Consider the following 288,358-nt stretch of genomic DNA (forward strand, 5'->3'; position numbering starts at 1 on the left):
CCCAAGCACTTGAGCCATCATCCATTGCCTCCCAGGATACAGAAGCAGGAATATGGAATGGAGGTGGAAGAGCTGTGTCCAAAAGGCACCCTATGGGATGTGGGCATCACAAGCAACACCTGAACCTGCTGTGCCACAACACCCACAGAGTGACTCCTTCTAAAGCACAGAAGCAAACTTGTCACCCCCAGCTTGAAACCCTTGAAACAGCAGCAACACAGCTCTTCATTCCTCAGCCTCAGACCGCCTACCCAGGATCAAATCCTGCCTTTTTCCCACCACCATCTGCATTTCACTAGATGTACTCTTCACTCTTCCCTAAATATCTTGTGTGTTCAGGTTTTGTTGGACAGGGCTCAATGAAGAAAGTCCTGTAGTGTCATGATGGAAGAAATGGCGGAAAGCCACTCTTAAGACCTTGCTGGAGAAGCTGTTCTTCTGTTTTCTGTATTACATAGGAGCCCAAAGATGGAGAAGCCACGAGAGCTCCTATTCAGCAAGCACCCCAGAACAGGGTCACAAAACCTCTTCCTCTTGCAACCTTTCTCCAGCATCTATCACTGATAAAACCTAGCATCCTTCCAGCTGGCAAAGGAACATTACTAAAAGACCTATCTCCACTATGACAGGCACTGAAGAGAGTAAATAGGCACTGAAGGGAGAATTTGGATCAAAGAGGTAATGAGTCAGTACCTGGCACAAGTCCCTAACTTTTTCTCGGCACAGAACAACCATTTCTTATGGGCCACTTCAAATGTTGCTTCCTCTCTAAATCCTTTCCCCACTATCATATGCTGATCCCACAAAAAATTAAATAGTTCTTTGGAAAATTGCCATATCATGACAGCAAACAACTCTGTATCACAATTTATTTCCATGACTCTCTCATCCCATTTCTTTCTTCCTGTAAGATATTCATGGATCATGACTTATTCATCCCAGATAGAACGTAACACAAGACTTAAAAGCCAAGCCAACACACAATAATGGAGAATTTGGGAATAAAAAAGAAAGTAGAGGTTAGAAGTTTCCAGAGAATGTAGCTGTTTCAATTTTGACATACCTATAGACTCATGTACTTTTGCTTTTACCAGTAGAGGCCTGGAGGGGTTAAGTAACTTAAGAAGTAGTGCATAACTAGTCAGTAGCAAATCAAAGACTACAACCCAGTTGGCAGGTACAACTTCAATTCCAGTGCTGTCAACAAATTTTCATACTACTTACTCCTAGGAAACATAATTCACTTAATACGTTATATTTTAATTTCTATTTTTCATAATACATAAACAGATTTTTCATAATAAACAGATTTCTATCAATATTAATTTTCTTAGAATTCAAAAACAGACTCATGAAATAAAAAATGTATAGATATCTCTACATACACTATGCTTTCTTCTACACATTGACTCATCATTTTTTCCTTTATAATTTCTGTCCTCATCTTTCATCTGTCTTTTTTTTTTGACAGGCAGATTAGACAGTGAGAGAGAGAGAGACAGAGAGAAAAGTCTTCCTTCCATTGGTTTACCCCCAGATGGCCGTTATGGCCGGCGCGTTGCAGCCGACACACTGCACCGATCCGAAGCCAGGAGCCAGGTGCTTCCTCCTGGTCTCCCATGTGGGTGCAGGGCCCAAGCACTTGGGCCATCCTCCACTGCCTTCCCGGGCCATAGCAGAGAGCTGGACTGGAAGAGGAGCAACCAGGACAGAACCAGTGCCCCAACCAGGACTAGAACCCTGGGTGCTGGCACCACAGGCCGAGGATTAGCCTAGTGAGCCATGGCGCTGGCCTTCATCTGTCTTCATTAGGGCTTTCTACAGTTAAAAATAATAGACACACATCCAATCTTGCTTAAATAAAGGAGATAAAGTTGGTCTCACAGATGCTGAGAATGGAATCTAGAAAACCATAACAATCCCTCTCACCACCCGCCATCTATATCTCCATCTGTATCCTTTTCTCTCCATCTATACTTCTTACATCCTTATGTTCTCCATTCTTTTCTTTATACCTAGTCAGCTTTCCCTGTCTCTCCATTCTCATGCCAGAATAGAAAACAAAGAGAATTTTAAAAGCTGATGTAAAAAATGAGATTAAAAGATGTTTATTTTGGTGCAAAACCTACTTTTAAATTTACACAGTTCTTTCATGATACACATTTTCCATGCATGAACTTTTGAAGACCTTTTGAATGGTCATGTTAAACTCCAAGTTAACACGTCCTAAGAGATCTACCATCTGCCACTGATCATCTAGAATTTGAAGTCAAAAATACCAATCCCATAAAGACAGAGGTGGATTAGACTATCTTGGGTCAGGGTATAAATTTAAATCCAGTCATCTGTGGTTAGTGAGCTGAAACATATATGTTTTGCTTCCCTTGCCCCTTCCCAATAAGTACATCATAGATGGAATAGAAGGGAAATCAGTTTAAAAGGTAGAGGCTATGATCTAAGTAAAAAATTCAGTGTTTAGAACACTGTACTGTTGACCTCCTAGTTAGGTTTCAGACCCAGTTTAAGTGCATCCCCAGTGATCTTTCTTGCCTAGATGTAGGAACCAAAATCAGTTGCTTATGATTACACTGCCTCAATTACACTGGTCAATTCATTTTGCCAATTATTACATATTTTTAATGTATCTTTTCCAATCATGTACTTTGTCTTTGTGTCTTCAAAAGCACTTACAACAATAACATTAACTAGTATGTGTGGCATAGAAGTGGCACACTAAAAATTTTTAATGAGGAAAAATCATCTCTATTCTTTTATCTTAATTTTGTGGGTCTCTGAACACCTATAATGCACTCATTTGTTACTTCAAGAAATACTTATTGAGCAAATACTGTATTCTAGCACTTCATTAGATGATGAGCAAAACAGGCTGCCCGTAAGAAGCACAATACTGTAGAATTTAAATAATATAAAGTTATGACTAATGTTAGCAAGAAAATGTAGGGAACTGTGTCAGAAAAACGACAACACATAATTTAGCACAGATGGTCAGAAAAATCCTCCTTGAGTAATGATATATCATCTGTGATAAACAAGATGACCAGAATGTACAGGCTCAATAGTGGTAGCAGAGAAAGTACACAAAAACTAGGGGAGAGTTTTCCAGACAAATAAAAACATACATGAAGATCCCAGATAGGAAGGAATTTGTTGTGTCCCAATAATGACAAAAGGTCAGTGTACATACAAAGCAATAAGCAATCAGCAATCAGATTAGTGGAGCAAAGTTCTACTGGACAGAGTTCTGCCAGAATCAGCTTATATAAGACAATGCTTGTTATCTGATCCTAGGAGACAAAGCAGTATTACTGGGGTACTATAGAGAGGGCAGAATCATAATTCACTTTGAATCAGATTGGAAAATGGGTTAGAGACTGGGACCAATGCAAAAAAGGAATCAAAATATGAGATTCTATAAGGGAGGTGGCAGAAATATTTTAACTCTGCAGAGATCTTGGTCTACTCACAGTGCTAAATTTGTCTTTTTACTTTCACTTTGAGGACTCCTATTACTCTCAGTAACTTCTTTTCTACTTCTCCTTGTGACTGAATCATGGATTCCTCTTCTTGACATTCATCCCTCCCTCTCTGATCTTCTCTTAAGCCTAACCTCTCTCTTAAATGATGACTCCTATACAGTATTTAACTCCTTGGTTTTGGAATTTCAGTCAACCTCAATTTAGTCAAAAACTCTGTTACTAGTTCATGTACTTATAGAATTGTGACACAGTATGACTGGTCATTGGATCCATGTAGGAAAATCTTTCAATATAGAAGTTTTTGCTTTATGTTCAAAGATTCTCAACTATCAGGGCTGTGGTGGGTCTTAGACATGTATGGGATTTTCTGTGTTTCTTTAATTTTTAAAGATTTTATTTACTTATTTGAAAGAGTTACAAAGAGCAAAAGAAAGACAGAGACAGAGAGAGAGAGAGAGAGAGAGAGAGAGAGAGAGAGAGGGTTTTCATCTGCTAGATCACTCCCGCAAGTGCAAGCAACCGCAAAGGCTGAACCAGGAGCTTCATCCAGGTCTCCCACATGGGTGGCAGGGGCCCAAGTACTTGGATCATCTTCTGCTGCTTTTCTCAGGCCATTAGCAGGGATCTGGATCAGAAGTGAACAGCCAGGACACAATTTGCCACCCATGTGGGACGTTGGCATCCCAGGCAGCAGCTTTAGCCACCATACCATGACACCAGCCCTGACATTTATGTTTTAAAATAGTTACCCCAAATAGAAGAGATAATAATCTATGTTGAGAACATTGTTATTAGATTACTATCAGATTTCATGTCATAATAATTCAGTTCTGAAGTTTTCCAATCTCTTAGGTTTCTAAAAGCCACTTAAGAGGTACGTGGCAGGTGCACATTTGGAAATCTCAATCTAAAAATTTTTCAACGATATGTTCATGTCTATCAACATCCTTTCCAACAGTAATGACAGCTTTCCAGCTATACACCTGTCCTCAGTGAATGAAACTATCTAAAATTACATTGTGGAATTTTCTAGATCCTGCAGCCACATGCTATTAACAATTTCATACCAATTTCACACAACGTTTGTAGTAGAAACCCATATTTTGATGCTGTTTCATAGTAAGAAAATGTTTTCCTGATTTCTTGTTACTCTCTTACAAGATTAAGGTATCAAGTCATGTGAGAGAAACGAAGGATAGAAGCTTATTCAATCTGCCTACAAGCACAAAACAAGAGCAAATGCAAAATCTCCAAGCTCCCAAATTTCCAGTCGTCTGTTTCTTGCCCAGAGCTATACTACCTCCCACACTGCACATGTTGTAAACTTTATGTGGCCCATCTGTTAAGGAGTTTGTTTTCCAAATTTGAAGGGGCTTGGCACTTCTGGATTGAGTACCAGAACTAAATGTGACACAGATTTTTACCTTTTTAATAATTTTGAATCGCAAGAGCACTGATGTTAGAGAGGGTCACGGGAATAGAACAAAAAAACAGAAATGGTACAGCAATGATTTCAACAGCATGGCTTGAACAAGCATGCACTTACCATCCGCCATGATGCCAGTAGTAGCAATGCTTAGGGTATACTGAGTTTTCAGGTTTGGTTGTGGGCTGAATGTGGGCACAGCTTGGCATTTGAAATGAGGCAGATTCAGACCATGGTGTTTTCTCTCAGTTAATACAGAGACCATAGATAATAATTATGTTGCTGAGCCTACAAAGAATCTTTCCGACTGATCCTCTATTAAACTGGCAAAACAAGAGAATAGTGTCTCCAGCACTAACAAGTTGGCAGGGAAGTAGCTGGCAACTCCTCCCACTGATGTTCCATCTGTGCGAACCTTCAGTATGATCTGGGATATTGTTTCCCCACACAGGTTGTGCCTGCAGTATAATCAAGAGAGAAAAAGACACCAAACGTAGATTTCTTTATTGTTTTTGAGAAATCACTGCCGTTAGATGGTGAGCAGTGCCAGGGACTAGCACTGATGCCATTATGTCATTCCAAGGAGAAGTGTCCATGCAGTGACGTCGACAGGCAAATAAGCATTTCTCAGCACAATGTGTCCAAGTGACATGAAAGTCACAGAACAAGAACAGCTCCTCACCAGACTCATTTTAGAGAAGTCTATTGTTGCTTTTCATGGATGCCTGGGAAATTGTTTGTGTTTAAAAATATCTTTTCTGTTGGCGGCACCCAGTGTAGGGGACTTTCTCAGCCCTGACTCTGATCCAGCATCCCAGAGAGTGGGCTCAGATTTTCCTCTAAAAGCACAGAGAGAGGGGAAGAACAGTTGTAAATGCAAAGGGGCTGCTCAGACCAGCAAAGGCAAATCCTGACTCCGGTCCCTGAGGGATGTCTGTCAACACCCCCTTCCACAGCTTGCAAGGAAGCATCCCCTGAATGCTCCAGGCAGCAGACACTTCGAACTGCTCTGAATTCCCATTCGTTTGATATTTAAACCTACACCATGGATTGGAATTATTGTGCTATATAGTTCTCAGAACCTGGAAGACAGTCTTGTGATACTTACATATTGTGACTAAATGCGTGGATTCGAAGCCACTCCTGTGGAATGTTCTTGACAGGAAAGCACCTCCAAGTTATTCACCAATAAAACAATCACATCACCGTTTCCTTTCCTGGGTAGAAACCACTCTGTGGAAATACAGGTAACAACAGCTAACTCTTTGATGATACTTTATACCAGGCTGGTTCTAACCACTCTTTGCGTTTAGTAAGTTTAATTCTTACATCAGGAAGTAACTATTGTTATTATTTCCATTCTACAGATGAGAAGACAAAATCCCCTAAAAAATAGTTAACATTTTTTTAAGATCTTACAACTAGGGACAAGCATTTAGCACAGCAGTTAAGCTGCTGCTTGGGATGCCCACATTCCATAACAGAGTGCCTAAGTTTGAGCTCTGTCTCCACTCCTGGTCCCTGCTTCTGGCTAACGTCCACTCTACGAGGCAGCAGGTGATGGGTCATGCAGTTTGGTCCCTGCCACCTTCAGCCTAGGCCATCCCTACCCATCAAGGGCATTTAAAAAGTGAACCAATAGAGGAGAGGCCTGTCTCATTCTCTGTCTCTGCCTTTCAAATCAATAAAACAACTTTTAAAAATGATACAAATAACATTACTTTTGTGCACAGTCTTAAAATGCGTGTATAGTTTTTTTTCATAAAATGTATTTTTCATGAACTTTTTGAAGACCTTTCCTATACATGAACTTCAAATTATCTTTTATTTTCCAGAAACCTTTTGAAATACCTTCATATTATACTATCTTTGCTGCGTTTCTAAGACCTTGTGCAAGATAGAAACAGAGGAGGCAAAGGAGGTTTTCATTATGTGCTTTTTCATGTGCTCTCCTTCACAGAATTCCCTGTGAATAGATTTTAGGGGCTTGAAGAAGCCCAGGAAATTACTTCTTTCTATCTTATCTTCATTAAGTCATCCCCATACTCCTACCCTACATTTGTTCACTCCCTTCCTCCTCCTCCAAACAAAACAAAGAAAAATGTCAATGCCACACAAGACATAGGCAAAAAGATCTCTACAATTCTTTCCTCTCTGGAAAGTTCCATCATTGCCTGATTCACCCAGCAACTCCTATTCATCCAAGCATGGTCTCAGTGGAATTTTCCCTTACCTATGGTCAGCTTAGTTGTCTCCCATTGTCTTTGGTTCAGAGCCACCATTGTGATTATTCTTTAGAAGACTGATGTTTATGTGCATAGGCATCTCTCCTCCTAGGCTGTAAATTCCTTGTGAACAACAACCACATCTTTTATTTATTTGCTATTCCTAGTCCTGTGCATTATAGTGGGCACTTAAAATGTGTGTTTTGAATGAATTAATGAATCTAACACAAAGTGATCATTTGACAGCGGTGGAAACTGCAGGGGAGGTAGCATGTGACTTTAATGGTCACATCACACAAGGAGTCAGTGGAAAAGCTGACCTCAAGTTGGCCATATTACAACAGCCCAGCACTAATTACTCTCTCCTTTGAATCTTACAGTGTTTATGATCTATGCTGTTCATTTAGATTTAGGTATATAGGTGTATATTTACATCTCTCTACCAAGCTTATGATTATTTTAAAGTTAAGAATGTATCCTTTTTTCTTTTCTGTTCATTATGCTTTCTTTGTTTGAGGTTTGAACTTGGGAACATTTTTACCATATCCATCATTACCTCTAAGTACAGCCTAAAGCACATTATATTTGTCCAAAAACCTTAAGTGCCAAATTTTCATTTCTAGACATTTGCATATCCCCACCCTACGAGGTCCTCTAAGAACCTCCAAACACTCTTCTGGACTACTAGCAACTGTCACAAAACTGAAATCAGGCCATTCAGTGATTAAGTGAACTTGCTCTTTTTCCACAGAAGAACTTCATGGGATAACTATCCTGGATAAAGAGGCTTTCTGTTGTGTGAGTTACAAAGATGCCTCAGAGTGTCTTCGGTGGGGGCAGGCATTCCATACTGGAGTGCTTGAGCTGCAGTGCCAGCTCCACTTCCAATTCTACCTCCCTGCTAGTGCACAGCCTGGGGGCCAGCATGTGATGGTTCAAGTAGCTGCATATCTGCCACTTCCCTGCCACTCACATGGGAGACTCAGAATGAATTCCTGGCTCTTGGCTTTAGCATGGCCCAGCCAAGAAGTTATAGGCATTTGGGGAGTGAACCAGCAAATGGAAGATCTCTATCTATCTCTCTGCCTTTCAAATAAAAATTTAAAGAAATTTTTTAAAAAAATGTTTTTAAAAAATATCTTTAATGAGTATGTCTTGAAGTGCAGAAGACCTGAAACCAAATCAGAAAAGCTGTCAAAGCAAAGTAGCTACTCTGTCAATCTCTCGTTCATGTTCATATTCATCTTCTCTGTGTACATCTCTCAGGATATACCTATACAAACAGTCTATATTATATATGGCTTCTATCTCATTTTCTTATTCCAGACCTATTGCCTTTTCCTCTCTAAGTACATATTGCACAAAATGTTAATACTAGTCTCATAGTAAGGTCCATATCTGTTTTATATTTTTACAATAAAGGAAAACAAATAATGTTATTGCTATTTGGTCAGAAAAATTGAAGAAAGGCTACCATTTTCTCCTTAAATATTTCACCATTCTCCATACCTCAAAATTTTTATTGATGTTCTCTCCTCTAATCTACTAATTCCTTTACTTAGGATACAGGAACACGGAGAAATGTAGCACTTCTGTAAGGTGTTGGCAATGCTAGAACGTGGTCTGCAGATTGTAGGGCCCAAAATCATTGCCAAAGAACATAACCAACATTCCCAACAGATAGGTGAATTAAAAAAGTAAGAAGAAATGATTCTTCTTTTCTAAGAGTCCTTAACAGAGGTATTACTCAAAAATAATTCTTTATCTAGTTGGTTAGAACTACTCATATAGCCAAACCAAGATGCAAAAGAGGTGGGGATTTATAATTCTTTAACTTGGTAACAATGTATATAGTCAAAAATCATCAATTCATTTGCCTATTAAAAATGACAGAATAAATAGCTTTATAATAGCTCATTATTAGTCTCTGCCATAATCTTCAGTTTTTGTACTCAATCTATTTCACTTGGCCATAGCTTTTAATCCTGGTAAAAACATTTTAAACCTTATCCACGCTCCCATGTTTACTGCAACAATACTTAGAATAACTAGAATAACTAAGAAGTTAAAACAGCCTAAATGTCCATCAGTTGACAGATAAGTAGAGAAAATATGACTTATATATACAGTGGAATACTATTCAGCTATAAAAAAAGTTGAAAGTTTGTCATGTGTGACATCTGGGATGGAACTGCAGGTCATTATGTTGAGTGAAATAAGCCAAGCACTGAAATATAAGGACCACATGATCTCACTCATATGTGGAATCTAAACAATGGTGACTTCGCCAAAGTTGAGGGTAGAATGGTGTTTATCAAAGACTATGGTGCGGAAAGTAGAAAGAGAGGGAGTAGGGGAGGGACCATCAGGCTAGGAGAAAACAAGTTCTGGTGTTCTATTTTACAGTAGAGTGAGTACAAATAATGACAATGTGTCATATATATAATTTAGACATTAGAAAAAAAGGATTTTGAATGTTTTCACTATAAAGAAAGGAAAACTGTTCAAGATTACATATGTCTTTACCCTGATTTAAGTATTATGCAATGCATATATGTGTTGAATACTACATGGTTCCCTAAAAATATGTATAATTTTTATATATCAATTCACAATATTTTTAAATCTTCCTGTCTTAAATACTGTGATTCTAAATTTTGCTAGCACTCCCTCAATTTTATTATTTTTTATCTTTCTTCAATTTCTTAATTTCCTCCTGCTTTTTTAATATAGATGTCTCAAAGTATGTTTTTACATCTTCCTATCTGCACTCAGCCACCATCAGCACTCCTTCCTAGCTTACTCTCTCTCTCTCCCAACTCCCAGAAACTTACTTTAGACTACTTGCTGGTGGTCATTTTCAGCTAATGCCACCAAGTAAAAACCCAACATCTCCAAAAACAATCTATTGAGGCCTAAGAACAGAATTAGTACTCAAAAGGTAATGGAACTATGTATCAACAGGGAAATTCTCTGATTCCCCACATCAGATAAGGCCACTTAATCCATGCCTCCATCATGCCCTGCAGTTCTCTATAGGGCTGAGAACAATAGTAAAAGTTATTTGTACAATGGTTTGTTCTAAGTCTCTATTTCTTTAAAGTATACCAAGTGTTTAGGACAAAAAATTTGTCTTGTATCACTACATCTCTAATGACTCATCTAGTGCCTGCCTGGTATATACATCATGAAAAATAAAAAGACAAACAAATGAATCACTTGGTTGCCCCCTAAAATTCTCATGGAGTGCCACTGCTTTGGTTCCCAATATGTTACATGATTTTAATTTATTTTATTACTTTTTAAAATACTTTTTTATTAAGTTGAAAGGTAGAATTACAGACATAAAGGGAGAAAGAGAGAGAGAGAGAGAATATGAGAATCTTCCATATGCTGGTTCACTCCCCAAATGGCTACAATGACCAGGGTTTAAACAGGCTGAAGGCAAAAGCCAGGAGCTTCATCCAGGTTTCCCACATGGGTACAGGGACCAAGGACTTGGGCCAGTTTTCACTGCTTGCCCAGGCACATTTGCAGGGAGCTGGAATGTAAGTGGAATAGCCAAGCATTGACACAGCGCTAATCCATATTGCCAGTGTTGCAGGCAGTGGCTTAACCCACTATGCCACAACACCAGCCCCTGATTTTTAAACCAACTAAAAATGGGTTTGTGTTCACTAATGGAGTCAACTTCAGCTTCCATAAACTCAATGTCTGCATTCCAAGTAATTTATAAGGATATAAACCATAATGTACAGAAGAGTTATGTTGCCCTGCCTACTACTGGGATACCTACATGAGAAACCACATTGTATTCAGGAGGTTGCCTGGTGACCACAGAGTCCTAACAATGGGGCATGATCATATTTTTGAATATTCAGTGTATTTAGACTTATATATGTTGGCAATCCTATCTTCATAATAAGGATAATTTTGATTATGGGATCATGAAATATGTGACTTATACTTCCTGTCATTGACATAGACCTTAAGAGTATGATAAATATGAGTTTGAATTTCAGCTCTGAATGACCTTGAATATCTGAGTTTGAATTTAAGCTCTGAGTGACCTTTCTTTTCTTCCTAGTCTATTTTCTCACATAAAAAATACAAAAGGAATATCCATAATTGCTCCAAGGATTAATAAGATAATTATGTGAAACATTTATCATGGTTCCTGGCATTTACCAGTCTTTCAATAAATGAAGGTTATTAGTTCTACCCTCCAGGTTTCCATGGATAAATAATCTGTTTTTAATTAGCATATTTCTTTAAGTATGTCCAAATTACACTGAGTTCTATTGGTCAGAATCCATTTTATTTTATTTAAAGTTTTAAATTTCTATTCTGATACATTTTGTGTTGTTTACATTTTGTGTAGTTTATCTTTCAGATATCCTTGTTATTTACCAGCCTACTGTACCAAAAATCAACCACATTAATAGTAGTAATAATAATTTACCTGTACTGATTCTTGTCTCCAGCCACTACTAGAAAACCACCTGCTCTAAAGAGAGCTTCCTTCACTCTCTAAAATATTACTGAGTTTCCAGTAATGGGCTGAATTAGTATTCTAACTGCAATGAAAGTTCATCACTTGTTCTTTTTCTTGCTTCTCTTCGAGGATGGGTTTTGCATGCTCTCTCACCAAAAATCAGCTTAGTCCCAGCAGCAAGACTGAAGAACAAACTCCATCTTTCCTCCATTTCTCCTCTCTGAGTGTACCTTCAGTAATCTCTCCACCCTCTTCAGCCCTGCCAGAGCCCACATGCTTATTAATACATGTTCTTGACCTTGAGTTGGCAGAGACTGAGGTCCCTGGCCCCACAATCTCTGCTTAGATTCACCAGGATGCTTTGCTGACTTCTTTCCCTTACTTTTAAGTGGTTGGATCACACAGCTCTGCACTACCTATATGCTTGCAATCTATTCTCAAATATCTATTCCTTCTGCAGTGCATAGTTCTGTTAAGGGTACCAAGATCCAAAAATCTCAGAGTATGCTCCACTCCTCCCTCTCCTTTGTTCATCATAATCCATTCCCATGACTGCAAATTTTATATTCATAATCTCTCATTTCTATCCCTCTTTGCAATTTTCACAGCTACTAATCAAAGTGAGTCATGAACCATTCTTACCTAGATTGATGGAATTTACCAATCTGTCCTTTGTCTATTACTTTCCATCTATGTAACAGTTTTCTTTATCTACAAATTAGGACACTGGACTAAATCTTGAAGCTCTCAACACCACTGAACCTGAGAAAGTAAAGTTGAACTGGCCATTTTCCTACCAATGTATATCACCATTTCCTCTCATTTTAGGTAAATTTGATCAACCAGGTCACTTTTTTCTAGTTCAGGCTGAAAACAAGTTGTTAGAAGTCAAGCTGCATTCTTTTTTGAAAACCCAAATAAATGTCCTAGATTTCAAGTTAGGAGAGGTCCACCCATAGAAGGGGTTGCTACAAGAAATACTTTTAACTAGGAAAAAAATTAAGTCTGAGAAATAGAATTACCCACAGGCTATTATGAGTAGCTCCTGTAATACAGAGACACAAGTATTATTAACAGGGTATGTCTCATGAGGACAAGGTGGTATCTACCTTGAATCCTCAGTTCTTAGTGCAGAACCTGATACATAACTGATATCAGATAATTACTCACTGAAAATAGTCCGGAAACAAGGTCTTCTAAAGTACAATTTCTTTTTTTTTTATTTGACAGAGTTAGACAGTGAGAGAAAGAGAGAGAAACAGAGAGAAAGGTCTTCCTTCCGTTGGCTCACCCCCCCTCCCCAAATGGCCACTATGGCCGGTGCTGCGCCGATCTGAAGTGAAGAGCCAGGTAGCTCCTCCTGGTTTCCCACGCGGGTGCAGGGGCCCAAGGACCTGGGCCATCCTCCACTGCCTTCCCGGGCCACAGCAGAGAGCTGCACTGGAAGAGGAGCAGCCGGGACTAGAACCTGGCACCCATATGGGATGCCGGCACCACAGGTGGAGGATTAACCAAGTGAGCCATGGCGCCAGCCCCTAAAATACAATTTCAACATTCAATGGTATTAGGGAAGATATCTTGCTCATTTTTTACTCCCTGCAGGACTCAGTGCAGATGAAGCATTTAAACATATTTTCAATGATTCATTTTAATTTGTAGGTACATTCACATGTGTCACCACAGGAAGTAATACTCAGCATGGAAATGCAAAACAAAATCTATGGAAGGAAAAAAAAAAAAAAACTTGTCAATTAATTCCTTTGCATATGGGGCCAGCTTGTGGTATAGTGGGTAAATCTGCCACCTGTGATGCCAGCACCTCATGTAGGTATGTTAGTTTAAGTCCAGGCTGTTCCATTTCCAATCCAGATTCCTGCTAATTGATGGTCCATGTGTTTGGACTTCTGCCAGCCATGTGAGAGACGCAGAATAAATTCCTAGCTCCTGGCTTCAGCCTGGCCTTGTCCCTGCTGTTGCAGTCATCTGGGGAGTGGAACAGCAGATGGAAGATCTGTCTCTCTCTCTCTCTCTCCTGTGTAACTGGTTCAAAATAAATAAATAAATAAATTTTAAAAACTTTCCTGGGGCCGGCGCTGTGGTGTAGCCGGTAAAGCTGCTGCCTGCAGTGCTGGCATCCCATATGAGCGCTGGTTCAGGTCCTGGCTGCTCCACGCCCAATCCAGCTCCCTGCTATGGCCTGGGAAAGCAGAAAATGGCCTAAGCTCTTGGGCCCCTGCACTCATGTGGGAGACCCAAAAGAAGCGCCTGGCTCCTGGCTTCGGATCGGTGCAGCTCCGGCTGCTGCAGCCAATTGGGAAGTGAACCAGCAGATGGAAGACCTCTCTGCCTCTCCTTCTCTCTCTGTGTAACTGACTTTCAAGTAAAATTAATATTATATCTTTTAAAAAAAATGCTTTCTTTGCCTACTGGCCAGAAAACTTTTAGAGTACGAGATTATTCAAGGGAAAGGGAATGATTTGCCTCCCCAAGAATTAACATTAAGAAGGGACGTAGGGTGCCTCCTCTCCAGTTCTCTGCACACCATCTTCAGATTCCATTATGACTTGAGAACAAAGAAAGGTAGCTTTTTCTTAACTCAAAGAGAGTAGGGAGTTTTTTGTTTTTGTTTTTTTTTTAAGATTTACTTATTTGAAAGGTAGAGTTATAGAGAGAGAGGAGAGGAAAAGAGATATCTTCCATTCACTGGTTCACTCACTCTCCAGCTAGGCCAAAGCCAGGAACAAGGAGCTTGTTCTGGTCTCCCACACGGTAGCAGGGTCCATGGACACGGGTCATCTTCTGCTGCTTTCCAAGGTGCACTAATAGGGAGCTAGATTGGAACTGGAGCAGCCAGGACTCGAACTGGCACCAATGTGGGATGCTGGCACTGCAGGCAGCAGCTTTACTCACTACACCACGGCACCAGCCCAAGTAGGGAGGATCTTAATAGAAGGTTGTCTGCCAGAATTGCAGTCAGATGACTGAGTACTCTGTGAAAAATTTAGATACATTTCAAGAGTTTAATGCCATATCCGTCAAATGGGTAGATGGTTTGAAAGCCCTGTCTTTCAAACATTGTTGTCCAAAGAACAAAAGAAGATCATGTACCTTAAAGTGCTTTCTAAACCATGAAATGGGATATGCATAATGTATCATTGTTGTTGCTGCTATTTTATACATTGGTAATCCTGATTTGAATTCTGGCAATATCTGAACATCAATAATAACCTGAATGCATATCACTAAGGTGTGGCTACCAAATATGAATTTTGTGATAGAATTCCCTAAATAAATTTTTTGTTTGGAGTGCATTATATCCACATGATTCCAGATATAAGTTCAAAAGTATCTCAAGGGAGAAAAGGCAGTTAGAACTACTTTAATTGGGGATGGGTGTTTGGCCTAGCAGTTAAGGCGCTGCTTGGGATGCCTGCATCCCATTTCAGAGTGCTTGGCTTTAAGTCCCAGCTCCACTTTCAATTCTAGCCTTCTATTAATACACACTTTGGGAGGCAGCAGGTGGTGGTTCAAGTAGTTGGGTCCATGATAACCACGTGGGAAACCTAGAGTGAGTTCCACACTCCTGGCCTCATTTTGGCCCAGATCTGGCTGCTAAAGGCTTTTGGGAAGTGAACTTGCAGACAGGAGATTTTTTTTTTTCTCTCTCTCTCATAAAGAAATTTTCAAAAACAAAAACTACTTACATGAAGCAAGAAAAAAGATCGAAAAGATCACTAGTATTACATAAGAGGAGAAAAATGGCAAGGATACTGAGTTGCTACATGTAAGCTATCAGACAGTTTTGATAATATTAAACAGAAACAAATAACATAACACCCTGGTTTTATTATTTAAAACAAAACCTCAAACCCTCTCCCACAGGACTCATCTCTAAGCTTGTCCACTTACTTTCATCTTTCTTTATCTCTACTGGTGTTTTCTCTCTGCCTTTTTATGTTTGGTGATTTCACAACTCCACAAATAGTTCAAAGTTTTGTCTTCTACTCTTGCTTTTAAAGAAACAAAAATGCTTTTTTTCCATTTATGCTGTCTCTTCTTCTCTTTGCAACACTTCTTTTTCATTTTTCTCTTTTACCAGTCATTTTTTCATTTTCACCACTGCTGATCTTTTCACTTCTCTCCATCAGTCACTTACATGACTGTTCTGCTGTTTTCTGCCTTGTGGTGATGTCTCCTTTGTGTTCACCCTCTATTTCCCAGTTCTACTTGCTTTCTTGTATTGTCATTTTTAAAAACATGGGTGGGTGACCTTAAAATGATGCAAGAATAATTTGTTACCAGGATATCTAGGTGAGGGAATGAAGTCAGAGCAAAGGTCCTCTATTCTCACCAGCATGTGTCTGTGAAGGTGTGGGGGCAGATGGCTGACTCAAACCACTAGGTGGCAGTGTTCCAGATTTGATTCTGATCAGATAGCTGTGCCCCTCCCCTGTTTTCTTCATTGTCCTAAAATATGGGTTTTCAGTCTTCTGCAGCATCTACTTTTGAAATCTAGGCCATTTCATATCAATTCTCAAAAATAATATAATTTCACATAGATTTGTGACTGTCAATTAGAGCCTAAATTGAGGAGGAAATCATTTGGTTGATTTTATTTTTTTTTCCTTGAATGGAAGAAAAAAAAAAAAAAAAAAGCCAAGCTAAAGGACTTTATATACAAGAGTACTAAGGGATGAAATTCCAAATACCAGCACAAACATCCAGTTTATGAAGTAGAATTATTAATGAACATTTCTTAGAAACATATCTTTCAAACCTTCCAAATCATCTTTATCATATCAGATAATCTGGGTAATCTCTTCTATTGAATATGTACTGCACACCTGTTATTTTTACCTACTTTGCACCCTTTCCTTTTAGAAATTGATCCTACTCTTCTATTTTCCAACCAGGAGACTTCTAACACATTAGTAAACTTAACTGTGCCTTATTTTTACATCTATAAAGTGAGAATATTAACAATATATACATCATAGATTACTGTAAAGTTTAAAGGAATTAATATGTGTGCAACATTAAGAATGGTGGATGGCATGTCCTAAGTTCTCAATGTTAACTACTATTTGTGTGAGATGTCCTGAGACTATCCATTAACTTGAACCATTTGACTGGGGATGACGAGTAAAAAGCAATCGTCTCCCATATAAATTATAAAGTAAGGATGCAGATAGGAACCTAGGTCACTACAAGGCCATACAGTAAGTATTAGAGGAGAGGAGGAACCCAGAATCCTAAGATGAAATAAGATCAATTAAGACAATATAGGGATGTGTGGAGGAGCAAAGGAAACCTTCCCAATTACAGTTATGCCTCAACTGAAAAGTGAAATCAAGAAACTTTGGATGGATGAATTGGGTGGAAAGAAGATTGCAAAAAGTGATTCTGGAAGAGGGATGAGAACTCTTTCTGCAGGTGCGTTTCAAGAATTCAAGAATTCAAGGCACTGTTCAAGAATTGGGCCATTTTTTCTTAATGCTCACAGATATTTGTGAATAAGTCATCTTCAGTCTTTGTAAAACAGAAGTAAAGGAGCCATTCCAAGGGCCAAGAAGAAGCTAATTATAGCCTGACCTACTGAAGTGTGACTGCTAAATAATGAAACAGAATTTTAAACAAAACGTGGCATGAATCTTTTCTCAGGTAATATGCCTATCTCCTTTCTATAATATGCTACTAAATATTTTTTAATAGAAATGGATCCACGGATCATATTTTCCAGGAGTGGTGACGAGTTTACCCTGAGTCATCAATAATGCCCTCCTTGGGTCCAATTGTGTGAATTTGCAAATCAGCTTGATATGGGATAGGATAAAGGCACACCCGGGAGCCAGTCATAAAATGAAGCCACCTAACACAACAGCAATAAAATCCTGGGTTACAGTTTGTTTTAATCTATTTACAATTCACTGACCTTAGGTTTTACTCACTGGAATGAGATCACCAGGGTTGGAATTGTGGAGAATGAGTTCTCCACAACCTCTAGTCCCAATAAAGATATAATGTTGATTTCCTAAATGGATAAAACAAACTTCCTGCAGTATACAAAACTTGAGCTGACCTTTTCCTGCTTAAAAGCAGATAGCAGAAATCAAGAACCATGAACTTAACAATCCAGAAATGGAGTAGAAAAGGCACCTACACATCCTTACAGAAAGCCTATTTCTTCAAGGCAAACACTTTGTGTAATGGAATATATAAGAGAAGCCCCATGGGCCCGTGTGTATAGATGCAAAGTGATTAAGCTGAGCACTTACTGTAATTGCTTTCTACCATTTAGTAAAGTAGTGATTAAAATGCCAGCTATGTGGTTTGGGTGGCAAAAGGGTCAAGTGTATTCCTAGCTATGGTGTGTCAGCTTTCAATTCCCTTTTTATATGCTCCTTCTTATATGTATCTCTCTTTCTGTATTAACACTATCAGATTCCAGAATTATCATCATTAGTTATAAGAACTCCTACTTCCCTCAGCCCCATCTCTCTGACCTTCACCCTCATAATTAAGGGTTAAGGGTAGGCAGGAATTCTATATAACTCCACTCTGACCAGGAGTAATGAAGAGCTTCCGTAACTGTGAGATATTTGAGATGAACCTGAGAGTAATCTCTCTCCACACCCTGCCTGCCAACAGGTTTATGGTTCCCACAACGCACTTCATATCCTGAGGGTTAGCCACTGACAGCGACTTAAATTTTTTTCCTTATATGGAGTCTTTCAACCAAGGGTCTCACTCTTAAGGACAGCCTCATTTTTTAACTGATCTGAATCCAATAATTACTTCCATACTTCCTTTTGCTAGTTGGATTGAGGAAAACCCTTTCATGTCTTTTGAGCAACTTGTGCCATCTGGTTTTTCAGGGATTTCCTAGAAAGGAGAGCAAGGAGCTAATGATGCAGAGCTTTTGTTATCATGGTTGTTTTTAATCTCTCATCAGATAATGTAAAGTCATGATAAAGATTCTAGTACAGTCAGTGCAGCTGTCTTCTCTCATTTCATAAACCTCATCACAGTATCTACTTTAAAGAGAAACCTATCAACAACAACCCTATTCCTTATGACAGGTTTTCTTCTTTATTACAATTGGCTGCATAACCACATGCCTTTACTATAAAATCCCATAAGACTCACTTGGTATTAAAAATTCCGCAGTGCCCACCTGCAGCACACTGATATGTATATATTGTTTCATCATTCATTTTTTCCTACTCCTACCCATTCTACTATTACTATTTAATTATATCCTTACTATTTAAAATAAATCCACTCAACTACTCCTAGTCTCTTTCCTTCTCGAGTTACTATCTTAAGAAACATAGGAGCACCTCCCTTTCCCATAACCTGCCACACACTTTGCTTTTTCACTTATTTTAGTCCTGTTTTCTCTGGACCTGTTGTCATCCCCTACTCCCAACTCTCCTGCTTTCTCTAACTGGTGACACCAATGGTGATTTCCTTCAGGTCAGACCTTCAGCAATTTCCCAACCACGGCAGCTCCACCCCAAAGCCTTTTGGAAAAACTTCCCCACTATGGAAAGAACTCAAGGGAAATTCCAAATTATTGGAGTTTGTTAAAAAAAACTAAAAACTGTATTGAGTGAGGACATTACAACATAATCTAAGAAGCTTTAAAACATCAACTATCACAGTTGGGACATGGAAATTCAGAAATAAGTGACTAAAGCTAATGTGCATTTGTGGGATATGTGTGTGGATGTTGTACTATGTATCAGGTCCTCAAGAGTAACCCATCTACAACTAATATACTGAAGGTTCTCAGTAGTATCAACCTGCTATCTATAACATGCTTTTCCACCTGGGAAAATCAATGTCCACTCTTGCTGCCCTGGTAATGTAGTTCTGATCCAAAGCAGAACGAAACTACACAGTTGATTAGTCTGTCTCATGCTAGTTCTTCAGAAATGTTACATTTTGTAACCATACGTTTTCCCTTAATTCTCTTTTATCATGTCACTTAAGAATATGAGACTTTTACTACCTGGACAGCAGATACAGTAACTTAGTGAACTGCAGTTTTTTCCTAGTCAGATCCTAAACTTGCTGTGTAACATCAGACTGAGAACAAGACAATAATACTGATCATTGAGTCACCCTGGGCTCTGAGGAAACATGTCAATGTGCTTTCGGAGAATGATACTGTACTTTCTTAACATCCCAGATCCTAAGTGAACTCAAACAAAAATTTCCCCTCATCCAAAACCACCAGTCTACTTCAGTTCAAGACTCCAGGGTAAATATTATTCTTCAGTGTCTCCATATTTCCTGGTAGCAAAGGATACACGAGAAGAGTCACCAGGCATCATCAAATATAAAGTGGGCTTCCAGGAAGTCAATCGTATTCAGGAGAAAGCTAAATTGGGCAGCGGTTTTAGGGCTGAATTCCAAGAGCCGCACAGTCATCCTTCTCTTTGCCCCATCTTCTCCTGCTCTCTCTTGCAATCAGCATGAACGATTCTAAAACCTGATCTAACAGTTCCGGTCAGTATTGACTCCATAATGATGAGAGGACTCACTCAACCTCTTTGGGCTTTTGCCCTATGGCATTTGCCTGGCAGCTGAATTTCCAAGAATAGCTATTTTCTGTGGTTTACTCAAATCCCTATCCCTAGGGAAACCAGAGAGTGTAAACTTTTTTGGTCCCAAGGTTGTCTCAAGCATCAGCAAAATGTTTGCCTTGGTTTCAGCTAACATCTCATTTTACCCAAATGAACTCCCGTCTTTCAATTACACAAACTAAAATGCCCAACAAACAGATCAGTAAGTTTCTATTCTGAAACATGAATGAAAATGGAAAAAAAAAAATACCTCTAGGAAGACTATTCTGGTTGAGTGGCAGGTACGGCAAGTCAATCTCTAAAGTGTGAGGCTTCTTCAAAAAGTTCATGTAAAATGTAATGAAAAGTGTGTTTTGCTGCAAAATAATCTTGAAATCCATACAGTTCTTTCATAATACCTATTTTCCATGAAATTACTGAAGATCCCTTATACTATTTTAAGTCATAATTGATGCTGCTTACTATCAAAGGCAGTTCTTTCAACATATTTGTTGGGCTAATTTTACAAAGAAATTTAAGAAGGAAAACAGAGAATCTCTGATAATTCATTTTTAATGAGAAATGAAAATCAGAGCAGGGCACTAAGCCAAAACTTCATAGCTTCCTTCAGTCCAAACACATAATCTTTTTGAGAGAATAGTTTTTGCCTCTTGATTCAAAATTAGAGTTAGAAATGGAATACTCAGGAATATCTCCATGAACATACAGTACAAATAAGACATACAACTTTTAAATCTTAAATTTTCAGTCTTTTTGAAATTAAAAAGAAAAATTGGGGAGTGGAGGGAAAGTAGGAAGGAGGATGAGAGAAAGAGAGTACGTTCCTATCAGTGGTTCATTCTCTAAATGCTCACAATGGCTTATATTGGGCCAGGCCAAAGCTGGGAGGTCTCCTATGTGTGGGAACGGGACTCAAGTATTTGATTAATCATCTGCCACCTCCCAGGGTCTACATTAGCAGATAGCTAGAAACATTAGTTGGAACTGGAAATGAACCCAGGAACTCCAGTGTGGAACTTGGGCAAATTAACAGGCATCTTAACTGCTAAGCCAAACACCCAGCTCAATTTTTGTTTCTTAATTTACCAACTTAAGTTTCCACCTTTCATATTAATATGAATTTCACCAGAAAGCCAGCATAGGGTAGCAAGAAAGTACACAGACATTAGAATCAAAGTGTCCCTCATGCTCCTTACAAGTTGTGTCATCTCTGGATGGTGGAATGGTTAGCTACCTTTCCCAAGATCACACAGTGATAATTCATATGGAATGGTCCAAGCAGTCAGAACACAGGTATGATTGACTCATTGAATATCACCTTTCTTTACCACCCAGTACAGCTGTGGACAGGTAGCCCTATAAAGAGGACAGATGAGGCCACTGATAAGTAATCCTATCAAAGTGACAAATAAAGCAAGTCTCCTCTGCAGATAAGGGTGGTTAAGCAGGTCACCTGGGGTTCTCTTCTCACTCCGAAGCTTCCCTTTTGATAGAAAAGGTATATTAGTTCCCTGTGGGTGCTGTAACAGATGACCATAGCCTTGGTACCTTCATAACAGAAAATTATTTTCAGGGCCGGCACTGTGGCATAGCAGGTAAAGCTGCTGCCCACAGTGCCGGATTCCCATATGGTGCCGGTTCGAGTCCTGGCTGCTCCACTTCCAATACAGCTCTCTGCTGTGGCCTGGGAAAGCAGTGGAAGATGGCCTAAGCTCTTGGGCTCCTGCACCCATGTGGGAGACCTGGAATAAGCTCCTGGCTCCTGGCTTTGCATTGGTGAAGCTCCAGCTGTTGTGGCCAATTGGGGAGTGAACCAGTGGATGGAAGACCTTTCTCTCTCTCTCTCTCTCTCTCTCTCTCTCTGCCTCTCTTTCTCTCTCTGCCTCTCCTTCTCTCTCTGTGTAACGCTGACTTTCAAGTAAAATAAATCTTTAAAAAAAGAAAAAAATATATTTTCTTATTTTTCTCAAAACCAGAAGTCTAAAACCAATTTCTTTAGACTGAAATCAAGGCATCTGTATGTGTGTGCTCCCTCCAGGGATTTTAGGGGAGAATCCATTTCCTGTTTGCTCCAGCTTCTGGTGGCTGTGAGCACACCAGCTTGTGTCTGCTTCAATCCAGCCCCTACGACTGCAGTCATATGTCCTCTCCTATGTTAGGGTGCATGAAACCTCCCAGAAACTTGTCAGTGATGGCATCAAAGGCCTACTTGGATGACCCAGGATGATGCCTCTATCTCAAGATCCTTTATCACATCCACAGAGCCTCTGTTTTTCTCCACATAATTTCACATTCATAAGGCCCAGAGATCAGGAAAATCCTTTAGGGGGAACGTTTCCCACCTGCCACTAATGGACTGAGTAAATTCTCTTTGGGGACCTGAATCATGATCCCCATTCCCTCCTTCAATGATCTACACACTATCAGAGGCCAAAAATTTTTACTTTTAAAACTTAAATAGCAAGGTGTTTAGGGTTTTTTTTTTTTTTATAATTATACCCTTTTTCTGAAGGGAAAAAGAAATACTACTATCTGACAGACTTAGGATAGTTATTGCCTGTACAATCCCAGGCCCTCAAACACAGAAGGCACAAAATCATTATTTACTTTCCCAAAGATAGACCTACCTGACTGTTTTACTAACCACAGACACAACATTTACATCTCAGGGAAAATCAACATCCCCCAGTACCCCTGTCTTGGGAAAATGGGAGGATTTTCCATTGCTTCAAGTGTTGTTAATCCATCTAAGGACATCCAGGGTCACTTTCCAGCTTCTCTCTCACCAAAGCAATGCAATTCAAAGGCACCTTTGTGCAATGCAGAGAAAAGCAAAGCCATTCCAATCTGAGGTGATGTGAAAGCCAGAAAACTCACTATGCAGACAGTTCATCCTTTCACTACCATACTATAAGGATATTTTGCTCTTGCTTCAAGTTGCAGTTTACAAAAGCTGACTCTCTTGTGTTCATGGTCACTATTTTTTTCCTGTAGTCTTGTCAACTCAGCTTACATCATAGTGGACACGTTTGGTTGTTCAGGTTGTGGACCCAGCCCCACAAGGCTGGAGTTTGAGGCCATGCTCAGCTACTGCCTAGATGTGTAGTCACCGATGAGTTCTTCAACCTTCCCCCTACTCCCGTGCCCATTTCTGATCTGTAAAATGAAAGTATCTGATGCTCACTGTAGACTGTGAAGATTAAGTTAGTTAATCAAATGTGTAGAATGCTACCTGACACAAACTCTGCACGAGGTAAATGTTAGCTATCATGGCCTTCTTCCTCTCCCTTGTTGTTTCTGTGAAGAGAGCCCACGCTGGTTGATTCCCCCCAGGCACAGAAGACTTTGGAACATGGCTCACAGCTTCCTTTCTTCTTTACAGACTGGCACGATGACAGGTGATGTGGGCATCCTCAGAGATGATTTCTTTTTGAGGTCTGAATCTCCAGGGACAAATTTTAAAACTCATAAAGTTTCATGATCACCACCAGCACCCCCAGCTCACCCCCACTTACAGATATGTTTTTCCCAAGGTCTTGGGAGTTACCTTTGTCATTTGCATTTATAATTTTGTATTCTGTGTTTGAAAGATCCCTGCCCCAGTGATATAAGCTTCAGATCTCACAACATTTGAATCCACATCTGCCCCTTTCAAGTGATTTTCAGTTCCTCAGCCACATTCTTCAGGGATCATTCTGGAAACCGGCAGGAGCCCAACCTACCTTTGCACTGAAATCACCTAATCCTTGCCATGGCTCCCCAGTTGTCCCAAGTTCCTCTTTAGAATTCACGAGGAATCGGTTCTTTGACCCCATTTAATCTCCATAAATAAATTAAATAATCTTTGAAATTACGGAACTTATGTGATTGAGTATACTTTAATCCACCAAGAATTAAGAACAGTCATTTAGTATCATGTGTAAGATGCCCAGAAACACTTCCACCCTGAACAAAGAGTCCTGCTCAGCAAATTGGGAAAATTTGCATTGGAGCTACTAGCCAAGTCACACCGTAAACCAAGCAGTCATTTCGCAATGCAGATCCAACTTCCCTATTTTACACATCAGGATTTTCTTCCCTCCCCATCCCCCCATGGAGATATTCAGTGATATTATTTCAAGGGCCTCTCTCACCTGTCACTAAGAGCTTTGACTCAGAGAACTGAAAAAGTAACATAAATACTTTTATGCGCTCCTGCCACAGTCCCAAACCTAATATTTCAGTATCCAAACCCTCAAAAATCTAAATTCAAATGTTAATGAGTGAAATCAAAAGCAATCCATGTTTAATGATCTTCAGATATATGACTGCTTTGTATTTTTTTCTTTTTCTCATTGTTCTGGAATAATGTCATAATGAGGAGGTAGGGTATACTGTAGTGCAGAATTCAGATAACTGCATTTCAATCCCTGGCTGCCAATTACCAGTTGTAAGACCACAGTCAAATTAATCAATCTCTCCAAGCTTCAATTTTCACATCTACAAAGTAGGAATAATGTAGTATCTACATAATAGGGTTGTTTTGAGCTTTAAATAAGTTAAAACGTGAAATAGTACCTGGTTCACAGTAAATAATAAATGTTAAGACATTTTTATTACCAACTATTACCTTAAAAAAGGTCATTTCTTGACTGGCGCCACGGCTCAATAAGCTAATCCTCTGCCTTGCAGCGCCGGCACACCAGGTTCTAGTCCCGGTCGGGGCACCGATCCTGTCCCGCTTGCCCCTCTTCCAGGCCAGCTTTCTGCTGTGGCCAGGGAGTGCAGTGGAGGATGGCCCAAGTGCTTGGGCCCTGCACCCCATGGAAGACCAGGAGAAGCACCTGGCTCCTGCCTTTGGATCAGTGCGGTGCGCCGGCCACAGCAGCCATTGGAGGGTGAACCAACGGTAAAAGGAAGACCTTTCTCTCTGTCTCTCTCTCTCACTGTCCACTCTGCCTGTCTAAATAAATAAATAAAATTTTAAAAAAAAGTCATTTCTTGGGTAATATAAATACTTTTGATCATTTGATCATACTAAAATTTACTTAGATTTTCAAAATGATACTTTTATGTAAGATTTTATCTTCATCATTGGCTAGAGTAGAACTGTCTCCTGAAATACAGATCTACATGGGAGGGATCATGTGAACTTGACATCCATTATAACTGAAGGAATGGAATTTTAGAGGAAATGTTCTTAAAATGTGCATTTACATGTAGGATATAAACCAGAAACTTCAAAGACTACAAGTACATCCAAGACTGTGTCTTGCCCCAGAAGAATATTTAGGAGTAATTCCCTTATCAAATGTTTGTTAAGGATAGCACGGTGATATAATTAGGAGAACAAAGTACTAAAAAGATATGAGTTTACAACCTAGTAGTGAAAAAAGACAACTAAGCATACCTTTATAACCTTACAGAAAGTACTATGTAGATGGGTAATTAGAATTTTTGGAGTATTTAAGCTGAAGTTTTCACTTAATTATAAATGATCCATTCTCCATAAGAAGATATGAACTTTACTGAGCAATTATTTGATGTATTTTCATGATTATCTTTATTTTAGACCCTTCATTTTCTATTGTGTTTATCTTTCTGCCATAACTACTCGAGACCACAAAAATGTGCTTTGCTCTATTCGCTTGATAAAATTTTGTTGTAAAAAATGCAAATGTTACTGGTTCATCTGTTCCTTTACAGAAATTAAATGCAGAGCCATTCATTATTACTCAATATAGGTATATAATTTAGGGTCCCTTTAGACAGGAATTAATGAAGTCCCTTCATCCTGTTTACCAAATCAGTGCCCAGGACAAGAAGAGATCCCAGGAGAGGATCAGAGTGAATTGAAATCAGATATACAGCTAATCCAGCACCCAAGCTGAGGTTTGCATTGCAATCAATCAAGCACCAGGACTTGCACTTTGGCACCAAATGCCGAAAGTCAGAGAGCTACAGTTAGACCTTTGAAGGCTACTGATAAAATTGAAATATCTCTTGTGAGTCATCCCATTCCGTGTTGTAAAGCAATCGAGGACTTCTCCCAAGGTGCGATGAGATGTGGAAGTCATTCTCCCACCCACTAGGTGTGGGTGCAATTGCTGATGAATCCATGAGTGCAGGTGAGTTATGACGTAGCATCAACAAAGTCCTACCAATGCAATTGTTTGGAGTGGACCAAATTCTGTCTCATTTAAGGATCACAGCACAGTGATGTCTCTTTCCACCTCTCAGCTACAGAAACAAAAGTGATCAAAAGAAGGAGTAGGAGTGGGGTTAGGAAGGAAGGAAGGAGAGCAGAGGTCTAGAAGACAGAAGAATATGCAATGAATTATACATCTCAACCTCTTCACTCTTATCTGGATAGAATAGACTGCTTTGTCGTACAGCTGCCTGAGGTTAATCCTCCACACTCCCACAATCTTCTCAGTCTACTGCCTGCCTGAGTACCTTTGAAGCCAGGATTTAAAACTCTAAAAATAGAAGCAGGATTACTGTTTGCAGACTGCTGAAAAACTTTAAATGCTTCCTGGAAAGAGCAGAGAAGGACATACAGTGGCATAAGAAGGAGTGAATGAGGAAGAAGAATGTCAATTTTAAAGAGAAATTGTACTCTCCAATATAGCACAGCATTTCAATAAACCTGAGTTCTCTTTTCCTGGCTCCCAGAGATGATACAGATTTTCACAATTAGAAATTGTATCCAGTCAGCTTGAGTCTTTAAGAAATGTCCTATTTTCTTCCACCTTTTAAAATTCATCTTCTGTAATTTCTGCATCATTACTGATACATCCACCAATTCTGCTAGCTCTTTTCTTACCTGCCTGGGTTTCCTGGTTGGAAGCACAACTCAGTTCAAATTTCCATGATTATATCATAGACAAGGATAATCATTGCCCTGGAAAGAGGGTCCAGTGACAGGTCATCTCCTGAACGGGTCTTACGCAGACCTGCCAGTTGAACAGCCAAGCCTCAAATATACTTTTACAAATCAAAATCTTCTGAGTTAAACCACAGTAAGGACCAGCAAATAAATTTTAAAAGTACATTTGATACTAGATTTAAAACTGATAGTGAGTGAGACTCTTGTGGGCATCTGGAAATGTGGGAATATCCAGAGATGTTTATTTCAATACTCCTTATATTATTTTAAGATGTCAGTGCTTCATCCTGATGAACTCTGGTGTACCATGTGATTTTCTTTGGCCAGTGAACACATGTTATGAGTGTTATTTCTAAACAAAAGTTTTAGGAGCCACTGTACATGTTGTCACATGCTCTTCGGCCTCCCCCATTGTAACAGTTATGTTCTGGAGAGTGGCTGAATTGCCAAGTAATGACAACAGTGGTGTGGAAACAGAGAACATAGTCAACTTCCAGTGAATAGCAGTGCATCTTTGTGTGTTTTTTGTTTGTTTTTTAAGATTTATTTATTTAGTTACAGTTAGAGTTACACATAGAGAAGAGGAGATAGGGGCCAGTGCTGTGGCATAGCAGGTAAAGCCACTGCCTGCAGTCCTGGCTACTCCACTTCCGATCCAGCTATCTGTTATGGCCTGGGAAAGCAGTAGAAGATAGCCTAAGTCTTTTGGCCACTGAACCCATGTGGGAAAGCCAGAAGAAGCTCTTGGCTCCTGGCTGCGGATTGACGCAGCTCCAGCTGTTGCAGCCAATTGGAGCGTGAACCAGCAGATGGAAGACCTCTCTCTATGCCTTTCCTTCTCTCTGTATAATTCTTTCAAATAAATAAATAAATCTTTAAAAAAGAGAGAGAAGAAGATATATATACACACACACATGCACACACATGCACACACACATGCACACAGAGAGAGAGAGAGAGAGAGAGAGAGAGAGAGAGTGAGAGAGAGAAAGAAAGAATATTCTATCCAGTAGTTCACTCCCCAAGTAGCTCCAACAGTAGGGTCTAGGCCAGGCTGAAGCCAGGAGTCCGGGGCTTCTTCCAGATATCCCATATGGGTAGAGACCCAAGTACTTGGGTGATGTTCTGCTGCTTTCCCAGGTGCATTAGCTGGGTGCTGGATTGGAAGAGAAACAGTCAGGACTCAAACTGTAGCCCATATGGGATGCCACTGTCACAGGCACCGGCTTTCCCCGCTCCACCACAATGTCAGCCCCACATCTCTGTTTTTTCAAGTGGATGACATTTGAGGGTTGTTTGTTACTTCAGCACAACCTAGCATGTCTGATAAAATGCTCCTGTGTTCAATAGTTTATTGAATACCATGATACTCCACTTTTAATTTTTATTTATTATTTTTATTTGAAAGGCAAATTAAGAGAGAGAGAGAGAGAGAGAGAGATCTTCCATCTGCTGGTTCAGTGCCTAAATGCTCGCAACATGCTACGGCAGGCCAGGCTGAAGCCAGTAACCAGGAATCCATCCAGGTCTCCTATGTGAGTGGCAGGGATCCAAGCACATGAGCCATACCAAAGCTTCCCAGGGTACACAGCAGGAAGCTGGAACTGTAAGTAAAGCCAAAACTTGAATCCAGGCACTCTGCTATAAGAGGTAGGCATCCAAAGTGCTGTCTGAAACACTGTACCCAATGCCTGCCCTGGCATTCCACTTTTAAACACAGCTTCTAAGGAGCCTTGCTTTTATTGAATATCTTCAAAGCAGTTTTACACATCTTAAAAGAAGTCAAGGGAAATGAAATCTAAATCTGAATCTCATGAAATTCTAGAAAGGAGAGCAAAGAACTCAAAATCCGTGCTATCCTTTAGCTTCTAGTCTATGAATATTTTCATAGGAAAAGTGCTTTGTGGACAAAACTAAGTTCATTCTTCCCTCCAATTCTTCACTAGAGCAAAAGCAAATTTTCATTATCTGTCAAGTGATAGATATTACATTTATTCTTAGTTCCTCAGCACTAGCCTAAAGAATATTATTGACAAACACGTGTCTTTGAAAAAATAAAATAAAATAAAATAAAGGAAAGGGCCAGTGTTCTGACACAACCAGTAAAGCCGCCCTCTGCAATGCTGGCATCCCACATGCACTCTGATTCAAGTCCCAGCTGTTCCAGTTCTGATTCAGCTCCCTGCTAATGTGCTTGGGAAAGCAGCAAAGTCCTAGGGATCTAGCACCCACGTGGGAGACCCTGAAGAAATTCCTGGCTCGCAGTTTTGATTTAGCCCAGCACTAGCTGTTGCAACCATTTGGGTAGTAAACCAGCAGATGCAAGATCTCTGTCTCTCCCTCTCTCTCTGTAACTATACCTTTCGAATAAATTATAAAAAAGGGAAAAAAGTAAAGGTAAATAGGTAGAGATTTCCAGCTCTACATTAATGGGGCTGTATTTCACAAACAAGTCAGCACTCCAAGGCATTTTAATATGACAACATCTTAATATTTAATAAATATTCTTTTAATCCTAGTATGATTATGACTGTAATCATTTCCCTTGTCATTAATTTAAACATTTGTAACCCTTGTCCATTTTTTTTCCTGAGTCTATTTTATTTAAAAACTCATCATATTACAATTTCTTTCTCAAGGTTTTAGTAGTGTAAAGCAAAATGTCACCTGTTAATTTGCCAGGAATAAATTAAAATTTAAGATTGGTAAAGGGCAAAAAGTGTTTATTTCTCCAGGAACCAAAGATTAACACCAAAAACCTCCTTAGAAATTGCATGACTTAACTGCCAGCATTTGACCTTCATTCACTTTGAAAAGAATGGCTTTTCACCTAATCAGGGTCTCCTTAGTAATAGGACCATGTGTGACAGATAAAAACTTGAGTACAGCAGAAATTTCTGCCTCTTGCTTGGAACAGCAATTCTCTCAAAAATTGCCCCTTAGTAGTTCAGACTAGAGTCAACTATTTGTAACTGTAGAGACAACATTGAGGGCTATCTGTTTCTCACACACAGCAGTTCCCTTGTCTCAGTGGAGCATATCAGTCACACATCTGGACAATAATGGGGACTTCGCTGTATGCAGATGTAAAGGTAACTAGCAAGATCTACTTATGATTTTTTCAGCAAAACTTACTATTAAAAAATTGATGCAACACTATTCTTAGCTTTCTACAACTTTTTTTCATTTTCCAAATATGTGTCCATGTCACCTATATGAGAGGCTCCATAACAATCTTCAAGAATCTAGCAGAAGTGATGAGCAGAATCTACATTAGCATTGTTCTAGGACAGCATATGTTGTAGTAAGGAAGTGAGATAATCAAACCACAACAACAGACAATATTGTTGTGGAGGGTGTTCTAGCATGACAAGAACATGTGACGGAAGCAAATATCTAGTACAAGAATAGGAAGAGATAGGAAGCTAAAAGACTTCTGACATATCACCATCTGAAATGAAAGTAGTCATGCAAAAACAGAAAATATTTCTCAGGGTGGTATAAGATAGAGACAGTACCTCTGAGCTCAAAATCCTACCCAGAATATTCCAAAAACTAAGGTGAGCTTACACTGTACACAACTGCAAAGTTTTATCACAATTTTGCCTTTGTAGCTCTTAGAGCACAAGACATGAAGTCAAGAAATGGAGATTTGCAAAGAGATGACCATTTGGTCAGAAAGCAAATGATCAAAAAGAACTGTGGAAGCAACATAAAAGTATACTACCCTAGAAGTCAGAATTGGCCAAATTTTTATTCTTGTTATCAGCTCTCCACATGCATTATATTCCATTCAACTAACATTGTAGAGTTGGAATGTAGATATCATATTATCCCATATTAAAAAGTAAAATGAGGCTTAAGGAGGAAAAGCAAACTAGATTTTCCTAACTTACAATCTTGAAATATAATAACTGGATTACTGCCCCTTACAATTGTCCATTACAATCACATAACAAGGGGAAGGGCACTGGGGCACAGAGGGTTAGGCTGCCAATCGGGACACCCACATTCCATACTGAAGAGCCCATTTTAGTCCTGCCCACTCTGCTTCCAATCCAGCACCCTGCTAATATGCCTGAGAAACAGCAGATGATGCCTCAAGTATTTGAGTTTCTGCTACCCACATGAAAACCAGGTTGGAGTTCCTGGCTCCTGGTTGCAGTATGGCAATCCCAGCTGTTGTACTGATTTGGAGAATTAACCAGTGGATGGCAGATTTCTGTGTGTGTGTGTGTGTGTGTATACATGGGTATATGTGTGCATGCATTTATGTGTGTTACCTTGTCTTTCAAATAAATAAATACATCTTTAAAAAAAGAAGATTCACATAACAAATTGTATTTTAAATTCCCCATGTCCAGGGACTCCCTAGGCCAATTACATCAAATTCTCTGGGGTAGGGCTGAAATATGATCATTTTAAAAATATTTGCAGGTAATACTCAAGATTCCTTCCACGTCAGACACTGTACAATCTATTCAAGAAATCTCTTGAAACTAATGGTTCCTGTGCTGGCACACTAAGCCACAGCCTGCAGTACCAGCATCCCACTGCAATCCCGGATGCTCCACTTTTGATCCAGCTCCCTGCTAATGCACCTGGGAAAGCAGCAGAAGATGGCCCAAGTCCTTGTGCCCTTGCACTCATGTGAGAGACCTGGAAGAAGCTCCCGGCTTCAGCCTGGCTCAGCCCTAGTCGTTGTGGTCATTTGGGGAGTCACAGCAGACAAAAGATTTCTCTGTGTCTTTTGTTCTCTAACTCTGCCTTTCAAAGAAGTAAATCAATCTTTAAAAAAACAAAAAGCCAGCACTTCAGCTCAATAGGTAATCCTCAGCCTGCGGTGCCGGCACCCCAGGTTCTAGTGCTGGGCAGGGTGCTGGAGTCTGTCCCGGTTGCTCCTCTTCCAGTCCAGCTATCTGCTGTGGCTCGGGAATGCAGTGGAGGATGGCCCAAGTCCTTGGGCCCTGCACCCGCATGGAAGACCAGGAGAGGCACCTGGCTCCTGGCTTCGGATTGGCGCGGTGCGCCGGCCACAGCAGCCACTGAGGGTGAACCAACGGAAAAGGAAGAGCTTTCTCTCTCTCTCTCTCACTGTCCACTCTGCCTGTCAAAAACAAAAACAAAAACAAAAAAAAGGAATGAATGCTTCCAAAACATTTGAAAAATAGTTAAGGGAATATATGCCTAAATAGTTCATTAATTATATAGATCTCATCTTGTCAATAGTTAGAATGTATATTTTTATGAATAATCAAAATTTATGTCCTCTAATAGTATAAGTCTGTGATTAGAATCCACTAAGTAAATGAGATAGTCATTCCAGTACTATCTTACATAATGAACGGAAAAGAGAGGGAGAACTGAAAGTCATTTCCAGTTAGTGATCATGCATGATATATAAGACATTGCAATAAAAATTCATATAAAATTATGATGCTTTGTATCTTTATAATTGCTATGTAGCCTATATTCTTTTTATTCCCACAAGACTCCTTTTGTTTCAGAAAATTGCTAAATTGATGTGGCTATAAAATGGAGTTGGATGTTAAGGAGAGAGAAACAGGCACTGAGAATTTGTGATAAGAAGAGGTCTTCTAAGACCAACACAATATTTTCTGTGTTTAGTGGAGCAGTCCAAAGAAGATGGAAATGGAAAAAGAGCAGTTAAACTAACCGTCAGTGAGCCAGAAATCCACATGTACTTAATACATTACATTAATGCTTCCAGGAGAACTGATTGAGACTATAGAATAGTGAAAGAAAGAAAAATGATTTTGTTTTTAAGAACTGAAGAAGAGACAAAAAAAGGCTGAGAGGGTTGGGACATTTTTAAGTTTTCAAATTTACTGCAAGCTTGAGAGCCAGGACAGAGTTCAAAACTCAGTTGTATTACGATGGTGCAGAACTGTTCATAAAGGAATTCAGATTGGATTTCAGGTATAATTAGGCAAGATCTTACTAGTTAAAAAATAGTCACAACTGTCCATGGTACCTATTCATACAGAATGGGTTAAAGGCAACCTGGATTCTGGAAGAGCTGTACCTTATTCATGGGCATCAGACTGAATTGCTAGTAAATAGCATCTGGTGCTCTGAAATTCTCTTGTGAATATCACTTTCTCAATCAGGACTTAAACACTGAAAGGCATTAAAGAATCCACTATGTATCTCATTACCTTTGCCCAAGTATGACGGTCATTACAACTATTTCTTCTAAACATTATGCAAAATGGGTGAGTCCTGAAATAAAGTTTAACTTATCTCACTTCAGATTAACTTTATAACTTGACAGAGTGAGATTTGTCTACAAGATTTCACCAATGCGTCAAGATAACAAGCAAACAGAAAAGGCATGGGAAAGAATTTACATAAAAGTGAAAGAGCAGAAAACAGAGAAAGATGAACAGGAAAGAAAGAAAAAGTCAAAAAGACACAGAAGTAAAAAAGAAGGACATAATAAAACGGCAATTTTGATGAGATACAAACAGGTCTAAACCACACGCGATAAGAATCTATTTGAATTCAACAAATACGTGTTGAGTACGAACCAAAGTGTTAGACAATGTTGGAAGAGCTAGGACTAAAACAGCATATAGTCCATGGAACTTGTACTCAAATATTCAATTGACTATTTTTTAAGAGTATACTATGTACCAGGCATCATCATAGGGACCTAGCATTCAAAATCAATAGTGTTATGCTAGTGATGAGAGTACAATGCCGTGGAAATACAGAGAAGAGAGTGATGGCTTGCATGATGAGGTCATGGAAGGTTCTGTAAAGGTTAACAACAAGGATCTAGATACCAGTACAGGATCACATTTACCAGCTGTGTGACTTTGTACAAGTTTCAAAATCACCATCACCCACTGCAGTATTGTAAAAAGACACAGATTTTTTCTAATCCTATGACAATTAAAATAAGGTTTGCACATCCAAATTCACAGAACCACTGAAGAAACAATCCTTCCCATTTTACTACCCACAAGGATGACTCAATCAGATCTTCCAAATTTAAGACAGTCTGCAATTGAGCAATGACTCTACGCTGATCACAGTTCTAGATAAACAGGGTTGAGGCCCAAAGGAACATGTAAAAGAAATCAAAGACCTGCTCTCTGCTCATCAACTACAGCAATGATTAGCCAAACATAATTATGTTGGACATGGTACCTTAAAGGTTACTCCCACAGTCATCACTCCCACAACTGTTTATAGTACACTGGAGTTAATGAATTCACAATTTATCATTTTGTAGACGGCATCCAATGCATAAACCATTTAAATATTATCTGATCTAATGTCTTCATTCAAACTGAGAGAAAAGTTATCTTAATGATATTTCCAAGTCATAGAACTAATTAAAGGCCGGCGCCGTGGCTCACTAGGCTAATCCTCCGCCTTGCGGCGCCGGCACACCGGGTTCTAGTCCCGGTCGGGGCACCGATCCTGTCCCGGTTGCCCCTCTTCCAGGCCAGCTCTCTGCTGTGGCCAGGGAGTGCAGTGGAGGATGGCCCAAGTCCTTGGGCCCTGCACCCCATGGGAGACCAGGAGAAGCACCTGGCTCCTGCCATCGGATCAGCGCGGTGCGCGCCTACCGCGCCTACCGCGGCGGCCATTGGAGGGTGAAACAAACGGCAAAAGGAAGACCTTTCTCTCTGTCTCTCTCTCTCTCACTGTCCACTCTGCCTGTCAATTAAAAAAAAAAAAAAGAACTAATTAAAACAGTATATAATATAAATGGTTCCTCTGGCAAGTGAGTGATTAGGTTTTGACAGCAGATGGGAAAAAAAGATGTTGTTTCATGGATATGCCTATGTTTCTGTTCTCAAGAAAAATGGTGCAATGATACTGGAATAAGGGGGAGGTGGAAAGGGTCTCTGAGAAGAAAAGTGATGAAAAAAACTAGTAGACACACAAACATTTAGTTTTTTTAAAGATTTATTTTATTTATTTGAAAGAGTTACGAGAGAGGTAGAGGCAGAGAGGTCTTCCATCCGCTGGTTCACTCCCCAATGGCTGCAATGGCCGGAGCTGGGCCAATCCAAAACCAGGAGCCAGGAGCTTTTTCCAGGTCTCCCACGTGGGTGAAGGGGCCCAAGGAATTGGGCCATCTTCTACTGCTTTCCCAGGCCATAACAAAGAGCTGGATTGGAAGAGGAGCAGCCAGGACTAGAAATGGCAGCCATATGGGATCCCGGGCTTCAGGCCAGGGCATTAACTCGCTGTGCCTCAGCACTGGCCCCTCCAAACATTTAGTTTTGAACCTCAGTAACCCCCTGCTTCCTTGAATATTTTAAATGAAATATTGAGTCCAGAGAAATAGTTCCCATATTTATTCCTTTACATTTAACAGAAAGTTGGTTTTTCTACCTTAGTAGGAAAATAACTCACTTTTTCCCTCTATGTCTGACATATTACAAGTTCCTAACTAAATAGCTAATAAATAGCTGTAGACAAGTCAATCTCAAGGGACTCCCAAGGTACAGCTTGCATGTTTGTGTTAACAAGTCTAGTGTCAAAGTAGAACTGGCAATCTCAAAAGGAAATTGTTCTAAGCAATTCATATCTCCACCCATTGCAGCAGGCACCCCTCCCAAGCGTTTTGCTCATTCTAAATGCCACCATATAATGTAAAATTGGATATGAGTATGTCTATATATTTGTTGAATGTTTAAAGGAATGGCTAAATGTGGGTTTGTGATGCTGTATTTTATCTACGGGAGTTCATTCTAATCATATCAGCTCCTTAGCAAAACTACTATTAGAAAAATCTTTTCGCCAGTGCCGCGGCACAATAGGCTAATCCTCGGCCTGTGGTGCTGGCACACGGGGTTCTAGTCCCAGTCAGGGCGCCGGATTCTGTCCCGGTTGCTCCTCTTCCAGGCCAGCTCTCTGCTATGGCCCGGGAGTGCAGTGGAGCATGGCCCAAGTCCTTGGGCCCTGCACCCGCATGGGAGACCAGGAGAAGCACCTGGCTCCTGGCTTCGGATCAGCCCAGTGCACCGGCCGCAGCAGCCATTGCGGGGTGAACCAATGGAAAAAGGAAGACCTTTCTGTCTCTCTCTCTCACTATCCACTCTGTCAAAAAAAGTAAATAAATAAAATAAAAAAGTAAAAGAAAATCTTTTATTAGTGACCCTTCCATCAAGTTTTGTCACCTACTGGCAACTCTTTTTGAAGACTTTGGCTTATCCTATATGTGACAGCAAGTCAGAACCCATGGACAGTTAAGGAAATTGTAATTGTCATTGAGATTCAATACAGCACATATGCAAATTTTGCAATAAATCATCTATTGTATCCAGGGATTATTCACTTATCCCCTCATATGATATTCAAATACAAGGTAGGGGTGTGTGTGTGTGTGTATGTGTGTGTGTGTGTTTTGGGACCTGAAGGCCAGGAGGAGAAAATTTAACAATAAACAAGTAGTATTGTTAGAACTTAGAAGTAGTATCTTGAAGGATAAGTCTCAAATCATAGAAGTGATTTACAGAAAAAGATAAAGCTTGGCCGCATCTCACCAATTTATAAATGTGTTGAATGAAGTCCAGAAACCTCAATGACTTTCTCCATACAAAACAAAACAAAAAAGAACCAGGGAAGGCTAGCATTTATTACCCCCAAGATTATCAATCCTCCTTATAACTAATGCTTATAGATCTGTATTTACCCAGTGACTTTAGAAACATTCTTGATTTACATTAGCAAATATTTTATTATTCCAACTAGATGATAAGCTATTCTAGCTACAGTCTATCTCCTATTTTTGTTAGCTCTGCCACACTTCCTATTACCAATTCACCTTTATCTCCCTCTCACACTACTCATTTAGAGCAGTGTGAACACTGAACACATTGAACAACATTCATGACTTGAGCTTAAGTGGTGACACTTTTTCTATTTTTTTTAACTTTATGTTTCACAGTCTCAGAGTTTTTAAAGCAAATTCTGCTTTCTCAACAAAAAACTAGTATGATTCACTCCTATTTTATCAAAGTATGCAATCAGAAAATTATTTACCAATCATCTCTAATGAAACTGTAAAATATATTTGTAAACTTTTCTCATTCTTTTTTCTCCCCAGCCTTAGGGAATTTTTATTATTGTGAATACTATGAAAAAAAATTGGAATAGGAGATGTCAGTTAAGTCTCTTTTATAATTATCCCAAATGCTGTGATCATCACAGTAAGCATGTGCCGTATAATGGGTGAATTTGCAACCCAGTGAATAAATGTCATAATTTAAAATCAACTTTGGGCAGACCACTTGGTCTTTTTAACTTGGTTCTGTCATTTGTGTAACAATGTTTTTATAATCTATAATCTTAAAACTAAGAGATATGTGTACTTTAATGTGGTATTTTAAATAAAGCTATAATGCTGTAAATATATTATGATATAATTTAGTCACTATGACAACCACCATTAATCCCATTTTATATCAGAGGAAGATTGCAGTTCACTAAGACTATGTCACTGGCCCAAAGTCACACAGTGAGAATGTGGCAGAACTGATTCACAATCCCAGGTCTATCAGTGTCCATCAATACTCTGACCTCCCTTATAATACATCTTATTATCTCTTTTATTACCCTTCTAGCTATTTCTCTCCATACAAGCTTCATATTACCGATCCACTTCGTTTGTGTAAAGAATGCATGAAATCTTGACCATTTCAAATACTTTTCAAAGTCTTTATAGAAAGTATGCAGAATTCAAGAGGTAGGGACTGTTTCTTATCATTAACAGACCAAAGGCATGGTTGGGTTACAGGGACACAGATAGATATCTCAATTTAAATTCTCTATCTCTCTCTCTCTTTCTCTCTCTCTCTCTCTCTCTCTCGTGTGTGTTTGTGTGTGTGTAGAGAGAGACAGGTATGGATGTAGATATACCTTCTCAATGTTCAGCACAGTACACATTAGTGATGCCTTGTAGAAGGGCATGTACAACCCTATATAGAGTTACATATCATGTTTCAAAAAAGTTTTCCCTTTTTCTCTTCCTGTTTAACTGAAGGTTTAATTATTCTAGGAGTTTGACATATATTTGGATTTACAAGTAATGTCTTAATAGTGCCCTGCATACATTTTGCTATTTCCTAAAGCTATCCAGTTCTGCTACTGAAAGAGTACAGTCAGAAGCTACGTTTATTTTAATGCTCCTTTTGACCTACAAACCAAAGGTTAGTGACAAAAGGGTTACTTGAAATGAAGATTTCTTAGTCTTTTCTGATTGCACTCAGCAAAATGTGGTTTTAAGAAATGGTGGCATTGGAGCCGGCACCGTGGCGCAGGTTAGTCCTCCACCTGTGGCGCCGGTATCCCATATGGGTGCCTGTTCTAGTGCCGGCTACTCCTCTTCCAATCCAGCTCTCTGCCGTGGCCTGGAAAAGCAGTAGAAGATGGCCCAACTTCTTGGGCCTTGCACCCACATGGGAGACCAGGAAGAAATGCCTGGTTCCTGGCTTCAGATAGGCGCAGCTCCAGCCATTGCAGCCTTTTGGGGAGTGAACCAACGGAAAGAAGACCTTTCTCTGTCTCTCCCTCTTACTGTCTGTAACTCTACCTCTCGAATAAAATAAATAAAAGCTTTAAAAAAAAATAAGAAGAAGTGGTAGCATGTTCTACTTTGAGGAAAGTGATATAATGTCCCAGACATAACAGTGACATAATCATTTTCCAGGCTTTTTTCACTTAGCATATGATTTCTTTTTACCTAAATGTATTTAGAAACAGAAAGACTTCATTCTGCTTTTTAAAGGGATAAACTTGTAAAAAAAATATGGCAGATTCCTTAGAGATAGTCATTAAAAAACAGTAGAACAAAAATGGATAAATTTTTGAAAGCTTTGGCTCACTTATCTAGAGTTTTCCCTGCAGTATAATCCCAATTCATTCAAGCTAGATTGGCCATGCCAACCCATCCCACTTGCTTCCATCCTAGTCCTCAGCAACTAGCTTTGTCTTCCTTCTATATTTATGCTATTATTTTCTCATACTGATGTTTGGAATGACAACCCAGACACAGAAGTATCAGGATCACTGAGGAAGGTCAAGTAGCATTTAATAACCATAATTCCGATGACAACAAAGCTAATGCATTTTGGAATTCCTGTTCAGTAGCAAAGTTTGAAATTAAAAAATAGTCATGGAATTCACTCTTAAATAACAAGAAATCCAACTAAGCAGAACAACCCATTTACCAAGAAATCTGGTTAATCTAGTGCATTTCATACTTGAATTCGCAAGTTCAGGAATAGCCTGCTGTCCCTGAAGTTAATTTTGGGTTGATTCATGTATACACAGGTATTACAGGGAAACCAGGCCAAGTCTTCCCGCAGAAAGCAGGTGGATTTTTATGGTTGTTCTGCCCACATGGTGGGAGGCAGGAGGAGACAAGAGGATAAAAAGAGGCATAAAGGCCTCTGGGGTCAAATGCCAAGTTCTATCGAGGTTCAGTTCACACTGCTCCACTTATTCAATCTGACTAAAACATGGCAGAGAGCACAGTGCCATGAGCCAGATGTAAATATTCCCTTTTGGAGCTGTCAGACTTTTTGGGTGGTTTACTAGCCTGACCTTCAAAATCGTGTTCATGACATTTATCTCAAGCCTAAAAGTTCCACGCCAGAGAATTTAAACTGTGTAAGCACAGAAATGGCAAGCTCTAACATCAAAGTTCAAACCATATTTTAAAAAATAAACTTTGTCTTACCACTTAATTTTAAATCGTGTCATTTTATAATCACAGAAGAAAGGTAGAATAAAAGAAAAAAATTGTCATTTCATGATATCAAATTTTAACAATTGAAATTTAAAATTGGGGGTCGGCATTTGGTCAGGCAGTTAAGACACTCATATCCCATATCTTAGTGTGTACACCTAAGTCTCAGCTCTGTTCCCAAGTCCAGCTTCTTGCTAATGTGCCCCCTGGTAGCAGGTGATAGCTCAACTTCTTGTGCCACTGCCTACTATGTAGGAGACCTAGATTGCATTCCTGGCTCCCAGCTTCAGTCCTGGTCTAGCCCCAGCTGTTGGAAAGAGGTAGTGATCCAATGATGGGAGCTTGTGCATAAGAACACACACCATTCTTTCAATCTCTACTCCCCTACACCCCTCTAACTCCCCCCATCCTCCCTCTTTTTCTCTCTCTTTCCTACCTCCCTCAATGTCTGTCCAAAAGCAAGTATACAAAAAAAGTAAATATGTTTTAAAAGATTCATTCTAAAACATTAAAAATGAATAATAAAATAAAACTGAATCTGGGGCACTAAATATCTTTTTATGTATAAATAGATTTTCAAGAAAAACCTTTTTAAAGTTGACTATTCCACATAAAGCAGGTCTTTTTCTTCCTGTTTATGTTTTCTATTTATTTTTTGTCCTTAAATGCATCTAAAAACTCAGTCATAAAAGTAGCCTATATTTGCTTCATTCTTTCCTAGATATAGCAAATGTTTTGACAGCCAAAGCTGTCTGCTACCTTTCCTGTGTGGAACCATGAACCCTGAGTTACCCTCTAAACAAGGAAGAGGAATTTATCTTCAGTGGTGCCATCCTGGGACAAGAGATTACATTTTGTTAAAATAAATCAATATACTTGCAGAACCAAAAAATGAATGCACCTATACCGCAAGTCATGATGGGTAAGTCTTCCTGTACATTTCTGTTTTGCCCTTCCCTGATTTGTTCTTCTAATACTACTTAAACTTCCAAACAGGTCAACAATAAACAGGTAGCTACTTTCTTATGGTGTACCTGTGCAAATCTCCCCCAGTAGCCATCTCTGGAGAGAGAATTATTGCCTTTATCTCATTTTATATCTTCCATAGTGTTTGGCCAGTAGTAAGTATTTAAGAAGCTCTTGATCTAGTGTTTCTAGCAGAGTCAGAAAAAGGCAGAAAGTAAATCTAAGGTAAAGGTCTCCAGGCAATAAGAAGCAATCACACGGCTTTCCATATAGTGGAAAACAGAGTCCTCCTTGACACTTGCACTTAGCACCTCCTGGCCCACCGCACAAAGTGGGCCAACCAAGTAAGGCAATTATCCAGGTGACTCATGGAAACAAGCCATTTTTAGCTGGCATATCTAAGCAGCTCAAGCTAAAGTAGGTTGTTACCTGGGTCATTCAGGCAAAAGCTGTTGTTTTGTTTAAATTTTTCTGGTAGTAGGGGGAAGGTAGCAGGCCAACTGTACAAAAATGTCTGCAAGAAACTCTCTCAAAATCCTGGAATTACTGCTTATGGTTTGACAGTTGGGCTTCATGAACTACAGAAAATAGACTGTTTAGTTGTGTCTTTTGTTTCTACATGTGCACACAAACACAGCTTAACCTGAAAGGGGCTTTTGGTCTTAAGAAATTGCCTGTGACCATCAGTGATCAAAGGGGAGAACTCTTGGTTACAGAATTCCTGATTGTTCAAGCACTGAAAGTCATTTCAACAGACATTAGTTGAGCTAAGAATAGATCCTGGCACCAAATCTCTACCAAACTGATGGCTGCTGACTGCCATTGTGAGAGCACAGGGCTGGCACACTGCTTCCCCGTCTTATGGTCTACCCAAGGGCTTTTTTGAAAACCTGCTTGTCTACATGTCCTGACAGGACCAGGAATTACTTTGCATTGTTGGCTCTGTGCAGCAGCATTGCTTAGACTTGTGTCTCAGTAGGATGTCCCATCTTTGATCTGCATACCTTACTCACCTGTAGCTCTAACACCACAGGCTCTGTCAGAGAAACTATTGTATAAACCACTGTGCTTTTCCAGACCACAGCAAGCTCACTTTCAACAAAGGGGAGCAGAGAGTGACGCCATAGGATTGTACAGAATGGAGAAGATTCTCCAAGCAGTAAGACATTTATACAGTCCTCAGGGACATCTTTTGCCTACATATAGACTTTGGAGTCAGCCTAGACAGAATTCTAGTTCCTCTGTTTATTAGTAAAATGACTTTAGAAAACTTTTTAACCTCTCTAAGCCCCAATTTCCTTATCTGTAACGTTGGAATAAATATGAATACAGTATTACACAGCTGCTGAGAAGATTAAATGCGATAATGTCTGTGAAGCACTTAGCATAGGCATGGTATGTAATAAGCTTTCTAAAACGGTAGCTATTCGATGACTATCACCGTTTTCTTCCTAGTGCCTGAGGGATTCTCCAGCTTATTGCTCCTCGTGAGTGACATTTCTTCCCTGCAACGTCACAAAAGGAAACACAGATTAATAGGTTTTCCCCTTTCTTAGGTAACCCTAGATCAGATAGAGGGTATTGATTGACATTTTCTAAGATACTGAACAAGCAGTAATATTAAGAAATCCAGGAATAAAATTCCTTTAGCCTATGGACAGGTCTTCATCTTTTTGGTGTTTGATGCTTAGACACAATCAAAGGCATTCTAGACTTTGTACAGCAGAGTTTAGAATAACTAAGAGACTAAGCAAAGCATCATTTTCAAAAACAGAATCAACAGCAAATGCAAGTCATGAATCAAGGTCTGAGGATTTGAGTTCAGGTTTCAAGATGAATAAGAGGAGGAGAAAATTCTAGGTGGTGATAGCAAAGAAAGGAGAATCTTGATAATACTAGACACAAAGACTATTTATTAAAACAAGGGGGATTATTAAATTGCTATTTATTAAATAATAATTACTAATAAATGACTATTTATTAAAACAGGGGAAAACATGTGATTGCCAAAAAACAATCATGTGCCCAACATGTAAGGGAATATTTTATAGCAAGACTTTTCTAGAAAATCTGGACTTTGCTGTACCTACAAGTGAGGACAATAAACCCGGGATATCTCTCCACACATATTAGCCGTCTGTGTTTAGTATGAAGCCTCTTTATATGAGACCACCCTTTCCAAAGATTAAGTCCCCATCTGTATTAGAATGAACCAGGTATTCAGGCAATATGAGTAGCTTCTGAAAATGTTTAAAATATGTAATATATGTTTCTGATTTTTGTAGGTATTTGCAGACAAGCTTTAAAATTCACCTCAGTTATATCACAGGTACATATCTCTTTTTTTAATTAAAAATTTATCTGGAAACATTTCCATTATTTGGTATTTGGTCACTGATAAGAAATCTGCCATTTCCAAATCCCAAAATAGAAGATAAATAAATCCAGCAGATTTGCTAATTATAAATCTTATCTATCACAATGACTTCAAGCTAAGAAGAATGTGGTCCTTCAATTACATAAAAATGATCTTGTCTAATGTCTGCAAAAAGAAATTAGAATAAAATTAACTGAAAATATATGTTTTCAGTTAAAAAGCTAAAGTAGAATTACTTCCATAAACAATAGAATATTTTATTAAAATGCCATGAAGTCACAGCGTTCATCACTATTGCTTTTCTGCTTAAAACCTTCCAAGGATTCCCTTTCCATTCTGTCAAGTCCATGATGGTCAGGATCATTTATTCCTTGTTCTCTCCAAATTTACCTTTTGCTACTTACCCCTTTGCTTTTTTTTTCCAGCCACATAGTACTTCATTTGATTTTATCAAAGGGTTAAATTCCTTTCTACCACAGGCCCTTTGTATGTGTAGATATTTTTACTTAGATATTCTTGCTTCTCACCCCCACCACCTCCCCCTATTTTTCCATTATTTTGTTAAACATACTCTTAGAACTTTGTGCTTATCCTTTATAGTGGATGCTCACAGTCATAACTGATTTATTATATGAGTGCTATCTTTCTCCTTGGTTGATGCAGGTTTTCATACTCTTAAATAATCTATGAGTTCGCTTCAAAGCCTGCTTATAGGAAACAGCACTAAAAGATTATTTCGGGGCAAAAAAGTTTTAAAATACATGCATGTAAAGAGTCTCCAAAATGTTCATGGGGGCCAGCATTGTGGCACAGGGGGTTAAGCTGCTGCTTATAATCTCAGTTCCCCATATCAGAGTGTCAGTTCAAGACCTAGCTCCTCTGCTCCTAATCCAGCTTCCTACTAATATGCCTGGGAAGGCAGCAAAGGATGGCCCAGGTACTTCAGGCCCCTGCAACTGATGTAAGAGACCAGGATAGAGTTCCTGGCTCCTAGCTTCAACCTGGCTGAGACCTGGCTACTGTGGCCATCTGGGAAGTCAACCAGTAAATGGAAGATCTGTGTGTGTGTGTGTGTGTGTCTTCCTCTGTGTCTATCTTCCCTTCTCTCTCACTCTGCCTTTCAAATAAATAAATCTTTAAAAAAAAAAAAAAAAAAAAAACTTCTTCCTGTAAAAGAACTGCATGGATTTCAAAAAATTTTACATCAAAATAAACTTACCTTTTAATTCTATTTTTCTATGAACAGTTTGAATGACTCGTATTCTTATTCATTGCTGTATCCTTTGCTCTTAATTTCAGTAGGTACTCACTAGAAATTGATTAGCTAGTGGAATAAATACTAGAGATTTGAGTGAAAATCTACAAAATTATCATATTCCCCATATTGTAACTTCTTCCCTGCTTCACTAAAAAGCATTATAATTGCTCCAAGAAGTTAGAACTCCTTCATAGGTACTCAGAGCTATTGATGTCAATAATCATTTTTTAAGTCCTGAAAGAAAAGATGACTGTAACAGTTTTTAGTGGACAGAACTGCCTTGACTTAGATCTGTCTACTATGAAAGCACCCAATCTTAAAAAAAAAAAGATTTATTTATTTATTTGAAAGTCAGAGTTACACAGAGAGAGAAGGAGAAGCAGAGAGAAAGAGAGAGAGAGAGAGAGAGAGAGAGTCTTCCATCTGCTGGTTGACTACCCACATCAACCTACTCATCTTTACATAGTAAAGTGTGACCTTAATCCAACCAAGCATTTTTTTTTAATTTTAGAAATACTTTAATTTTTTTTCAAATGTATTTTTAACTTTTATTTAGTAAATATAAATTTCCAAAGTACAGTTTATGGATTAAAATGGCTTTGCCCCCCCATAACTTCCCTCCCACTGGCACCCCTCCCATCTCCCACTGCCTCTCCCATTCCATTCACATCAAGATTCATTTTCAATTATCTTTATATACAGAAGATCGAGTTAGTATATATTAAGTAAAGATTTCATCAGTTTGTACCCAGACAGAAACACAAAGTGTAAAATACTGTTCCAGTATTAGTTATACCATTACTTCACATTGGACAACACATTCAGGACAGATCCCACATGAGGAGTGAGTACACAGTGACTCCTGTTGTTGATTTAACAATTTGACACTCTTGTTTATGGCGTCAGTAATCTCCCTAGGCTCTAGTCATGAGTTGCCAAGGCTATGGAAGCCTTTTGAGTTCACCGACTTTGATCTTATTCTGACAGGGTCATAGTCCAAGTGGAAGTTCTCTCCTCCCTTCAGAGAAAGGTACCTCCTTCTTTGATGGCCCCATTCTTTCCACTGGGATCTCACTTACAGAGATCTTTCAATTAGGTCTTCTTCTTTTTTTTTTTTTTCTTTTTTTGCCAGAGTGACTTGGCTTTCCATGCCAAAAATACTCTCATGGGCTCTTCAGCCAGATCCGAATGCCTTAAGGGCTGATTCTGAGGCCAGTGTGCTGTTTAGGACATCTGCCATTCTATGAGTCTGCTGTGTATCCCACTTCCCATGTGGGATCATTCTCTCCCTTTTTTATTCTATCAGTTAGTATTCGAAGACATTAGTCTTGTTTGTGTGATCCCTTTGAATCTTAGACCTATCAGTGAGATCAACTGTGAACTGAAATTGATCACTTGGACTAGTGAAATGGCATTGGTACATGCCACCCTGATGGGATTGTATTGGAATCCCCTGGCACATTTCTAACTCCGCCATTTGGGGCAAGTCCGATTGAGTATGTCCCAAAATGTACATCTCCTCCCTCTCTTATTCCCACTCTTATATTTAACAGGGATCACTTTTCAGTTAAATTTAAACACCTAAGAATAATTGTGTGTTAATTAAAGAGTTCAACCAATAGTACTAGAACAAAACAAAAAAAATACTAAAATGGATAAAGTATTAAATTGTACATCAACAGTCAGGACAAGGGTTGATCAATTCACTGTTTCTCATAGTACCCATTTCATTTCAACAGGTTTCCCCTTTGGTGCTCAGTTAGTTGTCACCGATCAGGGAGAACATATGATATTTGCCCCTTTGGGACTGGCTTAATTCACTCAGCATGATGTTTTCCAGATTCCTCCATTTTGTTGCAAATGACCAGGTTTCATTGTTTTTGACTGCTGTATAGTATTCTATGGAGTACTTGTCCCATAATTTCTTTATCCAGTCTACTGTTGATGGGCATTTAGGTTGGTTCCAGGTCTTAGCTATTGTGAAGTGAGCTGCAACAAACATCAATGTGCAGACAGCTTTTTTGTTTGCCAATTTAATTCCTTTGGATAAATTCCATGGAGTGGTATGGCTGAGTTGTATGGTAGGGTTATATTCAGGTTTCTGAGGAATCTCCAGACTGACTTCCATAATGGCTTAACCAGTTCGCATTCCCACCAACAGTGGGCAGGAAAGCACCCAATCTTTTCATTAAAATTCCTTGTCTTTCTTACTGTCAGTTTCAACTGGAATTCTGTCTTTCTTACCTAACCAAGCCTGTGGAAATAAAATACTCTTTCCAAAGTTGAATGTTAGTATCTTTCTTTGAAAAAGCAAATGCTATCAACTGAAAAACTGATTTCTTATCAACTCTTATCCATTTTATCTCTTTCTTCCTTTTTAGATGGTTATGATGTCACAAATTAAATTCTAGTGTCCCACCAAATGCTGAAGACCAAGAACTGAAACTCCTCTGCAATTGTCCAAATTATAGTGAACATCAGATAAAAGGTTTGCTATCTCCTGTTCTCTATTTTCAGGAGCCATAAATAACCAAGCACAAGCAGAGCTATCAACTGAAGGCCACACAGTGCATTCCAGAAGTCTGAATGGGAGAGAACAGTCTTGCAGTTTCAGTAATATATGTGGCAGTCACATGAATTATCTTCTTAACAATCCAAGCTGACCAGAACATCATGACCAGCCAAGCCTCCTCTCCTGCACACCACATTTTCCCACCAAAATGTCTACTATACAGTGCCACTATTATTTGCTCTCTCTGTGTGGTTAGCACTAAGAGAGAGCGGTGAACCAATCCTTTTTGTGATATTTTTAAAAATAACTTGCACAATCATCAGATAATTCTCAAACTAGCTTGTCCTGAGACTCCATACACAAGACCTTTTCAAACAAGTAAAACAGAAACATTATTTCCAACAGCCCAAAGAGAAGTGTGTTGATACTGGTTTCCTTGAGCTGTACTGTGTTCAAATGGAGTCAATAGCACAAGCGTCCCTCTGGCCCCAGAGAAGGTTAGCTCAGGGGGCAGCAGCGTTTACACAGGATCAACTGCCAAAATGTGAGCTTGGACTTGGCCCCCTTCCCTTTCAAAAGAGTGGAAAGCCTTGTCATATTGGAGATTCAGTTAGACTGGATTCAACTATTTATTTATTTTTAAAGATTTGTTTATTTGAAAGATACCGAGAGAGATCTTCCATATGCTGGGTCACTCCCCAAATGGCTGCAATGGCCAGGGCTGGGCTAGGCCAAAGCCAGGAGACAGGAGCTTCTTCCAGGTCTTGCACATGGGTGCAGGGGCCCAAAGACTTGACCCATCTTCCACTGCTTTTCTAGTGCATTAGCAGGGAGGTGGATCGGTGGAAGAGCAGCCAGGGCTCAAACTGGTGCCCAAATGGGGTGCCATCCCAAATGGGGTGCCCAAATGCAGACAGAGGCTTAACACACTGCACTACGGCACCAGCTTCTTGATTCAACTATTCAGGCTGTGATTAACCAAAATAAAGTGTAACTGAAATAACTAACTTTATTTATGGTTTTCTGGACTTCAATCCTATCCTCTTCCAAGCATGTATGTGCACATGTGTGCACACAAACACATTCAGAAATTCATCACATTAACTTATTTGAAGACATGCCTCAGATCTCTTTTAACATTGAAGTTTTTTGCCACCTTACCTCATACCCACAACTGTGTTTAGATTAGATGACCCTCCCCTTTGTTCCATGGAACCTATGCTTGCCTCTTATCATATGACTTCTAATCAATTTTTTTAATTACCTATTTGGTTGCCTTTAAAAGACTATGAACTGTTAAATGACAGGAATATTATTTTATTCATCCTGTTTCCCAGCACCTAGTCTGTTTATGGTCAATAAGTATTTGATAAAGGAATGAGTTAAGAATTACACTTAGAGATTCACTTTGGAGTCTCAAAACAGCTGACAAGGTCACTCTTCTGAAGATGATGTGTCCTTTATTGTTATCCTGAAATCTACAGCCGGGGAGTACAAACTGAAAGTCCCAGGACTGCCCTTGGAGATAGTGCATCACCAGTGGACTCTCACAGTTGGGTTTCTGCAGTGGAAACTTAGAAATGTAGTGGGAAATGTTTTATTCAGAACACTGACATTACCTCGATTGAACATTTTGCAGAGTCTATCATTTTCCTCTAACCCTCCCGTGGCAATGGGAGGGTGCTGCACCCTCATAACAAGGAGGCAAAGTAATCTTCCTGCTTCCCCACAGCACGGGGCATGGTTCCATGCTCCAATCCATATTTTGGTGTTTCTTTGAAATCCCCAACTCCCTGTCCACTAAAATTGCTCTTACCCACTCCATCCATCACCTACCAAAATCTAGTTCATCCTCCAACATTCTTGGAGGACATCTAAAGTACTTGATCTATAGATTTTCCCTTCTGGTAGTCTCCAACCATCTCCCTAGCCAACTCCACTGCCAACACTGAAAAATGATCTATACTTTCAATACCTTGACTGATTCTGCTCCAGTGTCTCACACCCATGCACCAGAGTCTTGATTCTTTGGCTTCCTTCTTTCCCCTCCAGGAGGATGCCGATTCAAAAAGTAGGAAGTTGGAATGAGACAGGGATTTGACTGAGTCTAGGAATGCTATACAAAACAGAAATTGGCTGTGAGTCATGTAAGAGAGAAATCAGTAACTCTTCCTGGACAAGGAAAACCAAGAAAGTAAGGATGGGCCCAAACTATCAAGTACAATGAAAGAAAGTAGAATTAGTCTGACAAACGAAATGTAGAAAAATGCTAAGATAGAATGAGTCACCATTTTTAGCATTCAGTTGCTTAAAAGAACTCTGGCAGCTCAAGGTCTCCTCTCATTCCCCCTTTTTACCCTCAATTATGCCTTTGGAGATAAACTTGAGTCTGATAGATCCTTTTTTAGATTTCATGATGCTAATTGGAGAGAGGGGTCTAATGAATCAGGGTGGAAAAAAAAAGTTAATCTATTCAGTCAAGGGCTTTCGAAAACTAGTTAGAAGAATATGAATGGGCTAAGTCATCTTTAGTGACAGAAGGGAGTGGTGGGTGGGAAACAGGATGCTCCAGCAGTAGTTAGGAGAATGGCAAATGAAATGGAAAAAGAATTCAAAATAGGGTCCTCTTTACACCTTCTAAGGAATGCAAATGGAATTCCTCATTGTGTGTGCATGTGTATCTGTGCTTTACTTGGGCTTAACTCATTCAGCCTCAACTGAATTACTTGGAAACCAATGTGCACATGTGATATTAGACAGTGGATGAACCTGAGCAAGGACATTTAAGGTACAAAATAATCTTTAGAGGGCTAGTGCGGAGCTCCTGAGTGAGCAGAGAGCTGAGGAGGCACAGAACCAAGCTGGGCAGCCCCAACCTTCCATTGTCACTGGTTTGCAGAGTCCCAGTCCCTAACCTGGATCAACCCAACCATCTGTTTCTGTGGGACTGCTCCCAAGTTACCAAATGCGGTTGGAGAAAATTGGCTCCAAAACAAATTTATGATTTCCAAGCTCAGCTGGACCATCAGTGTTGCTCAGTGATTCTTTTACTTACCCATGATTGGTTCCCTTTCCCATTCTTAATAACAGCTGTGCCAATAATTTATCCTTAGTATTCAGGACTCCAACCCACTCTCTCCATTCATGCTTTCATTCACGCATTCATGGAGCCCTGAGAATATTTCAAACACTTTTGCAGGAACTTGTCAAAGATTGTTTTTAAAGTTTCAAATTCTTTGAATCACCTCTCATCAAAAAGAAGTCTATTTTCCTGACCATTGGATCTGTGCTGTGTTTGATCTCCTTTGGCCAGTAAATGCCACAGACATAACGTTACACTACTTTTAAGCAAGGTTTCAAGAGTCTCTACAGCTTTCTCTTGCATTCTTGGAAACCTGAGACCACCAAGCTCTGAAAGCCCAGATCTAGCCTCTTTGAAAGTGAAAGGCAAAGTGAATGGAGAAAATCAAGTCACCCATTACAGCTTAGCCTAAACAGCAGCCTACTCATCAGCTGAATGCAGCCACCATAGGCCAGTCCACAGAATTAACTATAGGTTATACAGCACTTTACTCTGGCTTGTGAATTGCTTTCCTGGTTCATTGAACCTGAGATCAAAGATCTATGTACTAGTCAAGTATCTTCTATTATCATAAAAAAAAACAAACATTAAAATCTTAATGGCTTAACATAATAGAGACTCTTTTTTTTTTCCTAAATCTTATTAGTTGCTGATTGGCTTTTTCAGGTTGTTGTTCAACATAGTTTATCATTTAGGGACCCAGATCTCTTTCACTTTCCATCTCCATTTTCCCTGAGTTCTCAGACTCCCTTTTATTGAGCCAGCAAATGGAGGAAGGAGGCAATGAAGAAGAGATGGGGAGGAGAAGATGGTGGGCAACTGTTAAGAATCAAAAGTGAGGGGCCGGTGCCATGGCTCACTTGGCTGATCCTGTGCCTGTGGCACCAGCATCCCATATGGATGCCGGGTTCGGGTCCTGGTTGCTCCTCTTACGGTCCAGCTCTCTGCTGTGGCCTGGGAGGGCAGTGGAGGATGGCCCCGGTGCTTGGGTGCCTGCACCCACGTGGGAGACCGGGGTGGGGGGGGCACCTGGCTCCTGGCTTTGGATCGGCATAGCTCCGCCATGGCGGCCGTTTAGGGGGTAAACCAGTGGAGGGAGGACCTTTCTCTCCATCTCCCTCTCTCACTGTCTAACTCATCTGTCAAAAAAAAAAATCAAAAGTGAAATACAATACTTTTGCCCTCATTGTACTGTCTTGAATTCAATTATATGGCCACATCTAACTGCAAGCATGCCTTAGGAAATAGTCTACGTACCTAAGAAGGAAAGAAAATGGGCTTCAGTAAACATAGTCTCTGCAACTGTCCATCCTTCTGGTCACTCTTTTTTCCAGGCATTAACTCTCTCCCCAGAAATGGCAACCCAGCAAGTCTAGCTCAACTAAGATCCTTACGCACATGCAGTCCTTTCCTGTGGGTCTGAGAGAGGTTTCACAGAGCAGTAATTTACATGCTCTGAGTGGCAGAACAGGAAGAGGAATATTGCGATAAAAACTGGCATTTAGGGAAAGTTTGGAAGACACCCATTATTCATCAGTCTATAGCGATTCTGAAATTCTGCTGAGTCAGCGGAATTTCCCCTTACACTGCACTGGAGGAATGTCCCAGATCAGACCTATTCTCTTCTCTGAGAAGGACTCTCTTGTCCACTGACCCTTGCTCCACCCTCCCTGGAAGGGCCTTTCTTCTTCATTATTCCCCATGGCTACATAGGAAATGGGGTTTTGGAAATACCTCTCTGAGGACTTCACAGTTTTGGTAGGACATTTCTGCTTGGGCAAACTTTGAACACTAAACTTGTATTAAAGTTTGAAAAAATCAAAGACTTTCTATTTGTATGTCAATCTCACAGGTTTTTGTTGGGAATCACAATTTCTACCCAACATTAGATGACTTCTGATCTATTTGCTTCCAGTCAGTTCTCGATACTAGTAACCCAACAGTGTTTCTTCCATGTAATCATCCAGCCAGCATATTCCTTTGCATCTGTGCATTTCCTCAGCACCTTGCTTTTACATAATTTGTTACACATTAGTGGAAGCTACCTTGAGACTACAGAAATAAGAATGTCCTTAGGCAGAATGTTAGTATAAGTCCGAGTTTCTTATTGAAATGCCAAGTCTTACTGGACCTCTGCTGCTCAAACTCTTAGTTTTGTCAGTTACTATGTGAGATACAAAATGACTCAACTTTCCCAATTACTGTAAGATCGCTGCTCTTCCTCCTTTGCCTTTTTACCTGTGCTTGAAAATCAGCCAATTCTGGTCTGATCTCCTTTTTTTATGTAGTACTTAAGATGGCAAATAGTGCTCAACACACCCTCTCCCTTTGTCTTGTTTCAAGAATTTCCCAACCAACAAAGTCATGATCCTTCAGAATCTAATTCCAAAATCCTTTTCCATATCACACACTCCACTACTTACCACACCCATCAATCCCATCTATGGTCCAGGCCTCTGAACTACTCCCCATTTCTCAGTCATGCCATGAACCTTGACACCAGGCCATAGCTTTGTATATCATTGGTCGTTAGAAATGATGATATAATATCAAGGTTCAGTTTAAATATATCTTCTTTGTAGTTATCCACAACCTTACCCTATATCTAGTAACTTATAGCAAAATGAATGTCTTTTTCCTCTACTGTCCCACAGCAATTTGCTTTTAATTCTAGAATATAAAAGCATACTATGGTTAGAGTGTTAATATCTCTTTCTGTTCATTAATCCACTTCTTTACTATTAGTTACTAAAGAACAAGTATTTGGGAGCCCAGATCTTTGTGTCTCTGGTGCACAATATAAAACATCTTTAAAGTTTATAAAAATTAAATATATACATACAAAGCTAACATTAGTCTAGTCAATTAAATCATTCTGCCCACCAACATCTCACCAATCACCATGGCTAAAGCAAGTATGCCACAACTTATCTTGACAGCTAATTCAACCAAAATGACCAAGCCAGCATGGGACAGTCTAATCATTTTGTACTGAGAGAACCATTCTAGTTTTTTTCAGAGTATTAAAAGACAAAAGTTCCTAAGAATACACAGATTGCCTTAAAAAGCTAATGCACTCACTCTGTCTCCAGAGAGTAGGCATTTTATTTTATTCTTGCCACCAAGACAAGACTCACTATCTAATTGTATGCATCTGTCTTAAAATTATTTATAAATATAGACTATTACTTTAAAAGGACAGTTTTTGGTAGCTGTTTAGAACTAACTCATTTAAATGCATTAAATCCTGAAAATGTAATGCAATTTCAATGCATGAAATCATTGGAAAAATGCAGAGAAGCATAGAAAAATGGATATCTTTAGAATATTCTAGTTCACATTGCTTTGGATTTCTGCCCATGACACTGAGTTCTTGAACAACATATAATCTTGTAAAGTCAAAGATATGTATGAAAGTCATAGATATGTGTATGACACTCTATGACACATCCTCTATTTTCCCCTCATATTTTTTTAATAGTATCTTGAATTTTAGTGGAGTTCCATGTGCTTTCTGGATGTGTTTTTCTACTTTTTTAGATCCAGAAGGAACCTAAAAATCATACAGCCCAATTTGTTTACTTTAATGATATTCCAAAAGGTCAAGCAACTTGCTGAAGATTAAGCAATATGAAAATAGCAAGATTAACAACCAGGTTTCCTGAACGCACTAAAAATGGAACATAGTAAAACTAACATTTACCAAAGAGGTGCTAGAATCTGAGTTCCATGCTCAACATGGTACGAATAAATAATTCTACCACATACGAAATTGAGAAAATAACATGTGCCCAACAATTCCAGTTCTTACAACAGAAATGTCTTACAACTCCACATTACTTTTTAAAAAAAGTTTATAAATACATGTATATATTTGATAGGTCATTTAAAAGTTCATGGAAAGTGAGCATTATTCTTAATTCCATTTTTCAACAGATGCTGGACATTAACTAGCAGATGCCTAGGTTAAGTGAAATATGACTCCTTAACTAATGTTCATGCCTAACTAACAATAATGAGAATTTTGCCATGCCTGACTCCCTCAGATGCAGCAGTTACTTTTTTCTTGGTGATTTCACCGCTTCCTTCCATTTAATTACTTTGAGGATTAACTGTGGGCAAATGTATTCCAATAATAGGCCAATCTACAAAGAACAGGAAGCTTTCCTTGTGGTCCCAAGGGAAATTTAGTGCTTCCGACTGTAACTCTGCATTACAGCTCTCATGTTTCTTTTAGCCCTTAAGCCATGTGTGTCACCTTGCCTGTCTGAGTGTAAAAAATATGTCACGGGTTGCACTGTTTACATGCTAGCATTTGTACACAATTTCTGGCAGGAGTCAAGATGACTCTACTTAATCCATGCCATACAGGAAGCTATTTCTTTCCAAATCAAGTCATTAATGCTTAAACAAGCAAACACTGCAGCCAAGACAAAAATCAATTTGCAAAAAGGGGAGGCTTTTTTCCAAACACTCCAGCAGTCACTGGGGAAAGATGCTTTTACAAATCTGATGCTTGAGAGTATTACAGTATTAGGCTAGGTTGATCCTATTTTTCTAGTTGGATTTATTTTATTTGAGAGTCAAGGTGATTAATAGTGCTAAATACTATCAGCACTGTTTTCACTACCAGAAGAAACACTTTTTCTTATAACAAGCATAGAAATCTATCCAGTGACCTTCATTTGACCTCTTGGCCACATGTGTCTGGTTATCTTCCAACAGCTGAATTCTCTATGACAGTGGTGTCCAAACACTGCTGCACATTAGAGTCATCTAGGGAACTTCTTAAAGCCCAGTGACCAAAACACACCCATCGCAATTAGATCAGCATATCTGAGGGGTTGGAATTGAATACCAGTATTTTTTAATCACCCCCAAGTGATTGCAATGTGCAGAAATATTGGGAACCACTATTTCACAACATTTCTGATTCATGTAACTTTTGAGTTATGGACTCTCAAAAGGAAGGATAAGAAGGGATTACCTTTCTCATTGTGACTTTTAGATTTGTAAAATCAAGAAATATTAGAGATATATGTATTATTTCAGGGATATATTTACTAAAATACAGGGAAAATATATCAAGGGTCATGAAACAATCTATATCCTTTGATGTACCCATTTTAATGTATTAGGGCATAATCAAAAATGCAAAGACATATATAGAAGTATTGATTAAATTTTAAAATTATAGTATCAAAATACCATATAATATAGATATATTATATACTTATACATGAATACATATTATATACTTAAATAATATATGAATATATATTATATACTTATATAATATATGAATACCTATACATAATTATTTATATTATATATAATTATATATTACATATATAATTATATATTATATAATATTTATTATGTATTATATAATATATATTCATTAAATTATATGAATTAAATTTAAATTAAAATTTATGAATTTAAATTCATTAAATTATATGAATATATATTATATGCTTATATTAATATTATATACTTATATATAAGTATATAATATATGCTATTATATAATATTTATATATATTAAGTATATATACATATAGTGTATACTTATATTAAAATTTAATTATATACTTATATAATATATATTCATATAATTTAATGAATTATAAAACAACTATGATGAACTATGCTTTAAGCATTTTTCATAACACAATAAAGTACTGTTCATATAATATTAAGTACAAAAACATCACATGTTATGTATATACTATGAACATATATAATATATATGGGTATATGTCCATATATTTACACCGAATATATGTATATTTTATACATGCTTTATGGTACATTTAAATATATATACATATATATATATAGAACAAACATATCAATGCCTACATGCAAAAGATAGCCCTATAAATTAACACTTTAAGTTAGAAACAGTATTTACTCTGGACAGGGTAGCAGGGATGAGCAAAAGGAAGGGAGACTTTCTTTTTTTGCATATACTTTGTTTAAAAATGTTATTGCATATTTTTCTAAAATATAAAATAATTAAAACAAACTAAAAAGTAAAAACTTATACATACAGCAAGAAAGGTTCACGAAAATGTAAATGGAACCTCTAATTGTATTTTTTTGTATTTTCTGTTCTGTTACACTTTTTTCTGGTTTTTTACCACTTTTTTTACTAAGCATCCATTATTTTATAATCTAGAAATAAAAACATTTGCTCTAAGAATACATTACTAGACAAATACATCCTCCGGCTTGAAAGCATTGATTCACATTACAGAGACATTCCTGCCTCACTGGCTAGGCCAAGAAAGTAGGTTTCTCATTCAGTTGTTTCCACCAAGGAGTCTACATGCATTTAGAGAATACTATTCAAATCTTGCTAATTCCAATACCATCTTGCCTTTAACCTATTTCAAGAGTGCCTTTCCCAGAGCAATCAACCTGCATAATTTGCCAGTTTAAAAAAGGAAAATTCAAACTGAAGAGACATCTGAACATTTTAGACAGTCTAAATACTCCCACAGCTGAAAAATCAACATATTCTTCACATGGAGAAAATCATGATAAGCACCTACCAAATGAGTAAAGTATATAAATTATAGCACAATTGTGTCACATTGAAACTCAAATGGAAAGCAATTCCTACACATTTTGGAGGGGGAAATAGGGAAGAGCAACACATAAAGGGAGGAACTGAAGATGACCACACACACACACACACACACACACAGATGGTCAGGAAACATCCAAAGAAATCCCACAGGAGCTTACTGGCATAACTTCTATCAAGGATACGGAACTGCAAGGATTTCTAATAGAACACAATTTAAGGAGATGAACATCCTTTTTGCTTGTGGATTTACTTAAAATTTGAAAATGAGGAACTAATAAAATCAGTCAAGAGGTCAAATCCACCACTCTGAAGCAGAGGTTTAGAGCCTCCATAAGTTACTTCAGTGAAGGATGAGGTTTGTTGAAAAAAATGTGAACAAATGAGCCACATTATTGTAGAAAGGAGTATTACACAAAAATACAGGTGGATTCTTTAGGAGTTAAACAAATTCATTTCAAAATACACCAGGATGTTTTTGCTCTACTAGAAATCCCAAGAAATTCCATCCCCAATCTTGAATTCAAACAAAAATCAATACATTTAAAAAGATTTACTGGGGGCCAGCACTTTGGCACAGTAAATTAATCCTCCCATATAGGTGCCAGTTCTAGTCCCAGCGGCTCCTCTTCTGATCCAGCTCTCTGCTATGGCCTGGGAAACTAGTAGAAGATGGTCCAAGCTCTTGGGCCCCTGCACCCACATGGGAGACCAGGAAGAAGCTCCCGCCTCCTGGCTTCGGATTAGCTCAGCTCTGTAACAGTCATCTGTGGAATGAACCAGTGGATGGAAGACCTTTCTCTCTCTCCTTCTCACTGTCTGTAACTCTATCTCTCAAATAAATAAATAAAATAGTTTTAAAAAATATATACTCTACTGATATAATTTGTGTTGTAATAAAGTTGAAAGTGCTAGAGGGTTAACACTGTAGCAGTGATTTTCTGGTTCATGCAATAGTTCAACACAAGGGTTAGAGGCGTTGCCTACCAGGCAGAGACTCAAGATGCAGGAATCCGCCCATTCAGTGGCCATGCTATTTTCTGGTGCCTTGGAATTTCCTACTTGTATCCATTGGTAGGTTAAAGAGAAAGTGAAGATGATCACTGGTAGAAAAAAGAAACCATTTCTTCTGCTTGCTTTCTTCAATGGACTACATGTACATACCCCTACCTAAAAATATGTTTAAGTTTATATATCTAATGTGAGAATATTAGGGGAGATTAGTAGGTCCTAAGGATGGTACCCTCATGAATGAGATTAGTGCCTTTATAAAAGAGACCCCAAAGAGCTCCCTCACCTCTTCTACCATGTGAAGAGATGAATCAGAAAGTAGTCCTTTACCAGACACAGAATCTGCCTGCACCTTGATCTTGGATTTCCCAGCCTCCAGAATTGTGAGAAATTTCTGTTGTTTATAAACCACCCAATCTACAGTATTCTGTTACAGCAGACCTAGTGGACTAAGATATATTCTATAGCAAGTGGTTCTACCTAGATATAGCTCCAGACTGTGCAGACATATCCTAACGATTAAGGAAGGGGACCACAAATCTTTGATTTCCAGTGAGGAATCTTTACCACAGATGTTGTAAGTATCAGTGGAAGTTTTATTAGAACTTCACTTCAGGGGCCAGTGATGTGGCCTGGCACATAAAGCTGCAGTGCCGGCATCCCATATGGGTGCCAGTTTGAGTTCTGGCTGCTCCACTTCCTATCTAGCTTCATGCTAATGTACCTGGGAAAAGCAGCAGAAGATGGCCCAAGGGCATGGGCCCCTATCACCCACATGGGAGATCTGGAAGATCTGGCCTCAGCCTGGCCTGACCTTGGCCTTTGGAATCAATTGGGGAATGAACCAGCAGATGGAAGAGCTCTCTCTGTGTCTCTCCGTCTCCCTTTGTAACTCTTTCAAATCAATCAATCAATCTTTAAAAATAATAAAGAAGGTCACTTCATAATGGCCTACACTGAACCTAATTCTAATTGTATTTGCACTAACTGGTAGTTGGTCTATAAATAGATTATCTGTAAATGCTTTTAGGTTCAAGCTGGACTTTAACAGTATTGACAACAATTTTCTCTGATTTTTATGAAACTCCTTTTCTACCCATGATTCTAACAGTACAAAGAGGAACATTTGCCTCTTTCAATGTTTTGCTCCCCATTTCCTGCCAGAATTTGTGGAAGATTCCCTATTCCTTTCTGTCTTCCTCATGCAAACTCACGTCATCTGGACTAGTTTTCACACTTGATTAACTTTTATAACCAATAATACGTGGTTGTCAGACAAGCCATATACTTGGTTTCCAAAGTTCTGTAATGGCTATTATATATTGTATCAGAGTTGTTACCTTAGTAATGGTCACTCGTGTTCTCTGTATTTTAATGTATTTATGATTCTCCTTCATTGTAGTAATGTCATCAGTCATTCCGTACTTATATAAATAGGCCTCATAACTTCTTTCCTCCCTCAAGTTCTGTTTTGAAAGCAGTCAAATTCCACTTGTTGCAAATCCCCAATGCACACAAATGCCACGAGGGACGGCTGCTGGGCAAGAGTGTAGAAATGGATCCGGTCAGACCCATTACTGCTACTGGAAAAGCACATGTCCTCCTGAGGGTGAGTCACACATTAAGACCAGTCTATTTTTATATCTTGACTTTTATAGCCCAGATGAATCTGGTATAACTTTATTATAATAATTTGAACCCTATTGTCTAAGTCCATTACCATACACTGCTGTTGAGATAGAAGCTGTTTGGTGGTATGGAAAATATCTAAAAATATTATCTTTGAATGGTGACCAAAAAAAACACAAAACATTTTCTATTTATGTAACACAGGCAACTGTTCTCTATTATAATACCCCCATTTCCTATCAGTGTCTAAGAAAATAGAATACCTAGATGTTTCTTTGATTTGCGTTTGGCTCATGTATTTTTGCAAGAACTGCAAGCATTTCTCAAATCTTTTTGAGAGAGAGAGAGGATCTGCTGTGATCTGTGAACAAACTCTTCAGAGGCACAGTCAAAGCTCTGATTCTGCCTTAAGTTTATCACAGAGCTCAGTAGGAAGTTTGTTACATCTGTTATTAGGTCTCTATTGCAGGCCATGTTATGGCCATCATTTCCTAAAATATTCTTAAAAGATCATCCTCATTAACAATATATAATAATCCCCCGTGACACTGTGTTAGAAAACAAGGTTGCAATGAGGTATGGAGAGGGCTACAAAAAAAAAAAAAAAAAAAGTGAAGCCCTTTCGTTGTAGCAACCCAAATTCTAGAGTTAACTGCTAAGGTACAATCTAAATATTGCTCTGCTATCAACATAACTGTAAAGAATACTGATTCTCCAGGTTCGAGTCTATTCATTATTATCTCCTTATTATCTGCCATCAATTTTGGTCTCCTTGATTACATCATTCAGTGTTTCAGGTTGGAATTATCTTTAACTCGAGCCACCTGAACTCTTAAAAAAACCTCTCAATGTCACTAACTTTACTTATTTTAGTTTCTAATCATAGGAAACTGGATCTATATAATTTTGTCTATGCTGTTATAGGTTTTCCCACTTTAGAATGTACCATGTGGAGTTCTAGTCTAGCTAAATTATAACAGTGTGAAAATACCATCATCTTTTCTGACCTGTTTATAGAGACTGCAATGGGACAGCTACAGAAGTCTCTATTCTTATCAGCAATAGGGTATTATCTGCTCAATATAATACTAATGATTTTTAAACATAAAATCAGTTCTATCATGCATTTAGAGCCATTGCTTTATAGATTAATTTGCTGGGTAGAACATTTCCAGGGACTGCTGTTTATTGCTGATAAATATAGCTTGCTTATTTAAGCTCTTTACCTTGCTCTAACCCTGCTGAGAGATCTTCTGAAGCAAGAAGCTTTAGAATGACATAGGCAGGTAATGTGCTGAAAGCATTGGACAACCTCTTATTGGAGGCACCACGATCAGATAATAAAGCAACCACTGTAACTCAAGGTCAAATGATCCTTAATCTAAAAACAATCTCTAAATGACATAAGAAGGGCTTTACCCTTAACATCCACTGCATTTGAGGCCCTATTTCATCTCTGCAGAGTAAAGTCAATAATATGAGAATCATGAACTGAACAGGATTGCAAATCCTCTTATGCTACCTGCTGGAAATCAAGTGAGTGGGAGAAATCACTGCTTCAAAATTTCACTAATGCAAAGAAATGAGAAAATAGTTCATAAAGTCATGATTCTAAACAAACAGTGGCCAAATAACGTTGTTTGATAGGAATTGTTTTCTCTGCTTGCTTCCTGAATTCTCCATTTAACAACCTAGAAAGCCATTCTGATGGAAAATATGAAAGATATGCAAGTTAAAATTGCTTATTAATCATGTTTTGCAACTGGATAGCTAAAATATTTTTATTCAAAGGGAAGCTTCCTAACTCTATCTATACTTTTAACTCCCCAAATTAAATTCAGCAACACACATTTTTGTATTGAGTTTTATGTCTCATAATACTTTATGCTGGTACATTATTTAATTGTAGCAGTAAGTATGTAACTATTTGAATAATTTAAGAAAAAAATGAGATTTTGACTTTCATTTGCTGGAGAAAAAGATTTGCTGGGTTTTGTTTCTCAAAGTTTAATGTGCATGCAAAAAACCTAAGGATGTTGTTAAAGGGCAGATTCCAGTTCAGCAGATGTGAAGAGGCACTCAATAGCTTGCATTTCTTTTCTTTTCTTTCTTTCTTTTTTTTTTTTTTTTTTTTTTTTGGACAGGCAGAGTGGACAGTGAGAGAGACAGAGAGAAAGGTCTTCCTTTGCCATTGGTTCACCCTCCAATGGCCACCGCAGCCGGCACGCTGCAGCCAGCGCACCACGCTGATCCGATGGCAGGAGCCAGGTGCTTTGGTCTCCCATGGGGTGCAGGGCCCAAGGACTTGGGCCATCCTCCACTGCACTCCCGGGCCAGAGCAGAGAGCTGGCCTGGAAGAGGGGCAACCGGGACAAAATCCGGCGCCCCAACCGGGACTAGAACCCGGTGTGCCGGCGCCGCTAGGCGAAGGATTAGTCTATTGAGCCATGGCGCCGGCCAATAGCTTGCATTTCTAACAAGCCACCAGACGATGCTAGTTTTGGTCCCAAAGTCACACCTTTAGTGATAAGATTAAAGAATTTTTTCATTATTCCTACAGAATTTCTGAAGAGAAGTGAGAAAATGTATTTTGTAGATTAATTTCCTGATTCTCTACTTTGATTTGAATATATAGCATTCTTTAAAAGGCACTTAAGGAGCATATGATTTTTTTTCCTTGGAAAATGTAAGACACAAATGCAAAATGATCATCATTATGATTTATACTAAGCTTGGCAGCAACAGCCAATGCACCACCTATTAACTTATGGACTACTAATTTAATCACCTTCTGTGGTCAGTCAACAAGCAAGCTCCTCGAATCGTTGAATAAATGCAAATTTAAACATAACCAATGAAAAGAGTTAGGTTCTACTGAATAATTTAAAGGCAATGGAATAAAAATATTGTTTTAAATTGGAAATGCACTCAAAAGAACATTTTTCCCTTGTTGAGCTCAGAAATCAGTGTATTTATTTAAAATGCTGACTCAGACCTTGGATAGGCCATTGACTTCACCAGCTTTTAATAAAACTCTGGGGGAAATTCCACTGCCATACAATGAAATTCCATTACGTATGACTTATTTTGGGCTCTCCAATTGATAATAAAACATATCAAAGAGAATTCCTCTTCATTTGTTTTTTTAACCTGAGGCTTGGTTTTTGTATGACTTATTGTATTATTCCAGGAGAGTGCTTTTACTGAAAAGTATTTTTAATTCTGTTCTTCAAGAAGTACTAAAAATACATAAATTTTGTTACAGAAGTTATGTCAATGTTTTTATTTAGCAATTAGCAATTAGCTTAATAGCTTCCATAAATATTTTGCTATTTATTTATGGTGTTAAGATGCCAAGGGATAAATTTATGGCAGAAAAGATTGATTTTTCCGCAGTCCTGCTCAGTTATCATCCAGTATATATTTCTATGTGAACTGTAAACTAATCTTTATGGTTGATCAAGGACCACTGCTAAGAGTCTAGAAGAAATCATATACATTAAAGAAAAAAAAATTCAAGTTCAATATTTTGGGTTCTATCAGTAGCCATCATGGATGGCTTGATGTTTGTGGCACTGTTTATAAAATTAATTAACATTGGGCCGGCGCCGTGGCTTAACAGGCTAATCTTCCACCTTGCGGCACCGGCACACCGGGTTCTAGTCCCGGTTGGGGCACCGGATCCTACCCCGGTTGCCCCTCTTCCAGGCCAGCTCTCTGCTATGGCCCGGGAAGGCAGTGGAGGATGGCCCAAGTCCTTGGGCCCTGCACCCGCATGGGAGACCAGGAGAAGCACCTGGCTCCTGCCTTCGGATCAGCGTGGTACACCTGCCGCAGCGGCCATTGGAGGGTGAACCAACGGCAAAAAGGAAGACCTTTCTCTCTGTCTCTCTCTCACTGTGTAACTCTGCCTGTCAAAAAAAAAAAAATTAATTAACATTGGAATACGCTTTACAGTTAACGGAAATTTCTCTTAACAATACTCTATTTGACAGGTAAGAAACACACAGAACTATGCTACCTAGATCCCTTCAAGAATGACCTTTTTTACCCTGCTGCTGGGAGTGCCAGGAGCAAAAATTCTCTAGCTAGTCACCTCTTCAAGCATCATGTCCGCTGCATCCTTCCCAGAATGGCTCACATCCAATGACAGAAGCAGGGGTACAGAGGTCTAGGCTTTTCAGAATAGCATAGGACTAACCCAAGTTTGGATTTTCCTTCACCCAATTCTGATTTTGTTCCCCTGGTTTTCATAAGTGTGCCTCCCCTAATGATTCTGCATACTAACATCCTCTAAGAGTTTGCTTAACCAAACCTGGCATAATAGGCATTGTCACCTTCATCTTAATGTAGGCAAACAGGCTATAAGATGGTAAGTGGATTACCAAAGGTTAGGCAACTTGACAAAGTCTTGGACTGAGTTCCTCTCAAAACAAAGCACCACTCCTCTACCATGAGCCTGGGGCAGGGACTAAAGCAAGCATAAATCAAGACAGGGCCAAGGTTCAAAGTAAAATCAGATTTCAACAGTTTGTACCCACACAGAACATAAAGTGTAAAATACTGTTTGAGTATTAGTTATAGCATTAATTCACATTGAACAACACATTAAGGACAGAGATCCTACAAGAGGAATAAGTGCACAGTAACTCCTGTTGTTGACTTAACAAATTGACACTCTTGCAAACTGTTGAAATCTTTACTTAATATATACTAAATTGATCTTCTGTATATAAAGATAATTGAAAATGAATCTTGATGTGAATGGAATGGGAGAGGGAGCGGGAGATGGGAGGGTTGCAGGTGGGAGGGAAGTTATGGGGGGGAAAAAGCCATTGTAATTCATAAGCTGTACTTTGGAAATTTATATTTACTAAATAAAAGTTTAAAAAATGCCATTTGATAACCCAATAATTTTCACCTGTATATTCTAAAGTACATGCTATAAAATTCTGACAATCTACTAACTTCCTGCAAGGTTTCTCCTTGAATGTTTGGTTATCTTATTGCATTTTGCATTGTAAGAGTTTTATCTTCTATATTAACTCTAGTTAATCACAATTTTGATATTATATTTTACGTGAAAATATTGTTAAGAAATTATTACAAGGATTTGCAATAGCTAAAATTTTAAATGCCAATTATGTTTTGTTTAAAAGTTTTAGAAAATATGGCTTGTATTTAAATATATTTAAATATATTTCCCAAAAGTACATGTTTGTAGATATTGGAATAAATTTTGTGAAAGAAAAGAAAAAAAAAACAAAGTAAAATCAGAAATAAGATGAAGACAAGAAAAATGGAACAGAAGTGAGGGTGGTGGCAAGGGGGAAGTAGCAGCAAATGACAGAAGACAAAGGCAAGAGAAAGTAAAAATAGAGAGCCTCCCTTCTGGGTTTCTGCAGCTTCTCTACCTGTGAACCCATTAACCTAGCGAGTACTGGCCAAGCTGTGAAAAAGATATGCCCCTAGTAAAAGAGCTGTCTGCACCTCAAAGTCGGTGAACTCAAAAGGCTTCCATAGCCTTGGCAACTCAAGACAAGAGCCTTGGCTGATTACTGACGCCGTAAACAAGAGTGTCAAATTGTTAAATCAACAACAGGAGTCACTGTGTACTTACTCCCCATGTAGGATCTCTGTTCTTAATGTGTTGTGCTATGTGAATTAATGCTATAACTAGTACTCAAACAGTACTTTACATTTTGTGTTTCTGTGTGGGTGCAAACTATTGAAATCTTTACTTACTATATACTAAATTGATCTTCTGTATATTGATAATTGAAAATGAATCTTGCTGTGAATGGGATGGGAGAGGGAGCGGTATATGGGAGGTTATGGTGGGAGGGAAGTTATGGAGAGGAAAAAGCCACTGTAATCCAAAAGCTATACTTTGGAGATTTATATTTATTAAATAAAAGTTTAAAAAAAAGAAAAAAGAAAAAGATATGCCCCTAAGACTGTAAACTTCTCTGGATACATCACGTTAGCTCTTATGGAGTTCTTAGCTCTTAGCATTCTTGAAAGCTCCATAAGGGCATATTTTGTAGATATAGTTTTGATCTATAGTATGTTGAGTCAAGCCAAACACCAGTCAGAGAGAGGAATACCCAAGTAAAACCAGTCTCAAACGTACCTAGTAATTTCCAGCAGAAGGTAATTCAGGAGGCAGTAGGCCATAGCACTTAGGTTCCTGGTTTATTCAGTACTGATATATCAAACAAATAATTCGATATCCATACAAGAAATCAGCAACCCTCACAGACTTTATTGCATCTTGGTGAACTAGGATTCAAAAGAGGCATTGTTCTGGAATGTACCACTTGTGCAAAGGGAATAGTATTTTGTCAAGTAGGTATACACATACACACACACACAAATACACACACACAAACCCCAAACAAGGATGGCAGAATGAAGTAGAGATAAAAGGAAAGAGCATCAAAATGATATTAGTGTTGGTGGTGGGGGAGGGATAGTTAAATGGCCATTCCAGGCAGAAACGACAACTGGATGATCACATCCTAATATTGATCATAAACCTGGCACAGATACAAAGGCAAGATACAGAAGCAATGAAGGATTGTGCATATCTACACATCTCCAGGAAGTCACTGTCAGCTAAAAGCAAAGAATCAGAGGCATCTTATTCATAACTTCATCTTTTAGAAAAGAGAAAATGCAATGAAGGGAATTACTTGTAGCACCCAATTCCCAGATTGGGAAAGTACTGATTAGCAAAATAGAAATAATAGATCACTTGGGGTGGAGAGAAGACTGGTAGGTAATAGCATCTCACAGTGTGTGTTAGTCAAAAATCTCTGTTAGCCTAAGCAAAGCTTGATATGTGCCCTAGAAGAAGACAGCTTTCAGAAGTTTGGAAAGCAGTGGGCAAGAACTCATGGCCAGAGAGTGGGAAGCAAAGAACTTTAGTCTTTTAACCACACATTTCTCAGAAAAATCATAGAAGGTGAGGGGAAAACATTTAAGAAACAACTCTGGCAGCTAGGGACCAGTGCTGTGGCTCAGTAGGTTAAGCTGCCTCCTGCAACACTGGGATCCCATATGGGCATCAGCTTGAGTCTCGGCTACTCCACTTCTGATCCAGCTTCCTGCTAATGCACCTGGGAAAGCAGCAGAAAATGGTCCATATACTTGAGCCCCTGCCACTCACATAGGAGAGTTGGATGGAGCTCCCTGGCCTTTGTGGTCATCTAGGGAGTGAACCAGTGAATGGAAGATATCTCTCTCTTGCTCTCGCTCTCTCCCCCTGTATCTGTAACTCTGCCTTTCAAGTAAATAATTTTAAAAAACTACACTTTGGCCGGCGCCGCGGCTCACTAGGCTAATCCTCTGCCTGCAATGCCTGTACCCGTGGTTCTAGTCCCAGTTGGGGCACCAGGTTCTGTCCCAGTTGCTCCTCTTCCAGTCTAGCTCTCTGCTGTGGCCCAGGAAGGCAGTGGAGGATGGCCCAAGTGCTTGGGCCCTGCACCCGCATGGGAGACCAGGAGGAAGCACCTGGCTCCTGGCTTTGGATCCCCCTGCCAGCCGTAGCAGCCATTTGAGGGGTGAACTAACAGAAGGAAGACCTTTCTCTCTGTCTCTCTCTCTCTCTCACTGTGTAACTCTGCCTGTCCAAAAAAAAAAAGTACACTTAGACAAACAGAAACAAGGTATCATTTATAAAGAATAAAAGAACCAAAATGTAACCATAACAAATGAAAACTAATACAAGGGAATAAAGTATATGAAAATTGCCAACAAATAAGGCAATATGTTTGCTAAAGGTATACAAGGCACAACAGAAAGATTCTGGGACAATAAAGTCTGCAGAAGAAGGGCAGAAAACAACTTTTCAGATATTTCCTCTGTTTTATTGTCTGTCACACATCCCCCATATCTCATGAGCTTGTGAGAGATAACACCCAGCCTTCCCTGGTCATGGCCTCGAAGACATGATCAAACACAGCCAGTCAGCTATGTCTATGAGACTGGATACATGGATGAGCAGACGGAAAGTGTTCCTTTTTCATTTGGGATGTGAATCCAGTCCAGTAGCTATCTCCCCTATCATACAAAAAGCCTATCAACAGAAGGAATAAGAACAAGAAGTATGGCAAGAAATCTGGGCTGCTGATGATATCCACTGAGTCCCATAACAGAGCCGTAATTGAATCATTGAGTCGTACCACTGAGTCCCTCAACAATATAACCCAAAATATTCTTTCTATCCTAAGCATTTAAGTTAGAAACTTTCATTTTTAATCAAGAGTCCTGGTTAGTACATTGGTCAAGAAGGTTAACTGCAATATTAGTAAAGAGAGAGCAAATGTTGGGAGGTAGAAATTAAAGTACAAGCTAGGTAAGGAGGTTAAAAAAAAACCGCACATTTCAAAAGACTTGAGATCTATTTGATAAGACCAAAAGAAGGCTCAGATGACATCAGTATACTGTAAATAGTCATCTTTGAAGAACTATGGAGAATAGAAGTCTTGCTGGCAGATAGGAAAAGGGCAAATAAATGTTTCCATTTTCAAAAAGGTAAAAGCAGTTCAATTCTTTAAACTATATGCCACAGAGGGTGGATAGATCTCCAGAAGAACTTTAGAGTATAGAAAGTTAGTAAACACTTATGAGGTTAAGAGGTAATCACTGGGGACCAACACAGGTTCATGAAATTCACTTAATTCTGGAATCCTATCATTGTCTTCTTTTATCTCTATTTACCAGAAAGGTTGAGGGGAATACTCATTATGCCAGAAACTATTCAAGGAATTTTTTTTTTTTTGACAGGCAGAGTGGATAATGAGAGAGAGAGACAGAAAGAAAGGTCTTCCGTTTTGCCGTTGGTTCACCCTCCAATGGCCGCTGCGGCCAGCACATTATGCTGTTCCGAAGCCAGGAGCCAGGTGCTTCTCCTGGTCTCCCATGCGGGTGCAGGGCCCAAGGACTTGGGCCATCCTCCACTGCCTTCCCGGGCCATAGCAGAGAGCTGGCCTGGAAGAGGGACAACCGGGATAGAATCCAACGCCAGGAATTGTTCTGATATATACTAGTCTTTCATGTATGATGGCTATAGTCATAATTGGTTTATCTCGTTAATTATAACAATGCCAGCTGTGTATTAACAATATATGTTCTAAAATGTACAAGTTATATGCATGAATGTACACATAATCATATACACATCAGCACACACACCAACCTGTATACACACCAACATGCACAATATACACATGAACATATGCAATACATGAAACATAAATAGATGCAAATACACACAGGCAAACATGCCTACACATATAATTCCTATATGCATGAACACAGGGATACACATACATGTGTGCACACCTATATATGTATGCATGCAAACTAGAACAATAATTTAATGTGGGTAGTAATCAGCCCCATGATACAGAAAATGGGGGTGAGGCAATTTGGTCACACAACTAGTAACGGCAAAAAAAATATTTTTACTTTGGATTCTCTAATTCTTAAACGAATATTCCTTGTCAACAAAGAGTATCTCTGTGCACCTTTACACAAAGAGAGCCAACTAAAAGAGGGATGACAAGCTGGTGAAAGATCTGAAGCCTTTTTGGCCTCTTCAACTTTCAAAACTTTGATGATAGAGAATGCTTCGTAAGCAAATCTGAATATAACTCAAAACTAAATATTATGTTGTTGAAAGAATTGGAATCTAAACTGAATATGGGAAGAAATGTAATAGGGATAAAATGAGTTCTCAGAAACAGGCTACAAAAGTACATAACTAACTAAAAGAGAGCGTTACTTTTCAATGTCATAAAATAATTGAGGAAATATAGTGCTAAAGGAATGCACTCAACTGTAGGCTTTATTAACACTAGGCTTTATTAACAGCAAAATAAAGCTAAGAAGGCAGAGAATTATCATTTTAAGAAATTATTAATCTGGGGCCTACATTGTTGTGTAACAGGTAAAGCTGCCTCCTGCAACACTGGCATCCCACATGGGCACCAGTCCAAAACTGGATACTACTGATCTAGCTTCCTGCTGATGCGTCTGGGAAAGCAGCAAGGTACTGCCCATGGGTTTGGGCCTCTGCATACATGTGGGAGACCCAGAAGATTCTGGCTCCTGGCTTCTACCTGGCCCAACCCCAGCTGTTGCAGCAACAGAGGAACTGAACCAACAGATGGAAGAGTTCTTTGTTTCTCCCTCTCTTTGTGGCTCTGCCTTTCAAATAAATACATCTTTATTAAAAAGTAATTTGTCTATTTGAAAGGCAGAGCAGCACAGAGAATCTTCCATCTGCTGATTCATTTCACAAATGGCCACAGCAACAAGAGCTAGACCAAGCTGGGTTAAAAACCAGGAGCCAGGAATTCCATCCTGGTCTCCCAGATGGGTACCAAGGGTTCAGGCACTTGGACCATCATCTACTGCTTTTCCAGGTGCATTAGCAAGAAGCTGGATGGGAAGCAGAACAACCAAGGCCTGAATCGACACTCACACATGGGATGCCATTGTCACAAGCAGTGGCATAACCCATTGCACTACAATGTCAGCCCCAAGAATTATCATTTTTAACTCTACGCATGCTAAGTTAACACAGTGGCAGCTGTTCAGAGGGGACGGATCATGGTGATGAATAATCAAATCTTGGCCTAAGATAATTTAGAGGAAGACAAATACTAGATTTGATGAGAGAAGCAAAGGCTCACACGGTGGGTGTATTAGAATTTATCACATATTCCGTCTGTCATTCAGAGACTTTAAAAGGCAAAATGGAGTTAATGGAAAGAAGTGACTGTGAGTCATAACTCAACACAACATAAACATGAGAGATTCCTGTTAAGGCAGAGATTAACTGCAGTGATTAAGGAGTGATTAGATGTTTGAGTAAGAGGATGCTTTCCTGACATAAGAAAGTCAGAGTCACCTTGGTCCTCAAAAGAATTAATTGAATAGGCTCACATACATGAGTGTAGTTAGAACAGTCATCCATTACCTTAACAAGTTTCCCAGACATAACTGGTAAACAATTCCTGCAGAAGGAAGTAGATCTACTGGCATAAGTTCAAGATTTTCTGAAAAATGATTTTAATTTAAATCAAGAAAGAAGAAACTCAGATTCTGGCCTGTGTGTGTCTCCCCCAAGATTTGAAATCAGGGAGACAACTAAGTGAAGAATCAGGTCATTGTAACCATATAAGAAGAACTAATCAGGATAAGAGAAGATCTTGTATTGCTCTAAGGCTCAGTCCACAAAAATAAGCGTGGGGAAGGGCTAATTGTGTAGCTGAGTCCAACAAAAGTATAACCAAAATAAGCAAACATCAGTTCATCTGTGCACACCAGTCATCAGCAGGACTCCAGGCAGCAGACAGCAGCAAAGGCAATAGAAAACTGGCCCTCTTCTCCAGGCTGATGTCTTCCCTATCTCAGAAGTTTGACTGACTGTCTTCCCTTCTTTGTTTTGACTCACCTCTGGGATTCCTAGACAATTAGAGTGCAGTGTGATCAAGGGCACATATTGTGCATCTGTTATTAAAAAATGGGTGGACGCTTCTCTGTCCAACATTAGAGTAGCCTCCCTATCTACTCAACGTGAACTTGGGCTTTCCTAATTACCAAAAAATGACTATTATAAGACGAAAGAAATCAGTTAATGGCTTTCACCTACATTTTGTTTCCTTGTTAACTCAATATCCAACCATATCTAATATTATCTATACTGCTTTGAAACCCATGCTTGCTACTGGAAAACTTGAGCATTCCAAAACTCCTATGTCCCAGTCCATTGCTTCCTGCTTATTGGGTAAGGGGACAGTGTTTGCAGCTTTATTCATCGCTGCTGTAAAAAATTATCACAAACTTGATGCCTTAAAACAACACAGATCTACTACCTGAAAGCTCTGGAGGTCAGAATGAGAAATGGGTTTCCACGGGCTAAAGTCGAGGTGTTTGTCGTGCTGCATTCCTCCCAGAGGCTTCAAAGAGAATCCACTTCCCTGCCCCTTCCAGCTGCTGGACCCTTGGCCCATGACTGATTCAAACAATCTCATCATTCTGATGTCTGCTTCTATTGCCACATCTCTCAATTTCTGGCACCTCTTTTTGTCTTGTAATTATATTGGGTCCATCAGAATTACAGGATAATCTCCCATTCCAAAATTTTGAATTTACTCACCGTGAAAAATCCATTTGCCATGTAACATATTCACAAGTCCCTGGGATTAGGGTGCAGACACCAATGGGTAGGGATTAGGGGAGATGGGGAGAATTTTTCATCCTATCAAAAAAGCCAATGGCTAAATCTTAGCAGGATTCTGAGTTATCACTCCTGGGAGCCACTGAAAGGACTGTCCTTGATTGTTTGTTTATAGCTCTATTAAAGCTAAAAGGTTAGAAGTTTGAGCTTTTAATTCATTAAACATTAGAGAGGAGAAAATTTCAGGAAAATCCTTAAAGACATAAATATCCTAAACTAGATAAGGGAGAAGGGTACAAAAAGCCAACAAGATTATTTAAAAGAACATTCTCTTCCAACAGTGTGGATATTCAAACACCCCACAGGAAGACAACAATAACTTTTGGATAATCTGTTTTGGAAAGAGTGAATATTTTTCTATCTCCATACAAAATCAAAATCATTATTTCAAAAGGCATAAAGAGGATGAAGTCCTCAAGAGAAAATTTCCCATACCAATGCATAAGAATTGGGAAAATAAACAGGAAAAGGCCTTTTGAAGCCTAACTTGATGAAGTGGGCCACAAAAGTGATCTCAAGAAAAACTTTTCTATTTAGTGCAGTTTCCAGTGACATCTGACTCACTGCCCCCACCAATCCTTTTAGCGCCAATACCAGGAGGTAGCCAACCACAGATATTGTTCATTCTTTGATGATGCCCAAAGGCTGGCCAATATTGTCTATTATGTTCTGTGTCTCAACTTCCTTATTAGAAATTGAGGACCAACCAAAGCGTGAAAGTTTGAAGATTCAGCAAAACAAGACATTCAAGGTTTTTAATGTATAGTCACTTGTATGTGAAGAAAAAGGTTATATAATGTATTCCAACCAGAGAAAGCGAGCCATTCGTTACCCGCTTATCAGGAGGCAACTCAGGCTATTCAGTATTACTAGCCAGAGAGAATGAATGCCTAGTAAAGTTGAAATAGACATCCAAGAAAGCCCTGAATATAAATATATGAAATTTTTCTTATTGCTATGTTATCTTCAAGTAAGATACAGTACATTTAGTATTAGTGATCAAACTAAAATATTTCCTAAGAAAAAAATGACATTAACTTTCAATTTTGGCAATCATAAGATGGGAAAATTGTATCACATTTCCCAAGAGAAAGGAATAAATATGTGAATGAAAGAGAGAGAGAGAGAGAGAGAGAGAGAGAGAGAGACATCAAATGGCCACAGATGAAATCAATAATGAAAAATTATTCCAGGATTTTTTAATCTTGTGCTATAAGTCTTTTTCATGGAGGTATATAAAAGTTTGTACGATGTCAATATAACTTTTCCAGCACGTTTTGAACTATTAACTTGAACCTATTTTTATTTAAGAATAACTTAAGAGGCTGGCACCGCGGCTCACTAGGCTAATCCTCTGCCTTGTGGTGCCGGCACACCGGGTTCTAGTCCCGGTCGGGGCACCGATCCTGTCCCGGTTGCCCCTCTTCCAGGCCAGCTCTCTGCTATGGCCCAGGAGTGCAGTGGAGGATGGCCCAAGTGCTTGGGCCCTGCACCCAATGGGAGACCAGGAGAAGCACCTGGCTCCTGCCATCGGATCAGCGCGGTGCGCCGGCCGCAGCGCGCCTACCGCGGCAGCCATTGGAGGGTGAACCAATGGCAAAAGGAAGACCTTTCTCTCTGTCTCTCTCTCACTGTCCACTCTGACTGTCAAAAAAAAAAAAGAATAACTTAAGAAACTGTAAGAAGAGTGTGGTGCCAAAGTTAAATTAAACCTGTGCAAACCTCTATTTCCATATTGGCTAATTGATTCACGTTATAGCATTTCTGTGATTGAACTTATCTGTACTCCCTACTGGAATGCAGACAAGGGAATGAAACCCTGTTCATCATCCTGGAAGTGCACAGCCCCTTCATCTTTGACCACTGAGCTGCATAAGTGGACACTAAGTTGAATAAGTTTTATTTTTTCATTATTCATTTAACAAATATTTGCTAGCTGATAAATATCTGAAAGAATAAGAAAATTTAAGATTGTTCATTACTTTTAGTACTTGGAGGATAATGCTTCACTTTTCATAAATAATGCAACATTCTTATCTCTATCTTTCCAATTTATAAACAAAAATGGCATGTTATACACTGTTTTAAAATAAAAAAGATATAGAATCAGATAGTGCATTATCTGCTGTCCCTACTACTATGTTATCTTAGGTAAATGACTTAGCTTATGGTCTCATCCTCTCAATTTATAAAATGGGAAAAACAGTACTTCCTAGGATGCTTTCAGAGCTAAATGAGATTATTCACGGTCTCACAGAGTAAGCACTTGAGTACAGTGAGTCTCATTAAGGTTCTGGTCAGTTTTTTAAGAAAGTTTTTATTTAATAAATATAAATTTCATACGTACAGCTTTTGGAATATAGTGGTTCTTCCCCCCATACCCACCCTCCATCCCCCACTCCTGTCCTACTTCCTGCTCCTGCATCCCATTCTTCATTAAGATTCATTTTTAATTATCTTTATTTACAGAAGATCAACTTTATACTAAGTAAAGATTTCAACAGTTTGCGTTCACACAGATATACAAAGTATAAAGTACTGTTTTACTAGTTTTACCGTTAACTCTCATAGTACAACTCATTAAGGACAGAGGTCCTACATGGGGAGCAAGTGCATAGTGACTTCTGCTGTTGATTTAACAATTGACACTCTTATTTATGACACCAGTGATCACCCAAGGCTCTTGTCATGAGCTGCCAAGGCTATGGAAGCCTTTTGAGTCCATAAACTCAAACATTATTTAGACAAGGCCATAGTTGAAGTGGAAGTTCTCTCCTCCCTTCAGAGAAAAGTACATCCTTCTTTGAGGTCAGCTTGTTTGAGCTCAAACCTCTCCTTTGCCAGTTACCAACTACGATCTTAGACATTTTACTCTTCTTAACCTTAATATCCTTGTCTTTGCAATAGAAAAATAATGGTATTTATTCTGCAAGATTTTAATCAGAGCCAAATAAGTTATTATTACCATTCAATTGCAAATGTCCAAAACCCAAATGATATGGGAGAGATAAGATTAGATTGATTATTTAGGACATCTGGCCTCAGAATCAGCCCTCAAGGCAATCGGATCTGGCTGAAGAGCCCATGAGAGTATAGTAGGCATGGAAAGCCAAGATATCATGGAAAAAAAAAAAAAAAAAGACCTAAATGAATGATCTCTGTGAGTGAGATCCCAGTGGAAAGAACGGGGCCATCAAAGAAGGAGGTACCTTTCTCCGAAGGGAGGAGAGAACTTCCACTTTGACTATGACCCTATCGGAATAAGATCAAAGTCAGCGAACTCTAAAGGCTTCCATAGCCATGGCAACTCATGACTAGAGCCTAGGGAGATTACTGACGCCATGAACAGGAGTGTCAAATTGTTAAGTCAGCAACAGGAGTCACTGTGTACTTACACCCCATGTGGGATCTGTCCTTAATGTGTTGTCCAGTGTGAAGTGATGCTATAACTAGTACTGAAACAGTATTTTTTATACTTTGTGTTTCTGTGTGGGTTCAAACTGATGAGGTCTTTACTAATTATATACTGAATAGATCTACTGTATATAAAGAGAATTGGAAATGAAAAAAAAAAAACCTGGTGTTAAATTGGAAATGGCATAGAAAATTAATTAATTTTTTTAAAAAACTATTATGTAGGATCTCTGTCTTTAATGTGCTGTACATTGTTATTTAATGCTATAATTAGTACTTCAATGGTAGTTTTTTCACTTTATGTTGCTATATGGGCAAACTGTTGAAATCGTTACCTAATATGTACTAAACTGATCTTCTGTATATAAAGAGAATTGAAAATGAATCTTTATGTGAATGGAAGGGGAAAGGGAACAGGAAAGGGGAGGGTTGCAGGTGGGAGGGAAATTATGGGAGGGGGGAAGCCATTGTAACCCATAAGCTGTACTTTGGAAATTTATATTCATTAAATAAAAGTTTAAAAAAAAAAAAGAGATTAGATTGATTAGATTCATGAGCTCGAGACCATGGCCCCCTCCCTTTCCTCTACCTGATCTCACTTCTATATAACCACCTGCCAATCAGACTACATAACCACTTCCTTTTTGGGTTTCAGGTTTTTGTCCTACGCTATTTGAAAGACAGTGCTTCCCAAAACATCCTTGAGGAAAGCCCAAAGAAAGATGCTGATTGGATTTCTTTTCTGGGTCACAGGTCCATTCTTAAGCCAATCACTATGGCTAGAGAAAAGAAAGGGGTACACTGACTCATCATGCTGCCCTTTGACCTCTGGGAAAAAGTCACAACTGGATTCCTTCCAGGAAAGAGGATTCCAAACCTAAATGGGGAAAGGTACTGAACAGATAAAAATGACAACAATTTACTATATTTGAGCAATAAATGTAATCTATTCTTTCAATCATAGTGTATCAGCCTGAGTTCTTCAAAGAAGCAAAGCCAGTAGGACCCATATCCATATCTATAGAAAGAGGTTTATTATAACGATTTGGTCCAAGGGATTATGGAGAATGACAAGTCCCAGGATCCAAAGTACAAGACAGCATCCTAGAGACCTAAGAGAGTTGATGACATACTTCCAGTCTGTAGGCCAGCAGATTCAAGACCCACTAAGAATCAAGGTTTTCATTTAAATCAAAATGCTTGAAAAAGTTGATGTCCCAGTTTAAAATCAGCCAGATAGGAAGAATTCTTTCTTGTTTGGGGGAATGTCAACCTTTTTTCTTCTATTTAGACTTTCAAATGAATGGATGAATCCCACCCATATTAGTAGTTACACTAACAATCATTGTAACCACCCACAGTGAAAGCAATCTGCTTTTCTCAGTTTACCAACTGGTATGTTAATTTTATCAAAATTCACCCTGACAAAAACACTCAGAATAATTTCTGATCAGATATCTCAACACCTATAGCCCAGTAGGGTTAACAGGAAATAACAGGAGTGTGAGACAATATTGTTTTGTTTAACACTAAGCTTTAAGGAAACACGGTAGAAAACTCTTCTGATATTCATAGTTGAACAAACCCCGACATGAATTTAAGATGCCCCCTGCCTTTGAAAATCATTATGTAGTCCGTGTGTATTAATAACAAATGGCACTCAATCTCTTTGGATAGTTTTCATATGCCTCTAAGCTTACCAAAAGACCAAATGAGAACCTGGCTGATGCAATGGTTACTCTATTGAGAAAAACACAGATCACACTACCCAGCTAAAAAATTCATCCAGGAAGTAATCAAACATCAACAAATGGATAGCACCATTACTCACAAAAATAAAAATAATTAAGCCAATTGTCAAATCCAGAGAAAATGTTTTAGACTGACATCCCACTGAAGCAGTAAATGACTCTCTGACGTAAAGATAGTAGGCCCATGTGTATGGTTCCTGGGTTCAAGAGTCAGCAGGCTAGATTTCAAACATAACTTCTCCAGTACAGACTTGGTGTGCAAACCATCTACTTGGTGTCTTCCAAAAAAGCTCCAAGATGGGAAATATTTCAGTTATACACTTAAGAGAAACTTCTGACTTATTTTAAGCAGTGACAGATGTCTTCAAAACTAACATCCCCAAGTAGAGGCATTTCCTCTCAAAATGGTTGACCTGGCTTAACGCCACTGTTGACATGACATATTGGGCTGGATAATTCTTTGTTGTAAGAAACTGTTCTGTGCATTATGGAATGTTTAGCAGAATCCTTGCTTTTTATTTACTAGATGCCAGTAGAAACTCCCCACTTATAACAACAAAAATTATCTCCAGACAATGTCAAATGTTTCCTCAGGGGCGGGGGGGGCGGGGGGGGTGTCAAAATCATCAGGTGCCAGTTTGCCATCTGGAACACTAGTTTGCAAGTATCAAGATCTTCATGGTTTGTAAAATAAAAGCAAAGCTTATCATCCAAAAGATTAGATTTAATGATCCAAAAAAATGTCCAAGAGATATTTTCAGTGAAGAATTAAGTCTCCAAGGTATTGTGTGTTTGTTTAGTAAAAAATTATGTGGGCATAAGAATGGTTATACATGTAGAAAGATACAAGCCAAACTGAACTTAGGACAAGAGCTACAGTACAGTATGGCAGAGAACATAAGCATTTTTATTAAAATTTAAATTTGTTCAAAATTAGGACTCAAAATTTTTCATACATATTTACTATTTATATGAAATTCATTTAAAGCCAATCATTCCTTCTTTTCCAAATTTATGATTATCAAATCTGCAACAATCCAAATGGTCAAACATTGCTGGATTGGTTTAATAATGTTGGTTATGATAGCATTTAAAATGTGGTTCCTCTCTTTGGATTAATAAAATATGCATTTAAAAAGGTATTTGAAAAGTATTCTGAAAACCGTTTATAATGAATATCTCTGGTTGAATTATGAATGCACTTAAGCTATTTCACTTGTCTACATTTTACTTTTTAATGAATATGTATTGCTTTTAAAATGAGGGTCTAAAAATACAGGAAAAGGATTTGGGGAGTGGGATGAAATACTTGACATTCCAGAGCACTGAAAAGTATGTCATAAAATGCTGTGTGAATAAGTGGTCTGAAAATGTGTAAGATCGGTTTTGCAATTTGTCTGAGATACTAGTCAAGAACTGCTGGAGGAACTGAGTCATCCTCTCACAGGAATCGCTTAGTAAAGGAGGTTCCAGGAGATAAATACAGGATGGTAGAAAATGGCTCTTGGTGATTTGTTCTCTTCTAGGTATGCATTTTATTTCAGTTCAAGATTTTTTGATTATGTGTGGATTTGGGAATGTACATTCATATGATTAGACAGATAATTCACATGTGATTCAATCCAAGAATTTATTTTCCATTTGAATGAATTTCCTAAAATGAGTACCACCCTCTTCTTCACCATGCATAGTCTGGACTGTAAATACAGAGGAACAGGGTACAGAGAGTTGTTGTATGTGAGCACAATGAATTAACAAGGCCTTAAATATAATTGGTGCTGCAGGGATATTTGCACAGCCCTTGATATTGTGATCTTGAGATCCGAGTTGATACTTCTCTATCGTGTAGATTCTTGGTGCACTGTCTGCAGAGATTATTCCCTCCATGCCTTTTGTTTTTACCTACCCAGAGCTGGCTGACTACTCAGGAAGCCATGATTTTTAAGCATGGATAGAATATGTGAACACTCAGCCCTTAAAAGGAATTTTAAAATTTAGATCATAAATATAACATGTGCTTAATTCATATTATATCTACTTTTATATTATCATTTTAAAATTTTATATTATCATTTTAAAATTTAGATCATAAATATAACATGTGCTTAATTCATATTATTTCTTATTTTATGTTATCATTTCTTCTGAACATGTTTGGGTTAGACAAGACAAAAAGATAAAGGAGTTTTGTCAAGAACATATAGAGAATCATAAAGATAATAACCAAATTTAATTTGGTCCTGGACTGTTTTCAAAAGAAGTAGAGAGGGGGATGTTTGGCACAATGGTTAAGACACTGTGACACCTACATCCCATACTGGAGTCACGAAGGTTTGAGTCATTGCTCTGCTCCTGATTACTGCTTCTGGCTAATGCACACGCTGGGAGGCAGGAGGTGATGGCTCATATACCTGTCACCCACATGGGAAGCCTGGAGGAAATTCCTGGCTCCTGGTTTTGGCCAGGTCTAGCCACGGCTGTTCTGAGCATTTAAAGAGTAAACCATTGGATGAGATCTCTTTCTATCTCTCTATCTACTTATCTCTATCTCTTTCTGCCTTTAAAATGAAAACAAATAAAATCTAAAAGAATAATTATTTGAGAAGCAGAGTTGCAAAGAGAGGAAGAGACAGAGAAAGAGGTCTTCCATCTACTCGTTCACTCCCAAATGGCCAGAGCTGCGCTGATCCAAAGCCAGGAGCCAGAAGCTTCTTCTGGGTATCCTTAGCCAGGTGCTAGGGCCCAAGCATTTGAGCCATCTTCCACTGCTTTCCCAGGCCATAAGCAGAGAGCTAGATCAGAAGAGAAGCAGACAGGATATGATGGGTGCCCACATGGAATGTGAGCACCACAGATAGAATCTTGGCCTACTACACCAAAGCACCAACCCCCAAAATAATAAATTTTTTAAAAAGCTTGCAAGAAGCACACAGAGGAGGTAAAAATGGAAGTTTCAACTGCAGTAACCATGTAAGAAAAATGTTAAATTTCAAAATGAGTTCTTATCCCACTGAGCATAAGTCTCCAATTATGTGACCTGGAGCAGGTCTGAAGGCTCTAAACCTCATAAGAAAGACACAAAAATGTATGAGAGTAGTAATCGAGTGTAGATCTGTGCAGAGATTCTCCTACCCTAACCCTCAGAGCAGGAGGTGAGAGCCTTCACTCTTAGCCTCAAACCTGGAGAACAGGTCTTCAGTGGAACCTGTTAAGAATTTCATCTGTATCACCTGGAGGTGGGAAGCACACTTTTCTGATATCAAAGAATCCCAACGGTCTAGAGGTGAGTGGTCTGAGGGCAGCACCAGCACAGAGATGCTGTTGCATTAAGATTCACCTGTAGGCCTTGAGTTTTCTCGAAGTAAAGAATAACTGTTACGCAGCAAACTGCCATGGTCTGCAGTGCCAGCATCCCATATGGGTACCAGTTTGAGTCTTGGCTGTTCCACTTCCAACCCAGCTCCCTGCTAATGGGCCTGGAAAAGTAGAAGAAGATGGCCCAAGTGCTTGGGCCCCTGCACTCATGCAGGAGACTTGGAAGAAGGTCCCAGCTCCTGGCTTTGGTTTGGGGAATGAACCAGTAGATGGAAGACATCTCTCTCTCTCTCTCCCTCTCTCTGTAACTCTGCTTTTCTTTTTTTCCTTTTTTTTTATTTAGTAAATATAAATTTCCAAAGTACAGTTTATGGATTAAAATGGCTTTGCCCCCCCATAACTTCCCTCCCACTCGCACCCCTCCCATCTCCCACTCCCTCTCCCATTCCATTCACATCAAGATTCATTTTCAATTATCTTTATATACAAAAGATTGATCTAGTATATATTAAGTAAAGATTTCATCAGTTTGCACCCACACAGAAACACAAAGTGTAAAATAATGTTTCAGCACTAGTTATAGCATTACTTCACACTGGACAACACATTAAGGACAGATCCCACATGAGACATAAGTACACAGTGACTCCTGTTGTTGATTTAACAATTTGACACTCTTGTTTATGGCGTCAGTAATCTCCATAGGCTCTAGTCATGAGTTGCTAAGGCTATGGAAGCCTTTAGGGTTCGCTGACTTTGATCTTATTCAGACAGGGTCATAGTCCAAGTGGAAGTTCTCTCCTCCCTTCAGAGAAAGGTACCTCCTTCTTTGATGGCCCCGTTCTTTCCACTGGGATCTCACTCGCAGAGATCTTTCATTTAGTTCTTCTTCTTTTTTTTTTTTTTCTTTCTAGAGTGTCTTGGCTTTCCATGCCTAAAATACTCTCATGGGCTCTTCAGCCATATCTGAATGCCTTAAGGGCTGATTCTGAGGCCAGTGTAACTCTGCTTTTCAAAAAATAAATACATATTTTTTTTAAAAAGTTATTCTTCATTAAAAAAATAACTATTACTGGAAATGAGGTTTAGGCCATGGGCCACAATAGGAACAGACAAATTTTCTGCCAAATTAAATGGGATCCTTCTCAAGAGGCCTCTCTCCAAAGGTAACAAGGCTCCATTGAATATCTACATGCAATCAACCATGGGAAATTCAGAGGCTAAGGTTGGGGTCTGAAGTGGCAGCCAGGAAAAAGCATCGCATCACTTGAATGCTGAGTGATCTGATGAGTCAATCGGGGAGATCTTTGAAGAGTCCACTCGATGTTCAGGAAGGAAAAAGAAAGCTTTGCCATCTTCCATTCCCAGAGAGCATCAAACCACTTTATAAAAGTAACTGTAAAGTGAGAATTTTTCTATTTTTTTTACCTCTTTACCTCATTACTCCTACCTATCCCCATCAGCAAACCTTGCGGACGATGGGGCCGGTGCTGTGTTGCAGTGGTTTAAAGCCCTGGCCTGAAGCACTGGCATCCCATATGGATGTCGGTTCTAGTCCTGGCTGCTCCTTTTCTGATCCAGCTCTCTGCTATGGCCCAGGAAAGCAGTAGAAGATGGCCATAGTCCTTGGGCCCCTGTACCCATGTGGGAGACGCGGAAGAAGCTCCTGCCTATGGATTGGTGCAGCTCTGGCTGTTGCAGCCATCTTGGGAGTGAACCAGTGGATGGAAGACCTCTCTGTCTCTACCTCTCTAACTCTGTCTTTCAAATAAGTAAAATAAATCTTAAAAAAAAAAAAACTTGCAGACGAAAGAGATATTGGTCACTGGGTTTTTTGAAGAGGTAGCTGAGTTCAAAACAAGTCAACCACATCACTTCTTAGAAGACAGGTTCCTTGCCTATTGTCCTGCCTATTGTTCAGCCCTAACTGAAAGTTTGGGTACAGGGTGGGAAGAGGAGACATCTTTAAATGAGTACCTAAGGGTTAATATTTCAATTAATAAATTAAGATAATGTCCTGTGGGGCAGGTATTTGGAAAAACAGTTTAGACACCACTTGGGATGCCTACATCTGATATCAGAGTGTCTGGGTTCACATTTCAGCTCCACTTCTGATTCTAACTTCCTGCTAATGCACAGCCTGGGAAGCAGCAGTGACAGCTCAAGTACTTGAATCCCTGCTCTTCCATGGAAAACCTGAGCTGGGTTCTCAATTTTTGTCTTTGGCATGGCCCAGCCATGGCTATTCTGGAAATTTGGGCAGTGAATCAATGGATAGAAGACCTATCTACCTACCCACCTATCTACCTACCTACCTATAAACCTACCTAATATCTCTTTCAAATAAAAATGAACAATAGGGGCTGGCGCTGTGGCACAGTGGGTTAACGCCCTGGCCTGAAGTGCTGGGGTCCCGTATGGGCGTCAGTTCGAGTCCCGGCTTCTCCACTTCTAGTCCAGCTCTCTGCTATGGCCTGGGAAAGCAATAGAAGATGGCCCAAGTCCTTGGGTCCCTGCACCCATGTGGAAGACCCAGAAGAAGCACTTGGCTCCTGGCTTCGGACCGTCACAGCTCTGGTTGTTGCGGCCAATTGGGGAGTGAACCATTGGATGGAAAACTCTCTCTCTCTCTCTCTCTCTCTCTCTCTGCCTCTCCTCTCTCTGTGTAACTCTGACTTTCAAACAAATCTTTTTTAAAAATGAAAAATAATTATTTAAAATATGATATCTGGTGAAAGTGGAAGAGCATTCTGTCTGAATTACCTAAGAGTGAATAGGAAATTCAGGAATCTGACAGGTTTTTCATCTAGAGGTGAGAGAAGAATTTCAATTACTAAAACATTTTAAGGAGACATTGAGAAATTTTAAACCATAAAGACATTTGATTATTTAAAATACCAGGGACAACAATTTTCTGAATAAATATAGTCATTGTCATGCTTTCCTTAATACATCAGGATAATGTTCTATCCTACATGATGCTCTTCAAGGGAGTAGGAATCAGAGCAACCAAGATGGAGAAGTGATACAGAATCAAATCATGGAACAGACAACTCAAAGAACTCCAGCAGTTCATGCTGGAGAAAATCTAGGTAAGAAACAATAGCTCATTTAACTTCTATTAATTGGCTTATATACAAAATACAGATAAGAAAAATAATGTTATCTTTGGGCTAGTTAAGAACCACTACACAAATGTTAGTGCAAAATAGGAAGACAAGCATTTAAGAATAAATGTTTTTAACTGTTAGATTGTCTTAAATTACAATATATTTCTCATTGGCTGTTCTAAATCAGGCTGGGTGACATTTGTCATGGTTATTGTACTAATAATCCATTAATCATTTGGAAGTAGGTCAAACTGCCAATGACCAATTTTTATAAGCCAGTGTGCCAAATGACTAATCCACTGAAATGGCCATAACACTGAAAACCAATTGACCCAACACCAATTTACCACATCTATTTATTTCCTTTAACAAATTCATGTTAGTTGACTAGATTTCATTTTGTTCTCAAGAGAGAACACTGTAAGGAATATTTAATTGCTGTCTTTTTTCTCTGGATATGGCAAATTATTACAATTGTATTTTTTAATACTATTGTTTCTGTCCAATATCCTCACTCTTTCTCTTTTTAAAAAAAAATAAAATAAAAGATGATTTGTTTCAAAGGCAGAGTGACAGGGGTCTTCCACCTGGTCCTTTATTCCCCTAAATGACCAAAATCAACAGAGCTGGGCCAGACCAAAGCCAGGAGTCAGGAATCCCATTTGTGTGCTCAATTTGGGTAGCAGAAACCCAAGTACTTGGGCCATCTTCTAGAGCTTTCCCAGGCCTAATGGCAGGAAGCTGGATTGAAAGCAGAGCAACATGGACTCAAAACAGCACTCCAATATGAGATTCCAGGGATGTGTCACAAAACCACACCCTTGTCTTTCTCTTTCTATACTGTAGTCTCTAACCACAGCATAGGGCACTACAGCACAAATAAATGGAACATTAATTAGAAGCAAGGCTGTTAAATACAGCATCTTTTTTCCCCTTCACATTGGAATCAATTTAGAGATTAGATAAAAGAGTCTTTCAAGTGAAGATCAAAATTCACCTTCATTCTTCATAAGCTATATGGAAGCTATGGCCCCAGTCTGACCAAATGTAGCATATACATATGCCTCAAGTAGAAATAAAATCTTCCTAGATGGCATTCTTAATCTTTTGCTCATTTTTCTACATTTGTTAAGCCGTAGATCTTTTCTTCCTTGTTAATTTTGTTGTAGCATTTCATACCTTATTTAGATCACAAAAATGTTCTCAAAATTTAAAATTTGGTTTTAATAACTCATTTCTCTATTCATTCATTTGAAATTCACTTTTTTCTTTTTTTCTTTCTCTCTACTCTTTCCTGAAATGAGTCACTCAAAACTCTGACAGATTTTTTTAATTAAATAAAATCAAAAATGGAAGCTAATAGTTCTGACTTCTACCACTTCTCACAAAGCTGTTTAAGAGGATAGTAAGTCTACCCTGACAGTATCATCAACATTTTGTAAAAAGCCTGTATGTTCATGGAGTTATAGAAAGTTAGCATTGGCATATTGCAGTGAACCTAAATCCATCATTCACTTTACATAGAAGCCAACGAGGCCCAGGTAGTTTCATGAGTTCCCAAGGTCACATAGCAGATAGAGAAAGCCAGAACTGAAAGCCAGATATCCTAAGGACTCAATATTCTCTTCTAATCCAAAGATGCTGTCTTCCTTAACAAAGGCAAAATATAATCTCTAAAGCTGAAAGTCGTCTAGGACAGCCCCTTCTCATAGTCACATTTCAGAAGGAACATATTATCAGGGTACTTTCATGGTGCAGATAGGACTTTAGAACATTTGCAATAAAACAGAAACATTTGGGGAACAAAAATCAAAGGTTTCAAGCTATTGTTGCACTATTAGAGTTAAAATGAAAAACGATTTAGTTGAACTAAATACTATAAAATATAATTATAGTCCTTGAAACGACTCAGCAGAACTGGAGCTATATTTTGCTGCCTTAGCTCACCAAAGCCCTGGAAGACAGTCAAGGAGAGATTGTATAACAAGTGGCATACATCATTTCCCTTAGGTCCCAGCTCTGTCATCAGAAAATGTGACCATTTTGGATTTATTAATAATCAATGTTGCCCGCCAACATTTCATTGAGCATTTGTGAGTGCATATTGACTAAAGCTGGGAGCCAGTTATTTCTCTCTGTATACGGTGAATAAATACTTACGGTTCTGTTACTGTAGCCTATATATTTCTGTCTTAGTGAGATAAAACTACTGCTCTGAATAACTAGCTTTTCCAATTTAATCTGAATCTGACTTTTTGTCATCTTTATTTTTAGGGTATAAACTGCTTTGGAAGGATTTTTTTCTTCCTGATTCCTGGCTGGAGCTGGAGACAAGATTACGGAAATACCTCCAGAGTGGTTATTTCTATCCATACTGAAATGAGAAATTTGGGTATGCTTAGCTAAACATTCAAGTGCTTTAGTTTGTTCCCTTCACTGTTGATAATCCCATCATCTGTGTCTCATACAGAAAACTTTAACTTCACAATTCAGAAATTTGGGGTTTTATTTTATTTCCTTATGAAGTCCTCCTGAGGTGAATCCTAACATATTGAGGTCATGTCAGTTGCCTTCTGTTACACAAGAAGATGTTTCACTCCTAAAATGTGCCACTAGACCCACTGACATGTGTGTCAGCCTTGAAATGGGGCCATTTGTGCTCCAAATCCCAAATGACCGATGACTGGGTTCAGAGTCTTCTCCAAACTGCTACTCTCATGTAGGAAAATAAAAACCCTATATAGAAGGAGATGCAGAGTTTCCTTATAACCTTTGGGTTTGTTCTCTATCTCTATTTTTTATAGTAATTCACTTGAAAGTGATACATGATAGACACATACAAGAAGCATCCCAATTTCTTTCTCTAATGACTAAATCTCCAAAATTATGTTAAAAACCTTTATCCTTTTTTAATATTTTATTTATTTATTTGAGAGGTGGAATAACAGACAGTGAGAGAGAGAGACAGAGAGAAAGGTCTTCCTTCCATTGGTTCACTCCCTAAATGGCCCCAACAGCCACAGCTACGCTGATCCAAAGCCAGGAGCCAGGTGCCTCCTCCTGGTTTCCCATGAGGGTACAGGGGCCCAAGCACTTGGGCCATCCTCCACTGCTATCCCAGGCCATAGCAGAGAGCTAGACTGGAAGAGGAGCAACTGGAACTCGAACTGGCACCCATATGGGATGCCGGCACCACAAGTGGAGGATTAACCAAGTGAGCCATGGCACTGGCTCCAAAAACCTTTATCTTTTCATACCAAATAGCATTTCTTTTATTTTAACCAGTATAAATTATGATTTATACAATGAACTATCAACTTAAATGACATAGTTAATATTGAATTCCAAACACTCTACCAAGGCATTCACTACCCTCCCAGAAAGGGAGGCAGTGCCATTTTCTATGGGGGAAGATGGATTAGGGAGAGGTTTCACAGTTTCAGTTGCATCCTCCATTTAACATAGTTCTTCCATCATGGACATGTCCATATCCCACTGCAATCGTAAATTTCACCATGCCTAGTCATTCCCTGTAATATGGTAAAACAAGTTTCCCTACGTTTATTTCCTAATAGAACTCTCATTAAAATACTGTGTCTCTGCTTAAGTTCAGCAACACATCATTTGTTCTATGTACACATCTCAAATGGAACAAATGCATTCGGTGGTAGCCTCAAATCTGTGAATTCACAGCCCACTTTGACTCTTCTTGTCCATTCTTTCTTTCCTTCACCACTGCCTATTGCAGTCCTAGACACAATTTTCAGCCTGGAATAGACCTTAGAGATTGATCAGTTAGTCTAATCCTTCACATTATAGAAAAGGAAAGCTTAAGCCCAGAGAGTTGAAGTGTTGTTCACAAGGCGAATGAACTAGTTAATAGGCCTGAGATAGATACCAAGATTTTATACTTCATATCTATTATTTAACAGATGCTACCATCTCGTTGTTCACTCTTGCCAGTGTCCTGAGCTTTGTATCTGTTGTTTGTTGCCTTATCCTCTGTGGTATCCACCTAACAAAGCCTAATGTCCAATCTGCTGACAGCATTGAAGAAAATCACCCACTGGCCCAGTTACTGCTCCTTTAATTTCAGGGCTTCCCCTTTATCTGCCCATGTGTCATCCCTCAGTTCCATGGTTTCCATGATTGCTGATTTTCCATAGTCCACATCATGTTTGGCCCAGCAGTGGTTCCAGATTGTCTCCACTCCGCTCAAACTCTGACCTCTAGGTAATGTTGTATCTTATTTTTTCAGAGAAAATATAACTTATCCAACTTCTTGCCAACTAACCTGCAAATTTACTCATCTGTTCTCCTTTCTTTCAAAATAGGAAGTAAACCTGTATTGAAATTAATGAGGTATTTCCTGTTTAGGTCAAATCCCTGTGTCCATGCTCTGGATCACATCTCCTTTGGCATACCCAAAGCATCTGTTCTATCGTCTTCTCTCTTTCTCAAATTTTCACCTCTACAACCTCTACTGCCTTCTTTTCACAGTCATTTAAACTTATTCAAGTATGTTATGGGGGTGGGGGAAAAAAGGGAGAGAGGGAGAGAGGGGGAGAGGGGGAGAGGGAGAGAGGGGGAGAGGGAGAAAAGAGGTGTTTTCCATCCACTGGTTCACTCCCAAATGGTTGCAATGACTGGGGTAGGGCCAGGCTGAAGCCAGAAGCCTGGAACTCCATCTGGGTCTCCCATATGAGTGCAGGGACCCAAGGACTTGGGTCACTTCCACTGTCTTCCCAGGCACACCAGCAGGAAGCTGGATAGGTAGTGGAGCAGCTGGGACTTGAACTGCCAGCCACGTGGAATGCCAACATTACAGAAGTGCCACAATGCCAGCCCCATTATCTTCCTTTTTCTAACAACTTGTAATTAGTCTCTCCGTGGGCTCCTCTTCCTTTACCATGCCTTTAAATCTTAGCATTCCTAGCTATATGTCCTGGAAACTCACTTTATTCACTCCCTGAACCATTTCAGTGAACTCCATGGTTCCATGTTTAACATTTTTACATAATATAATTCCTTTATAAAGGCTTGTTTATTCATTTCTTTGAAAAGCAGAGGGACAGAGAGGGAGAGAAAGACAGATATTCTAGCTGCTCATTCATTCCCCAAATGGTCACAACAAGCAGGGCTAGGCCAGGCTGAAGCAGGAGCCAGGAGCTCAATCCAGGCCTCCCACATGGTGGCAAGGACACAAATACACAAATCATCGTTTACTGCTTTCTGAGGCATATTTGCATGAAGCTAGATCAGAAGCAATGCAGCTGGACTGAAACTGGCACTCTGAAAGGTGTCTCAAGCCAAGGCTTAACCCACTGCACCAAAATGCCAACACCATCCTCATGGTTTTGTTTGTTTTTTTTTTTTTTTGACAGGCAGAGTGGACAGTGAGAGAGAGACAGAGAGAAAGGTCTTCCTTTTGCCGTTGGTTCACCCTCCAATGGCCGCCGCGGTGGCGCACTGCGGCCGGCGCACCGCGCTGTTCCGATGGCAGGAGCCAGGTGCTTATCCTGGTCTCCCATGGGGTGCAGAGCCCAAACACTTGGGCCATCCTCCACTGCACTCCCTGGCCACAGCAGAGAGCTGGCCTGGAAGAGGGGCAACCGGGACAGGATCGGTGCCCCGACCGGGACTAGAACCCGGTGTGCCGGCGCCGCAAGGCGGAGGATTAGCCTGTTGAGCCACGGCGCCGGCCATCCTCATGGTTTTTACTTCACATGTTCCCACTGCCCTGTCTATGAATCTTTGGATCTGTTGCAGTGTGGACATGGTTTAAATGTGTTCTCCCCGAAGGTTCATGTGTTGGAGGCTTGCTCTCAAGAGTTCTGGTACTGAGAACTGCTGTGGATCCTTTAAGATGCGGGGACCAGTAGCAAGTCATTAGGCCACTAGGGGTTATTTCTTCTGTACTGCAATGTGATCTTCTCACACACATGGTCCCATCTTCTGTACTGTGGCCTTCACCCATAGTGAAATGTTATTTGGCCTTTTGGCCTTGAAAACCATAAGATAAATAAATCTTTTTTAAAAATAAAGTTAGTCTGCCTCATACGGCAGTGAAAAGCTGACTAATATAGGTCCACTAACAGGACCTGGAGGTACCTTAAAGCCAATGTGTCTGAAACCAAAGACAAGCTCATCCCTCACAAACCCGTTCCCTCTCCTCTGTTCTCTGCCCCATCAAGCTAGGAAGTACATTGAACTCTCAGTCGCAAAGTTACTTAAAATATTTAGCACAACACTTTTGAGAATAGTCTTGGTCTTGGCTCTACACCTTAACAACTGCATGCTTTTGAGCAAATTCCTTCAGACTCAGTGTCATCTTTCTATAAAACAGAAACTAATAGTGACTATTGAAGGTTAAGGGTCCAGAGCTGTGGCATAGCAGGTAGAGCTGCCGCCTGCAGTACCTGCAGGTGCTGGTTCAAGTCCTGGCTACTCCACTTCCTATCCAGCTCTCTGCTATGGCCAGAGAAAGTAGAAGATGGCCCAAGAATTTGGGCCCTTGCAGCAGCATGGGAGACCCAGAAGCAGCTCCTAGCTCCCTACTTCAGATTAGCTCAGTCCAGCCATTGAAAACATCTGGGGAATGAATCAGTGGATGGAAGACGGCTCACTCTCTCTCTCTGCCTCTGCCTCTCTGTAGCTCTGCCTTTCAAATCAATCAATCAATCTTAAAAAAAAAAAAAAAAAAAAAAAGTTAAATCAAGGGGCCAGCACAGGGCCACAGCAGGTTAAAGCCCCAGCTTGCAGCACCGGCATCCCATGTAGGCTGCAGATTCAGTCCCAGGTGCTCCACTTCCAACCAGCTCCCTGCTAATGCTCCTGGGAAAGCAGCTGAGGATGGTCCAAGTCCTTCGGCCCCTGCACCCACGTGGGAGACCCAGAAGAAGCTTTGGCTCCTGGCTTCAAATTGACTCAGCTCTGGCCTTTGTGGCCATTTGGGGAGTGAACCAGTGGATCAAAGACCTCTCTGTGTCTCTACATTTCTCTGTAACTTTCAAATAAATAAGATAAATCTTTTTAAAAGTTAAACAAAAATACATCCAGCACACAGTAAGTACTCAGCAATTTTAATGTACCACTGTGAATACTACCTTATTATTATAATCAGTATATATCTCAAAGGCAAGTCTACATTTCTGTTGGTGCCTGCAGCCATAAGTCTAGCCAAAATCAGCCTCCTATCACCATTGCACCACTCAGTCACATAATCAATCTCCCCACCCCCAGGCACACACCCTTCACTAGACTCTCCATTTTGCATCCACAGTGATATGCCAAGCATTTCAGATTCTTCATTTTCCCCATGGCATTCAAGGCATTGCTGTTGGGTTAAATTCCAAACTTTTTGGAATCGTTTTAAAGCTTTTTAAATTTTTTTTTATCATCTAGATCCTGTTTACATCTTCAACTTTATCTTTTCGTTTTCTCATTAGTTCTTCATTATTGAAAGTGATCTTTAAAAAAAAAAAAAAATCCTAACCTTTTCAAGCCTTTCTCACACCAAGATACGTGTATACACATGCAGCCTTTCTATCTGGAAGTCTCTGAAATTAATAGCTTCCTAGGATTGCTGTAACAAAGTCCCATATCCTAGATAACTTTAAAAATCACATATGTATTCTGTTCAGAAAGCCAGAAGACAAAAGTTTGTTCAAGGTCGCTCTCTCACCAAAGTCTCTCAGGGAGAATGCTTCCTTATCTCTTCCAGCCTCTGATGGTTCCTGGTGTTCACTGGCTTGGGGAGGAATCACTTGGGTCACTTTCTGCATGGCCTTCTTCCCAGTATCTCTAGGTCTTTTCTTACAGGAAGCCCTGAATCCACAGTAATTTCACCTCAAGATCTTCAACTAATCACACATGCAAAGTTGCTGTTTCCAAATAAGGCCATATTATGGAGTTTCTTTGTGGACATGAATTTTGGGGGAACACCATTCAACTCATTAAGCTTGTCAATCTTATTCACTGGACCATATTCTCTATGAAAGAAGGGATTATTCCATATTGGCCATCACTGCAAAATCAGTTTGATGCATTGTCTACACTTAAGAAGGACTTGTGGAATGAATATGTCTTTTTCTCCAGATTTTTACACAGACTCTACCACATTTTCATCCCATACAACAACCTCAATGATCACTTCCACTTTGTTCATTAAAAATGACTCATAACACAGGCTGAAAATGTAATCTGCCATAAACAGACCCAGCAGCCAAAACTAAGTAGGGAAATAGCCAAACTGAACACCACCATCAACTAGTTACAATAAGCATCTATAAACTAATTTACCCAATAGCAACATAATACACATTCCTATCAAGCTTACAAAGCATTCAAGATAGAACATACTGTGGGCCATATAATATATCTAGCAAATTTAAAATAAAAATTATACAACATCTACTCAACAATGGAATTAACTAGAACTTGATATCAAAAAGATAGTTGGAAAACCCTAAAATATAGGAGATTTTATAGCACACTTTTAAACAACAGATGGATTGAAGAAGAAAACTTCAAAAAATTATAAAATATTTTGAACTAAGTAAAGAAAATAGTTTATCAAAATTTGTGGGATGATGTGACAACAAGTATTAGAGGGAAATTTGTAGCATTGAATACATTGTTTAGAAAAGAGGGAAGATCTAAAATCAATTACCTAAGTTTCTACTTTAAGAAACTTTAAAGGGAAAGAATCCTCCCAAACTCCTTCTATGAAGCCTACATCACCTTAATTCCTAAACCTGAAATAGATACAACAAAGAAAGAGAACTATAGACCAATCTCCATGATGAACACAGATGCCAAAATCTTCAACAAAATACTAGCCAATTGAACCCAACACACCAGAAAGATCATTCACCCGGACCAAATGGAATTTATCCCTGGTATGCAGGGATGGTACAACATTTGCAAGTCAATATATGTGTTATGTCACATCAACAAATTGAAGAAAAAAAAAACATGATTATCTCAATAGATGCAGAGAAAGCATTTGATAAAATACAACACCCTTTCATGATGAAAACCTTAAAGTGGGTATAGAAGGAACATTCTTCAACACAAGGCAATTTATGAAAAACCCACGGTCAACATCCTATTTGCAGATGACATGATTTTTTTTTATTAAACTTTTATTTAATGAATATAAATTTCCAAAGTATAGCTTATGGGTTACAATGGCTTCCCCCCTCCCATAGCTTCCCTCCCGCCCGCAACCCTCCCCTTTCCCGCTCCCTTTCCCCTTCCATTCATGTAAAGATTCATTTTCAATTCTCTTTGTATACAGAAGATCAGTTTAGTATATATTAGGTAAAGATTTCAACGTTTTGCCCATATAGCAACATCAAGTGAAAAAACTACCATTGGATTACTAATTATAGCATTAAATAGCAATGTACAGCACATTAAAGACAGAGATCCTACATAATTTTTTTTTCAAATTAATTAATTTTCTATGTCATTTCCATTTTAACACCAGGTTGTTTTTTTTTTTTTCATTTCCAATTCTCTTTATATACAGAAGATCACTTCAGTATATAATTAGAAAAGACCTCATCAGTCTGTGCCCACACAGAAACGCAAAGTATAAAAATACTGTTTCAGTACCAGTCATAGCATCACTTGGCTTTAGACGACACATTAGGGACAGATCCCACATGGGGTGTAAGTACACAGTGACTCCTGTTGCTGACTTAACAATTTGACACTCCTGTTCATGGCGTCAGTAATCTCCCTAGGCTCTAGTCATGAGTTGCCAGGGCTATGGAAGCCTTTAGAGTTCATTGACTTTGATCTTATTCCGATAGGGTCATAGTCAAAGTGGAGGTTCTCTCCTCCCTTCGGAGAAGGGTACCTCCTTCTTTGATGGCCCCGTTCTTTCCACTGGGATCTCACTCACAGAGATCATTCATTTAGGTCTTTTTTTTTTTTTCCCATGATATCTTGGCTTTCCATGCCTGCTATACTCTCATGGGCTCTTCAGCCAGATCTGAATGCCTTGAGGGCTGATTCTGAGGCCAGAGTGTTGTTTAGGACATCTGCCATCCTATGAGTCTGCTGTGTATCCCACTTCCCATGTTGGATCTTTCTCTCCCTTTTTGATTCTATCAGTTAGTATTAGCAGATACTTGTCTTGTTTGTGTGATCTCTTTGACTCTTAGACCTATCAGAGCTATCAATTGTGAGCTGAAATTGATCACTTGGACTAGTGCGATGGCATTGGTACATGCCATCTTGATGGAATTGTGTTGGAATCTCCTGGCACATTTCTAACTCCACCATTTGCGGCCAGTCCGATTGAGCATGTTCCAAATTGTTCATCTCCTCCCTCTCTTTTTCCACTCTTAGATTTAACAGGGATCACTTTTCAGTTAAAATTTAAACACCTAAGAATAATTGTGTGTTAATTACTGAGTTCAACCAATAGTACTAGAACAACAACAACAACAACAAATACTAAAAAGGATAAAGTATTACATTGTACATCTAAAGTCAGGACAGGAGCTGATCAGTTCATTGTTGCTTATAGTGTCCATTTCACTTAACAGGTTTCCCCTTTGGCGCTCAGTTGTCACCGATCAGGGAAAACAAATGATATTTTTCTCTTTGGGACTGGCTTAATTCACTCAGCATGATGTTTTCCAGATTGCTCCATCTTGTTGCAAATGACTGGGTTTCGTTGTTTCTTACTGCTGTATAGTATTCTATGGAGTACATGTCCCATAATTTCTTTATCCAGTCTACTGTTGATGGGCATTTGGGTTGGTTCCAGGTCTTAGCTATTGTGAATTGAGCTGCAATAAACATTAATGTGCAGATGGCTTTTTTATTTGCCAAATTAATTTCCTTTGGGTAAATTCCAAGGAGTGGGATGGCTGGGTTGTATGGTAGGGTTATGTTCAGGTTTCTGAGGAATCTCCAGACAGACTTCCATAGTGGCTTAACCAGTTTGCATTCCCACCAACAGTGGGTTAGTGTCCCTTTTTCCCCACATCCTCTCCAGCATCTGTTGTTGGTAGATTTCTGAATGTGAGCCATTCTCGCCGGGGTGAGATGGAACCTCATTGTGGTTTTGATTTGCATTTCTCTGATTGCTAGTGATCTTGAACATTTTTTCATGTGTCTGTTGGCCATTTGGATTTCCTCTTTCGAAAAATGTCTATTGAGGTCCTTGGCCCATCTCTTAAGTGGGTTGTTTGTTTTGTTGTTGTGGATTTTCTTGATTTATTTGTAGATTCTGGTTATCAATCCTTTATCTGTAGTATAGTTTGCGAATATTTTTTCCCATTCTGTTGGTTGCCTCTTCACTTTCCTGACTGTTTCTTTTGAAGTACAGAAACTTCTCAATTTGATGCAATCCCAAATGTTAATTTTGGTTTTGAATGCCTGTGCTGTTGGAGTATTTTCCAGGAAGTCTTTGCCTGTGCCTATATCTTGCAGGGTTTCTCCAATGCTCTCTAATAATTTGATGGTTTCGGGTCGTAGATTTAAGTCTTTAATCCATGTTGAGTGAATTTTTGTGTAAGGTGATAGGTATGGGTCTTGCTTCAAGCTTCTGCATGTGGAAATCCAATTTTCCCAGCACCATTTATTGAATAGACTGTCCTCATTCCAGGGATTAGATTTGGATCTTTGGTCAAATATAAGTTGGCTATAGATGTTTGGATTGATTTCTGGTGTTTCTTTTTTTTTTTTTCTTGGTTTTTTTTTTTTATTAAACTTTTATTTAATGAATATAAATTTCCAAAGTATAGCTCATGGGTTACAATGGCTTCCCCCCTCCCATAGCTTCCCTCCCGCCCGCAACCTTCCCCCCTCCCGCTCCCTCTCCCCTTCCATTCATGTAAAGATTCATTTTCTTTTTTTTTTTAACTTTTATTTAATGAATATAAATTTCCAAAGTACAGCTTATGGGTTACGATGGCTTCCCCCCTCCCATAACTTCCCTCCCGCCCGCAACCCTCCCCTCTCCCGCTCCCTCTCCCCTTCCATTCATGTAAGGATTCATTTTCAATTCTCTTTGTACACAGAAGATCAGCTTAGTATATATTAGGTAAAGTTTTCAACATTTTGCCCATATAGCAATACAAAGTGAAAAAAACTACCATTGGATTACTAATTATAGCATCAAATAACAATGTACAGCACATTAAAGACAGAGAACCCACATGATTTTTTTTTCAAATTAATTAACTTTCTATGCCATTTCCCCTTCAATACCAGGTTGTTATTTTTTTTTTCATTTCCAATTCTCTTTATATACAGAAGATCACTTCAGTATATCATTAGTAAAGAGTTCATCAGTTTGTGCCCACACAGAAACGCAAAGTATAAGGATAAAGTATTACATTCTATATCTAGAGTCAGGACCTAAGCTGATCAGGTCATTGTTTCTTATAGTGTCCATTTCATTTCAGCAGGTTTCCCCATTGGTGCTCAGTTAGTTGTCGCCGATCAGGGAAAACAAATGATATTTGTCTCTTTGGGACTGGCTTAATTCACTCAGCATGATGTTTTCCAGATCCCTCCATCTTGTTTCAAATGACTGGGTTTCATTGTTCCTTACTGCTGTATAGTATTCTATGGAGTACATGTCCCATAATTTCTTTATCCAGTCTACTGTTGATGGGCATTTGGGTTGGTTCCAGGTCTTAGCTATTGTGAATTGAGCTGCAATAAACATTAATGTGCAGATAGCTTTTTTATTAGCCAAATTAATTTCCTTTGGGTAAATTCCAAGGAGTGGGATGGCTGGGTTGTATGGTAGGGTTATGTTCAGGTTTCTGAGGAATCTCCAGACTGACTTCCATAATGGCTTAACCAGTTTGCATTCCCACCAACAGTGGGTTAGTGTCCCTTTTTCCCCACATCCTCTCCAGCATCTATTGTTGGTAGATTTCTGGATGTGAGCCATTCTCACCGGGGTGAGGTGAAACCTCATTGTGGTTTTGATTTGCATTTCTCTGATTGCTAGTGATCTTGAACATTTTTTCATGTGTCTGTTGGCCATTTGGATTTCTTCTTTTGAAAAGTGTCTATTGAGGTCCTTGGCCCATCTCTTCAGTGGGTTGTTTCTTCTGTTGTTGTGGATTTTCTTGATTTCTTTGTAGATTCTGGTTATCAACCCTTTATCTGTAGTATAGTTTGCAAATATTTTCTCCCATTCTGTCGGTTGCCTCTTCACTTTCCTGACTGTTTCTTTCGAAGTACAGAAACTTCTCAATTTGATGCAATCCCAAATGTTAATTTTGGTTTTGACTGCCTGTGCTCCTGGGGTCTTTTCCAAAAAGTCTTTGCCTGTACCTATATCTTGCAGGGTTTCTCCAATGCTCTCTAATAATTTGATGGTTTCGGGCCGTAGATTTAAGTCTTTAATCCACGTTGAGTGAATTTTTGTGTAAGGTGATAGGTATGGGTCTTGCTTCAAGCTTCTGCATATGGAAATCCAGTTTTCCCAGCACCATTTATTGAATAGGCTGTCCTTATTCCAGGGATTAGTTTTGGGTCTTTGATCAAATATAAGTTGGCTGTAGATGTTTGCATTGATTTCTGGTGTTTCTATTCTGTTCCATTGGTCTATCCATCTGTTTCTGTACCAGTACCATGCTGTTTTGATGATAACTGCCCTGTAGTATGCCCTGAAATCTGGGATTGTGATGCCTCCGGCTTTGTTTTTGTTGTACAAGATAGCTTTGGCTATTCGAGGTCTTCTGTGTCTCCATTTGAATTTCAGTATCATTTTTTCCAGATCTGAGAAGAATGTCTTCGGTATCTTGATTGGTATTGCATTGAATGTATAAATTGCTTTTGGGAGAATAGACATTTTGATGATATTGATTCTTCCAATCCATGAGCATGGAAGATTTCTCCATTTTTTGGTATCCTCTTCTATTTCTTTCTTTAAGGTTTTGTAGTTTTCATCATAGAGTTCTTTAACGTCCTTGGTTAAGTTTATTCAAAGGTATTTGATTGTTTTTGTGGCTATTGTGAATGGGATTGATTTTAGAAGTTCTTCCTCGGCCGTGGCATTGCCTGTGTATACAAAGGCTGTTGATTTTTGTGGATTGATTTTATATCCTGCTACTTTGCCAAACTCTTCGATGAGTTCCAATAGTCTCTTAGTAGAGTTCTTTGGGTCCCCTAAATAAAGAATCATATCATCTGCAAAGAGGGATAGTTTGACTTCTTCCTTCCCGATTTGTATCCCTTTAATTTCTTTTTCTTGCCTAATAGCTCTAGCTAAAACTTCCAGAACTATATTGAATAGCAGTGGTGAGAGTGGGCATCCCTGTCTGGTGCCAGATCTCAGCGGAAATGCTTCCAACTTTTCCCCATTCAATAGGATGTTGGCCGTGGGTTTTTCATATATTGCTTTGATTGTATTAAGGAATGTTCCTTCCATACCCAGTTTGCTTAGGGTTTTCATCATGAAAGGGTGTTGTATTTTATCAAATGCTTTCTCTGCGTCTATTGAGAGAATCATATGGTTTTTCTTCTGCAGCCTGTTAATGTGGTGTATTACGTTGATTGTTTTGCGAATGTTGAACCATCCCTGCATACCGGGGATGAATCCCACTTGGTCTGGGTGGATGATCTTTCTGATGTGTTGTTGCATTCTATTGGCCAGAATTTTATTGAGGATTTTTGCATCTATGTTCATCAGGGATATTGGTCTGTAATTCTCTTTCAATGCTGCATCTTTTTCCGGCTTAGGAATTAAGGTGATGCTGGCTTCATAGAAAGAATTTGGGAGAATTCCTTCTTTTTCGATTGCTCTGAATAGTTTGAGAAGAATTGGAGTTAGTTCTTCTCTAAATGTCTGGTAGAACTCAGCGGTGAATCCATCTGGTCCTGGGCTTTTCTTTGTTGGGAGGGCCTTTATTACTGTTTCAATTTCTGTGTCCGTTATGGGTCTGTTTAGGTTTCCTATGTCTTCCTGGCTCAATTTAGGTAGGTTATATGTGTCCAAGAATCTGTCCATTTCTGATAGACTTCCCTGTTTGCTGGCATACAAGTCCTTGTAGTAATTTCTGATGATTCTTTTTATTTCTGTGGTGTCTGTTGTTATGTTTCCTTTTTCATCTCTGATCCTATTGATTTGGGTCTTTTCTATTCTTTTTTTAGTGAGTTGGGCCAATGGGGTGTCAACTTTGTTTATTTTTTCAAAAAAACAGCTCCTCGTTTGGCTGATTTTTTGTAATGTTTTTTTGGATTCAATCCTGTTGATTTCTTCTTTGATTTTAATTATTTCCCTTCTTCTACTGGGTTTGGGTTTGGTTTGCTGCAGATTTTCTAGATCCTTGAGATGACTTGAAAGCTCATCTATTTGGTGCCTCTCCAATTTCTTGATGTAGGCACCTATTGATATAAACTTTCCTCTTAGCACTGCTTTTGTTGTATCCCATAGGTTTTGGTATGTTGTGCTGTTATCCTCATTTACTTCCAGAAAATTTTTGATTTCTCTTTTAATTTCTTCTATGACCCATTGTTCATTCAGGAGCATGTTGTTCAATCTCCATGTGTTTGCACGTGCTCTGGGGATTCCCGAGTTGCTAATTTCCAATTTGATTCCTTTGTGGTCTGAGAAGCTGCATGGTATGATTCTAATTCTTTTGAATTTGCTGAGACTTGCTTTATGGCCTAGTATGTGGTCAATCCTAGAGAAGGTTCCATATACTGCTGAGAAGAATGTAAAGTCCTTAGATGTAGGATGAAATGTTCTGTAGATATCTGTTAGATCCATTTGAGCTATAGTGTCATTTAAATCTGCTGTCTCCTTGTTGATCTTCTGTCCTGATGATCTGTCTATCTCTGAGAGTGGAGTATTGAAGTCCCCCAGTACTATTGTATTGGGGTCTAAGTCTCCCTTTAAGTCCCTTAACAAGTCTTTTAAATAAGCTAGTGCCCTGTGATTCGGTGCATATACATTGATAATTGTTATATCTTCCTGTTGAATGGATCCCTTAATCATTAAATAGTGTCCCTCTTTGTCTCTCCTGACAGTTTTTATGGTAAAGTTTATGTTGTCCGATATTAAGATGGCTACGCCTGCTCTTTTTTCATTTCTGTTGGCATGGTATATCTTTTTCCAGCCTTTCACTTTCAGTCTGTATGGATCATTGTTGGAAAGATGAGTTTCTTGTAAGCAGCAAAAAGATGGGTTTTGTTCCTTAACCCAATCCGCCAATCAGTGTCTTTTAACTGGACAGTTCAAGCCGTTAATATTCAATGTGACTATTGAGAAGGAGTAACTTTGCCCTGCCATTTGCCAAAGATATTTTCTGATATCTGGTTTGAGATTCCTGTGTTCTTTTGTTGTGAGGTTTCCTTCCTTTACCTTCCTTCATATTGGCTACCGTGTTTCTGTGTTTCTGTATGTAATACATCTTTAAGCATCTTTTGCAGGGCTGGACGAGTGGCGACAAATTCTTTCAGTTTCTGTTTGCTGTGAAAGGTCTTTATTTCACCTTCATTCACAAATGAGAGCTTTGCAGGATATAATATTCTGGGCTGGCAGTTTTTCTCTCTTAGTACCTGGGCTATATCTCGCCATTCTCTCCTGGCTTGTAGGGTTTCTGATGAGAAGTCAGCTGTAAGTCTAATTGGAGATCCTCTGAGAGTAATCTGGCGTTTCTCTCTTGCACATTTTAGGATCTTTTCTTTGTGTTTCACTGTGGTGAATTTGATTATGACGTGACGTGGTGAGGTTCTCTTTTGGTCATGTTTATTAGGGGTTCTATGAGCTTCCTGTACTAGGATGCCTCTGTCTTTCTCCAAACCTGGGAAATTTTCTGCTAGTATCTCACTAAAAAGGCCTTCTAATCCTTTCTCCCTTTCCATGCCTTCAGGAACTCCTAGAACCCGAATGTTGGGTTTTTTAATAGTATCCTGTAGATTCCTGACAGTGTTTTTTAGATTTCTGATTTCTTCTTCTTTTCTTTGATTTGACTGTTTCCTTTCCTGTTCTCTGTCTTCTAATTCCGATATTCTCTCTTCTGCTTCACCCATTCTGTTTTTAAGGCTCTCTAGTGTGTTTGCCATTTGATCTATTGAGTTCTTCATTTCATTGAGGTTTTTTGTCACTATCTCAATTTTATGTTCTACTAGTTTTTTCATTTCATTTTGATTTCTCCTTAATATTTCATTTTCACGGGAGAGATTTTCTACCTTGTCCATTAAGGATTTCTGTAGTTCAAGAATTTGTTTTTGAGAATTTCTTAATGTTCCTATCACTTTTTTGAGATCTGCTTCTTGCATTTCCTCTATCTCTTCATTCATAATCTTGCTTTGGCGTGTCTTTCTCATTTGGGGGCGTCATAGTGTCTTCCTTGCTTTTGTTACCTCGGCTTCTATGTTTATTGTTTGGCATGTTGGAGATAATTTATGATTTTTTTTTTTTTTTGACTCAGTTGGGAGTGGAGTTGAGGGTAGTTGAAATCTGGCCTCTGTGAGTATTCGTTTGATCTACCTCTGGGACCACACCAAGAGTTTATTCAGCCCTCAATGTGTTCTCCAGTTTTGCTAAAGTTATTGAGTTTGGCTGCGCTTTAGATATGTAAAATCGCAGTGCTCTTTGTTTTGCTTGTTGAGTGAAGGGTGAGGCCTCTGTTTCCCTCCCCCCTCAATGTCTTGGATTTCTGAGGTCTTACCCTCCTCCGTTGGTTCCCGCGCTGGCGAGGTTCTGTGGCACGGCTCCCGCCGCACACGGCTCCCGCCGCACACGGCTCCCGCCGCACACGGCTCCCGCCGCACACGGCTCCCGCCGCACACGGCTCCCGCCGCACACGGCTCCGCTCCCGCCGCCCGGCTGGCTCCCGCCGCACACGTCTCCGCTCCCGCCGCCCGGCTGGCTCCCGCCGCACACGGCTCCGCTCCCGCCGCCCGGCTGGCTCCCGCCGCACACGGCTCCGCTCCCGCCGCCCGGCTGGCTCCCGCCGCACACGGCTCCGCTCCCGCAGCCCGGCTGGCTCCCGCCGCACACGGCTCCGCTCCCGCCGCCCGGCTGGCTCCCGCGCACACGGCTCCGCTCCCGCCGCCCGGCTGGCTCCCGCCGCACACGGCTCCGCTCCCGCCGCCCGGCTGGCTCCCGCCGCACACGGCTCCGCTCCCGCCGCCCGGCTGGCTCCCGCCGCACACGGCTCCGCTTCCGCAGCCCGGCTGGCTCCCGCCGCACACGGCTCCGCTTCCGCCGCCCGGCTGGCTCCCGCCGCACACGGCTCCGCTTCCGCCGCCCGGCTGGCTCCCGCCGCACACGGCTCCGCTTCCGCCGCCCAGCTGATTTCTGGTGTTTCTATTCTGTTCCATTGGTCTATCCATCTGTTTCTGTACCAGTACCATGCTGTTTTGATAACAACTGCCCTGTAGTATGTCCTAAAATCAGGTATTGTGATGCCTCCGGCTTTGTTTTTGTTGTACAGGATTGCTTTGGCTATTCGAGGTCTTCTGTGTCTCCATATGAATTTCAGCATCATTTTTTCTAGATCTGAGAAGAAGGTCGTCGGGATCTTGATGGGTATTGCATTGAATGTATAAATTGCTTTTGGGAGAATAGACATTTTGATGATATTGATTCTTCCAATCCATGAGCATGGAAGATTTCTCCATTTTTTGGTATCCTCTTCTATTTCTTTCTGTAAGGTTTTGTAGTTTTCATCGTAGAGATCTTTAACGTCTTTGGTTAAGTTTATTCCAAGGTATTTGATTGTTTTTGTAGCTATTGTGAATGGGATTGATTTTAGAAGTTCTTCCTCAGCCGTGGCATTGCCTGTGTATACAAAGGCTGTTGATTTTTGTGGATTGATTTTATATCCTGCTACTTGGCCAAACTCTTCAATGAGTTCCAGCAGTCTCTTAGTAGAGTTCTTTGGGTCCCCTAAATAAAGAATCATATCATCTGCAAAGAGGGATAGTTTGAGTTCGTCCTTCCCAATTTGTATCCCTTTAATTTCTTTTTCTTGCCTAATTGCTCTGGCCAGAACTTCCAGAACTATATTGAATAGCAGTGGTGAGAGAGGGCATCCCTGTCTGGTACCAGATTTCAGTGGAAATGCTTCCAACTTTTCCCCATTCAATAGGATGTTGGCCGTGGGTTTTTCATATATTGCTTTGATTGTATTAAGGAATGTTCCTTCCATACCCAGTTTGCTTAGAGCTTTCATCATGAAAGGGTGTTGTATTTTATCAAATGCTTTCTCTGTGTCTATTGAGAGAATCATATGGTTTTTCTTCTGCAGCCTGTTAATGTAGTGTATTACGTTGATTGTTTTGCGAATGTTGAACCACCCCTGCATACCGGGGATGAATCCCACTTGGTCTGGGTGGATGATCTTTCTGATGTGTTGTTGCATTCTATTGGCCAGAATTTTATTGAGGATTTTTGCATCTATGTTCATCAGGGATATTGGTCTGTAATTCTCTTTCAATGTTGCGTCTCTTTCTGACTTAGGAATTAAGGTGATGCTGGCTTCATAGAAAGAATTTGGGAGGATTCCCTCTTTTTCGATTGCTCTGAATAGTTTGAGAAGAATTGGAGTTAGTTCTTCTCTAAATGTCTGGTAGAACTCAGCAGTGAATCCATCTGGTCCTGGGCTTTTCTTTGTTGGGAGGGCCTTTATTACTGTTTCAATATCTGTGTCAGTTATTGGTCTGTTTAGGTTTTCTATGTCTTCCTGGCTCAATTTAGGGAGGTTGTATGTGTCCAAGAATCTGTCCATTTCTGATAGATTTCCCTGTTTGCTGGCATACAAGTCCTTGTAGTAATTTCTGATGATTCTTTTTATTTCTGTGGCGTCTGTTGTTACGTTTCCCATTTCATCTCTGATCCTATTGATTTGGGTCTTTTCTCTTCTTTTTTTAGTTAGTTGGGCCAATGGGATGTCAATTTTGTTTATTTTTTCAAAAAACCAGCTCCTCGTTTGGCTGATTTTTTGTAATGTTTTTTTGGATTCAATCCTGTTGATTTCTTCTCTGATTTTAATTATTTCTCTTCTCCTACTGGGTTTGGGTTTGGTTTGCTGCAGATTTTCTAGATCCTTGAGATGACTTGAAAGCTCATCTATTTGGTGCCTTTCCAATTTCTTGATGTAGGCACCTATTGATATAAACTTTCCTCTTAACACTGCTTTTGTTGTATCCCATAGGTTTTGGTATGTTGTGCTGTTATCCTCATTTACTTCCAGAAAATTTTTGATTTCTCTTTTAATTTCTTCTATGACCCATTGTTCATTCAGGAGCATGTTGTTCAATCTCCATGTGTTTGCACGTGCTCTAGGGATTCCTGAGTTGCCAATTTCCAATTTGATTCCTTTGTGGTCTGAGAAGCTGCATGGTATGATTCTAATTCTTTTGAATTTGCTGAGACTTGCTTTATGGCCTAGTATGTGGTCAATCCTAGAGAGGGTTCCATGTACTGCTGAGAAGAATGTAAAGTCCTTAGATGTAGGATGAAATGTTCTGTAGATATCTGTTAGATCCATTTGGGCTATAGTGTCATTTAAATCTACTGTCTCCTTGTTGATCTTCTGTCCTGTTGATCTGTCTATCTCTGAGAGTGGAGTATTGAAGTCCCCCAGTACTATTGTATTGGGGTCTAAGTCTCCCTTTAAGTCCCTTAACAAGTCTTTTAAATAAGCTGGTGCCCTGTAATTAGGTGCATATACGTTGATAATCGTTATATCTTCCTGTTGAATGGATCCCTTAATCATTATATAGTGCCCCTCTTTGTCTCTCCTAACAGTTTTTGTGGTAAAGTTTATGTTGTCCGATATTAAGATGGCTACGCCCGCTCTCTTTTCATTTCTGTTGGCGTGGTATATCTTTTTCCAGCCTTTCACTCTCAGCTTGTATGGATCATTGTTGGATAGATGGGTTTCTTGTAAGCAGCAAAAGGATGGGTTTTGTTCCTTAACCCAATCAGCCAATCGGTGTCTTTTAACTGGACAGTTCAAGCCATTAACATTCAATGTGACTATTGAGAAGGAGTAACTTTGCCCTGCCATTTGCCAAAAATATTTTCTAGTATCTGGTTTGAGCTTCCTGTGATCTTTTGCTGTGAGGTTTCCTTCCTTTACCTTCTTTCATATTGGTGAACGTGTTTCTGTGTTTCTGTATGTAACACATCTTTAAGCATCTTTTGCAGGGCTGGACGAGTGGCGACAAATTCTTTCAATTTCTGTTTGCTGTGAAAGGTCTTACTTTCACCTTCATTCACAAATGAGAGCTTTGCAGGATATAATATTCTGGGCTGGCAGTTTTTCTCTCTTAGTACCTGGGCTATATCTCGCCATTCTCTCCTGGCTTGTAGGGTTTCTGATGAGAAATCAGCTGTAAGTCTAATTGGAGATCCTCTGAGAGTAATCTGGCGTTTCTCTCTTGCACATTTTAGGATCTTTTCTTTGTGTTTCACTGTGGTGAGTTTGATTACGACGTGTCGTGGTGTGGATCTCTTTTGATCATGTTTATTAGGGGTTCTCTGAGCTTCCTGTACTAGGATGTCTCTGTCCTTCTCCAAACTTGGGAAATTTTCTGCTAGTATCTCACTAAAAAGGCCTTCTAATCCTTTCTCCCTTTCCATGCCTTCAGGAACTCCTAGAACCCGAATGTTGGGTTTTTTAATAGTATCCTGTAGATTCCCGACAATATTTTTTAGATTTCTGATTTCTTCTTCTTTTCTTTGATTTGACTGTTTCCTTTCCTGTTCTCTGTCTTCTAATTCCGATATTCTCTCTTCTGCTTCACCCATTCTGTTTTTAAGGCTCTCTAATGTGTTTGCCATTTGATCTATTGAGTTCTTCATTTCATTGTGGTTTTTTGTCACTATCGCAAATTCCTGTTCCACTAGTTTTTTCATTTCATTTTGATTCCTCCTTAATATTTCATTTTCACGGGAGAGATTTTCTACCTTGTCCATTAAGGATTTCTGTAGTTCAAGAATTTGTTTTTGAGAACTTCTTAATGTTCTTATCAATTTTTTGAAATCTGCTTCTTGCATTTCCTCTATTACTTCATCTTCATAATCTTGCATTGGCGTGTCTTGTTCACTTGGGGGCGTCATAGTGCCTTCCTTGTTCTTGGTACCTCCGCTTCTATGTTTCTTGCTTGGCATGTTAGAGATAATTTGTGGTGTTTTTGTTTTTGTTTTTTTCTCTCGTTATACTATGCCTCTAAGTGAGCTGTCTGCTTTGTTGGAGCCTTAGAGGCTGTGATGGGTGTGGCCAGAGAGCTATGCTTGTTTCTTGAGGTTTAAGGCTGTGTAAAGAGCGACTCTCCCAGATTACTTGCTCCTTGCTGGCTCGCGCGCTCTCTCTCTCTCTCTCTCTCTCTCTCTCTCTTTTTTTTTTTTTTTTTTTGACTCAGTTGGGAGTGGAGTTGAGGGTAGTTGAAATCTGGCCTCTGTGAGTATTCGTTTGATCTACCCCTGGGACCATACACAGGGTTTATGCAGCCCTCAATGTGTTCTCCAGTTTCACTAAAGATACTGAGTTTGGCTGAGCTTTACATATGTAAAATCGCGGTGCTCTTTGTTTTGCTTGGTGAGTGAAGGGAGAGGCCTCTGTTCCCCCTCCCCCCAATGTCTCGGACTTCTCAGGTCTTTGTCTTACCCTCCTGGGTTCCCGTGCTGGCGAGATTCTGTGGCTCTGGCTCCTCTCCCGCCGCTGCTGCTCGGCTCGTCTCGGTTGGTTTTCCACGCGGTGGGTTCCCTGTAAGTCCTCTGTGTCTCATCCACAAGATCCGGAAGCGTTTCCTCTGCAGTTTTTTTCTTGAGTCTTTTCCTGAGGCTACAGTAATTCCACTTTTATGAAAGTTTATTTTCCCAAACTAAGGCACACGTCCTCACTATCCGCCATCTTGGCTCCGCCCCCCAGATGACATGATTCTATATAAAAGGGATCACAAGACTCCATTAAGAGTCTGTTGGAACTCATAAAAGACTTAGGTAAAGTGGTATGATATAAAATCAACACGGAAAAATCAATAGATTTTGTATACATAGATGATGTCATGGCTGAGAAAGAACTAAAATCAGTCCCATTCACAATAGCTCCACTGCAGCCATCTGGGGAGTGAACCAGCGGATGGAAGACCTGTCTCTCCCTCTCTGTCTCTACCTCTCTCTCTGTAAGTCTGTCTTTCAAATAAATAAAATGAATCTTTAAAAAAAAGATTTACCCCAGGGCCAGTGCTGTGACATAATAGGTTAAGCCTCCACCTGTGGCACTGACATCCCATATGGGTACCAGTTCATGTCCCACCTGCACCACTTCTGATCCAGCTCTCTGCTGATGGCTTGGGAAAGCAATGGAAGATGGTCCAGGTGTTTCGGGCCCTGCACCTGCATGGGAGACCTGGAAGAAGCTCCTAGCTTCAGATAGAGCCAGCTCTGGCCATTGCATCCAATTGGGGAGTGAACCAGTGGATGGAAGACCTGTCTCTCCCTCTCTGTCTATAACTCTGCCTCTCAAATAATTAAATCTAAAAAAAAATACATATTTACCATAAAGTTATAGTAATCAAACCAGTGTGGTATTGGCAAAAGGACAAATAGATTAAGAGAATAGAATATAGAAAACAGAAATAGACCTACATAAATATAAATAACTTATCTTTAACAAAGGCAATACTATGGAGAAAGGATAGTCTTTTAAAAAACAGATGGTGCTAGAATAACTGAGTATTACATGCAAAAATAGTTAATACAGGCAAAGACCCTACTACTTTCCCGGAAAACAGCTTGTAATAGATCACAATTCTAAATATAATTTCAAAACTATAAAACTCCTAGAACACAGCATAAAAGAAAACTTAGAAGCTGGTATTGTGGTGTAGTGAGTAAAGCCACTGCCTATAATGCCAGCATCTCAAATGAGTGCCAGTTTGTATCTCAGCTGTTCCATTTCTGGTCCTTCTAGAAGTCTGGGAAAATCAGCAGCAGATTACCCAAGTGGTTTAGTCCCTGTCACCCAAATGGGAGACGTGGATAGAGCTCCTGGCTCCTGCATTCAGCCTGGCCTAGAACTAACCATTGGCAGCCACCTGGGGAATGAACCAGCAGATGGAGACCTGTCTCTCCATCTTTCCTTCTCTCTCTGTAACTCTTTCCAAAATAAATAAGTCTTTTTTAAAAAGAAAAAGAAAACCTGGATAACCCAGGGTTTGGCAATGACTTTTTATTTCTTTTTAATATTTTAATATTTATTTCATTTATTTGAAAGGCAGAAACAGATAGAGTGAGAGAGGGAAATATCTCCCATCCACTGGCTCACTCCCCAAATGGCCACAATGACCAAGGCTGGACCCAGCTGAAGCCAAGAGCTTCATCCAGGTCTCCTATATGGGTGCAGATGCCCAAGGACTTCCATCTTCCACTGATCTCCCAGGGAGCTGGATCAGAAGTGGAGCAGCCAGGACTTGAACCAGCACCCATATGAGTTAACAGCATCACAGACAGTGGCTTAACCCATTTTGTCCCAACACTAACCCTGGCAATGACTTCTTATATATAATAACCAGAGGCAATCCATAAATGAGTCAATACCCTAGACTCCAGTAAAATTAAAAACTTCTGCTCTGCAAAAGACACTGACAGGAAAAATAAAATGACAAGTCACAGATTGAGAGGAAACACTTGCAAACAACATTTCTGACAAAGACTCCTATCTGGGGACAGTGCTGTGGCATAGCAGGTAAACTGGCCACCTGCAGTGCTGGCAACCCTCATGGGCACTGGTTTGAGTCCCAGCTGCTCTACTTTTGATCCAGCTTTCTGCTATGGCCTGGGAAAGCCATAGAAGATGGCCCAAGTCCTTGGGTCCCTGAACCCACATAGGAGACCTAAAGAAGCTCCTGGCTCCAATTGGTGCAGCTCTGGCTGTCGCGGCCATTTGGGGAGTAAACCAGCAGATGGAAGACCTTTCTCTCTCTCTGCCTCTGCTTTTTTGTAACTCTGCCTTTCAAATAATGGATGGAAGGAAGGAAGAAGGAAGGAAGGCAGGAAGGAGGAAATTAAAAGGTTATTATCCAAAATATCCAAAGAACTCTTAAAACTCAATAATAATAAAACAAAAACCTTTGTTAAAAACACACTAAAAGGGCCAGCACTGTGGCTCAGTGAGTTTAGGCAGTGGTCTGCAGTGCCAGCATCCCATCCGGGTATTAGTTGTAGTCCCAGCTGCTCCACTTCCAGTCCAGCTCCCTGCTGATGCACTTGGGAAAGCAGCGGACTTACATTCATGTGGAGACGCAGAAAAAACTCCTGGCTCCCGGCTTCAGCCTGGTCCCGTCCAGGCTGTGTGGGGAGTGAACCACCAGATGGAAGATCTTTCTGTCTCTCCTTTTCTCTTTGTAACTCTGCCTTACAAATAAATAAACTTTAAAAAAAAGGATAAAGATCTTAATAGACACCTCATGAAAAGATATGCAAATGGAAAATGCCCATATAAAGATACTGCACTTCATATGTCATAAGAGAAATGCAGGTAAATGCCCACATCATATATGATCATGGAAATGAAAATTAAGACAATCTGCCACCACTACACATCTATTAGAACTGCCAAAATCAAAACACTGACCATACGAAATGCTAGTAAGGATATGGGGCAAAAGGAACACTCATTCACTGTTGATATTGTAAAAGGACCAAACTCTTTATAAGACATTTTGACAGTTTCTTCCAAAGTTAAGCATATTCTTACCATACAATCCAGCATCCTCACTCATAGGTATTTACCCAAAGTAGTTTAACACTTATGTCCACACTGAAAGCTAACCACTGGTGTTTATGTATACTTGAGCTGTAACTGTCAAAATCTGGAAGCAAGCAAGATGGCTTCCAGTAAGTGAATGGAAAAATGAAGAGTGGTGCCTCTACACAGTGGGTTACTTTCAGCACTAAACAGATGAGCTAGCAAGCCATGAAAACCATGGAAGAAACTTAAATGCATATTACTAACTGAAAGAAGCCAATCTGGAAATGTTATATACTATGAGTCCAACTGTAAGACGTTCTGGAAAAGACAGAAGTATGGAGACAGTAAAGAGTCAGTGGTTCCCAGGGACTGAGGGATGAAGGGCTGAAGAGGTAATTCACAGCAGATTTCAGGGCAATGAAACTACTCTGTATCATACTACAATTATACATACAAGTCACTGTCCCAAAGAATACACAGCACCAAGAATGAGCCTGAATTTTATTTATGGACGTTGGGTGATAACAATGCATCCATGTAAGTGCACTGATGAGAGTAAATGTATTATTTAAGCAGAGGACGAGTTAAGCTATGCTTTTGCAAGTTTAGAGTGTATAAAAGAAATTCCTAGGGAAAATATGCAAGGGAGGGGAGAGCGGCAAGATGGCGGAATAGGCAGGGAGCACACTATTAGTCCGGGGGACAGACAGTTTAATATAAGTGGAGATACTGCAGGGTCAAGGAAGAGTAGGGGATGAAACAGCAGAGGAAACTCTTCTGGAACTAGTGATTCACAGTGTACCTGCATGGAGAGCGTGGGAGCCCAAGTTTGGGACACCAGCGGCAGATTCAACACACCAGCGCTGGAACGCGAGGTGAGCCGAACCTCAATAGCCCGAGACACCAGCGGGCAAGCGGAAAGAGGAGGCTAGAGGGAACGAGGCTTGAAACTCCGTGGGGGAAAGTTCACCAGGCTAACTAGAAGAGAGAGAGGAAAAAACAAAAAGGTGACCGATACGGACACAAGTTTCTCTCTCTCCGCTCACCTCTCAAAGGTGAGCAAGACAGAGCAGGCGCCATTTTGGACATACATCATAAGCAGGGCGACCTCAGGTCTGCACCGGCCCTGAGCCTAGCAGAAACACCTGACTCTGGGGGGAGGGGTGAAATAACAGGAGATTAGGATCTAACTTGGCAACCCAGTGGGAGACTGCAAGAGAATTGGAGCCCACACTGAGGGCAGCAGAGATTCCCTGTGTGGTCCTTGGGAAAGAGCTTCCAATCTCTGGTTCCTGTGGGTATATCATTTGCCTGCTAACTACCTCCAATTACGTTCAGCTGTGCGGAATTACTTCCCTTTTGAAACAAAAAAAGAGAGAGAGATTTACCACACCTAACCTGGGAGTGTCATCTTTGACACACCCTCAACCCTGAGGAACCAAACACAGCTCTCAGTCCACACTCATCTCAAGCCTCTAAGGCTCCACTGAAAGCAGACAGTCCACTTAATATAGAGCCATAGTGTAACAAGAAAAAACACCACAGTGAAGAAACCAAATATCTCCAACATGCCAAACAACAAATGCAAAAACCAAGCTAACAAGAACAAGGAAGACACTATGACGCCCCCAAATGAAAAAGACACCCCAATTCAAGATTATGAAGATGATGAGATTGAAGAAATGCAAGAAGCAGGTCTCAAAAAATTGATAAGAACATTAAGAAGTTCTCAAAAACAAATTCTTGAACTACAGAAATCCTTAATGGACAAGATAGAAAATCTCTCTCGTGAAAATGAAATATTAAGGCGGAATCAAAATGAAATGAAACAACTAGTGGAACAAGAAACTCTGATAGTGATGAGAAATCATAATGAAATGAAGAATTCAATAGATCAAATGACAAACACATTAGAGAGCCTTAAAAACAGAATGGGCGAAGCAGAAGAGAGAATATCAGACTTAGAAGACAGAGAACAGGAAAGGAAACAGGCAAACCAAAGAAAAGAAGAAGAAATTAGAAATCTAAAAAATATTGTCGGGAATCTACAGGATACTATTAAAAAACCCAACATTCTGGTTCCAGGAGTTCCTGAAGGCATGGAGGGGGAGAAAGGATTAGAAGGCATTTTCAGTGAGATACTAGCAGAAAATTTCCCAGGTTTGGAGAAGGACAGAGGCATCTTAGTACAGGAAGCTTATAGAACCCCTAATAAACATGACCAAAAGAGATCCTCACCACGACATGTTGTAATCAAACTCACCACAGTGAAACATAAATAAAAGATTCTAAAAGGTGCAAGAGAGAAACGTCAGATTACTCTCAGAGGATCTCCAATTAGACTCACAGCAGACTTCTCATCAGAAACCCTACAAGCTAGAAGGGAATGGCGAGACATAGCCCAGGTACTAAGAGAGAAAAACTGCCAGCCCAGAATACTATATCCTGCAAAGCTCTCATTTGTGAATGAAGGTGAAATTAAGACTTTTCATAGCAAACAGAAACTGAAAGAATTTGTTGCCACTCATCCTGCCCTGCAAAAGATGCTTAAAGATGTGTTACACACAGAAACACAGACACATGGTCACCAATATGAAAGAAGGTAAAGGAAGGAAACCTCACAGCAAAAGATCACAGGAAGCTCAATTTCTCTTTGACATAGAATTAAACTTTGATGCTCTGTTAAAGCAATGTGTTAAAGTAATCTATTATGTTCTCTTGATGTCTGTTAAATTCTAATTGTTCAAAAACAGCTGAATTTTTATTAAGAGCTATGGGTTATTTAAATATGTGCTTATTTTCAAAGATTTGAATAATCACCTTGTAACAATGATCAAATTTGGTCTATGTTATGTCATGATTTTAAGGAATCTTATTTCAACCAGATATTTTGGATTTTGAACCTTCTTGGCATTCTTGACAGGCATTCAAAAAATCAAAGTTTCAAACAATCTGGTCTCTAAAATTTCCAGTAAATCCTGGCCCCAGTTTGGGCCCAACTGAAAAAATTGAAGGACCTATGTCTCTCATCTTATAGAGACACCAACTAATCAGTCTATTTGGATTATATTAGAAGGACTGTCAAGATGTGATGTGGTACCAGACTTTAAGTTTCTATAATGGAAAATGCTATTAATACAAATGTTTGAGAATTAAAAAGTCTAATGATCTTGTGTTACTAGACATGATAGTTATCTTAATGAGAAAGCCCCAGAGGCCTAAAGGGTTAAATATTTGTAAAATCCTACAGGTGCTTTCAAAAATACTGTGAAGTAAGCAAGTGCCTCTTGTTGGTTGATGAGTTTATAATTTTAAACAAGGCGACTTAAAGTCTTTTGTCATCCATAGTTATATATGATGTGCTGCTCATAAAACTAAAGCGTTGTTGGTTCTGTGTTTAGCTGTCCTCCTATAGGTTCCTATGGACTTTTTCCAGCCATTTTTATTGTATTCAGTACTTTGGGATGGCTCTGTAAACAGATGAAGCCAATAATGTATTAACAGTACCAACTGAGAGAAAGTATGGTTAACTGAGGTTACTAAAAAGAAAAAGCAATTCAAATCAATTGGCAATCTACAAAAAGAGTTAAAGATTTTAAAAGCTATTATTAAAATTGCTATATTGGTCTATTATGCTATGTTATATGTGTGTACATATTGTATGTCCACATGGGGAAATTTTATTAAGAGTTTTATTTTAAATGGCTTATAGATAAGATTGTCCATAAATTTAAGCTGCTAAAATCAATCAAAGATACATTTTAATTTGTGTGACCTGAATCTGTGTATCATATGTTTTAAACGTGTTGGTAGAAAGAAACTAAAAACATTTTAGATGGTTGTGCTTAAGTTTACTGGCTAAACAAACTACACCATGTTAGATATTTAAGAGGTGTTTTCAAATACATGATTCTTAAAATTTATAGAAGGCATTGGACCTTCTGGTAAATGTTTTCTTAAGTTGTTATCTAATGGTTGAAACGGTTTGCTAAGTATTCATGTGATATTGCTATTGTCAGCAAGCGATCTAGGACTTGCTCCCTCATTTCTCCATTCTAAGCCCAACTTGTTCTTTCATTTCTCTATTCTCTTCAAGGTAGGAAACTAATTCTATTATGAAGGAATCTGTAGGACGCACAATTTAATCTTTAGACCTTATAAAAGAGATGGCTAACATTTTTCTGTAATAGCATAGCCAAAATAAGAACTTAAATAATAATCTCATAGCTAGATTCACTTCGCCATCAGCGAAGTATACAGTAAGTAGAAAAAACCTCTCTTTCAGACCAAAGGGAAAGAAAGTTTTAAAGTGAGAATATAATTTTCCTCATGGGCATTGTCTACCTTAGAAAAACTACTACAGAACATGCCTGTGACTATAGACTTGTAGTTCAGGCCACCGAAGATTAGAGATGGGACACGGGCACTCCCTTGACTTGCATCCTCTGGTCTGCTTTAATACAAACCAGGAGGAAAAGAAAGCTCGGCATCAGAAGCAATGGGTGGCAGGCCTATTAATGGCTGATCTGTACAGTGATCGGCCCTCAAGGAGACCCAACAGGCCAGTCCACTGCAGTGGCTTTCAATGTGGTAAGCCTGGGCTTCAGCAGAAGTCAGCTTGTGGAGAGCCCTGGCAGCTCTGCCAAGAGTTGGATCACTGGAAATGGACCTGCCCTGGAGTCGAAGGATGCCCAGGTCAGAGCCACAGATCTTATTGGCTCTAAGCTGAAAAGCCCTTCACTCAGCCCAACTTCCAAAGTGACCACTGCAGCTGAGAGGATGGTCAAGTAGGGTCAGCAACATTGCAGGCAGAACTGTAAATTTCTTGTTAGAGATGCCCCCTGCCTTTACCTGGCCAGCTCTCCTCCCAGGCCAGCCAAGTAATGAAAGTCAACAGAGTGCCTTCCCCTAGGAGGTGCACACCTCCCTTAGGATATGCCCCATGTGAAGAGATAGATAGGCCTGGGCCTCTTAACTTATAAGGCCTAAAGCCCACCAGATTATTATCAAGCCCCTTCTATCAGGTTCTATTTGCCTCTCAATCAGAAAACTTCATTGTAGCTTAGACAGCACCTTTCTTAGCTCCTCTAATAATGACTCTGTCCTTTGTTCTAGGCCCTGTCTAGTGAACTTGGGCCTCATTCCTTTGTAATCATAACCTCTACTCTACCACCAATGGCTCTACTCCCAACCTGTGTGTACTGATGGTCCTCTTCCCCACTTAATGCTGTATAATTGTTCAAACCTGGTAAATGCCACTCTTAGGATCATTGGTTACTATCCTCACCCTGTCTTTTATGACCTTGTCTAAATATGATCAGAGTCGGCAAACTTGGAAGGCTTCCATAGCCTTGGCAACTCATGACGACAGCCTAGGGTGGTTACTGGCGCCATAAACTAGAGTGTCAATTTGTTGGGTCAACAACAGGAGCCACTGTGCACTTGCTCTTCATGTGGGATCTCTGTCCTTAATGTGCTGTACATTGTGATTTAATGCTATAACTAGTACTCAAACAGTATGTTTCACCCTGTGTTTCTATGTGGGTGCAAACTGTTGAAATCTTTATACTTAATTGATCTTCTGTATATAAAGAGAATTGAAAATGAATCTTGATGTGAATGGAAGGGAAGAGGGAGCGGGAGAGGGGAGGGTTGTGGGTGGGAGGGAAGTTATGGGAGGGGGAAGCCATTGTAATCCATAAGCTGTACACTGGAAATTTATATTCATTAAATAAAAGTTTAAAAAAAAAGAAATTGCTAGATCTTTCATTTACTTGTATTATGAACCTAAAACTGCTCTAAAAATGAAGTCTATTTTAAGAAAAACAAAAAACACAATAAGGAATATTTAATTACTCATCTAGAAGCAATCACTTCTCACATTAGTATTCATACAGCTCTTCATCTCATTTCTTCTAAGAAATTTGTAACTTTCTAGCTTACATTTGAGTCTTTCATTTATATTTCTTTAAAAGAAACGATTACCACCTTTCCCCTTTAGATCCCTGAAATAGACAATCACAATAGCTCAGTGTAGGAAATCTTTAAATAATATAATCATTACGTAAATCTGGGTCAAAGGCTGATATACAAGTTCAGCTGAATTAAAAAAATTTAGGCTAATTCAAGGGTAGTATATTTCTGGCTCTCTGACTTCAGATAAACAAAACAGGAAGTTCTCTCACTCCAAATGCTAAAAAGTTCTTCATTTTAAAATTTTCTTTTTTCTTTTTTTTTTTTTTTTTTTTTTGGCAGGCAGAGTTAGTGAGAGAGAGAGACAGAGAGAAAGGTCTTCCTTTTTCCGTTGGTTCACCCCCCAAGTGGCTGCTACAGCCGGCGAGCAGCGCTGATCCGAAGCCAGGAGCCAGGTGCTTCTTCCTGGTCTCCCATGCGGGTGCAGGGCTCAAGGACTTGGGCCATCCTCCACTACCCTCCTGGGCCACAGCAGAGAGCTGGACTGGAAGAGGAGCAACCAGGACAGAACCAGCACCCCAATCGGGACTAGAACCCAGTGTGCCGGCGCCGCAGGCAGAGGATTAGCCTAGTGAGCCGCGGCGCCGGCCCATTTAAAAATTTTCTAAAACCTATGAATGTCCAAGAATTCAAGACTAAATGCCCTACAAGTATTTTTGGTAGGTTCAATTATTTCTTTAATTCTACTGAGCTTATCTTCATACTCGTATTAGTTCTATGGTTAGCATTCTCACAAATATATTCAATTTTGTTATCACTGATTTTTCAAAAGCCTTATTAATTTTCAACTGGACATGAGTCCTGTGAAAGTAATATACCAATATTCACATGTTTACATTTTAACACATTACTGGAAAAATAAAGTATTTTAGGTAGGACAAAATTTAACAAAAAGGTATTTGATGTTAAACTATCAGAAGGGCAAAGGACGTAGAAAGCTACTTCTAACACAGGTTTGCCACTGAACTCTGGCAGTCAGAAAATTGCTACTGTACTCTAGCTCAAGAATTCCACTTAAACATTTCCAGTGGTCAAAAAAGACTGCAGCATGGAGACAAGTGATGATAATCACGGAAACATCCAGAGGGTACTACAAAACTTCACTTCTATCATTGCCCAATTATCTGCCTACCAATGCTGATAAAAGAACATCATCTCTACTCAGTGGTAGGCTAATCTGTTGTAGCATCTCCCAGTAACTATGTTGTAAATATTGCCACTGTGATTGTTTTAATCAGTTTCCTTGAACCTCTATGAGCCACCTCAACAGATCGTTGTTTCTGGCTCTAGTTTGCCTTCCAAATATTAAGCAAATGTGTCTCACTGATGAAATCTACTACAAATCCACAACCCTGTAGGCCAAGAAGAAGGAAAATACATAGCTCTCAGACTTTCAAGCACATTCAGTAAAGGATGGGGGGGTGGGTAGAATGCCAAATCTATCAAGAGACAACATAGCTGGCCAGCTCACATAACTTACAGACTGATGCTGCATGCTATTTCCCCTTTTCATGTATAAAAACAAAAACAAATCTTTGGTGATTTCCTCCGCATCATAGCTCCAATTCCAAAATGATATTCAAGCTCTGTTTGGGTCATTTTAATATTAATGTTTAAGTAAGCGCGATCTTTTTTTTTAAGATTTATTTATTTATTTGAAAGTTAGAGTTACAGAGAGAGAGAAGAGGCAGAGAGAGAGGTCTTCCATCTGATGGTTCACTCCCCAATTGACCGCAACAGCCAGAGCTGCACCGATCCGAAGCCAGGAGCCAGGATCTTCTTCCAGGTCTCCCACATAGGTGCAGAGGCCCAAGGATTTGGGCCATCTTCTATTGCTTTCCCAGGCCATAGCAGAGAGACGGATCAGAAGTGGAACAGCTGGGTCTCAAACCAGCACCCATATGGGATGCCAGTGCTTCAGGCCAGGGCATTAACCAGCTACACCACAGCACCGGTCCCAGTAAACACAATCTTAATTCAAATAACATGTATTGAGCCACTATAAAGTGCTAGGTTTTATTTTAGGCTTTCCATTTATTACTGCACTTAATCCTCTGAACAATTTCTTGTGATAGGTTTACTACTAATATCCCAATTTAATAGATGAGGAAACTGAATACTTGCTGGATCACATAAATTCCACAGATCACATAGTTACTGAGTCACTGAGTCTGTGTCAAACGCGAGTTTTTAGACTGTAAAGCTACCACACTTATCTCACTAAAATACACTATCTTAAAAATGTATGGGGTCAGGACTGTGGCGTAGCAAGTAAAGCCGCAGCCTGCAGTTCTGGCATCCCATATGGGCACCAATGCGAGACACTTCCTATGCAGCTCTCTGCTATAGCCTGGGAAAGCAGAGGAAGATGGCCCAAGTCCTTGTGCCCCTGAACTCGCATGGGAAGACCCGAGGGAAGCTCCTGGTTCCTGCTTCAGAGCAGCGCAGCTCCAGCCATTGCGGCCAACTGGGGAATGAACCAGCAGATGGAAGACTCTCTCTGCTTCTCCTTCTCTCTCTAACTCCTCTTTCAAATAAATAATTATTTTAAAAATGTACAATTTGTTGTGATACGTTCCTGCTTCTGAGCACCATGTTTGACTTCAGACTCATGATAGCAATGAGTGTGACAAAGAACCAAGACACTCAATTATTTTTAGGACTGTATAGTATCTCATCAATACCATCAGTACTATTGGAAATATTGTAATAACCATTGTCTAAAAAAAAGCACATAAAATTTATAGTTTGACAATTAAGTATCTCTTTTTCCTTGGTTTCCATCTTTGACCATTAAGTATCTCTTTTTCCTCGGTTTCCATCTTTTTCATTCTTCTGGTTGAGACCAAGACTATGTTAATAGTGTCACTCAGCTTTAAGTACAAGAAAGAATAAAGAAAAATATATTATTTTCCAAAGGAAAAAAAAATTATGGGAGAAACAGAATCCAAGTTTCCTTTTAGTAATCTAAATTTGCTACCTTAAAGACATTCTATGTTTTGAGGTAGAGCAACTGATTTTAAAGTGTAAATTGTACATTCATACATTGCTTGGATTCATCTCGGATTTTTCATGTGCTTTGTGTCACTTCCTCTGGTGAATGATCATTCTAAGCTTTCATGTCACACTCACAGACCTTCCATTCCCTTTTCTACATTCTGTTGTGAAAGCAAGCGAACATAGCTCTTTATTACAAACCATTAAATGATAATTTAGTGAGCATGCTTTTTTTACCTGCATAATTTCAGGATAATTGCATGGTGGCATAGTCATTCAAGCCAAAGTAATCATGATTTGTTTCTTCTTCAGTCAGTCTTTAAAAGTGAGTAAGTACAAGGCTATACTTGTGGGAGAGGGGCTATCCTCTGCAGAGCAGTGGGCCTGCCTCATCATGGGCACCGTATCAGTTCTGGATGACTGTGCCAAAGCAGGCTCAGATTGTGCCGACTCACTGCCTCAGACGCTTCCAGTGTTTGTCAAATGCCAGAATGCAAGATGTTTTTCAGCTGTATGGTATCTGTTTGAAGTCTGCTCAGAGAATTAGATGCACCTGAACGTATCAGAGACTAACAACTCTGAGGTTTATATTTCTTCCACCAACTTCAATCTGCTGATCAACCCCAATTGTCTGGTGACAAATTAAGAAAATAATTTGAATGGCCATTACATATTTTTAAAAAATGAAAGAAGTATCTCTCTGCCAGATCAACCTGTTTGCCAAAAATCACTCCAAATTATAAAAATCAGAGATACTTTTCCCTTTGAACATTAGAACCATTCCTCTTCTGAAAGTATTTTCTTTAAGATTTGCTGAGTTTCTCTGATAGTTGACATATTATCTAAAAGAAATCTGTCAGCAATGTAATTTCTGGTTATGACCAGCTGATGTTAAACCAGCTCATTTCAACCTAATTTGACATTCTTATCATAAGCCACTGCTGAAAGTCGAAGAAACACAGATCATTGGGCAGAAAAGCCACTAAAAATGACAAACTTGCTTCCATTGCCAGCAAAAGCTGACCATCACTAGTGCAAATGACACCAACGGCAGTCCCAACTGATATTAATAAACACACCAGAAAATGCAATAGGTTTAGTAAATGTAAATACTGTCTCACATCTCAGCACAAACTGCTGTGTCTGAGAATAAATGAGTATTTATCATTTCCTGAATTCTGTTCTGGCCAGTAGCCAACAGAGAATACACATCAAAATTAGAAAAGATGGGAGTGGGAGTTGGGACTTGGTTCCAAATTGATCTGAATGATGACAGCAAGCTTAAAAGCTGCCTCCGTGCTTTTAAGGTTCTCTGACTGTTTTCAAGAGTAAAAGAAAACATTCAAGAAAATAACAGGAAGCCAGTCTACAGCTTAAAGAGAATCTTGCTTGATTCGATTCCTTTAAAGTATTGCATTATCATCTACATGAAAGCACAGCTCACCCCTGACAAACCCTGAAATGCATAAAATGGAAATGAGGGAGGAAAATGTCTTTACCATTCATCTATTTCTGTCTTAGGAAATGTCTCCAGTGCATCTGCTTGCTGTCGCACCAAGAGGTTTTATATGACCATATTACACAGTGCAGATGCCATGAAGAGACAACCCTGGATGTGTGCCGCCAGCCTGACCTATCTCTTAGCAAATCACAGATGCATTTCATCTTAATGAAACACCCACATGAATCCATAAAAAGGGACTCTCTGGTCTCAAGCTCAGAAGTCACTTGCTCCCTAATCACATTAGGTCTTTTGGGAATTTTGAGGCAGCTTTCTGAAAAATTCAAACAGCTTTACTGTTGGTAGTGTCAGGAAAATGCATAGGGTAAGAAAGGTCATTGCCCTAGAAGCAATACAGAACTAATTACATTTTTATAAAAAGAAGATATATTCTAGTAACTACCTTGAACAAAGAGATACAATCCAGGCAGTATATGAGGGGAATGTTTATTTAAACCTTTTACATTTCATATAATACTAAGTTAAAGGGAAGAACTCTGAAGTGAGTGATCATCATACCTACATGTGTATGTACACATGTACACACTCAAATACATGGGACTATCAGTTTGTAAGGGCTGGAATAACAAAATTCTACAAGCTGGATGACTTAAAGCAATAGAAAATTATCCATATCCTCTCACAATTACAGAAATCAAAGTGTCTGTAAGGTCAGAATTCCTCTGAAGGCACTAGGAAGTCACCTTTCCTTGCCTACCTTCTGGTGGTTGATTTGCAAACCTTAGCATACCTTGCTTCATAAATACTTCATTGCAGTCTCTGCCTCTCTTTTCACATGGCATTCTTATCTCTGCCTCTGTGTCTGTTCTCTTCTAAGGACATCAGTCATTGGACTAAGGACTACTTCATCTTAACTTGATTACATGTGCAAAGACCTTTTTCTCAAAGCTAGCAGGGATTAGGATTTAAACATATATTTTTCAGAAACATAATTCAATCTATAACAGATACACACAAAAGAAAAAGAATGAATAGCAATATAAAATGCAATCAAAAATTATTGTGAAAATGTGATAAAATTTACTTATACTTTCACAAGGAGGCAAGTTAATCAATGAACATAAGACAAATTTGATCACTGACACCATCCAGAGTGTCCATGAGTTTAAAAACAAACCAAATGCTACAGGAAAGTATAAGTATTGCTGATACCACGAGAAAGAAATAAATCTCAAAATTAAGACTAAGTATAAAATGATTTCCATAAGAGCAGAAATATGACTATTCACAAAACAAAAGCATCATTTTCCTAGTTGGATATACATTCTTCATTGTAAATGAGTTCTTTTTTTTTTTTTTTTTTTTTTGACAGGCAGAGTGGACAGTGAGAGAGAGAGAGAGAGAAAGGTCTTCCTTTGCCGTTGGTTCACCTTCCAATGGCCGCCGCGTGCCGGCGCACCGCACTGATCCGAAGGCAGGAGCCAGGTGCTTCTCCTGGTCTCCCATGCGGGTGCAGGGCCCAAGCACTTGGGCCATCCTCCACTGCACTCCTGGGCCATAGCAGAGAGCTGGCCTGGAAGAGGGGCAAGCGGGACAGGATCGGTGCCCCGACCGGGACTAGAACCCGGTGTACCGGCGCTGCTAGGCGGAGGATTAGCCTGTTGAGCCACGGCACAGGCCCTTAAATGAGTTCTAAATATTGAGTTACATAACAGAGTAATAAATGAAGAAAATGTTTTTTCACAAAGATTCAAAGGTCATATTTAAATATTAGATGTCAGTGAGAATCAAAGTCTAGCTTCATTGGATATGACAAGCTCTTGTACAAACCATTGAGGAGAGCTGCAAACACACAGTTCTGTGATTCCCAAGTTAAGGAGACACAACCCTAATTCAGGGAAATTTTGTTAAGGGCACAGCCAGGAAAGCACTGCAGCATTCAGAATGCCAGCCTCGAAACAAGTTCAAGGCTATGGGAATGGATAGGGCTCTGTTAGGTAGGAAGTTACAAATTAGCCTATGCCTATGAGAGGGGCACACCTGCAGAAGCCCAGCATTTGCCATTTCAAAGTCCTGCCCAGACCCTGATAACCTTCCAGCTGCTCCCAGCCCTTCCAAGGAAAGCTTCCAGGAGAATTCTCTCCTCTGGATCAAATGGGTCACCTAACCTGATAACATGGGGCAATAAAACCCTCACAGAAGCCCTAGGGGAAGCCTCTCTGCCCAGCTCCACTGGGAACCAGCAAACCTAGGGAAGAATTTGCTAATGTACTCTCCACAAACCCTTTGTCCTAGAGGAGGAGAAGGGGAAGGAGAGACCTGGACCCCTTTGCCTTTATAAGCCCCAGTCTATAACACTGCATGCTCAGCTCTGCTCTCTGCTGTCGCCTGCTTGGCCTGCCCAGGTGTATTCCCTCCACTGAACCATGAACCTTGCTTTCCCCCAGTCTGAGTGACTGGGAACTCTCTATCCCTTCCATTCTGATGGATGCCCTGTCCCCAATAAAACCTTGTTACTCTGCTCTCTGTCTGACGCCTGAATTCTTTCTTGTGTGAAGACAAGAACCCCACGACTTTTCTCTGGTGACAGCTCTTTGAAAACAGTTTCAATTCAGATCAGAGATTGTTCCACAGATGCCAAGTACTAATAATACAGCTAAATCAGTAATAGAAGAGGATTTGATTACTAAGGATTCACTTTGGAGCTAAGTGTTTTGGAATAACTTAGAAAATAAGTGATACTGCATTTTTAAAGATTCATCTTTATTTCAAATCTCCTTCACATTTTTCCAAATGATGGCATTTTATTTCAAGTGCTCATGGTTTGGGGTTTTTTCCTTAATTCTTGCAACAAATTCCTCACTTCCTATACACACTCCTTCCTCAGTCCACTTGAAAACAAAGTCAAACTTGTTTCTAAAATCTTATTGATAGGCTTTATTTCTTATAAAACAAAGTTACAAGATTTATTTAGAAGACACACAAAGTAATTTCTAAACCCGATATGTTTTACTTTCTAATTCCCAGAACCTCAGAATATCACCTTGCATGGCAAAACAGTGAAAATTACCCTACATGGCAAAAGACGTGCTTGGATGGGATCTTGAGAAGAAGATCTTGAGAAAAAGACTTAATCCTGGATTAACTGAGTTGGCCCTAAATACAATCACATGGTCCCTTACAAAACAGATGTAAAAACGGACACATGGAGGAGAAGGCAATGTGAAGACTGAGCAGAAAGAGAAACAGCCACCAACCAGCGAATGCCAGCTGTCAGAGGGGGGCACATGAGGATCTCCCCGGCAGCCTCTGCAAAGAGCCTGCTACTCGATTTCAGACTTCTGGTCTCTAGAACTGGAGAGAATAAATTCATTTTTTAATTCGGTGGTAATTTGTCCCTGCAGCCACAGAAAACTAATACAATGAATGAAAAACAAAAGGACTGTATCTCTTTCCATTGGTCACTCTCTCTTAACAAGTACCTACTAGACAGATGGCAGAAAAGGAGTTACAGGACTCACCTGCTTCATTCTAATGCTTTTGAAAACCCAGCAATGTGTGATTATCCCCATTTTACAGATGAAAAAAAGTCACTGACTCAAGGTCACATACGGTGAGTGAACAGAAGGGCCAGGATTAAACCCAGATGAATTGGTCATATTTTCCACTATTAAACCCAGATGAATTTGACCCACATTTTCCACGATTCCTGCAGCACTCTGCTGCATCCCAGACTTCTCCCTCAGTCTTCCCTGTCCTGGCCCAGTCAGCTCCACCAACTGCAAAGACACTTGCAACCACATTTCTTTTACTCTTAAGCAGCTGCAGACACTTCTCTCCTATGCCCAGGGGCCAACCGATTGTGCTCCCGTCTTTGGAAGGAAATACAAAAGATAAAAATAACCCATAAAGCAGTGTGCCTCAAATACCATCCCTTTTAATCTTGTTTTAATCTCTCGAATTTCTAGACCCTGGCCTTAAGCTAACTGAACAGGTTGCTTCCTCCTGCACACCAGACTAACCCTGATTGACTCCACATTCAACAAATTGTCAGCAATTCCTTGGTTTCCAGAGCTACAACCCTGTCTGAATAAAAACTAAATTTGAGATTTCTGGCCACATCTTATCCATCCTGCTAAATATCTCTGCTAGCCCTGCACCCTTTCTGCCTGTCTTCCCTGCTTTGATCCACTATAATTTAGGCTTCTGTTTCCTGGAGAATCTAACAAAATCTAGTGTGTATGTACACACATTTTGCACACATAGGCTTTTGCAGTGTTTATTCCTCAAGGCACAAAAAGACAGATGTATAGAAATAGAATTTTGTTAATTTCCTCCCAGAAAACTTTTATTTAAGGTATACAGCTTCATGCATTTCATAAATAGAACTTTAGGAACATAGCGGTTCTGCCCACCCTATTCGCCCTCCTACCCTTCTTCCTCCTCTCTCTCCTATTCTCATTCTTATTTTTTACTGACTTATTTTGAATTAACTTTATACACATAAGATTAATTCCATACTAAGTAAAGAGTTCAACTAATAGTATGAAAAAAAAAAACAAAACACTGTTTCTCAACAGTTGAGACAACAGCTAATTTCTTGATCTGTCTATAGTTAAAAGTAACCTAGGCCTTGGAGCCAGCGCTGTGGCATAGCAGGTAAAGCCACCACCTGCCATGCCAACTTCCCATATGGGTGCCAGTTGGAGTCCCAGCTGCCCCACTTCCGATCTAGCTCTCTGGTATGGCCTGGGAAAGCAGTAGGAGATGGCCCAATTCCTTGGGCCCTTGTACCCGCTTGGGAGACCTGGAAAAAGCTCCTGACTCCTGGCTTCAGATCAGCACAGCTTCAGCCATTGCAGCCAATTGGGGAATGAACCAGCAGATGGAAGACTTCTCTTTCTCTCCCTGTCTCTTCTCTCTCTGTGTAACTCTGACTTTCAAATAAAATAATGGGGAAAAAAGTAACCTAGGCCTCAACACCTCATTTTTGCTAGGGAAGGAATTCTATCTTTAAGTTCAGTCTCAGCAATTGCTCCTCCACAACCCTCTCCTCAAACCCTTCCATCTCCCAAGTTCCCTTTCTCTCAGGAGAAATCTAAATTCCCAGGACATTTCTAGCATCCTGGTTTGGGGCAGGGGCCGCTGTCCTGACAGCCCTCCCCTGTGGCTCACTCTCCCTGTCTAGGATTCCAGCCCATTCCTGCAGCATTTAAGGTTGGTGTTCTCAGATGGTAAAGGGGCTTTGTCTACCATCAAGCTCTGCTCAAGAAGCTCTGTTGCTTGCTGCATCCCCTGCAGCGCCTGTGTAAGCTGTTGATTCTCTGAGACTCTCCAGCCTGCATCTCTACTATCAGGATCGCCTGTATTCCACAGCCCTATTTGACCGTAGTCAGACATCTAACAGTTTCCAACTACATTTCATACCTTCTCAGGCACAGGCAATAATTTGCACTTCCTAGACACATCCAAAGAGGAAAGGATTTGAGAATTATGCAAAGGAAGAGGTAACTCAGGCCCCCAAAGCATCAAAACATCATATGCCCTACTCAGATACAGAATCTAGGAGGGGTCTTCTTCTAGAATTCTAGACAGGAAGTGAGAATACCAGCTCCTTCTCCTTTTAAAGGTCTTAACCAGTTGAGAGATTCTGGTCTCCCGCTCTACACTTGACTTGTAAGTGAACAAGCAGCAGGACATTGTCCAGTTTCCACCATCAGGCCCTTTGAAAATGCTCCCTGAGCCCCTCCCTTAATTAAGTCCAGCAAAAGTTCAAAAGCATGCAGGAAGGACAGCTGCCCCAAAGTGAGACAGGACAGAAACAGGACTCACTCAGTCAAGCCTCTCCCAAACTGCCACATACCCAGCTCCTAACCTGGCTGTGTATTCCTCTCCAGCTTCAAACCAATCAGGACCAATAGGTACCCAGATGCTAACAGCAAGAGCCTCCCTACTACCCCATTAGGGACTTCAACCTGCATACATGCTCAGAATGGCCCAATGTGACCAACTTGTGACCTTCCTTGGGGGGAGAGAGTAAGCAACACTGCTATTTTGAGCATACTAAGTGGAGGAAAGAAAACAAAACTGCATCTGCACAGAACACTGAGCAGTCGCAAACTGAAGTGCCATGTACTGAAGGGGACAGCCAGAACTCCAGGTCAGGTGCAGTTTGAAGGGCCATGGGCCAGGGAGAAGCACCACACCTCCCCAACACAGTAAAAGCACTTGCTAATCTCCTGTAGGACAGCCATTTATCAGAAACTCTTCCCCCTGTGCTGGCTCCATTGTGTTTTGAGCATGAACCCCTAATAAACCTTGTCTGGGTTGCACATTGGCTTCCTATTCATTTCTATTTGCAACTAAGGCAGACAACCTGGGTTTATATACTCCTACTGTGTCTCGTGAGACCTGAGAGGGGGTATATTTTTCTTTGGGGAAGAAAAGGATTGGTCAGACATAGAGATGGATGGAATCCCCCTGATGGCAGATAAGCTCTGCCCGAATCCCTGCTTCAGTGTCTCCACGACTGATGAGTTCTCCTCCACCCTCCCATTCACCCCATTTGGACAATATTTCTTTCTCCTCTCTGCTTAGGTCTCTCATTTTCCTCTAACTCTTCTGGTTTGGGTTTTTTGGTTTCAGTTTTTTTGTTTTCTTTTGCTTTGTTTTGTTTGAGTGGCGTTAACAGACATCTAAATAGGACAGGTTGCAACGGCAGGCTCTTGGGGCTGCAGATTTTTGGAATGAGTGGTTTAGATAGATGTCCATGTAGGATGGGATGAAATGACAGGCTCCCAGGAATGATCACCCCAGCAGGTGGTAGACAGGTTGTACATTTCTGCTGGCCTCTGCTTACTGGATTAAGTCACCTCAATAGATATCCATGGCCAGCGCCGTGCCTTAACAGGCTAATCCTCCACCTTGCGGCGCCGGCACACCGGGTTCTAGTCCCGGTTGGGGCGCCAGATTCTATCCCAGTTGCCCCTCTTCCAGGCTAGCTCTCTGATATGGCCCGGGAAGGCAGTGGAGGATGGCCCAAGTGCTTGGGTCCTGCACCCGCATGGGAGACCAGGAGAAGCACCTGGCTCCTGCCTTCGGATCAGCACAATGTGCTGGCCTCAGCAGCCGTTGGAGGGTGAACCAACGGCAAAAAGGAAGACCTTTCTCTCTGTCTCTCTCTCACTATCCACTCTGCCTGTCCAAAAAAAAAAAAAATAGATATCCATATATGGATGGACTAAAGTGATTGACTCCTGGAACTACAGGGTTTTTAGTTTTTGTTTGGTTTTAGTTTAATTCTTTCTCCTTTTAGTCCTTATATTTTTATTCTATGACCTTGTCTCCAAGGATATAACCTAGCTCCTGTCCACCAGCCACGGCACCACAGTCACAGGGGGCTGGAGATTGCCCCCAACCCATGCATATTTCAACAGCCAGCGAGTACCACCTGATGGTAATCATTTAGGAACTGGTAGGGACCAATCCCAAGCCATGTGGGAATCCAAGAGGCATCTTTGAGGTCTTTCCTCTTGATCATTTTGAACAAAACCAGCACTCCTGCCTTTTTCCTCTCCAGTCTTTCTGTTTAATTTCTTCCCCACAGCTTGTTTTTGCAAGCAAGTCAGAACCATGAGTGCTGTTGTTATTCATGTATGGCCACCTGGCCATGGTTCTTTAACAGGCCACAAACTCCAATGAAGGACCCATTATAAGAAACACCCTCAATGTACCTAGGGACTCTCTCTGATTGCACTTTAAGCAGTTTGGAACAGTTTAAGTTCAATGACTTAAAAGGGAAAAAAATAATTTTGCATTGCAATACTGTTTGGCCTCAATAGGAGACAAGACCCATGAATGGGTCACAAAGTTCTAATATTGTTCTCCAGTTAGATTTGTTTTGCAAATGTGAAGGAAAGCTGCAAGAGAGATCCCATATCATTCAGGGTTTCACTAAACTCTATCAGGGCCCCCCAAGTCCTGGAATTCCTGATTGCATGGCTACTACTCAGCCATTCTGGCATCCTGACCCTTAGTTTTTTTACACATCCTATCTCTAGATTCACAATCTCCCAACCCCCACAGGCTTCTACCCCCTCGTCCTCAATCTCATTGGCATCCCAGAAACCAACCCTGGCTTTACTGTCTCCCTAAACCCTATCCTAGCACACTCAGGGAGACAACCCACCTTTAGTGCCCTACCAAACAGGCCTCTACGCAGGTGTGAAACTTTTTGTTTCCTTCTGCCCCAACTTTCACTCCATTTACTTTTCTTTAAGAGAAGCAGAAGTGAAAGGAAGAATTACCAGAGGATATGTCCCTTTCTTGGTAGCTGAATTAGGACTATGGAAAAAAAAAAAAAAACACCAACTTTTGGCCAGTTTTTTGAGGACTGAAGCAGCTTTAGAAATGAATTTATAAAGCCAAGCTTGACCTTCTCACTTGGTAGGATGTTGCTGATACTGTCAATTAGAAGTACTTTATCCTCAAGAAGGCCCAAACATGAGTCAACAGTTTTGCTGATACTCACCCCCAATATTTAGTATATCAGGTGAGGGCAGAAATGGTTACAGATCAGGAATCCTTTTGGGATTATGAAGACCAGGCTGATCTAGTTAGGATAGACCACGTTATACCTGTATAACAGAGGAAAAGAAAAAGTATGTGGTAAAGCCTATTAATTATGACAAAGTTAAGATTGGTCAGGAAAAGAAAAAGAACCTGGCTGTCTGTCTGCAACAGCTTAAGAAGGAGTTTAGGAGACAGATCAACACAGATCCCAACTCCATGGAAGGCCAAACCTTATTTGCTCTGCATTTTCCTAATCTGTCATCCTGGACATTAGAAGAAAGTTACAAAGCCTAGAGGCAGGACCTCTCAGACTCTACTGTTGAACTTGGTAGAGGAGGTCTTCATGATCTTTAACAACTGAGACAAAGCAGAAGCGGTGAGCAACAACCACAACCAAAAAAAAAAAAAAAAAAGGCTAAAAAGGTCGTTTTTGGGCTGCTGTAATTAGTCGGCCACTTAGAGATGAACCTAACGGCCCAGCAGATCAGACAATCAGAGCAGGAGCACTAGCTTTAGACAAAATCAGTATGTCTATTGGAGGAGACAGAGTCACTGGGAGCAGGAGTACCCTGATTGCCCTGGACAAGGGAGACTGAATAACCCTGGCAGGAAACTCCTCCTGGCCAGCCTTCCAGATAGCAGGCAGGAGTTCATCAACTGACAAGGCCCAGGTACCTGCTCAGCTCCAATTTCAGCATGATCCATCACCATCATTCCAGTGGAGCATCAAATCACTGTAGAAGTGGCAGGTAAGAAACTGAGCTTTTTGAGGACACCAGAGCTGTCTATTCTGTCCTGATTCATCCTGTTGGCCCCCTCTTCAACCATACTGCATAGTAATAGGGATTCATAGTCAACCTAAATTAAGAGTTTGCTTCCTCTTTGCCTGTGAGACTAGTTCTAACATTCTACTCTCATTTTCATATGTTCATGCATGCCCCGTCCCACTTCTGGGTATAGATCTGTTAACCAAACTTAGGGCCACTGTTTAGAAAGGGACAGCGTAGAGGTGATGGTAAGCCCCAACCAAGGCAGCCACCTGTTAGCACTTCTAAACCCCAGAGCCCAGAGCCTACCAACATCCAAGAATATGAAGATCAAGTAGACCCTTCTGCATGGAACACTATCATGACAGGGCTAACCCATAATGTTCTCCCATTAAAATAAGTTTAAGACCCATGGAGGAATATCCATGGAACAGACAGTACCTCAGTAGCCAGAGGCCTTAAAAGGAATCCAAGCCCTACTTCAGAAGTTCTTAGAGCACAATTTGATCAAGCCTTGCAGGTTGCCCTGCAGCATGCTGAAGTTGCCAATCAAGAAGTCAAACAGGGAGTATCAATTTTATAGGACCAACAGGCAGTAAATGAGTCAAATATCCCTATCCAACCCATGGTCCCAAACCAACATATTTCACTCACTCAAATACCTGCAAATGCCAAATACTATATTGCCCTGGACTAAAAATATGCTTTTTAAAATTCCTAATATAGGGGCCGGCACTACGGCATAGCAGGTAAAGCCACTGCCTGCAATGCTGGCATCCCACATGCATGCTGGTTCAAGTCCCAGCTGCTCCACTTCCGATGCAGCTCCCTGGTGGTGCACCTGGAAAAGCAGTGGAAGATTGCTCAAATATTCATGCCCCTACACTCACATGGGAAATCCAGAGGAAGCTCCGCACTTCAGCCTGTTCTAGTCCTGGCCACTGCAACCATTTAGGGAGTAAACTCTCTCTCTTTCTCCCTTTCTCTCTATTTCTGCCTTTCAAATAAAATAATAAATCTTGAAAACAAATTTCCAATATCTTTTTGTTCTTGAGTGGATAAACCTAAATCCTCAGTAAAGCCCACAATACAGCCAGACTGTGCTCCCTTAGGGTTTTAGAGACACTGGTCACTTAGCAAGAGAGTTAAGACTTACCCTAAGAAATGATTCCTTCTTCCAATTTATAGATGATTAATTGATAATTGCTCCTCTCAATGAGATTCTGACTACAATGCCATAAAAATCTTAAAATTTCTTAGCTTGATGAGGGTAAAAAATCTCCCCCTCAAAGCCAGGACTTTCCTACAAAGAGTTGAATACCTAGGTTTATTTTGATTCTAAGGTCTCGTGCTCTAGATATTGACCAAAAAAACAGTTATTCCCTAAGTCCCCCAAATCATAAACAGCTGTGGATTAGTGTTAGGGAAGATTTCTGCCTCTTCTGAATCCCCAAATTACCAGTTAAAAGCAAAAAACTCTATAGGAGGCACCAAAGGGTAAAGAGTAAAAATCTCTACTGGATTCCAGAATGCCAGCAGTCTTCTGAGGTCCTACAGAGCCTGGGACAGCCAAACTTTGAAAAACCATTCATTTTTAATGTCTGTAAAATGTTGGGAATTGCTTTAGGAGCGCTAGCTCAAAGGCTAGCAACATCCAGACTGGGGGTCTACTTTTCAAAACAATCAGACGCTGTAGCTCAGGGATAGCACAGTTGTCTAAAAGCTGCAAGAAGAAAACTAACCGAATACCAACCTCTTCTACTAGAGTATTGGTCTGCTTTTCATTACCTTAAGTAAAATACCTGAGAGGAGCTCCTTGGGAATGAAGGACTTTATTTCAGCTCACACCAGAGGTTCCAGGATCGGATGGCCCCATAGCTTGATGTCGTGTGGAGGCTGATTGATACTGGTGCAGAGGCAGGATCACATCTTGAGGCAAGAAGCAGAAAGACGCAGAAAGACCTAATTCAAGCTTGGAGTGAAAGAGTCACCTCTTACAAGTATCACCTTCTGAAGTTACATCCCCAGTGACCCAGAGGCCTCCTACCAGTCTTACCTCTCAGATCCCACCATTAGGTCAAGTCTCCACCCTTAACCAATCAACCATTAACACCAATGCGTTAGAATTTAAACAGCTGCATAAGTTTTGGGAAGACAAATCCAACTCAACCCATACCAACTGGCTAGGCTCCAACATTACCTTAAGGGGGTAATGGTCTATGGCTAGCAAGATGGGAAAAGGCAAAACAATATTTACACTGCCTCAATATACTCTGGTATTGCCTGCCCATGCTCCTTTATGAATGGATAGGGGAATGTCAATAGTCAAAACTTCCATTACAAAACAAACTCTTAGAGGCAGTTCAACTTCCTCAAAAGTGGCAGTCATTCACCATAATGGCCATTGAAAGATGGGTCCATTTTGAACCAGGGAAATAATACAGCAGACAAAGCCCTTAATGTGGGCTGATGTCAGGAGCCTGCATCTCAGGAGCCTGGAAGTTATGCCACCCATTATGGGAGGAATACCCTGTGGAAACTGGTACATTGGGTCTTTCAGGAAAAGGCCTCAGAAATATCATAAAGCAGCGGCGCAGCAGCTCACTAGGCTAATCTTCTGCCTTGCGGCACCGGTTCTAGTCCTGGTTGGGGCGCCAGATTCTGTCCCGGTTGCTCCTCTTCCAGGCCAGCTCTCTGCTGTGGCCCGGGAAGGCAGTGGAGGATGGCCCAGGTCCTTGGGTCCTGCACCTGCATGGGAGACCAGGAGGAAGCACCTGGTTCCTGGTTTCGGATCAGCGCGGTGCGCCAACCGCATTGCACTGGCCACAGCAGCCATTGGGGGGTGAACCAACGGAAAAGGAAGACCTTTCTCTTTCTCTCTCTCTCTCTCACTGTCCACTCTGCCTGTCAAAAAAAAAATATATCATAAAGCAGGTGACCCTTTCTAGGATATGCACATCTGCAACAATGCCCCAAAACATCCCATATTACCAAGTCAACACAGAAGGACATGTGCAAGAGAAGATTGGCAGGTAGAGTTCATGCAGATGTCCTCTAAGTCAACTACCTAATAGTAGTTGACTTTTACAGGATTGGCAGAGGTCTTCCCCACCTGCACTGAGAAGGCTACAGAAGTTGTAAACTCCACTTACAGGGGATAATCTCTTGTGGCCTTCCCAAATCCCTCCGGAGTGTTAAAAGATCTTCCTTTGTAGCAAATGTTACTCAATCCCCCAGGAATACATTATAAGGTACATGGCTCCTGGTATCCTTGGTCTCCCAGAAAGGTTGGAAAAGATCAATCATACCCTTAAGAGAACCATAACTAAGCTCTGTCAAGAAACCCAACAACCATGGTCCAAAGAGTTCTCTATAACACTGCTCAGGATCCACACTGCCCCAAAGGAAAGCCTAGAAATTAGCCCCTTTGAAGTGATCTATGGAAGACCCTTCCATACCACCAGCCTCCTCAGAGACAAGGAATTGAACCAGATCTTAAATCATGTAACCAATCTATAATAAGTCCAGAGAGCTCTTCTGGAATACAGAAACTAGGATTTGCCAGCCCTGGTAAGGAGACATCTCATATCCAAATTCAGTCAGAGAACCAGGGTCTGCTTCAAATGTAGAAGGAGAAGTACCCCTAAGACCGGTTATCAGAAAAACGGGAATCACCCTTTGAGTGAGGTCAGCTATGCCCCACTGCAGTACAAGTTGAAGGAGGTCCCCAGCTGGCTCCTGTGTAAACACAGGAGGGCCTCAGCTAGCTCTTCAAGAAAAAGAAAAATTGTTGTAGATAGGCCTCCTGGTTTTCTTCCTGGTGATCACTATTGCGCTCCTTTCTGTTGGCTTTCCACACTGGTACACCCTGGGAAGCATCTCTTTTGCCCTTTCTGGGTGTAACAAGGACATAACTCTGGCATGTGGGTTAAGCTTTCTGGCCTCTGCTGTGGAGGTTAACTGTTGGGTACATCACACCCATTCTCAATCCAGACACAGCAGGCCATTTTATTTCCCTATTCACAAAGCCTCACCCATAATCCAATGTTTAGAGGGACCCCAGTGGCCTTTGACTTCAATTTTCCTATTACTGCGGAGTTTAATGCCCATGGTATTTTCTTTCTATCTTTATGTCTTATTTCCCATTACAATGAGACCTCTATCCTAGGGGTCACAAAACTAAGTTGCACATCTCTTGCCAATTGTGCTATCTCCCTTATATTCATGCATAGGTCTGATAAACCCTGTCTGGGTTGCATATTGGTCCCACCTCAATTTCTATTTGCAAATGAGTCAAAGAACCTACAGTCAGTAACAAAAGGTGCTGTGATGCTGAAATCAGAAAAGACCCCCTGCCTACTTCAATGCCTCCTTGTTCTCTGATTCAGGGTATGACCCAGCACCTTCATGCTTTAGGCTTTGCTCTTGGTTTAACAAATGAAGTTTTTTAGATTCCATTGACACATTTTTTCTCCCAAGTGCATCATTAAAGTACTTTATTTTTCAGAGTATTGTGCCTATTGTAGGATTCAAAAATAACAGCAATCTGGAAGCCAAGTGAGGACTACTACTTTTTAAGGTGATTTTGTCTTGCCTTTCCTCAAAAACAGTTAAATACCACTATTTTGGTAGGTAGAGAACTTGGCATATAATTAGGAATTACTGGGAATGAGTGATACATCAGTTTGTCTTTTAAAAACTCAACTTTCCAATATTATATAAATGTTGTAATCTAGACTTATGATTTGACTTAAACTTTATATAACATCATTAATTTAATGGGGCTATTTTAGCCATTTCCTTGAAGGTGTGGTACTTTATTTTTTTAGTTTTAAAATTAAAACAATACATTTGGGTACAAATTTTTATTTCAGTCAAAGTAAGGTAATTTATGCACTTAAGCTCTGATGGAATGTCAGAACTATAATACTGGTCACAAAAGGTATGTGTATTTTACAATTACTCTATTGTTTTTACATTTCTCCCACATATTATTATTCAAATATTGTAACAGAAATACTTGAGAACAAACTTTTAGAGTCATTCCTTGTTCCATCATCCTAGGTAGTTAGTGTGGTATGTTATAGTTACAAAATGATGTTTTATAGCATACTGACTATATTTTTTCTAACTATACCTGGTTATTGATGATGTGATAAATAACTTTGTATATGCATATGTTTTATCACAATGCTTACTAACCAAATGCCAAGATTTTAATTACTGAGTCAAGGGACAGAATTGTTGCCAAGCAATGTGTCTTCACAAAGCACAAAGGTTACCCCAATGCCTATTCCTATAAACTCAGGGCATATATAAACTCAGTAATATAATATTACTTGTGAGTTTTTATGAAACTAGCTTCAATTTTTAAAAATGCTTTTAATAAAGCATTTTTTTACAAGAACATGATCTTCTACTTTTTTTTTTCTATTTATACAGTGTATAATAAAACAGCCTCTAAGGCTGAAAAGGTCTGAACTCAGTAACCTGTATGTTATCTGCAATCACTTTTTCCTGACAGTTAAGGATTCAGGGGAATTTACCGATACACAGAGTATGAGTCAACATGACATTAGACAAATTTCACATGTGCTCACATGTCAATAAGACACTAAGTGAGAGCCTCAGCACCAGCTCTGGAGAGTGAGGCCAGACCAGACTGAAGCAGCCCAAGCCACTGGCAATAAAGCTGACAAAAGAGTCCAGCTTGGAGCCCTGTGGAGGACAGTGAATCTGCTAGACTAGAGAAGGAAAAAAAAAGGGGCACGTTTTACTCTTCCCAACTACCCTGCACTGGCGTCCTGCAACAAGCCAAGAGAGGGTGGGCACCATTTTGGACATACATAACAGCTGCACCAGCTCATGTCCACATGCCCAGCAACCAGCCGACAGGAGACATCCAAGACTGACTGGGAGAACTGACAGGGAACTTAGTGCTCATGACGGTGGCAGGCTTGTATGTCAGGACTTTGAAAACACTGTGGCTGCATGGGAGGGCACTGGGTGTGTCTGGGTCTTTGGATAGTCACTGTGAGTGGCTCCACATGCTCAGGGCTCCCCAATTCCTTGATGAGGGTCATTGCTGCAGAATCCGTGCTTACACCGAGGACTGCACAGTTCCTGTGTGTGGTTCTTGTGGCAGCATAGAGCAATACTGTACTCACTGGAGCTAGCTCTCAGGCATTGATCTCCTTTGAGGAGAGGAGGAGAGGAGGTTAGCATGAGACTACACCAAAAGAACAGACAAAGCTCTCCTTGATTGGAAAGAAATAAAAAAGATTTACCACACCCAACCTGGGTATCACCTTGAACACTCCCTTCACCCTGGAGCACTGAACAGAACTCCTTAGCTACATCCACCACACGCTTCTCCCCTCTTTTTTCACCAAGAAAGCAGATACTCCACTAACTCACAAAGACAGAGTCCTAAGATAAAAGCCATCACAGGAAAAAAAAAAAAAAAAGAAACCAACTAGTATCTCCACAAACATAGAATAATAAACATATAATTCAAGAAATAAGAATAAAGAAGATAATATGATGCCCCCAAAAGAACACAATGTTTCAATACTAAAATGTCAAGATAAAGAGATTGAAGAAATGACAGAAATGGAATTTGAAAAATTGATCATAGAATTACTTAGAAGAAATCAGAAACAAATCCATGAAAAAATGAAATCTGTAAATGACATGAAAGAAAATTTCTCCCATGAAATTGAGATCTTAAAGAGAAATCAAAGTGAAATCTTGGAAATGAAGAATTCAATAGAACAGATTAGAAAGTGTGGTGGGAAAGCCTTAACAAAAGATTCAGTGATGCATAAGAAAGAATATCTGGCTTAGAAGACAAATCACTGGAAATTTTAAAGTCAGACCAAAAAAATGAAGCAGAAATTAGAAAACTAAAAACACAGTGTTGGAGATCTATGAGATACTAGCAAACAATCCAACATACAAGTCTTAGGAGTTCCTGAAGGTGTGGAAAGAGACAATGAATTAGAAGGCCTTTTAGTGAAATAATTACAGAAAATTTCTGTAATTTGGAGGAAGAAAGGGACCTCCAAGTACAGGAAGCACGTAGAACTCCTAACAGACATGACCAGAAAAGATCTTCACCACAACACACTGTAGTGAAACTCTCCACAGTAAAACATGAAAAAAAAAAATTTTAGAATGTGCACAAGAGTAACACCAGATTACTTTCAGAGAATCTTCAATTAGACTCACAGTGGACTTCTCATCAGAAACCCTACAGGCTAGGAGAGAATGGCAATATATATTAAGAGAAAAAAATTGTCAGCCCAGAATACTATATCCTGCAAAGCTCTCATTTATGAATGAAGGTGAAATAAAGACTTTCCATAACAAACAGAAATTGAAAGAATTTTTCACCACCTGTCTAGCCTTGCAAAAGATGCTTAAGGACGTGCTGCTGCACACAGAAACAAGAAACATGCTCATCACCATGAAAGAAGGTAAAGGAAGAAAATTTCCCAGTAAAAGTACAAAGGAAATCCAAAGTAAACAATAGGAATATTTACAGAAAAATGGCAGGGAAAAGTCATTACTTACCAATAATCAACTTGAATGTAAATGGCAAGTCTCCAATTAAAAGATACAGACTGGCTGAATGAATTGAAAAGTAAAACCCATCTATTTGCTGCCTACAAGAAACACATCTCACCAACAAAGATACACACAGACTAAAAGTGAAAGGATAGAAAAAGATACACCATACTAACAGAAACCAAAAAAGAGTTGGTGCAGCCATCCTAATTTCAGACAAAATATACTTTATCACAAAAACTGCTAAAAGAGACAAAGAAGGGCACTATGTAATGATTAAGGGATCAATTCAACAGGAAGATGTGACCACTATAAACCTATATGCATCTAATTACAGTGCACCTAGCTATTTAAAAGTAATGTTAATGGGCCTAAAGGGAAACATGGACTCCAATACAATACATTACAATAGTATTGGGAGACTTCAATACTCTACTTTCAGCAATGGACAGATCAACCAGACAGAAAATCAGCAAGGAAACAGCATACAGTTGAGACTATAGCCCAAATGGATCTAGCAGATACCTACAAAACTTTCCATCCTACAGTCTCAGAATACATATTCTTCTTAACAGTACAAGGAATTTTCTCTGGGATTGATTACATGCTAGGTAATAAAGCAAGTCTTAGCAAATTAAAAATATCAAAATCATATCATGCATCTTCTCTGACCACAATGAAATGAAGCTGGAAATCAACACTTCAGGAATCTCTAGAACACAGGCCAACACACGGAAACTGAACAACATGCTCTTGAATGAACAGTAAGTCACTGAAAAAAAAATCAAAAGAAAAGTAAAAAAATTTCTGGGAACAAATGAAGATGACACTTAATGGGATATAGCAAATGGGATACAGTGGTGCTAAGAGGAAAGTTCATAGCAATTGGTGCCTACATCAAGAAATTGGAAAGGCACCAAATAAATAACTATCAATGCATCTCAAGGACCTAGAACAACAACAGCAAACCAAACCGCAAATAGTACGAGACAGAAATAATTAAAATTAGAGAAGAAATCAACAAAATTGAAAACAAAAAACAATACAAAAGAGCAGCAAAATGAAGAGCTGGGTTTTTTTGAAAAAATAAACAAAACTGACATACCATTGGTCTAAATGACCAAAAAAAGGAGACCCAAATTAATAAGTTAGAGATGAAAAAGGAAATGTAACAACAGATACCACAGAAATGAAAAGAATCATCAAAAATTACTACAAAGAGCTGTATGCCAACAAACTGGGAAACCTAGAAGAAATGGATAGATTCCTGGACACATACAACCTACCTAAATTGTGCCATGGAGATACAGACAACCTAAAAAGATCAATAATCAAGATGAAAATTGAATCATAAGTAAAGACACCCCTCCTAAAGAAAAACCCAGGACCTGATGGCTTCACTGCTGAATTCTACCAGACATTTAAAGAAGAACTAACTCCAATCCTTCTCAAGCTATTCGAAACAATTGAAAAGGAGGGTATCCTACAAAATTCTTTCTATGAAGCCAGCATCACCTTAATTTCTAAACCTGAAATAGATACAACAGAGAAAGAACACTAAAGACCATTTTCCCTGATGAACATAGATGCCAAAATCCTCAACAAAATACTAGTCAATCAAATCCAATAACACACCAGAAAGATCATTCACCTAGACCAAGTGGAATTTATCCCTGTTACACAGAGATAGTTCAACATTCACAAGTCAATAAATGTGATACACCACATTAACAGACTGAACAAAAATCCATATGATTATCTCAATAGACGCAGAGAAAGCATTTGATAAAATACAACACCCTTTCATGATGAAAACTCTAAGCAAACTGGATGCAGAATAACAGTCCTCAACACAATCAAGGCAATTTATGAAAAACCCTCAGCCAGCATCCTGTTGAATGGGGAAAATTTGGAAGCATTCCCACTGAGATCCAGAACCAGACAAGGATGCCCACTCTCATCACTGCTATTTAATATAATCCTGGAAGTTTTAGCCAGAGCCATTAGGCAAGAAAATGAAATTAAAGAGATACAAAATGGGAAGGAGGAAGTCAAATTATCCCTCTTTGCAGAATTCATAATTCTATATATAGAGGATCCAAAAGACTCCACTAAGAGGCTATTGGAACTCATAAAAGAGTTTGGTAAAGTGGCAGGATATAAAGTCAACACACAAAAACTAATAGCCTTTGTATACACAGACAATGGCATGGCTGAGAAAGAATTTCTAAGATCAATACAATTCCCAATAGCTACAAAAAAAAATCAAATATCTAGCACAAATTTAACCAAGGATATAAAAAATCTTTAGAATGATAATTACAAAACATTAAATAAATAAATAGAAGATACAAAAAAATGGAAAAATATTCCATGTTCATGGATTGAAAGAATCACTATCATCAAAATGTCTATACTACTGAAAGCAATTTATAGATTCAATGCAATCCCAATCAAAATACCAAGGACATTCTTTTCAGATAAGAAAAATTGATGCTGAAATTCATATGGAAACACAGGAGGCCACAAATAGCTAAAGCAATCTTACACAACAAAAACAAAGCCAAGGCATCACAATACCAGATTTCGAGACATATTACAGAGCAGTTATAACCAAAACAGCCTGGCACTGGTACAAAAACAGATGGATAGATGAATGGAACAGTTGCCGGGAATGTAAACTCATAAAGCCACTATGGAAGACAGTTTGGAGATACCTCAGAAATATGAATATAGACCTATTGTATGACTCAGCCATTCCACTTCTGGGAATTTACCCAAGGAAAATGAATCGGCATATTAAAGGGTTATCTGTAACCCCATGTTCACTGCAGCTCCATTCACAAAGGCTAAGACATAGAATCAACCCAAATGCCCGTCAACTGAAGACTGGATAAAGAAATTATGGAATATGTACACCATGGAATACTACACAGCAGTTAAAAATGAAATCCCATCATTTGCAACAAAATGGATGAAACTGGAAAACATCGCACTTAGTGAAATACACCAATAAGTCCAAAAGGACAAATACTGTATGTTCTCCCTGACCTGTGATAACTACTAGAACACCTAAAATGCAACCTACAGAAATAAAATTGACACTCTGAGAAGAAATGACTTTGAATAACCTCAACTGTTCGACTATTGGGGAACAGTTTTTATTGCCATACTATTTGCTAATCTCTTTACTTAACAGAGTTAATCATAAGTCTACATAGTTAACTGAAAATAGATCTTAGTAAAAAGAACAGGAACAGGAGAGAGAAAAGTAAGAGGGGCGGGAGAGTGGTTGGGAGGATGGATATAGTGGGAAGAATCACCATGTTCCTAAAATTCTAACTATGAAATGTATGAAGTTTGTAAAATGTATGAAATGTATGAAGTTTGTAAAAGGTTTTTGGGAGAAAAAAGAAAAGTAATTAAAAACCTAGCCTTTATATCAACAGTACACTTTTAAAGAAGTTTTCATAGTGTATTTAAGCATAATTATGCAAAAACTGTTTTTCAAATATATCTAAACCCATTATCAGGAAGCAAAGATCAATGTCCTAATGTTATTGACTATTTCAGAAATGTATCTATTGCTGCATGGTGGTCTCACAAAGAACAAAATAGCAGGTTATTAAATTGTTACAATTACTACAGGTAACCATATATTCCAGGAGCTGAGAAACATCCAGTTAGTTAAACTGAATGATGTGAAGGAAGTATCCTATTTTATGCCCCACAGAATGAGTTCCAGAATACTTAGTTAACATCTGGGTCTTACTACAAAGGGTGCAAAATCTTGTCTTTGTATCACTTTGAACATCTATGACATAAGGGATAGGATTATACAGGAAGACTTGTAACACCCTGTTGAGGCTTGTAAAGCTACTACTCTATAGAAAGGATCTCAACAGCAGGTCAACTGCAGCAGGAAAGGATTCAATGACAACAACATAAGAAATTGTAATTATAATGCAAGCACCTTCACGGTTAGCTAAATTAGCAACATACACAAACATTGTCTCACCTCTTTTAAAGCATGGTGTAAGATGTGGTAAATATTCACAGCATTAAAATCTATCATGTTCTTTATATGTAGGATTCTACAAAATATTAAATAATGTTATTGCATGGCACAATCATTAATTTATGAGCTTCCAAGAAACCTTAACAAAACCATGCCCAGGAATAGAATTCTAGAACCAGAAGAGAAATAAAAAATTAATTGCAAAAATAATAATATCATATCAATTTGCTTTCTTCATCCTGTATGTTTCAATTCTGGCCTCCTTGAGAAGCCTTTCCGATGTTCCCAAGTCAGAAACTTTCTCTCTCCCCTACCCCCTCACCTATCTCTCTTCTATCGTTCTACATTCTGCAAAGCAGAGTTCTCTTTTTTGTTAACAATGGATAAGCACACATCCTACTGAATTTTAATTCCTTTTGAACTTAAGATTTTCTTTTTTTATCCACATACTGCTATAATAACACACAATATCTTGGCTGTATTTTGCTACTTATTTACTTGAATAATAATTTCATTAACTCAAAATCATTTTATTTCCTATAAGAGTATTTATATGATTGAGTGCTGATAACCAAGACATACAATAGGTTCAAGAGGTCTGATTACATAGGAGTATACAATAAGAAACATATCTTTATTTGATTCTCATGATACATCTGGACAACATACTCTGAGGTTATGAAGTCATGGGAACCATGAAAACACTGTGCCAGTGTACAAAGATGATCATGTGATGGGCCTCTCAAACAGTTTATATTCTCAAAGCAATTCCCTCAGATTGTTCCCTGGCCAAAGTGCAGAACACCTTTATTAGAACTCCACCAAGTTACAAAAAACACATATGCCCAAATCTGCTGTTCTTGCAGAATCATGTCCTTCTTGAATTGTGACATCAACCTTTTTAGGTCTATACTGCTCTCTTTTCAAGTTTTATTTATTTATTTTTATTTATGTGAAAGGCAGAGCGAGAGAGAGAGCGAGAGCGAGAGAATGAGTATCTTCCATTCATTGATTCATTATCCTAAATGCCCATAACAGCCAGGGATGGGCCAGGCTGAAGCCAGGAGGCAAGAACTTCACCCAGGTCTTCCATATGGACGGCAGGGACCCCTTCATCTGCTGCCCTCCCCTCCATCCCAAGGTGTGCATCAGCAAGAAGTTGAATCTGAAGTGGAATGACCAGGACTAGAATCAGACACTCTGATATGAAATGTGGATGTCCCAAACCATGGCTTAAGTAGTGTGCCACAATGCTCCACCCTCTATTAGGCTCATATCTGGATGAGCAGGGACCTTGGAGGAAACTTTTCACAAAAAAGCAATGCTTAAAAGGCATCAGAGGCCACAGATAGCCTAAAGATAAAATCAAGGTCACTAGTTTCTAATCATAACACCTCTTCAGGGGATTTATCATCCTTGCCTAAGTCAGCACAAATCAAAGTCATAAAGCATTTTAAGTAACTAAAATTAAACAGCCTATAGCTAGTCTAGATTAAGCTATTTTGCATACATAACTTCATTAAAATCATTGCCTTAAAATGCTTAATTTTTGTTTTGCAGATAAAAGCATATAATTAGCCCACATAGACAAAGTGTTTAATATTAAATATAAAAGATAACATCTTTGAATCTTTGCAGAAAATCTCTGGCTCTACATAAATACAAACCAAATTTGCAGAACATTTTAAGTGAGTCGTGCTATAGTTTTATAAAGTCTCTTCTAAACCACTTTGCTTATGTTTTATGTTTCAGTTTCACTTTCAACAAGTCAGATGAAATCAAAACTGTACCAAACTTATCTGCCAAACTATGCCAAAATTGAATCCAGTGAAAATTTTTGCATTGTCCAAAACCTATTTGGCCTACTGTGCAATACTTTCTTAGTTATGAGCATAGATAATGCTATGAAAGTTAGAGCCATATGGCCCATGTACCAGTGAAGTTTAAAAAAAAAAAGAGAGAGAGAGATAAAAAGGGGTAGGTATTTGGCACCACAGTTCAAATGCCACTTGGGATACCTGCATTCCACAACAGACTGCCTCTAGTCAAGTTCCAGCTCTGCTCTGGTTTCCAACTTCTTGCTAATGCAGACACTGGGAGTGTGGCAGCAGGTGATGGCTGAAGTTTTTGGGTCCCTCACATCACATGGGAGACAGGACTGAGTTCTTGGCTCCTGGCTTTGGCCTGGACCAGTTCAGGCAGTTGCAGACATTCAGGAAGCAAATCAGCAGATAGGAGTGTTCAGCATGTTTCTCTCTCTCTCTCTCTCTCTCTCTCTCTCCCCCCTCACTTCTTCCCCGTCTCCATTTCCCTCCTTTCCCCTCTCTTCCTTTCCCTTCCTCCCTCTCTTTTCCTCCCTCCCCCCTCTCCCTTTCCCTCCCACCCTCTCTCCCTTTCCCTCCTTCCCTCTCTCCCTCCCTCTCTCCCTCCCTCTGCCCACTCCCTCCCTCTTCCTTCCTTTTCAATGAACAAATAGAGATAACACAAAAGTCCTTTACTTTGCAATTGCTATCAAGTAGCTTGATGAATCTAGATTCTATTGATTAACTAGATCAGATTGGAGTCATGCTTATTTCTTTTGGATTTCAAATGCAAATACAATTATCAATAGATGATGAATTATGCTGGTTAAATGAGAAAATATAATATAACTCAGAAAACAGAATAAAATCTAATTAAGACTCATTGAAAAAGCAACCCATCAATCAGGGAAATGGGCCTGACACCTATTTTTATCTACACCTATTTCAATCTTAGCTTTCAAAATATATGTGAACCTTAGATTTTCTACACATCCCTCCTCATCTTTTCAAAGTTCTAGAACATTTGGCTGTGCAGATGATTGACATGGTTTAGATAAAACTAGATGAGTATCATTTTATGTTTTTCTTCATCTGTGTTGTCTTGTCCCTACCACTGAGGGGGTACTGTCCATCTCTTGAAGGGAATCAGTGATGCTTTTCTTTGTGTTTCTCCAAAGTGACTAGTGCTTATAATCAGTGCAGAGGTAATAGCCTGTCAAAATCATCAAAATACAATATCATACATGTCAAGATTCCGAAATATAAATCACATTTTGCTAAAAATGCAACCCAGATTATCTCAATTATTTATATTTTTGAATATTGCAAAATCATACACCCAAGAGATACCTGTGCATTTGTAGTAAATTCATAGTACAACATTCATGCAACTTTAATGAATACCAAAGGTGTATACTATACTAAGATGCATCATGACACAAATATAAGGAGCAGAGAGAGAGATAATTATAAGCTTCAGGTGTTTTGTGCACCTTTTCTTGCATACAGCTGCTATTATCTCTGTTTATCATTGACATGTCATTTTGCATTCTGGCAGCAATGATTATTTCTAATTATATACAGGAAAATAAATTCTAATATGTGTTTAATACAAACAGTCGATCATTGGAGTAGTCATGTCAAATAGATAATTTTTAAAATAGATAGGAACAGGTTAGGGGGCAGATAATATACAATGAAGAGAACCTCCTCTTTTATTAATCTTTATTTAAAACTTAATCAGAAATTCAGAAAAAAAATGGTGTCAACAAATGTTATTTGCATTTCTGACTACAGAACAGTTTCTGCTTGTAAGCTAAAAAATTCCTTTGAATCAAATGACAAATGCTAAAGTACCTCTGCAGATAATAGTTTCACTCAAGTGAGTCTCATCTCCCAAATTTGGCTACTTACTTCTGCCCCATAGTAGGACAAGGCAAAAGAATCAATCCCTTAAGCTATAGCTCAGCCATTTTCTAGCCAACAAGATGTCAGGGAGATTTGGTTCCAAAAAGAAGTTCAGTTTAGTATTTTGTGCCTAATCTCTGGTTTTACCCAGGCTTAAGAACCATTCTCTCAGACAAAGCCAATGCAATTAAATATATTAAAAAACAAGCCAACCAACCTGTATTCTGCAAATCTACCTAACAAAAAGAATTATTTACCCTAGCCATACACAGTTTTTTCACTAAATGCCATTATTAGTACATTTTGAAAAAAAATCTAAAAGAGCACAAAAACAATAATCACATTGATGAACCCTCAAAATATTCTCAGACTTATGCAAATCTACTTGTGGTCACATGATAGCTAGTTATTTATAAAAGCTTATGTCTTTTGCAAGAAAATCTTACAGCTTCTACTAACAATAACATTTCTCTATACAATAAGATTTTTAGCTGATGAACTTTCAGAAAAGACTGGAATTTTCCATAGTCCCTTAGTGACCCCTGTGTCAATTACAGAGGACCTTCACAAGTATCTGGTACTTTTAACATCATGACAGTGAAGTATTTAATATTCTAAGACCTTACAATCTGCATGGGCACAGTGGGCAGCTATTAGGCCATTGCCTGAGATGCCCACCTTCCATAGGAGAGCACCTGGGTTTGAGTACTAGCTTCACTTCTGATACAACTTCCTGTTAATTTGAACCTAGAAGGCAGCAGGTTATGGCTCAAGTAGTTGAATCTTTGCTACTAACAAGGGAGACCTGCATAGAATTCTGGCCTCCTGGCTTCAATCTGGTCGAACACTGGCTGTTATGGGCACCTGGGCAGTGAAACAGTCTCTCTCTATCTGCTTCCCCCCACCAGCCCACATTGCTTTGCCTCTCAAATAGAAATAAGTAAAACTTAAAAGAACCCTACTGTGAAAAAATAATTACAGTCCAAAGCTATCCTAACTGGAAGCTCTTTTTGTTTAAGAAGCTATATCTGCTATGGATTGAAACCTTTCCTTACCCAATGTGGAGAGTAACAAAGAAATAAACACAATTGTGTAAATTTTCTAGGACTCCAGGAGAGTTAACACGTAGACAGAGGCTGATCATGGAAGAACCAATGAAGAAAAATCCTGTGTATGTTGGGAGAGCACAGGGAAAAAAGGACCACAAGTTGAGTCCAAAAGAGGGAAATGATAGCAGCTGTCATCAGAGTCTAATGTCAAGGCAGCACATTTCCATAGAAGGCGTTTTACATTCCAAGAACAGCAGAGAAGAAAGTAGCAGGTGCTATTTTTGTGATAAGAAGTCAAGAATCTGAGGCTTTATGGCATCCAGTTCATCTTCATGACCTTTCACCTATTGTTAATAAACCAAAAATAGAGGAACAGAGACCACATTCTTCATCTCCTGTAAGTTGACACCGCTATTCATCTTCAGTGAGGTGGAGATCATTGGAAAACCTGGTTTTATGAGCAAAAGGAGTCTCGAAATAAACACCCTCATTTTGCCATTAGCCATTATGAATAAGGTACCAAAATTAATTTATTTTAATGGTATGCCCAAGAGGCACATGTTTTTCTTTCTACGTGATTACAAAAATACTGAACGTCCCCTGAGGAAGAAGTCCTATTTTAGACTTCAAGAACAGACAACCCAATTTTCTTTGAGTTTGCTTTTTCTCCTTTGAGAGCACACTTAATTTGTTAATATGGGAGTGTATTTGTCACCAATAAAATTCATCCTCACTCCATAAACAGACTACCTGAAATTAGTCCTGATAGAGTGAAAGCTAGGGGGAGTGTATTTGGTTGCATGTATTAAAAACATAATATGATGGTTTAATTTGTACTAAGATTTTTATATCAAACTATTGTACAAGCAACATTAAAAAGATCCTGAAAGACCACGATTTTATTCACTTCTACCAAGCACTGGTTTTTTAATGACAGATCAAAAAACTATTTCTTAATAGGGGTTTTACTGCTGTTAAATGGGGCTGAAGGCTCTCAGGGTATCTCATTTTCAACATTCTTATTTATCAACAACAAGCAGTGAAAGTGTGACTATTTGCAGGACACTATGCTGAGTGTTTTGAAAGAAATAAAAAATGGATGGGGCATGGCAGCTGCCCTGAAGATATGAACAACTTATTAGGGACACCCACATTGACATAAATAAATGCCTACCAGGAGTATGGGGAAGTGTCATGATTGAGCTTAGTTAGAACTTCTTTGGCTGCAAATAAACTAGCCTAATGATTAGGGACTTTAGTATACTCAAAAGCGGGAGTGTAGAATAGGGCAGACTGCCGAAGCCCAACCTTGTCCTCGGGGAGCCATTTCTTCCCTTCACTCCAATCAGAGCAGTGGTTCACCCTAAGGCAAGTTGCCTTGTTCTAGAAGGGCAGTTGGCAGCAGCCAGAGCCAGATGCTTCTTTGTTCACATCCAGCAGGAGAGAAAGACTCAGTTCTTTTTCCCAAGTCCAATTTCTTATAAAGTACTGGCCCACACTGGAGATGAGAGAGGGAGGCCACCGCAATTGATTTAGGCTAATCCATATTATAAAGTAGAGATTGGAGAGGCACAAACAACAGCCAACAGAGGATGACAAAGGAGCAAACCCTGAAGCAGATCCTGCCATTGCCAAATCCTGACAGTCTCTCGGGAGCTGGTGAGTTGTCCTGAGGTCCAAAATTGCCAGCAATAATGGTGGCAACAGGCAACACTTGGTATGGGAAAACTGCTTTTAAAGCTTCTGAGAAATGATTCACAGTGTCTCCATGACATTTCTAAATTTGGCTGGGAGGAATACCTCAGTATTCTCCCTTTCTCCTAAAGTCAGATAATCATTTTTAAGTGGTTGCCAAGCATTTCTCAAACTGATATTTCTAGCTCCTTCCAAAACAGTCTGTCACTAAACTCACCCACTCTGCCAACGGAGGGGGAGAGGGAGGAAAAGTTGCAGTGATATTACTTTTTATAGAGATGTGAATCCTTTGGTTTTGTCAGTTTTTGAAGGGTAATAAAGTGCTTTCAATCATATTATGCCTCTCATCAGAGGGCATCCTGTCTTCTTCCATATCTTTTTGCACTTAATATTCATTTTTTTTAAAGTGTTAGTGTTTACAATGTGTTATGTTTTCATTACATGAGAAAAATTCACTTTGTTTTCCCTAACAATCCCAATTATTATTATCACTTTACAGGTCCACAGAGAGATTGGGTAACTCAAGATCATCAGTAGTCAGTGGCAGGGTTGGGATTTGAATTCAAGTTATCAAGTTCCAAAGTCTGAATTCTTACCCAAGCACCACAGCTGCTTTCTGTGGCCAAGCAGGATATGAAAAAATTAAACCATGCTAAGAGTTTGAACATTATCCTAGGAACAACAACGGATATAACCTGAAGGGCAATCAGAAAACTTAGATAACTAGTATTCAAATAAGTTGGTAATAAGAAAGAGAGTATTGTTCCTGAGCAAAGTTGGAGCAGAAAACAGACTAGCATTTTTTAAACAGCTACTCTATGTAGTCCAGGAGCTTGATGCTTTGGGCAAGCTATGTCATTTGGTAAGAACTTTCCAAGATTTAAATTCCTCAATTATAGAACCCAGAGATGCCAGGTATTCTGGGTATGGTCTCAAGACAGACCTGGAATTTGGAGACATATATAACTCTGAAATCCATATTTTTTAATTAGTCACTGTAGAGATTCCAGTGCTCCTATAAGCCAAAGACCAAAAAGGAGAAAAACTACCTGAAAGCTCTCATTCATCCTCTGAAATTATATCCCCTTTAAATCACAATCATAATAATTATGCATGAAAGGCTAAATATTACCCTGAGAAATTCCTCTTCTCTCATCATTTTAACTAAAGGAAGCAGAAAATAACAACCTGAATATGAGCAAAAGCCATTATAAAGAAACCCACAAAAAACAACCACCACCACAGAATAAACCCACCTGATATCTAGTCAAGACAGAAACAGGGTCAAGGACTAAATGTATCTTCTCTGCTTCCTCTGAAAAGGAAACATGGAAATTTCTCATGTCCCCCAGGAGAGCATAAAATCTTTTGGGAGCTTCTGGGGGTGGCTCTCAGTGCATCTTTTTTGTTTGTTCTGTTTTGGTTTGGTTTTGTACTTGCCTAGTATTCAACCCTAAAGGGTCATGAAGTCTGAGGTCTTCTAACACAGTGACCTTGTAGACCTAGGCCCCCAGCCAGGGAGCAAGGCTTCTGCAGAATCATGCTTGTTCTCCAGTAAGCCTAAGCCTTTGTTTATGTTCACATTAATAACTTATAGCTGTGCAGCTTCAGGAACAGTGGCCTTGATACAGATGACATGACAGCATCATACACTGAATCCTGGTCCACCCTCCCAGGAGAAAATGGCATATTTGCTTGTTTCGCATTTCAGTAAGACAAACTCCTCAACTATATATTGAATAGAAACTTCCACTATTTTAGATGACAAAATTTTCTCTACCTAGCAACTGGCAAAAGAGATTCAACTGGAACCTTGAGGAAGCCAGCTTTGGCAAGAGCCAATAGTGTCAGGAAAAAGGAAAGTTCTCCCCCTACCCATTCATAACCAAGAGTTAGTCAGCTTGTCTCTAGAATGGATGTTGCCAATTATTTTCACAAAATTGACTGTAAGTTAGTACCTGTCCTGTAACAATATTAAGGACTCATTGAAACTGGCACTGATCAATATCACGCTACCCTTATCCTGGAATAAGGGCTGTCATCTCAAATTCTGACCTATTCAATTCAAAATAGATTTGTTGAAGACCTTCAAGGTGCAGATTCTGTGAATTTAAAGATTAATAAAGTTAAGCCTTTGCCCTCCAAAGGTTTAAAACGTAGTGGAAGAAGTAAACACACAAACAGAAAATATCGACTAGGGTAATAATTGTGCCATAGGAAAGCCCAGTAGCCAGGGGGTACTTAATCCAGGGTGGGGATTATTTTATTGATAACAAGTGCAGACCCTGTGCTGAAACCATTCCTCATTTTACTTAATCCCCATAACAATCCTCCCCATGAGGCTACTACTCCTATTAATAGCCTAATTTATCAAAGAAACCCAGGCTCAGAGAGATTAAGTGATCTGGTGAATCTCATAGAGCAAGTGGCAGACATAAAATTCAAACTACTATTAAGAACATGCACTTATTTATATTCTTGTAGTGCCTCTTAGCAACAATTTATGAAGTATAATGTTCTTGTTCATATTCATTTACTGCTCAAGGACTATTTACTAAATGGGTTACTATGTTCAAAGTACATGAGACAAGGGACACACACTGTACAAGCTATGGTTTTGGAATTCAGGTACTTGCCTTTGAAACTGATTCAAAGGAAGAGTTTTGAAGGAGATCAGCCAGACAACTGTTCCAGAAATATTTGTAGAATACTGACTCTTATGTTCCAGGTTATATGCTAGGTTTTACAAATATAGAATGATCTGAAAGAACAAAACAACAAAATGTGTCTTCTAGAGTTAATTCTCTAGAAAATATGTAAACAACCACACATTGCATTGACTGTGGTAAGGGCTACAAAGGAAAATGAAGCAATAGGTTAGAAAGCAAGACTAATGGTCTAAGGCTAGAACTTGGCATCTTGAACTGTAGTAAAGCTTCCTGAGGATTCAGAGAGAAACCTGCACACAAAGAAACTAGTTATGCAATAATATGTGTGAATGGCATGTACAGCCAGGCAGAGGCAACAGTCAGTGCTCTAAGAACAGCAATAGGCCAGATCATAAAGGGAGGGTATTTGGTGCAATGGTTAAAGACGCCACTTGGGACACTTGCATCCTATTATCAGGGTGCCTAGATTCTCACCCCAATTCCATCTTCCTCCTAATACACATTACAAGAGGCAAGTGACAGCTGAAGTACTTGGGTCCCTACTACCTGAATGGGAGACCTGGATGGAATTCCTGGCTCCTAGCTGCTTCCTGGCCCAACCAGCATTTGAGGAATAAACCAGTGGATGGGTAACTTTCTCTCTCTCACCTTCTACTTCTCTCCTTCTCTCTATCCCTATCTATCCTTTTAGAATAAATAAGTAACTCAAAAGTAATATAAACAAGGTAGAGAATCAAAGACTAGATCATCTTGGACCTTGGCAGCTATGTAAGGGCTTTCCACTATCTCATCAGGAAAAAAGGAAACTACTCAAGAACTTTGAATAGGAGGTCGATGTGCTCTGACTCACTCTTTAACTTCTTTCTGCCTGCCATGTGGAGAACTGATTATGGGGCACATGAGTAGAAACAGGAAGACCAATTAGAAGACTATTATACAAGCCAAAGTTTGAGATGACGGTAGATTTAACTAAAGAGGGAACACAGGAGTTGTCATATTGGGAAAGTATTTTTCATGGTAGTGCTGACAAACTAGATTAGATGTGGGCTGTGAGGGAAAGAGAGAAGAGCAAATGCACTTAAGTTCCTGGAACCGTGCCTAGAACAGGGTTTGTACTCAATATGTGGAAATTCCACCCACTTCTCTTAACAACCCAACACAGTTTATTTGAGGGAAATAAGTCACATCCCTAACTATGGACCATAAAAGTGGTCCTAATGTACATCTAAACTCAAGGCTACAGCCAAGCCCTGAGCAATATTTTACCTCAATCCCTTTGGTCAAACTAGTAAAAGTATCCTCATCTGCATTCAAATAAACCAAGTGGAAGAATTACAAAAAGAATGCTGGTCATACCACATGTGAGGAACTCCTATTCTTCGTAGAAGTGGCTGTTGCTACTCTAGGTAGAATATGGTTCTATATATGGTAAAACTCAAATATCGCTTTCCCAGAGAAGTCCTTGACAGAATTCCTCCAGACTAAGAGATCTCCTTATTACAGCCCCTCAACACTTGTGTGTCTTTCCATCTCAGCTCAGTTTGACAATTGATAGGCAAACGTGTAATATTTGGCGAATATCTGCCCCTCTCCTCACCTGCCATTCTACCCTTCTCATCCTTAAAATATTCTGCCTAGAAAATAAACAGGGTAGTATTCAAAAATATTTGTTGGCAAAATGAGAATTATATTCAAATATATACCATATTCTTAAAGCAGAAGAATGGCATTTAACAAGTGATAGGCAATTAATTCAGTTTTACAAGTTCTATTTATAACCACCTAATTATCCTACTAGTAATGTACAAGATTTGCTTCAAGAGAATCACAAATAATATTGCTTCTTACAGGAATCTGGACCTTAGGCCATAGTAAAATTTGCTTCTTGTTGGGGCTGGAAGGTGCTTGGGCACTAATTCTGAATAAGTGACCTATACAGCCAGAGAAATGGGATGGGTCTCATCTACATTAAAGCAATTGCTTCTTAACTGCTCTCCTTGCTTCAGCCTTGTCCCCTTATAGACCATTTTCAATACAACAACTGGACTAATCCTTTTAGAATCCTCTGTGTCCCTCCCCACCTCATTCAGAATAAATGCCAACATTCTTGTAATCACCTATAGCACCTTTATCAGTCAGGGGCACAGAATTAAAATAGGTGATATAATTAAACTGGTAATTGCGGAGAGTTTAATAAAGGGGTTTCCTTAGTCCAACAGAGCTGCTGTAGTAAATTACAAAAACTAGGTAGTTTATAAACAAGGAATTTTTTTCTTATATTCCTGGATGCTGGAAAGTCCAAGATCAAACACAAGCAGATTCAGAGTCTGGTGAGGGCTCCATGTCTGCTTCGTAGATGTGTCTTCTTATTGCATCTTCATGTGGTAGAAGGAACCTCTTTCAAGGGCCACCGCCTGTGATGTGGCATCCAATGGAGTATCAGTTCATGTCCCTGTTGCTCGACTTTCAATTTAGCTCCTTGCTAATAGCCAAGAAGAGCAGCAGAAGATGGCCCCAATACTTGAATCCCTGCCACCCACATGTACACTCAGATGTAGCTCCTGGCTCTTGGCTTCAGCCTGGCCCAGCCCTGGCTGTTCAGCTCATTTGGGAGTTGAGTCAGCAGATGAAATATCTTTCTAATGTGTCTCTCTCCCTCTCTCTGTAACTCTTTAAAATAAATAAATCTTTAAAAATATAAGAAAAGACAAAGAAGGAGCCTCTTTTACAAGGGCCATAACCTCATCTCAAAGTTCACAACATTATCACTCACTAAAGGTCTCACCTGTAACACTATTGTATTGGTGATAAAGTTTCAACACATGCATTTGGTGGTGAGGAACATAAACACTGAAATGATGGCAAGGAACAACTACAAAGGTGAGGATGAGAGTTAGGAAAAAAATCGGTTATAGATAGTGTGCTAATGACCCTGAGGCAGGCAATACTGGAGAGATACCACTCCTAGTCCTACTGGGGCAAGAGGAGCAAGCAGTTACAGGCAAAGAAAAGAAGCTTCTGGAAGCAAATAGACATGTTCAGCACAATGCCAAACAGGGTTACCCTTCACCTCTTCCTGGTTCCTTCTGGGTAGCCACCCTAACCACCTTGATGTATCACAGCACTCCAGGCATTGCACTGTGTAGCTGTAGATGCTTTGCTTTTCTGTTCCTTCAGTTAGAACACTTTTTCCTTTAAATATCCGTGTAGCTCCCTCATTTCAAGCTCAGATGTCATCTTCTCAATGCAACCTACCTGAAAAGCTTATTTAAAACCATAAATCTCCTCCTCTAGCACCCTAATACTTTAACCCTTTCCTGCTTTTTCTTTATATCTTTCTCCATTGCATTTATCACACTATATTTATTGTATTACATACTATATTAATTTTTGTCTATTGTCAGTATCCTCTACTCCCTGAATAAAATATAAGATCCCAAGCAGAGATTTTCATTTGTCTTTTAAATTGACATATTCTGAGTAACTAGAAATAATGCAAAATATGTGAAAAATAAGGAAATAATATTAGTATAATATTCAAATAATCTTATGTTGAATTTTTTTTTGACAGGTAGAGTCATAGTGAGAGAGAGAGAGAGAGAGAGAGAAAGAGAGAAAGAGAGAAAGGTCTTTCTTCCACTGGTGCACCCCCCAAATGGCTGCCACGGCCGGCGCTGCACTGATCTGAAGCCAGGAGCCAGGTGCCTCCTCCTGGTCTCCCATGTTGGTGCAGGGGCCCAAGCACTTGGACCATCCTCCACTACCCTCCTGGGCCACAGCAGAGAGCTGGACTGGAAGAGGAGCAACTGGGACTAGAACCTGGTGCCCATACGGGATACCAGCACCACAGGCGGAGGATTAACCAAGTGAGCCATGGTGCTGGCCCCTTATGTTGAATATTGTTTATAAGCCCAGGTAGAAGTAAACACATTAATTAAAGCCAAAATGTTCTACTCGTCACCCCATCCTCAAAAGGTTGGTTAAGTCTGACCAAATGTTGAAGAAATTTCTGCCCCTATAAACCATTTCCCATAAAACTATACCTGAGTGGAGTTCATTCTTTTACATTTCATTCAACTCCTTCAGTAATTAGCAGGGAATAAAGATGATTCCCTTCAGTCTGCTTGCTTTCAGCATAGATGTAGGGAGTATCTGAAACTCTAGTTGTATCTTTTGAAAATGCTAAGAATCTCAGAAAAGAATCCAGCAAAATCACTATCAAGGATGCTATCACTATCCAGGAATGCTTAATTGTACTAAAGGAGAAATAAAAATCACATACAGAGTGAGATTGTGTATTTTGGTAATCAAAGAAAGTCACAGATTCAGAGAGTTGGAAGAGCTTCAAGAAGGTGGAGAACAGTGCAACACTCTCACTTTGCAGTCAGGGAGACTAAGGGTTTGAGAAGTCCGGTGGCTTAGTCATTGTCACACCACACAGCTAGCAGGGAGTCTGCATGAACCGAAGAAACCAGGTCCTCCTCTCCCTGAGCCAAACCTCTTCCAACCATAAAAAAATAAAGTTAAAAACTGAGACAGCAAAGGCCCTTGAAATGATTCTACATGTGCATGTCTTCAATCTATATTTAACTAGCATAGAAAAATTTGGAGCCAAAACAAAACAATCATCCCCATAAATGTATGAAGAAAGGTATACTGCACCAAATACATATATGATTAAACAATGATTATTTTTAAAATGTCTTTATAAGGACAAATATGTGTCTAATAAATGCATGAGGGTAATAAAACCGAGTATAGCAGACCTTCAGGGAGGAAAAGTACTTTCTAATCAGGCTTCCCACGAATTTAAACGAGGATGGAAGTAGGCGATGATCTCATCTTCCCCATCAGTTCTTCCCCCACAAAGCAGGGAACTCTAGAGCTTATGCAGATGTACAAATCCTCTAGAGTTCTTAAAATGAAGGCATATTTTTATAGTGTCATCAGTAGCCATAAAAGCTTTGCCAACAGTATTTATAGGCATCATGGTAGGATTTTTAAATGTTAGTTCAGCCTCTAATAAGAAATTATAAGTAGGTAGTGTTTAAAAGAAGGGAATTGGTCTGCTTAAAATATCTAACTTATTTGCAAGCCAAAGGGGAAAATTCTTTTTGGAGACAATATCACAATATTCTATCTGAAGTCACCTAAAATGACAAAGGGAAGATCTACCTAGGGAGCCATGAACTCATGACAGGAAGGAACCTCCTTTAAACTCCTCATTAAAGGAATATTTTTAAAGTAGGTTAGGTATATCCTTGAAACAGGAAAGTCTCTTCAGATGTCTCATTTCTGTACCCTTCAGGCTATTATGCCATTCAGCCCACTTTATCCAATTCACTGGGGTCATGGCTCCCGAGAGGGATAAGCTAAGATAAAGGGCTGCTTCTTGAGATCTTAACCTTCATCCATTTCCACCTCCAGCAGTTCTTTTACAAGCTCACTCCTTGTGGGAAAAAAAATCTGCAGAATCAACCCAGAAAATATAAGATTCCTTGAAATTAAACTTTTTTCTTTCCTTTAACATAAAAAACCAGCCAATAACTTTATGCGTATATGTGAACATCAAGCACTATAATTGTGACCCATCAAGGTTAGACAATTTAATCCTAGCAAGATGCTAGACAGACAAGTTATGAGGAGAGAAACAGAGATCTTTGATGTGCATGTGTAGAATACAGGCAAGTAAAAATTTCACTTGGTGTGGTATAAACAGAAAGTATAAGATCAAATATTAGTACTTAGAAACCCCAAGAAATTAGATTTTTTTCTTCATTTTTAAAGACTTTTAACCCGGGCCGGCGCTGTGGCTCAATAGGCTAATCCTCTGCCTTGCGGCACTGGCACACCGGGTTCTAGTCCCAGTCAGGGCACCGGATTCTGCCCCGGTTGCCCCTCTTCCAGGCCAGCTCTCTGCTGTGGCCTGGGAGTGCAGTGGAGGATAGCCCAAGTGCTTGGGCCCTGCACCCCAAGGGAGACCAGGAGAAGCACCTGGCTCCTGCCTTCGGATATGCGCGGTGTGCCAGCTGCAGCGCACTGGCCGTGGCAGCCATTGGAGGGTGAACCAACGGCAAAAAGGAAGACCTTTCTCTCTGTCTCTCTCTCTCACTGTCCACTCTGCCTGTCACACAAAAAAAAGACTTAACCCAGAAGATTCATCCCAAAAATGTGAAGAAAAACATATAGATATCAATGTCTGATTACACTTTGACCAATTATGCCTTGAACAACTAGGTGTTTCTTTTGCATATAATTTACAGAATCATTTTTCTTTCATTTTGATCTGCGTTAGATGCCTAGAATTTGAAAGTAGAGGCCACTAGAGACTTCAATTTGGAATGTCTTCGGTTTTTATGGGAAATTTGAAGCATTCTTCCAAAAATGGTTTCATTAGATGTATGTAACATTTTGATAAACATTTGTGAATTAAGCACCACAGAAAGTAAAGAGCAGCACTCCTGAATCCAAGGAAGGAGAAATGTTAAGCAATGCAAAAAGTACATGCAATTTTCTAGCTAAGCTGTGACGAAGTGTAAGTTCCAGGCAGGCAGGGATACTGTCTGTATTGTTCATCACTGTATTTCCAATGCCTAGCACAATCTTTGGCACCTTGAAGTGACTCAGTAAATAATATTAGGCAAGTGAACTGTACAACAGATGAATGAATAATCATCCAAATATAAATGAAATATCCCCAGGAAACAGAAGATTAATCCATCGGAAGGCATATCAAACTAAATCAATCTGTCCTTTAAGAATATTTTTTTCTGCTCTTAATATTCTTTCACCAACCACATGGACCATGATTTGTTCTCCTGAATTGTTATACTCACAAGACAGTAATTTATGATTCATTGTAAATTAATAAATTAACTTTCTGACACAAATTGTGTGTTGTGAGCTGAATCAATCAGTTTTGCAAGGGTTTCTCCTTAAAGATCTGCCCACAGGTAGTTGACATTTAGCCTAGCAATTAAGTTGCCTGTGCCCTACACTGTAGTACCTGTGTTTGAGTCCTGGCTCTCACTCCTGACTCCAGCTTCCTGCTAATATATACCTTAGGAGGCATCAGTGATACTCAAGTAATTGTGTTCCTGTCACTCATATTGGGGAATTGGATTGGGTTCCTGGCTCCCAACTTTGGCCCTGGTGTAGCCCTGGGTTTTGGGCCATTTGGTAAATAAACCAGCAGATGAAAGTATTTTCTCCTCTTCCCTTCTTTCTCTCTCCCCATTGCGCTCTCATCTCCCAACTCAAATAAAGCTATTTTTAAAAGATTTATCCACTTGAAAGGCAGAGTTACAGAGACAGAGAGAGAGACAGAGACAGAGGTAGAGAGAGATTTTCCATTCACTGGTTCACTCCCTCAAATGGCCAATCTGAAGCCAGGAGCTTCTTCCTTTCTCCCATGTGGGTGCAGGAGCCCAAGCACTTGAGCCATCTTCTGCTACCTTCCCAGGTACATTAGCAGACAGCTGGATCAGAAGTGGAACAGCTGGGACTTGAACCAATGTCCATATGGGATGCCAGCACCACAGATGGTGGCTTTACCAGCAATGCCACAGCATCGGTCCTGAATAAAACTATTAAAAAAAAAAGATCAGACCATAAAAATTCTTATATGCAAAGAAACTGCAATTTCAGACAATAATCTGTGAGGCCTGTGGTGAATGGCCTACTACACATCACCAGCTAAAAAATATATTTGTGTATTTCTATCTTCTGGATCCTTTCAGCAGGAAATATACTTACTCCATGATTTTGAAGCCCTGATACAGCTAGAGAACTGCAGTCATCTCTTATTTTTTCAAATTTCCATAGTAAAGGGACTCAATAAGTATATATATTTGATCATCAGTAAGACATATTAAAACATACATTTACTCACTACAATCTTTCCTTTCCATCAACATTGTCCCAAAAAAGAATGCCTTTTCTTCAGATATTGCTTATTCAAATCCATTGTAATTGCATGTAAGCATTTTTTCCTTCATTCACTTAATACACATGATATCTCTGTAGACACTTGGTTAGCTTCTGTACTGTTGTTCAAAATATTAAAGGGAGGCCTGGCTCAGGTTAGTTCGCAGGCTCGGAAGGGGGCACCCGGGGGCAGCTGCGCATGCGGAGCCCCCTGGCCTGGCCTGGCCGCGCCATGGCCGCACTCATGCCCCGCAGCTCTCCATGAGTGAGTTAGGATAGAGGACAGAAATTAATGAAGGCAGACATGGTGAGATGAATAATTGGTGTTGAAATAACTGATACAAAAAAAAATAATAATAACCTGCCTGAAACGCCACAGTGATGCCTAGAGGAACATGAGATCAGATGTGGCTGTGTTTCCCACACAGAAGCTGATAAACCATGAAGCCAATGATTTCAGATTTAGCACTACTCAGAGCTCTTTCCAGGACAGTTGATCTGATTTTACATTCACAGTTTTGTATGTTTTTTCTTTAAAAGGGCCTTGAATTCAATAAAACCTAGATCCGCCCCTGATGGCAGATATATGGTCATTTTCAGAGGTAGTGATCTGGGTATTTCTTGAGCTAAATCCTTAAATCTGGGTATTGGAAAAAATCATAGTTCCTATGCTATATAAAGTATTATGCTTAAATAAACAAACCTTCATTGAAAAAGCTGTTACATTCTTGTGAAAGCGCATCTTCAACTGACTTCCAGATCCCAGGTGCTCCAAAATATCCTACTTATATACACATCTGTGTCTGTGTGCACATTTTTCTTTTCTCCCTCCTATCCCCTCTCTCTCTCTCTCTCTCTCTCTCTCTCTCACACACACACACACACACACACACAATTTATTTCTATGTGTGCATTCAGAACTGGGCAACTAAACTCTAACATTAATTTATAAAGTGAATTCTGTGTATTTAATAACCGTGTTGAAAATATATTGCTTGGAATGCCTTTAATTTCCGTTCCCGAAGAAGCATCCTTCTCTTACCTCTCACTTCTCACGCACTTGGGATTAAATCTCTTCTCTAAACTCCCAGGGGGACCCCATGGCCAAGCCTAGTTAGTGTGATACTTTCTTATTTTGACATTAGCCGCAGAATGATTCTTATACTTTCTCTGGACAAAAAAAAAAAAAAAAGGCACAGGCAAACATCTTAAATGATGCAAAACACTATTATTACAGAGTGAGCCTTTCCAGGGGTAAATCCAGAGACTCCATTTCCTACCATTCCTTTTAGAACAGTGTCTCCATTTCATTTTTGAGTTTTACACATAACTCTTCTTGGGAACAGCCTAGCAACTGAAGACATAAAGGAGGTTCTGTGTTGGAAGGCAAAGGAAGGAAGTGAGAGGAGATCCGTGAAGCAAGACAGTTCAATTTGCCTAACAAAGCAAAATTCCCGAATTGAGTTACTCTTAAAGCACTGTAATCAGCCATGTTTCTGAAAATGCCTGGGTTATATCGAGCCCCACTCACGCTATGGTAATTATCAGCTGCCACCACACAGAAGCGCTGCATTCCCTGCTACTTTTTTCCCCCCTAGAATGTCAGCTTGTAATCTGAAGGAAAATTACAAACCCAACTTTTTTAGGAATGTTTAAAATAAACTCACAAAAGCACCAAGCCTGTTACAATTACTGTCCTGCTTTACGGGGGAAATATCCCAGGTGGTGTTTTATCTCTGCAGGAGCTATTTCTAAAGTTTGGCCACAATGGAAGGAGCAATAGTGCCTTATATAATAGCAAGCCAGTGCCAGTTTTTGGGAGAAGCTAAAACTACTTTGAGAGACTTTAAGACTTTATTATAGATAAACATAAACTAACAAAGATTATCACCACAGTGCTATGTTAATAAAATATCACTATTTTTAAAAGTGCAGTTGCAAACATCATTTGTATGATGCTGATAAAAATGTGTATAGCAACATAAAGCCCACAACAAGCAGAGTGTTTTATGTTAATGGAAACATTTCCAATTAAATTGCCAATATAAATCATTTTGACACGCCATCATTGTTTATTTTAACAATTGCTTTTATATCACACACCTTAGAGCCCTTGTATCTGAGCTTGAAAACGAAAAATAAAATATCAGTCAAAAACATAATGGGCAGAACTCTGCAAAAAAATAAAAAGGTTTTTATCATAACAAGATACACATGAGTTTAAAGTAGGCACAGATTTCAAGAGGATTCTGGCCAGAGTGCTAACAAGGCCAGTAAGTGATGGAAGAGAATCACTGAGTAACCCACAGATTCTCCTGCCTTCATCCTTTTTAATGTAGTCTAGGGTAGTAGATGAAATACTTAAGACACAGAATATTTGGTTGTAATCATGGCTAAGATGACAACCGAGAATAGGCTAGGTGACTTAGAGCAAATACCTAGTCTCAGTTTCTAGAAATGCAGTTCCAAAAGTTCTCTTCCAACTCCAACTTTTTGCAACAAGTCCCATAAAAGATGAACTAGGTCACTTCATGAATTCAATGGATTGCAAGACACAATTTCCAGTAATAGCTTCCTCCTAACCTTTAAAAAATACACATCACTCCTGTATTTGTCACCCATTCATATATCCAAAAAGCAGAGTGTGCAAGGCACAGCTGGCTTTGGACCCCATCTGCCATCGTTCACTAGCTGTGTCACCTTAGACAATGTATTTAACTGCTCAAATTCCTATTTCAGCATTTACAAAAGCAAAATGACCTCTCTACTTTGTAGGCCATGCAAATGATTATAAAATCAACATAATATTCTCTACAGTTGGAATATTTCTGCCTGCAACCTTGTAGGCACTCAACAGTAGTCTACATGTATACACATATACATGTATATGTATTTTCACAATTATATATATTCTACCAGCTTTAGAGAACTTTGCTTCCACTTCCAACCAGAAATAGGAGTAAGTAATTCTCATGTGATTAAACCAGAATTGGGAAATCTATGTAACTATGGGACCATTTATAGTGGTCTAGTGAGACCGACAATGTAGAATACCAATGTAAAACTATAAATTCTTTATTCATGTTTCCACTACCACTAGCAAGAGCTCCGTATGGGTATTTTTGCATCCAATCAATGCATACCACCTGGGGAGAGCAGTTAGCTTGACAGTTGAAACATGTCCCAAATCAGAGTACCTGAGTTCAGCTCCTGGCTCTAGTTCCTGACTCCTGCTTTATGCTAATACAGACCTTGAGAGACAGGTGATGGGCTCAAGTAATTAGATTCTTGCCAGCCACGTGAAAGTTCTGTACTGTGTTCTCAAATCCTGGCTTTGGCTCCAGCTGTTGGAGGCATATGAGGAGTGAACAAGCAGGTGAAATTATTCTTTCTCCCTCTCTCCCTTTCTCACCTTAACTTCAAAAAAAAAAATTTACTGTCTTTAACAAGGTGGCATGAACTTTACTGGAGGTATAATCTACCATTCCACAGCTAGTTTGGGTATTTAAAAGTGTAATTATGCTAGTTCTCTACAACAATTTGGAAGAGCTTAGGTTCAGTACAGCTTTAAATGCATCTACTACACTTTCACCTCATGAATTCACCAAAATTAATCTAGCCAAATAATAAAACCAAAGTATGAAAAATACCTACAAATCTCAAAACATAGGTCCTACTTACAAAGAAAATGTTCTACTTTCAAAGAAAACTTTTCTCTACTTACTACTGTTGATTTCTTTATTTAGTGGAAAGCCTGTGACTATGAAGAAAATTGAATTATTGTTAAATTCAAAGAAAAGTAAGAAGAGAAGGAGGGGGGTGGGTAGAAACGAGGCAGGGAGGGTATGATGGGAAGTATCATTATGCTCTTAAAACTATACAAATATATGAAATTTGTTCCATTTATATAATTTTTTTAAATGTAAGCAAACTTTTCATCTCTTGCTATTCCTCCAGGTTAAATTATTTATCTTATTCTTTAATTTTTTTAATTCACAAAATTCTTCAGAGAAGCCATGCTCATTCCATTCACCAATATTCCTCACAATATTATAATTTGGTTACCCCATACAATGTCCTTGAAATTGTCCTTGTGATGATCAGCACTGATATCCTGGGACCAAATCCACAGTGCTTACCTACTGTTTTCCAGCTCTCCTAGGGATTTGAAACTGCTGTCCTCTAGACTCCTTGTCCTCGTTGGCTACACTAACCCTGCTCCTTCAGGGTTCTTCTGCCTTCCTGCCCTCTCTCTCTTTCTCAGACCTTCTTCCTCCCTGTAGGAAATTTAAGAGGTTCCCAACAGTCTGTACTTGCCCTTCTTCTATGGTCCTTCTAAGGTAATTTTATATATCCCAACAGCTTTAACTATAACCCTATAACCCTGCGCAGGTGATTCCCAATTAACAATCCCTAGCCCTAACCACCCTTTGAGAGCACCCACCTGGATCTCACCATCTTAACTTCAATGAGTCCGAATAGGGCACATTACCCTGCTCATGAACCTGCTCCTAATGCTGTGTCCTAAGGTTCTTTCAATTTTACACTCATCTTCAGGTTCTCTTATGCTCTGAATCTCTGTATTTATTTACCTTCTCTCAAATCATTTATTTTATGCTAATTCTGCCTCCATAACATTTCTAATATATGTTTCCATCTATCTCTACCCATTGAAAATACACAATTTATGACAAGTATAATATGCCAGTTTCCACTCAATTCCAATCACTTTCCAATCCGGTGCCTCTGACAAAATAATTCTAGATTAATCATCAGAAAACATCACCGGTAGGGTGGTTAGCCTAGTAATTAAGATGCTAAGTCACCCACAGTCCATACTGGAGGACCTGAATTTCATACGTGGCTCCAGCTCTTCAGGACAGTTTCCTGCCAGTGTGTACCCTGGAAAGCAGCAGTGGTCACTAAAGTAATTGGAGCTTTGCTACTTCCATGGGAAACCTGGACTGAGTTTCTAGTTGCAGGCTTTGGCCTGGTCCAGTCCTGACCATTGTGGGCATTTGAGGTGTGAACCAGCAGTTATGAACATTCTCTTTCTCTACCTCTCAAAAAAAAATAAATTTTGAAAAATTTAAATAGAAAACACATCTCTGATAGTTTTTATATCATTAATCAAACATTTTTGGGAGCACCCTATTTTTTATAGGTTAAAAATTTAACCATTGGGGCCAGCACTGCAGCTCACTAAGCTAATCCTCCACCTGTGGCACCGGCACTCCGGGTTCTAGTCCCAGTTGGGGCGCCAGTTCTGTCCCGGTTGCTCCTCTTCCAGTCCAGCTCTCTGCTGTGGCCTGGGAAGGCAGTGGAGGATGGGCCAAGTGCTTGGGCCCTGAACCCGCATGGGAGACAGGAAGAAGCACCTGGCTCCTGGCTTCGGATTGGCGCAGCGCGCTAGCAATAGTGGCCATTTGAGGGGTGAACCAATGGAAGGAAGACCTTCTGTCTCTCTCTCTCACTGTCTAACTCTGCCTGTCAAAAAAAAAAAAAAATTAACCACTGGAATAGCTGATATTTGCTGAGTATTTGTTTAGTAGATGCTAGGTAACATGTTAAACACTGTACTTCCATGAACTCACTATCTCATATAGGTGCGAGTTTATAGTTATATGTATGATTATTTTGTTAGTACATAGCTCCTCAATAAATCCAAATAACAAACCATAAACTTCATGAGGTCAAGGAACTGAAATACAGGAACTCAATAACTATCTACTGAATGAATGAATGAAGACTTCCTTTATCATCACCACTGAAAGTATTCATTTTCCCTCTGAAATTACACAGTAATACTTTATATTCTCTAGTATATTCTATACTATATTATATTTATGATGCCTGTGTTAAATTTGGGAGGTGACTACAAAAGAGTTCTGGCATGGTCACTTCTATTCCTGTCAAAGATCTACATTAAAATATGTCAGGATTAATATTTTATCAAATCTTCCTGACTGAGCAAGATTTTCCATTCCCTGTCACCTCTCTTGTTCACATCTCTTAAATGCTAGTCCTCTTCTTCAATGAAACTGAATAGACAGGTGTTCCCCTTCCACAACATCCACGGGAATTTGTTTAACAATCTTTAATTCAGCACTTACTCAGTGAAAGAAAATAGATCTTAAAAATACAAAGGTGAATTGAACATAGACCTTGATTTCAGTTAAGCACATGTTTATCTTCTCCACTGATCCACAAGTCCACTTTACATAATTTATATAAAGTCCACATGTGGATCAGTGGAGAAGATAAAACATACGCTTTAACTGACTTAATTCCAAAAAGAAAAATACAAATGGCATAAGAAATGTCTGGCTAAACTGCAAAAGCAGTTCCAGGTAGGGATACATTAATTTCAGCTGTGAGGATCCCAAAAGGCTTCACAGATAAATTTATTTGCTATGCTTTTTCAAACATGAGTAGAATTTAGGTGTTCAGGGACAAGAGAAATCATGTACTTGTATTCCAAGAGGAATTTCACAAAAATGTAGAAGTCTGAAAACTCATAGGCAGTGTACAAAGAGCATAAGGTGACAGAATTTAATTATATTTATTAATTATATCATGACCATTACTTTCCTTCTGAAATATGCAAACATACTGATGTTCTATTCCCATGTTGAAAAAGGAGAACATTATTATTTTTATAGAATTCATTTGGTTGTTAGGTTATTATCTTGGTGAAATGACACATCTGCTATGATAATACAACTTCCAAATAGTTATCACTGACTATATTTTTTATTTTCTGCAAGTCCACCCTCTCTAATACAGAATAAGGCCAGAGATTTGGAAGTTTCAGATTTTATTGAGCCACAAGAGGACTGATTTTGCATAAATATTTAAATCTTAGATACAAATCCATAATTCTGGGCATTGTAGACAACTGAGGTAATTGGAATCTAAGTCAATTTTTAGTCCAAATCTTGTTTTTAAAATAGTCTAAGTAAACTTGACTTTGGGGCTAAACATCTCTGGGTTGATATTTTGTCTTGTTTTCCCTATTGGGTGAGTTGTTATTTTAGTTGATTTTGGTTTAAGCTTTTTCCCCTTGGATGTGTGCTATAAATCAGCCCGTGGCAGTTTGCATTCCAATGATGCCTTATCATGGCTGTACAACTGTTATCTCATCTAAATCCCACAGCTGTGTCACTTTCTAACAACCACCATCCTTGCAAGACAGCTGTTGCTCTTAATTGGCAGGAATAGAACAGATGAGCATTAAGAAACTAGTCCAGATGATATGCTACACAACGAATTTACTTTTTCTCCCCTAAACTACTTGAAACTAGAAGAGGCAGGGCAGGAGGTTCCACTAGAAATACGTTGAGCCCCACCTGGTCTCCCACGCAGAACTATACAACTGAAACTACACAATGCCAAACTGCCTTGTAGCCAGTCCAACGAAAGTCCCACCCACAAAAACACTGGAAAGCAATATGAAATCTTCCCCAAAGATTTTGACAAGCTGATAAAGGGGAATTCTGTCATAAATCAGGGAAGCTTCTTAAAATCTTACTTTTTCCACCTCACCTTTCATAGCACACAGATTACAGCAGCTAACCCAATATATTCTGATTTGCTACTCAAGACATGATCCATGAACTACCAGAATTGGTATCACCTGGGAACTTGTTAGAAACACTTTCAGGCCTTACTTCATAACTATTAAGTCAGAACTTGTATATTAACAAGATCCCTAGGTAGTACATATGATTTATTTAAACTTAATTTAAAACCCCACTTTTGTCTACTTATTCTCATGCTTTAAAGTACTATACATAGGAATCACCTGAAACAATGGTACAGTGAACACTACCCCTTCAGTTTCTGAGTCACTCACATATTTGGATACCAACCTCATTTGATACCAAGAACTTCAGATGATCTAAGAAGCACACTTTGATCTTTTATTTTCTTTTTTAAAAATACTTATCTATTTACGTGAAAGTCAGAATCACAGAGAGAGAGGAAGAGACAGAGAGATCTTCCATATGTTGGCTCACTCCTCAAATGGCCGCAAAAGCAGGGACTAGGCCAGGCCAAAGCCAGGCGCCAGGAACTTCCTCAAGGTCTCCCAAATGGATGGCAGTGACCCAAATACTTGGGCCATCTCCCTCTGCTCTTCCCAGGCCATTAGCAAGGAGCTAGATCAGAGGTGGAGCAGCCAGGACTCCAACCAGCGCCCATATGGGAAGCCAGCGTTGCAGGCAGCAATTTTACCCACTGTCCCATGATGCTACTGCTGTCCCATACACTTTGATCTTAATCCACAGAAACCAAAATCTCTTTAACCCATTCTACACAGTTTATCATTCAATCTCCTTTTCTTTTCTTTTTTTTTTTTTCTTTGTTTAAGATTTATCTATTTGAAAGACAGATGCAGAGAGAGACAGCAAGGTATCTTCCATCCATGGGTTCACCGCCCAAAAGGCTGCAATGGCTAGGGCTGAGCAAGGGTGAAGCCAAGAGCCATGAGCTGCATCCACACTTCCCACAGGGATGGCAGGGACCCAAGTACTTGGGCCAGCTTATGCTGCTTTTCCAGCTACATTAGCAGGGAGCTGGATGAGAGGCAGAGCAGCCAGGATTCAAACCAGCACTCCAATATGGTATGTTAGTGTTACAAGCAACAGCTTAACCTGCTCACCATAGTGCCAGACCAATTTTTCTCTACATTTTTTTAAAGATTTATTTATTTATTTGCAAGTCAGAGTTGCACAGAGAGAGGAGAGGCAGAGAGAGAGAGAAAGAGGTCTTCCATCCAACGGTTCACTCCCCAATTGGCCACAACAGCTGGAGCTGCGCCGATCAGAAGCCAGGAGTCAGGAGTTTCCTCCGGGTCTCCCACGTGGGTGCAGGGGCCCAAGGACTTGGGCCATCTTTCACTACTTTCCCAGGCCATAGCAGAGAGCTGGATTGGAAGTGGAGCAGCCAGGTCTTGAACCAGTGGCCATATGGGATGCCAGAGCTTCAGGCCAGGGCGTTAACCTGCTACGTCACAGCGCCAGCCCCTCTCTACATTTTTTAATGTGATTCAGTCTAGCATATCAGAATTTATGTGTGTATGTGTGCCTTACAATTGTTCCCTAATCTTCCAATAACAACTCCTAACCCTCAAATTCTTTTTAGGTGACTCTATTGCTTAAAACTCATAGAAGTACACAATCCAAAGAAAAACCTGTGGCTAATCTCTCAGAGAAGAATAGAATAATTTATTTGTTCTGGTCTCCTCTCATGATAGCTATTCATGTAGCATAGCTGGTAAAGCTGCTGCTGGCATCCCATATGGGTGCCAGTTTGATCCCAGCTGCTCCACTTCCTATTCAGCTCTCTGCTATGGCCTGGGAAAGTAGTCCTTGGGTCCCTGCACCCACTTGAGAGACCCAGAAGAAGCTCCTGGCTCCCAGCTTTGGATCAGCGCAGATCCGGCTGTTACAACCATTTGGGGAATGAACCAGCTGATGGAAGAACTCACTCTCTCTCTGTCTCTCTCTACCACCGCCCCCCCCCCGCCCTCCGCCAATCTGTAACTCAGCCTTTCAAAAAAATAAATAAGTCTTAAAAAAAAAAAGTCAACTTAAAGTTAAGCAAGCATATGAGACACAAAGAAAAATAGGGATGTGGAGAATGATGATGAAGACACATATATGACAATGCAAAATATACATATATGCAAGGAGACAATGTGATTTCAAAGATGCAGCACTAGATCTGGAGTAAAGGGATGCAAATTCAAGCTTTTTGTCCAATATTCATAAGCACTGTGCCCTTAAGTATCAGTGTATAATAACACCTAATTACTTCATGTTTTGTCTACAAAATACAAAGAATAGCTATGCTACCTGCCACACAACATATTCATGAAATCAAATCCTAAAAGAAATATTAATTACATAAAATGTTGCTGAATGAATTAGGCTGGCTCTATAGAGACAAAGGAATGAATAAGTTATAGTCCTACTTTCAAGGAGCCAACACTGTAGCAATAGATACAGATACACAGACAACAAGCTGTAGAGTTGAATTAATGAATGTCCCAATATAAAAATACAAGGAGTATGGCAAAAGAATCCTGAAGAATAAACTATTTTTAAAAAGGGAGATGAGGTGGGTATTTCACACAGTGGTTAAGACACCACTTGGATGCCCACATCCCAGGTAGGAGTGCCTGGGTCCAAGTCCTGGCTCCACCTCCAATTCCAGCTTCCTGCTAATATGCACCCTGGGAGGCAGCAGTTGATGGCTCAAGTTCTTGGGTCCATTACCCACATGTGAAACTGTGATTGAGTTGTAGATTCTTCATTCCAGCCTGGCCCAGCCCACCCTGTGGCAGGCATTTGGGGAGTGAACCAGGGGATTGTCTATGTGTCTCTTCCAAATCAAATGAAAATAAATAATTTTTAAATAAATAAAACAATTGGGGAGGGAGTACCTATCATGACTTTGCAAGCTGTCTTCCAGATATTATGCTACTATTCCCTGTGCCATTCTAATATAGGGGTAAATTCTAGTCAAATAATGGTAAGTGATGATGCAATAATAATATTTATAATTAGTCCAATAAAAATTTTATAGTGTTGGTTGGGTAAATGGAAATGGAAAGCACTGCAGTTTGATGAGGAACATATAAGACAAATTCAGAGCATGGCTGGGAGATATTTTCCCATTCCACACAGCACCTGCACTCAGAGATGTTGAAATCATTGAATATTTAGCATTCAGTCAGGCTTCATTCCAAAGTAAGAAAATGCTAAACCTCCCATTAAAATGTATACTCATTAAAAGCAAAGGGAAAGTTTGTTTTATACACTGCTGCATATGTTACCTGGTACATCAATGGAGCTTAATAGCATTTTTTGAGTGAATGAATGAAAGAACAAGTAAGATCTGTATGAGGCTAATGACCAGCCAGTTACACATGCATAAATATTTGGCTTTATATGTAAACAGTATATTTAACTCACTAAATAACATTCTAAGTTTAAAATATAGAGTAACTTCTACAAACTATGAACATCTCCAAATAATATTTTTACTTAAAACAATGAATCCTTACCCAACTATTTTTCAAATACTAGTTATTATTCAAAGGTAAAGGCATCCAGAAAATTATTCGTTTATCAAACTATGGACTGCCTTCATATGTATCTCATCTCACTTCTTCCCAGAAGTACAGGTCTTACATGGAGTTAAATAACATTTCAAAGGTGAATTTCTCTGACTTTTCATCTTCACACATTTCAGTAAGTAATAGTTTTTCTAACTTTTCATATTTTACACTATGTAACTTCCAGAGCCATTTCTCATCTACAGAACAAAGGTGTTGGGCAAGATGATGATAGCAGCCTCTCTAATGCCAACGCTCTATGTATCCTGGAGCTCCCTCTACTCTGAAGAAAGTATCTTATTAAAAGGTTTTGGAGAACAAATTGGTTAAGAAAGCACTGAGTAATTCTGCAATTAGTGTCTTTTTTATACTCAATTTAATATAACTACTTTATTTTTGAAAATAAGAAACTACACATCCATAATCCCAAAGAAGAATTTTGGGTATTACCTCTTGAGGGAGGAATGTTAGGTAGGAAGTCAGTTATGAGCTTATGTGTGTGTGACATAAAGGCCTAAAGAGAAGACATCTATGTCCAGCATATGCTGCATCTCAAAGTCATCCTGATGGTGTTTCAGGGGCAGCCCAGTATTCACATCCTGCCCTGCCCTGCCCCCTGATAACCTGACAAATCTTCCACAATCTCCCAGGTGCAGCCCAGTATCTGCATTTCAAATACCCTGGGGATCCCAATTCTCTAGGGGGTCATGCCCACCCTTCCTCCTGTCTGATAACATTTGCATCCATAAAGTCCTTTGTTTCAGACCTTCAAGAGAGAAGTTTTTCTATTTACATCCAAAAAGCCCTTTGTTCCAAGAGGAGCCAAGGTGGGGAAGCAAGACCCATCTCCTTAAAAACCCCCAGCCTCAATGGGACTGCGTGCTCAGCCCTCTGCCTCTGCTGAGCCACCCACCTGGTCTGGCCAGGTGTACTCTCTCCACTCAAGCATGTAACCTCACTCCTCCCCCCCCCCCCCCCCCCCCAGTCCGAGCGACTGGTTACTCTCTCAGTTTCAGGCTCTGTCGGAGAGGTGCCCATCCGTCCTTACGGATGTCCCTTCCCTAATAAACCTTGCTATTTTACCTCCCACTAAAAAAAAAAAAAAAAAAAAAAAAAAAGAAACTACAAAATAGCTTTTTTGTAAATGAGAAGGCAATGTATTACTACTGGGAGACCACTGTTTATAATGACATAGATGAAATACAAGTGAGCATGATGCCACACTGATAATTAGTACATAGAAGTTCCAGATCATCCACTGCTAACAAGAAATTTCTCTTTGGATCACAGTTGAGAAGATATTTTATTTCATATTGCTTCTCACTGTTTGGCTATTCCCAGAAGTCCAAAGATATATGTGTAAAGAAATAGTCATAAAAGGCACTTATTATTTCTTCTTTTCAGAAACAACCTTAACCCAGAAATCTTGTCCCAGGAGATTTTCAGAGAAAATTCAAATAATCACAACATTCCCCACCACACACCCACACATATACACCCACACTCCAAAATAACTAATAAAAATATTTCTAAAATCTTCCACAAGAACTCAGTATATAACAATAACAACAACAAATCTTTAGGGACAAGGGAGTAGGCCCCAGTGTTCAGTAGAGCTCTTGGGTCAGAGGTGGCAAGGATGGAAAATGGCAGATTACCTGTAAAGATGGCCACCAACAACTCCTTCCATTTCTTCTCAGCTGATTTCCCCTTGAATCTGGGCTGGCGGTGAGACTTGTCTGAACAACAAACAAAACGGTGATTAGGACTTTAAAAGGCATGATGGCTCCCAGTTTCACCCTCCTGAGCCACTATATGAGATGTCAGTTGCCCTGCCAGCAAGAGAGGCCATCTGCAGTCAGGCCTTCAGTGCTGTGAGGATAAAAGCGCTCCTAGACCCTAGAATTTTCCATACCAGCTGAGGCCACCCCAGATCATCCAGGCTAATCAGAGCTGCCCCAACCAACTCACATGTAGCCACAGAACTACCCCCACCAAGTAGCAGACTCATGAGCAATAACTGAAATAACCAACTCCTAAAACAAAGAATAGAAGGATAAACCAGTAGAAAAGTAAACCAGAGAATATTTCCATTCTTCACTGAGTGACGCATATTCAACGAGCATACCCTGACCCTTGGGCTATTTGCCAGGAATGGAGGACTGGATAAAATTCCTGCCTTAACAGAGCTCACCATTCCACAGCAGCGATGCTCACATAAGCAAAGCACCCACAAGGACTAGAACAGAAGCTGTGTGACAGAGCCACTCACAGGGCTCTTCTATAGGAAGATGTAGGCCCAACAAGAAATGATGCACCTGGAATTGGTCTGGTGCATAGCCCAGGGAAACATCAAAGAGAAGGTGACATTTCAAATGTTCTTCGAAAGCTGAGTAGGGATTTCCAAGCTACCATGTATAACTGAAAACAAAGAACATTCCAGAGAATGAGATTCATTGGTGCAGAAAATGCAAGCCCTTTCTTAAAGCCCCAGCTACACGCACAGGGTCTGTGAGTATCACCTGCTAAGAGTTTTGTCGTCCTTCTAAGGTTGGACAGGAGATGGTATAGTCTTCTTGGTAAAGTATGTTGTTTGCCCAATTTCTCGCTCTGTCTCCAACTCTATAGCCTATACAGTGGCAGAGAAAAAGAAATTCATGTGACAAATACACTGTTAAAAACATAAAAACATGCATGGTCTCTCTCATCTTGCTATAGACAATTGCTAAATAAAGAAGGTTGCTTTATCTCTGCTCAAAAGCAAATTACAGAGCTCTTAATTAGAGATGCAGAAGCATTTTGCTATTTATTTTGAAAGGAAAAAGGGGAAAATTTTTTCTGCTTACATGCGTGATTTTACAGGTCAGATATGACCACTGCGTAGCTGGACTGGGCCGCAGCCTGAGGCACGGGCTCGGGCTCCCGCCGTCCGCACACCCGCACCGCGCCCACCGCCTTGCTGCCAGCCTGCGCGCCGGCCACGCCACGGACACGCCGCACGTCTACACTGGACACCTGAACCACAACTTCCGGGAGCAGGACACACAGCGCTTTTCCAGCGGCTCTGGCCGACTCCTCAAAGTAGATCTCATTAACCCGCACGACTTCCTGGAGTTGAGGACTCCCGCCAGGGCGGCGACGCCTTGCGACGACGTGCCGCGATCCCGACCGCCCCAGCTATGGAAGCCGCAGCGGTAGTGGGGGTACAGCAGTCGGAGAACCTTTGGCAGAGACAAACGTGGACCTCTTCTTACAGAGTCCAGGCGAACTGCAGAAAATCTTTCTAGGCGGTGCAGCTGGCAAGACTTGGATGCGCCAAGCAGGTGAAGTAACCTATCCGCTTACACACAAATGAGAGAGTAATTGAATTTCTTTCCTACTCGGACATGAAGCGTGCTGTGGACAAACTGGATGGTACAGAAATAAATGACAGAAGTATTAGGCTTATTGAAGATAAGCTATGAACAACCATAGGCATTCTTACTCAGGAAGCAGATCTAGGCCACGTTCTAGAAGGTAGGACTCGCAGGAGCAGCCCAGAGTGTTTCTAAAGTCCCTCCCGATCCAGGTCAGGGAGCAAAGGTCAGTCTCGTTCTCCATCAAAAGGCAGGAAATCTAAATCAAAGAGCAAATCGAAATCCAAGTGTGAGCAATGTTCTTGTTCACGTTCTAGAAGCAGATCTAAGGGATTTCTATAAGAAATCCCGAAGCAGGTCTCAGTCTCAATCTCGGGCCCCCAAAGAAAATGGAAAAAGTGACATAAAGTCAAAATCCTGATCACGGAGCCAGTCTCATTCCAGTTCACCCCTACTTGTTCCACCCTCAGAGGCTCCTTCTGTGTCCCCCACATCAAAAAGAGCTGCTTCAAGGTCCCGTTCTACATCTCGTTCGAGGTCAAGGTACAGGTCAAATTCCAGAAAATAACTCAGAACTCTCGGTTCTTTGCACACTATTACAGAACTCTTTCCTATTTACTACGTACTTGGGGAGTTATTCTATGTTTGAACTTGTCCAGTGCAACAAGAGGAATCTCCTGAAAACAGGGGCGCACAGAAATCTGATTTGTGGCCAAATTTGAAGAAAAAGATGAGGTTCTAAAAGGGTGGCATGAAATCAAAGATTCTCGCCCTTCATTGTAGAAATAAGATAACTGATTTTATAGCTTTTTAGCTAAAATAACTTTTGTAAACGTTAAGCTCAATTAGATCTTTTTTTAGGTATTTCAGCAGGATCTGCTGCAAAGAAAAAGGTCAGACTATGAAACAATTTTTATTAAAGTAGATAAGCTGGTTTATATCTTCTATGCAGTAATAGATGAGCTGGCAGATGAAGAAAACTAGAACTGGGTAAAAATAGTTGGTTTCATAAGTTGTCAGAATGTTTTTTATTTCTACTTTGTATTAATTCTTTCTGGATTTGCAACTGCAGAGTTCAAGTGTTTGAGGGCATCTGCAATCCAGAAGAAGCTAGTAGAAAACTTGGACACCCAAAACAAAATTTCGGGAATGAGTACTTTTCTTTCGGTCTTTCACTGATGCTTTAATTCATTACTTCACAGCATCTTCAAAACCCCTTCTGGATTATGTATTAACACCCCCCTCTTACAGATGAAGAAAATGAAGCTAATAAAGATGACTATATACTGCAAAAAGTTTGTGGCATTTGGAATTAAAAGATAAGTTTATTTTAGTTAAAAAAAAAAAACTTGAAATCCATACGTATAAAGGGTCTTCAAAAGTTCATGAAAAATGTATATGATGAGAAAAATACATAAGCTTCAAATATTTTCTACCAAAATAAATTTACCTTTTAATTCCATTTTTTTTCACACAATTTTTGAAGTACCATTAGGTTTCCTAGGGGTGCTGACAATCACATTTTCCTGGTTCCAAATTCCATGCGTCGACATTCAGTCCTATAGTTTCTCTCCAAGGTTTTGTGAGTTCTGTTTTACTTTTATAATACTGGTTAAATCTCTGCACTCAAAAAAAGAAAAGGCAAATATTTTTAACAAAGTCAGAAACATTGGCATAAAAGAATGTATAACGTTTGACCTGTGCTTTAAGATAACTCGAGTATGTGATGAAAATAATCAAAAGCATAGAATATAGAAGAAGCAGGGAATCAGATAGAAATAGCATGACTTTGGGACCTTGTAGAACTCTGTTTGAATCCCAGTTTGGGCAACTGCTATTTTGTGACCTTGAGCAATTCATTCAGCTTCTCAGAGCCATGGTTCTTGAATCATTAAAAAAAAAAAAAATTATTATTTGCTCTATCTCTCAGGTTAAAATAATGATAATTTGCATGGTTTAGGTAAAAGCATGTAGCACAATGCTGCTTAATTTTTGGTATCCAGAAATGGCAGCTTCTTTCCTTTGCTGTGGAAACTAGGTGAAGCACAAATTTATAAAATGTCGTCAACTGCAAGTAAAGATTTCTGGTTTGAAAGATGGGAACGTAACAAAAGGACAATAACTCTTTTTTCGCAGTCATAAAAATATATTCTAGCAATGACTGAAGGGCACTTGCTCTCAATTATGCTGAGATCATATTTGGAACATCACACTGAAGGCAATGAGAGAACTTGTTCATGGATAAGGGACTGGCTGAGGTAGGAAGACTTGGGGGAGTGTCCAAGTCTGGTCATAACTCTAGACACAGCAAAGAACAATGTGGAACATGTTAAAATGACATCATCATCATTACCACTGAGAAGTCCAGAACAGCTGTCCAGTTGCCCAGATAATTAATTAGTCAATGGATTATCCAATGAATATGCACTTCATGCCTACTCTGGGTCAGGCTCTGTGCTAGGCACTGAGGAAATCTGGTGAAAAAAAAATCAAGTCAAATGTGCTTTTAATAATATGCCTTTCTGTTCTTTGAGTGGGTGAAGGTGAGTCAAGAGGAACCAAGTAACCTATGACATTGATCCCTGAAGTATGACACTCCCTAAAATTTCGTGCACAGAAGCTAATAAGGAGAAAACACACCCTTTAAGAAAGAGCAGGGTTTCAGCACTACTCAATAAACTCAGTGCTTTGTGTGCATTCCCTGATTTAATTCCCACAGGTCTATCAGGTAGATGGTGTTATTTCCTATTGTATAGATGCATCAACCAAGGCTCAGAGACCCTGAGTGACTTGTGAGAGCCTCTAGAACTAAGATCCTTCAAGAGTCCTGGAACTGAGACTAATATCAGAAATATCTGACTGCCAAGTCTAAACTCATGGTGGAGGACATCAGCCTCGTTACAACACTCCAATGAGATGTTTCTGCTTTGATTGCATCTCTTTCCAGAACAGAATCCTTTATCTTCTTATTCAAAAAACAGCTACCAATTATTACTTCAGGTGTTGGTCAATGATAGGATGATGTAACAGAATTGGTGTTGTTTCTCACAAGTTAATTTATGCAGGTCTTTTGGCAAGGTTGGTATTTTTTTTTAAATGTGCACACTGCTCCTTTGGTACTCTGTGTAAAGGCATTTGTAATTTATTCTAGTTATCTTTAGAATACTTAAAATTGCTCTCTGGCATTTATACAATAAGCAAAAGATAATCAGATGATCTCTTTTTTCAACAATCAGTCACTTCCTGTTCATTATTCTTATTATGTTTATTTATGGCATAAAACCCATTTTCTCTGTAGAAGGTCACCTATGGGTTGGTGTGGAAGATTTCTTTTCTCCCATTTGAACCGTTTTACCAGTTTTTGGCATTTTTATGACTGTTGATTAATTATGGCCCTGTCTCAATCATTTATGAGAAAAATAATTGCCTTTGTTATAATAGCCTTTTACCAGCCATTGTGTTATTCATAGCTCAAAAGAATGTCATGAGGTTCTCAGTTCTTACATATTCAGTGGCTTGTAGCAGATAATCCATACTCATGCCATTTATACTCACCCATCTCAGAGGAAGGCCAAATGTTTAAAATCAGAAGCCATCTGACACCAGAGGCCCAGATACTTAAAAGTCTGGAGTCCACATACCAAAGTTTGGTTGCTCTTGTGTGGGAACTGGAGGCTTCCTAAATGGAAGTACAATTGCCGAGACTCCCTCCCCACTATTAGACATTAAACTTTTTAGTTGTACCACGGAGCGAACAGCTACTTATTTTATTAGGCTGAAGTAATAGCTCGTATCTTTCCTCCATCTTACTAATATAAAAAATTAGGTAACTTCAGGCATCTCCTATCCCAGTGTGAAAGAACTTTTTGTCCATTATAGAAGATTTTTCTGGGTTTTGAGGCCCTGTATCCACTTCTTTTCTATTTGATAATAATATCCTGGATTTTGTTCATGTTTAAAATGTTCCTTCATTCAGTCAATGTGCTTTGAGGGGAAACTGACCTGTTCTTTGCTTTAGAGTTGGGTCTTGAATGGCTTCAGCCAATCAAGACAGCCTTTTCCTGTATCCTTACTAATTGAGTTCCACATGACTGTGACCCAGTGCAGACCAATAACAAGAAGACATTTGTTGGAGGCTCTACAAAGGAGATCCCTTGCTCTTCCATTGACATATTCTTGATGGATGTGAATAAGGATATTGATGGGTGGCAGAAATATGGACAGCCATCATACCTTGAGCTATGATTGAGCTGCTAGATCCAGCCTTATCTACTCAATACTTTTGTCTTAGTCACATGAGCCAAAAAAAAAAAATATTGTAGTTTGAGTCATGTTCTTTATTATTTGTAACCAAAAGATTCCTAATAAACATATTCATCTCCTTTATCACAATTATGCAGTGACCATACCCTTATACTGCATTATGAAATGTCTTTATGTACTTTCCTCAACTACTTCATCCTTCTATAATCATAAACTCTTGCATACTCTTCTTTGAATTCTGAAAACAAATTCAACGAATTATACCAAAAAGCTTATTAAGGAAGTTTAGAATGTTCTGTATACTAAAAACACTATCTTGCTTGTTATTGTCCTCATGTGGTTATAGGTTAATGATGTTCATATTTCAATCCTCTCTATAAACAATATCTTGCTAGCATTCAGGAGAGATCTTCTCGGCTCCTAGGCAGAAGTAGGGAGATATCTGTCCATGCTAGCATCTATAGCTTTCCTGATTTTTGTTCTACTTCTCCTTTTCTATCCCCTTTTCAGTTTGCTCTCAGAAATATTAGTCTTGCAGGGTCCAACATGGTGGCATAGCAGATAAAGCCACTACCTGCAACACTGGCATCCCACGTAAGTGCCAGTTCGTGTGCCAGCTGCTCCACTTCCAATCCAGCTACCTGTTAATTGCTTGAGAAAAACAACAGAAGATGGCTCAAGTGTTTGGGTGCCTGTCACCAAAGTGGGAGAGTGGATGAAGCTCCTGGCTTTGCCCAGGCCCAGCACCGGCAATTATGGCCATCTAGGGAGTGAACTAGTAGATGGAGGACCTCACTCTCTATCTTTCCCTCTCTTTCTCTGTAACTCTGACTTCCAAATAAAAAAACAAATCTTGTACTTTTCTTAAAAAAGATTTTATTTATTTATTTAAGAGGTAGAGTTACAGGGAGAGGGAGAAACAGAGAGAAAGGTTTTCCACACTGGTTCACTCTCCACATGGCCACAATGATCGAAGCTGACCCCATCTGAAGCCAGGAGCTAGGAGCTTCTTCCAGGTCTCCCATGCGGGTGCAGGGGCCCAAGGACTTGGGCCATCTTGTACTGCTTTCCGAGGCCATAGCAGAGAGCTGGATTGGAAGAGGAATAGCCAGAACACAAACCAGCGCCCATACAGGATGCCAGCATTGTGGACAGAAGCTTAGACCCCATGCCACAATGCTGGCCCTAAATAAACAAATCTATAAGAAAAGAAAAGAAAGAGAAGGGAAGGGAAGGAAGGGAGGAAGGGAGGAGAGAGAGAGAGAGAGAGAAAGAAGAAAGAGAGAGGAAGGAAGGAAGGAAGGAAGGAAGGAAGGAGGAAGGAAGGAAGGAGGAAGGAAGGAAGGAAGGAAGGAAGGAAGGAAGGAAGGAAGGAAGGAAGGAAGAAAGAAAGAAAGAAAGAAAGAAAGAAAGAAAGAAAGAAAGAAAGAAAGAAAGAAAGAAAGAGAAAGAGTCTTGCATACAATTCTTCCAGGGAAACCTTCCTAATCTGGAACTATGGCAATCCTCTCATTTTTATTTATGTTTTTCTTATTTTCAGAACCAAGATCCAGAAGTGACATGTAAGGACCAATCTTAAGACATAATACCTGCTCCATTTACACCTCTGAGATTGCATAGGAGGCACTACACCTATTTTTATTCTATCCAGCTCTAGGAAATCTCACAACATTGATCCTCAGTAAAAATTTCTACATCACCAGCTACTGTCTGTCCCTTTTGCTCACAAAAAAAAAAAAAAAAATTATTCTCCAGTTGAATAAATTTCTATCTCGTTCATTTTTAAATCACATTCATCAGTGTCATTTTATCACGTTTCACCATCTGAACATTGGACAATCCATCTGTGACCACAGCTTTAAGACCTTTTACTGGCTGGCGCCGCAGCTCACTTGACTAATCCTCTGCCTGTGGCACCAGCACCCCGGGTTCTAGTCCCGGTTGGGGCCCCAGATTCTATCCCAGTTGCTCCTCTTCCAGTCCCGGGAGTGCAGTGGAAGATGGCCCAAGTGGTTGGGCCCTGCACCCGCATGGGAGACCAGGAGGAGGCACCTGGCTCCTGCCTTCGGATCGGCACAGAGCACTCACTGTAGCAGCCATTTGGGAAGTGAACCAATGGAAAAGGAAGACCTTTCTCTGTCTCTCTCTCTCACTGTCTAACTTTGCCTGTCAAAAAAAAAAAAAAACCTATATGTACATTTGTCAAATAGATTTATTATTATAGATACAATGAGAGTAATTCTTCCCATTATGCAGAAGGATACTATACTATACTATACTATACTATACTATACTATACTATACTATACTAACTTTTCTCAGAGATTTCAAATTCAAGTTGAATCTTGGTGAGATCTTTTTGTGGGACTCTGGAGCCTTGGACTGTTGGTAGAGATAAGAAGGATGTTGTAGATTGAGCTTGATGCTATAAAACTAAATCCACACAGGCTACCATCTTCATGTAACTCAACTCTGTGCCTTGAGAGATGTAGCCTTCACAGTGCAACTCACAACACTGCAGCTGGTTTCATCAGAGTGAAATGGCCAGAGAGAAGTCATAGTCTTTTGTAACCTATTCTCAGAAAGGATAGTCCCATCATGCTTGCACCATTCAATTTGTTAAAAGCCAGTCATTAGATCCAGCCAACATCAAGGGGAGAGGATTTTAAAAAGGTATGAATACTATGATGCAGAAATAATTGATTCTGGGATCCTCTAGGAAAGCAACTTAGCACATTTGTGAATGTAGTAAGAGTAGTTAGTTAATCATCCTGGTCTAGATTTCTAGACTATTGTATCCTTCTCCATAATGGGAAGAATTACTCTCATTGTATCTATAATAATAAATCTATTTGACAAATGTACAAGTGGTCTCCTAAAAGTTCATGAGAAACATTTATTATGAAAAAATTATTCGATTAAAAAAATTGCAGCAACATAAACTTATTTTCCATTTCCATTTTCATGAAGTTTTTGAAGTATCCTCTTATGTTATAGCAATTATTATATACTCAAATGCCACCTGACTTATAGGTATCCTTTGTAATTGATTTTAACAAACCTGACTTATATTCTCAGGCAAGCTTTTTCTACTACATCCAAGAGATGGAAATGGTCAGATGTTGGCAAATGAAATAAATCTGGACAGAATACACACATTCCAGTAGGAAGCAAGTTCTCCATTCTCCATATTTCTCCTGGCCCACAAGACATGCTGTGTGGTCTGTAAGAGAAAAACATGTAAATGTAGGCAGAAGTCCTGAATAAACCAAGGAAAGTATTTGTGGGTGGCTTAAAATGGCTGAGTCTCTTTCCGTGAAGGGTGGGTGTGCCACGATCTTGACAAGCAAGTACATTGTAACAGACCCAACTACAGCTCTGTAGTCTAGTTCCCAAGTTTCAAATGAGCAACCAGGATCCTGTCAGACACCCTCCAGTCTTAAAATCTTTTCAAATCATTGCCCCTTTTGAGTCTCACTAGAACTTGTTAGATATTTGGGTGGAGCCAAAACAAGCAGTTACACAGAAGTCCTAAAAATTTTATATTGTGCCTTTTTAATTATTAAGTATCTTCAGAGGCCAAAAGCCAGAGAGAAAAGAATTAAAGCTAGCTACTGTGCATCCCTAAGGCTATGAAAATCCTCTGGCTGCTGTAGAGGTGCTTGGAGTATTCTGAAAGCTTTATCATAATCCAACCATCCTCTCAAATTCTGAGTTGCTTTTATTCAAACACATTTAGATATCAGTCCATAATCCAATGTCACTGCAAAGAGAAAAGACATTATCTTCTTTTTTAAAAATCCAAAGTAAACCCCCAACCTGGTAATTCACGCAGAGCATGGGAATCATGAAATACCAGAAAGCAACATCCAACATGCCAAATAATCTCTCATGATTTCCATGAACACATTTTTTTGTTCTGAAGGGTAAATTGTATTTGAATAGTTGATGCCACACTATTCATGAAACTGCATCATGGCATGGACCACCAAGGGGAGATTGTTATTATTTACTAACCACCTTGTCTCTGAAGGGTCCAAGCTAGCTGCTATGCAACAGATGAGTTATGAACTGACCATCCTTTTATATACTCTGCACTCAGAGGAGCAATTTCACTGATAAATCACAAGTGACCAGCACACCATTAACTTAATGACTCAGGGTAAAATTTCTACCCAGTGAAAGCATCTGTAAACAGCTGGGAGTAGCAGTACCACCACCCTCTTTTTATTTATTTATTTATTAAGATTTATTTATTTATCTGAAAGGCAGAGTTACAGAGAAGCAAAAGCAGAGACAGAGAGAAAGAGAGAGGTCTTCCATCCACTAGTTCACTCCCCAAATGGCCACAACAGCCTGAGCTGGGCCGATCTGAAGCCAGGAGCCTGGAGCTTCTTCTGGGTCTCCCACGTGGGTACAGGGGCCCAAGGATTTTGGCCATCTTCTACTGCTTTCCCAGGCCATAGCAGAGAGCTGGATCGGAAGTGGAGCAAACTGACATCTATATGGGGTGCTGGCACTGCAGGCAGTGGCTTTACCTGCTACTCCACAGAACTGACTCCTATTTTCTCCTGTTTTATAAATTCTTGTATTGGCCCTATGCGGATTGTCCTTGTTTAAGATTCAAAGAATTGAACATCTATATGCACACAAACCAAGTCATGGAAAATCATGCAGCACATCATAGCTGAAGTATTCTACAACTATTTAATAATTATCATTAGATAAAAATCTTATTTTAGAGGGCTGGCATTTGGTACAGCATTTAAGATACCACTTAGGTTGTCCACATCCCATATCAGATGCCTGGATTACAAGCCCAGCTCTGCTTTCCATTGCAGTTTCCCACTAATGTGCACCCTGGAGGGGCAGAACATGTGAGATCCAGGTTGAGTTCTAGGTGTTTGACTTCAGTCTGGCACAGCCCCAACTGTCAGAGGAATAGGAATATGGGGAATGAACCAGGTGATGGAAATCTCTCTCTCTCTCTCTCTCTCTCTCTCTCTCTCTCTCTCTCTCTCTCTCTCCTTGCCCTCTCTTTCTCTTCTCTTTCTGTTCCCTCTCTCTGTCTCTATGTTTTTCAAATAAAATGAAAACAAACTTCTTTTTTAATCTCTGTATAGAATGTTAGGTAGAATTTACTCAAAATTTTCAAACTTTAGTTTATTTATCCATAAATGGGACTATTATCACTAACTTCTTAGAGCTGTGGGAACCTGTCAGAATCAACTCTGTTTAACACATGACATTCAGTTCAGCCCTTTTGTCTCTCCATACAAAAAGCACAAAACAGAATGACATGTAGAGAACTCACAGACACTGAGAGTTGCTGAACAGAGTCCTAGTTCTGCCACTGACTAGCTCTGTAAAGTTGAACAAATTTTTTTATCCTCTCTGGACTTCAGTATTCTTGTCTACAGTTTGGAGATAACCACTCCTACCCAGTTAGGCTTGATAGAAAATCAGAGTTCACGCAAGTAGGAAGCTTACCATATAGAACTTACCATGTAGGAGTGCCAAATGTTCAATGAAAATAGCCCACTCTTTATTGCTAGTGTGATGATTCCATCTGTGACATGATTAGGATAGAAATTCCGAAATTACAAAGGCAGCAATTCAACATATCTCTAATTATTTCATTCTCTTTTGTCCATGGGGAACTCAACAGTTCAAGAAAACTGATAGAATGAGAATATCTGAACTTCTACATCACCTGGGTCCAAGATGTAGGAAACCTCTTAATCTGAGAGCATTGTTCCTAGGTGATTAAGCACAGACAGAAAAGGCTTTCCAGTCAGGAGTGATACCTGCTTGTCACCATTAAGAGAATAGAGAAATATTTTTCAATGCCTCTATTTGTTTATCTTACAAATAATTATTGAGTGATTATTTTGTGCTCAGTGTTTTATGACAGTTCTTTGTTTGTTTATTTGTTTGTTTGACAGGCAGAGTTAGACAGTGAGAGAGAGAGAGAGAGAGAGACAGAGAGAAAGGTCTTCCTTCCATTGGTTCACCCTTCAAATGGCCGCTACGGCCGGCGCTGTGCTGATCCAAAGGCAGGAGCCAGGTGCCTCCTCCTGGTCTCCCATGCAGGTGCAGGGCCAAGCACTTGGGCCATCCTCCACTGCACTCCCAGGCCACAGCAGAGAGCTGGACTGGAAGAGGAGCAACCGGGACAGAATCTGGCGCCCTGACCGGGACTAGAACCCTGGGTGCCAGCGTCACAGGAGGAGGATTAGCCTAGTGAGCCACGGTGCCGACCTTATGACAGTTTTTAAGAGCAGCTTCACTGCTTGCTTTCTTCTCAAGAGAAGACAATGGCATCTGTGTCCATTGTCGAAGTACCTCCCTCTTCCATGACTCTCAAAACTCTAGCAAGATAACAATAAAAATAACTAAATAATAGTATGCCCTGGTTGGGATTATTTTGAGACAATTATTTTCAGCTACAAATGCCAAATCAAAAGAACCATGACAGCTCCACTCAATAGATGTGATCTTCTTAAGATGTTTAAATGAGGGAAATATTAGAGAACACTCCAGAGTCAGTCTGCATTCCCAAGGAATGAAAAAAACAAGTAATCAGTTTGGAGCATTCGATCTACTCAGCAACAGTGGGGAAAAATTAGAGAAACTTGGTCTAGTGTTATATCACTCAGGTCTTAGGGTTATTATTCAGAGCCCTTAAATTTTACAGATGAGTGCCAAAATCGTGCTCTCCAGAATTCTTGAATGTTCGTGCAGTGTTCTGTAGGCATGCTTGAGGTTCCCACATGTGTACCAGCATATCTTCAAAGTTGGTTTCCTCAGATGAAGGATGGGAATAATGAGCTTTTTATGACAATCAAAGTCAATGCTCTTTATAATTAATAAGGCTCAATGAAATCACACAACAGTAGTGTCATTGTCATAATTTATCCACACAGAAATAAGAAGTCACTGGAGCTATCTGTACAACCCCGTAATTACAGAACCTTGAATGCCAAGCTTAAGGGTTAGATTGTATTCAATCAATAATGGATAGATTTGGTTATTTTCAACAGAGTATTGTATTTTTTTGACTGAGTTTTAGGAAGAAAGCAATGGTAGGTGGGAATAGAGAGAGATATGAATGTTGAGATATCAGGAAAGAGGCCTTTAAAAGAATACCTTTATATTTTGTCTCCAGAAAAGCCAATCTGTAACATAGCTTGTGACTGTGACTTCCAAATAACATGCCAAATTTACATGCAACTTACTAAGCCATTTCATTAGTATTCCTACATGTCATACCATTCATTAATCAGGGAACTAACTTCAGCCTCATTGTCAAACAGTAGCCAAGTGGCTAACAGAAGGGGCAGAGTAACTGTGACAAGGGTGGGTGGCTACCAAGAGGTACAGCACAATAACTGCTGAGAAGTCACAGCGAAGCCATCCAACCCAGTTTGCAGCAAGCAGAAAGGAAGAGCATCTTTGGAACAAATGAAGCCAGCAGACTGCAACACAAACAGGCAGCAACACACGCAGGAGGCATAACCAGGGACAGCAGAGGGTCACTGAAGGGCTAGGTGCCCAGCAGGAAAGACACAGAACACAGGGTGTGTTTCAGTCTTCTCAGCAACACTTATCCACGTGGATGGACACACCATCTGGAGCAGAATTTTTTTTTATTAGTGTGTTGTTCTTTTTTTATTTTTAATATAAGAAGTGGAAGCCCATATATGGTAAAGATAGAGATGTATCAGCACATATACACCACAAATTTTGCTGTGACAAAACAAGTCCATTACCTCACTGAATCCTGCAAAGAATTTTCTTGAATTTATAGCCGATTCCCATGGCAAGGAATCATTGTCTTTCATAACTTGGTGGAATATTTTCAGGTCACAATGCACCCTCTTGTCATAGGAGCACTTTATTACATACATCAGTGAGATGACATTGTTTCTGCCTTCTGTACTCAACAGATGCTGGCTTTTCAGTACGAAGAAAATGGAAAAGTAGGCCACCATTAAATGCAGAATTCCTTTCCTAATTCTTGAGTTTCCTCCTCACACCTTGGGAATTGTCTTTTGCAAAGGAAAACATTTGGTTTCTCTTGGAGGGAAACTTAGGAATTACCAGGTTGATAAAAACCAAGTAAATATGTGCTCCTATTGAGATACAAAAATCAAAATGTGTTTTTTTTTAACCTTCTCCTATTCACTTATGCTGAAATATTGCACCAATCTTATGCCAACCTCAGCTGAGAGACATGTAACATTGCCATTATACACATGTAGTAGTGACCCTGTCAAATCTCCCTAGGTTATTGGTAGCATCATAGCACTCAGAGTTCATTGCCCTGGCCTTTATTATGTAATAGCAATGTTAAATACACAATAAGTACATATGTCACTGCATATGCTTTCTATGCTCACAGATTTGTTTCATAAATAGAAAAAAAATCTCCAAAACCTCTTTTCTAAAGAGATATGCTTCTCTTTTAAAAATAAAATAATCAACAGGAAAAAAATCTTGCTAGAAGGCTTTGATCATACTGTCTTAGTCCTTTCAAACTGCTATAACAAAATACCATAAACTGGGTGCTATCGATGCAACAGAAAGATATTCCTCACATTTGTAGAAGCTGAAAAATCTAAGATCAAGAGGCTGGCAGATCTCATGTCTAGGGAAGGCCCATTTCCTCAGGTAGCATCTCCTGGTTGTGTCCATACCTGGCAGAATGTGAGAGCTAGCCTGCTGGGTCTCTTTGATCAGGGTATTGATCCCAATCATGAGGGTTCTTCTGCTATGGCCTCATCACCCCTCAAGGTCACTATCTGCTGCTACCATCACACCAGAGGTTAGAATTTCAGCATGAACTTGGGAGTGAGGGGGACATAAACATTCAAACGTAGCAAAAATTTATTCAAATGCATTCCTTTTGAGTCTTAAATGATCTGAGAGACATGGTCAATGTCTCAGTGTATGACCAACCTCAAAAATTACTCATTTATGTTGACTTTTGCCAAGGATTCCAGTTGTGCCTCATAAGACATCCTCGCCATTCTACTGGTAAACTCAGCTTAGCCAATGTCACCAAAACCTACTTTTCTGGCCTCCAAACTTTCGCTGTGAAGAGATAGATACATAAACTCCAATCAAACATCTTTCAAAGAAATTGTGGAAATATTCCATTACAGTCTCAGGGGTGACTGTTATCATCAAAGTTATCATAACTAATAATAATGATACTTGTATGTCAGCTACTCTCTGAAATAGGAAACACATTTGTTGATAGCTATGTTTTTCTTGGGCCATGAATTTATTAACTTATTCAAATGACATAAATTCATTGAATCACTGTTGTATGACAGGCATTGTTCTAAACACCAGAGGTATAGACATTAAAAACATGTCATCACTTCCCTTGAGCAACTCATCATTTAGAAAGAAAAATGTCAAGGTAATTTATGAAAACATGTAACACGGACCTATACTATAAAACATGTATCCAAATTTCTCCATTTAAAAGGAGGGGAGGCCGGCGCCGCGGCTCACTAGGCTATTCCTCCGCCTTGCAGCGCCGGCACACCGGGTTCTAGTCCCAGTCGGGGCACCAGATTCTGTCCCGGTTGCCCCTCTTCCAGGCCAGCTCTCTGCTGTGGCCAGGGAGTGCAGTGGAGGATGGCCCAAGTGCTTGGGCCCTGCACCCCATGGGAGACCAGAAGCACCTGGCTCCTGCCATCGGATCAGCGCGGTGCACCGGCCACAGCGCGCCGGCCGCGACGGCCATTGGAGGGTGAACCAATGGCAAAAAGGAAGACCTTTCTCTCTGGCTCTCTCTCTCTCTCTCTCACTGTCCACTCTGCCTGTCAAAAAAAAAAAAAAAAAAAAAGGAGGGGAATAATATTTTTGTTATAATTGCTGGGAAGATTCCACCAAGCAGCTGATGGTCTTAAACTCCAAGAACTTGAATGACGAGAAAGAAAAGAGAACATCCATTTATGTTAATATCTTTTTAAAATATTTATTTACTTGAAAGACGGAGAGAGAGACAGGGAGAGAGAGAGGGAGAGGGAGAGCGAGAGAGAGAGAGAGAGAGAGCTTCCATCTGCAGGCTCACTCCCCAAATGGCTGCAACGGCTGCATCAGGGCCAGGACAAAGCCAGGAGACTGGAACTCCATCCAGATCTCCCATGTAGGTGGCAGGAGCCCAAGCATTTGGGCCATCTTTCACTGCTTTCCCAGGCATATCAGCAGTCAGCTGGATCTGAGTGGATCAGTAAGGACTTAAACCATCACTCATATGTGATGGTGGGTCTACAGGTGGTGGCTTAACCTACTGTACCATAGCACCAGCCCCTGTTTTATTCTTTATGTATGTATTTGATAAGCAGAGAGAAAGAGGGCAAGAGAGACAGACAGAACTCCCATCTGCTAGTTCACATCCCAAATGCCTGCAACAGCTAAGGCAGGACTTAAACTGAAACCAGGAGCCAGGAACTCAAACCAGATGACTCACATGGTGGCAAGGATCCAATCACTTGAGCCATCAGTGCTGCCTCCCAGGGTCTGCAATGGCAGGAAGCTGAGGTCAGGATCTAGAGGCAAGCATTGAACCCAGGTACTCCTATAAGGGAAGCAGGCATCTCAGCCAAATGCCTGCTCCAGATATCCATTCTTTCATTCCACAGATATTCAGGGCTGACTGCAGTCAGGTGCCGTCAAACAGTATGGATCCTGCAGTGAACAACTGAAAAATCCCTGCCCTCAGGAACTTTTTACTATTGTGGGAGGGGACTGATTTAAAAAGAAAAAAAAAAAGTAAACTAGGTCAAATATATGGTTTTTCAGATTATTTTAAAGCTTATGCTTCTAAAGAAGAAAAACATGAAAAGAAGGGGTTCGGCATGTCAGGGTAAGAGGGGGTGCAATTTTAAAGATGGGTAGGCAGAGAAGGTTCAGAGACAAGTGGATCTGAGCAGAACCCGGAAGGAAGAAAGGGAACAAGCCATCTAGGGGAAGACACATCCAGCCAGAGAACAGTATGTGCAAAGTCCCTGAGGCTAGGACATAGCTATTGCTTTTCAGAAACATCGCTAGAACCCAAAGGATGGAGTTGCCTATTTAGAGCTCACCTCAGTTAGGAGAGAGAGAGAGAGAGAAAATTCTGAGTATCACCATGTGTCAGTCTACCTGGCTAAGTGAGGATAACTAAACACTCACTCTTTAACATGACCCAATCAGAGGCACTCCCCCAAGTTCAATAAGAAGAAAACTCCATTCTCAGCAGAGAAAAAAACAAGTGAAACTCAATTATTTAACGATCAAGAAGAGAAAACACCTGTCAAGAATTAGATATAGCAATTTTCCCAAATATCCAGATGACTCCAAGCTAAAAGGTAAAAATTGAATCTTGGAGATTGGAGAATGATTATATAAGAGTAAATTTGAGAAATAATCACAGATAAAATAAAACTAGCAGAAACCAGAATGTATAAAAAGAAAAATAACAAATTGGTGCCAGCTTTGTGGCACAGTGGATTAAGCTGCCACCTGCAACATCAGCATCCCATGTGAGCACAGGTTCATGCCCTGGCTACTCCACTTCTGATCCACCTCCCTGCCAATGAGTCTGAGAAGGCAACAGGTGTTGGAACAAGTACGTAGACCCCTGCCACCCACATGATAGTTCTGGACAGAGTTACAGGCTCCTGGTTTTGACCTGGCCCTGATCAGCCATTGCAGCCATTTAAGGAGTGAATAAGCAGATGGAAGATCTCCATCTCTGTCTGTCTCTCTTTCTATAACTTAGATAAGAAAGAAAGAAAGAAAGAAAGAAAGAAAGAAAGAAAGAAAGAAAGAAAGAAAGAAAGAAAGAAAGAAAGAAAGAGAGAAGAAGGAAGGAAGGAAGGAAAGAAGGAAGAAGAAAGACAAAAAGAAAGAAAGAGAGAAAGCAAACTTAAATAAAATAAATAAATGTAATGGTATAAACTTTTAAAAAAAGAAAAATAACAAACTGAGTAAAGTTCAGTTCAATAGGAATGCCTAAAACTCCAAAGTGGGAGAAAATTTTCGAATTGGATTATATAAGTAAGATATAAATGCAATAGAGTATTATTCATGGAAAAGAAAATACCTTGAACTAGGAGTTGACAGGTCTGGGTTCCCTTCATAACATTGACCTGGGGGCAAATCAGATCACATGATTTCAAGCAGGGATATTTTTGCCTCTAGGGTATGTACTGAAATGTTAAAAAAAAAAAAGTAAAAGTTATGAACTATATTAAAATGGCATTTAAGCCTCAATTTTTCTGAATATAAAAGATTTTTTTAAGATTTTTTTTAAAATTTTTTTTGAAAGGCAGAGTTACAAACAGAGAGAGAGAGAGAGAGCGAGAGAGAGAGAGAGAGAGAAAGGTCTTCCTTCCATTAGTTCACTCCCCAAATGGCCACCACAGCCGGAGCTGCGCCAATCCGAAGCCAGGAGCCAGGTGCCTCCTCCCAGTCTCCTATATGGGTGCAGGGGCCCAAGGATGTGGGCCATCCTCCACTGCCCTCCCGGGCCACAGCAGAGAGCTGGACTGGAAGAGGAGCAACCGGGACTAGAACCCGGTGCCCTTGTGGGATGCCAGCACCGCAGGCAGAGGATTAACCTAGTGCACCACGGCGCAGGCCCCAAAGGTTTTTCTTTTAAAAAATATCAAACAAACATGGTTATATTATGGATTTGTAAACTAATTATTTGATTGCTTTCCATTCATTCAACTTTTTTTTTTATTGACCACGTATAGTGGCACCAGCCATTATGCTAGACAATGGACATTTAGCAATGAACCAGACAGTCATGGACTCCAACTTCATAGAACCTACTTTATATTGAAGACAAATACTGAACAAGTATTTTTGGGATGAAATATGTAGTTTCAACAAATCTTTTACTTGTAGCAGAAGTGGAGAGTACATATGCATTTTTCATTCTAATATGATGAGTATTGGGGGGAAACATTTGATGAAAACTAATTCAAGCTATGAATAAACTTGGAATGGGAAAAGTATTTTAAAAAGCTGTGTGTATGAGACCCTCTGAAAAGTAACCACCAAGAATGAATTAATCATGTAAGCATTTTATTAGAGGAAGTGCCTATGAGAAAAGCTGGGAGGGACTTGAAGGAGATTTGCCATCAGATCATGGGGCAAGTCTAACCCCAGTGGAAAAGAGATGGGTTGACAGGATGAGTGGTTGAGTAAAAACACAAGAGTTTGTCCTTTAGTTTAATGATGGTTTGTCCTTAATCCAAAATCAGCTGCCTTGTTATCTCTGCTGCCCTGCATTACCGACTGGAATCAACTGTAAGAGTGTAAAAGTGGAGACAGTTGTCAGAGCACAGCAGCTGGGTCTTCAACCAGTGATGCTAAGGCTCTTTGGTCAATTGCATTCCTTATAGTAAGAGTCATAGGAACGCTTTCTCATGCCTAACTAAAAATTTTTTTCTCCCCTGATAAGCATAGTCTGTGAAGTCAGAAATAGCCTTGGTTGACTCCAGTCTCAGCACTTTCTGACATTAGATAAATTACTTATGGGTTGATTGTACAGGTTAAATGAAATGGCAGCTGTGATGTGCACAGTACAGTACCTAGAACATAAAAGGTGATCAATAAATGTTAGACCAACTGTCTTCCTTCAACTATAAAACGCATTCATTTGTGCAGCATGCGGGTGTGAAGTTCTAGAATATACAAAATAAGAAAAAAGGAGATTATGCATAGGACCTAAGATACACTCTCTGTCCTCAAAGTTGATGTACTAAAAATGTAAGAGCACCAAGCACTACTAAACACAGGAGTGCAGTGAAAACGAAGCATGGTCTTCAGCAGGAGAAAGGAGTGTTTACATCTTACTACTTGAATTGTTGCTGAAGTTGATAGCTTAAAAATTCTCAGAGACATTTCACAGGCATGGAAAGCCAAGACACTCTGGCAAAATAAAAAAAAAAATGACATAAATGAAAGATCTCTGTGAGTGAGATCCCAGTGGAGAGAACGGGCCATCAAAGAAGACAGTACCTTTCTCTGAAAGGAGGAGAGAACTTCTATTTTGACTACGGCCTTGTCTAAATAAGATCGGAGTTTGTGAACTCAAGAGGCTTCCATAGCCTTGGCAGCTCATGACAAGAGCCTCAGGTGATTACTGATGTTATAAATAAGAGTGTCAATTGTTAAATCAACAATAGGAGTCACTGTGCACCTGCTCCCCATGTAGGACCCCTGTCCTTAATATGTTGTACCACAAGAATTAATGGTAAAACTACTACTCAAACAGTACTCTATACTTTGTGTGTCTTTGTGGGTGCAGTCTGTTGAAATCTTTACTTAGTATATACTAAGTTGATCTTCTGTATATAAAGATAATTGAAAATGAATCATGATGAAGAATGGGATAGGAGAGGGAGTGGAAGATTGGATGGTTGTGGGTGGGAGGGAGGTTATGTTGGGGAAAAGCTGCTATAATCCAAAAGTTGTACTTTGGAAATTTATATTTATTAAATAAAAGTTGGAAAAAAAAAGAAAATTCTCAGAGACAATTCCACCTTTTCAAATATGATTTTATAATTGGATGAAAATGTTGTTATCCAATGTAGGGTTTCCAGAATGCAGTTCTGGAAAGATCCTTCATAGAGTATTGATGTATTTTTGCTAACAGTGCATCCACTAACTGCCTTAATGGTGCATTCATTTTGCCCAGCTCCTTTGCAGACGAATGCCTAGCTTTTCCAAACCATCATGTTGTGCTTGCCAGCCCTCCTATCTGAACTGCTTACATGTTACACTGGAGAAGATGCTGAACATCAGCTTGCACCTCAGGATGCTCCCCAAAAGCCCTTTCAAGACCCACTTCTTGGCAGAACAGAGCACTTGCATTATTGTTCCAAGCATGTGAATCGGTGTTTAGTGCATCCAGATGGTGCCCAATTGAAATCAATTTAGATTTCCTAAATCTTGATTATACTGCAGTGATGTAAGAACTTTCTTTCTAAGAATGTAGAGGACTCGGTGAGTATTCTTAAAATCATTAACAATAATAATCCATCAAATAAGGCTCAGTTGGAACTGAGAGAACCAGCATCAATTTTTAACAGGATTACACACTTGACATTAGGAAAGTATGTGCTCTGTCTAGTTCTTTTCTTTTTCACTCTTTTTTTTAATTAATTAATTTATTTATTTATTTTTTAACTTTTATTTAATGAATATAAATTTCCAGTGTACAGCTTATGGATTACAATGGCTTACGCCTCCCATAACTTCCCTCCCACCCACAACCCTCCCCTCTCCCGCTCCCTCTCCCCTTCCATTTGCATCAAGATTCATTTTCAATTCTCTTTACATACAGAAGATCAATTTAGTATAAAGATTTCAACAGTTTGCACCCACATAGCAACACAAAGTGAAACATACTGTTTGAGTACTAGTTATAGCATTAAATCAAAATGTACAGCACATTAAGGACAGAGATCCCACAGGAGGAGCAAGTGCACAGTGGCTCCTGTTGTTGACCCAACAAATTGACACTCTAGTTTATGGTGCCAGTAACCACCCTAGGCTGTCGTCATGAGTTGCCAAGGCTATGGAAGCCTTCCAAGTTTGCCGACTCTGATCATATTTAAACAAGGTCATAAAAGAGAGAGTGAGGATAGTAACCAATGATCCTAAGAGTGGCATTTACCAGGTTTGAACAATTATACAGCATTAAGTGGGGAAGAGGACCATCAGTACACACAGGTTGGGAGTAGAGCCATTGGTGGTAGAGTAGAGGTTATGATTACAAAGGAATGAGGCCCAAGTGTGCTAGACAGGGTCTAGAACAAAGGACAGAGTCATTATTAGAGGAGCTAAGAAAGGTGCTGTCTAAGCTATAAATAAGTTTTCTGATTGAGAGGCAAATAGAACCTGATAGAAGGGGCTTGATAATAATCTGGTGGGCTTTAGGCCTTGTAAGTTAAGAGGCCCAGACCTATCTATCTCTTCACATGGGGTACATCCTAAGGGAGGTGTGAACCTCCTAGGGGAAGGCACTCTGTTGACTTTCATTACTTGGCTGGCCTGGGAGGAGAGCTGGCCAGGTAAAGGCAGGTGGCATCTCTAACAAGAAATGTACAGTTCTGCCTGCAATGGTGCTGACCCTACTTGACCATCCCCTCAGCTGAAGTGGTCACTTTGGAAGTTGGGCTGAGTGAAGGGCTTTTCAGCTTAGAGCCAATAAGATCTGTGGCTCTGACCTGGGCATCCTTCGACTCCAGGGCAGGTCCATTTCCAGTGATCCAACTCTTGGCAGAGCTGCCAGGGCTCTTCACAAGCTGACTTCTGCTGAAGCCCAGGCTTACCACATTGCAAGCCACTGCAGTGGACTAGCCTGTTGGGTCTCCTTGAGGGCAGATCACTGTACAGATCAGCCATTAATAGGCCTGCCACCCATTGCTTCTGATGCCTAGCTTTCTTTTCCTCCTGGTTTGTGTTAAAGCAGACCAGAGGATGCAAGTCAAGGGAGTGCCCATATCCCATCTCTAATCTTCGGTGGCCTGAACTACAAGTCTATAGTCACAGGCATGTTCTGTAGTAGTTTTTCTAAGGTAGACAATGCCCATGAGGAAAATTATATTCTCACTTTAAAACTTTCTTTCCCTTTGGTCTGAAAGGGAGGTTTTTTTCTACTTACTGTATACTTCGCTGATGGCGAAGTGAATCTAGCTATGAGATTATTATTTAAGTTCTTATTTTGGCTATGCTATTACAGAAAAATGTTAGCCATCTCTTTTATAAGGTCTAAAGATTAAATTGTGCGTCCTACAGATTCCTTCATAATAGAATTAGTTTCCTACCTTGAAGAGAATAGAGAAATGAAAGAACAAGTTGGGCTTAGAATAGAGAAATGAGGGAGCAAGTCCTAGATTGCTTGCTGACAATAGCAATATTACATGAATACTTAGCAAACCATTTCAACCACTAGATAACAACTTAAGAAAACATTTACCAGAAGGTCCAATGCCTTCTATAAATTTTAAGAATCATGTATTTGAAAACACCTCTTAAATATCTAACATGGTGTAGTTTGTTTAGCCAGTAAACTTAAGCACAACCATATAAAATGTTTTTAGTTTCTTTCTACCAACAAGTTTAAAACATATGATACACAGATTCAGGTCACACAAATTAAAATATATCCTTGATTGACTTTAGCAGCTTAAATTTATGGACAATCTTATCTATAAGCCATTTAAAATAAAACTCTTAATAAAATTTCCTATGTGGACATACAATATGTACACACATATAACATAGCATAATAGACCAATATAGCAATTTTAATAATAGCTTTTAAAATCTTTAACTCTTTTTGTAGATTGCCAATTGATTTGAATTGCTTTTTGTTTTTAGATTACTTTAACACATTGCTTTAACAGAGCATCAGAGTTTAATTCTATGTCAAAGAGAAATTGAGCTTCCTATGATCTTTTGCTGTGAGGTTTCCTTCCTTTACTTTCTTTCATATTGGTGACCATGTTTCTGTGTTTCTGTGGGTAACACATCTTTAAGCATCTTTTGCAGGGCAGGATGAGTGGCAACAAATTCTTTCAGTTTCTGTTTGCTATGAAAAGTCTTAATTTCACCTTCATTCACAAATGAGAGCTTTGCAGGATATAATATTCTGGGCTGGCAGTTTTTCTCTCTTAGTACCTGGGCTATGTCTCGCCATTCCCTTCTAGCTTGTAGGGTTTCTGCTGAGAAGTCTGCTGTGAGTCTAATTGGAGATCCTCTGAGAGTAATCTGACGTTTCTCTCTTGCACCTTTTAGAATCTTTTCTTTATGTTTCACTGTGGTGAGTTTGATTACAATGTGTCGTGGTGAGGATCTCTTTTGGTCATGTTTATTAGGGGTTCTATAAGCTTCCTGTACTAAGATGCCTCTGTCCTTCTCCAAACCTGGGAAATTTTCTGCTAGTATCTCACTGAAAATGCCTTCTAATCCTTTCTTCCTCTCCATGCCTTCAGGAACTCCTAGAACCCGAATGTTGGGTTTTTTAATAGTATCCTGTAGATTCCCGACAATATTTTTTAGATTTCTAATTTCTTCTTCTTTTCTTTGGTTTGCCTGTTTCCTTTCCTGTTCTCTGTCTTCTAAGTCTGATATTCTCTCTTCTGCTTTGCCCATTCTGTTTTTAAGGCTCTCTAATGTGTTTGTCATTTGATCTATTGAATTCTTCATTTCATTGTGGTTTTTTGTCACTATCACAGTTTCATGTTCTATTAGTTGTTTCATTTCATTTTGATTCCTCCTTAATATTTCATTTTCACGAGAGAGATTTTCTATCTTGTCCATTAAGGATTTCTGTAGTTCAAGAGTTTGTTTTTGAGAACTTCTTAATGTTCTTATCAATTTTTTGAGATCCACTTCTTGCATTTCTTCTATCTCATCATCTTCATAATCTTGAATTGGGGTGTCTTTTTCATTTGGGGGTGTCATAGTGTCTTCCTTGTTCTTGTTACCTCGGTTTTTGCGTTTGTTGTATGGCATGTTGGAGATATTTGGTTTCTTCACTGTGGTGTTTTTTCTCGTTACACTATGGCTCTATATTAAGTGGACTGTCTGCTTTCGGTGGAGCCTTAGAGGCTTGAGATGGGTGTGGACTGAGAGCTGGGTTTGGTTCCTCAGGGTTGAGGGTGTGTCAAAGATGACACTCCCAGGTTAGGTGTGGTAAATCTCTCTTTCTTTCTTTTTTTTTTTTTTTTTTTTTTTTTGATTCAAAAGGGAAGTAATTCCGCACAGCTGAACATAATTGGAGGTAGTTAGCAGGCAAATGATATACCCACAGGAGCCAGAGATCGGAAGCTCTTTCCCAAGGACCATACAGGGAATCTCTGCTGCCCTAGGTATGGCTCCAATTCTCCTGCAGTCTCCCAATGGGTTGCCAAGTTAGATGCTAATCTCCTGTTATTTCACCCCTCCCCCCAGAGTCAGGTTTTTCTGCTAGGCTCAGGGCCGGTGCAGACCTGAGGTCGCCCTGCTTATGACGTATGTCCAAAATGGAGCCTGCTCTTTGTCTTGCTCGCCTTTGAGGGGTGAGCGGAGAGAGAGAAACTCGTGTCCGTATCGGTCACTTTTTTTTTTTTTCCTCTCTCTCTTCTAGTTAGCCTGGTGAGCTTTTCCCCATGGAGTTTCAAGCCTCGTTCCCTCTAGTCTCCTCTTTCTGCTTGCCCGCTGGTGTCTCGGGCTATTGAGGTTCGGCTCACCTCGTGTTCCAGCGCTGGTGTGTTGAGTCTGCCGCTGGTGTCCCGAACTTGGGCTTCCACGCTCTCCACGCAGGTCCACTGTGAATTACTAGTTCCGGAAGAGTTTCCGCTGCTGTTTCTTCCCCTACTCTTCCTTGACCCTGCAGTATCTCCACTTTTATTAACCTGTGTGTCTTGCTGAACTATCAATGTGCTCCCTTCCTATTCCGCCATCTTGCCACTCCCAATTTATTTATTTATTTGAAAGGCAGAGTGACAGATGAGGAGAGGCAGAGAGAGAACTTCTGCTTCTTCATTCAAGCAAAAGGTGTTTCTCCTCGTTTATTTTTAACGTTTTTAATTCAGAGGTAATTTTCAGGTTCTAGACAGGTCTGAAATAGTACTGATAGAGTACATCTATCCCTCAGCCAGCTTACTCTTGTGCTGACCGCCTACCTAACACCCTTTTTCACTCTTTAAAATAAGTTCTTTTAAAAAGAACGCACTGTGACACAGTGGGTTAACGCCCTGGCCTGAAGCACCGGCATCCCATATGGGCGCCGGTTCTAGTCCTGGCTGCTTCACTTCAGCTCCAGCTCTCTGCTTTGGCCTGGGAAAGCAGTAGAAGATGACCCAAGTTCTTGGGCCCCTGCACCCACGTGAGAGATCCAGAAGAAGCTCCAGGCTCCTGGCTTCGGATGGGTGCAGCTCCGGCTGTTGTGGCCAGTTGGGGAGTGAACCATCGGATGTAAGATCTCTCTCTCTCTCTCTCTCTCTCTCTCTGCCTCTCCTCTCTCTGTGTAACTCTGACTTGCAAATAAATAATAAATCTTTTTTAAAAATAAATAAAAATAAAAATATTTTAATAGACATAAAATTGTACAGATACACCAGATACCATGTGATGTCTCAATACATGTATACATTGTATAATGTTCAATCACAGCAAACTTATTTGGAAGTCCTCAAATATTTGATATTTATTTATAGTGAAAGCATTCAAAATCCTACTTTGTAGTTTATTTTGTAGAAAAATATGTGGTATATTAACATTATCTATAGTCACACTATTGTACACTAGAACACTAGATCTTCTTACTCCTATCTAACTATAACTTAGTACCCATTAACTAACCTTTCCACATCCTGCCCTCCCACTAACACTCCCCAGCCCCTGATGCTTTGTCTAGCTTTTATGTCCACATCTGTGAGAACTGTGAGGGAGAATGGGGTAGAGAAAAGCAACTTTCATTTACTAAGTAACTCAAATGTGGCAAGTATTAGATTACAATGTTATGGTTATCATCTTAATTACTCAATCACCAAACAATTCTTTGAGGGAGGATCCTTCATTTATGTATGCATTCATTAAATAAATTGATATGAAGAGCTTTCTTCATGCTGCTAGTCATTGTATCAAGGGCAGAATTTGTATAAGAGAGTGAAGTAAATGAAGTTGCTCACCTCCATTTCACAGATAAGACACTTGAACCATGGCAAGACAAGCTACACTGGTAACTAATGGATAGAGATTCTGAATAAGGTCCTTCAGACATCAAGAAACAGCTCTTTCCTCTATAGTCACCAGCATCTCTCAAGCTTTTCATTCATAATAATGAAAGCCTTCCTTACACTGAAGCTTTGCTAAACATTTTTATTCCTGATCACCCTCATGAATAGATCCTCTCTCTTGTCACCTGGGTTTGAGTTCTGGAGGCCAACAACCATTGTAATATATCAAAGTTATTTTTACCTTTCCCCCCAAACTAATTTTCATCCAATTGTTTTGTTTACATCTTTATGAATGCCATTTTCCAGGAACTGTAAGTATTGGAATGAAATATATATATATATATATATATGTATGTTTATATGTATATAAAGAGAGAGAAAGAGAGAGTCCCTACTTTCAAAATTGTAGTCTAACTCATACTGTCATATTTACAAAACTCTCAGCAACAGGAACCCATAATTCCAAATTTTTTTTAACTTTTATTTAATAAACATACATTTCCAAAGTACACCTGTTGGATTACAGTGGCTCCCCCCCCCAATAACTTCCCTCCCACCTGCAACCATCCCATCTTGCACTCCCTCTCCCATTGCATACACATCAAGATTCATTTTCAATTATCTTTATATACAGAAGATCAACTTAGTATATACTAAGTAATGATTTCAACAGTTTGCACCCACACAGAAACACAAGTGTAAAGTATTGTTTGAGTACTAGTTATACCATTACTTCACATTGGACAACACATTAAGGACAGAGATCCTACATGGGGAGTAAGTGCAGTGACTCCTGTTGTTGACTTAACAATTGACACTCTTGTTTATGATTTCAGTAATCACCCAAGGCTCTTGTCATGAGTTGCCAAGGCTATGGAAGCCTCTTGAGTTCACAAACTCCGATCTTATTTAGACAAGGTCATAGTCAAAGTGGAAGTTCTTTCCTCCCTTCAGAGAAAAGTACCTCCTTCTTTGATGGCCCGTTCTCTCCACTGGGATCTCAATCACAAAGATCTTTCATTTAGGTTTTTTTTTTTTTTTTTTTTTTTTTTTTTTTTTTTTTTTTTTGCCAGAGTGTCTTGGCTTCCCATGCCTAAAATACTCTCATGGGTTCTTCAGCCAGATCTGAATGCCTTAAGGGCTGATTCTGAGGACAGAGTGCTATTTAGGACATCTGTCATTCTATGAGTCTGCTGTATATCCCACTTCCCAGGTGGGATCATTCTCTCCTTTGTAATTCTTTTTTTTTTTTTTTTTTTGACAGGCAGAGTGGACAGTGAGAGAGACAGAGAGAAAGGTCTTCCTTTGCTGTTGGTTCACCCTCCAATGGCCGCTGCGGCCAGTGCACCGTGCTGATCCGAAGCTAGGAGCCAGGTGCTTCTCCTGGTCTCCCATGCGGGTGCAGGGCCCAAGGACTTGGGCCATCCTCCACTGCCTTCCCGGGCCATAGCAGAGAGCTGGCCTGGAAGAGGGGCAACCGGGATAGAATCTGGCGCCCAACCAGGACTAGAATCCGGTGTGCCGGCACCGCAAGGTGGAGGATTAGCCTATTAAGCCACAGCGCCAGCCTTGTAATTCTATCTGTTAATATTAGCAGACACTAGTCTTGTTTGTGTGATCCCTTTGACTCTTAATCCTATCATTATGATCAATTATGAACTGAAACTGATCACTATGACTAGTGAGATGGCATTGGTACATGCCACCTTGATGGGATTGAATTGGAATCCCCTGGCACATTTCTAACTCTACCGTTTGGGGCAGGTCCAATTGAGCATATCCCAAATTGTACATCCCCTCCCTCTCTTATTCCAACTCTTATATTTAACAAGGATTACTTTTCAGTTAAATTTAAACACCTAAGAATAATTGTGGGTTAATTAAAGAGCTCAACCAATAGTATTAAGTAGAACAAACAAACAAAAAAAAAACACTAAAAGGGATAAATTATTAAGTTGTTCCTCGACAGTAAGGACAAGGGCTGATCAAGTCACTGTTCCTCATAGTGTCCATTTCACTTCAACAAGTTTTCTTTTTGGTGCTCGATTAGTTGTCACCGATCAGGGAGAACATATATTTGTCCCTTTGGGACTGGCTTATTTCACTCAGCATGATGTTTTCCAGATTCCTCCATTTTGTTTCAAATGACCAGATTTCATTGTTTTTTTACTGCTGTATAGTATCCTATAGAGTACATACCCCATAATTTCTTTATCCAGTCTACTGTTGATGCGCATTTAGGTTGATTCCAGATCTTAGCTATTGTGAATTGAGCTGCAATAAACATCAATGTGCAGACAGCTTTTTCATTTGCCAATTTAATTTCCTTTGGGTAAATTCCAAGGAAAGGATGGCTGGGTTGTATGGTAGGGTTATATTCAGGTTTCCGAGGAATCTCTAGACTGACTTCCATAGTGGCTTAACCAGCTTGCATTCCCAACAACAGTGGGTTAGTGTCCCTTCTTCCTCACATCCTTGCCAGCATCTGATGTTGGTAGATTTCTGTGTGTGAGCCATTCCAACCAGAGAGAGGTAAAATCTCATTGTGGTTTTGATTTGCTTTTCCCTGAAGGCTAGTGATCCTGAACATTTTTTCATGTGTCTGTTCTATTGAGGTCTTTGGCCCATCTCTCAAGTGGGTTGTTTGTTTTGTTGTTGTGAAGTTTCTTGAACACTTTGTAGATTCTGGTTATTAATCCTTTATCGGATGCGTAGTCTGCAAATATTTTTTCCCTTTCTGTTGGTTGCCTCTTCACTTTCCTGACTGTTTCTTTTGCAGTACAGAAACTTCTCAGTTTGATGCAATCCCAAATGTTAATTTGGCTTTGACTGCCTGTGCCTACGAGGTTTTTTCCAAGAAGTCTTTGCCTGTACCTATATCTTGCAGGGTTTCTCCAATTCTCTCTAACAATTTGATGGTGTTGGGTCATAGATTTAGATCTTTAATCCATGTTCAGTGGATTTTTGTGTAAGGTGAAAGGTAGGGGTCTTGCTTCATGATTCTGCACATGGAAACCCACTTTTCGCAGCACCATTTGTTGAATAGACTGTCCTTGCTCCAGGAATTGGTTTTAGATCCTTGATCGAATATAAGTTGGCTGTAGATGTTTGGATTGATTTCTGGTGTTTCTATTCTGTTCCATTGGTCTATCCATCTGTTTCTGTACCAGTAACATGCTGTTTTGATTATAACTGCCCTGTAATATGCCCTGAAATCTGGTATTGTGAGGCCTCCGGCTTTGTTTTTGTTGTACAAGATTGCTTTAGCTATTCGAGGTCTCCTGTGCCTCCACATAAATTTCAGCATCATTTTTTTCAGACCTGAAAAATGTCTTTGGTATTTTGATTGGTATTGCATTGAATCTATAAATCGTTTTTGGGAGAATGGACATTTTGGTGATATTGATTCTTCCAATTCATGAGCATGGAAGATTTCTCCATTTTTTGGTATCCTCTTCTATTTCTTTCTTTAAGAGTTTGTAATTGTCATCATAGAGACCTTTAATGTCCTTGATTAAGTTTATTCCAAGGTATTTGATTGTTTTTGTAGCTATTGTGAATGGGATTGATCTTAGAAGTTCTTCCTCAGCCGTGGCATTGCCTGTGTATACAAAGGCTCTTGATTTTTGTGCATTGATTTTATATCCTGCTACTTTTCAAAACTCTTTCTATGAGTTCCAATAGTCTCTTAGTAGAGTTTTTTGGATCCCCTAAATAAAGAAGCATATCATCTGCAAACAGGGATAATTTGAGTTCTTCCTTCCCAATTTCTATCCCTTTAATTTCTTTTTCTCGCCTAATGGCTCTGGCTAGAACTTCCAGAACTATATTGAATAGCAGTGGTGAGAGTGGGCATCCCTGTCTGGTACCAGATCTCAGCAGAAATGCTTCCAACTTTTCCCCATTCAATAGGATGTTGGCCGTGGGTTTTTCATAAATTGCTTTGATTGATTTGAGAAATTTTTCTTCAATACCCAATTTGCTTAGAGTTTTCATCATGAAAGGGTGTTGTATTTTATCGAATGCTTTCTCCGAATCTATTGAGATAATCATATGGTTTTTTTTCTGCAGTTTGTTAATGTAGTGTATCACATTGATTGATTTGTGAACATTGAACCATCCCTGCATACCAGGGATAAATCCCACTTGGTCTGGGTGGATGATCATTCTATTGGCCAGAATTTTATTCAGGATTTTTGTGTCTATGTTCATCAGGGATATTAGTCTCTAATTTTCTTTCAATGCTGCATCTTTTTCAGGGTTAGGGATTAAGATGATGCTGGCTTCATAGAAAGAATTTGGGAGGATTCCCTCTTTTTTGATTGTTCTGAATAGTTTGAGAAGAATTGGAATTAGTTCTTCTTTAAATGTCTGGTAGAATTCAGCAGTGAATTCATCTGGTCCTGGGCTTTTCTTTGTTGGGACGGACTTTATTCCTGATTCAATTTCTGTGTCAGTTATGGGTCTGTTTAGGTTTTCTATGGCTTCATGGTTCAATTTAGGTTGGTTGCATGGGTCCAGGAATCTATCCATTTCTGATAGATTTCCCTGTTTGCTTGTATACAACTCTTTGTAGTAATTTCTGATGATTCTTTTTATTTCTGTAGTGTCTGTTGTTACATTTCCTTTTCATTTGATTTTATTGATTTGGGTCTTTTCTTTTTTTAGTTAGTAGGGCCAATGGTGTGTCAATTTTGTTTATTTTTTCTAAAAAAAAAAACAGTTCTTCATTTGGCTGATCTTTTCCAATGTTTTTTTGGATTCAGTTCTGTTGATTTCTTCTCTGATTTTAATTATTTCTCTTTTCCTACTAGTTTTGGGTCTGCTTTACTGCAGTTTTTCTAGATCCTTGAGATGAATTGAAAGCTCATTTATTTGGTGCCTTTCCAATTTCTTGATGTAGGCACCTATTGCTATAAACTTTTCTCTTAACACTGCTTTTGCTGTATCCCATGTTTTGATATGTTGTGTTGTGATCCTCATTTACTTCCAGAAAGTTTTTGATTTCTCTTTTGATTTCTTCTATGACCCAGTGTTCATTCAGGAGCATGTTGTTCAGTCTCCATGTGTTTGCATATGCTCTAGGGATTCCTGAGTTGCTAATTTCCAACTTTATTCCACTGTGGTCTGAGAAGCTGCATGGTATGATTCTAATTCTTTTGAATTTGCTGAGACTTGCTTTATGGCCTAGTATGTGGTTAATCCTAGAGTAGGTTTCATGAACAGCTGAGAAGAATGTAAATTCTTTAAGTGTAGGATTGAAAGTTCTGTAGATATCTGTTAGATCCATTTGGGCTACAGTGTTGATTTAATTTGCTGTTTCCTTGTGGATCTTCTGTCAGGTTGATCTGTCTCTTCTTGAAAGTAGAGTACTGAAGTCCCCCAATACTATTGTATTGGAGTCTAAGTCTCCCTTTAAGTCCCTTAACATATCTTTTTTTTTTCCTTAACATATCTTTTAAATAAACCGTTGCCCTGTAAATAGGTGCATTACATTTATAATAGTTACATCTTCCTGTTGAATTGATCCTTTAATCATTATATAGTGCCCCTCTTTGTCTCTGTTAACAGATTCCAATACAATCCCATCAAGATTGCATGTACCAATACCATCTCACTCAGTGATCAAGTGATCAATTTCAGTTCACAATTGATCACACTGATAGGTCTAAGAGTCAAAGGGATCACACAAACAAGACTAGTGTCTGCTAATACTAACTGATAGAATCAAAAAGGGAGAGAACAATCCATCATGGGAAGCGGGATACACAGCAGACTCATAGAATGGCAGATGTATTGGAGTCCCCCTGGCACATTTCTAACTCCACCATTTGGGGCAAGTCCCATTGAGCATGCCACAAATTGTACATCTCCTCCCTCTCTTATTCCCACTCTTATATTTAATGGAGAGAGAGAATCGTGTCCATACTGGTCCTCTTTTATTTTTTCTTTCTCTCCTCTAGTTAGCCTGGTGAACTTTCCCCCACTGGGCTTCAAGCCTTGTTCCCTCTAGGCTCTTCCTGCTGCTTTCCCACCAGTGTCTTGGGCTACTGAGTTTTCGCCTCACCTCCCTTTCCAGCACTGGTGCATAGACTCAGCAGCTGGGGTCTTGGGCTGTGGCGCCCTTGCCCTCCACGTAGGTCCACTGTGTCCCACTAGTTTTGGAAGAGTTTCCTCTGCAGTTTTTCCCTAACTCTTTCCTGAAACAAAAGTATCTCCACTTTTATTAAACTATCTTTTCCCAGACTATCAGTGCGCTCCCTCCCTATTCCGCCATCTTGGAGCCACACCATAATTCCAAATCTTTTTTTTTTTTTTTTTGACAGGCAGAGTTAGACAGTGAGAGAGAGAGAGAGAAAGGTCTTCCTTTTTCCGTTGGCTCACCCCCCAAGTGGCCACTATGGCCAGCACGTTGTGGCTGGCACGCTGCACTGATCCGAAGCCAGGAGCCAGGTGCTTCCTCCTGGTCTCCCATGTGGATGCAGGGCCCAAGGACCTGGGCCATCCTCCATTGCACTCCCGGGCCACAGCAGAGAGCTGGACTAGAAGAGGAGCAACCGGGACAGAATCCAGTGCCCCAACCAGGGTGCCAGTGCCGCAAGTGGAGGATTAGCCTAGTGAGCCGCGGCGCCGGCCCATAATCCAAATCTTGACATACTTAGGATTACTAAACAAAAATTGCAAAGAGGACATAAGCTACCAACTTAGTAAACAAAAAAATTTTGGATAAGCATAGGTTACAGGGTCTGTACCAGGAGTCTTTACAAAAACAGGGTCAATTTTTACTTATCTTAGAAGTCCAAGAGAATGGATCTGTTAGCAACCACTCCCACGGGTTTACCTAATCTCCTCTCTGTATCTTTTATGTCCTCACTATCAGCTAGAAGGCCTTGTTAAAATTAATTTGGCTCATGAATCAGCTCATCATAAATAATATAGATCACTCAGGCAGTTTCCATGTTGCAGGTATCCACCACCAGCAGCACCAGCATCCCATAAGGACGCCAGTTCTAGTCCTAGCTGCTTGTCTTCCAATCCAGCTCTCTGCTGTGGCCTGGGAAAGCAGTAGAAGATGGCCCAAGTGCTTGGGCCCCTGCCTGCACCCCTATGGGAGACTGGGAAGAAGCACCTGGCTCCTGGCTTCGGATCGACACAGCTCCAGCCATTGCAGGCATTTGAAAAAACATAGACCCCTCTCCTAAAACTCACCTCCTCCACATTAGTGACACTGAATGGGCACTGTGAGGGGTTCTCCTTTTATTCAGAAGAAAAGATTTTGATGAATCCATTGCTTACAGGCAGAAGAAAAAAACAGCAATTCAAAACCACTTTTTGAAATTAAACTTTCTGTGGTCTGAACAAGCATGATTGTCAGTTCTTTTATTCATATCCAACGTTGCCACAATGAATATTTTAAAAGGAGCTTCACCAGTGACATATTTAGAAACAGAAATCTCAATATTCTTTTCCCAGTAGTCACATTCCATTGCTCAGCAAAGTAAAGGGAGCCCCATCAAAGCATCAGTGTCTGCCAGAGGAAATTGGGTATAGGACTACAGTGGCTTACCCTTGAGCCCCTGCAAAGCCTTTCTGCAGTGCTTCTCTCAGAATGATACCCAGGGAGCAGAAGAAATAGCCCCCCTCTCTGCCTCGCCACCGGCCCTATGCCTTGCACCGGGGGGGATAACCGCACTTATTTATAGATAATCCCCTCTTAGAAAGGTCAGATTTTATGATGTGTTTATGACTCTCTCTGACCAAATATGTTCATTTGCAATGGATTCTCTGGGGGAGGGGAAGAAATGGAAGAGAGGAATTTTTAAGCAGATTCAACTCATTTCCCAAGCTCTGTGCCTAGTATAAGCTGAAAGAGTTTAACTCTATAGCTGGCACTAAAAGCAGGGACAGAACTGGCACTCTATAGCTTACACTGCCTCCTCCCATTTCCTCTTCCATCTTGTTTGAGATCTTTCCCTGTCTCTACCCACCAGTTTTCATCCATGCAGAAGGATGCTGAGAGATGACTATTTGCACACCAGTCATTTGCCAAGTCCTTATTGGTCAGTATTTGCTTTTGTTTTCTATTACTATAGTGAAATATCTATGACTGAGTACCTTTACAAAGAAAAGAGGTTTATTTATCTTATATTTCTGGAGACATAGGGACTAGGGACCAGTATCAGTTCTGCTCTGGTGAGACCTTCATGGCTTCGCAATGGTGAGAATACATGTGCATTGAGCTGGAGCCAGGGGAAGGACCAGACTTGCTCTTTGTATAACAACTCTCTCATAAGAACTAACTCAGATCCCATGAGAACTACTTTAGTTCATCCAAGGGCAGAAATCCCAAAGATATCCCACTAGGCTCTTCTTCGTAAAGGTCTTGCCACCTGTATGCCACCACACTGAGGAACAAGCCTCCAACACAGACTTTGGAGAGAAGACACACTCAAACCATGTCCAAACCATAGCACTAGTGTTACAAATCAGTATCAGGTAACAGGGCTGGACCACAAAGTTTTAATTAAACAGCCCTTTCACAGGCTTAGTTAAGAACCAGCCATTGGATTGACTACAGTTCATGAATGTCCATGAACTTGGTTTGTGAATGTCCATGACTTCAACCCTCACCCCTAGGCAGATAGCTTCAACATGCTCATCTCCAGCACTCACCTCTCACACAAATTCCAGGGCCACGTTTCTAGCTGATTGTTCAATGTTTGGTAGGCATTAAATTCTTCATATTTTAAATAAAATCTATAAATTCACACCTCAAAAAATGAAGCTACCCATTTCCATTTATTTCTATAAATGGCATCATCATTCCTTTTGTCATCTAAACTCAAAAATTTTTAGGTTTCTATGGAAGGCACCCTTGACCATTTGCTTCTCATCTAATGGTTTCATTTCTTTCCCCCTTGCCTTTCATTTGACCTTCTTAATATCTCTGTGTTGTCTCAGGAAAGCAAAGATCTTTGCTGAGTTTTTCTCCCATTCCTCTCCCATCTCATCTCTTCTAGAGCTTCCTCCATCCATTACTCTCGTCTCTTTAAACTCTTTCTCTCCCACCAGCTCTCTATTAAACATGGTGTGGTAAGTTTCTATCTGAATCTTGCTCTTTAATCTCATATTGGAGTCCCTTCATATTCTCTGAAATTGGAAATAATTCCTTCCTCACAATGGTATTGTGAGGATAATTCAAAATAACATATTCAAAATATTTGCTTCATATAGGTACTTAAATTCACTAATTCAACAAAATTCTTACTGATTTCTAAACAATGAGCTAGGTGCTAAGAACAATAATCAATAGCAATTATTGGCCTCACTACTTGCCAATCACTAAGTGCTTTTTACACATTAACTCATTTAAAAATCACACCAAATAGTTATAATTATTATTAATTATAGCAGTAGTCATAGCTATTATTCTCAGATTAGGAAACCAAGACATTAAGAGGATAAGGTCACATAGGACTTGGTAGTGGACTATAATTAATTACAAATGTATTCTTGAAAATCAAAAGAGTACATTTGAAGTTTTCTCCCTACCAAAAACAAACCCCATGTATATGAGATAGTGCACATAGTAATTAGCTCAAATTAACCATTCCAAAATTTTAAAATATCATTTTATACATGACAAATAAGAATAATTTTTGTCAATTAAAGCCACAAATAAGTGTGGATGTTGTGGTACAGAAGGTTAACCTGCTTTTTGCAATGCCTGCATCCATTTTGGAGTGCCTGGGTTTGAGTACTGCCTATGCTTCTAATTCCAGATTCCAGCTAATGTACACCTTGAGAAGCAGCAGTGATGGCTCGAGTAATTGGGTCCATGTCACCCATGAGGGAGACCCAGATGGATTTCCTAGATCCTGGCTTCAGACTGACCAGCCACTGCTGTAGTGGACATTTAAAGAGTAAATCAACAGACAGAAGATATCTTTCCTCTCCTCTCCTCTCCTCTCCTCCTCTCTCTTCTCTCTCTCTTCCTTTCAAATAAATAAACATAAATTAAAGTTTATAAAGCATAAATAAAAATTTTAAAGAAAAACATAGGAGTTAGACCCAGACAGGTGTTAATAACTGCACCCTACCACCTATAAGCATGCCACATCCCTGGCCTCTCACATTCTATGGACAAGTAAACAAACACAATGCAGCAGAATAGAAAAGGACAAATACTTGCTAATAGGGTGAGGTAAGCTAAGCTTTGAAAGGCAAATGTTAGTTTCTTTGTATTCGGGGAACTTTATTCAAATAACACCAATCTCACTGACATAGTAATAACTGAAAAAAAAGTATAATTCCTACTAAAATCTCTCAGAATGAGGTCCAAATACCTAAAGTTGGCATTCCTGATTTTCCTCACATGACATCCTAATCCCTGTCTATGCTCCTGTCACATCATTTTCCAACTCTGTGATTCCTCCTATCCATCTTTGTATCCAAGTCCTTTCATCTTCAAAAACTCAAATGATTTCATTTAGGACTTCAGAAACTTTCAACTAAACATCATTGTCTCTCTCCCCACTGAAATTCTGACTTTATTCTTTTCAATAAAACTCTATCTAGGCAAATAATTTCCATAGGCTTATCTCCAGCTCACACCTCTCATAGAAGCTCCAAGACCACATCTCAAATGGATTGCTCAGTGTTTGTGCAACATCACATTGTCTCAACCACCTGTTAACTGTTCTACAGACATGAAGCTCCTGAGGTCAAAAACAGCTTCCCTTGCGTTTTTATGCAAGACACAGTGCTAAAATGCATGAAATGGAGACCCAGGAACTAGGAACACCTTCAAGATTCCTATGTCTCTCATATTTCCACCCTTCCCTCAAACTCAGATGGTCACCAAATTCTACCATCACTTCCTCCTTGCACCACCCAATTCCCCCTATTCACCTGCCTCATTTCAACTCAAGACATCATCTTCTACTACCTTGACCCTTGAACTGGTTAAATCAGCAAACCTTTACTGCAAAGGGCCAAGTAGTAAACATGTTTGGCTTTGTGAGACTTATAGTCTATCTTGCAACTGTTCAATTCTTTGCCAATAGTATGAAAGCAGACACCATACACAAATATATGGGTATGCCTGTGTTCCCATAAAACTTTAATTACCAAAATAGACAGTTGCTGAGCCAGCTTTGGCCCTGGAAGTAGTCTGTCAAGCCCTAATTTAAATATATATTTAATTATCCTCAGTACTTGCATTCAGATCTGTCATTTAAAATGAGTCAAAGTGATGCTTCTATCTGTAAATCTGATCATGTCCCCCAAATACCTGACCCTTTTCTTCTATGCCCTCCTCTACCATCCTACTTCAATTCTCTGGGTAATCCATCTGACAAACTACCACTCAGTTTCCAAAATCTTACTCACAGAGCTCTGTTCTTCCAGAAACTCTTCACTGTCCATCACCCTCAAGCTAATTGTAAGACGTAGGCAATTGCCTAATGGTTAAGACACCCACAGGCTGTATCACAGTACCTGGGTTTGATTCCTTGCTTAAGCTTCCTGCCAATGCAAACCCTGGGAGGCAGCAGATAATGACTCAATTAGTTGAGCTCCTGACACTCATTTGGGAGATCAGGGTTGATTTCCCTGATCCTGGCTCTAGACTCAGCCCACTCTTGGCCATTGCAGGCATCTGGGGAATAAAACAGCAGGAAGCAGTGCACTATCTATCTCTATCTCTCTTTCTGTCTCTCTCCCTCCCAAATAGATTTAAAATTTTTTTTAACTTTTTTTAGAAAACTACTTATTTTCTTCTCCTCTATCATGCACATAGCACAAACTTTTTTGATTTGACAGTTTCACAAATTGAAAGTGCAGTAATATGCTTACATCATAATCTCACCTACTCTATAAGGAGCTCTTTGCCTAGATTGGGTACTGTTCCCATCTACCTCTACATCCTTAGTCCCTGGCATATCTTGGGCATTCATCACATGTTTTCATGCTTGTACAATGGCTGTTCCTAACTGAGAAATGCAGACACTTCCCAAGACATGTTTGTCTCACTGAGTATCAGATAACATCAGGACAAGAAGTCAGAGAGTGGCTGAGGATAAAAGGCAGCAACTGAGGATTCTGTTCAGGAAGTAGAAAAGTGGTTCTTTGTGGAACACTCAGAACAGTGTGAGGCAATAATTGCCTTTTCATTAGTTTTCAAAAAGAACGGAAAATCTCAGGTCTTGCCAAGTGGCCTTGCAGATATTTCTTCATCCAGATTAGCTACCCAGAGAGTTGCAGGCAGCACTGAGAAAAGTTAGCTTGAATGTGGATGGCAAGCCAATCGCGTTTGTTGGCACCGAGTTTACAATGACAAGAAGGGGGTGAAGTCAAGGAAACGACAATGAGTTAATTCAAGATAAAACAGAATGAGAAGAAAGTGTTCCATTCCTATCAAATAGCTGTAATTTTTTTCATGTGCATAACATAAAAGGACCAGGTAAAGGCAACAAAAATTAGAAGAAGTCTAAGTAATTCCCTTCTTGTCTTTGTATTATGATACACATGGTGATTTTGTGCTTTCTCTGTGTGTGTCTCCCCCCACTCTGTATGTATGTATGCATGCATGCATGTGTTCTGTGTGTGTGTGTGTGTTGAAAGCTAGTTTGTTGACAGCATGATAGCATGATCTTGGGAGAGAGATCAAAGCAAACCTCTTATGTCCAAGATAGTTGCAACAAAATCTGGTCACAGGTGTCTTCCTCCTTCCTTTGAACAGAGCCTCTGAAGAGAAAAGGAACAGAGACAGGAGCCAAGGAACTACAATGAAAACAGACAAAACCCAACTTGTAAACCATGACTACAGCTATTGAGATAGGTTCATTCAAGAGTTTCTATCCATAGAACCTATATTTTCAGACAGCTTTTCATTTTTTAAGTTATAAATTCTATGTATCTCTAGGCATCTAAATGTCAGAACTTCAAATGTAACTTCAACACTGCTCTTAGATTATGAAAGGAAAAAAAAAAACCAAGAAAATAAAAAAAGTCATATCTATCTTTGGGTAGGACTTTTTTTTCCTTTATGAATTGTTTGATTTGGAGGGCATAGAATGTCCATATTTGGAAGCACTGTGGCTCCAGCACTGTGTGAAAGGCAACTTCAGCAGTTGTGCAGTCAATTACACTAGGACAGAGAAGTGTATGGAAAACTCAAGCCAAAGACAAATCTACTCAACAGGCCTGAAACACCCAGACTGACTTTCTATAGTGGTTAAATTACCCAGATGACTCTTTAATCTCTCACCTAAATGCTATGAAAATAGAACTATGTCACCATTTTATCCAACTATAAAGGAGAGCTCACTCACTTAAATAAGCAACACTTATTTCTTATTCTCCGCTGCAAGCCTGGAAACGCAGTCCAAATACCAGGTAACTGACATGCTTGAGACTCTTGGTCATGGGCCATCTTTACTGTCAGATTCAGAGAGATATAAATCTGGACATCACTCATCCAGGACTACTGAAGAGTTGAAGAAACAAACTTTATATCAGAAAAAGTGGGGAAAAGAGCAAAATCAGCATATAGATTATCAACCTAATGGTACTGTGATGTAGCTAAGACTAGAAATCTGTGATCTTTTTTGTGACTTCATTAACTTATCTGTAAGGGACTTCAAGCAAGTTTGCATTAACCTCAGTGAGACTTTGCCTATCTTGAAAGTAGAACACTTAATTCTTCTACCTCATTCATAGGATCTAGAGAAAATCAAACCATAGGTGTAAGAGTGCATTGAAATCTGTAAGATATCTTAGATGTGATATAAACAGGTGAATTATCTTTGTTGTTATTATTACATGTCTTGAAGAGTAAATTATCAACATAAACATGAAAAGTCAGATGTTACATAGGCTTCTTTTTTTTTTTTCATTTTTTAAAAAACTTTTATTTAATGAATATAAATTTCCAAAGTACAGCTTATGGATTACAATGGCTTCCCCCCCCCCCATAACTTCCCTCCCACCTGCAACCCTCCCCTCTCCCGCTCCCTCTCCCCTCCCATTCACATCAAGATTCATTTTCAATTCTCCTTATATACAGAGGATCAGTTTAGTATATATTAAGTAAAGACTTCGTTTGCCCCCACATAGTAACACAAAGTGAAAAATACTGTTGGAGTACTAGTTATAGCATTAAATCGCAATGTACAGCACATTAAGGACAGAGATCCTACACGATATTTTTTAAAAATTGATTAATTTTCTATGCAATTTCCAATTTAAAACCAAGTTTTTTTTTCATTTTCAATTATCTTTATATACGGAAGATCGATTCAGTATATACTAAGTAAGGATTATCATTTTTTTTTAACTTTTATTTAATGAATATAAATTTCCAAAGTACAGCTTATGGATTACAATGGCTTCCCCCCACCCCATAACTCCTCAGTGATACCAGAAACAAACCTCTTGTATGCATAGATGGCAAAGTACATGATTAGTTCATCGATTATATAGGCTAGACACTATCTTTAGTCTTTTCTAATGTTGAGATTCCAATAGGATTCCTAATATCAGTATTTCTTAAAATATGTTAGTGTTCCCAATGGGTGACCAATCTATTTGTTAGAACTTTTATATATTTGAGTGGGAATAACTGCCTTTTAATAAGACTCATCCATCACCTATTAGATTCCAATAGGAGTGGTATGATGGGAATCTACATTATTGAACTGCTATTTGATATTTTTAATTACCTTGTCTAGGTTGAAAGTCTGTGCTCCTTTGGTTTCCATCTCACCATTTTTTCCTGGTTTTTGTCCTCTCAGGCCATTCTATCTCAGTCTCCTTCTATGCTTTCTTTTCCATAAAGACCCTTCACATAATATCAGTCTCCAAAGGTTTGTTTTGACCTTCTCCCTTCTCACTCTAAATGTTATCCTTGAACTCCACTAAGAGACTATTGGAACTCATAAAAGAGTTTGGTAAAGTGGTAGGATATAAAATTAACACCAAATGTTTAATTAATGCTATAACTAGTACTCAAATAGTATTTTACACTTTGTGTTTCTGTGTGGGTGCAAACTGTTGAAATCTTTACTTAATATATGCTAAATTGATCTTCTGTATATAAAGATAATTGAAAATTAATCTTGATATGAATGGAAGAGGAGAGGGGGTGGGAGAGGGGAGTGTTGTGGGTGGGAGGGAAGTTATGGGGGGGGAAGCTATTGTAATCCATAAGCTTTACTTTGGAAATTTATGTTCATTAAATAAAATTTAAAAAAAAATTAACACCAAAAAAATCAATAGTTTTTGTATTCATAAAGCCATGGCTGAGAAAAAAAAAAACTTCTAAGATCAATCTCATTCACAGTAACTACCAAAAACATTAAGTACCTTGGAATAAATTTTCCCAAGGAGATCAAAGATCACTACATTGAAAATTGCAAGACTTCAAAGAAATAGAAAAAGACACAAAAAAGTGGAAAAATCTTTCATGTTCATAGATTAGAAGAATAAATATCATCAAAATGTCCATACTAAGGAAAGTAATTTACAGATTCAATGCAATCCCAATCAAAATACTAATGACATTCTTGTCAGATAAAGAAAAAAGAAATGCTAAAATTCATATGGAAGCACAAGAGACCCTGAATAGCTAAAGCAATCTTACACAACAAAAACAAAGCCAGAGGCATCACAATACCTGATTTCAAGACATACTACAGGGCAGTTAAAATCAAAACAGCCTGGTACTGGCACAAAAATAGGCAGTAGACCAATGGAATAGAACAGAAATTCCAGAAACCAATTCATGTATCTACAACCAACTTATCTTTGGCAAAGGAGCTAAAATAAATCCCTGGAGAAACACAGTTTCTTCAACAAATGGTGCTGAAAAAACTAGAACTCAGGGCCGGCGCCGCGGCTCAATAGGCTAATCCTCTGCCTTGCGGCGCAGGCACACCAGGTTCTAGTCCCGGTCGGGGCGCCGGATTCTGTCCCGGTTGCCCCTCTTCCAGGCTAGCTCTCTGCTGTGGCCAGAGAGTGCAGTGGAGGATGGCCCAAGTGCTTGGGCCCTGCACCCCATGGGAGACCAGGATAAGTACCTGGCTACCGCCTCTGGATCAGTGCGGTGTACCGGCCGCAGCGCGCCAGCCGCAGCAGCCATTGGAAGGTGAACCAACGGTAAAGGAAAACCTTTCTCTCTGTCTCTCTCTCTCACTGTCCACTCTGCGTGTCAAAAAACAAACAAACAAACAAACAAACAAAAAAAAAAAACAAAAACACTAGATCTCCACATGCAGAAGTATGAAACAAGATCCCCTGCCTTATACAGAAATCCACTTAAAATGGAACAAAGACCTAAATCTGAGACACGATACTACCAAATTATTAGAGAACATTGGGGAAACTCTGCAAGACATTGGTATAGGCAAAGACTTCTTGGAAGAAAAAAAAAAAACAGAAAAACAGGCAATCAAAGCTAAAATTGACAAACAGGATTAAATCAAGCTGAGAAGCTTTTATACTGCAAAAGAAACACTCAGCAAAATGGAGATGCAACTGACAGAATGTGAGAAAATAATTGCAAACAATGCAACTGATAAAGGATTAATATCCAGAGTCTATAAAGAACTCAAGAAACTCAACAGCAACAAAACAAACAATCCAGTTAAGAAATGGGCAAAGGACTTGAGCAGACATTTTCAAAAGAGAAAATTCAAATGGCCAACAGGCACATGAAAAGATGCTCAGGATCACTGGCCATCAGGGAAATGAAATTCAAAACCACAATGAAATTTTATCTCACTCCAGTTAGAATGGCTCTCATACAGAAATCAACAAACAATAAATGCTGGCAAGGATGTGGGAGAAAAGGTACCCTAATCCACTGTTGCTGGGAATGTAAACTGGTCCAGATATGTGGAAGACAGTGTGGAGAGACCTCTTAAATCTCAAAATAGATATATCATATCAAGCAATCCCACTCCTGGGAATTTACCCAAACAAAATGAAATCAGCATATGTGTGGGACATGAGCGTGGCCAGGCCAGGCCAGGCCAGGCCCGGGGGCTCCGCATGCGCAGCTGCTCCAGGGTGCCCCCGCCCGAGCTGCACGGAACGAAGCCACGCAGAGCCAAGTGAGATGGCGCCCAGAGGAAGTAAGATGGGCGGAATCCAAAGTTGTTTACCACTAAAACTAACTGGCTGCGCAACATCAGGGGAGGTAACAAAACTAGTAACAAGTGTATAGACATAGGACTAGTCCTATAGAAATCCCCCCATAAGGTGATTTTTTTAAGTGATTGGTTGGTCCTTAGCCCTGCCCCAATGACTCTGCAGTTTTGTGTTATAAAAGGTACTATTATGCAGAAGGTGACTGAGTCCTTGCTAGACTTGGCTCCCCGCTGCGTCTGATTGTCTCCGGGACCAGGAGGCTGGGGAACGGGCAAGCGGCGCGCACTTACCTTTCCTCGGACCCAGTCCATCCTTGTACGGGTGGACTAAGACCCAACACATATGAAAGAGTTATCTGTAACACCATGTTCATTGAAGCTCAATTCACAAAGCTAAGACATGGAATCAACTCAGATGTCCATCAGCTGATAAGTGGATAAAGAAATATATATATTGTATATATATTATATTTTTATATATCATATTATATTTATATTTATATTATTATATAATATTTATTATATAATATTATATAATATATATTATATAATATTATTATATTATATTATTATATATTTTTATATATAATATATATTATATAATATTACTATATTATATTTTTATATATCATATTATATTTATATTTATATATATAAATATATATGATATTTATATATAATATATAAATATATTAGTGTATATATATATACACACACACACTATGGAATACTACTTAGTGGTTAAAAAAATGAAATCATATGTTTTCCAATAAAATGGAAGCACCTGGAATCCATTATACTTAGTGAAATAAATCAGTCCCAAAATGATAGATACCATATGTTTTCCCTGATTTGTGGTAACTAAAAAGTACCTAAAATGTAATGTATTGGAGTGAAATGGGCATTTTGAAATTTGATGATTATTTACAGCCCTTGTCTCTACTGTTGAGGAATAGTGTTTTATTCTTCATACTATTTGTTGAACTCTTTACTTAGTGTAGAGTTATTCTTATGAGTATAAAATAAATTGAAAACATATCTTTGTAAAAATTAAAGAGTGAGAACAGAAGAGGGAGGATGATGAAGGGTGGGAGCACGAGTGGAAGGGTGGGTAGAGTGGGATGTATCACTATGTTCCTAATATGTGTATATAAAATACATGAAGCTTGTATACTTTAAATAAAAAAAATTTTTTAAATGTTATACTTGAATGATTTTGACTATGGATACACTATGAAGATAGAACTTTTTCACCGTTTTATCTGACTGTAAAAAGAGAGAGCACAGTCACTTAAATATAGGATGGCAACAGTCAAATGTTTTATCACCACTAAATCATCTGTATTTAAGGCTGTTTTTCCAACTCTCTATAGACATCCCCATGCTGTCACCTGTCAAAGATCCAAAACCCATAGTAAGGCACACAAAGTTTCTCATATGTGACACTCCCTAAGTGTGAAGCCTTATTTTCTGCCATGGTCCACCTGTACCCTAAGGTTCAGACAGGCATCACATAGAAGTAAGAAAAGCCTGAATGCTAAATCCAAACTAGCTCAGATTGCTTATTACCAGCATAGATATAGCCAGGTTAACCAGCCCATTAATAATGCTTCATATTCCTCATTTATGAAAAGTTTGTTGTTGAGAATTAGAAAAAACATGCTAATCTAAGTAGGCCCTAATTACTCAAGAAAGGTTGGTTCCTTTCTCTTCCTCTCCAAAAATGTAACATTACTTAGATTTTCTTATGGAATGACTCATTTTCTACTTAACTATTTTTGCACATGCTGTTCCCTTCGCCTAGAATGCTCTCTCTTCATTGCCCTAGCCATCATGCCTACAAAGCAATTACACAACTCTTAATAATATAATTATTCAGAAATATTTCCTCAATAAGACCACACTGCAGTCACATTCAGGTATTTCTTCCTCCAAACATACCACTGAGTTAATGCAAGCTCCTTAAGCAAATAAAATAAACATATTAATTAGTTAAATGTGGTAGAGGCAAATTATTTAACTTCCATATTAGACATTAAGAACATAAGATAAAGTCACTGCCTGCCGTGCCAGCATCCTATATGGATGCCAATTCAAGTCCTGGCTTTCTCACTTCTAATCCAGCCCTCTTCTATGGCCTGGGGAAGCAACAGAAGGCCCAAGGCCTCGGGCCCTTGAATCCCCATGGGAGACCTAGACCTGGCTTTGGATCAGCCCAGCTCAGGCTGTTGAGGCCATTTGGAAAATGAACCAGCAGATGGAAGACCTCTCTCTCTCTCCCTTTCTCTCACTCTCTCTCCATTTCTGCCTCTCTGTAACTCTGCCTTTCAGTAAATCTTAAACCCCTCCACACACACACACAAAGATAACCCAGACATTGTCCCTACCATCTAGTATTGAGAGAGGAATCTAATATTTTTAAAGATTTAAAGTTTAAGTTAAAATTTTAATTATTTTTCATTCTTATTTACTTATTTTGCAGAAAAGTGTACAAATATTGTATAAATTTTAAGTTCCTCCTTAGATCCACTATGTTCATTGCCAAGACTTTCAGCATTTCTATATATGTTGGAACTTTTTAAAAAAATTTATTTTAATTTTTAATTAGTGTTTAACAGATTCATATGATTTGCAGATAAAATTCTAAGAACATAATGATATTCCCCCCTCCCTTCCTTTTTCTTTCTCCTTTTCTCTTTTTTTTTTTTAGATTTTGAGATAACACTATAAATCTACATTACAGTAAAAAGGCTTAAACTTCAAAAGATAAGTTTAACAAATAAAAAGCTAAAAGTTTAGTGGGAATATAGACAATGGCTAAAAAACAATAGTCAAATGCAAAAATGACCATTTCACTCATATACAGTAAGTTTTAAAGTAATCATGGATCAATAAAACTATGGTAGTACAGCAGTTAAAAAAAATGAAATCCCGACATTTGCAACAAAATGGACAAATCTGGAAAACATCATAGTTATTGAAATAAGCCAGTCCCAAAGGAACAAATACCATACGTTCTCCATGATCTGTGACAACTAACAGAGCACCTAAAAGGAAACCTGTAGAAGTGAAACTGACACTATGAGAAACAATGTCATGATCAGCCCTTGTCCTGATTGTTGAGCTACAGCTTACTATTTTATTCCTTTTAGTGTTTTCTTTTTCTAATTAATACTATTGGTTGAACTCTTTACTTAACACAGAAATATTCTTAGGTGTTTAAATCCAATTGAGGGGGCCAGCGCTATGGCATAGTGGGTTAACGCCCTGGCCTGAAACGCCAGCATCCCATATGGGGGCCAGTTTGAGACCTGGCTGCTCCACTTACAATCCAGCTAGCTCTCTGCTATGGCTTGGGAAAGCAGTAGAAGATGGCCCAAGTCCTTGGGCCCCTGCACCCGCGTGGGAGATCCTGAAGAAGCTCCTGGCTCCTGGCTTTGGATAGGCGCAGCTCTGGCCATTGCAGCCAATTGGGGAGTGAACCATTGGATGGAAGACCTCTCTCTCTCTCTCTCTCTCTCTCTCTCTCTCTCTCTCTCCGTGTGTAACTCCAACTTTCAAATAAATAAATAAATCTTTAAAAAAATAAATCCAATTGAAAATTAATCCCTGTGGAAAATAAGAGTTGGAATAAGAGAGGGAGGAGATGTACAGTTCAACACACGTTCACACAGATTTATACCTAAGGGGAAAGCTAAAAATTTGCCATGGGACTCCAAATCCCATTAAGTTGGCAGGTACTAATGCCATCTTACATATTAAATTGATCATATTAAGTGTATAACTGATCATATAGATAGAATTAAGTGTCAAAAGGATCACATAAATAAGACCAAATGTCTGCTAATAACAACAGATAGAATTAAAAAGGAGAGAATGATCAAATATGGGAAGCAGTCCACCCAGCTGACCCATAGAAAGACAAATGCCCTAAACAGCACTCTGACCTCAGAATCAGTCCTTAAGGCATTTGGATCTGGCTGAAAAGCCCATGAGAGTTTCTCAGGCATGGAAAGCCAAGATACTCTGGCAAAAAAGGATCTACACAAAAAGGATCTCTGTGAGTGAGATCCCAGTGGAAAGAAGGAGCCATCAATGAAGGATGAACTTTTCTCTGAAGGGAGGAGAGAACTTCCACTTTGCTTATGGCTCTGTCTAAATACTGACAGAGTTTGTGGACTCAAAAGGATTCCATAGCCTTGGCAGCTCATGACAAGAGCCATGGGTGATCACTGACATCATAAATAAGAGTTTCAATGGTTAAATCAGCAACAGGAGTCACTATGCACTTGCTCCACATGTAGGACCTCTGTACTTAATGAGTTGCACTATGAGAATTAATGGTAAAACTTGTCTCCAAACAGTACTTTATACTTTGTGTGTCTGTGAGGATGTAAACTGTTGAAATCTTTACTTAGTATAGAGCTGATCCTCTGTATGTAAACATAATTAAAAATGAATCTTACCAGGGAAAAGAAAAAAAAGAAGAAGACCTAAATGAAAGATCTCTGTGAGTGAGATCCCAGTGGAAAGAACGGGGCCATCAAAGAAGGAGGTACCTTTCTCTGAAGGGAGGAGAGAACTTCCACTTTGACTATGACCCTGTCGGAAAAAGATCAAAGTCAGCGAACTCTAAAGGCTTCCATTGCCCTGGCAACTCATGACTAGAGCCTAGGGAGATTACTGATGCCATGAACAGGAATGTCAAATTGTTAAGTCAGCAACAGGAGTCACTGTGTACTTACTCCTCATGTGGGATCTGTCCTTAATGTGTTGTCTAATGTGCAGTGATGCTATAACTAGTACTGAAACAGTATTTTTACACTTTGTGTTTCTGCGTGGGTACAAACTGATGAGGTCTTTACTAATTATATACTGAATCGATTTTCTGTATATAAAGATAATTGGAAATGAAAAAAAAAAACCTGGTGTTAAATTGGAAATGGCATAGAAAATTAATTTTTTAAAAAAATATTATGTAGGATCTCTGTCTTTAATGTGCTGTACACTGTTATTTAATGCTATAACTAGTACTCCAACAGTATTTTTTTCACTTTGTGTTGCTATATGGGGGCAAACTGTTGAAATCTTTACCTAATATATACTAAACTGATCTTCTGTATATAAAGAGAATTGAAAATGAATCTTGATGTGATTGGAAGGGGAGAGGGAACGGGAAAGGGGAGGGTTGCGGGTGGGAGGGAAGTTATGGGAGGGGGGAAGCCATTGTAACCCATAAGCTGTACTTTGGAAATTTATATTCATTAAATAAAAGTTTAATAAATGAAAAAAAAATGAATCTTAATGAAGAATGGGATGAGAGAGGGAGTAGCAGATGAGATGGTTTGGGGGTGGGAGGGTGGGTATGCGGATAAGAACTGCTATATTCCAAAAGCTGTATCTATGAAATTTATATTTATTAAATAAAAAGCTTTCTAAAAAATGTAAAAATAAACTATTGTAGTGTAAAATTGTAAACATTGGTTTGACAAAGGTAGAAAACAAACTTTTACAAAACTATATTTGCAGCAATATTGGTGTACACAAATATTTCTTTATTCTTTCCTTTTTGATTTTTTTTTTTAATTTTAGCTTCCACATATATTTATTTTCTATGTCTGGCTTATTTCACTCAATATGATGTCCTCCAGTTATATGATTTTGCTGCAGATGGTAGAATTTTATTCTTTTTTCATAGCTGGATAATATTCCATTGTGTATATATACCATATTTCCTTTAACCATTCATCTGATGATGGACACTTTGGTTGATCCCAAATTTTGGCTATTGTGAACAGTGTTACTATAAACATGCTGGAACAGTTACCTCCTTGATACAATATATTCATGTCTTTTAGGTATATACCCAGAAGTGGGGTTGCTGGATCATATGGCAAGATATATGGCAAGATCATATGGCAAGTTCATATGGTAAGATTATATGGCAAGTTTTAAGAAATCTCCACATGGTAAAGAATGGGGCCATCAAAGAAGGAGGTACCTTTCTCTGAAGGGAGGAGAGAACTTCCACTTGGACTATGACCCTGTCGTAATAAGATTGAAGTTGGCGGCGAACTCAAAAGGCTTCCATTGCCCTGGCAACTCATGACTAGAGCCTCGGGTGATGACTGATGCCATAAACAAGAGTGTCAAATTGTTAAGTCAACAACAGGAGTCACTGTGTACTTACTCCTCATGTGGGATCTGTCCTTAATGTGTTGTCCAATGTGAAGTAATGGTATAACTAGTACTGAAACAGTATTTTACACTTTGTGTTTCTGTGTGGGTGCAAACTGATGAAATCTTTGCTTAATATATGCTAAATCGATCTTCTGTATATAAAGAAAATCGAAAATGAATCTTGATGTGAATGGAATGGGAGAGGGAGTGGGAGATGGGAGGGGTGCGAGTGGGAGGGAAGTTATGGTGGGGGAAAGCCATTGTATTCCATAAACTGTACTTTGGAAATTTATATTTACTAAATAAAAGTTAAAGAAAAAAAAAGAAATCTCCACATGGTTTTCCACAATTGCTGCATTAATTTACATTCCCACCAACAGTATATAAGTGTTCCAGTTTCTCTACTTCCACACCAGCATTTGTTACTCTCTCTGTTTGGGGTTTTAGTCATCTGACAAGGGTGAAGTGATATCTCATTGTGGTCTCAATTTGCATTTCCCTAATATATAGTGATGCTGAGCATTTTTTCATATATTTGTTGGACATTTGTATTTATTCTTGTGAGAACTGTAGATTGAGGTCCTTTGTTCATTATGAACTGGATGGGTTGTGTTTTTTTGTTGCTGAGTTTAAGTTGCTTTTATATTTGGGATGTTAATCCTTTGTCAGATGGGCAGTGAGCATTTTTTTCATTCTGTCGGATATCTCTTCACTCTACTGATCATTTTCTTTGCTGTAAAAAAAGCTTCTGACTTTGATATAGTCCCATTTGTTTAGTTTTGCTTTTGTTGCCTATGCTTTGGGAGTCTTGTCCAAGAAGTCATCCTCTTTGCTAAAGTCTTGGAGTGTTTCCCCTATGTTTCCTTCCAGCAAATTTATAGTCTCAAGTCTTAAATTTAAGTCTTTAATCCATCTTGAGTTGATTTTTGTATACAGTGAGAGGTATGGATGTAATTTCATTCATCTACATATATATATCCAACTTTGCCAGCACCATTTGTTGAAGAGATTATCCTTACCCCCCTCTATAGTCTAAGCGCTTTTGTCAAAAATAATTTGGTTGTATGTATGTGGATTAATTTATTGGCTCTCTATTCCGTTAGATTGATCTAGGTCTTGGTTTCTATGTCAATATCATGCTGTTTTGATTTTTATAGCTTTATAATAAGTTTTGAAGTCAGGTATTGTGATGCCTCCAGCTTTATTTTTCTTGTTCAGGATTGCTTTGGCAATTCTGGATCTTATTTGATTCTATATGAACTTTAGGATTGCTTTTTCTAATTCTTTAAAGAATGTCATAGGTATTTTGACAGGAAATGCATTTAATCTGTACATTGCTTTAGGTAGTATAGATATTTGTATGATATTGAGTCTTCCAATCCAAGAGCAAGGAATATCTTTCCATTTTTTTGGTATGTGTTCTTGATGATTTATTTAATCGATATTTGATCACTTTCATTGTAAAGATCTTTCACTTCTTTGGTTAAATTTATTCCTAAATATTTGATTTTTGTGTGGGGGGTGCTATTGTGAATGGGATTTCTTTCTTGATTTCTGTTTCTGTGAATTTATCATTAGCATAGAAAATATTACTGCTTTCTGTATGTTTATTTTGTAACCTGCAACTTTAGTGAATAGATTATCAATTTTAACAGCTTTTTGGTGGAGTGTTTAAGTTTTTCCATATATAATATATTATCATCTGCAAATATAGATAATTTGACTTCATTATTTTTAATTTTGATGTCCTTTATTTCTTTCTCCTAATTACTTGCCAAAACTTCCAGTACTATAGTGAACAAGACTAGTGAAAGTGGACATCTTTGTCTTGTTCCAGATCTGAGGGGAAATGCTTTCAGCTTTTCTCCATTGAGTATGATATTGGCTGTTGGTTTGTGATATCTAGACTTTACAATTTTAAGTAATGTTCCTTATATACCTAATTTCTGGAGAGTTTTTATCAGGAAGTACTGGTGAATCTTATAAAATGCTTTCTCTGCATCTATTTATATGATCATATGGCTTTTGTTCTTCATTCTCTTGATGTGATTATGGCATTTATTGATTTGTGCATGTTGACTAACCTTTGCATTTCTGCTATAAATTCTACTTGATTGCGATGTTTGATCTTTTTGGTGTGTTTTTTTTTTATTTGATTTGCTGGTATTTTGTTGAAAGTCTTTATTTCTACGTTTATAGAGGATATAGGTCTATAGTTTCCTTTTCATGTCGTGTCTTTGGTTTTGTTGTCAAAGTAATGCTGGCCTCATAAAAAGAGGGTAGAGGTCAATGCTCTTCAATATTTTGGAATAGTTTGAAGAGCATTGAAGTTACTTCCTCTTTGAATGTTTTGCAGAATTTAGTAGTAAAGCCATCCATCCAAACTATCCTTTGATGAAAGACTTTTGATTACTGTTTTAATCTCATTGCTTGTTATAGAACTGTTTTGGTTGTCTGTATCTTCTTGATTTAATTTTGGTAGGTTATATGAATCCAGGAATGTAACCATTTCTTAGAAGTTATCCCATTTATTAGAACAGTTCTTCTTTTGTATTTTGGTGGTATTGGTTGTAATGTCTTCTTTTTCATCTATAACATTATTTATTTGAATTTTTCTCTTTTTTTCTTTACTAGTATGGCTAGAATTTTATCTATTCTGTTTATCTTCTCAAAAAAACAACATATATTTTGTTGTTTTTGGATTTTTTAGTTCCAATTTCATTTATTTCTGCTCTAATCCTTATTATTTCAAGCCTCCTCCTGATTTGGGGTTTGGTTTGTTCTTGTTTTTCTAAGTCTTCCAGATACATCATTAGATCTTTAACTTGAGACTTTTTTTAAACTTTTATTTAATAAATATATTTTTCAAAGTACAACTTTTGATTATAGCAGTTTTCCCTCGCATAACCTCTCTCCCACCCACAACCATCCCATCTCCCACTCCCTCTCCCATCCATTCTTCATCAAGATTCATTTTCAATTATCTTTATATACAGAAGATCAATTTAGTATATACTAAGTAAAGATTTCAACAGTTTGCACCCACACAGAAACACAAAGTGTAAAGTACTGTTTGAGTACTAGTTATACCATTAATTCACATTGGACAACACATTAAGGACAGAGATCCTACATGGGGAGTAAGTGCACAGTGACTCCTGTTGTTGACTTAGCAAATTGACACTCTTGTTTATGGCATCAGTCATCACCCGAGGCTCTTGTCATGAGTTGCCAAGGCTATGGAAGCCTCTTGAGTTCGCCAACTCCAATCTTATTTAGACAAGGCCATATTCAAAGTGGAAGTTCTTTCCTCCCTTCAGAGAAAGGTACCTCCTTCTTTGATGGCCCGTTCTTTCCACTGGGATCTCACTTGCAGAGATCTTTCATTTAGGTCCCCCCCCCCCCTTTTTTTTTTTGCCAGAGTATCTTGGCTTTCCATGCCTGAGAAACTCTCATGAGCTTTTCAGCCAGATCCGAATGCCCTAAGGACTGATTCTGAGGTCAGAGTGCTGTTTAGGGCATTTGTCTTTCTATGGGTCTGCTGGGTGGCCTGCTTCCCATATTTGATCATTCTCTCCTTTTTAATTCTATCAGTTAGTGTTAGCAGACACTAATCTTGTTTATGTGATCCCTTTGACACTTAATCCTATCATTATGATCAATTATGAATTGAAACTGATCACTTTAACTAGTGAGATGGCATTGTTACATGCCACCTTGATGGGATTGAATTGGAATCCCCTGGCACGTTTTTAACTATACCGTTAGGGTAAGTCCGATTGAACAACATTTTTCTTTTTTTTAATGTAAGTAGTTAATGCTATAAACTTCCCTCTTAATACTGCTGTTGCTGTATCCCACAAGATTCAATATGTTGCATTTTAATCTTCATTTATTTTTTCAAAGATTTATTTTATTTATTTGACAGAGTTACAGATATAGGTAGAGACAGAGAGAGAGAGGTCATCCATCTGCTGGTTCACTCCCCAGATGGCCACAATGGTGGGAACTGAGCTGATCCAAAGCCAGGATCCAGGAGCCAGGAGCTTCCTGTGGGTTTCCTACATGGGTGCAGGGGCCCAAGGACTTGGACCACCCTCTGCTGCATTCCTAGGCACATTAGCAGGGAGCTGGATCAGAAGTGGAGCAGCCAGAACTCGAACCACTGCTCATATGGGATGCTGGCACTGTAGGCCAGGGCTTTAACCTGTTGCACCACAGCACCAGCCTCTCATTTTCATTTATTTCAAGAAAAATTTTGATTTCATTTTGAATTTCTTCAATGACACATCAATCATTCAGTAACATATTATTTAATTTCCAAGTATTTGAGTGTTCTGTTCTTCTTCTTGACTTCTAGTTTTATTACTTTATGATCTGAGAAGATACATGGTATGATTTCAATCTTTTCAAATTTTCTGAGGCTTGGTTTGAGGCCCAATATGTAGTCTATTCTAAAAATTGTTCCATGTGGTAATGAGAAAAACATGTATTCTATAGCTGTTTGGTGAAATCTCCTGTAAATGTCTGTTAGGTTCATTTGCTCCACAGTATGTTTCAATCCTGATGTATCTCTGTTGATTTTCTGTCTTGATGATCTGTCCATTGATTAGAGTGCAGTGTTAAAGTCATCCACTATTATTGTATTGGAGTCTATCTCTCTCCCTTTAGTCTAGTAGCATTTGCTGTTTATATCTGGGTGGTCTTGTAATGTGTGCATATATATTTATGATTGTTGTGTCTTCTTGCAGAATTGAACCTTTTATCAAAATAAAATGTCCTTCTTCATCTCTTTTTATAGTTTTTGAATCAAAATCTGTTTTATCTGATATCAAGATGGCTACGTCTGCTCACTTTTGGTTTCCATTTGCCTGGTATCATTTTCCAATACTTCACTTTCAGTTTGTGTGTATCTTTGTGAAGTGAGTTTCTTATAAGCAACATATAGTAGGGTCCTGGTTTTTATCCATTCATCCAATCCAAGTCTTTTTTTGGTGAAGTTAATTCATTTACACTCAAAGTTTATATCAGTAGATAAGAATGAAGACCTGTAATTTTGTTGACTTGATAATGATTCTACCTGCTCTTTTAGTGAATTTGGTGGTGCCATGTGTTTTCATGTTTACTTCTAATGCTGGGTACCCTTCAGAATTTCTTGTAAGGCCGGTCTGGTGGTGATGAATTCTCTTAGTTTTTGTTTATCTGGAAAATATCTTATTTCTCCTTCACTTTTAAAGGAGTGGATATAATATTCTTGGTTGGAAGTATTTTTTTAAATAAGCCTTATTTATTCATTTGAATGGTAGAGTTACAGAGAGAGAGAAGTAGACACACATACACAAACACACACACACACACTTACAGAGAGAGAGATACAGAGAGACACAGAGAGAGAGAAATAGATTCTCCATCACTAACTTACTTCCCAAATGACCACAATGACCAGGGCTGGGCCCAGCCACAGCCAGGAGCCAGAAGCTTCTTCCAGGTCTCCCACATGGGTTCAGGGCCAGGGACTTCAGACATCTTCCATATTCCCAGGCACATTATCAGGGAGCTATATGGGAAATGGAGCAGCCAGGATTAAAACTGGCACCCATATAGGAGGGCAGTGCTGCAGGCTGCAGCCTAATCCACTGTGCCATAGAGTGGGCCTGTAGAAGTTTCTTTTTTCTTTTAAGACCTTGAATATATTATACCACTCTCTTCCGGCCTTATAAGAAATCTGATCTTAATCTAATTGGTTTTCCTTTATATGTAACTGGATATTTTTCTCTTATTGTCTTTAGAATTCTCTCCTCATCTTCTAACTTTTGACAATTTGATGACAAGATACCTTGGAGAAGATCTTTTTTGTTGAGTCTGCTTGGGGTTCTTTGAGCTTCTTGTATCTGGATGTTCATGTCTCTTTCAAGACCTGGGAGGCTGGCGCCATGGCTTAACAGGCTAATCCTCCACCTTGCGGTGCCGGCACACCGGGTTCTAGTCCCGGTCGGGGCACCGATCCTGTCCTGCTTGCCCCTCTTCCAGGCCAGCTCTCTGCTGTGGCCAGGGAGTGCAGTGGAGGATGGCCCAAGTTCTTGGGCCCTGCACCCCATGGGAGACCAGGAGAAGCACCTGGCTCCTGCCATCGGTACAGCGCGGTGCGCCGGCCGCAGCGCGCCAACCGCGGAGGCCATAGGAGGGTGAACCAACGGCAAAAAGGAAGACCTTTCTCTCTGTCTCTCTCTCTCACTGTCCACTCTGCCTGTCAAAAAAATAAAAAATAAAAAAATAAAGACCTCGGAAATTTTTTTACTATTATTTCATTTAGCAAGTTCTCAATGCCTATTCCTTTTCTTCTCCTTCAGGAATACCTATAATACAAATATTCAATTGTTTAATGGTATCCATATTTCACGTAGACTTTCTTCATTCCCTTTATTTTCTCTTCATTTTTGTCTGATTGGATTATTTCAAAATTCTTGTTCTCTAAGTCAGAAATTCGTTCTTTCACTTGGTCTATTCTGTTGTTAAAGTTCTCAATCGTACTTTTTATTCCACTTATTGAATATTTCATCCCCAAAATTTCTATTTGGTTCTTCTCAATGAGTTCTGTGTCCTTAGTAATATTTTCTTTTTTTTTTTTCATTCATATCACTCACTGATTTCTCATTTCTTTAATCTATCTGTATTCTCTTCTATCTAATTGAGTTTTCTTAGAATCATTATTTTGAATTCTATATCTGTCATTCATAGATTTCCTTCAGTTCAGGATCTAATTCTGGAGGCTTACTGTGCTCCTTTGGAGGCATCAGACTAGCATGCCACTTCATGTCTCCTGTGTTCCCACTGCCCATCTGGTGCGTTTATCCTTTTTTCTTCATGGAGTAGGTGTTTTTGGGAAAAGATTTTATGGTTTAGCTGGAATGCAGGGTATCACCTGGCTTGCTTCTTCGTCTTTAGTTCTAGATGAGACCCAGCATGTAGTATCTGAGTGATTTTTCTTGTCTTAATGTCAGCTGTGTCTATGACACAGTGGTCTAGTCTGCTGCAGTTCGTAGGAATCAAAGTGTGGCTTTGAGATAAGTAAGTGTTTAAATATTTCCTAGGTTGTATATTTTTGGCCAACAGAGAATTCAGTACCAGCCTCCCAGATGAATGTGGTAGCCAGGGCCCTGTTCTTGGTGCTTAAGGAGACAAGGGTGGCTACCCCCTTATCCTATTGGCAAGTTTGAGTGATGCCAGGGCTTGTGGCACCAACTGCTATGGCTCTAGGGCTGTGTAATACAGATGGGCCCTTCCTCAGGTCCTGCTAGTAGAGTACAACTGGGGCTGTGGCTTATAACACCAACAGCCCTAGTCCTAGGACTAGGGGATATGAACTGAACCCTGTTCCAGTCCTGTAGGGTGACTAGAAGGAGTACAATAAATTTTACACTGGAGGATATGAATCCATTAAGGAGGAAGGCAGGTAGGTTCTTCCCTAGTTCCATCAGGTAGATTCCAGTGGCATCAAGGAATTTAGAGTGAATTGTTACACTCCTGGTGTTTCAGGGTATAGTGGGTCCATTACACAGATCTCCCAAGGTGGGAACAGATCTCTTAAGGGCTGCTTCTAATGTTAGCTTCCAGAAGCTAAGGTAAATCTCCCTGGCTCATGCAGAGTACACGAGCATAGCTCTGGGAAAAATACCCAAAACTCCCACATTGAAGGATGCAGAGAATCTATTCTTTGCCCCACGAATTTCCCTGACTCTGAGTATCATGCTGGTAGGAGCATAATAGAGGTGTGATGTGCAGCTTTTTGCTGCAGTGTATGGCACTCTCGGTTGGGGGGAGAGGGGAGGAAAGCAACATGGCTTCCCTCCTCCAAGCCAGACAGTTGCTCAGACCCCAGTCAGCCTCCAGGCTGAAGTAAAAGTCAGTGGGTGACTGTGGAATTCCCTCTGAGCTACAACTGAGCGGTGAGGCATGTGGCAATTTTTTCCTACCTTAACATGGCAAGGTGGCGTCTCACAGCAGGCAGCAAGCTGCACAACGCAGCTGGCTGCAGCAGCTTCTCTGTCTTCTCTCCTCTTGTACACAGAATCTTTGCTGCTGTTGCTTTATTTTCACTTTTCACTGAAAAATTTCCATCATTCAGACTCCTGGAAATGTAGCCCTTCCTTTGTTCTTTTCATAACCCAGAGCAGCGTAAATTAGTGTGGCTATACCCTATTCAGCCATCTTCTGTTTGAACATTTTTTGAAACAGGTACCTGAAAAGCTAAAAGTGAAACCTATTGGCTCAAATAAATGGATGGCCAGTGAAAAGCAGATATTATATTTGATTAATCAAGCAGGTCAGTGATACACCATCAACGAAGTGTATTGTTTTCTTCCCTCCAACTTCTTGATTACAAGATTCCCAGTGATAAACAAGACTCTTTTTCACATCTGAAGGGAAATAAAGTGTGCCTCTTCCCTAGTCATGGAAAAAAAAAATCCCTCCTCAATCTGAGTGGGCAAATGGAATGCCTAAGTGCAATCCTGGACCAATAACTACCCCCAGAGGAAAGTCATAAAGTGATTGCATATCTGAATTCACCCAGGAGCCGAGTTCAAATTGCACTAATGCCACATAAAAGAGGAGGGTGGAAAAGATGTTGGAAAGTGAAAGGTAACAGCCACATGCTAAACTCTTACAATTAAGAGAGAAGAAAAGAAGATGGCAAATTTCTAGCATCAACAGAAGCCAGGGAAATCTATCATCCTTTAATAGCTTATTTTGGCTATTTTTTACACAGTAAACTGATATGTCTGTAAGTCCTTTTATTTGATTAATTACTTAGTGCTTCTTCCCCACAATAAAATACATTTTCAGAGTATTACAGACTAAATATTTATATTCCTCCCAAATTCATATGTTAGAAGCCCTAAACCACAATATGATGGCAATTGGGGGTGGAAATTTAGGGAAGTAATTAGATTTAGAGGAAGTCATGAGGGTGGGGTTCCCATCATAGGATTAATACCCATATAAGAAGAGACAGCAGAGCTCTGTGTGTGTATGTGTCTGTGTGTGTATGTGTCTGTGTGTGTGTGTAATCCCACAAAGTTCATATGAGCACACAGTGGGAAGGTAGCTATCTACAAGCAAGGAGAGCCCACACCAGAACCCAATCATGCTGGCACCTGGAAATGAGACTTCCAGTTTCCAGAACTATAAGAAAATAAAGAACTGCTATCTAAGTCATTAATCTATCATTTTTTGTTATAGAAGCCAAAGCAAATTAAGACAGAATGTGTGGAATTTTTTTAACTAAAATATATTTTGAATGTCCAATGTCATTTTGGCTACAGGACTATCTCTATTAATTATGTCAAGTATCTCAATTTCTATCTTAATTTTTAAAGTAAAATCTCAGTGTCCCACTCAGCAGTTACAATTTTTTCACTGGAAGCATTTTCAAAAACTATAAAAAAATTTCTGTTTAGTGGAAAGTGTTTTTTTTTTCTTTTCCATCTTCCTCTCCTCTAATGTCAACAAATTGAACATTTTTAAAACATGATTAATTGGTTGCTTTTATTTCTCAGGAAAACTGCTACTGAGAAGTAAAACTATACTCTTTGAGAAATTAAATTAATTAAATGATAGAATCAAAAAATAAAAAAAAATTACACCTCATGGGAATAAGTGTTCCTTACCCCAATCCTTCCTTTCTTTTCTCTCCTGCACCACCAAATAGGTATACACACACACACACACACATGTACACACACACACACTGCAAACAAAACATTCTAGAAGTAAGGGTAGAACGAACCAGTAATGTCTCCAAATTAGACATTTACTCTCAGCATGGCATTTTTCTGGGTGAATGAGCATACACTTGTCAATTCTTCACTGGCAGGAAGCAGCAGATCTGTTTGACTCAAATGATTTGACATGTGTTCCATGGCTGAGGTCCTGTGGTTATAGGATCAGGAGTTGAAAGGAAGAGGCTATCAAATATCTCAGTAGTTACCCTCTTCTATTAAGTACCTTTAAAAAATTGCTATTAAATATGGACAGTTACCTTCACTCCCATGAAGATTTCAGGAAATGTCCTAAATTTTTTTTAAAAACTTCCCTTCTCCTTATTATTATCTGTCATCAATTTTCAAATCTCAATGTTCCCTTGAACAATATTTGTCTTTCTATAAAAGACCATTTATCAATAATAAGCTCAACAAGTGCCAAGTTGCAGGTTTCCTTCAGAGTTCTGTCACTCATTCATTCCATGCTGTGTTATTCATATTCCACTCTAGGCTAGGCTATCAGGGGAGGGGTCATCTAAGTTTTCACATATCTCAAGTGTGAAAGAGATAGAATTTGTCATGGGTTTCACTTTATAGGGATCCAGACAAGCTATGACTGCAAAAGACAAAACACAGCAATGTTTTTGAGACAAGGATTCCAATCAATTGACAGGGTTAATTTTTCTTCTGTTACAGAAAGAACCAACATTCCTACCCACTGTTACTAGCACATCAGGTTAGAATGACTTTGCTGCTCCAGACCCAGCATGCCAGGCCCCTTCCACTCATATATAGAAACATTAATTAGAGAATTGAATGTCCTCACAGCAGGTAACATTAAGCTAAGAAAAGTCTATGGATGTGTATCAAAGAACATCCCTTTACTTCAACACATAGTCAAGTGTTTCATAGATGCAATATAATATATAACCTGCAGGAGTTTGTTATAGAGGTTGACTAAGCTAATTCATATAAAATTATTATTATTATAATGCGAGACAACTTGGAATTCCAGAAATAATGGTGTTCTACAAAGCAAGAGATCTGGGTTTATACCCTGATGCTTCTGCATACTACCTGTAAGATACTGGAGAAGTTTCTCAAGCTCTCTGAGACTCAAATTTTTGATCTACAAAATGCAAACAATTTCACCTCCCATTCAGGCTTCTCAGGGGATGGTAGGATTAAATAGATTAATGTTTTGAGAGCCTGTCATGGGACCTTTACTGTTATACAAGTGATAATGGTTGCAGACTTAAGCGCATGCAAGCAAAGACCATGTAAAGAATCTCATCAAATTCTGAGTACAGGATAGGCTCTTAGTAATGTGTGTCATGTGGACCATGGTAAACACAGCAACACTACTGTCATGACCATGATTATCCCCTCTCACTGGAATTTTCACTTTGTTCACCAATGGGCTTTCATTCACTCAATCAAAGCTGACACTTAGCTGATAAAGTTGATAAGGCTGTACCATTTGGTAAACAATGACTACTATGGCTTTTATTGATTGGAACACTTATTTTGTGTTTGCATCTTGAATAAAATATCCATAATGGTGTGGAGCACATTTCAAAACAATTTGAAGTAATTTTTTTCAGAGTAAGGGAAAGGGTTTATAGGGGGAAACCCAACAGATCACAGGAAGGGGCAAAGAAGGAAAAGGAGAGCATAAGAGAGAGAGAGAGAGAAATGGAGAGAAAAGGGAGAGAGAGACAGAGATGGAGAGAAAAAGGAGAGAAAGAGAAAGAAAGAGATGGAGAGAAAAGAGACAGACAAAGAGAATAGAGAGAGAGATGGAGAGAAAAGAGAGCTGAAGTAATTTTTTAAAATTACTTAATTATTAACTTATTTAAGTGAGGGAGGGTGGGAAGAAGAGAGTGGTGGAGAGACAAGAGAGAGAGAAACTCCCATCCATTGCCTCATATCCAAATACATGTAATGGTCAGACCAAAGCCAAGAGCTGGGAACTCAACCCATGTCCTCCATGTGGGTGACAGGGACCCAGTCATTTGAGTCATCACCTGTTGCCTCCATGGGTGTGCATTAGCTGGAAGCAGGAATCAGAACCAAAGCCAGGAGTCAAACCCAGACATTCCAACATGGGTCAACAACATCCCAACTGGTATCTTAACTGCTAGACAAATGCCCACTCCTAAAGTAAATTTTCAAATCAATTTCCCATATATAGTCAATTTCCCTACCTTACTACAGCCTTGTGAAGTACATATTATAATTATTGTTCTTATTTTACAGGTGAGGAAATTGACTTTAAAAACTAAACCAATAGCAAAATGGCTCCTGATTGCCTGAAGAATAAAGTCAAAATCCATTCACAGTGTAACATAGGTTATAAACACATAAAATCAGACTGGCTAGAATTCAAATTCTAGCCTTGCCCATACCACTGCGTGACCCTGGGTAAGTTATTTAATCTCTCTGTACTTTGCTTTCCTTACATATAAAATGGAGGTAATAATAGCACTTATCTCATAAGGTAGCTGAAAGAATAAAGCAAACATGTAAAACATTTAGAAGAGCAAAGCACTAAATGATTATTACTATTGTCATAACTCAGACTGACACTGAGTGTGCTCAACAGTCTAAAATTTCCAGATACTTCCATCTCTGCCTTTGCACACATTCTGTTCTCTAGCCATCTTTAGCCACAGCAGGCCTGGCACTGCGCATTATACATTAAAGATGCATAGTAAATGTTTGTTGAAAAATAAAGGAAACAAGTCAGGAAAGAAGAAAGGCGTAAGTTATTTCACATCTTTCACCACTTACATGTCTCCTTCTCTTCAGCAGAGTCATTATAGACTTTTCATTTGCCTGTGGGAGTATACAGTAAAATGAATTTTGTAGCTTCAACAAAACTAAGGCTCTTTTTAGGAATCTAGTTTAACTTGTCTTTCTCAGATTACTTTTGCTTATCTCATACTTATGGGCACTATAAAAAGCTTTCCCTTCATCATAAACCACCCTTGAATGTCTTATATCTATTGCAACATGATGAGATACCATTAAATTTATTTAATTTTTATTCATGGTATGTTTGCATGAATAAAAGTGATACCATTGAGAACATTCAAAAATTTTTTTAAACCTTGAAAAGAATTATATTGCATCTTCCTGAAGGAGTTTATGGTTCTTGTGCTGTCCAGTGCTGAAAAGAAGGGGAGAAAAAGTCCTGGACATCACACTTTACCTATTCTTTCTGCCTGTGTTTCTAGAATTTGTATCCCATGGAAAAACTGATTTTGATCAGTCCTTTGATCAATCCTCTGAAATTTTTATCATTGCTTAGTCTTCCTTAGCATAGTCTCTACCATATATAAAACACTGGATATATAAACAAATATTTCAATAAATTCTATATTCAGCAAATATGTTGGTGCTTTTTAAATAAGATAAATGGATGTTCATTTTTTAAACTTATTTAGCAGCATACTTGTATGTTTAATATATGTTATGGTTCCAGATATACCACCAGGAAAAATCTAATACCCATTAGAATTTTTAAATACTTAGATTGGGGATATCAATAAGATGTTGATATAATCATACCTTTTCCATAGTAGCTCAGATGCGTGTCTTAAGATTTAGCTGGTGTGTCTTTTTCAGTTAGGTATTACATGTCCAGGAAGAAAACTTCTCAACGGGTAGAAAGAGAGGTACTTCAATGCTTTTTCAATTTTTTCTTCCACAAATGAGATGACATTTATTCCTAGGTGTTATGTAAAACAGAAGGCGTTTGTGTATATTCACAATACACAAGTGGGCATCCTAGAAATTCACTGAAGGAAACCAATATCATGCCTTTTTTCCTATTTTCTTTGCCGAGTATTTCTTATATTATAGTTCAGAAAAATAAACATTCTTGGCCTAAAACTTATATTTAAGGCTTCCATTATAGCTAATATGTTCTCATCATTTCTGATTCCAATATATTCTATTTTATCGTCATTACTTTTCAAGCCAAGCTTAAGACTCAGATCTTCCTAACATCAAGAACATGGGACTTTTGTCTGTAGTAAACTCTTGAGTTAAAACAAAACTTAAAGAAGACATTTTACTTTTTCTCGATTCTCTCTGTATGCCATTGTTCATTCCTAAGCCAAAATTTTAGTGATTGACCTATGCAATATTTTGTGCCTAGTTATTTTCCAAACTGTGAAATATTTAATCCTTTTTATTTTTTATGTATATAAGATGAACAAATTTCATGGAATTACATGGAATTAGGAGCATAGTGATGCTTCCCACCCTATGTCCGCCTATGTCCCCACCCTCCCTCCTCCTTCCTTTCTTATTTTTTACAATGACATACTTTCAGTTTATAATCACAAGCTTAACCCTCTGCCAAACAAAGAATTCAACAAGAAGTAGAAAAACCACTATTCCTCAAGAGTACAGACAAGAGCTGTCAACAACAATCAAATCTCAAAATGTCAATTTCGCTCATTATACATTTTTTGTGCTCTGTATATTAAGTACTACATATTTAATCTTATAAAGGCTTTCTCATTTTTCAAAGTTCTTATTGTAAGTGCCCTTAAGAGGTGGTATTTTTCTTAGGCATCCTACAGAGAAATTAAGTAAAATGTAATAATTTTCCTATGGTAGAGAAGACTTTACCCCCTATTGTTAGAATTGAAACCATGAGTGTAAAACCATGATTATATGTTGACTGGTCATTCTATGGACGGGATGAGAGAAAACTTCCTGGAGGCTTGCCTGGATGAATTGGTTAAGCAATATATTTTTTACAAGGGTAATCAGAGTTTGAAGGTAATGAAATATTATGATTCAGAGGACATAGCAAGAATAAAGGTCTTGGGGCCGACGCCATGGCTCATTTGGTTAATCTTCCTCCTGCAGTGCCGGCATCCCATTTGGGTGCCAGGTTCTAGTCCCGGTTGCTCCTCTTCCAGTCCAGCTCTCTGCTGTGACCTAGGAGGGAAGTGGAGGATGGCCCAAGTGCTTGGGCCCCTGTACCCGCATGGGAGACCAAGAGGAGGCACCTGGCTCCTGGCTTCAGATCGGCATAGCTCCGGCCATGGCGGCCATTTGGGGGGTGAACCAACGGAAGGAAGACCTCTCTCTCTCTCTCTCTCTCTCTCTCTCTCACTGTCTATAGCTCTCCCTGTCAAATAAATTAAAAAAAAAAAAAAGGTCTTCATGCTTAGACTTCCTCCCATGAACTCTGTGCATCACCCATAGGACACATTCGATCATTTGAATTTAATTAGATGTTTAGGTCTCAAGGTTTGGATCGATAACTCTATGTGACAGCACAATTTTAAATGAATTTGTCTAAAAAATGTTAAAATGGAATGTAATTTTTATTTTAAATAGTCTTTCTTTTCCCCCAAAGTATACCAGCTTCCTAAATTTTGGAATGAAAGAATTACACTAGAAAACTCAAAGAGAGCACATCAGGAAGGAAGGAAGGAGGGAAGGAAGGAAGGAAGGAAGGAAGGGAAGATTTGAGAGTCTCCATTAACAATTAACTTCTCAGGGCAAATTATGGGGGGGTCATGTCTCATGTTGGAACAATCAGAGCATAGTAGGTCTCCAAGGTGGAGTATGTGGATGGTTTTCTAATCACATTGCTCTAAGACAGCCCTTTTCTTGAGTTAGTAAAACTGAAATTTCTGGAGCCACCAATAATTTCAGAATTAACTTAGGAATGAAACCCAAGTACTAGAATTGTCTCAGTTTTTTAAGCTTTTCCCTTTTCTCCCCCAACTCTCCCACTTCTTTCAAAAAGCAAATAAATAAAATGAAACAAATTTTCCATTGTCCCTGAGCATGTCTTGTATCCCAATACAGAAGAGTCTGTAGTATTTCTCTTTATCAGCATTAGAACTCAAGGGCATCTCAGGAAGTGCTCAGTCTATGGGATATCTGAACATCCTTTTGAAGAGCAGGGAGGCATACCTCTCCTTTCTTCCTGGCCAATAACATCCTTTGTATCCATTTCCTATGCTATGAGATATCCAGGGAGAATTCTTGCTACAGCTATGAAAACAAAACACTTGTGAAATTCTCAGCAAGTCACCTTATCTTTAATAATGTGCAAGTGACAGTGAATTTTTGTTGCATCAGGAGAGAATCAAAATTCCTCTATTCTTTCAAAAGGGATGGGTGGGATAAAGGAGAGAAGAGGGAGGAAGGAAGAAAGGGAAAGAAAAGGAGAAAAGATGGGAACAGAAGAAGAGAGGGAATAGGGAAAAAGAAGGGATGAGAGGTTCTCAAGAGAGGGAAGAAAGAGGAAAGAGATAAAATAATGAAATTTTAATTATGTGATAGAATAATTGAGAAACCAACTGTTTAAATTCTGGATATTTTTACAGTGGTAATATGATGGGCAAACCTTGTCATAAAATAGTAAGTTGACACTGTGGTTTTGGAAATAATAAATGGGAGCCCTTGGTGAAACATAAGACCCATGTTCTGTGAGCTGTAAATGGGTACAGTGAACTAACTTAGTGAGTTCAGCTAGTACATGATTGAATACTCAGAACTATTGTAGTGATTATGTTGATGTTGCATTCCTGCCAGCTGACTTTTAAACAGAGAGCCTGTCAAAGCTATTTCCTCATTCATTAAACAATCAATCCCTTCACAAACAGTGTGAATGTACCTATTACCTTGACGGGACCCACATAAAATTGTCTTCACACTTGTAAAGTCCTTGATGTCCACATAGGTTCCTATCAGACAAGGAAGCAAAGAAAACTCATTAAACTCCCTATTGAAAGGAGGTAGCAAATCAGGCTTGCTGAACTAAAAACTTCCCAAAGAAAATGAAATCATCATTTGCAGAGTGATGCTCATGATCAGCAGTTTCCCTAGTAGAATTGACCAGGGCTACACCAGTTCCCAAATGGTAAGTTGGACATGCTCCAAATCCATACAGATCTGAGTAGTTGGCTTTTTCAGTTTCTCAGGAACCAAGGAATGTTCCTGGCATAGGGGACTTAGAATGTTAAAACTGAACAAAAAGGAGTTGGTCACCATTAGAAACTCCCACCTCTTGTCATTTCCCCCACCCTGCCTTCCTCAGACTTGCAGCTCTTAATCTGTCTTCAGTAATTCTCTAGAATTGAGCTTCCATGTTGCTTTGTAAACAACTATTTATGTAACCTGCCCCTCCACTCTTCCAAGCAGAAATGTGTCTCATTCATTTCAACGTCCCTGAAATCTGATTGCATGGCACCTTGAAGAGCTTGCTGTACTGAGCCAGCCAAGCAGTGAGTTGCTGATATTCTGCTGAATGTCACCTGAATGGAAGTAATTCTATTTTCTGCACAGTGTACAAGCCCCCAGGATACCTAAAGGAACTTAGCTTCGACAGGAATAGAATCCCTTTAAAGTTCTCCTTTGCTCACACTGAACTATGTGGTTTTTGGAAGACACTGTCTAAAGACATGGTTCAGGAGTCAGACTAACCTGGATTCAAATCTAGTCTCTACAATTCACTAACTCTGTAACCTTAAGCAAGTCACCTGACTTCTCTGTTCATCACTTTCCTCACCAGTATCTCTTATGGCGCAGATGAGAGGACCAGATGAAACACTTTTTGGTATGTAGATTGCCTGGTTCTTAGATTTATGATCAGAATCTACATATGGCAGGTAGGGTTTTTCTTTTCTTTTTTTTTTTAAGATTTATTTTATTTATTTGAATCGTTCTCTCCTTTTTAATTCTATCAGTTAGTATTAGCAGACACTAGTCTTGTTTATGTGATCCTTTTGACTCTTAATCCTATCATTGTGATCAATTATGAACTGAAACTGATCATTTTGACTAGTGAGATGACATTGGTACATGCCACCTTGATGGGATTGAATTGGAATCCCCTGGCATGTTTCTAACTCTACCATTTGGGGCAAATCCGATCGAGTACATGCCGAACTGTACATCTCCTCCCTCTTTTATTCCCACTCTTATATTTAACAGGGATCACATTTCAGTTAAATTTAAACACCTAAGAATAACTGTGTGTTAATTACAGAGTTCAACCAATAGTATTAAGTAGAACAAAAAAATACTAAAAGGGATGAATTATTAAGTTGTTCTTCAACAGTCAAGACAAGGGCTGATCAAGACATTGTTTCTCATAGTGTCTATTTCACTTCAACAGGTTTCCCCTTTGGTACTCAGTTAGTTGTCGCTGATCAGGGAGAACATATGATATTTGTCCCTTTGGGACTGGCTTATTTCACTCAGCATGATGTTTTCCAGATTCCTCCATTTTGTTTCAAATGACCAGATTTCATTGTTTTTTACTGCTGTATAGTATTCTATAAAGTAAATACCCCATAATTTCTTTATCCAGTCTACTGTTGATGCGCATTTAGGTTGATTCCAGATCTTAGCTATTGTGAATTGAGCTGCGATAAACACTGAGGGGCAGACAGCTCTTTTATTTGCCAATTTAGTTTCCTTTGGGTAAATTCCAAGGAAAGGATGGCTGGGTTGTATGGTAGGGTTATATTCAGGTTTCTGAGGAATCTCCAGACTGACTTCCATAGAGGCTTTACCAGTTTGCATTCCTACCAACAGTGGGTTAGTGTCCCTTCTTCCTCACATCCTCGCCAGCATCTGTTGTAGGTAGATTTCTGTATGTGAGCCATTCTAACCTGGGTAAGATGAACCCTCATTGTGGTTTTCATTTGCATTTCTCTGATGGCTAGTGATCCTGAACGTTTTTCATGTGTCTGTTGGCCATTTGGATTTCCTCTTTTGAAAAATGTCTATTGAGTGGTAAGCCTGGGCTTCAGCGGAAGTCAACTCTGCCAAGACTTGGATCACTGGAAATGGACCTGCCCTGGAGTCGAAGGATGCCCAGGTCAGAGCCACAGATCTTACTGGCTCTAAGCTGAAAAGCCCTTCACTCAGCCCAACTTCCAAAGTGACCACTGCAGCTGAGGGGACGGCCAAGTAGGGTCAGCAACATTGCAGGCAGAACTGTAAATTTCTTGTTAGAGATGCCCTCTGCCTTTACCTGGCCAGCTCTCCTCCCAGGCCAGCCAAGTAATGAAAGTCAACAGAGTGCCTTCCCCTAGGAGGTTCACACCTCTCTTAGGATGTACCCCATGTGAAGAGATAGATAGGTCTGGGCCTCTTAACTTACAAGGCCTAAAGCCCAACAGATTATTATCAAGCCCCTTCTGTCAGGTTCTATTTGCCTCTCAATCAGAAAACTTAATTGTAGCTTAGACAGCACCTTTCTTAGCTCCTCTAATAATGACTCTGTCCTTTGTTCTAGACCCTGTCTAGCGCACTTGGGCCTCATTCCTTCGTAATCATAACCTCTACTCTACCACCAATGGCTCTACTCCCAACCTGTGTGTACTGATGGTCCTCTTCCCCACTTAATGCTGTATAATTGTTCAGACCTGGTAAATGGCACTCTTAGGATCATTGGTTACTATCCTCACCCTGTCTTTTATGACCTTATCTAAATATGATCAGAGTCGGGGAACTTGGAAGGCTTCCATAGCCTTGGCAACTCATGATGACAGCCTAGAGTGGTTACTGGCGCCATAAACTAGAGTGTCAATTTGTTGGGTTAACAACAGGAGTCACTGTGCACTTGCTCCTCATGTGGGATCTCTGTCCTTAATGTGCTGTACATTGTGATTTAATGCTATAACTAGTACTCAAACAGTATGTTTCACTTTGTGTTTCTATGTGGGTGCAAACTGTTGAAATCTTAATATATACTAAATTGATCTTCTATATATAAAGAGAATTGAAAATGAATATTGATGTGAATGGAAGGGGAGAGGGAGCGGGAGAGGGGAGGGTTGTGAGTGGGAGGGGGAAGCCATTGTAATCCATAAGCTGTACATTGGAAATTTATATTCATTAAATAAAAGTTAAAAAAAAGAAAGAAAAATGTCTGTTGAGGTCCTTGGCCCATCTCTTAAGTGGGTTGTTTGTTTTGTTGTTGCGGAATTTCTTGATGACTTTGTAGATTCTGGTTATTAATCCTTTATTGGTTGTGTAGTTTTGCAAATATTTTTTCCCATTCTGTCGGTTGCCTCTTCACTTTCCTGACTATTTCTTTTGCAGTATAGAAACTTCTTAATTTGATGCAATCCCAATTGTTAATTTTGGCTTTGACTGCCTGTGCCTATGAGGTCTTTTCCAAGAAGTCTTTGCCTGTGCCTATATCTTGCAGGGTTTCTGCAATGTTCTCTAATAATTTGACAGAGGAGGTAGAGAGTCTTCCATCTGCTGGTTCACTCCCCAGATGATCACCACAGCCAGAGCTGAGCCGATCCAAAGCCAGGAGCCAGGAGCTTGTTCTAGGTCTCTCGTGTGGATGCAGGGACCCAAGGACTTGGGCCATCTTCTACTTCTTTCCTAGGCCACAGCAGAGAGCTGGATGGGAAGTGGAGCAGACAGGACTCGAAACAGCAGCCATATGGGTTGCCAGTGCTGCAGGCTGGGGCTTTCACCCACTGTGCCACAGTGCTGGTCCCAGCATTTTTCTACTTAGCATTCTCTTCCTAAGCACCAAGGGAACACAGATGAGAATAACTAGTAAATTATGTATATAATAAGATCTCTCAAGTTCTTTTTAAACCCTGAGGCTCTACAACCTTTTATTTTTTACACCAAATATGCGCTCTAATAATTACAACCATCTACCTATCCCTATAATGAGGACAATAATCTAAGGCAACAGTCACCAGAAACTCTACTATGCAAATAGCTGGGGTAGGGGGTTTACTCATCTCTCCATCCTCCTCATTTTATTACTTCAATTTCCCATTTCATGAGCCATTTACTCAGTTCTCACTGAACTTTTCACAAACCAGAAAGTCACTGGACTTGGTTCAACAGCTATAAAGTTTTACTGTTCTCTTTGTTATTGCGTAATGATTCCTAAGAGTTAATGTTTCACTTTTCTTCTAAAATAAGGGATTTGCTTAAAGGAAGAAATCTTATTGTTAGTATTAATGATGCTAAATCCAGTACTTTATTGCTGTACTAAGAACTGATAAATTATCTGAACAAAGTTTAAAGTCATGAGGAAAGCACAGGTTATTGGTATAATATTATATTTTCTTAATTTCCCCCTTCAGTTTCCTCCTCTTCTTTCTTCTTACTTCTAATTAAACTTTTCATGTTTATGTACCCAAAGAATATCTCATTTGCTGGGGATGTAAATTGGAAACAATACAAAAATGATACTTAATAATAAATACTCAAAGTAATTTACAGTGTTGTTATTTCTTTCAAAATGCTCAGTTTAAATCTTTATAATATGATGTCATAATAGTTATTTCTGATGTAATACCATATATAGAATCCTAAAAATCAACACACCTTGAAAAATCATGCACTAAAAATAATAGAGCATATATAAAATAATTAAGAAAAAAACTCTCAATAGTCACACAATTTTGAAAATTCCAAAAAGGTGGTGGTAGTATTCCAAGGTAGTATTCCAGGAAGGTAATGACAGTTTTTAATTCCCTTAAATAAATCTTCCTTAAAAATGAGACAATTAAGAAAAAAATATCTATAACAAAATGAAGTAACAGGACACAACCTAAATCCCAAAGTCCCAGCAGAAGAGGACAACAATGTTATTTGTGGTCTGAAGACTAAATGAAGAATGTGAGAGTGAAAAAGGTATCATTCGTATTGTCTGAGACAATACAGACATAGTACAACTGAAACTGGAAGAACAGGTAGTCTATCTGAAAACTGAAAATCTGGCTGATTATCTCATAGTTATTAAGAGATACTAAATCAAATCATTTAAATACTGATTAAATGCATGCAGAACACTGGCTGATATCACTGTTTATCTCAGTAAGAGTTCAATAGACAATCAAAGTCCAGGACAGAGAAGAAATGAATGTGTTTTAAAATTATTAAAAATTATTTAAAATTATTTAAAACTATTAGAACAAGAGGGAAAACCTTGCTGAACACCAAAAATATATACTTAAAAAATAGAGAAAGGAGGGACCAGCGCTATGGTGTAGTGGGTAAAGCCGTCGCCTGCAGTGCTGGCATCCCATATGGATGTTGGTTTGAGACCCAGCTGCTCCACTTCCAATCTAGCTCTCTGCTGTGGCCTGGGAAAGCAGTAGATGGTCCAAGTCCTTGGGCCCCTGCACTCACGCAGGAGACCTGGAAGAAGCTCCTGGCTCCTGGCTTCGGATCAGCGCAGCTGTGGCTGTTGTGATCATTTGCGGGGAGTGAACCAGTGGAAGGAAGATTCTCTCTCTCTCTCTGCCTCTGCCTCTCTGTAAATCTGCCTTTCAAATTAATAAATCTTTTTTAAAAAATAGAGAAAGGGAACAAATGAAATGGAACACCTGAGAAAATATGTTCTTAGTGACAGAAACAAAGTAAAGGTGGGGCACACAGAGTGTACACTTAATTAAGAAAGGGGAAGATACAAAAGGGGACGTATGAATAGCATATCAGCTCGTACCAAAAGAGCAACAGAGGAACAAAATACAAAATTAAAGACAATTATCTAAATTGACTTACACCTATATAAGTACTTTCAATAATTCCAAAACAGTATTTAAAGAAAAATTGAAAAATGAAACATAAAGTAAAATAAATGTAATTCTATACCCAGTCATTGTCAAAATCATATAAGGAGGACTATTTTAGGTGACTTTAAAACAAAGTCATTTGACTGGCAGCCCTGGTAGGATATACTTGAAGGCAAAAATATTTACTAAAAAAAAAAGTTTGAGGTGGCAATATTGTGGTGTTAATTTAGACTGTTATATGAATATGGTGGCATATAAATGAAAAAAACATGTAACATTTTAATTCAGCTAATTCTGACAACTGTGAGAACTAGGATTTCCTCCCATTACAAAAACAGACAGATGAAAGGAAATAAGAAATCAGTGTTCCTATATTTGAACTAGAAGTATGATTATGAACTCATGATATAGTTTATCTTGTTAAATAAATACATTTCCTATAATATAGATATGTATGTCTTCCAGGAGCCCTGCTGTAACAAAATCCACAGATGTTCAAGTCCCTTATATATAATAGTGTAGTATTTCCATATAGCCTATAGATGTTCTCCAAGATCATATAAATCATCTCTAGATTGCTTATAATATCTAATACAATTTAAATGCTATATAAGTAGTTGTTATATTCTTTATGGAATATCACACACACACACAGTCTGTACAGATAGAGCCACAAGTGGGAAGCCCAGCAGGGTCACCTGGCCTGCCCCTGTCAGGCAAGGATGCTGGGAGCCCAGAAAGTTTTTCCTAAGGTCCCCAAAACACAGGTGTTCATGTACGCCAAGTATTTTTACAAGAATGCCTTTTTTAAAAGATATGTTTTCTTGTGCTCACTTTGGCAGCACATATACATATTAAGATATGTTTTTATATATTGGTTCTATTTCCAAACATTCACTTATAATTAATACAGTTATATCCTGGAGGGAGCATAAAACACCAGGTTTTTTGTGTATGAGTTACAGACCTGAAAAATACATAAAATATTTAAGTTGTGGTAAAATTGTCTTTTATATAATTACAAAAATCTTGCCAGGATTACCTTGTCATGAGCACTGTTTCAAGACACTTGCATCATCATCACCATCACCATCATCACTCTCCATGTAGCACATACGCTAAGTCAGCATAAGTGTTTGCAGGGATTTCTACTCTTATATGATATTTCTACTTGCACTTATTTTAAAGGAGAGAAAAAACATTGTGACTGTAAATAAATGAAAGTAAAATTATAATACATTATCTAAATGTAAATTTAATTATTTAAATGTAAATTGTCCTCAATCTTCAGTATATATTGTTTACAAATCACTTGGAGAACCAGTGCATATCCTATACAAATACTATATACTTTCATTTGCTCCCATGATTCTATGATTCAGTGAGGGGAATGGTCATGCCCATCTAAACCACAATTGTGGGCTCAGAATCTTGCACATAGCAGGGGTTCAACAAACATATTACCAAATGAGCAAGTAATTAAATGGATAAATGAACAAATATACCTCTCTACTGATCACATTGTACCAAGACATGACATTGAGTCATTCTTTGGGAAATAGTTCATATACTGTCCTATTAAATCCTCACAAAACTCCTACATGGAAGATATTATTTTTCATACTTTACAAGTAAGGGACTAGAGTCTCAGCAAGCCTACAGGACAGAACCAAGTTCACCTAGGGAGGAAATAGTGGAAGTAAGGTCTGATGGACACCAGAACTCTTCACCTTTCCAACACCCCAAGCTCCTGCCTCTGGATGTTACTTTGTCTCTCTCAGGATGAGGCAAAGTAGAGACTGGTAGGATGATCCCACCTTTAAAAACTTCACAGTAACATATCAGTGCAAGGACACTGCCCCCTTAAGCAAAGTGATGACTTAGCCACCCCAAGTCTAATTTGAAGGAAAAAGTTAAAACAAATTCACATTCTACACATTTGCCTTGGTGTTGGCTTTGGGGTGTGTTTAGTATTTTGTTCTAAACAGATCTATTTTTTTCCCTCTCTTTAGGCACATTTCTGAAATAATGGAACACTATGTTGTGTATCAAATCTCAGTGCAGGTGCACATTAAAAATTGCACCACAAAGTTTCTTATTTCAAAAGATATAGAAATGCAAGATTCTGGTGAATCTAAACATTCCTTTATTATGCCCTTGAGTATAGATGCAATTATTCCTCTCTTTATTCTTCGGGCTTGTGATAACTCTGCCTGTTCTTATCTTCATGGCTTTTCTGGAATTTCAAACTGTCCCTGGAGCCGTCCTCAAGATGGCCTGCTCTTCCCAGTGTACACACAGTCAGGTTTGACTGGGTTCTTTTGCTAGGGTAAAAAAATAAAAGGGGTATTTTCACCTGCAGTTAGTCCACATTTTAAGGTGTATAAATGAAAGAAATAGTGACAGTCTGGTCCTTTATTACTGAGGATTTTTTTTAGCGACTTGCTGTTCATGAATGACTAATATTTCTTATATTTTTTTAGTCCAAGAAATATTTTCAGGCTGTAAAGGCAGATATGATACCACAATGATTTCAAGAATTCATCATTCTCTTTAGTCAATAAGTCAGTTGCTGGGTACATGAAGAATAACCAAATCAATACCCTGAAGGATGCAAAAAAATACTTCTCTATTCAAAAATTAGAAATTAGTTAAAAACAAACACTCATTTGCTCTCAAGGACATGAATTTTCTCAAAAGTTAAAATTGGAGAATATTTACTCACAGACATAAATTAATGCCACCAAAATGTTATTTTAAATCAAGTAGAGACACATTTTCAAGGATTTATTTGTAATCAAATGGATGTTCATTTCTGATAGAGGAATGAGGAAAGGGCTTCTGTACATAACAAATATAGGTACTACTCATTTTCCTCATTTCTTAATAAATCAGTTTCAGAATTATACACTGGCTATCACATATACTCCGACATCTGATCTAAAACATTTGGAGAGTTGAACAAACAATTGTCCTAGGAGGTAACCAAACTGTTCCTCTTATCTTCTCCACAAATTATCTTCAGCATCTGATTACTAAACATATACAATTCTCAGAGGACCCCTTTTGGTTTTTGTTTTCTGTATCTCTGATCCTCTCTTTCATAACCTTTGAAACTAGTCTTCATGACTTATTTTATCAGAGAATAAGAAAATTACTGCCCTCACAAAATATAGCAAAGGTTAACTATCCTATTTTCTCTGGATAAGACATGTCAGGTCCTTTACTCTAGAACAATATTTTGTCTGTTTTGCAAAGTACTTGTCTAAGGACACAGAGGAGATGAAGAGATAATAGTTGATGGCAATTCTGATGCATCCTGTGCTAGCTCACAAGGGACATTTGCCAAAGATTAAAAATAAATTCACCACTAATTGACTGCTAGCCATAATGTAAACTGTTGGAACTTCCAAACTACCACTGGAAAGAAAATGACTAAGCAGACTTTTTTTTTAAACCAGAATCAACTGAAAGATTGAAAATAGCCTCCCTCCTTAACTTAAATACAACATGACTAATCAGATGAACGGTAACTTTAATATTTCCATAATTCCCCTAAAGGGTCATAACCTTAGGAAAATAATCTTCAATTACAAGTGCCACTGCTCATCCCTAAATGGCCCCTTTCAAGCCATCAATGCATAAGTGTTTATGGAGCACTAACTATATACCTGATGCTTGTATGCTGTGGAAATGCAACCATAAATAAGACCCCTTATCTCTATCTTTGGTGGTATTTGATCTCTGCAGGCAAGGAATATAGTAAGAGACCTTAAGTAATAATGACAGAGAAAGATAAGGAAGAGATTAAAAATGCATTTCAGTGTCAGAAACACCTCTGCTTATTTTCATTTCTTTGTCACATCTACCTCAAGTTGAAAGCAGGAATCTTTATACTTCTATACCTCATGTATGAGAGATAACCCAGGAAAGCCAAAGGACCATGACCCCATTAGTATAAGAACATCAGTGAAAAACAGCCCACAACAATAAAAGAGCAGTTAACTTACTGATGAGCCATTCGGATAGTCAACACAGAGGCACTGAAAAAACAAGACTGGTTTCTTTGAGGGCTTTAATCCTACTTCAGAACAGAAAAATTAAGTTAACTTAACCACTTAAGTGTTCATCTTTCCTATTCACAATCCAGCTCCTTTTTCTCTGGATCTTTGTTTTTCTTTCTTTTTACCTGTCTACCTTTGTTCTTTCACAAAGCCTGATTGTACGCTAGGCATTATTAATGTTCACCAATATATAATTCTCCTTTACATTGGGTTACACACGGGATTATTCTTCACATTCTTTTAAAGTTATATGTGGTTGTGTGACTAGTTCTGACAAAATAAATGCAAATGACACTTTGGACTAAGGTGTCCCTGGCTTGTGGTTGACTAACAAGCTTCCATATTCCCTGCTATAGCAAACTCTGAGGCTTGATAACTAAGACAGCAGAGTATCCTAAGCCTTAGTCCCTATGTGACTGTGACACACAAGCCATCACTGACACTGCGAATGAGAAATAACTGAACTTTTAGGATTATTATCACAGCATAATCTGGACTATTTTGACAGATGAAGACAGAAGAAAGACATTAACCAGCACGTACAGTTCATACAGATGTTTGCCACATGATCCATTTAACATGCATTTTTAAACTTTTGCTATGCAAATACCATACATAATATTGGTGCCTTCAAAGAATTCATTGACAAATGGGAAAAAGGAAAAAAAAAAAAACACAGGACAAATATACAAACAACCATGGTAAACGATTACTGGAAAAACTGCTTATTATTTTATTTTAGTCTAACAGATATGACGGGGAAAGTTTGGTGAACTCTGTCTAAAGAGAATGGAACTGGAAGTTACAAGTCCGATTCTGCCATATTTTATGTCATTACTGTGATTTTTTTTATCATCAACCTACTTATTACTACAAAACATGGGCGACCTTAGGTGAGTCTCTGAACTTTCACTTGCATCCCTATGGGAAAATAGTATTCTTCCCTTTATACTACAGAAATCTGATTAATAGCCAAGTGTAGAGAATGTCTATGTATTCATAGTACAACAGCGAAAACCACATCCCACGTGAGTGCTTATGAAGCGGTCCCTGGCTGTGCTTGTAATAGTTATGTACAAATGAGTAAAAGCCACATTCCTGAGTCATGTTCTTCTGATAGGTCAGTCATTCATCAGGTGTCTATAGAACAGTCACTGTGTGCCAGGCGCCACGCAAGGCTCTAAGAATGGCAAGTGAAGAAAGGCATGGTCCCTGCCTTATTCTAGAAGCCAGTAGAGAGAATGTGAACATTAAACTGTAAGTATCATAATCATTAATTGCAAAATGACAACTGTTTTAAGAGCAATCAAGGGTATTCCATAAGACCATATGGCTGAGGAACCTGAATGCATCGTCAGGGATAGCTGATAATTAAACTGAGTTAGGGAACACTTGAAAAACAAGTATATCAATATACGTTTAAGGTGGCTATAAGGATTTTAAAAAAAGTAAACATAAAATTTCCGGCAAATAGTTGGTTCTTAATTCTTGACAGCTACTAAATAGTGTCCTAGAAATCTGAGCTTGGGTAATCAAAAATAAAACACTCAAAGGGGAAAAAGGATGCAGCTTTTATCATACATTAATAAATATTTTACTATTTTCATAGTTATTATCAATATTAAAACACTGCACTGAGCTGTTTCATAATTGTGTTTTTATCTTTCCCTTGACATCTCTCAATCCAACCACTGGGGAAGCCCCTGTCTTCCTGTCTGCCTTGTTTTGGTTTTGTTTCATGTATCCTTCCTGGCAACGGGGTCCATTTAGTTGACAGATTACCATAGGAGCCTGCTTGCTCTCAAAAGCAGTACATGTTCTAGGAAAATCAGCAAACTACAGGGAAGGAAAGACTGAAAGTCTCTTGCCCAGATGATGAGTCAACAGGTAAATTCAGTTCACTTTATTCCAAATCACTTCTAGGTGGGGTCCAATCTGGGACTCAAATGGCAGCTTAAAGGTTTTATTGCATCAATATCCATGTTCTATCAAATCCTTTTTATCTTTATTTGCAACATGGTAAGCAGTTTGAATAAGTCTCTTGATTTTGCCATTTGATTTGATGACTAACTTTGTTTGATTGCCTCATAAATGAACCTCATGGAATTTTTATCATATTTCCCACTGCAGAGGGAGTGAAAAGATATTGTAGAAGGGTATTTGGTCATCATTGCAAATGATATACAGTTCAAAACTGAAACCATAGACCTGTTTGGAAGTGGGAAGATAGGAAAAAGACATTGAACATCTGTATCTATGAATGACACTAAGATTCTGAAGAATGAAAGTATAGAAAGAAAAAAGTTATTCAAAAAAATGAAATCCAGGGCTGAAATAAAGTCAACATAAATTCAATTAAACTGCTTCATTTAATTGTACAGATGTGAAACAAACTAACATATACTTTGTCAAACATTTTTTTTTTTTTGACAGATAGAGTTAGACAGTGAGAGAGAGAGACAGAAAGAAAGGTCTTCCCTCCGTTGATTCAGCCCCCAAATGGCTGCCACAGCCAGCGCTGCGCCAATCCAAAGCCAGGAGCCAGGTGCCCCTTCCTGGTCTCCCATGAGGTGCAGGGCCCAAGCACTCGGGCCATCCTCCACCACCCTCCTGGGCCACAGCAGAGAGCTGGACTGGAAGAGGAGCAACCAGGACCAGAACCCAGCGCCCACATGGGATGCCGGCACCGCAGGTGGCGGATTAACCAAGTGAGCCACCACGCTGGCCCCATCAAACATTTCTTATTTCATCCTTCTAATAACTCTTGCAGATAATATTAATGTCATTCTTATTTTTTTGAACAAAGATATTGAACATAAGTTCACAGAAACTGTAAGTACTTCCAAAATGAGCCCTTTGTCCTGTAAGAACAGGAAAACAGTGATTCCAGTTTTTTTCTTAAGTAAATTAAAATTTAGATAGTTCTTAGCAACTTAGAGAAACTGTGATTTTTCAAACCACAAGGAAAAGCACAAATGTACCATTCATTGTGCCAGGAAAGCAAAGACAGAGACAAGAGTCCAAAAACACAAGAGCTTTTGCTCTGCTGTTTGTTGAAAAGGAAGCACCATTACATTGGTGAAAACAGCCGTGTACTTGCATTCAATGGAAAGAAATAAGAAAATTCCCTGGAACAGGCTCAGGCTTAGTGGAAAAATCATGTCCTAGCGTAAAAGTAATAGCTGTTGCAGATAAAAAATAACCATTTATAGCTTTTTATCTTGGTTAAACTGTTATCTCCTAGTCTGCAAATGGCAACTTGGGTTTTTTGCAGAGCTTTTTTTTAAAGAAAATACTCTGCCTCTTATGAAATATCTCTTCACGCTTTGCAAACGAGTTTGAAGACATTCTGTCAATATCTTAGAAATAACATCTCTGAAAAGCAGACTACTAACCTGAGTTACATTTCCTACTGCTGAATTATATTTTCCTTGGCTAAATGGCAGGTGAGGCATGAAAGCAAGAGGATGCTCCTGAAGAGAACATCTGAGCTTTCTGTCACTGAAATCTAAAGATATGTTTTAGAAAAAGGCGGAAGTGGGGCATCCTAATCAATTTAATACTTAATGGGAAAAGCAGAGAACCATTGGAACAAGACTCCCAATCAAGCATTAGATGACAAACTTTGTGTACCATGAAATGTCATCAAGACAGATGACCTAGAAGCTAATCTTAAAGCCCTTTGCTGATACTCCTAAACTTATCTCCAAGAGCAGAGTTTTAAGGGTCTTTGACTTTTGGCTTTTGTTATTGGAAGTATAAAAAAAAATTAAAGTTATATTTAGGAAAACTGCACAAGGTTGATATTTTATAACACACTTTTTTATTACTAGAATGATATTATAGCATCAGCTATCATAACCCCCTAATACCCCTAAGGGTATAAATGCATGGAGTCTGTTTACCTTGCAGATTCCCTGAGCAAAAATATTTACCAGCTCTTCTCTATATATAACAGGATTCCATCCATACTGACCAATGGAGACATCACAAACTGTAAGGTTTACAGCCTAACATAGCATGGTGGGGGAGATTTTAAAATCAAAGATAATCATTAAACAGGCAGAACCTACAGCTCCATGCCTAAACACCCTTGATAAACAGCTGGGACATAAACTGTCAGCCCTGGGACTTTGGTGTTTCCTTCTATCCTGCATACTCTGTGCAGTTTGTTCTGAATCACTGTTTAAAAAAAAAAAAAAAAAAAAAAAAACTTTCCAATGATTCATTCTCCTCCAATCTTAGGAGAGAGCATTTCCACACCAAAGTGCACTTTATGATTTCTTCCACTGTCCATCAGCATGGAGTAAGAGAAAAGGTCAGGAGCTGCTTGCTAATCCCAGCTCAGACACAAATCACCTCTTCTAAGACCTTGAGCAAGTCAGTTCTCATCTGGGTCTTCCTTCAACTGTGGAGTATGCGAGCTGAGCTGGAAGATTCCTAAAACCCATTCCAACTTAAAGATTCTGTGATAATATAAGCTGTTCCCAGGTGTCTGGCAAAACTCCTAGTTTCTGTCTGTGTAGTTTCCCAATGTACATTTAAATTATGGGTCCCTCAACCAAATTTCAATAAAAAGGCTCCTTACTCAGGGTTAATTGCAAGTTTTAGAAGGGAAAAGAGGAAAGCCCACACAAAGAGTTGTTGAGAGCCCAAAGATTGCACCAGGATTAGAATCAGCATTTTTGTTTTGCCCAAATTCCTCTCAGAGGTCACACAGGCCAATCCTCTTAATAAAAGAGGCAGGTGCAGCAAGAATCGTCACACCCAGTCTAACAAGAGTGCGAATTTTAAGACATTGTTAAGTCACTGCCATATAAAATTGAAGTTTTATATTGAGGTTGGGATTGCTAGCTTTTTTTTTTTTCTTGCTAAGAGCAAAAACCAGAAACAATAAAATTTTGGACCAAGAAAAAAAGTGTTTATTTAAACTCAAGAGGTATCCATCTCTCACCCAGCCCCAAAGCCATAACAAGTGCTTCCTGGATCCAAGACCTTTGCACCAGGCATGTTAATACACGTTAACATATCATCCTACATACGGCACCTTTCTTTACACTGCAAATAGATTTTTATAATTTTGTTTTTGAAATTGTTTCATTTTGAGATTTCTTTCTCTTAGTTTATAGCCTGTAACTTTTTTCTTGTATCTTGAACGTTTTCATCAGCTTTTAGAAAGTTTGATGTCTAGCATGCCCAGTGAATTTCAATCTCCATGATGAGTCTTCCATGTTCAAAATTCTTTTGAAAATATTCCAGACCATCAGGCCCAGGCCACATAGGAAAAGGCACAATCAGTAAAGCCTGATCCAGACACCCCACAGGGCAACTACACCTCTGAAGCCAAACTATATTCTGGAGACTCCAAAGTCAATTCAGGCTGAGTTCCAATTTGACACCAGGGTTCCTAACCTCCTGGATGCCCAAATTCAGAAGAAGAAATAGACGCACAGGAGAGAAGTACAGAAGTTCATGGCAGAACATTAGTTTGAGAGCTGCTCATAGATGGTCCCAGGAGGCCTTTATAACCTTCCTAGAAGTTGTTCTTCCTGTCTCTTTGTACACTGACCTTTGAAATGGAGCTTTGCCCTGACACAGAAGCTATAGTGAAATAGTGCTTCAGGTTCCTGGAATGGGAGATTTTAGGCAAAGCAAGCTGGCACCAGGGAAGGTAGGGACTGGAAGCCAGAAACTTTGTACTGTACTTAGTATTGGAAAAATAATCAGTTCACCAGAATAGCCATCTGCTCTAGTCCAACACCAGGTATCTAATCTACAAAACATTCTAATTGATCTCATTTATTTTTCCATGATGTTAACTCAAGACGTGAAAAAAAATGCAAGATAATCATGATTACAGGGTCAAAGATCCATTTAGGACAACTGTTCTCATCCAGCTTGTTTTTGACATTAAAAAATGCACTTCAGTAAGGTATTCTTTGAGTGTTTCAAAGCAAAATATCTTGTGTCTTTATGAAACTAACTGTTAATAAAGTCCACTAAAACTTGAGATGGTAAACTTCTTCAAGTATGCTATATACAAGAAATCCCTTCTTAAAACATCTTAGACTTAACAAATGCTACACTTTCCCCAAATCTTCCGTGGCAAGACTTGGTTCCACCCGAAGATGTGCCACAATGCTTGGAGACTTTCACAAATTAAGCAGATCTTCTTTTCCTAACCCAAAACTAGCATACATGCCTGATGGTGGCAAAATACATACAAAATCCAACACATGATCTCCATGCCAGAAAAAAAGGCCCATTATCACATGACATTTGGAGGATAGATGTGAAGATGTCCTCTACGGCCACATTCAATTCTTCCTTTATCCAGGAGGAAGGGAAATGGTAGAAAGGATGAAGGTATTGGTAAATGGCATTGCCATCTTGTACAGCTGTCCCCGCTTTTTTAAACACACACGCATACACACACACACAGCAGTGACCACAAATAAAAGCAAGATTTGTGGAAGAAACAAAATAAGTTTGCTTTTCTACTTCTCCCCATTCTTAAGATGAAAATCGTAGCACATTTAAGAGGTATGCTTCCTGACCTTTCCAGAGTTGAGTATTATTTCACTGAAGAAAACGATAGAAATTTCTTTAATTCAAAGAGAACTAGACCAACCTCCCTCATTGTGCTAATGGGTTGCTAAGATTCTATTGGAAATTAGTACTAGATAAAATACTGCCTCTCATCCCTGATTTAATAGCAAATGGATAACAGTCTGCATACTTGTTTTGTGGGTTGTTTTTAAATTTTTCTACTCATCCAGCCTTGCATGGGTGTTACTGTCTGTGTGATGTATTAACTACATCATCTCTTTCTCCACTAATTGCACACTTGATTAGACAAGAATTCTTGGTAAAAGCTAAACATTGTGGTCAGAGTATTATCATCTTCAAGTAGGTAGGATATGACAGAAAACAGGTAAGAATATTTTCTAAGGAGAGGCTTCTGTTGGAATAAAATTGAGTTAGGTGGCTTATTAGTATTTTTATTCAATTTTGAGAACTTTCTGATTTATTTTACTCTTAGAAAAGGCTCATGAACTGTCCTTTGAAAGCATATTATGTAGTCTGTAGCCATATCCTTCATGATTAACATTTTTGAGAGAGTTTAATTTGTAAATGAACTGGGGAGATTACTACTGGGACTGTTTTTAAAACCTGTTAGGCATTTCATAACCTGACTATTATGAAAATTTTAGTTACTCACTCTGGTTTCTAATTAGAGGTATATATAAAACTTACTCATTTTAATTAATATTTTTCTTACTAATTAAGAGATTGAGGCCCAAAGTTATAAAATGACTGGCTGCATTGGTGATTAGTCACAAGAAAACTAACTTCAAGAGTTCTTTCCCTCACATGCAGATACTTAGATCTATTTTCCTAATTTGTATTAATTTGGTTAGATCTTTGGAAGAAATCCAAATGCTTCTTAGTGCAACTATGCCTTTTATCCTCTAATGAGGTATTTGAGAATCTTGCAATGATCATACATTCATTCATTCAACAGATATTATTGAACCAACACACTTATGCATGGAATTATAAGTCGCTAGGTAGGAAGGGAACACAAAGTACCTAACCCTCAAGAAGGTTTCACTCTGGCAGGGAGGATATCATGTGTTGGCAGCTCTCAGGACTGACTCACCCAGCAGGCACAGTAGGGGAGTGTCCAGGGCCCATGATATTTTTAGGGGCCATGAAATGTTTTCATTTTGATGTCTTTTCAAATCAGAATAAAAAAAGAATACATCTAGCCTGGATTATATTTATCTTTATACCAACACAGTCATAAAACACAATTTTCACTAAACTTTTATGGGAAAAGAGTTGCACAAAGGCAAAGTGTCCAGCATCCATGAAAATCATAGTGTGGCTCTGGAAACTATAACACAAACAACCTATCCCAAAATTCTACCCTAAATCATTCAGAAAGCCAAAGGCTTCTTTGACCCCTGCTACCACCTCAGGGGCCTTATATAGCTACCTTCTCTCCATTGCTGGAGAACACGGGGGAATTTTGCTCCAGGCTTTGCAGAGGTCAGGCCACAGAGACAGCTCAGTGGGTTCACCAGCAGAGAATGGTTTCTGATCTCTGGAACTACTTGTGCTTCTACACAGACATCCTAGAACTAAATCACCCTGGGCTCAAATTTATGCCATTTTATGACTTGGCAAAGCCTTCCAAACAGACTAATTTAAGATTTTTCCAAACTACATGACATTAATAGATGTTCCTGGGGGGAAAAACAGGCTCTATGATCAAATGATTTGGGGACATGCTACATATAATACACCATGCTCGTGTTTGTCAGCAGTGAATGTATTTCATGTTATCAGATATCTGCTATAAAGAAAGCTGGTTAACTTTGTTTACTTCAGCATTTTTCCAAATTCATTTGAACACCAGGCCCTTTTTTGAAAATGTTTATTAACATTTCATGGGAAACTAACAGAACATGGAACATCATGTGGAAAACACTGTTCTATACCAGGCATCAACAGCCTTCTTACGTAAAGGGCTCTATCAGAAGCATTTTAGGTTTATGGGCCAGAGTCTCTGTCACAATTACTCAGCTCTGGAGCTGTAACAGGAAAGCAACCATAGACACTACATAAACAAATGGTGTGGCTGTGTATTCCAATACAACTTTACTTAATAAAACTAGCAGTGGGCTGGATTCTTCCCCAAACTCTTGTTTGCCAGCCCCTGACCTACACTTCCTACTAAAACTTTTCAGAATAACTCTACCTCCCCCCAAAAGGCACCAAAGTCAGTCATTCCACCACATCTTTTTTTTTTTTTTTTTTTTTTTTTTTGACAGGCAGAGTGGATAGTGAGAGAGAGAAACAGAGAGAAAGGTCTTCCTTTTTGCCGTTGGTTCACCCTCCAATGGCCGCTGCGACCAGCGCATCTCGCTGATCCGAAGCCAGGAGCCAGGTGCTTCTCCTGGTCTCCCATGCGGGTGCATGGCCCAAGCACTTGGGCCATCCTCCACTGCCTTCCCGGGCCATAGCAGAGAGCTGGCCTGAAAGAGGGGCAACCGGGATAGAATCCGACGCCCCAACCGGGACTAGAACCCGGTGTGCCGGCGCCGCAAGGCGGAGGATTAGCCTGTTAAGCCACAGCGCCGGCCTCCACCACATCTTAATACTTAAAATTGATTCATTTTTCATCTAAAAACTTATATTTATAAAGTATCTTTTTGGCCTAAAACTAATGTCAACCAAATAAATAGCCACTCTTCCCATCAAGGGTCTTAAAAGCATTTATAGAAAGAAAGCAGTGACCCTCACTAACAAAGAAACCATGGTTATCATTGGCTGTGGGATTACAAAGAAGTTTCATTTTTTCATTGTGTGTCTCTTTAGAATGCTTGAATCAGAAACAAAATGACTAACCTTTCTTTAGTTCAATATCTTTTAAAACCTTTTTATATGATGTTGCCTCATATTTCCATGGGGCTTGGTGATTGTATGAATCTCCTACAGTCTATTTCATACCCCCCTTATCTTAAGTAAAACAGAAAACATACAGGTTCTGCTCTCAATTTTCCCCTACTTCCTTTTCTCACATTCTTACTCTCTTTAAGTTCTCACCCCCTAAGGACTGTTTGCTAAATTTATATTCTTCCCCCTGATTCATCTTCTCTTATCATAACCATCTTGACATTTATTCAATATGCAGATCTACGGCCCAACCACAGACCTAATAAATCAAATACTCAAGTATAGAGCCTTGGTGTGTTTCAAAAAATAGAGGAGGGGCCGGAGCTGTGGTGTAGCAGGTAAAGCTGCTGCCTGCAGTGCCGGCATCCCCTATGGGTGCCTGTTCAAGTTCCAGCTATTCCACGTCCAATCCAGCTCTCTGCTATGGCATGGGAAAGCAGTCCTTGGGTCCCTGCACCTATGTGAGAGACCTGGAAGAGGCTCCTGACTCCTGGCTTCAGATTGGCACAGCTCCGGCTATTGCAGCCAGCTGGGGAGTGAACTGACAGGTGGAGGACCAACCTCTCTCTCTTTCTTTCTCTCTCTCTCTCTGCCTCTCCTTTTCTCTCTATGTAACCCTGACTTTCAAATAAATAAATAAATTTTAAAAAAATACAGAGGAATTTAGATGTGTACAACTGCTTTAAAAATTTTTTTTTAATTTATTTATTTGAAAGACAGAGTTATAGAGAGAGGTAGAGACAGAGAGAGAGGTCCTCCACCCGCTGATTCACTCCCCAGTTGGCCTCAACGGCTGGAGCTGCGCTGATCCGAAGCCAGGAGCCTGGAGCTTCTTCTGGGTCTCCCACGTGGGTACAGGAGCCCAAGGACTTTGGCCATCCTCTACTGCTATCCCAGGATACAGCAGAGAGCTGGATCAGAACAGGAGCAGCTGGGATTCAAAGCAGCGCCCATATGGGATGCCAGTACTGCAGGCCAGGGCTTTAACCTGTTGTGCCACAGCACCAGCCCCCCAAATTTTTTAAACTCTTCATTTTGAGGGACTTCATAACATTGTATAATTTTTTTTGTTTGTCTTCTGTGCCAGATTATTAAAGCCAAAGGAAATGGCTTATTTTTCTTTGCATATTTTTAAAAAAATTTTATTTAAGGTATACAAATGTCATGTATTTCATATACACAGATTCAAGAACATAGTGATGCTTTATACCCTCCCCTCCCTCCTGCCTATGCTCCCACCCTTCTTCCACTTCTTTCTCCTATTTCCACTCTTAAGTCTTACAGAGACATGAAAAAATGCTCAGGATCACTAACCATCAGGGAAATGCAAATCAAAACCACAATCAGGTTTCACCTCACCCCAGTTAGAATGACTCTCATAAAGAAATCAGCAAAGAATAAATGCCAGTGAGGATGTAGGAAAAAAGGTATCCTAATCCACTGTTGTTGGGAAAATAAACTAGTACAACCGTTGTGAAAGACAGTATGGCAATACCTCAGAAATCTGAAAATAGACCTACCATATGACCCAGCTATCCCACTCCTGGAATTCACCCAAGTGAAATGAAATCAGCATATGAAAGAGTGATCTGTACCCCATGTTTATTGTAGCTCAATTCACAATAGCTAAGATATAGAATCAACCCCAGATGCCCATCAACTGATGACTAGATAAAAAAATTATGGTATATATACACTATGGAATACTACCCAGCAGTTAAAAAAAAAAAAAGAAATACTGTCTTTTGCAACAAAACAGATGCAACTGGAAACCATTATACTTAGTGTAATAAGCCAGTCCTTATATACTCGTTATAACTAGTTAATGACTCTAATGCTCTTTGACTTGAAAGATGAATCTTATTTTAACAAGTAAGACAAATAATAATGCAGTAAATGTAAAACTATTTCTACATTTGCTCCTTTTATTTTCTTACTTTCCTTGTACTCCCCAATGCACTAGATTTGAGTTTCTTTTCCTGCCACATCATTATCCCTCTCCAAGGTCAGTGGAGCCCTTTAGTTCTTAAGTGCAAGAAACATATAAGTACTCAGCTTTTCATCTTTTCTGCTCTCTCCCAGCTTTTTTTAAAAATATTTATTTATTTGAAAGTCAGAGTTACACACAAAGAGAAGGAGAGGCAGAGAGAGAGAGAAAGAGAGAGAGACAGAGAAGTCTTCCATCCACTGGTTCACTCCCCAATTGGCAGCAATGGCCTGAGCTGTGTCCATCTGAAGCCAAGAGCCAGGAGCTTCTTCCAGGTCTCTCACACAGGTGCAGAAGTCCAAGGATTTAGGCCATCTTCCACTGCTTTCATAGGCCATTGCAGAGAGCTGTATCGGAAGTGGAGCAGCTGGGACTCAAACTGGCACCCATATGGGATGCCGGCACTGCAGGTGGTGGCTTTACCCCTAGGCCACAGCACTGGCTCCTCTCCCCAGCTTTTGACACTGATGACCATTTCCGTGTTTTTGAAATGCTCCTCCTTCATGTTTACTTTAATAACGCATAAGAGCTGCTGGCTCATACCCAAAAATGAGCCCATCCTTACGGTCATTAATGTATATTTCCTGCTTTGTCCTCTCTCCCTGAATGGTTCCATTATCTAACTAGTACCCAAAACAAAAACCAAAATATCAAACTAAATTCATTCTTTTGATTAGTCTACCCATTTATATAATGAATTAACAATTACGCAGAATTCCATAACAAAAGACTCTAAAACTTCAAAAAATTTCCATAATTCAGATGCCCTGGGCCCTTTCTGAAGCAAATGTAAAAATAGTTTTACATTTACTGCATTATTGTTGTTTATTATGATTATTTATTTGAGAGGAAGAGAGACAAAAATGGAGAGAAAGAAAGAGAAAGAATGTGTGCACGCTCTCCCCTCCATTGGTTCATTCCCCAAACGCCCTCATTTGCCAAGGGCTTGAACAAGACCAAAGCCCAGAGTTAGGAGCACAGTCTGAGTCACCCATGTGGATGGCAGGAACCCAGTTACTCAAGTTATCACCGCTGCTTCCCACAGGTTGCACCGGCAGGAAGCTGGAGTCAGGAGCCTGAGACATGAACTGAACCCAGGTACTCCAACATGGAGTAACTTAACCACTAGGCTAAACATCCTCTCGTGCTGTATTTTGTTTCTATCACAAAGTCCAATTCAGAAAATAGCCTAGAAAGTCCTAAATGACCCATCCTCTGCCTAATTCTCAGCTTTCTTTATCATTACTTTTTGCCCCCAGCACAAACTGCTAGTTCTCATGTCCCTGCTCTCTTTCAGGCTTGAAGCCAGACTCAGTAAATGTTTGTTGAATGAAGAGATGCAATAGGCATTTTCCTCTAAGCAGAATTCTGCTGTTTTCCAAATCTTCTCTTTTGTTGAAAAAGAAATGGAATATATAGCCAGCAATGACTGGAAGTAATAGTATTTGTTAATAAAAGTAATGTTGGCATGAGCAACCTAAATGTTCTGCTGAGCTACTGACATTTCAAAAGCATTTCTGGGTCCAGCACTATGGTGTAGCAGGTGAGGCAGGTGAGACCACTGCCCGCCATGCTGCCATCCCATATGGGCACTGGTTCAAGTTCCGGCTGCTCCACTTCTGATTCAGCCTTTTGCTATGGCCTGGGAAAGCAGTAGAAGATGGCCTGAGTCCTTGGGCTCCTACACCTGTGTGGGAGACCTAGAGGAGGCTCCTGGCTCCTGACTTCAGGTCAGCCCAGCTCCAGCCACTGCAGCCATTTGGAGAGTGAACCAGCAGACGGAAGACATTTAACATTCACAGTAGTTGAGCCTCCAGTCAATATTACTAAACATTCACCATGTACAAAACATATGATTACCTTATCTAAATTACTTCAAGTTCTTGCAGTAAACATATAAAGTATTATTACCTCAGATTTAAGGATGAGGCAACTGAGAATTCAAGTGATTGTTCCAGAGATCACAGATTCAACAAGCAACGATATGATTGTAAACCCAGTATTCTTCATCTGCAAGCCCTCGCTGCCCCTCCAGCTGAGTGAGAACTAGTCCCACTGCTAGGTGTGCCTGAAGAGGTGGTGCAGGGGCAGTAGGGAAGGGAAACCTGTGAGGAGAGCAAAAGGGAGTGTCTACACCTACAGGAAGAAAGCAGGGAGCAAGAAACACACAGAACGTATGAACTCCATCTCTAAACTTGTCAAAGTAGGTTATAAATTCTATCAAGGAAGGGTACAACTTCCTTTATTTCTTTATCTCTTATTCCATCTAGGACAGGGCTGGGAACTTAATAAGGGCAGCTATTTAATAAGCTCTTACAAACCAATCACTTAATAATAAGTAGTTGATTAAGTATCTCCAATATTAATCACTGCCTACTTTTCCCCACCCTTAAGACAGAGTTGAAGAGAGGCCAGGGCAAGGTATAGCAGGTGTGGTGAAACTTATAAATAGAAGGAATTTTAATGCCTATAACTTTCTCCTCATTAAACTTTCTGACCTAAGATAATGTTTGAAAAAGTACTGACTACCAGTAAGCCAAAGTCTTGGGTTTGATTTTCTTTTTTTTTTTTTTTTTCACTGCAAGTCGATCAAAAGTTATTTATTTTCTTAAAAGTATAAAAACACATTTAAAAAAGGGACTCATTTCCAGTTGGAATGAAGGAGAGAGTATCACCGTGATTTTCAAAGACTTGACCTGATGAGAAATAAATTGGACTTCTATCAATGAAATGTTTATTTGTGGGTTCTTACATTCACAAATATTTGTTAAATACTCTGTAAGCAAGGCAATGAGTAGACACCAATCAAACAAACATTCAAATATCCAAAAAATATCCAGTTGTGTACATTTGGTATAAATATGCCCTAATATGGCCTTTGTTTGGTTAGCCTTAAAAAGTCCAAAGACTCTATGGAGAGCGGAAAATAAAGCTACCTTGATTGTTGTAACTATTATGTCACCTTCAACAAATCATTTTCAGTGAGACCTCCACTTAACTGTGTAGAAGACAGTGTATCTGGATTCTGAATCTTGGCAGGGAGACGGCTGTGGTTCACTTCCATGAAGCAAAGCCTGCTACCCCGATGAGCCTCAGTGAGGTCAGAGGCCTCTGTCATAGATGCGCATTTGTGTACTTACCTGTTCTGGTTTTTAGAGGACATAGAAAAAGATGAGTCCCAGGAAAACTAAAGAAGTCTTGTGAATAAAGAAAAAAAACTTGTAGAATTTGGAGGAGAACCTTTAAAGGAGTCAATGTTTTATGTTAAGCTACTACCCATGGTGTACTGAAACCAGAATTTTTACAGAGCTGGGAAACCAGAAGGAACCCACCCTTCCCCCAATTCTCCCAGGGAACTGTGTAACACAGAGTTCATCATCCTTTAGCCAGGGGGCAGATGCATGATCGAAAGAGAAACTATCATGTTTAGAGCTAGACAACTACAGGTAACTGGTTCAGTAGCTCCTAAATCCTGTTGCCATCAAAAACATCTAGAAATATGTTTATTAATTGAAAGCTTAGGCCCCAAGCTGCCTACCTAGATTTCTCAAGGGGTAGGAGCTGGAAAGCTGCTCTATCAAGTGCCACAAATGATTCTGAAGCTTTCAGCCATTGGGCTCTTTAAAAAAAAAAAAAAAAAGATTTATTTATTTTTTGAAAATCAGAGTTACAGAGAGGCAGAAAGAGTCTTCCATCCACTGGTTCACTCCACAGGTGGCCACAAGGGCTGAAGCTGAGCCAATCCTAAGCCGAAAGCCAGGAGCTTCTTCTGGGTCTCCCATGCAGGTGCAGAGACTCAAGGGCTTAGGCCATCTTCCACTGTTTTCCCAGGCCATAGCAGAGAGCTGGATCAGAAGTGGAGCAGCCGGGACTTGAACAAGTGCCCATATGGGATTCCAGCACTATAGGCAGCAGTTTTACCCACTATGCTGCAGTGCTGGCCCAGCTACTGGCTTTTTAAAAAATATTTGGAAACCCCAATGTAGTCTAATACATTCATTTTATAGAAAAAAAAAATGGGTCTATAGCACTTACATGTGGGTTTTGTAAATAATTTCTTATCACTTTTACTTCTGAAAACACCACAAAAATGACACTAAAATATCCTTCAAAAGGCATAAATGTGGGTAGATGTTTGGCCTAGCACTTGGGATGCTCATATCCCATATCAGAGTGCCTGGGTCCAAGTCTTGACTCCTCTCCTGCTTCTCATGACTCCAGCTCCCTACTGATATCAACCTTGGAAGGCAGCAGGTGATGCCATCCATATGGGAGACCTGGACTGGGTTCCCAGCTCCTGGCTTCACCTTGTCCCATATGGCTGTTGCAAGCATTTAGAAAATGAGAATGGGGCCGGCACTGTGGTGTAGCAGATAAAGCCACTGCCTGCAGTGCCAGCATCCCATATGGCTGCTGGTTTGAGTCCTGGCTGCTCCACTTCCAATCCAGCTCTCTGCTATGTGTGGGGAAATTAGACACACAAGGCAATTCAAAGATGGCGCCCAAAGGAAGTAAGGTGGGTGGTACCCAAAGTTGTTTACCACCAAAGCTGACTGGCCATGTAGCATCAGGGGAGGTGACAACAACTGATGACAAGTGTACAGACATATGGCTGGTCCTGTAAAAAATCGCCCCATAAAATGACCTTTTAAGTAACTGGTTGGTCCTTATGCCCTGCCCTGTGGTCTTGTGCTTTAAAAGGCTTTGCTACATGTGCAATAAACGAGTTCTTGCTTGACTTGACTCCCTGCTGTGTCTGACTGTCTCCAGGATCGAGAGGCTGGGAAACGGGCGAGCGGCACACTTACCTTTCCTCGGACCCAGTCCATCCTCGTTTGGGTGGACTAAGACCCTGCAGCTATGGCATGTGAAAGCAGTGGGAGATGGCCTAAATTCTTGGGCCCCTGCACCTGCATGGGAGACCTAAAAGAAGCTCCTGGCTCCTGGCTTCAGATTGGCGCAGCTCAGGCCTTTGCGGTCATCTGGGGAGTGAACCAGTAGATGGAAGATATCTCTCTCTCTCTCTCTGCCTCTCCTTCTCTCTGTGTGTAACTCTTTCAAATAAATAAATAAATCTTTAAGAAAAAATAAAGATGGGAAGAAGGATTCTGAATTCTTCCTGATGTTTGACACTGGCATTTCATACTGTTATGAATATTAAATTGTCTCCCATCTGACTCCTTTTTCAGCTATGTATTACAAATAGGTAAGCTAGGCATTCAATACAGTGCAGTTCCTATAGCAGCTGGGGAACTCAATGATTCTGAAATATTCTAGGATTGTTCTCTACTTCACTGTCCCTGTAGAATCTTCTGATTAACTGAGGAAGCCCTGGAATATAGGCATGAAAGGAGGATTTTATTTTTAGCTGTTGCCTTTGGCAAAAGTTCTCTGCCTAAACGGAGAGATTTTATTCTGAATAAATGGAGTTTTCTTTCCTGCCACATAAAGAAAGAAAAATAGCAAAGACCTCATAAATTATCATTCCTCAGTGTCAGGATACCTAGTTGTAGAACTGATTGTTAAGTGAGGGCTCTTACAAAGTCACTCTGCAGGCAAGAGTCCCCTACCTATTTCTGAACACTGAAAATGACAATTAGGAACCAGGGAACAGGGGAACAGGCTTTTGGGCAAAACACTATTTTTTTTCTATGAACAGGTAGAGATTTCAGAGAAGGCCAGAGATCACATAGACTTTTTCGTCATTATCACAAACCTCCCTTCCACCAGCAAAATTCTCAGTGTCAAAAAGTAGTCACACACCTCTTGTATCATTCCTAAAGGGTGTCAGAGCAGACATGCTCTACCTGTAAGCACACAGGAAGAACTCTTAGCATGCTCCTCGGCCACATTGCTAGGGAGCCTTTAAAAGAAGCTTTGAACAGATCAGGGATGGTGATTTGGCCTTAGCCATGATGACCAAAGTTGGGTCTAACTGACCTAGAGCAGAAGTCCAAAGAGCTCAGCACACCAGGGGCCAGCCTTGTGGCACAGAGAACTAAGCTCCGCTTGTGGTGCCAGCATCCCATATCAGAGTGCCAGTTCGAATCCCAGCTGCCTTTCTTACTCACCAGTTTCTTACTAAAGTGCCTAGGAAGGCAGTGGAAGATGGCTCAAGTGTTTGGCCCCCTGTAACCCATGTGGGAGACCTGGATGGAGTTCCTGGCACCATGCTTTTGGCCTGGCCTAGACCTGGCTGTTGCAGCCATTTGGGGAGTGAACCAGCAGATAGAACAGCTCTCTCTCTCTCTCTCTCTCTCTCTCTCGCTCTCTCTCTCTCTCTCTCCCTTGTCATGCTGCCTTTCAAATAAATAAATCTTTTTTTAAAATATTTATTTATTTATTTAAAAGACAGAGTTACAAAGAAGCAGAGGCAGAGAGAGAGAGAGTCTTCCTTAATCACTCCTCAAATGGCCACAAAGGCCAGAGCTGTGCTGATCTGAAACCAGGATCCATGGAGCCTCTTCTGGGTCTCCCAATGGGTGCAGGGGCCCAAGGACTTGGGCCATCTTCTACTGCTTTCCCAGGCCATAGCAGAGAGCTGGATCAGAAGTATGGCAGCTGGGACTCAAACCAACAGCCATATGGGGTGCCAGCATCCAGCCGGGCCTGTGCCCTCAGTTTCTGCTTTGATGGATAGGTATAGTTTCAAGTCCCTAGCACTTTCAGTTGGCATATCATGTTAACCTCACCAAAGCCCAGCTCCCAATATAGGAAACCAGGCTCACTTCAATTAGCGGTTATCAGGACTTTCCTAGGTGCCAGGCACTGCAGATGGCACAGGAATACAACAGTGAGCCAAACTGGGAAGATCTCAGAGTTTATGTTATAAGGTTAGCCTTGCACAATACAGTGTTGGGAGCAGCCTAAGCTGCTGCTTGTGACATTGGTATACCATTTTGGAGATGCTGGTTCAAGTCCCAGATGCTTCGCTTCCTACTAATGGCCTGGGAGAGCAGTAGAAGATAGTCCAAGTTTTGGGTTCCTGCCACCCATGTGGGAAACCTGGATGGAGTTCCTGGCTCCTGGCTTTAACCTGGCCTAGCCCCAGCTGTTGCAGCCATTTGGGGAGTGAACAAGAGTATGGAAGATATCTTTGTCTCTCCCCCCAACCCACTCTGCCTTTCAAACAAACAAACATTTTTTAAAAAGCAATAGATTCCTTGAAAACAAATTTTTAAAAATGAGTGAACTCAATTGTCATTATGACACTACCTGAGGACTTTACATCATAACAACCACCATTGCCCTGAAAATATATGGAAATGAGATCAACATTATTCTTGCATCAAAGAACAGCAAGCATTGCCTCTCACATCTGATAGCTAAGATTTAATACCCCTTTTGTAAGAGAAAAGAACAAAGGTAGTAACTTTTATGTGGCCATGAAATGCATGTGTTACACTTCAGTGAGTTAATGAAAAAAATCCCTTCCTTTCAGATATTCGGGTAATGAGTTCACAAAGACAAAGCAAGGCTGTGGCCGTGGCCGAGGCAGGAAGAAACTGTAGAAGTGCATCAACAATATGCTGGTTGGAACCCAGACTAGCTGCTTAAGAAGAGGAAAATAAAAACAAAAACAAAAACAAACCCTCAGAAGTTCCCATTGGAAGCACTCCCTGACTCTCCTTGGAGCCATTTTGTAAATCAAAGCAGCTCATCCCAGGACCTGTTGAATTTCAATGGCGGTTCATCACAGCGGGTTTGTCAAGGCTGAACAGCAAAACTGCTGAACAGTCTGTCTGTATGGGACCCACCCAACACCACGGGGTTCTTTAAAAGAGTCCTTCACTGAGGTGTGGACCCAACATCATCAATAAGACCATTTACCTTCTGTGTTGTAAAGAAGTAAATAAAAAGGGAGGCTGAAACGAAACAAAGTCTTCATTGAGTTGTCTTCTGTTTACCAGTAATCACACCCAGTGTTTTTTGGATTGGCGAAACTCAGCTCCACATATTTATATTGGTAACATTTTCCAGTAGGTGCTACCGAAAGGTATCTGAGCACCTTGTGTTGCGAAATTCAGAGAAATGGAAAACATTCAAACAAATAAGCCTTGTCTCCCAGTGTGACCTGCTGCAAAAGAAGCCTGCCTTTCCAAGGGCATCAGTCTACATGGGGCCTCAGGACTTGAATTCTTGCATCAGTTGCCTTAGAAACAGCAAGAATGTGGTGAGTGCCTGCAGTCAGCAAGGTAATATTCCAAGATTGGCTTAATCACCTGTTACTGGCCAAAGACACACTTGAGTGAAGGTGAAATTGGTATTCATCATGATGGACCGTCTGCATTTGGCAGAGCCTTTCGGCTGCTTAAATAAGTCTAACTTCTGTTAGGTACTCCGGGATCGGGGATTTTTGTTTATCAGCCTGTGGTGAGTTATCTCAACTGGAAAGCACTCCTCAAAAAGAGTGACATTCAGCACTGTTCAACAATGACTGAATTCCTACTATGTGCATGGTGTGTGGTGAAAAATAGTAACCAGGGCCAGCCTTCAGGCATGGCAGAAGCCTAGTTGCCACCTGCTACACCCTCCACTTCCAATGCAGCTCACTTTTAATGCCCTAGAAAAAGCAGAGGAAGATGGCTCAAGTGCTTGGGTCCCTGCCACCAATTTGCAAGGCCTGATGAAGTTCCTGGCTTCGCCCTGGCCCAGCACTGCCCATTATGGCCATCTGGGGCATGAAACAAGTGATGGAAGAAATTCTCTCTTTCTCTCTCTCTCCCTCTCCTTCCTTCTCTCTCTGTAACTCTGACTTTCAAATAAATAAATGAATCTTTTAGAAAAGAAAAACAGTAACCAATTATATTCACTCCCATGTGTAAAGTGCACCAAGAATTTCCGAATAGGATACTCCATGATATAAATATTAAAATGTTGACATTAAAGTGTTCTGTCATTGATTTAGCTATACCAGATGAAGAGAGACTTTGAATTTATAGGTAAAGAGTCATCACATTTTAAAAATTAATTCTTTGTAACCTCCAAAATGTGTCTTATCTGAACATAAGTAACTAGAAGTAAAGATCATGGTGTGAGTTCTGAAATCAGTTTTCAATTTCCGCTAAGGAAATTAGATTTAATTCCTTACTAGCATCACTGTATGTAGATTTTTGGTAGTGTTCTGAATTCTCTTCTGTTTGAACAACCCTACACGTGTCCCAACACTGTAATAATATCTGTTTCAATCAATTAAGTGCACGTAATTCTGAGTTCTCAGTTTTTTGTTTGTTGTTTTGTTTTTCTTTTTTCTCAAGTTCTTGTTCAAATTTGAGTCTTTAGATACTGCATCTTTTTTCTTCTCCCCTACCTTTCTTTATATGCCTCTCTATCTCTCATTGAGATTTAAAAAGATGTTAAACATCTAGTTCCCTATTTCTCCGTATTCATATCTTGTACAGATACAGGGGTAAGAGATCATTGTTATTTGTTTTACCACATGGTATCACACTATATGCAAGAATTACATCTTGCTTCCTTTGCTGAACAACACATATTATCCTTTGAAGTCAGGTTACATATCTAACTGATTCTTTCACTAGATTGACAATCGTCTGTTATGACTATACCACCATTTATTCACTCATTTTCCTATTGATGGTTATTTTAGTATTTCACCTCAAGAAACAGAGCTGCACACTAGCACTTTTTCTAGGGCCCAAAATCACAGGCAATGGAACTGCTGAGTCAAAAATAGTGTACAGTTTGTAATTCTTGTAAGATGTATTTCTCTGGTTTTTTTTTGTTTTTTTTTTTTGTTTGTTTGTTTGTTTGGGTTTTTTTTTTTTTGCTTATTTAAAAGGCAGAGTGACAGAGAAAGAGGAAGAAACACAGGAAGAGATATCCTCCATCTGATAGTTTATTCCTCAAATGCCTGTCAACAGCCAAAGGTGGGCCAGATCAAAACCAGTACCCAGGAACTTCATCCAGGTCCCCTGCATGGATGGCAGAGAACCACATATTTGAGCCGTCATCTGCTGCTTTCCCAAGTTTCGTTAACAGGAAGCTAGATTGGAAACAAAGAAGTCAAGACTTAATCAGCTTTCCAACTTAACCACTGCATCACAACACCTGCCCCGATTTTATTTTGAAAAGTTTTCATGTGTTTAATTTTTAAAAAAGATTTATTTATTTATTTGAAAGAGTTACACAGAGAGAAGGAGAGGCAGAGAGATCTTCCATCCACTGATTCACTCCCCAGTTGGCCGCAATGGCCGGAGCTGGGCCTATCTGAAGCCAGGATCCAGGAGCTTCTTCCAGGTCTCCCACGTGTGTGCAGAATTTGGGCTATCTTCTACTGCTTCCCCAAGCCATAGCAGAGAGCTGTATCAGAAGTGGAGCAGCCAGAACTCGAACTGGCGCTTATGTGGGATGCCAGCACTGCAGATGGCGGCTTTACCTGCTACACCATAGTGCCAGCCCCTAATTTTAATTTTTAAAAATATTGCCTAATTGCTTCCTAAAGGTATATTCTATATTAACACACATGAGAATATCATTTCCTCACATATAGTAGACATAAACTTTATAATTTTTCAAACTGATGTGTGAAAACAGTTGCTTCATTTTTCATTTCCCTAACAATACATAGTAAAAGCTTTTTGTATATTACTCATCTGAACTTATTTCTCTATGAATTATCTATTCAAATCCTTTGTCCATTTTCCTTTGTTGTGTGAATCTTATTTTATCAATTTAAACACTTTCATTATATAATGTCACTCATACTGCACTTTTTTTTCAAATACTGGATTTTTTTTTGACAGGCAGAGTTAGACAGTGAGTTAGACAGTGAGTTAGACCCCTCAAATGGCTACTACGGCTGACACGCTGCACTGATCTGAAGCCAGGAGCCAGGTGCTTCCTCCTGGTCTCCCATGTGGGTGTAGGGCCCAAGCACTTGGGCCATCCTCCACTGCCTTCCCGGGCCACAGCAGAGAGCTGGACTGGAAGAGGAGCCACTGGGACAGAACCGGCGCCCCAACTGGGACTAGAACCTGGGGTACCGGTGCCACAGGCGGAGGATTAGCCAAGGGAGCCACGGTGCCGGCATCAAATACTGATCTTTACACATTGCCTCTTGCATTACCTTGTGCTTTAATTAAAAAAAAAAAAAATGTTTTTAAGAGACAGAGAGAGTAAGCTCCCATCTATTGGTTCACTCCCCAGTTAGTGCAATGGCTGGAGTTGGGCTGAGGCCAAAGTCACAAGCTAGGAACTCAAACAAGGTCGCCTGGGCCATCACTGTTGACACCCAAAATCTGTATTACCAGGAAGCATCCAACCGAAGTACTCCAATGTGGGACACAAGTATCCTAACTGTTGTCTTAAAAGGTAGGCCCCAATGCCTGCCCCTATTCTGCTTTTTATAAATGATGACTTAATTTATCTGGAATTTATATGACAATGATACAGGTCAAATTTTATTTTCTTTCAGGTGGAGAGTACTTCCAGTTTTGCCAACACCATTTATGAGCTAACAATCCTTTGCCTATTGAATTTTAAAATACTACATCTGGGGCCGGCACTGTGGCATAGCTGGTAAAGCCAGTGTTTGCATCCCATACGGGCGCTGGTTCTAGTCCCGGCTGCTCCACTTCCAATCCAGCTCTCTGCTATGGCCTGGGAAAGCAGAAGAAGATGGCCCAAGTGCTTGGGCCCCTGCACCCACATGGGAGACCCAGAAGCAGCTCCTGGCTCCTGGCTTTGCATCAGTGCAGTTGCAGCCATTGCAGCCAATTGGGGAGTGAACCAGGGGATGGAAGACCTCTCTCTCTCTCTCTCTCTCTCTCTCTCTCTCTCTCTCTCTCTGCCTCTCCTTCCCTGTGTAACTGACTTTCAAATAAATTAAATAAATCTTTAAAAAAAAAAAACTCATCTTTAAAAAAAAATGCTATGGAGTGAGCCTGTGGCTTAGCAAGGCTTAGCAATTAAGGTGCCAGTTAGGATAGCCTTGCTACACATCAGAGAACCTGGATTCAATTCCTAGCTTTCAGCTTCTGACAGCGGCTTCATGCATTTGCAGACGATGGGAGGCAGCAAGTGATTCACTCAAGTGGACTGAGTTTCTGGCAAGGAACTTTGGCCCAGCTCAGTCCCAGATGCTGTGGGCTTGGGGATTGGGCCAGCAAATGGAAGCTCTCTCTGTGTATCTGTCTCTATCTCTCTCGATTTTCAAATAAATAAATAAAAAAATTTAAAAATAGTATAATCTATAATGTCATTTTTATGCCAATTCAGTTTGTCCGTTTCTGTTCTAGTGCCTTCCCATTCAGATTACAGTAGTTTTGTAGAATATTTTGTTGTCTGTTATGCTTAATCTTTCCTTACTATTCTTGTTATGCTAATTTTATTGATTGTTCTAAATATTAACTCTGCAATATAAGGATTTAAATTATCTTGTCAAATCTACACCCCACCACCAAGGACATTTGGGATTTTTAATTGGCTTAATATTGAGTTAATATGTTAACTTTTTGAAAGCACTTTACAATTTTAACTCTTTTCATCTAAAAATCTGGCATATTGATATACCTGTTCATAGAATTTTGTCTTTAGATGAAAACTCATGGGTTTCTTTATGTAAATACTGTATTTTTCTTGATTAATTTATTCCTAAGTCTTTCATTGTGTTTATCACTATGGTGAATAGGTGGCTATTGGTGACATACAGAAAATTTTTTATTTTCTTGATATTTATCTTATTTCATCCATTCTGAAACATATATATAATTATCTTTGAAAGTGGAATACATTGCATAAGAATAACATCTAAATTATAATTGACAATATTTTCCCATTTTGGTGGTACATTCTGTAAAATCCATAACACTTTGGATTCTTTGAAATACAGTTAATATCCAATCATAGTTTCTTCTTACTTCTATTTGATAGCATTGAATTTTTTTAGGTTTTCTGAGCACATAACCACAGTAGATACAGCAAGACATAATTTTATCTCTTTTAAATTTATGCCAATTATTTCATTTTCTTCTGGAAGGAAAATACTGTTATCTTATTTTACACTATGGATAAAACATGAATCATTTTAATCATTTACTGTTTGTTTTTGATAGGCTGTAACCATAGGTAGGTAATTTCTTTCTTTTCCTATTTTACATAGTTTTTACTAGAAATATCTGACAACTTTGAATAAACACCTTCTAAGCATTATATGTTTGTAAGCAAAATCACATGATTTTCTCCTTCAACATATAAAACCAAGCTAATAATTTCCCTGATTGCATTCTTGAATTTCTGGAATTAATCCTACTTACTGATTGTATATTATAGCTGAAATTTTTTGTATACATTGCTGAGTTCAGTTTCATTATATTTGTATTTGAATATTTTTCCTTTATACTCATAAGAAGTCAGACTATAGTGTTTATCAGCACCACCCTAATTAGGTGTTAAGATTACACTGACTTTATGAAAAATGTCAGGAGATTTACATGTTTTACAATGATCTAGAATAGTTTAAATATTTGGATTGCATGATTTCAGAGGATTTGATCAAATTCAGCCACAAAGCCATCTGGTCCTTCCAATTTCTTCACTGGCTTATTTATATTCACCTTTCCACTGTTTTCTACAGCATTTTGAAGACTAAAGTTGTCCTCATTTTAAATCAATTTTCCTGATTTACATTTATTATACTCCCAAGTTATTATCAACTGTGTTACCATAGTTTCATGAAAGTTTTTTGCTTTTAATCTCTTTTCCATCTGTGATTATGATTCCTTTAACCATTCTAATCTTTCACAGTTTGTACTTTCTCTTTTTTTCTTTAATTGGGAGATTTATTTATAGTATTTTATTCATCTTTTCAAATAGCCAGGTTTTAGGTTTCTTTGTATTTCCTAGATTTTCTATATTATTTTTTAAGTTTTAGATTTTATATTTACTAATATATTCGATATCGATTGTGAGTACTTACATTTCTTAAGATGAGTACAAGGGAACATAATTTTTTTTTATTTTTAATTAATTGTTAATGGATTCAATATAGTTTATAGATAAAATACTAAGAACATAATGATATTCCCCTCTTCTCTCTCACTACCTCCTCCTTTCTCCCACCCTCCTTTCTTCTTTCTTGTGTTTTTTTAATTTTTGAGGTAACATATTTTAAATTTACATTGCTGTAAAAAGGCTTAATACTTCACCAAATAAGAAGTATAACGAGTAAAAAGCAAAAAGACCCTAGTTTAACAGGAATATAGACAATGGCTATAAATAATAATTGAATGGAAAAAATGACCATTTCACCCATATGCAATAATTAAAGTAATAATAAATGATTAAAACTACAGTAGTATAACATTCTTAACCACTGGTTTGACAAAGAAAACAAAGTTTCACAAAACGGTATTTGCAGCAATACTGATACAAACAGGCATTTCTTCTTTGTTTTGTCTTTAATTATAGCTCTCATATGTAAGAGAGAACATATGGTATATGTCTTTCTGTATCTAGCTTATTTCACTCAACATCATGTCCTCCAGCTGCATTTATTTTGCATTGATGCTGCAAAATATAAAATTTTGATCTGTTTTATAGCTGAATAACATTCCTTTGTGTATGTGTGTGTGTGTGTGTGTATACCACATTTTCTTTATCAGTTCATCCGATGATGGATCACTGGTTGATTCCAAACTTTGGCTATTGTGAACAGTGCTGCTATAAACAAGGTAGTGCAGATATCTCTTTGATACATTGTGTTCAAGCCTTTTGGGTTTATACCCAGTAGTTGGATTGCTGGATCATATGGGAAGTCTATTTCCAGTTTCTTTAAGAAATCTCCACACTATCACCCACAGTAGCTGCCCTAATTTATATTCCCACCAACAGTGGGAAGTGTTTCCCTTTATCCCCACCCTTGCCAGCATTTGTTACTCTCTGTGTTTTGGATTTTAGCCATTCTGACAGGGGTGAGGTGATACTGTGGTTTTGATGTGAATTTCCCTGATAACTAATGATGTTGAGCATTTTTTCATTATTTGTTGGCCGTTTGTATTGCTTCTTTTAAGAATTGTCTATTGAAGTCCTTCGCCTATTGATTAACTAGATTGGTTGGTCTTTTGTTGTTGAGAGTTTTTTGTTTTTTGTTTTTTTAATTAATTCATTTACTTGAAATGCAGAGTTACAGAGAGGCAGAGGCAGAGAGAGAGGTCTTTCATTCGTTACTTCACTCCTCAAATGGCCCCAACAGCCAGAGCTGGATCTGAAGCCAGGAAACAGGAGCTTCTTCCAGGTCTCCCATGCAGGTGCAGGGGCCCAAGGACTTGGGATATCTTCTACTGCTTTCCTAGGCCATACCAGAGAGCTGGATTGGAAGTGGAGCAGCCGGGACTTGAACCAGTGCCCATTTGGGATGTCGGGTCTGCAGGCAGTGGCTTTACCCTCTACTCCACAGCACCGGCCCCAGTTGTTGAGTTTTTTGACTTGCTGATATATTCAGATTCTAATCCTTTGTCAAATGGGTAGCTTGCCAATATTTTTTCCCATTCTGTGCAATGTCTTTTCACTGCATTGATCATTCCCTTTGCTATGCAAAAGCTTCTGACTTTGATATAGTCCCATTTGTTTAGTTTGTTTTTGTTGCCCGTGTTTTGTGGGTCTTGTCCAAGAAGTCATCCCCTATGCCAGTGTCTTGGAGTGTTTCCCCTGCATTTTCTTCCACCAACTTAATGTCTCAGGTCTTAAATTTATATCTTTGATCCACCTTGAGTTGATTTTTGTATATGTATATTTTTGTATATGTATAGGCATGGATCTAATTCATTCCTGTACATATATACATATACATATACATATATCCAGTTTTGCCAGCACCATTTATTGAAGAAATTATCCTTACTTCACTGCATGGTCTGAGTACTTTTGTTTAAAGTCAATTGGCTGGGCCGGCGCCGCGGCTCACTAGGCTAATCCTCCGCCTTGCGGCGCCGGCACACCAGGTTCTAGTCCCGGTCGGGGCACCAATCCTGTCCCGGTTGCCCCTCTTCCAGGCCAGCTCTCTGCTGTGGCCAGGGAGTGCAGTGGAGGATGGCCCAAGTGCTTGGGCCCTGCACCCCATGGGAGACCAGGAGAAGCACTTGGCTCCTGCCATCGGATCAGCGCGGTGCGCCAGCCGCAGCGTGCCTACCGCAGCGGCCATTGGAGGGTGAACCAACGGCAAAAGGAAGACCTTTCTGTCTCTCTCTCTCTGACTGTCCACTCTGCTTGTCAAAAATAAAAAAAAAAAAAATCAATTGGCTGTATGTATGTGGATTAATCTCTGGGCTCTCTATTCTGTTACATTGATCTATGTATCTATGTATTTTTATGACAGAATCAAGATGTTTTAATTACTATAGCTTTGTGGTATGCTTTGAATCCAGGTATTGTGATGCCACTAGCTTGTCTCTTCTTGCTCAGCATCACTATGGCTATTCAAGGTCTTTGCTTTCATATGAATTTTAAGAATGTTTTTTCTAATTCTGTAGAAATGTCATTGGTATTTTGATAAAGACAGCCCTGAATCTGTAGGTTGCTTTAGGTAGTATAGACATTTTTGTGATATTCAGCCTTCCAATCCATAAGCAAGGAATATCTTTCCATTTTTTTTCTGTCCTTGATGATTTATCAATGTTTGATAATTTTCACTGTAGAGATCTTTCATTTCTTTTGTTAAATCTATTCATAAACATTTGACTTTTTTGGCTATGTGAGTGGGATTTCTTTCTTTATTTCTCTTTCAATGAATTCATCATTATCATAAAAAAAGCTACCATTTTTTGTATGCTTATTTTGTAACTCGCAGCTCTACGGAATTTGTTAGTTCTAACAGATTTTTGGTGGAGTGTTTAGTTTCTTCCATGTACAACACCATGTCATCGGCAAACATGGATAATTTTACTTTCTCTTTTCCAATTTTTATGCCCTTTCTTTCTCTTCCATTAATGCTCTTGCTAAAACTTCCAGTACTGGGGCCGGTGCTGTGGCACAGCTGGTTAACACCCTGGCCTGAAGCGCTGGCATCCCAAATGGGTGCCAGTTTGAGACCCGGCTGCTCCACTTCCCATCCAGCTCTCTGCTATGGCCCGGGAAAGCAGTGGAAGATGGCCCAAGTCCTTGGGCCCCTGCACCCATGTGGGAGACCCGGAGGAAGCTCCTGGCTCCTGGCTTCAGATGGGCGCACCTCCAGCTGTTGCGGCCAATTGTGGAGTGAACCAGAGGATGGAAGACCTCTCCCTCCCTCTCTCTCTCTCTCTCTCTCTCTCTCTCTCTCTCTCTCTCTCTCTCCCCCTCTCCCTCTCCCTCTTCCTCTCCCTCTCTGCATCTCCTCTTTCTATGTAACTCTGACTTGCAAATAAATAAATAAATCTTAAAAAAAAAAAACACTTCTAGTACTATATTAAATAAGAGTGGTGAAAGTGGACATCCCTGTCCTATTACAGATCTGACAGGAAATGCTTTCTGCTATTCCCCACTCAGTATGATTGGCTGTCGGTTTGTCGTATATAGCCATTATAATTTGAGGAACATTTCTTCGATATCTAATTTCTGGAGGGTTTTTTCATGAAGGGTTGTTTAATCTTATCAAATTCTTTCTCTGCATTTATTGAAATGCCCACTGGTTTTTGTTCTTCATTCTATTAATGTGATTTGAAAAGTATTAGAGTTACATCCTCTTTGAATGTTTTGTAGAATTCAGTAGTGGTAAAGCCATCAGGTCCCCAACTTTTCCTTAATGGATAAGTTGATTACTGCTTCAATCTCTTTGCTTATTATGGATCACTTTAAGTTGTCAATAACTTCTTGGTTTAACCTTGGTAAGTTATATGAATAAAGGAATTTATTCATTTCTTTGATGTTTTCCAGTTTATTAGCATATAGTTCTTCATAGTAGTTTCTTATGAATCTTTGTATTCTAGTGGTATCAGTTATAATGTCTTCTTTTTCATCTCTAACTTTATTTATTTGAGGTTTTTCTCTTTTTTCATTAGTCTGGTCAAATGTTTACATATTTTGTTTGTCTTCTCAAAAACATATTTTTTAACTTGATGTTCTTTTGTAATTTTTTGTTTTAATTTCATTTATTTCTGCTCTGATCCTCTGAACCTCCTACTAATTTGGGGCTTGGTTTGTTCTTATTTTTCAATGTATTCAAGAGGTACCATTAGATCTTTAATCTGAGACATTTGTCTTTTTTAATGTAAGCACTTAATGCTATAAACTTCCTTCTTAATACTGCTTTTGTTGTATCCCACAAGACTTGATGTATTGTGTTTTCATTTTCATTTATTTCAAGAAAGTTTTTATTTCCTTTTCTTCAATGACCCAAAGATCATTCAGTAGCATGTTGTTTAATTTCCAAATATTTTTGAGTTTTCTATTGTTCTTCTTCTTGATTTCTAGTTTTATTCCTTTATGGTATGAGAAGATAAATGATAGGATTTCAATCTTTTTAAATTTCCTGAGGCTTGATCTATGGCCCACTACGTGGTCTATCCTAGAAAATGTTCTTTGTGCTGATGAGAAGAACATATATTTTGTAGCTATTGAGTTAAATGTTCTGTAAATGCCTGTTAGGTCCATTTTGTCAATAGTATGTTTCAACTTTGATGTATCCTTATTGATTTTCTGTCTTGCTGATTTTTCCACTGATGAGACTGGGGTGCTGAAGTCACCTACTATTATTGTATTGGAGTCTGTATCTCCCTTTAGGTCTAACAGTATTTGCTATATGTATCTGGGTGGTCTTATCTTGTATGCATATATATTTATGATTGTAATGTTTTCTTACAGAATGAAACCTTTTATCAAAATAAAATATCCTTTATCTCTTTTTATATTTTTTTATTCAAAGTGTGTTTTATCTAATATCAGAACATCTATTCTTGCTTGCTTTTTGTTCCCATTTCCTGGTAAATCTTTTTCCAGCCCTTCACTTTCAGTTTGTGTGTAACTTTGTTTGTGAAGTGAGTTTCTTGTAGGCAGCATATAGAGGGGTCATGGTTTTTTCATTTAGATAACTTAAGTCTTTTGGTTGCTAAATTTAATCCATTTAGACTCAAGGTTAATATTGATAGATAAGAAATGAGACCTGTCATTTCATTAATTGGATACTGATTCTACCTGCTCTGTTAGTGAGTTTGGTAGTGTCATGTGTTTTCATGTTTACTTCTAAAGCTAGACGCCCTTCAGAATTTATTGTAAGCCATGTCTGTGGTGGTAAATTCTCTGTTTTGCTTATCAGGAAAATACCTTATTTATCATTTACTTTTAAAGGATAGCTTTGCTGGATATAATATTATTGGTTGAAAGTTTTTTTTCTTTTAAGACCTTGACTGTATCGTTCCACTCTCTTTTGGCCTGTAGAGTTTCCACTGAGAAGTCTGATGTTAATATAACAGGTTTTCCTTTATATGTACCTTGACAATTTTCTCTTACTGTCTCTAGGATTCTCATTGTCTTTAACTTTTGACAATTTGATGACAGTAGGCCTTTGATAAGACCTTTTTTGATTGAGTCAGCTTGGGGTTCTTTAAGATTCTTGCAGCTGGCTGTCCATGTCTCTTTCAAGACCTGGGAAATTTTCAACTATTATTTCATTTAGCAGATTCTCAATGCCTTTTCCTTTACTTTTCATTCAGGAATACCTATAATAAGAATGTTGGCCATTTATTTTTAACTCATATTTCGTGTAGGCTTTCCTCATTCTTTTTAATTCTCATTATTTTTGTCTGACTGAATTATTTCAAAAGTCTAGTCCAGTAAGTCAGAAATTATTTCTTCCCCTTGGTCTATTCTGTTGTTAAAGCTCTCAATCACATTTTTATTTTCACATTTTTATTTCACTGATTGAAGATTTCATCTCCATAATTTCTATTTGCTTCTTTTTCATGAGTTCTATCTCCTTGGTAATATTTTCATTCATTGATTTTCTCATTTCTTTAATCTGTCTATCTGTATTCTCTTTCATCTCACTGAGTTTCCTTACAATCATTATTTTGAATTCTATATCTGTCATTCATAATCTGTCATTCCTAATTCTGGAGGATTGTTGTGTTCTTTTGAAAGATTGATGCTACCATTCCTCTTCATCTCTCCTGTGTCCCTACGTTGACATCTGCACATCTGGTGTAGAGTAGATTTTTATTGGAAAAGACTTTGTTTTCCCTGGAATGCAGGTTATCACTTGGCTTGCTGCTTTGGCTTCAGTGCTAGGTGTGCCCAGGAGCATCATGTCTGAGTGATTTCTTTTGTTCACTCAATGTGGGCTGTGTCAATAAGCGAAACAGTAGTCTAGTGTGCTGCAGTTTATAGCAATAGAAGTGTGGTTTTGAGATGAATACATATTCCTTAGGGTGTTTATTTTTGGTGTCAATCTCCCTGGTGATTGTGATAGCCAGGGTCTTGTTCTTTGTGCTGAGAGAGACAAAGATGGCTGTTCCATTCTCCTACTGGCAAGCCTGAGTGATACATCAAAGGGCTTGTGCTCTAATTGCTATGGCTCTAGAACTCTGTGATGTGGATGGACCCTCTTCAGGTCCTGCTAGGAGAGTCCAACTTGTGTAGTAGTTTATAACATCAACAACCCTAGTCCTAGGACCAAGGGATGTGAACTGAAACCTGTTTCAGTCCTACAGGGTGTCTACAAGGTATACAGGAGATTTTGCAGTGGAGAATCAGTCCAGCATGGTGGAATGCTGGTAGGTTCTTTCCTAGTTCCATCAGGTAGACTCTAGTGGCATTGAAAAATTTATAACTGATTGTCACAGTCCTGGTGTTACAGGATATAGCGGGGTCCTTATCCAGATCTCCCAGAGTGGGAGCAGATTTTTTTTTTATGGGCTGCTTCTGGTATTATCCCTTAGAAGCTAAGGTCAATCCCCCAGGATCACGTAGAATGTATGAGTGTAGCTCTGGGGGTAATGGCCCAAAACTCCTGAAGTTACAAGATGCTAGGGACCTGTCCTTCGCCCCACACATTGCCGTGATTCTGATTCTGATGCAGGTAGGAGTGGAACAGAGGTGAGCTACCTGACTTTTCACTGCCAAGTATGGCACTTTATAGGAAGGGGGCGGATGGTAAGGAAGCAATGTGGCTTCCCTGTTTAGACCCCAGTCAGCTTTCCAGGCTGAAGTAAAAGTCACTGGGTGACTGTGGAATTCCCTCCCAGTGGCGGGGCACACGGCCATTTCTGCCTAGCTTGATGTGGTAAGACGGCAGCTCCAGCCAGCAGCTGGCTGCACAGTGCAGCTGGCTGCAGCGATGTCTCTGTCTTCTTTCCTCTTATCCCACACATTCTTTGTTGTCTTTTTCACTTCTTCACCAAAAATTTCCATCAGTCAGACCCCTAGAAACCTGTTCCTTCCTTTGTCCTTTGTGTATCCCAGAGCAGCTGAAGCTAGTGTGGCTACACCCTATTCGGCCATGTTGGATCTCCCCAGGACATTAATTTTTATTCATCCTTTACTAATGTTGCCATTTAAAGCTATAAATTTCATCTGAGTATAATTTTTACTACACTCCATCAGTTTTGAGTTATATTCAGGCTCTTCAAAAAGTTAATGGAAAATGTGTATTTTATGTAATCATGCATACCATGAAACATTTTTAAAACATTTTACAATAAATACACTTCTCTTTTAATTCTGTTTTTCCATGAAATCTTTTGGCATACCCTCATACAGCATCAGAGAACATGGATTGTGGAATCTCCACTTTTGGCTTTAAGTTATTTTTTGGCCAGGCACATAATTAACTTTTGTGAATAATTTTGGAATGTTTTTTTAAATTATGGTTTACTTTAAGTATGTAATATTTGAATGCAGGCTGTTATTTGATGTAGTTGTTTATTCATTTTTTCTAAGACGTTACTTTTCTTTCCTCTGTTAAATCTGAGTTTGAATATGTGAATTCAAATCCCCCAGTTATTTTACTTGATAGTTTTTGCTTTATACATTGAGTAGATATGCTGGTTGGTGCCTTCAGTTCACAATAAATGGACATTTCTTTTTTTCTGTATAAAAACATATTGCCTGGCTTTGGAGATATCACAGGGAGTCCTGGTCACAGTTTTATGACTATCCAGGGTTATTAAATATATACACAGCAAATAGTACACTGAGCCCCACACAGCAAGTACAGCCAATAGCTACCTGTCTGTCTGAGCAATCTAAGCAGTTTGACAAGAACTTCTTCATCTAATTGCTTTAGCGCTATCAGCGTTGCTGGGAAGGCAATATGTTTAAGGGTAAAGATTGGATCTATTAAGTCAGACTGGGGGCTTTTGAAAAAACTTCAGTTTTTTCAGCTCTGTTGCCAGACCAGGTAATGGGAGATGATAGTGACATAGCCTGCCTTATAGCCAATGTGTGACAATCCAATGATGGAACCCATGTGAATTCCAGAGTCAGGCACGCAGTTGTCACTTAGTAAAAATTATTTACTGATATTATACTGAGTTTTCAAGGTTCCTCAGACCATGTGTATAAACATGCTTTGAGAAGAGCATAAAAGGATATATAAATAAAAGTCAGCAATAGCATTATTAAAGTAGACAAGAGCAATGCAAATGTTCCAGAAATATAATCCTATTACATGAAATTGCAGATAATTAAATTATATGAAATTAAATATAAAACAATAACAAAAATTAAATGAAATAAAATATAAGTTCTTCAAGGATAAGGACTGTTCTCCATGCCACTATTAAAGATCCATGGTTCAAGGCCAGCGCTGTGGCACAGTAGGCTAATCCTCCACCTGCAGTACTGGGCATCCCATATTGGTACTGTTTCTAGTCCCAGCTGTTCCACTTCCAATCCAGCTCTCTGCTATGGCCTTTGCAAAGCAGCAGAAAGTGGCACAAGCACTAGAGCCCCTGTTCCTCTATGAGAGACCTGGAAGAAGCTCCTGGTTCATGGTTTCGAATCAGCCCAGCAATGATTGTTGTGGCCATTTGAGGAATGAACCAATGGACAGAAGACCTTTCTCTCTGTCTCTCCTTCTCACTGTCTATAATTTTTTTCTACCTCTCAGATAAATAAATAAATTCTTAAAAAAAAAAAAAGACCCACAGTTCTGGACCTGAGCTAGGCTCATAATAGTTTAAAGCAAGACATTATATGATTCTCTCTGATTAGATGCTATTCTCAGTAAATTCTTGCTGAACTAAAAAGATTCTAATTTATTATCTCCTATCTCTTCATTACAAATGGGACACCTTCAAAAGGTCTTATAAAATACTTTTTAAAATGTTCCAAAAAAAAAAAGTTCCAAGAGCACTATTAGTCAACATTCATCACACAAAAGTTAAAAAAAAAAAAAAAAGAAACGATAAAACCTGACAAACTGAAACCATTGAAAACTCTCTGCTTCCATTTTCAAATGCAAATAACTATAGGCTTATGTTTCCTAAAATATCGTGTGCCTCAATGTTTTTGGTACTTTTAAACCCTGTGAGTCAACAAATTTTGCAGCTTTAGACAAACTGGCCCAAGAAATTTCTTTTTTTCATTTTAATGTATGTTATACCTCCTACCTTAAATGAATTTAAATCCAGCTTCAGATTCATGGCACACACTTAAAAACTTTTATAAACCAAGACATAAAAAGTACAATCTAATATAATGCAAATTGAGGAGCCGAGCACTGAAGGGAAGAAAACTGCAGAAGCTGTAAGTGTGAGATACAGTTCTCCACAGATCACCTGAACATCCTAACACCAGTTCTCCAACTGTAGAATACCTAAAAAATTGGGGCCAGCACTGTGGCATAGCAGGTAAAGCCGCTGCCTCTGGTGCAGCGTTCCCTATGCGCACCAGTTCAAGTCCTGGCTGCTCTACTTCTGATCCAGCTCCCTGCTGATGTGCCTGGGAAAACACTGGAGGATGGCCCAGGTCCTTGCACCCAGGGCCCCTGCACCCACGTGGGAGACCCAGAAGAAGCTTCTGGCTCCTGGCTTCAGATAGGCTCTGCTCTGGCCATTCAGCAAAATCAATAAATAAAAGCATAAATATTTCAGTAGAAAAATATGATAAAGGAATATAAGTTTACTATAGAAAAATAAAACAGGCTTAAAAAACTTACAGAAAATGTTCTACTTTACCAATATAATTTAAAAAAAAAAAAAAGAGCCTGCATTGGAGTATAGCAGGTAAAGCTGACAGTTTCAATGTTGCAATGTTGGCATCCCATAAGGGCACCAGTTCATGTCCAACTGCTCCCCGCTAATGGCCTAGGAAAAACAGTGGAAGATGGTCCAGCATTTGGGCCTCTACCATTGATGTAGGAAACCTAGATGAAGCTCCTACTCCTGGCTTCAGACTGGCCAAGTGCTGACTGCTACAGCCATCTGGGCAGTGACCCAATGGATGAAAGATCGATCTCCTCTCTCTCTTTCTCTTTGTTTCTCTGTCTCTCCTTCTGTGTGTAACTCTTTCAAAATAAATAAGAAAATCAGAAAGAAAGACTTATAATCAAGGATTTCAATTAGCAAAGATTCTATTTAGTGACCAGAACTATGTTAAACAGAAGAATTTTGGAATAATACACATTCTCATACAATCTTAATTTTTTTAAAATTTTCTGAAAAGTAGTTGTAATAGCAAGAATCTTTAAAAATTCAGACCATGGGTGCCAGCACGGTGGCGTGGCAGGTGAAGCTGCCGCCTGTGGTGCTGGCATCCCATATGGCCACCAGTTCAAGTCCTGGCTGCTCCTTTTCCAGTCTGTCTCTCTGCTGTGGCCTGGGAAAGCAGTGGAGAATGGCCCAAGTCCCTGGGCCCCTGCACCCATGTGGGGGACAGGGAAGAAGCTCCTGGCTCCTGGCTTTGGATTGGCATAGCTCCAGCTGTTGTAGCCGATTGGAGAGTGAACCAGTGGATGCAAGACCTCTCTCTCTCTCTCTCTCTCTCTGCTTCTGCCCCTCTGTAACTCTTCCTTTCAAATAAGTAAATAAATATTTATAAAAAAATTCAGACCATATTAGTAATTCTTGTTTAGGGAAAAATGTCATGAAGATAGTAAGAGATTCAAAAAAGAATATTTTTTTTTAGATTTTATTTACTTATTTGAGGGGTAAAGCTACAGAGAGAGGGAGAGACAGAGAGAAAGGTCTTGCATCTGCTGGTTCACTCTCTAAATAGCTGCAATGGTTGGAGCTGGGCTGATCCAAGGCCAGGAACCAGGACCCTCCTCCAGGTCTCCCATACTGGCGCAGGGGCCAAGCACCCTGGCCATCCTTGCTGTCCTCCCAGGCCACCAGCTGGGACCAGCACCCACATGGGATGCTAGTGCCACAGGCAGAGACCCAACCCACTACACCAGACCCCAAAAATGAATTACTTTAAATGCTTATTATAGCACTACTATAAGAGCAATAATATTATAAGAGCAATTCAACTCAAAAAATGAGGTGATAGTGTTCCTTACTATGTATGCATATTAGAGAAATAGTATATTTATTTAGTAATATGAGAAATGTTCAGTGAAAAATGTTGTGAGGGAAAAATTAAAATCATATATTTGAACAGTATCCCAAATGTTTATTATATGGGTGTACATATACCTGGAAAAAATTGCATTAAAATACTCGCGTTGTTTCTGCATAGTGACAATTTTAATTTTTCTGATAAATTTCCATACTCTAAATGCTCTACAATGAGTAGGTGTTCTTTTCATTCAAAGAGCTCTAAAAATTTAATACTATTTCATGTTGGAATATGAGGATAGACTCTGTTCCCAAATCAATGAAAGACATCATTTTCAACCAAAGGCAATTGAAAAGCAATTGTGGACTTGTTTGTGTAATTGGAACAAGCGCTAAATCAAGTCAAGTCACTATCATTAATAGAAGTAGGACAATCACTTGTAAAGGCCTATCAATATTTATATCAATATTTACATATTTGGGAGAACTTCAAGCAACAATTTTTTAAAGCTAATTTATCTCTCTTAAGAACTAAGGAAGAATTGATATCTGAGAGAGTTGGAAGCCATCCAAAGAGAAAACTCAATGCCAACAATGAAATGAAATTCCTTGATTCACAAAATGGCTGTTTACTAAGCTCTTCCTGTGACCCCAGTTGTCCTGAACAACCCCATGAAAGGTCTACCAGCCCTCTTATCTCCCCTCAGAAGCTGGAATAATCTCCTCCATAACACTTAAATGTCTACCTAGAAAATTAAAAGCCTGGTGGAGACTTAGTATATATAAGCAAGGAAGATATGAAAAGAACCCACTGGTTCTTAAACCCATCTACTCATCAGAATATCCTACAGTTGGTTGACTTGCAGATTCTTGACTCCAACCCTAGAAATTCAGAGGAAAGATTCAGAAATGTGAGTTTTAAACATATATCCAGGGGCTGGTGCTGTGGCACAGCGGGTTAACGCCCTGGCCTGAAGCACCAGCATCCCATATGGGCACCAGTTCGAGTTCCGGCTGCTCTACATCCGATCCAGCTCTCTGTTATGGCCTGGAAAAGCAGTAGAAGCTGGCCCAAGTCCTTGGGCCTCTGCACCCACGTCAGAGACCCAGAAGAAGCTCTGGCTCCTGGCTTCGGATCGGCACAGCTCCGGCCGTTGAGGCCATGAACCTTTGGATGGAAGCTCTCTCTCTCTCTCTCTCTTTCTCTGCCTCTCCTCTCTCTGTGTAACTCTGACTTTCAAATAAATAAATAAATCTTTAAAAATAAATAAATAAAATAAAATAAACACATATCCAAGTTCATTGTAATGAAGCCTAAGTCCAAGGACCAGCATTTGAGAACTGCTGACCTAGTAGTAACAAGGCAACTTAGGCCCAAAGAAGTACAGATCAATTATATAACTTAATTAGTAATAAAGTGAGAACAGTATTTGGATTCCTTGACTGTCTTACAAAATATTATTATTTTACAATCCTAAATCACTCTCCCAACAATAATAAAGTTTTACACAAAGATACAGGATGAGGCAGCCTTGGAACCTAGAGTGCCCAATCTTGCAAAGCAAACTAGAAGAGCCTGCATAAGCCAGATGATGTAGAATCTTACTCCCTCTCTTCACTAAATTGTTGCAGAAAGTAAAAAATGAGTAGGATCCCTGTCAGGAAAAGCAAACACAGTAATTCATGACTGAGATGCAAGGGCAGCAGAGCATTTTCCATTCCCTCCCACCTTTCTTAAAGTAGTTCCTGGTAAAACACCATGAACGACCTAAATAGTAACAGAAAGCAAAACTTCAGAGAGGAGTCTCTCCTAAGCTTGAAACATAATTAGTCTCAGGGAACAGGAGCAAGGGACTTGGAAGAGGAAAACTTTGGTTAGGTGCCGCAGTGTTAAGAGCTTTATCAAGATATCTACTTACAAATAGACCAGTGATTTGTGTGGCTCTTAAAAAATATCAAATGTCAGAATTTCCTATGATAGCAAAGATAACTCCAAATCCAGCTTGAAAAGTAGTCACATATTGAGACTTGTTACCAGTTTGTATTTTTCCACTATTTTGAAGATCAAGTCACCAGAAATCTGTGTGTATTTATTTTGTGATATTACAGCTATTAAAACAAACATTGACTTTGTAGTTCTTTTACCCTTAGGTATTTTCACCAGCTGAGATTCTAAAATGAGGAGCTATTAAAAGAAGAAAACATACAGCAATGTTATATGGACCATTAAATGTCCAAGCAAAGCAATATTCCCTTTTTACTAGGCATCTGCTATATGCCAAACACATTTAGTGAATCTGCACAAACCTTGTTAAGTAATCATTTTTATTCTCTATTCTACAAATCAAGAGATTATAATGGTATTAAATATTTTATCCAATGACACACAAAGACAGAAAGTAGCCAAGTAGGAACTTGTATCTGGAACTGACTGGTAAGTTCAAGCTCTTTTTGCATCCCTTTACCTCCCCTTACCCTTCAAAACTAAAAATGGGACAGATGTTTAGTCTGCTGGTTAGATGCCAGTTAAGACACCTGTGGTCCATATCAAAGTACTTGGATTCAATACTCAGGTCCTACTCCTGACTCCAGCTTCTTTTTAACGTGGATTCAAGGAGGCAATGGTGATGGCTTGAGTGACTGGGTTCCTGCCACCCATGTGAAAGTACTAGGTTGAGTTCCTGCCTCTGGCATTGGGCCCAATCCAGTCTTTGTCACTGTGAGCATTCAGGGGACACTCTCTATGTATCTGACCCGCTGGCCCTCAACTAAATAAATGAAATGAAAATTTTTTAAAAATACTAAAACTGTCTTTGGCAGTAGAGGATATTTGAATAAAAGCAGAAAAACATAATGTTTCTCTATACTCTGACCTTTTTCTTTCCTTATCAGTAGTGGTAATCCTCTCCATCAGTAGAAAAGTACAATCTGTGTCAGATTTTCTTAGGCTGTCATTATATAACTTATAGAGAGATGTCATAGATTTTAAAATCACCACCCTAGAAGCTCAGTCCTTGAGTAGCAATCTAAATTATGGACTTGTTCTTTTTAAATGGCCACATTGTGGGAGTGAAAGGGTTTCTTATATTTTTTTTTAACTTTTATTTAATGAATATAAATTTCCAAAGTACAGCTTATGAATTACAATGGTTTCCCCCTCCATAACTTCCCTCCCACCCGCAACCCTCCCCTTTCCCCCTCCCTCTCCCCTTCCATTCACATCAAGATTCATTTTCAATTCTCTTTATATACAGAAGATCAGTTTAGCATATATTAAGTAAAGATTTCAACAGTTTACACCCACATAGAAACACAAAGTGAAAAAATACTGTTTGATCACTAGTTATAGCATTAAATCACAATGTACAGCACATTAAGGACAGAAATCCTACATGAGGATTAAGTGCACAGTGACTCCTGTTGTTGACTTAACAAATTGACACTCTTGTTTATGGCATCAGTAATCACCCTAGGCTCTTGTCATGAGTTGCCAAGGCTATGGAAGCCTTTTGAGTTCACTGACTCTGATCATATTTAGACAAGGTCGTACTCAAAGTGGAAGTTCTCTCCTCCCTTCAGAGAAAGGTACCTCTTTCTTTGATGACCTGTTCTTTCCACTGGGATCTCCCTCACGGAGATCTTTCATTTAGGTCATTTTTTTTTTTTTTTGACAGAGTGTTTTGGCTTTCCATGCCTGAGATACTCTCGTGGGCTTTTCAGCCGGATCCACATGCCTTAAGGGCTGATTCTGAGCCCAGAGTGCTGTTTGGGACATCCACCATTCTATGAGTCTGCTGTGTATCTCGCTTCCCATGTTGGATCGTTCTCTCCCTTTTTTATTCTATCGGTTAGTATTTGCAGACACTAGTCTTGTTTATGTGATCCCTTTGACTCTTAGTCCTATCATTATGATCAATTGTGAACCGAAATTGATCACTTGGAGGGAGTTTCTTATATTAAAGTGGTCTAACTTTTTGAAATTTCCCTGTGGGTCACTGGATTCTCTCATGTGCTACAATTTTTCCCAAGGGATGTGCTGAAATTGCAATAGAAGGTGCAACGGGAATCTCACCAGTTGCCAGTTTCTCTCTAGATTCAAGGGCTTACTTAGGACATTCTCCTATTGAAAATCAATCCAGGTTAGAAAAAGGAGGAAGCCAATAGCACAATGGTTATATCAAGAGAGTATGGAATGGAGACAGCTCCAATGATAATGTCTTATCACACTACTGCCTCTCCCCTATTTAAAGCAGCAGCATGCTCTAATTAAAATTTGGGAGAAGAGTGTGAGAACAACTGTATCATCAGGAAAACAAATTCCTAGCACATGGCAGTATTACTTATAATTATTAGCTTCATTATCATCATCACCATATTCATAAAACATCTGAGTTCTAGAGAGGAGTTCAAAAGCATATTCCTTTGCAACATCAAGCGTCTCGTTGTATTAACACCAGATTCCATTGCCTTTGAACTTTTCCCCAATGAGCTATTTTTACTGGAACTAAAGACAATAAGCTGCCTCAGTGTGCTGTGAAATATCCATAGATATGCATCCCTTGGGCCCTCCCAAGTTTTTCTCATTAGTCTTCAATATGTTCCTCTGAAGCAGAAGGAGGGGAGCTATCTTCAGTCATCCAATTTTTTAAATGGTGATTTTATCCATAGACGTCACAGACTACCCCCACACAGAAGGACCTCAGCTCTTGACAAATGAATACAAAGAGAATTCGCTCCAGTTCCAATGATACAGAAAACAGAGTATTGAGATGAGGTGGAAGAAGAGGAGAAAGGACAGATGTCTCTTAGGCCACCCTCCCACCTTTCCAATTCCATGTTCCTCAAAGGAGGAATGAGGAAATACTAGAGAGCCAATGAACAATGAGAAAATGCTGGAGAAGGAGGTTGCATTTCCTGCATAGTATAGTGTTAAACTAACAAGACAGGTTATATCTTTTCAACAAATTAGCATACACTCTCCAGTTTCCATTTAGATGCAATGAAATCTCCAAGTATAAGTCAAGTAGATTGGAGTTAGGGCTTAATTTTCCATGACTAGCAGTTT

General features: G+C 39.4%; 1 pseudogene; it reads left to right on the forward strand.

The window, feature by feature from the left end:
* The first annotated feature begins 57,631 nt into the window (after positions 1-57,631).
* On the forward strand, positions 57,632-172,263 carry LOC133768005 (serine/arginine-rich splicing factor 6-like; annotated as a pseudogene).
* The last annotated feature ends 116,095 nt before the right edge of the window (positions 172,264-288,358 follow it).

Source organism: Lepus europaeus, chromosome 10 (assembly GCF_033115175.1).
Source record: "Lepus europaeus isolate LE1 chromosome 10, mLepTim1.pri, whole genome shotgun sequence".
Lineage (NCBI taxonomy): Eukaryota > Metazoa > Chordata > Mammalia > Lagomorpha > Leporidae > Lepus > Lepus europaeus.